Source organism: Scyliorhinus canicula, chromosome 23 (assembly GCF_902713615.1).
Source record: "Scyliorhinus canicula chromosome 23, sScyCan1.1, whole genome shotgun sequence".
In the NCBI taxonomy this organism is placed as follows: domain Eukaryota; kingdom Metazoa; phylum Chordata; class Chondrichthyes; order Carcharhiniformes; family Scyliorhinidae; genus Scyliorhinus; species Scyliorhinus canicula.
This window is the reverse complement of record NC_052168.1, coordinates 11224301-11479839: the sequence shown is the minus strand read 5'-3', so window position 1 is coordinate 11479839 and position 255539 is coordinate 11224301. Positions and strand designations below refer to the sequence as shown.

The 255539-nt window shown below is 48.7% G+C and overlaps 4 protein-coding genes across 10 annotated transcripts; 3 read left to right on the top strand and 1 right to left on the bottom strand.

Annotated features, from left to right (window-relative positions):
* Positions 1-8903: 8903 nt before the first annotated feature.
* Positions 8904-33350, bottom strand: LOC119956461 (modulator of macroautophagy TMEM150B-like). 3 transcript variants are annotated; one of them, XM_038783728.1, is made up of 8 exons: positions 33316-33350; positions 30484-30646; positions 23852-23926; positions 18486-18545; positions 15880-15947; positions 13766-13893; positions 12808-12985; positions 8904-9870 (listed from the first exon to the last, which is right to left on the bottom strand). In XM_038783728.1, exons 3-8 carry the CDS (start codon positions 23914-23916, stop codon positions 9686-9688), a joined length of 684 nt encoding a protein of 227 aa, XP_038639656.1. In that variant the 5' UTR covers positions 23917-23926; positions 30484-30646; positions 33316-33350; the 3' UTR covers positions 8904-9685. The 3 variants fall into 3 exon arrangements, with proteins under 3 accessions (XP_038639656.1, XP_038639657.1, XP_038639654.1); XM_038783729.1 differs by having other exon boundaries at positions 30540-30646; XM_038783726.1 differs by lacking the exons at positions 30484-30646; positions 33316-33350 and adding an exon at positions 30069-30315.
* Positions 33351-51895: 18545 nt separating this feature from the next.
* Positions 51896-73573, top strand: LOC119956401 (histone-lysine N-methyltransferase KMT5C-like). 2 transcript variants are annotated; one of them, XM_038783586.1, is made up of 9 exons: positions 51896-51970; positions 56861-56998; positions 58891-59056; positions 60821-60930; positions 64587-64750; positions 66746-66765; positions 68917-69053; positions 70099-70280; positions 71879-73573. In XM_038783586.1, the coding sequence occupies exons 2-9, from the start codon at positions 56889-56891 to the stop codon at positions 73519-73521; spliced, it is 2532 nt and encodes an 843-aa protein (XP_038639514.1). In that variant the 5' UTR covers positions 51896-51970; positions 56861-56888; the 3' UTR covers positions 73522-73573. The 2 variants fall into 2 exon arrangements, with proteins under 2 accessions (XP_038639514.1, XP_038639513.1); XM_038783585.1 differs by having other exon boundaries at positions 70078-70280.
* Positions 73574-86693: 13120 nt separating this feature from the next.
* hspbp1 (HSPA (heat shock 70kDa) binding protein, cytoplasmic cochaperone 1) lies at positions 86694-107853 on the top strand. 3 transcript variants are annotated; one of them, XM_038783555.1, is made up of 9 exons: positions 86694-86850; positions 89789-89931; positions 91296-91482; positions 91967-92191; positions 93704-93859; positions 94049-94096; positions 96780-96876; positions 100930-101041; positions 105963-107853. In XM_038783555.1, exons 2-9 carry the CDS (start codon positions 89806-89808, stop codon positions 106035-106037), a joined length of 1026 nt encoding a protein of 341 aa, XP_038639483.1. In that variant the 5' UTR covers positions 86694-86850; positions 89789-89805; the 3' UTR covers positions 106038-107853. The 3 variants fall into 3 exon arrangements, with proteins under 3 accessions (XP_038639483.1, XP_038639485.1, XP_038639484.1); XM_038783556.1 differs by having other exon boundaries at positions 86703-86855; XM_038783557.1 differs by lacking the exon at positions 94049-94096.
* Positions 107854-121506: 13653 nt separating this feature from the next.
* LOC119956549 (serine/threonine-protein phosphatase 6 regulatory subunit 3-like) lies at positions 121507-229129 on the top strand. 2 transcript variants are annotated; one of them, XM_038783849.1, is made up of 23 exons: positions 121507-122034; positions 148268-148500; positions 167631-167817; positions 174032-174169; positions 176441-176506; positions 181311-181423; positions 183722-183835; positions 184856-185021; positions 186224-186376; positions 188853-189020; positions 190135-190199; positions 191969-192084; positions 192716-192801; positions 193637-193726; positions 194995-195092; positions 198049-198106; positions 198972-199105; positions 200195-200313; positions 204581-204746; positions 206779-206888; positions 211019-211184; positions 212378-212500; positions 228895-229129. In XM_038783849.1, the coding sequence occupies exons 2-23, from the start codon at positions 148274-148276 to the stop codon at positions 228896-228898; spliced, it is 2667 nt and encodes an 888-aa protein (XP_038639777.1). In that variant the 5' UTR covers positions 121507-122034; positions 148268-148273; the 3' UTR covers positions 228899-229129. The 2 variants fall into 2 exon arrangements, with proteins under 2 accessions (XP_038639777.1, XP_038639776.1); XM_038783848.1 differs by lacking the exon at positions 121507-122034 and adding an exon at positions 134863-135028.
* Positions 229130-255539: the final 26410 nt, after the last annotated feature.

The following is a 255539-nucleotide window of genomic DNA, read 5'->3' as shown; positions in this document are numbered from 1 at the left end:
TGTTAGTAAGAAGGATTTTGCAGGGTTGACGAGGCTGGGTTTGCCATTTCTGGTGCCTAGATCGATGCCAGGTGATCCATCTAGTTTTGTTCCTTTTGTGTTTGAGCAGTTGAATACAACGGAGTGGTTTGCTAGGGAATTTCATCAACCACATTAGGCCAGACCAGGTAAGCATGGCAGGTGTCCTTCCCTGAAGGATATTCGTGAAGTAGATCGTAGCAATCATTAGACTTTTAATGCCAGAGTTTAAATTGCACCTGTTAGATTCAAACTCTAGTCCCCAGATCATTACCCTGGGACTCTGGATTACTGGTCCAGTGATAATGCCACTATGCCACTGCCTCTATATAACCAATGTCTCAAAGTTAAATGTTTTTTTATTGTTTAAACATTTACTTTTCTGGACATCATTCTCTGGATTTTAAACTAATCCTGAATTTATACCAAATCGCAAAAATGAGTGCAGTTGTTTAAAGTTTCCCTTAACTTGGCATATACCACCAACCATATCCTCAATGCCTCTTACTTCATCTTGCTTCCAACTACATCATACCCACTCGAGTTGAGAAGATCTAAGGAATGAGGGTTGAGTTGTACCCAGTTTACCAACATTAAAATCCATGTTTCAGGTGGAGCCTTTCACCTGACTGACGATGAGCATCGTGAAGGGTTCCAAGTTGACAATTGCAGTTCTACTTCTCCATTGAAGGTAAATACGGTACAAAGGTGTGGTGAATGTAACTTGGCAATTCATACTGTATTTACCAATGCCATTGTAAGTGCAGTAGTGTTATCCGACCACTAGGGGAGTAGCTCTGGGAATGCTCAGGAGTTTGTACAGGGCTCCACCCTTGGCTCCGCCCACAACTCCTCCCCCTGGATTGTGTAAATACCCTTGTCCAGAGCCAGCCTGCAGTTCATCGGGTAACAGGTTGGCTCTGTAGTAAGTAGATTAAAACCACTGTTCATATCTTAAATTATGTCTTAAATTCATGTCTAAATTAACCCACTCTTCAAAAACCTCTTGTGCTCAGTTGGGTGTTCCGTTTGCACAGGTTTCCACCCTCTGAGTTAGTCATTTTCTGTATGTTGCAAACAACTTTAATTGACCAAACTCTAAACGGTTACATGGCGTTGTGACTAATATTCTCCAGTTAATTAAAATAAATGGGCTATTGACTAGAATCTAGACCCGAGTGATCCTCTAACTTTCTCCATTAACAATATTTGAATCTGTAGTGGTGCAAAAATGTTATATTGGGTAGGATTCTCTGTCCCGCCGCACCCCTTTTCCAGTGTGGTGCAGGCAACGGCATCCTCCTTCCCGGCAGCCGGCCAATTGGATTTCCCATTGTGGGAACCCACACGCTGTCGGAAAATCTGTGGATGAGTGTGTTACCAGGGAAAGGGACGTTCCTGACAACAGAGAATCCAGCCCATTCTCTTTCTCTCGTGTGCGTGTGTCCCAGCCCCCAGGGGATATCTCCCAACTAGCCCCTCCAGGTCTAACCCAACCCCCCCAAACAGGCTCCATATGGCCACCCCCACCAAAAATCTCGACCCCCCCCCCATCTGAACTCTCTCACCCACTCTAACTAAATCCTACCCATTTAATCCTCCCTGGTTTATGGCAGCTTGTGGCTGGTACTGTTAAAGGTGGGTGTGTCTTGCGTGCGTTCGGCTCAACGTCTCTTCGATGCTAGGCCCTGGGGGCTGTGTTGCCCAGATCTCATCTGCCTGAGCCGGGGGGGGGGGGCAACTGGATTTTCAGAGAATCCCTACAGTGCCGAAGGAGGCCATTCAGCCCATCAATTCTGTACCCTGCCTAACCTGCGCATCGGATACCACTGAAGGGTAATTTAGCATAGCCAATCCACCTAACCTGCATAGGAGAAAACTGGAGTTCTCGGAAATCCCACGCGGACACTGGGAAGAACGGGATAAGAGCTTTCAAACCAGGTTGGCAATCCGATTTCAATTACCCATCCATCGGAAGCTGCAGCACCTAATTGTTTGTTTAAAAAAGCATTTTTTAAATATAAATTTAGAGTACCCAATTCATTTTTTCCAATTAAAGGCCAATCCACTTATCCTGCATATCTTTTAGGTTGTGGGGGCAAAACCCACGCAAACACTGGTAGAATGTGCAAACTCCACACGGACAGTGACCCAGAACCGGGATCGAACCTGGAACCTCGGCGCCTTGAGGCAACTGTGTTGACCACTGGCGCCACCGTTTTACCCTAAAAAAAGCAATTTTATTAATGTTAGTATTACAGATTACATGCTGTGCCATAGTGAAGGGTGGGCTCACCAACTCTCCAGGATTTTATCTTGGACCAAAAGTGGGAGATAAATCAGTCAATTAAAAAAAAAAAAAAACATTTTTCTTTGAAAGCTTTCGTTTGTTACAAAAGTTATTGGCGATCTGGGCGAGATCCTTGGAAGAAACTATTGACTTTCCAATTGGCATGGGGAATGGGAGGACAACATGGATGGTTGCTTCAATGATCAATTGTGGGAGTGGGGACAGTCGGAGGTGAAAGGTCATGCAATGAATCCTCACAGAACTTGCCAGAAAGTTTGACATAGAATTTACAGTGCAGAAGGAGGCCATTCGGCCCATCGAGTCTGCACCGACTCCTGGAAAGAGCACACTACCCAAGGTTAACGCCTCCACCCTATCCCCAGTAACCCCACCCAACATTAAGGGCAACTTTAGACACTAGGGACAATTTATCATGGCCAATCCACCTAGCCTGCACATCTTTGGACTGTGGGAGGAAACCCACGCACACACGGGGAGGATGCGCAGACTCCACACAGACAGTGACCCAAGACGGAATCGAACCTGGGACCCTGGAGCTGTGAAGCGATTGTGCTAACCACTATGCTACTGCGCTGCCCCCAAACAACTCGTTTTGTCAGTTTATTCCAGAGGATGACTAGTGCGTCACCCTGTGCTCCCGAGGCACTTGCGTGAGGTGGGTTAGGACGTTTCATACCTTTGACTAGGGGGACTGCATAGGGCTGTGTTCACGTGTTATCCAGGTGTCGCAGGAAGGAACATAGGAACTGGAGGAGGCCATCAGCCTCTCAAATCTGCTGAATATGCCCCAAGTTCCATCAACCTTAACCTTGGCAAAAGATCAACCCGATGAAACTCAGTTTGAAATCTTCATAGACCACAATCCAACCTCAACGATTGTTTGAGTGGAAGTTCCAAATTTCCTCCATCCTTTTTTGTGAAGTACTTCCTGACATCAGTTAATGCCTAACTCAAATTTTAATGTTACGTCCCTTGGGTTTTTAAAAAAAAAAATTCTTCTCAGGCTGTGGGCATCTATGGCAAGGATTTATTGTCCTTGCCCTTGAGAAGGTGGGGGTGAGCCACCTGTGTTGGTGTAGGTACACCCATAGTGCTGTTGGGGAGGGAGTTCCAGGGTTTCAACCCAGTGACAGTGAAGGAATGGAAGTTAGGAGGGCGAGTGACTTGGAGGGGATTCTCCAGTTAGCGGCATTCCCATGGGCCTGCGGCCCTTGTCCTTTCGAATGGTAGGGTCCGTGGGTTTTGAAGGTGCACTCTGGAGGTGGTGGTGTTCCTGTGCATCTCCTGCCCTTCATCTTCTGGATGAGCCAGTTTGCATAACCAGAAAGTGATGAGAAAGGAGCCTTAAGTTACTGCAGTACGTCTTGTGCACTGTAGCCACTGTGCTGTGGTGGCGGAGGGAGCGAATGTTTAAGGTGCTGGACAAGTGGCCTTTATTCTAGGCAGTGTGGAGCTTCTTGCTGTTGGAGCTGCACTCATCCAGGCAAGTAGAGAGTATATCATTACACTTGCGACATGCGTTTTATTGATGGTGGAAGAACTTTGGAGAATCAGGAGGCGAGTCACTCATGGTACCCCCAGGGTCTAACCTGCGTTTGGAGCCACTGCGCGGGATTCTCCGTTGGCTGACGCTGAAATCGGGAAAGGCGATTGGTCAGAGAATCTGTTCCGCCGCCAAAATCGCGGCAGGCGCCGATTTTATGCCAAATCGCAATGCTCCAGCACCTCGACGGCAGCATCAATGTGTTCTGGAACGCACATACAGTAGACGATGTTTGCATACCATTAGCAGGCCAGACCCGGTATTCCCCGGGGCCTCCGCGATTCTCCGCCTCCAATGGACAGCACGGTAGCATGGTGGTTAGCATAAATGCTTCACAGCTCCAGGGTCCCAGGTTCGATTCCCGGCTGGGTCACTGTCTGTGCGGAGTCTGCACGTCCTCCCCGTGTGTGCGTGGGTTTCCTCCGGGTGCTCCGGTTTCCTCCCACAATCCAAAGATGTGCGGGGTTAGGTGGATTGGCCATGCTAAATTGCCCGTAGTGTCCTAAAAAGTACGGGTATAGGGTGGATACGTGGGTTTGAGTAGGGTGATCATTGCTCGGCACAACATCGAAGGCCGAAGGGCCTGTTCTGTGCTGTACTGTTCTATATCTAATGGACCGAGTTCCCGTCAGCGTGGTTCATTTGTGCTTTTAAAAATAGTGAAACGGTGTGGCGTCTGCTGAGGGAGAGAGAGAGGGCATATAGATTGGACACCCCCCCCAACATCGCTGTAGTCTGCTGACAGTTGTCCACTCACGGGGGGGGGGGGGGGTGAGCTTCTGCAAGAGCGGGGAGGGTGGCCAGGAGTGGGCTATGGGGTCAGGGTAGATGGCAGGGAACTCGCATTATCGCAGCCGGATAGACAGCCAATGCAACTGCGCACGCCGCTAACAGCCCACTGTGTACTTAGTGCCATGGGTCGTATAGGTGCCCCCCCAAGGCATCCTCTAGACCCAGCCGACCCATCAGCGGTATGGGCACGCTCCAGCACAACCAGTACCATTTTGTTGGCTGGGATGAGTGTGTGTGGGGAGTATAATGCGTAAACGCGACTGCTGCTTGTCAGCCTCCCCAGAGTTAATCACGGATCTGGCGAATCCTGAACCATTCCTTACTGGAGTCAATAGTGTTTGACACGGCACCGGTGATAGCCCCTCAACGGTAACGGAGTCAGTCCCGGTGCGGCGCCGGGCTTACTGTCGTTAAACTCCCCGGATTCGATGTTGGCGTCAACACTTGAGTCTCAGAAACAGAGAAGCTTTGGCTGCTCAAGAAACCTAACTGGAATAGATTCTCTTTTTATTATATAAAACTTTAAATCCATGTTTCCGTTCGTTTACAGACAATCTCAATTTGACAATACAGAACGAGTGTTTATTCAGCAACGCGACAAGGCGCGAAGAGCACCTCTGGGGCTAGATTCGTCCGCCCCCTGCCCGCCGCAAGATCGCCACGGGCGGGACGCGGGCCAAGTAAAAGGTCCATCGACCTCGGGCGGGGATTTCCGGTCGCCCGGCGAGCGAGGCCGGAGAATCCTGCCCGGATTCAAATCTCTCAGCCGACAAGATTGAAGCCGTGCCGAAAGGCCCGAGTCGCCAGGGCTCCGGGGCCTGGAATGTCAGGATGCAGGGGGAGACAGCTAAGTAAAGTAGGCAAAGCAGGCCCACAGTATAATTAAACCCTACCACAACAGGGACAAAGACAGATCATGTGGACACAGGGAATCCATGTTGGGGGGGGGGGGGAAGTATTTTATTTTGTGACAGAATCATTTCTTCCCCGAGACACTGTAAAGGTGCCGTGGGATACTGCAGTGGTGTGTTGGGTTGGTTAAATGTGAATGATTTTCCCCTTGGCAATGACGTCCCAACCACAGCCTTGCTACTGGAGATGGTTGAAGATGAAGACTAGACTCTCCCTTCCCCCGGTGTGGTCCTGTCGAGCACAGCATGCTATCTGATTGGTTGTTCCGAGGCTGCAATAGAAGAGGGACTTGGATGCCTTTGTGTGTGAGTCACAAGAACATTAGCTTGAAGTGCAGCAAGTAATTAGGAAGGGAAATGGAATGCTCGCCTTTATTGGAAGGGGGATGGAGTTTACAGGGCACTGTTTTACAACGAGGGGTCGCCTTTACGGGATAGAGATGAAGATAAATGATTTCTCTGGGAGGGTTGTGTGACTTTGAAACTCTACCTCAGGAGTGTGGTGAATGCGATTCACACCGGATTATAATCTGTATATACATGTGTCTGTCTTGTAAGTGCAGTTGCACTACCTGTCCTCCAGGGGGAGTAGCTCTGGGAATGCTCGAGTTGTATGGGGCTTCTCCCTTGGCTCTGCCCAGGACTCCTCCCCCGGAAGCTGCTGTATAAAAGCTCAGTGCCACATGGTCAGCCGGCCAGTTCACCGAAAGTTCAATGGCTAACAGGCTGGCTCAGTTGTGAGTATATTAAAACCGCTATTCTAATCCTACAAGCACGTGTCCGTAGAATTGTTGGTTCCAACAAGGAGGAAGCGGAATCACTGAATATTTGTAAGGCAGAGGTAGATAGATTCTTGTTAGGCGAGGGAATGAAAGTTATCGGGGATAAATGTGGAATTTGAAACACAAACTGGTCAGCCGTGATCTTATCGAATGGCAGACAGGCTCTAAGGCTGAATCCTTTCAATCGAATGCTCGCATGATCATCTCTCAACAGATGATGGGACCGAACTTGAAGAGAATAAAAATAAATGTAGGATTGTGCTGAAAGAGCCGGGCAGCAGAGCTAACTGGGATGTCCCTCAAAGGCTAGCATGGTCCCCCATGGGCTGAATGGCCTCCTCCTGTCACTGCATTCCTCCTGCGAAAGGCCGCATTTTGCTCAAATCGGACTGACCAACCCCTCATCGATTCAAATTCACCCATAGAATCCCGAGAGGAAGGCGGACATTAGGCCCATCGCGTCTGCACTGACCCTTCGAAAGAGCCTGCAAGCTAGGCCCATCTCCCCCACCCCAAACCTGCCCATCTTTGGACACTTAAGGGGAAATTTTTCCCATTCACCAAACAAGCACGCCTTTCGGGACTTGTGGGAGGAAACCCGGAGGAAACCCACGCAGACAACTCCACACAGTCAGTGACCCGAGGCCGGGAGTCGAACCTGGGACCCTGGCGCTGTGAGGCAGCGGTGATGATCGACGTGCCGCCCGTGTCTGTGAATGTACAAATCAGGCAGCTTCTGCTGTTCAACGAAATTCATTACAGGCCATCAGACAACAGATAAGTTAAATAAATACAATGATTAAGCTGCTTTCCAGTTGGTTTTCTTTAAAAATATACCCATCTTGCCTTTGTTTCAGAACCTTGTACGTAATACAATTATATACAGTGTGCCTCCAAGAGAATGTGATCTTTGGCGAAGGACGAGATTGTTTCCTCTTGACGGCCTCTGTTGCTTGGCATTGTGGATTAACCTGTGGAAAGGGTGGGGTGGCGGGATGATGATTGCTCCTGTGCAGTTTTGTGCCTCAGTCACTTGGCCACTCTTCATGTCTTCAGCAGTCACGGCCCTAACAACCGTCACTCATAATTGCTCTCCGTACACCCGTTCGTATCGCTAAACATCAATCAATGGAGTGTGTGGATAACAATCGTAGAATTGCACTGGCGACATTGAGAGGAGACATTGAACTTTGACGTCAAGGAGCTGAGGTAGCGAGGACAAGGCCGGTGGACCCAGCTCAGTGACGGCATTGCCGTTCATCCATCTTCCTCTCATCGAGCCCTCGCTCAATAGTCCTTCCCATCTGCCATCATGTGCTGTCTCTCTACACGCAGTTCAGTTTTGCACTGCTGAGCTGCAATGTTTCAGACGAGATGTTGACACGCGAGGTCCCTTTTGCGCTGTTTTGAAGAAGGGCAAGCGGGGAAGAGTTGTCCAAAACCCCCCCCCCGTCAGTCTCCTGGTCAAGCTTTATCCCTCAGTCAACAAGACAATGAAACAGATGATTTGGTCGCTATCACATTGCTGTCAGTGGGAGCTGGCTGCGGACACACTGGGCGGGATTCTGTGATTCTGAGGCTAAGTGTTGACGCCGTCGGAAACGGCGTCGCGTTCTCTCGACGGTGTCAACACGGCAATTCTGGCCCCTACAGGGGGCCAGCATGGCACTGGAGCGGTTCACGCCGCTCCAGCTGCTGATCCTGTCGTGAACTGGGCGCCGCGGGATCCACGCATGTGCAGTGGCACCAGCGCCAACGCGCGCATGCGCAGTGGCTCCCTTCAACGTGTCGGCCCCACGCAGGGCTACAGGGGCCGGCACGAGAGAAAGGAGGCCGCCCAGCCAGAGAGGCCGGCCCGGCGATCGGTGGGCCCCGATCACGGGCCAGGCCACATCGGGGGTTCCCCCCCCCCCGGGGTCGGACCCCCCCCCCCCCATCCCCCCCTGACAGGCCACCCCCCCCGACCCTTCCAACGCCGAGTTCCCGCCGGCTGAGAACAGGAGTGGACCCCGCCGGCAGGACTCGGGTTTTTCACAATGGCCGCTCAGCCCATCCCGGGCCGAGAATCGACCGGCGCCGCACCAACCACGCCAGCGCCAATTTGCGGAGCATCGCGTGCCGGAGTCGGGGCAGTGTGGCGCGATTCGGCCCGGCCCCGGGCTGAGAGAGTCCCGCCCACTGACTGCCGTTTACCCATCACCCCCATGTCCGCTAACCGACAGTAGCCCGTCGCAATTTGAAAACGCTTGTGATAGCTTTGAATTGGCCTCACCCCTCCCAATCCCCTCCAGCCCAAAACCCTCTGCGCTCCTCCAAATCATAGAACCGCTACAATGCAGGAGGAGGCCATTCGGCCCATAGAGTCTGCACCGACCCTCTGAAAGAGCACTCCCCACCCAACCCATTCACCTTTTGGACACTTAAGGGGCAATTGTGGCACTGCCAATCCACCTAAGCGGCACATCTTTGGACTGTGGGAGGAAACCCATGCACACACGGGGAGGACAGATAGTCACCCGAGGCCGGAATTGAATCCGGGTCCCTGGTGTTGTGAGGGAACAGTGCTAACCACTGTGCCGCCCCCAATTCTGGCATGTTGTTTATTCCTGAGTTGTATCTTGCCAGTATTAGTATCTGTGCCTTGAATAGCCAACACCCTAAGTTCCAAGCAACCGCCTCTCTAAACCTCTCTCTCTCTATCTTCCCCTCCTCCTTTAGACTCTGTTTAAAGCTTACCTCTTCATTCTAAATATTCATCAAGCTGCCCTAACATCTCCTTACGTGGCCCCTGTGGAGCACCTTGGACTGTTTCCCCCCATTATCCAGGTGCTATGCGGTACAGGTTGGTGTCGCCATACTTCCGAACATTTCCAAAGTAATTCATTGATTGTTGAGCACTTTGGGGACACTCTGAGATTAGAGCATGGTGCTATAGAAATGCATTTGTAATGTCTATTGCTGTTAATCCAGCACCCCGACATGGTCAGGCACAGTGACGACCGCACCCCCCAGTCAGTCCGCCACAACAATTTGATGAGTTGACTGACCGGTGGGGGTTGGTGAATGTCACCTTAATACCAGGCAGAGATGCACAGATCAAACAAGGTGGATTAAGAACAAGCAGAACAATGTTAATCACCTTTCCCCAATTTTGAGGTAGGCCGATGCTTTGCATTCGTTCATACAATGCCAGTCTTGCATTTCTATAGCATCTTTTGAGGTGACAAAACGTCCCCCGCCGCACGCCGGGAGCAGCGAAGGTCGGGCCCTGTAAGACGTTACTTTTCTCTGAGGAACGGATGGGCGTCACGTTCCCATGTCGCTCCTGCTACAACTCCAACGTGGTGGTCGAGTTTTGGATTCTGCTCTTCTCCTGAATCACGTGGAAGTAATGGCCACCGATGTGCTGGAAATCCACCGCGAACAGGCCGAAGAGGAGGAGCAGGATCATCGCGGCGACCCACTCGCATATCGCCGCCGCCGTTCTCCTCTTCAAACTGTGCAGCAACACCACTGTCGGAACGGTCAAGGAAACAGGCGGAGTCATCGATTCATGGGGTTTTACAGCACAGAATGAGGGCCCATCGGCCCATCTTGCCTGCGCCAACCATCCAGCACCTATCTACTCTAATCCCTTTATCCAGCACTTGGTCCATAGCCGTGTGCTCTACAGTGTTTCAAATGCTCATCTAAGTGCTTCTTAAATGTTGTGAGGGTTCCCGCCCCTACCACCCTTTCAGGCAGCGAGTTCCAGATCCCGCCACCCTCTGGGTGAAAAGGTTATTTCCTCAAATTGCCTCTACAAGTATTGTCCCATACCTTAAATCTATGCCCCTTGGTTATTAACCCCTCTAGGTTTCTTCCGATCTATATCCCTTGTAATTTGGTACCTCAATCAGGTCCCCTCTCAGCCTTCTCTGCTCCACGAGAAACAGCCCCAGCCTATCCAGCCGCTCTCCATAGCTGAACCGCTCCAGCCCAGGCAACATCCCGGTGAATCTCCCCTGCACCCTCTCTAGCGCAATCATTTCCTTCCTATAGTGTGACGACTATGGTGTCCTCTGCTTTGCTTTATCTGGATGGCTTGGATGCACAGTGCTGAACAAAGAACAACAAGCTTTGTTAACGAACAAAACTATAAATTTATTTGCACTGCTTACTATGATTTGTTCACATTCCTAAAGTAGAAGGTTAAAGTATTCAACTAAGCTGTCTCCAACTGCAGAACTCTCAAGTACACAACTTGCTCTCTCTGTCTCACGCCTCATCTTCTCTAACCTTCATCTGCTTGTCTGTATCTTCTTCTGGCCCACAAGGCTTAGCCTCATCCCTTATATACTCATCGGACTAGCTCCCTCTAGTGGCTGTCTGTATAAACTTCATTAACCCTTGCATTGCCTTCATGCATGATATTACCAAAGCGACCAGAACTGCACACAGTCCTCTAGCTGTGGCCTAACCAGCGTTTTATACCGCTCCTTTGCAACTTCCACGCTCTTATATTTTATGCCTCAGTCATCAAAGGCAAGCGATGATTTGGTTCCAGGTTACCATGTACGAGAAGAAGGATTTTCTCCCCTGATTTGTCTTACATACAAATATATGAATTAGGCCCCTCGAGCCTGCTCTCCCATTCAATACGTTCGTGGAAGAAAGTTCCAGAGACTCCGGACCCTCGGAGAGAGAAAAATGCTCCGCATTTCTGTCTTAAATGGGCAACCCCTTATTTTTAAACAGTGATCCTCTAGTTCTCGATTGTCCCACACGAGGAAACATCCTCTGCACATCCACCCTGTCAACACCCCTCAGGATCTTGAGAGTTTCAATCAAGTCGCCTCTTGCTCTTCCAAATTCTAGTGGGTAAAAACCTAATTGTTCAACCTTCTTATAGTCTCATAAGTTGTATTGAAGTGACTAGTCCCCGAATGGGGGAGGCGCCGTGGTTAGCACTGCTGCCTCACGGCGCTGAGGACCCGGGTTCGATCCCGGCCCCGGGTCATTGTCCGTGTGGAGTTACATAAGAACATAAGAACATAAGAACTAGGAGCAGGAGTAGGCCATCTGGCCCCTCGAGCCTGCTCCGCCATTCAATTAGATCATGGCTGATCTTTTGTGGACTCAGCTCCACTTTCCGGCCCGAACACCATAACCCTTAATCCCTTTATTCTTCAAAAAACTATCTATCTTTACCTTAAAAACATGTAATGAAGGAGCCTCAACTGCTTCACTGGGCAAGGAATTCCATAGATTCACAACCCTTTGGGTGAAGAAGTTCCTCCTAAACTCAGTTCTAAATCTACTTCCCCTTATTTTGAGGCTATGCCCCCTAGTTCTGCTGTCTGTTATGTTCTTATGTTCTTATGTAACTCCACACGGACAATGACCCGGGGCCGGGATCGAACCCGGGTCCTCAGCGCCAGTGGAAACAACCTGCCCGCATCTATCCTATCTATTCCCTTCATAATTTTAAATGTTTCTATAAGATCCCCCCTCATCCTTCTAAATTCCAACGAGTACAGTCCCAGTCTACTCAACCTCTCCTCATAATCCAACCCCTTCAGCTCTGGGATTAACCTAGTGAATCTCCTCTGCACACCCTCCAGCGCCAGTACGTCCTTTCTCAAGTAAGGAGACCAAAACTGAACACAATACTCCAGGTGTGGCCGCACTAACACCTTATACAATTGCAACATAACCTCCCTAGTCTTAAACTCCATCCCTCTAGCAATGAAGGACAAAATTCCATTTGCCTTCTTAATCACCTGTTGCACTTGTAAACCAACCTTCTGTGACTCATGCACTAGCACACCCAAGTCTCTCTGAACAGCGGCATGCTTTAATATTTTATCGTTTAAATAATAATCCCGTTTGCTGTTATTCCTACCAAAATGGATAACCTCACATTTGTCAACATTGTATTCCATAAAGTTTCCAGAGTTCCAGAGTTTGCACATTCTCCCCGCGTCTGATGGGTCTCACACCCCCACAACCCAAAGATGTGCAGGGTAGGTGGATTGGCCATGCTAAATTGCCCCTCCATTGGAAACAAAGAAGAATCGGATACTCTAAATTAAAAAAAAAAGAATATTCCCCAAACGCTCCAATATCCATCCTAATCGGCTGGCTTTCTAATGTGAGAAAGAATTCTGGTTGATTTTACCCCTACCCCACTTATTTCCCCCCCCCCCCCCCCCCCCCCCCCCCCATACTGTCCCTCGAGTGCTGAGGCCCAGAGGGCAATCAAAGAGTCCGTGCTCCTGCGCCCACCTAAAAGCAGTTAACACAACACCATGAGTAGAGCCTGAGGCCTTCTGGTCTTCAAGGCCTAGCATCAGGGTCAAGTTACCAATGGGATTTCCCATTGAAGCCCCCCCCCCCCCCCGGGAAACCCACAGGCGGGGGCAACGGAATTGCTGTTAATTAACATATTGCCTCGTGGCTAAAGGATACCCAGGCAGAGGCAGACTGTGCACACAAGGCTGCAGATGATCCGAACTGGGCCAATCCAATTCCCGCCATGCCTTGGTTGTATCTTGTAGGTGAGTGCCGCCTGCAGCCAAAAATAGACGTTCCCGATAAAGAACGCGAGAAAGGCCCCCACCAGGTGCACGTGAATCTGGTTGACGGTCTGTGGAGAAAATAAACGGAGGGGTTAGCTTTGCTGGCAAAGTTTGCGTTCCTTGCTCGCCTCCCCCTGACTGGGTTGAATTACTTGAAGTAACATGATGCGTCCAGCCAATAATGAGCTACGTTGTCACTTAGTAGGACAGGACTTGGGATTCGCTGAAAAGAAGAGAGACATATGGTGTCGAAGTTTTTCAACTTGCACTCATCAGATGTAAGAATGCCAAATTTCAAAGGGAACAACAATTTATACCGCATGAGAAAAATATGCTAATCGTTTGGCAAGTTAGCTCCGATTGGTTGAGGCACTGCCATGGAGAATGCATTGCATTTTTAAAACAAATTAAACAAAAGCTTGGGGGACAATAGTTCCCGGGTGCAATCAGAGCCCACCCCTCCAGTGTTACGTCCAGGGACCCGCCCCTTACTTAAAGTGACACTTGGGGACAGCGGCTTCAAACCTCCCCCCTCCCCCCCTGTTTTTTTCCCACCAGCTGCAGCACTCTGCCAAGAAATGAAACTCCCCACTTCTTTTTTTTAAATATTTCTAATTAAGGGACAATTTAGCCTGGCCAATCCACCTACCCTGCACATCTTTGGGTTGTGGGGGTGAGACCCACGCAGACACGGGGAGAATGTGCAAACTCCACACGGACAGTGACCCAGAGCCGGGATCGAACCCGTATCCTCGGCGCGGTGAGGCAGCAGTGCCAACCACTGCGTCACCCTGCCACCCCGCCTCCCCGCTTCTGACGCTGAGCGGGAGCCTAACGTGACGAGTTACCTGAAAATTCCCCACCATCGAGCCCCCGACTGCACTCAAACACCCGGCCACCAGACTGACGATGTTCAGGGCCGACTGGTGTCCATAGTCTATCACTTGCTGGTACCTGATGACGCAAACCCAAGTAACTGCAAAGAACGAGAAAGAGCGCCTTTAATCAAAAACATCCGTTCCGAATCGTGTGTCATTCACAATGTGGCCACTTTTCAGGTCATGAGAGATGAAACAGCAGAGACAGATGATCTAGTTGTTATCATTTTGCTGTTTCGGGGGCTTGTTCTGTACAAAATGGCTGCCACAATTCCTACATTTCAACAGTGAAGACACTTCAAGAGCCGCTCATTGGGAAATCCTGAGGTCATGAAAGGTGCTATATAAATGTAATATCTTTCTGGTCTTCCTTTATGATGAGTCTCGGATTTATTTCCCACATTTGTGTCTCTTTTCTGTCTTATTTGCAGAGGATACATGGCCATTCAGCCCATCGCGTCCATGCTAGCACCCATGCTCCACTCGCGCTTGCTCATTCAATCCATCATTGCGACCAAGGCTCCTTCGACAGCGCCTTGCAAACCCACGGCCGCGACAATCCCAAAGGACAAGGGCAGCAGATGCATGGGGAACACCACCACCTGTGAGTTCCCCTCCCAGATCCTCACGAGCGCTGGGTCAAATAGCCTGGACTCCCTCCCTAAGAGCGCTGTGGGTGCACCTACATCTCATGGACTGCAGCGGTTGAAGAAGGCGGATTGCCACCGACTTCTCAAGGGACAATTAGGGACGGGCAATGAACGCTGGCCCAGACAGCCAATGCCCACATCCCTTGAATTAACAATAACCTCCACTCTCTTCTCCCTCGTGTATTTTTCTAGCCTTCCCTTAAATACACCCATAGCTTCAGCCACTTCCTGCTGTAGCGATTCCACATTCTCATCACCCTTTGGCTCCAGAAGATTCTTCCGAATTCCCTGTTGTTGAATTTCGTGGTAACCATAGAATATCATAGAATCCCTGCAGAGCAGAAGAAAGCCATTTGGCCCATTGGGTCTGCACCGACGAGCTGGAGGAGCATCTGACCCAGCGCCAGTCCCCCCACCCTATTCCTGTAACCCCGCTAAACCTGGACTGTGGGAGGAAACCGGAGCCCCCGGAGGAAACCCACGCAGACACGGCGAGAACGTGCAGACTCCGCACAGACAGTGACCCATGGTCGGAATCGAATCTTGCATGGCTGTGCCGTATCCTGCAAAGGAATGCCGTGTATCGTAGGAGACAGCGTACTCAGAGAAACATGAGTCTTCTATGTTTTGCCGCCGGCCACTGGTGATCATTGGATTGGGAATGGGAAACCCCCCGCCCCTTGCAACCCTCCAGGATTAACCTGAGGCCTCCAGGAATAGAGGATCAACCTCTATAAGCAAACCCTGTGGACAGATCATCAGCAGGGGCAGATATTGGAAAAATATTGGAGATTGGAAAAAAGGCTTTTTGACTGGCAGTCAAGTACCATCCAATTAGGGCAGCACGGTGGCACAGTGGTTAGCACTGCTGCCTCACGGCGCCGAGGACCCGGGTTCGATCCCGTCCCCAGGTCACTGTCCGTGTGGAGTTTGGACATTGTCCCCGTGTCTGCACGGGTCTCACCCCCAGAACCCAAAGATGTGCAAGGTAAGTGGATTGGCCACGTCAAATTGCCCCCTAATTGGAAAATGTTGAATCAAAAGTACCGTCCGATCAGGGAATGATGTCTTATCGATTTCCGAATCCGTTCAGGAAAGCAGGGTGGGGCAACGGGAGGCATGTCAGATGACCCACAGCAGGGGGCTGGGACGGTTGGAGGCAGGTGGTCACGTGATGAAACCTCCAGGAATATGTCCAAGCACAGTGGGCAACCCTGGCCAGGCCCCTCGCTCTTTATCATTGGGTAACCTGGCGCCAACCAGCGATCGATCCCCCGCTCTTTGTGACACTGCGTTGTGGCGTTGGCTCCACACCAAGCAGGCGATTCACTCGATAACCCTCAGGGGCAATAACTTTGCTCCTCCCTGAGGTCCGGTTGAAATAGTTCTTTCGAAAGGAAACCGAATTGAAGATGGCATCCGTGGCCTACTCACCCAGAAAAGACCCGACGTTCATGACTTGGGCGAAAATGCAGCTCTGGGGAGGTTCTGCGCCGCAGACGCTGAGGGGGGGAATCAGAAAGTCAAAGGTCAAGCGTTTCTCACTCACACGAGCGAATGGTAATTTGGGGCGGGATTTCTGGCCCTTACCCGCCAGCGGAACCTTCTGGTCCCGACAAACACGTCCTTACATTACACAAGGTTTATAGTGCAGAAACAGGGCATTTGGCCCAACTGATCACTGCCAGAGATTATTCCATGCTTATCTCCTACAACCCTGCTTCGTCTAACCCTATCCCGCGTATCAATCCAGTCAGTGCTCCCTCGTGTGTTCTATTCGGCTCCCCCTGCTCTCTGCTCTTCATCTCAGCTACACCCTCTGGCAGCGACTTCCATGTTCTCCAGTGAAGACGTTTCTCCTGAATTCTCTACTGGGTTCATTGGCGACTATCTCCCATTTACGCCCCTCGCTTTTGGACACTCCTGCGGAATTCAACCTCTGTGTGGGCGGAATTATGCGGCTCTCGTCAGGGGGCGAGCCGTGCAGAGGTCCACTGACTTCAGCGGGGCTGCAAGATAGTCAAGAGTCGTGCAGCACAGAAAAGGCCCTTCGGCCCATCGCATCTGCGCCGGTCAAAAGCAACCACCTAACTATTCTCGCCCCATTTTCCAGCTCTTGGCCTTGTCCGCCCTGGGAACAGCTTCTTCCCCACAGCTACTAGACTCCTCAACGACTTCCCCCCCTCGGACTGATCTGTTCCCTGTAAGAGCACTATTCACGATGGCCTATGCTGTTCTTGCTCATGTATTTGCTTCGTTTGGCCTCTTATTCCGCACTGTAACCAATCACTGTTTGTCGATGTGCCATTTGTCAATGTACTCTGTTCTTTTTGTCTACTATGTACGTACTGTGTACGTTCCCTCGGCCGTGAAAAATACTTTTCACTGTACTTCGGTGTACATGTGACAATAAATTAAATCAAATCAAGTGCACATGGTAGGGGATGGTTTAGCATACTGGGCTAAATCGCTGGCTTTTAAAGCAGACCAAGGCAGGTCAGCAGCACGGTTCAATTCCCGTACCAGCCTCCCCGAACAGGCGCCGGAATGTGGCGACTAGGGACTTTTCACAGTAACTTCATTGAAGCCTACTCGTGACAATAAGCGATTTTCATTTCATCTAAATACTTCTTAAATGTTGTGAGGGTCTCTGCCTCCACCACCCTTTCAGGCAGCGAGTTCCAGACTCCCACCACCCTCTGGGTGACAGATTTTTCCTCACATCCCCTCTAAACCTCCTGCCCTTTCCCTTAAATCTCTGCCCCCTGGTCATTGATCCCTCCACCACAGGGAAACATTTCTTCCTGTTTATTCTATCTATGCCCCTCATAATTTTATACATCTCAAAATCACGCTGTAAAATTCCACACCATGTCTACCCAATTGATCTCCTTCATATTTTAGTGATCCTTCTCTTTTCTAGACCCAACCTGTTCAGTCTTTCCTGATGGTTGTGGATGCCATAGAAAGCCTACAGTGCAGAAGGAGGCGATTCAGTCCTTCGAGTCTACAGCCCTCCACCACCGACGCACAGTGGCAGCCGTGTGTACCATCTACAAGATGCACTGCAGTAACTCGCCAAGGTTCCTTCGACAGAACCTTCCTAACCCACGACCACCACCATCTCTAGAAGGACAAGAGCAGCAGGTTCCTGGGAGCCCCACCACCTGTTCCCCTCTAAGTCACTCACCACCCCGACTTGGAAATAGATCGGCCGTTCCTTCGCTGTCGCTGGGTCAGAATCCCGGAACTCCCTCCCTAACAGCACAGTGGGCGTACCTACCCCACAAGGACTGCAGCGGTTCAAGATGGCAACTCACCACCACGTTCTGAAGGGCAACTAGTGATGGGCAACAAATACTAGGCCTAACCAGCGATGCCCACATCCCAGAAATTAATTTTTATAAAGGGCAAATCAAATATACATAAAATGTACAACAAAACAGCGAGACACAGTGCTGTCGACACCCTCAGTGTAATAATAATAATCTTTATTATTGTCACAAGTAGGCTTACATTAACACTGCAATGAAGTTACTGTGAAAAGCCCCTAGTCGCCACATTCCGGCGCCTGTTCGGGTACACGGAGGGAGAATTCAGAATGTCCAATTCTGTCCAACAAGCACGAATTTTGGGAGGAAACCGGAGCACCCGGAGGAAACCCACGCAGACACGGGGAGAACGTGCAGACTCCGCACAGGCAGTGACCCAAGGCCGGGAATCGAACCCGGGCCCTGGCGCTGTGAAGCAACAGTGCTAACACCTGTGACACCGTGCCGCCCACTTGCGATTTGGGACATGGCGGAAGTGGGTTACGCTGCACCTGGAACTGTTTCGAAGGAAAAGTGAGAGTCTTCAGGTGAGGAGGGGTGGAAAGCGGGCGCAAGAGGACGATCCCGTAAGGTTTGAAAGCTTTAAATTGGGACAACATTGGTTGTGCCCAGCCGGGATATCAGGAAGCAACTGGGCACTCATGTCTGACAACACCCCACATCCCAACACTATTAAGTGCGGGAAATCATGCAATATTCCGAAATTACCTGATGTAGGGGAATTGCACTGTGATGTTCACAGACTCATTTACCATCGCCATTCCGAACCTGCGGAAAATTTACAAAGAAAATTAAGTTTGGCGTAAAATGCATTGGGTTGACACAAACGCGGGACCACATACGACAACACGAAAAATGAACCAGGCAAGAGGGGGTTAAACTGTGAACCGGTGATTGATAGGATTGCTGACTTTTAAATGGTTATTGAACTTCACAATGACACAATCGCGGACCAGGCGAAAACTATCAGAGAAAGAGTCACTAAAAGTCCGAAGGTTGGCGACAGTTAAACTCCCGTGAAAGATAAATATTCAGGCACATCGGAATAAATGGAAATGCCGGCCTTCCAACAAAATAAATGCAGCTTGAAAAGAGAAACCTGCGTTCCCACCTTATCCCCATAACCCTCGATTCGGGGTCTGGTGTCCTTGTACATGAAATACCAAGTTAGCATGCAGATACAGCAAGCAATTAGGAAGGTAAATAATATATTGGCTTTTATTGAAAGGTGTTGGAGTGTAAAAGTAAGGAAATCCTTCTGCAAGCGCCAGGGTCCCAGGTTCGATTCCCCGCTGGGTCACTGTCTGTGCGGAGTCTGCACGTTCTCCCCGTGTCTGCGTGGGTTTCCTCTGGGTGCTCGGGTTTCCTCTCAATGGGCCGAATGGCCTCCTTCTGCACTGTATGTTCTATGTTCCCTCACTGATTACAAATCTGTCTCTCTCAGCTTTGAACATACTAACTGACCCAGCCTCTCCAGCTCTCGGTGGTAATAATTCCACAACTTCACTACCCTCTGAGAAGACTCAATGGGCCGAATGGCCTCCTTCTGCACTGTAAATTCTATGATTCTATGATCTCTGTCTTTCATAAGGGCGACATGGTGACGCAGTGGTTAGCATTGCTGCTTCACGGCACTGAGGACCCCAGTTCGATCCCAGCCCCAGGTCACTGTGTGGAATTTGCACATTCTCCCTGTATCTGTGTGGGTTTCACCCCCACAACCCAAAGATGTGCAGGGTAGGTGGATTGGCCACGCTAAATTGCCGCTTCATTGGAAAAAAAAATAACTGGGTACTCTAAAATTATTTTCTTTTAATCTCAAATGTTTTCAATGGACGAACCCTGACTCTGAGATGATGCCCTCTAGTCCTAGACTCTCCCACAATGGGAAACAACCTCTCAGCATCGACCCTGTCAAGTCCCTGAGAATCCGACATGTCTCAATAAGGTCGCCTCTCATTCTTCTAAACTCCAATGAGCACAGGCCCAACCTACACAACCTCCCCTCATGAGAAAATCCCAGCACAGCCCAGAAACACACAGCTTGGAGATCGGAGAAACCATCTTCCTGGTTTGTGACACACCAATACCTCAACAACCTTTGATCATTTGAGGCAGGGCACGTGGTCAATGATATCTCAGATGTTACCAGTACTCCTGTGGGTATGTGTTTTGACTTTGATCCTTTGGTGTGACTTACATTGGGTAACACAGAACAAGCTCAATCCAGCATCTCCATAAAGTCAGAAGCAATATGAATTTCAACATTTCCACATCGCGCTTTATCAGATTCAATCAATTCAAAATTCTTAGCACAGTGAATCATGCTTAGAGCTAAGTGCAGTGTAGCAGCAAACGGGCACATTAAAAATCAGAATGTCCATTCGGCCCATTTCAACTCACCACACCTGTATGCTAGCCCCTTCCGTACAGTATCCACCTTGAAAGGAACCTACTTGCCTCACATTCCTTGCACCAGATATCATTGAATCATAGAATCGTAGAAACGAATGGCCTACTGGGAACCAGAATCATAGAATCCCTACAGTGAAGAAGGAGGTCATTCGGCCCATTGAGTCTGCACCGACCCTTGGAAAGAGCAACCAACCTAGGCCTATTACCCCACCCTATCTCCGTAACCCGTTAACCACACTTAGCCTTTCGGACACTAAGGGGTAATTTAGCATGACCAATCCACCTAACCGGCACATCTTTGGACTGTGGGAGGAAACCGGAGCACCCGGAGGAAACCCATGCCGTCACGGGGGGAAAGTGCAAACTCCACACAGACAGTCGCTCGAGGCCGGAATCGAACCCGGGTCCCTGGCGCTGTGAGGTAGCAGTGCTAACCACTGTGTCACCCTGCCGCCCCATGTCTCCCTCTTTAAGAAAAGCATTTCTTCTCAGTATTCGATCTAAAATTATTTCTCACTTATTTAAACGTAAGCTACCCAATCTTACCTCATAGTTACGTTCGATCCCGAGAAACCTCTGTTCCCGTTGATAGCACTTTGGCCTCACGAGGTTCTGACTTCAGGACGCACTCCAGCACTTGAGCAAAGGCCAGCGCAGCACTGAGGGGGTGCTGCACTGTCGGGAGTGCTCAGGCGGGAATCGGTGGGCCGGGCAACTCCAGCGCGAAGGAGCGGCGTGAACCACTCCGGCGTCGGGCCGCCCCAATGGTGCGGAATCCTCCGCACCTTCAGGGGCTAGGCCGGCGCCGGAGCGGTTTGCGCCGCACCAGCCAGCGTGGAAGGGGCTCGGCGCCACACACCAACTGGCGCCGAAGGGCGTCCGCCGGCCGGCGCGAGTTGGCGCATGCGCGGAAGTGCCGGCGTGTGCTGGCGTCATCCAAGCGCATGTGCAGGGGGGGTTCATCTCCGCGTGGCCTTGGCGGATGTCCACAGCAGCCGATGCAGAGGAATAGAGTGCTCCCACGGCACAGGCCCGCCCGCAGATCGGTGGGCCCCGATCGCGGGCCAGGCCGCTGTGGAGGCACCTCCCGGGGCCAGATCCCTCGTGCCCCCCCCCCCCCCCCTCCCCGGAGGCCGCCTGCGGAGCCAGGTCAGGTAAGTACCTGCTGTAATTTACCCTGGTGGGACCGGCCTAAAACGGGTGGCCACTCGGCCCATCGCGGGCCAGAGAATCACCGGGGTGGGGGGGGGAGCGGCGCGATTCCTGCCCCAGCCAAATCCCCGGCGCTGGAGAATTCGGCAGCCGGTGGGGGCGTTATTCACGCTGCCCCCCCCCCCCCCGACGATTCTCCGACCCGGCGGGGGAGTCAGAGAATGCCGCCCCTCGTCTTTTGAGTGAGTCATTAAACCGAAGCTCCTTGTGCCTATTTGGGTGGACGTAAAAGATCCCCCGGCACCATAATGAAGAAGATTTGGGAGTTCGCTCCAATATTCAACCTCAATCATCACCATGAAATCAGATTATTGGGCCTATATCACGTTGCCCTTTGTTTACGGGATATGGGCGTCGCAGACTAGGCCAGCATTTATTGCCCATCCATAGTTTCCCTTGCGAAGGTGGTGGTGAGCCGCCTTCTTGAGCCGCTGCAGTCCATGTGGTGTAGGTACACCCACAGTGCTGTTAGGGAGGGGGTTCCAGGATTTTGACCCAGCGACAGTGAAGGAACGGCCGATATGTTTCCAATTTGGGATGGTGAGTGACTTGGAGGAGAACCTCCAGGTGGTAGAGTTCCCAGGTTGAGGGAGCGAGGGCTTTTCTCACGGGAGCGAAGAAGGCAGAGAGGTGACTTGATAGAGGTGTACAAGGTGATGAGAGGCATGGATAGAGTGGATAGCCAGAGACTTTTTCCCAGGGCGGAAATGGCTGTCACGAGGGGACATCATTTTAAGGCGATTGGAGTAAGGTACAGGGGAGATGTCAGAGTTCGGTTCTTTACACAGAGAGTGGTGGGTGTGTGGAATGCACTGCCAGCAGAGGTGGTGGAGTCAGAGTCATTAGGGACATTTAAGAGACTCTTAGACAGGCACATGGACAGCAGTAAATTGAAGGGGTGTAGGTTAGGTTGATCTTAGATTAGGATAAATGGTCGGCCCAACATAGTCGGCCGAAGGGCCTGTACTGTGCTGTTCTATGTATCTGCCGCTCTTGTCCTTCTAGATGGCAGTGGTCGTGGGTTTGGAAGGTGTTGCCCAACAAAATAGGCCATTCAGCCCCTCGAGCCTGCCCAGCCCTTCAACTAGATCGTGGTTGACCTTCTCCCTCAATGCAATTTTCCCCACGCTGTCCCCTCTTATTCACGAGTATCTAGAAATCTATCCATCTCTGTTTCGAATGTTCGGAATGAACGAGAATCAGCGTACCTGGGGTAAAGAATTGCAAAGATTCACTACTCTCTGAGCGAGGTAATTCCAGCTCATCTCAGTCCTAAATGGCCTGTCCTTATTCTGAGACTGTGTCGCCCCCCCCACCCCCACCCCTCCCCTCGCACCCCCAGATTATACAATCCATTCTTCCAATTAAAGGAAACATCGGCCAAAATCTCCCGCCCTCGTTCGTGGATGGGACTTGCGCCGCTGAGAGCGAATGGGGTTTTGGCTGGAACGCCAAATTCTCCGTTCTCACTCGCGAGGCGTACCGCCACAGACGGAACCGGAGAACCTCGCCCGTCCTTTCTAAATCAGCCCTGTCGAGCCCTTTAAAAATGTTGTCAATTTTAGCAACAGCGGAATTCTCGCCCTGAACCTCTCCGCCTCTTTGTCCCCTTTTCGTAAGCTTCGGAAACAAATGGCTTCACCCAATCCTTTACTTACCCGTCCTATTGTCTCTCTTCTACGTCCCAGTTTCTGTGAAGCGCCTTTTAGGGTTCTCTCACAGTAAGGGTGCTATTTAAATGCAAGTTGCTGTTGGTAGAACATGGAGGATGATGGGGAGGGATTTGGCCTTTTGCAGACCGGGCGGGTGGCTCAGTGGCTCGCACTGCTGCCTCACAAGGACCCGGGTTCAATTCCAGGTCACTGTCTGTGCGGAGTCTGCCCGTGTCTGCGTGGGTTTCCTCCGGGTGCTCCGGTTTCCTCCCACAGCCCAAAGATGTTTAGGTTAGGTGGATTGGCCGTGCTAAATTGCCCCTTAGTGTCCAAGGGTTAGGTGGGGTTGTAGGGGAGGGTGCTGTTTCAGAGGGTGCATATTCAATGGGCCGAATGGATCCTAGAAGAGGAATGAATCAGGAAAGAGCGTTCAGATAGTATTTGTCTTCAGCCTGTGAGCAAACATTGGCAAGGGGCAGAATTACTGCCCATCCCTCCTTGCAAGGGATTGCATTAAGACTTTGAGCTCAAAACGTGGGGAACTGTTGGCCAGTCTCAAGATAAAGGTGACTGGTTCCCAGAAGGCCATTAGTGAACGACTTGGGCTGCCGGAGCAGTGCAGCGGCCGACATGGTTGTTTTCCGGGTGCATAGCGAGCGAATTGGGAAGGGGATAGATTGGCGAATCGTGGAACCTCGTGCTCCAATCACTCGTCTGGCCCGGTGTGAATCTGACCCGGATTGTCGTGGCGACGCCCGTAAACATGGCATGCGCCCGGTCCCGTGGCATACTTACACGGCCCAGCAGCCGCCCGCCGCAGTGACTGCCAGCAGGATGGGGAGTAAACTCCATGCCCACATCCTTGACGGTCTGAAACGGAGGGGGAAACCAACAGTTAGTTACTCTGAGACACGGCATTACCCATTGCTATAGACCGCAGAACCTGCCTCAAGCTGTCACCTCTGAGAGCCAGTGTCTGCACGTCCATAAGCTCTCGACTGGAATTCGAGATATCTCCAGATTTTAACCCAAAACGGACCCAATGCTTAAAAGAAGTTCGTTTGCCCGCTGATCGCTGCGCGTTTTGCGGACAGATTGAGGTTGTTAAGGCTCCTGTTGAATCTTCTTCAGTGAAATCATCTCGAGCCACATAATCCTGCCTTCTGTTCAATTTAAACCATGGAAAACAATCAAAACGAGCGGGATTCTCCGGCTCCCCCAGCCGCACGTTTCTTGGCGGCGGGATTCTCTCTTCCCACAGCCGGGGGGTTGCGCTGCCGGCGGGAACGGATAATCCCAACAGCCGGAGATTTCCGGCCAATATACGAAGTCCTTAAGGAGCTCGACAGGGTAGATGCTGAGAAAATGTCTTCAAGTACCCTGGGGCAGCAGGGTAGAATGGTGGTTAGCATAAATGCTTCACATCTCCAGGGTCCCAGGTTCGGTTCCCGGCTGGGTCACTGTCTGTGCGGAGTCTGCACGTTCTCCCCGTGTCTGCGTGGGTTTCCTCCGGGTGCTCCGGTTTCCTCCCACAGTCCAAAGATGTGCGGGTTAGGTGGATTGGCCATGCTAAATTGCCCGTAGTGTCCTAATAAAAGTAAGGTTAAGGGGGGGTTGTTGGGTTACGGGTGTGGGGTGGATACGTGGGTTGAGTAGGGTGATCATGGCTCGGCACAACATTGAGGGCAGAAGGGCCTGTTCTGTGCTGTACTGTTCTATGTTCTAAGTCTAATTGGTTATGTTCATGTTTATCTGGTGTATGTTGTTGTCCCTCTATTTTTTTATTTATTTAGAGTACCCAATTAATTTTTTTCCAATGAAGGGGCAATTTTGCGTGGCCAATCCTGCACATCTTGGGGTTGTGGGGGCGGAACCCACGCAAACACGGGGGGGATGGCGCCAACTCCACACGGACAGTGACCCAGAGCCGGGACCGAACCTGGGACCCCAGTGCCACGAGGCAGCAGTGCTAACCACTGCGCCACCGTTGTTGTCCCTTCAGACAGACTCTCTTCCTATAGAGTAGCATCGGGTGGGCGGGGGAAGTTTATTTATTCATTTGCAGGAAAACGTGCGCCACAGGTTAGGCCAGCGACAATGGAAGAATCTGTCAAGCCATTTGGGGCATTGATCGCTTGCCATTCCTCTGCCTGTCATTCTCCTTCTCTCCTGAAGGCGTTGCCTCTTAAATGAAAATACGGTTCCCGGGGATTCGTTCAGCAGCTTTGAGCACTTGCCCGTTGTTCAGTTGTTTGGAATTCGTGGTGAACCTGGCCAGGTGAGGCCATAAAAAAACACACAAAAGACAAAGCTGGAGTGGCCCTTCAAGGATGCCCCACCGTTGATGGCTGATTTTCTGCCCCAACTCCACTTCCCACACTTGCCCTAAATATCCAAATAAAAAAATCTATCGGCGTCTGGCTTGAATGTACTCGATGACAGACCGCCCTCTGGGGTAGACACCTACAGCCCTTTGAGCGAAGAAATTTCTCCTCATCTCAATCCAAAATGGCCGACTCCCTTTATTCTGAACGGTCGACCCCAGTTTCTGGATTCCCCTCCCAGGAAGAACCTTTTCTCAGCATCTACTCTGTCAAGCTCCTCGAGAATTTCGTCTGTCCTATCTCTTGTCGCGCTAAATTCCGAGTAATACTTGGCCTGGCCTACACAATCTCTCCTCGCCGGAAAATCCTCTCAGGCCACAAAGCCGCCTATGGCGCTCCCGCTGGGTAAGGAGACTCTGCGCGAATACTGCATCCGCTAGGCCTTCCACAGCAATCCGTTGCTAGGGTTGGGTACTAGCCCTCAAGGGCTGCACTGATGGTTAAGCCAGTAGCCCTGCCACCTTGTGCGCCAAACCAAGGAGAAGGCCGCAGTTTTAAATGGATTCAGTTGAAGGGGCAACCACCTCATCCACTGATTCGGGTGATGGGAAGGGGTGGGGGGAGCGGTGGCGGACTTGAGCATCCGTGCGATGCCCTACGTAGCCGAATAGTCCGACACTATCATGCACTGAAGAGAATCTGCGCCTTGTTGGCAGGAGATGGGAGGGGAAGAAATAACAATCCAACAGGACCTCTTACTCCCCCCCCCGATCGTCCTTTCTTTCACGAAATCGTTTCGGAAGCAAAGTCACACGTACATTCCCTGCTCACTGAACATGTTTCTGCGGTTTTCAAGCAGTTAAGTTTGCTTAAGTAAGTCATAATTTGAATGTTTTTCATTCCCTGCCCTTTCCCATTAAATCCCACATAGCTTGTATTCAGTACACCGCCAGGGATCAGTCAAGAAGACGTCTATATCAATGTGGATCTCTGCAGGAGTTCAGAGTCAGGATATTAACTATTTATAATCATTAAATATTTACTTGACCAAAGTTTCTATATTTATTCTTTGGCATAGTTCAGTTAACCTCTCTCCGTGGCTTTTTCCAACAGGTTCTCTTCTATTTGTGGCTGGATTTTAATCTCCACAAGCAGATATTCTTCTTTGCACAAGGGCTTGCATCAATATTTCTCCCTCTTATTAGAATCACTGTCTAGTTGCGACATATTTTTGTTCTATATTTCTTACTGCAAAACACCGGTGATACCCACAATGTATATTTTTCCCCATTTTACGTCCAGCAGCAGAAATGAACGCACCACCTGATCAGTGCTCACAGGCTAAGATTAATTGGTCAGGGGCAGCACGGCGGCGCAGTGGTTAGCACTGCTGCCTCACGGTTCGATCCCGGCTGTCCGTGTGGAGTTTGCACATTCTCCCCGTGTTTGCGTGGGTTTCACCCCCACAACCCAATAGATGTGCAGGGTAGGTGGATTGGCCGCGGTAAATTGCCCCTTCATTGGGAAAAAAAAATAATTGGGTACTCTAAATTTATTTTTAAAAAAGATTACTTGGTCAGATTTATGTGGCCAGTGTAATATTATAGCGAACATAGAACATAGAACAGTACAGCACAGAACAGGCCCTTCGGCCCTCGATGTTGTGCCGAGCCATGATCACCCCACTCAAACCCACATATCCACCCTATACCCGTAACCCAACAACCCCACCTTTAACCTTACTTTTTTAGGACACTACGGGCAATTTAGCACGGCCAATCCACCTAACCCACGCATCTTTAGACTGTGGGAGGAAACCGGAGCACCCGGAGGAAACCCACGCACACACGGGGAGGATGTGCAGACTCCGCACAGACAGTGACCCAGCCGGGAATCGAACCTGGGACCCTGGAGCTGTGAAGCATTTATGCTAACCACCATGCTACCGTGCTGCGAAGCAAAAGCATTGCTTATTTATTCTTTCATGCATGTGGGTGTCACTGGCACTGGTGTCCCAACCCCAATTGCCCTTGAACTGAGTGGTTTGCCAGGCAATTTAAGAGGGCAGTCATTGGGCGGGGTTTACCAACCGCCCCACCGCGTGCTTTTCGGCCCGCTGTTGTCAACGGGATTTCCCGTTGTCGTTATCCCTTGTCGCCGGGAAACCTGCACGCCAGCGTGGGCACGGAAATTCCCCGAGGCGTGAACAGACGGCAAATCCCGCCCATTGCTGTGGGCCTGGAGTTGCATGGTAGGCCAGGCCAAGAGAGGATGGCAGATTTCCTTCCCCCGAGCGCATTACTGAACCAGGTGGGGTCGTTTTTAACGACTAGCATTGATAATTTCACACCACCATTATGAGGGACTAATATTTAATTCCAGATTTTTTAATTCATTTAATGTAAATTCCACCAGCTCCCAAGGTGGTATTTGAACCCATGACCTCGGAGAATTAACCTTTGGATTACTAATCCAGTGATATTACCACTGCGCCGCCCTCCCCATATCGCGAGGGCTGCATAAACAGACAGCCTCACACAGCCATGTGGACAAGCCTGTTTCTTTAGAAAATGTAACAAAAGAGAGTCTGAACACTTTGCTTTCATAGAATTTACAGTCCAACAGGAGGCCATTCGGCCCATCAAGTCTGCACCGGCACTAGGCTATTGGCAAATACTTAGGTTGGTAACTCTGGGAGAAGATTGTGTGTTGCCTTGCCTATCATTCCATAAGAAAGGCTAATAATAATAATTTTTATTTGTGTCACAAGTAGGCTGACATTAACACTGCAATGACGTTACTGTGAAAAGCCCCTAGTCGCCGCATTCCGGCGCCTGTTCGGGTACACGGAGGGAGAATTCAGAATGTCCAATTCACTTGACAAGCGCATCTTTTGGGACTTGTGGGAGGAAACCGGAGCACCCGGAGGAAACCCACGCACACACGGGGAGAACGTGCAAACTCCGCACAGACAGTGACGTAAGCCAGGAATCGAACCTGGGACCCTGGCGTTGTGAAGCAACAGTGCTATCCACTGTGCTGCCGTGCCGTGGCTAAGAGACTGGGTAAGCTTTGGAGGACCCAGTTATTGGTGTAGGTTATAAGGGGCGAGATTCTCTGGTCCTCCAGCCACCTGTTTCTCGGCCACGCGCCGTACACTGGCGGCGGAGTTCTCTACCTGTCAATGGGGTTTCCCATTGAAGTCACTCCAAGCCGCCAAGAAACCCGCGGGCGGGGGTGCGCTGCCGGTGGTGACAGAGAATCCCAATGGCCAGAGAATTCCGACAAAGGTTTTCCAACATTTTTCATTCGCTGGGTTAGTAATCCAGAAACCCAAGCTAATGCTCTGGAGATTTAGCTTCAAATACTATTATGGCAGCTTGTTCAATTGAAATAATCTGGAATGGAATCCCTCCAGTTCAAAAGGAGGCCATTCAGCCCATCGAATCTCCACCGACCTTCTAAAAGAGCAGCCTCCCTAGGCCCACTCCCCCCCCCCCCACACTATCTCTGTAACCCCACCTAACCTGCATGTCTTTGGACACAAAGGGCAATGTAGCATGGCCAATCCACCTAACATTGTTGGACTGTGGGAGGAAACTGGAGCACCCGGAGGAAACACGCGCAGCTGCAGGGAAACGTGCAAACGCCACACGGTCACCCGAGGCCGGATACGAACCCGGGTCCCTGGCGTTGTGAGGCAGCAGTGCTAACCACTGTGCCACCGTGCCACCCCAAATAATAAGTTAGCCTCTCAGTAATGGTGATCATGAAACCATCGTCAATCGTGACCGTCTGTGTGGAGTTTGCACCTTCTCCCATGTCTGCCGTTTCCTCCGGGTGCTCCAGTTTCCTCCCACAGTCCAAATATGTGCAGGTTAGGTGGATTGGCCGTGCTAAACTGCTCCTTAGCGTCCAAAGATATGCAGGTTGGACTTGGTTACGGGGGTCGGGTGAGGGAATGGGTCTAGGTAGGGGTGCTATTTCGGAGAGTCGGTGCAGACTCGATTGGCCATATAGCCTCTTACTGCTCTGTAAGGATTCTATGAATTATCTTAAAAACGCTTCTGGTGAGGACGGCACGGTGGCGCAGTGGCTAGCTCTGCTGCCTCGCGGCACCGACGACCCGGGTTTCATCCCGGCCCCGGGTCACTGTCCGCGTGGAGTTTGCACATTCTCCCCGTGTCTGCGTGGGTCTCACCCCCACAACCCAAAGATGTGCAGCGTAGGTGGATTGGCCGTGCTAAATTGCCCCTTAATTGGAAAGTGGAAAAAAACCAATCTGGTTCACTAATGTCCTTTAGGGAAGGAAATCTGCTGTCCTTACCCGGTCTGGCCTACAGGCGACTCCAGACCCGCAGCAATGCGGTTGGTTCTCAAATGCCTGCTGAAACGTCCGGACAAGCCCCTCAGTTCAAGGGCAATCAGGGATGGGCTGGTTTAGCCAGCGACGCCCACACCCCCCCAAAGAAAACAAACGTCTTGCCGTAATTAATTTATATTTTGATCTTGCTTTGCAATTAATTACAGCTCACAAAGAGTTAACTCCCAGAATTATGAAATGAAGCAATGAACAGAATCACGCGCACACAAGATACTTAGAACAAATTTGAGGTCAGATAACGAACGCTAAGTATTTTTCTTTTAAAAAAAAGATGTTGCTCCTTTTAATGGATTACTTCGCCTACCAGAATTTTGCCCGGCTGACAACTTTGTGGAGGAATATTCCAATGCCGCACTCAGGTGATTAAAGATTCGTATTATAGTTCGGCATGTTCAGCTGTGTGGGGCTTCGTCGGAGAGGCTGACCCAGTCTGGTCCAGGCGTGGAATCAGGACCTCGGGATCCCGGCTGATGGCTTTCTGAGTTCTTCAGTCTTCCTGTCCTCTCTCCCTATTGCAGGGAGCGGGGCGGCGGCCGTACAGCTGAGGCTAGTTTACAGACTAGGAACTGAACCTTGGTTCTGCGACTCTTAGCCAACTAGCATTTTCCAGAAAGGGCGGGGGGGGGGAGGGGGCTTTGAATTTATTTTTTAAATCCAATTTCCTGTTTAATTTGCCGTTTATACTTATTTATATATAGTTACAAACGCAGCTCACTCACCTCTTTCCAAGTGATAAAGTGAAAGTAATAGAACCAATCCCTTGTGCGTACTTTACCTCTACACGTGCAGAGACAGAATTTCCATTTGGAAAGCCTTGAACTTCATTCAGAGAGAGTTACCGTGTGTGCTCAGTAATAAGGTTGTGGAGTATATAATTTTGCCCTGAGGTGGGGGGAAAAAAATCACAGTTAACAGGGTTAGTTTGAATCGTGGATTCAAATAGATAAGTTTTCCTTTTTTTTCCCCGATAAAAATGCTACCAACCTCCATAGATTACGCAGCCAGGATTTTAGAGTCATTTATCTCAATCTCCTATCGCTGCTATATTAACACAATAAGCCCAGTAAGACGGAATTGTTGTGGGTCATGGCTCATCCAGGAGACGCGAAGATAAAGGTTGAACCAAATTTATTTTAGCTCGAAAGTGAAGCCGCACCCAGGGCGAACATTAGTGTCCCAGCCCGGGGCGAACAGGAACTCCCAGTCGGGGTCTGGGATGGAATTTAAAAGGCTCGATAATTGCTGCCTCACTGCGCCGAGGTCCCGGGTTCGATCCCGGCTCCGGGTCACTGTCCGTGTGGAGTTTGCACATTCTCCTCGTGTTTGCCTGCGTTTCGTCCCCACAACCCAAAGATGTGCAGGGTAGGTGGATTGGCCGCGCTAAATTGCCCCATAATTGGAAAAAACGAATCGGGTACTCTGAATTTATTTTAAAGAAGGCTCGATAACGAGTCCCAGCTGGAAGGGCCTCTGCCCGTTACCATGGGAACCCGTACTCCATGAGCCCCTCAGGGAGATCGAGTGATCCCTTATGATCCCCGTGAGGGGTTATCACAGCGCAGAAGGAGGCCACTCGGCCCATCGCATCTGCACCGGCTCTCCAAGTGAGCATCATGGCCTAGTGCCCTTCCGCAACCTCCTTAACCAGTCAAATCCCCCTTTTATTCACAGCATAGGCCGCAAAATGAAAAAATGTTCTCTTCATCCAGTCCTAAAAGTGTGAATTACAAAGCAGACAACTCCGACCGACACGCAAGTGTCCAGCCAGCGAACCAGGCAGGGTCGACTAACAGTTTCCATCAGCACGGTCCAAAAATTATCACTTCACCAGAGGCGCGTAGTTCAAGGGTTTTTCGATCAGATCCCCGCGAGCCAGCAGCACTGTCTGCAGCAGCAAAGTTTCAGGGCAATGTATGGGGTGCATCGCCCTCTGTGTACTCCGCCATCCCACTTGTCACCCAAAACCTTGCCGCACGTGGAGCACCGGACCGGGATAATCAATGTGTAGAGTGAAGGATTTTGATATCCCCCCTGCACATTGTTCCTATTCAAACAATCATCCAATGCCCTCTCGAGCGCCTCGACTGAATCAACCTCCCCCGCACTCCCAGGCAGCGCATTCCAGACCCCAACCACTCCAAATGACATACCCTGCGGGATTTTCCGTCGGCAGCGCACCAGCCCCCCCCGGGTTTCCCAACGGGACGGAGGATCCCACTGCTGGCGGGGGGCACGCCGTGCCTGGAAAACATGACTGGCGGGATGGAGAATCCCGCCCACCGTCTTTGAACATGAGATCGTGGAATTTCATGTCCCTGGAGTGATTAGCACAGATGTGTTTAAAGGGAAGGTAACAAGGAACATGGGAAGGAAAGGAATAGAAGTTTACGCAGATGGGGTGAGATGAAGAGGGGTTGGGAGGAGGCGCACGCGGATCATAAACGGCAGCATGGGCTTGATGGGCTGAATGGCCTGCTTAATTGATGTCAATTCTCTGGCCGAGATTTTACGGACCTTCCCGCTGGTGAGATCTTCCGGTCCCACCGATGGCAACCGCCCCCCCCCCCCCCCCCCCCCCCCCCGGCCGCCCGCAGGTTCCCCGGTGATGGTGGGTATTAGTAACGGGAAACGCAGTTCACCGCGTGGGGGGAGGGGTTGGCAAATACCCCCCTATGCGAGAAGCGGCCAGCCCACATCCGCCTGCGGGAGCACGGCGACGCGGCCTGAAAATCTGGGGAGAGTCAGGAAACGCTATTCTCTCCGGAGGAACGCGTTTCCCCGGTTTTTCCCCGCCCCTCCCGCGCCGGCGACGGCACGCGATTCCCGCCCACAGAGGAGGGGGGATGGGGGGGGGGCTCAATTGAATGCATTTGAACATGATTACCCAGCCCTCGGCCTAGGCACTGAGCACCTGTGATCTTTCGCACTTGCCACATCCAGAGACACCGCCGTTAGTCCAGGCCTGCCTGCCGGCGAATGGTATTTGGCACTTTGGGCACAGAGATATCTAGGAGGTAGGCAATTTGCCATAGCCCCTGCCTAACGGCACGGTGGGTATGCCTACAACACAGGGGCTGCAGCAGGTCCAAGAAGGCAGCTCACCACCACCTGCTCAAGGGACAATTAGGAATGGGCAACATACAACCGCCTCACGGCGCCGAGGTCCCAGTTTCGATCCCGGCTCTGGGTCACTGTCCGTGTGGAGTTTGCACATTCTCCCCGTGTCTGCGTGGGTTTTGCCCCCACAACCCAAAAATGTGCAGAGTAGGTGGATTGGACACGCTAAATTGCCCCTTAATTGGAAAAAATAATTGGGTAATCTAAATTTTTAAAAAAAGAAGAAAAAAAAAGGAATGGGCAACAAATGCTGGTCCCAGCCAGCGACGCCCACATCCCATGAAGGGATTGTTTAAAACCACTACACCCAGCCGGTAGACTGAACCCACGCTATTAGCATCATTCCGCATCACACTCTAGCCGCCTGAGCTAACAGGTCGCCCGGTATTTAAAGAATAAACGAACAAAGCAGGAAATCATTATTTTGAGCGTACTGCTTGCCTCCTGTAGTCGAGCGGCCAGCTCCAAGTTGCCGACATTCCTTCCGGCGCCAGCGTGGGACTTGCCTTGGAGTCTCGAGGTTTTGGGTCCAAATCCACCTCGGGACCTTTCAGTGCGAAACCAATCAAAGCGAATACCTCCGGCGCACGAGCGAGGGAGTGCCGCACTGTTGGCTGTGTCGTCCCTCGCACGAGATGTTAAACCGAAGCCCCATCGGCCTGCCCGTGTGGCTGTGGAAGGTCCCGGGCGTGGGGCAGTGCCTTGTGGCAGCCACAGGCCTGAAGTAACTTCAGCCGACCTGTGCAGGGGTTTTTCATTGAGTGTGCGTTACAGATCTCCCCAGCTGCTGCGGACCGATACAGTGTTGCTCAACCCCATGGCAACACTTGCAACAGTGAATGGGACACTCAGGGCAGACATTCTTGTAACAATCAATTCCCAACTCTCTACGAATACAAGGCAGCACGGTGGCGCAGTGGGTTTAGCCCTGCAGCCTCACGGCGCTGAGGTCCCAGGTTCGATCCCGGCTCTGGGTTGGGTCACTGTCTGTGTGGAGTTTGCACAATCTCCCTGTGTTTGCGTGGGTTTCGTCGCCATGATGTGCAAGATAGGGGGGATTGGCCATGCTAAATTGCCCCTTAATTGGAAAAAATGAATTGGGTACTCTAAATTTATAAAAAGAAAAATCTCTACAAATAAAATAACAACGCGACATCCCACTTCTTTTGACAAAAAGAAATGCAATGCACCTCTCAATCAAAACAACTGATCCAATCATGTACATTTTATCATATTACGTCTAAATTAAGAAAGACAAACTATCGACGTTTAAAGTTAAACTGGACACATGTAGAAGGGTCATGCAGATCCAAATCGTTGACTCTCTCCACAGACGTTGCCAGACCTGCTGAGTTTATCCAGCATTCTCTGTTTTTTGTTTCCGATTTCTGGCGTTTTTCGCTTTTATTAGAGTCTTTTATCGTTTGATTTTTAAAAACATTATTTAAGGTACCATTTCGGTCAGGTGTTTTTAGAACATAGAACAGTACAGCACAGAACAGATCCTTCGGCCCTCGATGTTGTGCCGAGCAATGATCACCCCACTTAAACCCACGTAACCTGTATACCCGTAACCCAACAATCCCCCCATTAACCTTACACTACGGGCAATTTAGCATGGCCAATCCACCTAACCCGCACATCTTTGGACTGTGGGAGGAAACCGGAGCACCCGGAGGAAACCCACGCACACACAGGGAGGACGTGCAGACTCCACACAGACAGTGACCCAGCCGGGAATCGAACCTGGGACCCTGGAGCTGTGAAGCATTGATGCTAACCACCATGCTACCGTGAGGCCCCATATTTTTATTTCTAAAATTCAGGATCTGGGCGTCGCTGGCTAGGCCGGTATTTATTGCCCATCCCTAATTGCTCCTTGGGAAGGTGGTGGCGAGCCGCCTTCTTGAACCCGCTGCGGTCTATGTGGTGTAGGTACATCCACTGTGCTGTTAGGGAGGGAGTTCCGGGATTTTGTACTAGTGACAGTGAAGGAACGGCCAATGTATTTGCAAGTCGGGGTGGTGAGTGGCTTGGAGGGGAACCTCCAGGTGGTGGGGCTCCCAGGAATCTGCTACCCTTGTCCTTCTAGAGGGTAGCGATAGATGAAAGTTTGTAAGGTGCTGCCTAACTAACCTTGGTGAGATCCTGCACGCGGATGGTACACACGGCTGCGACTGTGTATCTGTGATGGAGGGAGTGAATGTTTGTGGATGGGGTTCCAGCGGAACGGCTGTCTTGTCTCAATAGTGTCGAGCTTCCTGAGTGTTGTTGCAGCTGCGTCCATCCAGGCAAATGGCGAGCATTCCATCACACTCCTGACTTGTGCCGAGTAGATGGTGGACGGGCTTCAGGAAGTCAAGAGGTGAGTTACTCACCGCAGGATACCTCGCCCCGACCTAAAACATTTGCCTTCCAAACTGCCAACTGAACCTGCATGCTAACCTCACGAGAATCCTGAACTAGGACTCCTAAGTCCCTTTGTGCTTCAGATTTCTGAAGCCTTTCCCGATTTAGAAAATAGTCTATGCCTCCATTCCTCCTTCCAAAGTGCATAACCTCACACTTTTCCACATTGTATTCCATCTGCAACTTCCTTGCCCACTCTCTTAGCCTGTCTCCTGCAGCCTCCCCACTTCATCAACACTACCTGTCCCTTCAAATATCTTTGTATCACCTGTAAACTTAGCAACAATGCCTTCAGTTCCTTCTTCCAGGTCGTTAATGTATATCGTGAATAGCTGTGGTCCCAGCACAGACCACAACGGAACACTGCTAGCCACTGGCTGCCATCCTGAAAAAGGTCCCTTTATCCCCACTCCCCGCCTTCTGCCAGTCAGCCAATTCTCTATCCTTGCCAGTGCCTTGCCCCTAACACCATCGGCTCTTATCTTATTTAGCAGCCTCCCGTACGGCACCTTGTCAAAGGCTTTCTTGAAATTCAAACAGATCACATCCACTGACTCTCCTTTGTCAAACCTCCTCATTACCTCCTCAAAGAATTCTAACAGATTTGTCAGGCGTGACCTCCTCTTGACAAAGCCGTGCTGACCCAGTCCTATTTTATCATGCACTTCCAAGTACTCTGCAATCTCATCCTTAATAATAGACTCTGAAATCTTACCAACGACCAAAGTCAGGCTAACCGGCCTATAATTTCCCATCTTCTGCTTCCCTCCCTTCTCAAACACGGGTGTTACATTAGCCGTTTTCCATTGCTCTGGGACATGGAATGACATCCTCTGACATAAACTGCTTCAATACCTGTGGAGTCACAAATGGCGCTGAACATTGTGCAATCATCAGTGAGCATCCCCACTTCTACCCTTATGACGGAGGGCATTGATGAAGCAGCTGAAGATGGTTGGGTCTAGGACACCACCCTGAGGAACTCCTGTAGTGATGCCCTGGAGGTGACATGATTGACCTACAACAACCCCATCCATTAAATTCCACCCAACATTAGCAACGTCAAGCACACTTCTGACAACATCAGGAGCCTCCTACGGTTTAAATCATTTTGCAAATGTTAGCCGAGCTCTAACTTGACTAAATTGACCATCATGCTTTGCATTTTGAGCCCACAGTGCCATTCAGTACTTCAGTCTTCATATCTCTTATCTCAATGTTACATGTTACCACCATGGGACAGACTCCATACGCACAGGGTTACACCATGACCGGTCTACGTTGATTAATATATAAAAAAGGAAATGGTCAACAAGCAATTGCACATGAAAAATATTTTAAAATATTGGATCACACCCAGCGGGCTGTGGAAACTCAATCATCGAGGATGGGAATCAAGGGTTATGATGATGAGGTGGAAAAGTGGAATTGAGTGTTATCACATCAGATCAGTCAGGATCTCATTGAATGGCAGAACAGACTCGATGGGCCAAATGGCCTACTTCTGCTCCTACATCTTACGGTCGTATGTTCAAGTCAGAAGTCGCTAGATTTCCGGAGACTAATGACATTGAGGAACATGGAGATAGTGAGGGAAAGTGGTGTGGAGGCGGAGGGTCCACTTAAACCGTGGAACAGGCCCGATGGGCTGGCCTCCTCCAGCTCCCATAGAACATAGAACATAGAACAGTACAGCACAGAACAGGCCCTTCGGCCCTCGATGTTGTGCCGAACAATGATCACCCTACTTAAACCCACGTAACCCGTATACCCATAACCCAACAATCCCCCCATTAACCTTACACTACGGGCAATTTAGCATGGCCAATCCACCTAACCCGCACATCTTTGGACTGTGGGAGGAAACCGGAGCACCCAGAGGAAACCCACGCACACACGGGGAGGACGTGCAGACTCCACACAGACAGTGACCCAGCCGAGAATCAAACCTGGGACCCTGGAGCTGTGAAGCATTGATGCTAACCACCATGCTACCGTAAGGCCCCCATGTTCCTACAAGACGGAAAGAAGGTGGGGGTTAGAAACGATTTGACTCACTCTTCCCCAACCTCAGGCCAGCCTTTGTGTCAAGCGCAGCCAACTTGTTGAGTCAGCATCGGTTTTGCGTTGAACCTTAAACCCAGAAGGTTGCACTTTGGAAGAAAAAAAAAAGGCACTGAGGGGAAAAGGTGGGAATAAATCAATATTTAAAAAGAAAATGAGCTGGTGCATACCTGTGGAAGTCCGCGGTGCAGGGATAAACTCCCCTGACAGGACTGGAAGAAGCCTCTCCAGTCTGTGAACAACCCCGTGATAAAGAATCTTTTCAGCACTCTTTCTGTATGTAAACAAACACCAACATCCTGCTTGGCCCCAAAGCAAACCAAGCTTAACGCCAAGGACATGTTGAACATTAAAAGCACTCACTGTTAAGACACTGTTTGATAAGCATAGGTGCAAAGGGGGGGGGTTACAGAATATCCACACGTTGCCAGGATTCATTCAGCTGCTTTGGCATTTTATATAAGATCTGAATTTCCTAGGGTCTTCTAACCTTGAATCATTAATAACACTCAAGAGATTAACAGGAGAAAATATGAGAATGACTGAAAATCTAAAATTGAAATGAAGTTATTCGGACTTCAGGCGGCAGATGTTATAAAGAGGGAGTGGGATTTTCCGGTCCGACAGGCATGTGTTCCTCGCCGGCACTCCCTCCCAGACAGCGGGATTCTCCGTCCTCGCCACCTACCAATGGGATTTCCCTTTGCGGCCACCCCACCAGCCGCCGGGAAACGCGAGGGGGTGGGAGCGCTGCCGGTGTAACGGAGAACCCCGCTGCCTGTTCTTGTAAATCTGCATCCAACGCCGATTGAACACAGGTGGAGGAAGATTAGTCGCTCTTACCAACTCAAAAACAACTATCGGACTTGATTAAAAACTGAACTGTCTAATTTCAGTAGACCCAATGGACGGGATTATCCTTCCGTGCCCGCCCAGCAACGGGAGAATCCCGCCCGAGGTCAAAGGACTTTTCCATTGTCCGCATCTCACCCGTGGCGATCTCGCGACGGACGAGGCGGAAGAATGTGAATCCATCAGGGTGTGGATCCACCAGGCCGTGAATCCATCAGGATGTGATTCCGTCAGGGGTGAGTCCGTCAGGGTGTGAGTCCGTCAGGGTTTGAATCCATCAGGATGTGAATCTGTCAGGATTTTAATCCATCAGGTTGGGGATCTGTCACGGTGTGAGTCCGTCAGGGTTTGAATCCATCAGGGTGTGAATCCATCAGGGTGTGAATCCATCAGGGTATGAATCCGTCAGGGTGTGAATCCATCAGGATATGAATCCGTCAGGGTGTGAATCCGTCAGGATATGAATCCGTCAGGGTTTGAATGAATCCGTCAGGGTGTGAATTTGTCAGGGTGTAAATCTGTCAGGGTGTGAATCTGTCAGGGTATGAATCCGTCAGGGTGTGAATCTGTCTCGGTGTGAATCTGTCAGGGTATGAATCCGTCAGGGTATGAATCCGTCAGGGTGTGAATCTGTCTCGGTGTGAATCTGTCAGGGTATGAATCCGTCAGGGTGTGAATGTGTCAGGGTGTGAATCCGTCAGGGTGTGAATGTGTCAGGGTGTGAATCTGTCAGGGTGTGAATCCGTCAGGGTGTGAATGTGTCAGGGTGTGAATCCGTCAGGGTGTGAATCTGTCAGGGTATGAATCCGTCAAGATGTGAATCCGTCAGGGTGTGAATCTGTCAGGGTGTGAATCTGTCAAGATGTGAATCCGTCAGGGTATGAATCCGTCAAGATGTGAACCCGTCAGGGTATGAATCCGTCAAGATGTGAATCCGTCAGGGTGTGAATCCGTCTGGGTGTGAATCTGTCAGGGTGTGAATCCGTCAGGGTGTGAATCCGTCAGGATGTGAATCCGTCAGGGTGTGAATCCGTCAGGATGTGAATCCGTCAGGGTGTGAATCCGTCAGGGTGTGAATGTGTCAGGGTGCGAATCCGTCAGGGTGTGAATGTGTCAGGGTGTGAATCCGTCAGGGTGTGAATCGGTCACAGATTACTATTTCCACTGTGAGCCTTTTCTTGTATTGTAAAGTGCTCACTCTGGGTCAGAAAGTTGTGGGTTCAAGTCCTGGGACATGGCACGAGCTCCTAATCTACCCCGACGCTGCCTGGGCGGTGCTGAGGGAGCGCTGAAAAGCCAGAGGTGCCGTTTGTTTTTAATGACATCTCCAATCAAGACCCTGTTTCAGATGCCTAACTAGTGACAATGATGCATCATCGTCTATGTCATCTACTAGCATTTCCCATCTGTTAACCCTTTATACTACACCTCCCCCTCACCCACCATCAAGTATGCTATCCTACTTTTTAACAACAGTGGCTGCCAACGTGGATATTCCTGTTTTTTCGCTTGGTTTGTCGGGCTTTCGGATGGGTGGGGTCGCTGCCCTTGGGCCTACCCAATCTGCGGAGCCATGCGAAGCCTCGAAGTTTCCTCGAATGATTACTTGCTTAAATGCTCGAAGCCCGGCCTGCCTCGACACTGGTCTGCTTGTTCCGAAGTAAGATCTTTGGTCTGCAGAAGGTGGAAGAGTTATTCATCTCAAATACCCACCGCTACACGATCGCACAATAGGTCGTCCTTCAGCGCCCCTCATATTTGCAAGAACTAGCTAGTCAATTTGGTTGGTTAGGAATAATAATCTTTATGGGTGTCACAGGTAGGCTTACATTAACACCGCAATGAATCGCGGCGCCGAGGTCCCAGTTCGAACCCGGCTCTGGGTCACTGTCCGTGTGGAGTTTGCACATTCTCCCTGTGTCTGCGTGGGTTTCACCCCCACAACCCAACAGATGTGCAGGGTAGGTGGATTGGCCACGCTAAATTGCCCCTTAATAGGAAAAAATGAATTGGGTACTCTAAATTTATTTTAGAAAACACTGCAATGAAGTTACTGTGAAAAGCCCCTAGTCGCCACATTCCGGCGCCTGTTCGGCTACACCGAGGGAGAATTCAGAATGTCCAATTCACCTAACAAGCACATCTTTCTGGACTTGTGGGAGGAAACCGGAGCGCCCGGACGAAACCCGCGCACACACGGGGAGAACGTGCAGACTGCGCACAGACAGTGACCCAAGCTGGGAATCGAACCCAGGTCCCTGGCACTGTGAAGCAACAGTGCTAACCACTGTCCGACCGTGCCGTCCATATTCTGCCTCACATTCCATTCTACTAATCAGAAACTGTTCGAATCAATCCAGTCCCAAAGGTCTTCTCTCAAAAATGTGCATTTGGAGCGATTATTGACAAATTGGCTAGTGATAGGTTGGTAGGGGGCCTAGAAAACGATGTACTCCGAAAACAGGTATTGAGACAGAAGGACCCGACTTCACGGTATGCTTTAGAAAGGTGCATTTTAAACGAGCAGTCCGAGAGATCGAACAGAGGATACAGGTGGGAAACAGCGTGGTGTAGGGGGGGGGGAATCAGGGGTATGTGCAGTACAAGGGGGTGGGGGGGGGATCTGCATCAACTGCAGCCGTCAGCAGCCTCTGTGCATAATTGATGGACAACCTGAAACATCGCTGATGCACCATTAATGGACGCGAGGCAAAGATGAGATCCAAACGATAGGCTTTAATACACAAGATGTGTGCCCGGCAGCAGACGTACAGAAGAATGGCCGACTGCTGGGAAGCACGGGTTCTTATATCCCGCCTTGTAGGTGGAGCTACCTACCTCTCAGCCAATCGGCTGAAAGGCACATGACTTACCCGGGCCAATGGCCAGCGAGTCCTCTGCACCAAGAACAGCTCACTTCCAAGGTACCGTAATACCCCTAGTCACACTACCACAATCGCGTGACCATTTCCGGCAGGAAACGACACCATTTCGGCAGGACGCTGAAGTATTTTCAGTTCAGGGGTGTCCTATATCAGCCGCAGCAGCCAGCGCCCTCTAAACAGGGCAGGATGTTTCACATTCAGGGGAAAAACGTGTAATCACTGTCGGAAGTGGAATCGCTTTGCCAAATACTGCAGCTCCAAAAGATAGCTGTCCGTCTCTCTCTCTCCTGTGCCAGCTTTATCCCTGCCAATCGCTTCCTCAGGGACAGGGGTGTAACTAGGATCAGGGAGTTACAGCTGTCGTGTTCTTTGTGTTTCTAAATTCTGAACGGTTGGCGTAGTGTTCACAAAAACCACAAAATAGCTTTAACTTGAACAAAGCTATAAATTTATTAACACTACTAATTTGGATTCGGCACGTACTCCTAAATAACATACAGTTGATAATAAACATATAATCTACATTTGTCTACTATTAATCTCTACACTATAACATTAGCTATGATCTGCTCTCACTCACACTATCTACTCACACAAGGAAGACTATTTAGATGTGAAATGCGGATTTTGACAAATTCCAATGGAGCTGGCACCTTCAAGGATTTTTTAAATTTAGAGTACCCAATTCTTTTCCCAATTAAGGGGCAATTTAGCGTGGCCAATCCCCCAACGCTGCACATCTTTGGGTTGTGGGGGCGAAACCCACACAGACACAGGGAGTTTGTGCAAACACCACAGGGATAGTGACCCGGGACCGGGATTGAACCTGGGACCTCGGTGTCGTGAGGCAGCAGCGCTCACCACTGTGCCACCCATGGCATCTTCAAGATTGACCACATTCATGCCCCCGCTGGGCAGACACCCCATTTTCTCCGTAGCTGAATAGGATAAACGTCTTCATCGTGTCCTAAACAAAATCAGGGATCTCAATGTGAAGCGCGACCCTGCAGAGTGCCAATTCCGGGTCAATCAGGTGCAGGATGTGGGCCGCCTGGTAGTGTAAAACCCGATCCAGAGAAGACTGCGGCCAAAGGCCGCATGGACATCCCCGGTCGATAAGCGCGCTTTACAGCGTTTCTTGGGTATGACAAACTACCTCTCAAAAATTCATTCCTCGCAATAGTGAAATCACTGGACCATTTTGTCAACTCCTGCAGCAGGGCATCGAACGGTGTGGGCAAGAACATCACACAATGTCGTTCCCGAGTCTCCAACGATCATTGGCATCTCCACCAGCTTTACAATACTTCAAGCTCCTGTCCTAATCTCAGCAGCTGTGTCACAGAACGGGCTGGGTGCAACATGCTTACAAAATGATGGGCCAATAGCTTTTGCCTCGAGGGCGCTCACTGACATAGAAACTCGGTCTGCGCAAATCAAAAAAGAGCTCCTTGCACTGTTTTTTTTTGAGTGCCAAAGATGACACAGCTTCACCTGTGGTTATTTGGCAACCATCAGCTGACTCGTAGCCATCCTGAAGAAACTTATTCACGCTGCATCTGTGCGGCTACCATGTTGTAAGGTGTCACCCCCAGGAACAGACTGCAGGCCCCATGTTGCTGATCAAACAGACCAAAAGCAATGGCTGTAAATACCAACAAGTTATAGAATTTAGTCATGGAATTTACAGTGCAGAAGGAGGCCATTTGGCCCATCGAGTCTGCACCGGCTCTTGGAAAGAGCACCCTACCAAAGGTCAACACCTTCACCCTATCCCCATAACCCAGTAACCCCACCCAACACTAAGAGCAATTCTGGACACTAACGGCAATTTATCACGGCCAATCCACCTAACCTGCACATCTTTGGACTGTGGGAGGAAACTGGAGCACCCGGAGGAAACCCACGCACACACATGGGCAGACTCCGCACAGACAGTGACCCAAGCCGGGGATCGAACCTGGGATCCTGGAGCTGTGAAGCAATTGTGCTATCCACAATGCTACCGTGCTGCCCTCAAGCTAATGGGGAACTTCCCCCAAGTATCTCCAACACCCCCCTCCCCACACACAACTCATATCCTTGTTTCCTCCGGGTGCTCCGGTTTGCTCCCACAAGTCCTGAAAGACGTGCTGTTAGGTCATTTGGACATTGTGAATTCTCCCTCTGTGTACCCGAACAGGCACCGGAATGTGGGGACGAGGGGATTTTCACAGTAACTTCATTGCCGTGTTAATGTAAGCCTACTTGTGACAATAAAGATGACTTTACTTTACTTTATGCTCACTGTCATAGGACAGCCCACCTGCACCTGTTGGTGTCTACACATATACCAGACGTTTGAGCAGGTCCAGCACGCGGTATCGGGACCCTGTCCCATCTTAAACTGCGTGGACTTACAAAGTCATTCTGTTGTTTTACGTTTGCCATTTTTAAAAAATTCATTTTTCCGGGATGTGGGCATCACTGGCCGGCCCCAGCATTTGTTGCCCATCACTAATTGTCTTTGAGAAGGTGGTGGCGAGCCACTTTCTTGAACCGCTGCAGTCCTTGTGGTGTAGGTACACCCACTCTGCTGTTAGGGAGGGAGTTCCAAGATTTTGACCCAGCGACAGTGACGGAGCGGCCGATATATTTCCAAGTCAGGGTGGTGAGAGAGCGGAGGGGATCCTCCAGGTGGTGGTGTCCTCATGTGTCTGCTGCCCTTGTCCTTCTAGATGGTAATGGGCGTGGGTTTGGAAGGTTGTGCCGAAGGAGCTTTGGTGGGTGATGGTACACACGGCTGTTGCTGGGTGTCGGTGTGTTCTTATCCTGAAAGCAGGGGGAGGAATGCACATGGTGGATACACAACAGACTATGCACCAGTTGCAAGAGCCAAAGTTGGAGTTATATTATTTAGGTGCACACAATGGGCACACGGCAGACCCACGCAGCAGTTAAGAGCAGCCAAATCGGTGTTTCATTGTTTGTCACAGACTGCTGTACGCTTCTGCAAATTCGTTATTCTGCTTTCACACACATAGTTGTACATAGTTCTGTGCTTACACTCTGACATCTCCCACCGCCAGGGGCCCACACTAAATGGGGAGCATGTAGACCGGGCTGTCATGTGACGGCGTGGTGACGCGGTCACGTGGAGCATCACAAGGTGGAGCTTGGCGGAATTCCCCCGGCAGAGTGGGGGGGGGGGGGGGGGGGGGGGGTCAATGAGCGTTCGTATGATTAGTTGATAAATCTCCCGTTTGCTCAAAGTCCCTTGTGCAGCCGTTGGTGTAACGGAGCACTCAGAACGACAACTTTATTTCCGTGTTTTCTAGCTGGGCCTTTTCACATATTCAGCCGGCTCCCTGCTGTAAACCAGGTTGAAACCCGCTTTGAGGGGCGGCACGGTGGCACAGTGGTTAGCATTGCTGCCTACAGCGCTGAAGACCCGGGTTGAATCCCGGCCCTGGGTCACTGTCTGTGAGGAGTTTGCACATTCTCCCCGTGTCTGCGTGGGTTTCACCCCCACAACCCAAAGATGTGCAGGTTAGGTGGATTGGCCATGTTAAATTGCCCCTTAATTGGAAAAAATGAATTGGATATTCTAAATTTATTTTAAAAACCTGCTTTGTGCATATTCATGTTGACCCACCACTCCCTCTGCTGTCCTCTCTGCATATTTCTCTTCTCAATGTCCCTGGTTTTATCCTTTTTGTTAGTCCAGACCACAAGACCTTAAAAGGTTCCCAATACTGAAATCCACACTTTCGCTTCTTTATTGAATCTATTAATATTCCTCTGTAATTATATGCTTCCAATGTCACCTATCTCTTTAAGATGTGTTCATAATTGATTTGCTCAACCACAGAATTCCTACAGTGCAGAAGGAGGCCATTCGGTCCATCGAATCTGCCCCAACCCTCTGAAACAGCCCCCAACCAACCTGGACCCACGCCCCTGTCCTAACCTCGTAACCCCATGACCCACTGACCATAACCCCACCTAAACTACACCAAGGGCCAATTTAGCATGGTCATTCTACTTAACCTGTACATCTTTGGACTGTGGGAGCAAACCGGAGCACCCGGAGGAAACCCACGCAGACACAGGGAGAAAGTGCAAACTCCACAGTCACCCGAGGCCGTAATTGAACTAGTGCTAACCACTGTGCCACTGTAGCTAGGTTGTAAATGCAAGTCCATAATAATATCATAGAATTCTTCACCATTGTGGAAAGCGAGGTAGTTGATTCTAAAACTCGGGCCCTGAATCTAATTAAAGGTGTTTTATTAATCTAATTAATCTAATTAATGATGATATGAGGTATGAGCTGGCTATGATACAAAGAACAAAGAAAATTACAGCACAGGAACAGGCCCTTCGGCCCTCCCAGCCTGCGCCGATCCAGATCCTTTATCTAAACCTGTTGCCTATTTTCCAAGGATCTACTTCCCTCTGTTCCCTGCCCATTCATATATCTGTCTAGATGCATCTTAAATGATGCTATCGTGCCCGCCTCTACCACCTCCGCTGGCAAAGCGTTCCAGGCACCCACCACCCTCTGCGTAAAAAACTTCCCACGCACATATCCCTTAAACTTTCCCCCTCTCACCTTGAAATCGTGACCCCTTGTAACTGACACCCCCACTCTTGGAAAAAGCTTGTTGCTATCCACCCTGTCCATACCTCTCATAATTTTGTAGACCTCAATCAAGTCCCCCCTCAACCTCCGTCTTTCCAACAAAAACAATCCTAATCTACTCAACCTTTCTTCATAGCTAGCACCTTCCATACCAGGCAACATCCTGGTGAAACTCCTCTGCACCCTCTCCAAAGCATCCACATCCTTCTGGTAATGTGGTGACCAGAACTGCACGCAGTATTCCAAATGTGGCCTAACCAAAGTCATATACAACTGTAACATGACCTGCCGACTCTTGTACTCAATACCCCGTCTAATGAAGGCAAGCATGATGGACTGGGAAACATTCCTGAAAGGAAGGACATAGGTCAGGCAATGGCAAGCATTCAAGGAATGAATAGGTGAACTCCAAAAAGTTGTTTATTCCTATTTGCCACAAGAGTAGAAAGGGAACTGTGGCCAAACCTTGGCTTATAAGGAAAATTAGATAGTATTAGATTCAAAGAAGAGGTATTCAAGCAATAGACCTTGTTTCAGCAAAGGCAGACCAAGGGATTGATTAAGAAAAGGAAAATTTGAAAGTAAGCTAGCGGGGAACGTTAAAACTGACTGTTAAAGTTTCTATAGGTATGCAAAAAGGAAAAGATTGATAAAAACAAATGTAGGCCCCTTACAGTCAGAAACGGTAGAGGTGGAGAGAAAACAAGGAACTATTGACCAGTGAGCCCAACATCGGTAGTAGGGAAGTTGCTAGAGTCCATTATCAAGGATTTCATAGCACAGAAAGCAGTGGTATAGTCAAAGTCAGCATTAATTTACGAAAGCGAAATCATGCTTGTCAAATCTACTGGAAATCTTTGAAGATGTAAGTAGGAGAGTTGACTAGGGAGACTCAGTAGATGTGGTTTATTTAGACTTTCAGAAGACTTTCGACAAAGTCTCACGTAGAAGATTACTATGTAAAGTTAAAGTACATGGGAATGCGGGTAGTGTCTTGAGATGGATAGAAAGCTGGTTAGCAGATAGGAAGCAAAAAGTTGCAATAAATGGGTCTTTTTCCAGACAGGGACAAGTGGGGTACCGCAGGGACCTGTGCTAGGACCCCAACTGTTCACATTATATATTAATGATTTGGACGAGGGAACTAAATGTATAATCTCCAAATTTGGGTGGGAGGGTGAGCTGTGAGGAGGATGCAGAGATGCTTCAGCGGGAATTGGACAGGCTGAGTGGGCATATGCATGACAGATGCAGTATAATATGGATAAATGTGAAGTTATCCGCTTCAGTAGCAAAAATAGGAAGGCAGATTATTATTTGAATGGGTGTAAATTGAGGGAGGTGGATACTCAGCGAGACCTTAGTGTCCTCGTGCAATAGTCGCTGAAAGTAAGTGCGTAGGTACAGCAGGCTGTAAAGAAGGCAAATGGTATGTTGGCCCTCATAGTGAGAGGATTTGAGTACAGGAATAGGGATGTTCTATTACAATTGTGTAGGGCATTGGTGAGGCCACGTCTGGAGTGTAGTGTGCAGTTTTGGTGTCCGTACCTGAAGAAGGATGTTCTTGCTATGGAGGGAGTGCAGCGAAGGTTTACCAGGCTGAATCCTGAGATGGCGGGACTGTCTTGTGAGGAGAGACTAAATTGGTTCGGATTATATTCATTGGAGTTTAGAAGAGTGAGAGGGGATCTCGTAGAAACTTACAAAATTCTAACAGGATTAGACTGATTAGATTCAATGTAGGCATCATGATAGCACAGTGAGTAGCACTATTGCTTCACAGCTCCAGGGTCCCAGGTTTAATTCCCGGCTTGGGTCACCGTCTGTGTGGAGTCTGCACGTTCTCCCCGTGTCTACGTGGGTTTCCTCCGGGTGCTCCAGTTTCCTCCCACAAGTCCTGAAAGATGTGCTTGTTAGGTGAATTGGACATTCTGAATTCTTCCTCTGTGTACCAGAACAGGCGCCGGAATGCGGCGTCTAGGGGCTTTTCACAGTGTTAATCGCTTATTGTCACAAGTAGGCTTCAAATGAAGTTACTGTGAAAAGCCCTTAGTCGCCACATTTCGGTGCCTGTTCGGGGAGGCTGGTACGGGAATTGAACTGTGCTGCTGGCCTGCCTTGGTCTGCTTTCAAAGCCGGCGATTTATCCCTGTGCTAAACCAGCCCCAGAATGGTGAATCTGTGGCATTCGCTACCACAGAAATTAGTTGAGGCGAAAACATTGTGTAATTTCAAGATGGAATTTGATATAGCTCTTGTGGCTAAAGGGATCAAGGTATTTGGGGGGAGGGTGGGATCAGGGTATTGAACTTGATGATCAGCCATGATCATAATGAAATCCTCGCCGTTTGCTGCATGAAAGAAGGTTTTTTCTCATGTTGCCCTTTGTCAATAAACTTTAATCGGTGCCCTCTGTCTCTTAATCTTTCTGCAAATCCCGCGATTACCTCACCCCTCTCGGTATTTGCAAACCTCCTGAGAGGTCTGCGCTCCTCCAATTATTGCCTCTTGCGCGTGTCTGGTTTTCATCGTTCCCCCACTGTAACCTCTGCCCCGATGGTCTATTTTTCCGATTTCAAGATGCTCCATAAAATCTACCAAGCTTTTGGTTAACATGTCCTAATGGGTGACACAGTGGTTAGCACTGTTGCTTCACAGCTCCAGGGTCCCAGGTTCGATTCCCGGCTGGGGTCACTGTCGGTGCGGAGTCTGCACGCTCTCCCCGTGTCTGTGTTGGTTTCCTCCGGGTGCTCCGGTTTCCTCCCACAGTCCAAAGATGTACAGGTTAGGTGGATTGGCCATGCTAAATTGCCCTTGTCCAAAAAAAGATTAGGTGGGGTTACTGGGTTACGGGGAAAGGCTGGAGGTGAGGGCTTAGGTAGGGTGCTTTTTCCAAGGGCCGGTGCAGACTCGATGGGATGAATGGCCTCCTTCTGCACTATGAAATGAAATGAATGAAATGAAAATGAAATGAAAATCGCTTATTGTCACGAGTAGGCTTCAATAAAGTTACTGTGAAAAGCCCCTAGTCGCCACATTCAGGCCATTGTCCGGGGAGGCTCGTACGGGAATTGAACCGTGCTGCTGGTCTGCTTTAAAAGCCAGCAATTTAGTCCAGTGAGCTAAAACAGCCCCGAACTATGAATTCTATGAATGTCTACTCACGTGACTATTAGATTTTGTTTGACAGCAGACTTTGGGATATTTAACTGTGCTGAAGGTTCAACAGGGATAGAAGTGGTTTTCATTGCATATCCGGAGTAATGAGGGTCAAGCTATTGCAAAGTTTTCTTGGTGCCACTTTCCGAAAACAACTGGGTGACCATGTGGGACTGATAAATTTAAGATTAGCAGGATTGGCACAGATCACAAAACAAACCCCAATTTAAAAATATTGATACAAATCCTTTAGATTGTATCAATTCAGCTATGTTAGCTGGGGGAGTTGGTTTGAAGGTTGAGTGGAGATTTGATAGAGCTATTCAAAATCAGGGGATGGAAATTAGAGTTGGTCGAAAGAAACTTGCTGTTGGTGGAAAGGCCAAGCACCAGAGGATTAAATTGACTGGCAGAAGGCACCATGAGGAAAATCTTTTTTTTAAACACAGTGATTGGTTAGGATCTGGAACTGCCCAAGAGTGTGGTGGAGGCAGCTTCAAGCAGAGCTTTCAAAAGGGAATTGAATAATGGTCACCTAATTATTACAGCGCAGAAGGAGGCCATTTGATCCAGTGTCTGCACAGAATCTCCGATTGAACAATTTAGCCAGTTCCATTTCCCCTCCTTCTCCCCTTAATCCTGCACGTTCTTTCTTTTCAAATAACGGTCTGTAGCATCCGCTAAAGCAGCACACATTGACCAGTAAGGTACAAAACAATATTACACTTTCCACTAGTTTTTATATTGGAGGTCTGAGTCCCCCAGTTAAAGGGGAAACGCCGCCCCCTCATTACTGGGGGAGCTCAAGTTCAGAGGAGGTCATCTAATTCTCATGATACCGTGACTCCCTGGAGGGTTACAACATCTCTCCCCCACCCCTAAATCCGGAGATATGTCCATGTCACCGTCTGCGGCCGGGTCTATTGGTGCCTTAGACGTCCTAGCCGCAAAGGGCTGAACGTGGCGCGTCCGCGTGGACTGTCTCGGCAGGGCCCTAGGCACTGCGATGGCCTGGGAAGTTGACGCCCTAGGCTCTGGCCCTGGCAATATGTCCACGTCGACGTCGGAATCAGAGTTCAGTAGGTCTTTGTCCAGCAATTTGGCATCCTGCAGGTCTGAAACCAGCTGCTCGACGGCAATTGCACGCAGAACCAACAGCGGCGACTTGGTCGGAGGCTTCAGTTCGAGCTGGGGGAGGTTTCAGTCTGAAACCTCCAGAAATGGATCCGGTATCTCTTAGATGCACCCTCGGAAGGCGATCCGCATGCCGGTCCTATTCACGTCCTTGTGTCCTTACTCAATATGAGACCGGTCTTCTCTGGACCAATACGAGGCCTGCTGTCCTTGTGGCCCCTTCTCCAAAGTTTTGGACATACACTAGGTCTCCTGCCGTAAAGGTGCATAAGGATGAACGTCGCCTGATGTCAGCCTCGGCCCGATGCTGGCCCCGGCGGATTATCCGACCAATGTCCGGGAGGACTAAACTCAAACGTGCTTTCAGGTGACAGCCCATCAACAATTCAGCTGGAGCAACCCTCATCATGGTGTCATCCTGTAACAAAAAAGGAACCCTGCCAGCCACGTCTCCCAAGGCCCCGAGCTCTGCTTCTTCATTCCGTTTTTAAATGACTGGACGGCGAGTTCCACCAATCCATTTGACGCTGGGAGGTACAGGGTGGGTGTGTATGTGTTGTATCTCATTGGTAGCCATGAATGCCCAAAACTCCGTACTTATAAATGCTGTCCCATTATTCGAGACGAGCACCTCGGGCATCCCATGCACGCTGAACGATTGCCTCAGTCCGTCGATGGTGGCTAGAGCCATCGTGTTTTACATTTTGTCGACCTCCATCTACTTGGAGTGGGCGCCTACGATGATGAGGAACATTGCCCCCTGGAATGGTCCCGCAATATCGATGTGGAGACGGGAACCAAGGACAGCCTGGTGAATCCCATGCTTGTCGCCAGTGTAGAATTTGCATTGACCAGGTAGATAGAAACCAAAGATAATATTTATTTACGATATTACAGTCTCCACTCCCCGAAGGGTCTCCCTCCCTGACCTGCTCCCATACTGGGGTTTTTATACTAGAGGTCTGATTTACCCCACTTAAAGAAGAACTCTGCCCCCTTGTTACGGGGGGGGGGGGGTGAGTTCATGTTCAGGTCACCTGGAATCTAATTGTCCTGATACCGTGACTCGAAGGCTGTAAACACGGTCCGATTCACTTTTTGAATGCCTCGGTTGAACCTGCCTCTACCCGCGCGCTCCAGCAACCCTAGCCGCCCGTGGTACGGAGAAACATTTCACCATATCACTCCAACTAATGGTTTGAAACCCCCCCCCCCCCCCCCCGCGTATTCGGTCATTCTATAACCCGAAGATAAAGGAAAAATTGCGGGTCTATGGGGAATAGAGCTGAGCTGTGCTTTACGAGGTGGGGGTGGGGGGGGTGGGGGGGGGGAGCTGACAGGGACGTGGCAGGCCGAATGGCCTCTTTCTGTGCTGTAGCCGTTCTATAATTTTATATGAAGTCTATGCAAAGTATTTCTCATTAACGGCGACTTGTCTCTCAGCCATTCTGTCCGCTGTGATTTGTGTTCTCGGTGTGCAGACAGATAAAGCCAAACGATTTGTCGCTCTTGTCTTCACCTTGACCCCATTTGGCTGCCATGGGGACACTGGTTGAGATTGACAGGTAAATGCCACCAGGGCATGAAGGTGGACAATTATTGTTTTACTGAGATTCAGAATCCTCATTGCTAACAACATCAGAAATCAAGGCTACCTTCAGGGCCTCCGCCTTTTTTAAAAATGCAGTTTAAACCCATAAAGAATGGGTTGGGTGGGGAGGGGTGGAAGTCGCTTAGCAACGCAAGGTAGGCTTCGGGTGCGGCCTGCGCTTCCGGCGCACCCCAACCTGCGGGCGGAAGTGGGTCCGGACTGACGTACCGCCGGCCAATCGGCGGGCGGGGCGGTGAGGTAATGGCCGCGGTCCCGGCCAATCGGCGGACGGAGGGGGCGGGGCCGCTCCGGCTTCAGGTTTGGCTGGCGCGCGCGGAGGCACCTCGGGATTGTCTCGGGCGCTTTTAAAGGTAAGGAGGGGAGGAACATGCATTTATTTATTTATTTATTTTTATTTTTTTTTAAAAAAAGCACAGGCGAAAGAAAATAATTTGCATTATTGTAGGCTGGGGGGTATTTTGGGCCTTTGGAAAGTGACCTCAGTTCCTGGATAAGGGAAGCTTAGCTTGATTGTTCTTTGTTTACATCCACACTGTAAATGTCCCTCAGTTTCACCCTCCCTCCACAGAGATTGGCCTCCTGGGGTTATTGCAGCCACTCACATTGCTGATGTGCTTCTTCTCTCTGTACTAGTTACTTCCTATGAGGGTACGGTTCACCACTGGCGCCGCATCAGGGGTGCGCAGTGACCACCCCAAACCCCAGCCTGCCAACCCCCTGAATGCCTGTCGTCCCTGGGCAGATAGTCATCTTCCCCTAGGGCGGATGGTTGTGTCTCCCTTGGGCGGATGATAGTGTCCCCCTTGGGCGGATGATCGTGTCCCCCTTGGGCGGACGGTCGTGCTCCACTTGGGCGGATGGTTGTGTCTCCCTTGGGCGGACGGTTGTGCCCCCCTTGAGCGGATGGTCGTGCCCCCCTTGGGCGGATGGTCGTGCCCCCCTTGGGCGGATGGTCGTGCCCCCCTTGGGCGGATGGTCGTGCCCCCCTTGGGCGGATGGTCGTGCCCCCCTTGGGCGAACAGACTGTCGTATCCCCCTTGGGCAGACGGTAATTTTCCACCCGTGGCAAGCCAAGATGAGCAGAAATTTTGCCCCTCGCGAGGCATGTCTAACGTGGTAAAAGCACCCTCCCCCCAATGCGCTGTCGAACAGAACCGACACCCAGGCTGTACGTTTCGGAGTCGCAATGATTTGCGCAGAATGGATTGGAGGGGATGTGAAGCAGAGGGCACGAGTTTCGGGCAATTATCAAAAGACACAGTGACGGGAGGTAGAGCTTTTGGGAGGCACAGTGGTTGGTATGGCTGCCTTGCGGCGCCAGGGACCCGGGTTCGATTCCAGCCTTGGGTGACTGTCTGTGGAGCTTGCACACATTCTCCCCTGTGTCTGCCTGGGTTTCTTTAAGGTACCCCAGTTTCCTCCCACAGTCCAAAGATGTGCAGGTTTAGGTGGATTGGCCTTGATAAAATTGCCCCTTATGTGTCCAGGCAAGTACAGGTTAGGTGAGGTGACAGGGTTCGGACAGGGGAATGGACCCAGTTAGGGTGCTCTTTCAGAGGGTCGGTGCAGACTCGATGGGCCGAATAGCCTCTTTCCACACTAGAGATTGTATTGTAATTTATATGCTGCGAGAAACTCGGGATCTGGAGTGCGGTCGAGACAAATCCAGCTGAGGCCTTCGCTGAGGATTACATGATTATCCAAAGTGAACATTTACAGAGCTACAGGGAAGAGGAGGGTAAGTGGGACTCCAGCAGAGCATGGACATTGACATGATGGGCGAAATGGCCTCCTGTGCTGTAACCGTTCTATGATCTGATTAGCACAGCTGACCGAAAGCTTGGGTAAAAATGTGGGTTTTAATGGAGGAGAGAGCAAGAGAGAGGGGCAGAGAGGTTTTTAAATCTAGAGGCTGACAGAAAGTAGCCGGTGTAATCAGTGAGCAGAAGGATGAAGCGGAGCTGATGCAATTAACTTTGAGAGGGGAGTTGTAGAAAATAATTTTCCATCCAGAGCACTGTGAGGGTCTCGCTGCCTGAAATTAGGGTGCTGGAGACAGAAACCCCCCTTTGCGTTTTTACAAGTGTTTGGACGAGCACTTCAAGTGCCATAACCTACAGGTCTATGGATGAAGGTCTAGAAGGTGGGATTGGGCTGGGGGACTGTTTCTGTTTCTCTGCCAACACAGATAGGATGGGCCAAATGGCCTCTTTCTGTGCTGTAAATGTTTAATTTTTCTGTGGTGGAATACAGGCAACAAAGCTTTGAATGAACTAATGGGGAGTGTAAAGTCGGAGGTTGGCCGGGAGTCTGGTTTTAAGCAGCAGTTTGTTTTGATTGATTTGTGGGAGTTGCTGGCAAGGTCAGCATGTGTTGTCCATCTCGCTGCACGTGACTTTGACCCAGTACTGATACAGGAACAGTGATATATTTCCATGTCAGGATATGTGACTAGCAGGGCGGCTTGAGAAGATATTCCCATGTGCCCGCTGTCCTTGTCCTGAGGTGCTGTTGAAGAAACCGTGACAGGTTGCTGCTACAAGTGCATCTTGTTTCTGCTAAACATCGTGGCCAATATGCACTGTTCGTGAATGTTTTAGCACAGTGGGTGGTGTGCTACCCGGGATGGCTGCTTGCCGTGGATGGTGTCAAGCATCGTGCGCGTTGTTGGAGCTTCGCTCCTCCTGGCGAGCGAAGAATTGTTCTTAGTATTTGTTGGAGGTGGAGGGAGCAAGGGGAAAGAGTTTGCAAAGACTGAGAAGCCTGTGCTTCCCTTTGCATTTCAAGATATCCCTTAAACAGTTTTGACAAGAGTTTCTCCAGAACTGGTAATGAATGGCTGAATTGTTTGTCTGTTTTAAATTGTCACGTCTGCATTGGGATTGGGGGCCATGCCAGGGGTAATGTCAGGGTGATCATTGACGGTTTAATATGGACAGGGCGCCACGGGTGAATGTGAGACTTTGGTAGGCGTGTGTGTTGTGTCGTGTGCGTGTCATGTCGTGTGTGTCGCATGTCAGGTCACGTATGTCGTGTCGCTCGTGTCGTGTTGTCACGCGTGTGTCATGTCGCGGTGTTTTGTGTCGAGGTGTGTCGTGTTCCATGTGTCATGTGTGACAGATGTCGTCACGTGTGTCATGTCGCTCATGTCATGTTGTGTCATGTCGCGGTGTGTGTCGCCTGCGCACGTGTGTGTGTGTGTGTGTGTGTGTGTGTGTGTGTGTGTGTGTGTGTGTGTGTGTGTTTGATTATTATTACAGGAGCGAGGGCATGATGAATTGAGATGGAGGTAGCAATTGCCAAAGGTAACAAAGGTGCGCGCTGAAGAGGCTGAGGAAAGAGAAAGAGGAAAGCACAGAGCTAATCAGGAGTTAGGAAATTACTGCAGAGAAGCGCGACAAAATGGTTCCCTCACACCCACATTTATCCTGCTCAACCGCGACTGAGATATAGTTCCTGGGTGACACCTCTTTTTCCATAAGAATGTAAAATTTTCTACCATAAGGAGTGGTTCAGGTGAATAGCACAGATTTACCTTGGAGGGAGAGCTGGCTATAGATAGGAGAGAAAGGAATAGAGGGTTGTGGATTGGGCGCGATAGATTACTCCTCCTAATCTTTGCTCCTTTGATCCAGTGTAATTTTTCACATGCAGCACTTGAGTTAGCTTTTCTACATTAAAGGTGCCATATAAATGCAAATTATTGTTGTTTGATAGCCTCAAAAGTGGGAGCTCTGACCAATTATCTGCTCCTTCACTCAAGCCCCTTTTTGGTGCCTTAGTTGTCTCACTAAATTTCTTTGGGCAAAGTAACTTTGATGAGAAGCAGTGTTATGAAGGAAGTCACTGGGTTGCTCTAATAGCTTGGCCAGTTCGAGCTGTGAAACAGTCTAGACCAGTTTGCTCACTGGTCTGCACCTAGCTAGTTATAATTGTACCTAATAATAATCTTTATCATTGTCACAAGTAGACATACATTAACACTGCGATTAAGTTACTGTGAAAAGCCCCTAGTCACCACACTCCGCGCCTGTTCGGGTACACAGAGGGGGAATTTAGATTGTCCAATTCACCTAACAGCACGTCTTTTGGCACTTGTGGGAGGAAACCAAACCCATGCAGACACGGGGAGAACATGCAGACTCCACACATACAATGGCCCAAGCCGGGAATCGAACCTGGGACCCTGGCGCTGTGAAGCAACAGTGCTAACCACCTCACTACTAAGAAGAAAGGGTCACGTAGCAACCAAGTGCAAAGCTGCTGACTGACCCACACCCCTTGGACCCAGGAACACTTCAGGCTATGTAGTGCCATGCATGCTTTCATGGCTGAGATCCATTCACTCCACTCACCGCACACACTGGGCAATGAACCTGGGACTTTGGGATTGAATTGGATTTGTTTCTTGTCACGTGTACCGAGGTACAGTGAAAAGTATTTTTCTGCGAGCAGCTCAACAGATCATTAAGTACATGGGAAGAAAAGGAAATAACAGAAAATACATAATAGGGCAACACAAGGTACACAATGTAACTACATAAGCATTGGCATCGGATGAAGCATACAGGGATGTAGTGTTAATGAGGTCAGTCCATAAGAGGGTCATTTAGGAGTCTGGTGACGGTGGGGAAGAAGCTGTTTTTGAGTCTGTTCGTGCGTATTCTCAGACTTCTGCATCTCCTGCCCGATGGAAGAAGTTGGAAGAGTGAGTAAGCTGGGTGGGAGGGATCTTTGATTATGCTGCCCGCTTTCCTCAGGCAGCAGGAGGTGTAAATAGAGTCAATGGATGGGAGGCAGCTTCGTGTGATGGACTGGGCGGTGTTCACAACTCTCTGAAGTTTCTTGCGGTCCTGGGCCGAGCAGTTGCCATATCAGGCTGTGATGCAGCCAGATAGGATGCTTTCTATGGTGCATCTGTAAAAAGTGGATCTGTTGGGGATAGCTCGCAGAGAGTCGCCTCGCACCGGCGCCATCCTCTGGCTCTTTGAGTTTGTTGTGGCTCAAGGATGCTGTGTCCTGAACTGAGGGATAGATGGTTGACAGCAGTTTGCTTGTACCATGTGACAAGGAGTTAGTTTTAAGAACAGAGTAGGGCTCTGTAGCTGAGTGGTTTTGAGTCTCTGGGCCAGCTGAAATAAAGAGATCTTTGGGGGCTTTGAGTCTGTTGCAACTCTAATTATAAGGCATATTATCCTTACTTTGTGTTGTTTATTCTGATGTATTCTTTCCAAATGCAGGTACACAACAGTATGGTGATTGCAGGCCATGGAAACCATACGTGTGACAGCTAGGGATCTATGCGAGTATGATGATCTTGCAACAAGCCTGGTGCTGGATCCTTACCTGGGTTTCCAAACCCACAAAATGAACATCAGGTACAGCAATTCAGTCAGTTGCTTCCTGCTTCCAGTGCCAACCACGGTTCGAGGGGTAGCACTCTCGTTTCTGAGTCATGCCACAGATTTTAAGATTTTGGGTAGAGATGCGGTGGAGATGTGAGGAAGAAATCTTTTTACTCTGCGGGTGGAAACAACCTGGGGCTCGCTGCCCAAGAGGATGGCGGAAGCAGAGACCATCAATGATTTCAAAAGGAAAGTGGATGGGCACTGGGGGGAATTAAACATGTGGGACTGTGGAGATAAGAGCAGAGGAATGGGACTGACTGAAATGCCCGACAGAGAGCTGTCGCGAGCATGATGGGCCGAAGGGTTTTGCTCCGTAAGACTCGATTGAGAAGGTTCTGGGTTGAGGTCTCACCCCGCAGGCTTGAACAATCCCGACTGATACTGCCAGTGCAGTACTGAGGGAATGCTGCACTGTCAGAGGTGCCAGCTTTCGGGTGAGTTGTGAAGCTGAACCCCCATCTGTCAACTCGGGAAAATGTGAAATATCCCGTGGCACTTTCTCAGAGAAGAGCAGGGAAGTTCTCCCCAGTGTTCTCACCCATATTTATCGCTCAATCAGGGACACTGTTAATCTACTCATTATCACCTTGCTCTCTGTGGAAGCTTGCTGTGTGAAAATTGGTGGCACATTCGACTACACTTCAGAAATAGCTTTATTGGTTGTGAACTGGTTTAGCACAGGGCTAAAGAGCTGGCTTTTAAAGCAGACCAAGGCAGACCAGCAGCGCGGTTCAATTCCCGTACCAGCCTCCCCGAACAGGCGCCGGGATGTGGCAACTAGGGGCTTTTCACAGTAACTTCATTTGAAGCCTACTCGTGACAATAAGCGATTTTCATTTCATTTTTCATTTCAACTGCTTTGGGATATCCTGAGCTTATGAAATTCAAGGCTTTCTTTGTTTCTACCAATCCGTTCAAACTCAGTCTGTGCAAACCACCACTGGAAACAGCTTGTGCTGTTGAAGGTGATTAAAGGATTTTTTTTTTCTTTTCTTTTAGAATCGATTTCGTCGGGGTAGGTTATTGGAGGAGGGCAGAGGGGGGTGTAGATCAAGGAGGCCTAACATTGAAGCCCGGGCTAGGCTGTTCAGGGGGTTAAATCAGGAAGCACTTTGTCAGACAGAGGGTAGCAGAAAGCTGGGACTCTTCCCCCTGCGAGCTTGGTTCTAAACACCCACTCTCCCATTACCCACGCATTTGTCCAGCTCTCTGTCCTTCTGTAATTACACTATGGTATCTGTCCTGCCTCAGCACATCCCTGCTCCCTTAACAGGGGTTCTCCCGGTGTCTTTGCTAACATTAATCCCTTAACCATCATCTCTAGGAAAGATTGTCATCACCGATCTTGCCATCGGCCTCTGTGCTTCCTTACATTACAATTGTGACTGCACAAGGGTGGCACAGTGGTTAGCACTGTTGCTTCACGGCACCGAGGACCTGGATTCGATCCCGACCCCGGGTCACTGTCCGTGTGGCGTTTGCACATTCTCCCCGTGTCCGCGTGGGTCTCACCCCTGCAACCCAAAGATGTGCAGCGTAGGTGGGTTGACAACGCTAAATTGCCACTTAATTGGGAAAAAAATGAATTGGTACTTTAAAAAAACAAACAAGCGTGACTGCACGTCTGACGTTTTTGGTTGAGTGTAAAACTCTTGGGTACATCCTGAGGTTGTGAAAGATGTTCTATAATTACAGGTTTTTATCCTTTTTTAGTGATTTATTTGCTGACTTGGTAAGACAGTATTTTAGCTGCTGACTATTAAGCCTTTTGAGGAAAAATAGAACATCTTGTTCTTTTTTGACACTGGTCTGGAGTGACAAGTCTCAATCTCAATGGTTCTGTGGTGATATTTTCCTTCCAGCAATCGACCCGTTGTAAGGCGACACCAATACCTCAGGGACATTCTGCAAAAGTTTCTTAAGTCCCGAGACTTGGAGACGGTATATCGGGCCTTGACGTTAGGAGATTGGGCCTGGCATTACTTTTTGCACAAAACTCCTCTCGAAGAAGAAGTATTTAAAGCTCAGGTGAGTGTGCAGGTGGATCTTTCGTTTGACGATTTTTCTCCCTTTCCTCGAGGCTTTCCTGCAGTGAGGATTTTGGCAGCCCTTGTCAGCATGCCGCTTACCCAATTTCCGCCTAGACAGAATCTTGTGAGCCACACAGTCATGGATATCGTCACTGCCAGGCCCCAACCCACCTTTGCCCAGTCTTCATATATGCTTTTTGCAGCACACAATAGGATAGGCAGGAGAAGGCAGCGGGCTGATTCTCATTCTTCCATTCTCCCAAATGCAGGAATGCTGAGGCCAAATATCGAGCCCCTCCACAGCCTCAGCAGCCGTATGTAGTATATATACTGACTGAGCCATCTGGGTGGAACTGTATGAAATGTCCCTTGTGTTAATGTTATGTTAATTGTATTGTTGTGGTTAAGGATAAATAAGGCAGCAAGGTGGTGCAGTGGTGAGCACTGCTGCCTCATGGCGTCGAGGTTCCAGGTTCGATCCCGGCCCTGGGTCACTGTCGGTGTGGAGTTTGCACATTCTCTTGTGTTTGCGTGGGTTTTGCCCCACAACCCAAAGATGTGCAGGGTAGGTGGATTGGCCACGCTAAATTGCCCCTTAATTGGAAAAAAATGAATTGGGCACTTTAAATTTTAAAAAAAAATGGTTAAGGATAAATAAGTTCAGGATATTGATTGATTATTGGCTCTGTTAAGACTATAAAGAGGGACTGTACCGTGGCTGCATTGGTAGCCGGGTGGCATCGGGAGAGGGAGCATGCGGTGTCCGCCAGTACGCTTCAGGTCTTCCGTGCCCGGTGGGCACCACGGGGACTGGGGTTCATCATCATCCCCAGAAATGACACCTTTGGTTTTGTTTGTTAAGCCTTTTGATGTTTTGTTTTAGTTACAGTACCCCACTGGCGGCTGTCACCCGTCTCATTTGTGTTTAATTTATTGACTTTCAGTTTAGTAAAATGAGTATAAAGAGGGGACTGCTGGGACACTGGGTGAGTTAGTCGACCAGAAGCATTCAGTCGTCGTACTGCATTCCGAAAATAGACAAGCAATCAATAAAAGGAATTGCATCTCGCTTCATACTTCCCCATCTAGCCTTCGATTCATTTATCACCTTGGCCTCTAATCTCCACTGGAATGTGCAGTTTGTATGTTTTGCAGGAAACAGTTGTAAAGCACTGAGCTATCCATTCTAAATTGTGCATTTGTGAATTATTCCATTCTGCTCCTCTACCATAAGGCACCGCCTTCCACTGGAGTGCAGCTCGACATGCAGCAGCAACCCTCTTGAGGCCTCGCCCGAGGAACCCTTGTGTATGTGTCCAGAAAGTAAAGATTGAGAGGCAGCCCCACCATTGGTATTTAGCCTGATTTTGTTCTTGCCCACCATCCACACAGTTTCAGGATTCATAGGATGGGGATCCGACACCCTCTCTTTGTTCTCTTCACACTTCCCTCATCACGTGCCCCAAGTTGAGGCACTTAATTCTAAGCGGAACAGCTATTTCACTGCAAAGCAGGCGTGAACTTTGGGGACCTGCTTGTCTGTTCAGCTGAGTGCTGCGCTGGACAGCGCCTTTCACCAATCCAATTGTTTTCCCTGTTGCAATTTAAATGCGTTTTTGTTAAATCTTGTTTTTTTAATTTTTGTGGTCTGATTAACATGCTTTACCCGCACATGTGTGCACCAGTAGAATCCACTCTACAGGTGTGTTTTCAGAATAGATGTTTTATTTGTTAAACTCCTGGATTTCTGCTCTTGATTTAGGTATTCCGTTATCTTCGAATATTCCTACCTGAAAGCGGCTTCGAAATTCTACCTTGTAATCGATACTCCTCGGAATCCAATGGAGCCAAGATTGTGTCCTTGAGAAAGTGGTACGTTTCTTTGTCTTTATTATGATATATTAAAGTAAGTAAAGTAGCCATAGTCCCTCGATGACCATGGGCTGCTTTCCCCTTTGAGGGGGAGAGCTGAATGCCCCTCGGGCGAGGGGCAAAGTTGAGAAGGTGGGGTCTTCATGAATAACCTCATGACGTGTATGACATGAAAGCGACTCATGAAGGGTATGACATATTAGTCAAGGAGTGGATGACGATGTGGGATCAGACACTCGCCCTTTTACTGCTGTAACTCGGCTTGAGGTTCCCCCAGGCTTGTGTGATAAGTACACAAGCTCGGTTCAGTTGGCAGCATGCGTGCCTCTTGGTCAGGAGATCGTAGGTTCAAGCCCCACTTCCAGGCTTGAGCACAAAGCTCAACTGCGGCACCTCTGGATGAGATATAGAACAAATACCCGCCTGCCTGGTCTGTGAAAGAACCCTTTGGTGTAATGCAAAAAAGAGCAGGGAGTTTTCCCAGCCTTCTGGGCAACACGTGTCCTTCAAAGAACAGCACCAGGGTGGCATGGTGGTGCAGTGGTTAGCACTGCTGCCCCACGGCGCCAAGGACCCGGGTTTGATCCTGGCACCGGGTCACTGTCCACGTGGAGTTTGCACATTCTACCTGCGCCTGCATGGGTCTGACCCCACAACCCAAAGATGTACAGGAAGATGGATTGGCCACACTAAAAAAATAATTGGGCAATTAAAATTTTTTTTTAAAAAGAGAAAGAAAAATAAATAACATCACCAAAGTGCTCACCATTTATTCAATTTCTGTTTGCGGGGCTTTGTTGTGCACCCTTGTCAAAGCAACCATTTTTTTAAAAAATAAAAAAATTTAGAGTACCCAATTATTTTTTCCAATTTAAGGGGCAATTTAGCGCGGCCAATCCACCTAACCTGCACATCTTTTGGGTTGTGGGGGCGAAACCCACGCAGATACGGGGAGAATGTGCAAACTCCACACGGACAGTGACCCAGGGCCGGGATTCGAACCCGGGTCCTCAGCGCCGTAGGCAGCAATGCTAACCACTGTGCCACATCAAAGCAACCATGACTAAATTTCAAAAGGCCAGACGACATGGAGCTGGATTCTCCGCACCCCGACGCCGGAATCGCGGCTGGCACGGGGGCTGAGAATCCATTTTCCCGCAAGAAATTGTGACTGGTGCCATTTCCCCGGTTCCGTGTCCCCGAAAAGCGGCAAACTCGGAGTACGCCGCGCCGCCTGGGACCTACCTGGGACCATTGCCAGAGGCCCAATCGGCCGAAGTTCCGACGGCATGGAATACTCGCGTGGGTCCGTGGCCACCCTCGTGGGGGGGGTGGGCCATTGGGGGGGGGGGTTAGGGGTTTCTAGGCGGGCAGTAAATATTTGCGCGAGAGTTGCGGATCGGGCACGCGGCCGATCGGGAGGGGGGGGGGTTTCTTTTTTGGGTCTAGCTCCGCGGTCCGAGTCCGCCATGGAGCACGGCGAGGCTGATGCCGTGCGCATGCGCGGCCTCTGACCCGGAAGTGGAGGGGCCCCGTATCTGCAGCAAAGCCGCAAGATCTACTCCGGGTCCCTGCTAGCCCCCTGCAGAGCTAGGGATTTGTGTCCCCTTAATGCTGGGATATCCTTTAGAGCCAGTCCCTATCCACTTTTCAGCCCCACATTGTTACGGTTTCCAGACACCACAGGAGCCCTGGAAGTTGGATTGGATTGGATTTGTTTATTGTCACGTGTATCGAGGTACAGTAAAAGGTATTTTTTTTGCGAGCAGCTCCAACAGATCATTAAGTAGATGAAAAGAAAAGAAAATACATAATAGGGTACACAATGTAAATACATAGACACTGGTATCGGGTGAAGCATACAGGAGTGTAGTATTAATCAGGTCAGTCCATAAGAGGTGTCTGGTAACATTGGAGAAGAAGCTTTCTTTGAGTCTATTCGTGCGTGTTCTCAGACTTTTGTATCTCCTGCCCGATGGAAGAAGTTGGAAGAGTGAGTAAGCCGGGTGGGAGGGGTCTTTGATTATGCTTCCCACTTTCCCCAGGCAGCGGGAGGTGTAGATGAAGTCAGTGGATGGGAGGCAGGTTTGTGTGATGGACTGGACCGTGTTCACGACTGTCTGAAGTTTCTTGCGGTCTTGGGCCGAGCAGTTGCTATACCAGGCTGTGATGCAGCCAGATAGGATGCTCTCTGTGGTGCATCTGTAAAAGTTGGTAAGAGTTAATGTGTACATGCTGACTTTCCTTAGTTTCCTGAGGAAGTATAGGCGCTGTTGTGCTTTCTTGATGGTAGTGTCGACGTGGGTGGACCAGGTTAGATGTTTGGTGATGTGTGAATGTTGAGTTGTTTTCCCGTCCCTTCCATCGGAAACCTGAGGTGAACAGGCCAGTTATGGAGCCTTTGCTACATCCTTAGCTGAGATGAGTTGACGAAAGTCAGTGGATCCCAAAGGATTCGGGGGTTTTCTTGGTCTGTGAGTCTCGCTTCTAGAAAAAAAAGCAGCGCCATTCCTAAGCGAGGCACCGTGTTTTGTGCATAAGGGGTGGACCATTCGGCCAATCGAGCCTGCTCCACCGTTCAACGCGATCTTGGCTGACCTTGGGCTTCACTTCCGCTTTCCTACCTGCTCCCCTTATCGTTTGATTGCAACACCCAAAATCCGTCAATCCCATGGGGCCTTAAACATATTCAACAGTGGAGCACGCACAACCTTCTGGGGTCGAGAATCCCAACAATTCACAACCCTTTTGAGTGAAGAAATTCCTCCTCATCTCGGTCTGAAATGATCGGCCCCCTTATCCCCAGACTGTGCCCCCCCCCCCCACCATCAAAAACAGTCTCCCAGCATCCGCTCTATCGAGCCCCCTCAGAATGTTGTACTTTTCAACGCGATCGCCCCTCATTCTTCTCAATTCGAGAGAATACAAACCCAATTTACTCAACCTCCCGGCGTTGAACAACTCTCCAGTTCCTGTGACCAGTGTAGTGAAAAAAACAGTCGTTTTTGGCAGTGCAGAACGTGGGTATTGTTGAAAAATTAGATATTTTTGTGGAAGCTTTTCGCCTTGGACTCATCAGGATATTCCACAAGAATACCAACCATAGGGAAACAAATTCATACTGTATGAAAAGAGAACGCTGATTGGCTGGCAAGAGGAATCTGATTGATGGAGATGATGCTACATCTGACTTTTTATTTCAGCGAGGTAGTGAGCCTTAGCTGTAACGTCTTCAATGCAATACGGTGACCAAAACTGCAGACAGTATCCCAGATCTGGTCTCACCCAAGCCCTGTACAATAGTAGCAAGACCTGTTTATTCTCCACTGTGTGGAGTCTGCAGATCCTCCACGTGTGTGCGTGGGTTTCCTCCGGATACTCCGGTTTCCTCCCACAGTTCAAAGATGTGCAGCTTGGGTGGATTGGCCATGATAAATTGCCCTTAGTGTCAAGTTCGGCACAACATTGTGGGCTGAAGGGCCTGTTCTGTGCTGTATTTCTCTATATTCCTACACGCCAATCTCCTAGCATTAAAGGCCCAGTCCCAGTCTCATCACCTTCCTCGTAACGTGATTTTACCTTTCGGCAGTTTTTCATTCTGCCCCCTCCCCCCTTCCTCAACTGGTTTAATCAGCTGTTTGGTTCTTACTCAACAGGAAGGAGAATGATAAGATTGAGCTGCTTGTCGGCTGCTTAGCAGAGCTTTCTGAGAAGGAGGAATCCCTCCTGCGCCCAGGCGAGAATGACTTCAGTGTGATGTACTCCACCCGCAAAAAGTGTGCTCAGCTGTGGCTGGGCCCGGCCTCCTTCATCAACCACGGTATGTGACCGATAACTGGCCTTTTTGGAGCGGAAATCAGAGGGTGGGTACTTTGAGAAGTATTGAAGCATTTTAATTTTATATAATGATACCCTTTGAGAAACCTTCAATGACTTTTTTAAAAATGTAAATTGTTTGGCACTAGATTGGCCCAGTCTGCTCCTTAGGGTCCATGTAAAAGATCCCACGGTACTCCTTAGAAGAAAACCAGGGCATTTATCCCTGGTATCCAGGCCAATATTTATCCCTCCATCAATATCACTAAAAAGAGATGATCTAGACATCATTGAGTTGCTGTTTGTGGGATCTTCCTATGCGTAAATTGGCAATTTTGCATGGCCAATCCACCTCCCCTGCACATCTTTTTGGGTTATGGGGGTGAGTCCCACGGTGACATGGGGAGAATGTGCAAACTCCACACGGACTGTGACCTGGGGGCGGGATTGAACCTGGGTCCTAAACGCTGTGAGGCAGCAGGGCTAACTACTGCGCCACCCTGCCACCCGCTTAAAAAATATTCATATTCGATTTGCTCAATATCCTCTCACTTCTGTGGCTGAGAATTAAGTCCAATCCAATTTGATGCGTTGGAAATCTCCTATCTCTGGTTCCAAGGATTGTGTTTTAAGGATTGTTTGGGAGCAATCCCCATTTAGTTCCCAGTGAGCGGGAGACCACATCATAAACCTGTTGATCAAAATGGCACCAATTAGTATTGAAGTTGCAGGTTCACCCTGCTGTCACTTTTCTCCCCTCCTATGTACAACTCTGTACACGTTGTCTGTCGTGAATTTTCTCTGCCGATGTTCTGCATATTCACGTAAGAGACAACATGGGTCCTGAGCCTTCCCACTTGGTGCTCATGAAATGAAATGAAAATCGCTTATTGTCACGAGTAGGCTTCAAATGAAGTTACTGTGAAAAGCCCCTAGTCGCCACATTCAGGCGCTAGTTTGGGGAGGCTGCTACGGGAATCGAACCGTGCTGCTGGCCTGCCCTGGTCTGCTTTCAAAGCCAGCGATTTAGCCCAGTGTGCTAAACCAGCCCCTACCTCTTCCCACCCCACCTCGCATCGCTCCTCTGATGAGTGCTCATTTTCTACCCCTAAGCCCCTTTTGTAATCACTCCCGGGTTTACCCTGAATCCCCACAGCTTGGCGTTCGGTTAAGAATTCCACATGAAGCTTTAGCAAAGCCCTTCGGAGGTCAAGGTAATCCGCAACATGGGGCTTCCCGCAGTCCATTTGGGATGTAACGTCCTCAAAGAAGGCGAGGAGATTTGTTCAGGCAGGCTCTTCCCCTTTCCGAATCCATGTTGACTGCTGTTTATGAGGTTATTGCACAGATTATCCTCACCTTTACTCCCAATAATACCCACACGATATTGAAGTGAGACTAGGTCTGTAGTTGCTGGTTTTGTCCCCCCTTTGACTTTGGGCATCGTGTTAGCATTTTTCCAGTTGATTTCCTCTTGATGGATGGATTTGTTTATTGTCACATGTACTGAGGTACAGTGAAAAGTATGTTTCTGCGTGCAAACAGATCATTTAGTACAGGAAATTAAAATAAAACAAAAAGAGGATTTGTTTGAGAGCGTGAGTAGAGAGTCGCCACGCTCCGGCGCCATTGTCTCTTGATGCTGTTGAAATCTCTCCCCTTACCTTCTGTCAGCACTCTGATAAATATCATCTGTCCCTGGAGAGTTATGTACCCATGGGACTATTGGACTATCCATCTCCCATCTCAAAAGTCCTTCCTGCCAACAGAATGGATTTGCAATCAACACCGTTCCAAAAATCAAGGTTTGCCGAATTGAAATGATGAAGTTTCTGATGCGGTTATTATTCCCAACAGTCAATGTGTCATCAGGGTCATTGAAAATAATTATGCTAGGTGTTTCTGAAGATACTGTGCCTCAAAAGTTATCTTTTTTTAAATAAGATATATTTATTTAGTTATATTTATTTTGTTTCTCTTTTCTCTATGTGTCCTGAAGACTGCAGGCCCAACTGTAAGGTATGGAAGCAATTATTTTCACGTTCTCTGTTGGTTTTGTATTGTTATTGTTTTATAAATGTAGAGTACCCAATTCATTTTTTCCCTCCAATTAAAGGGAAATTGAGCATGGCCAATCCACCTAACCTGCATATCTTTGGGTTGTGGAGGTGAGATCCACGCAAACACGGAGGGAATGTGCAAACTGCACACAGACAGCGACCCAAGGCCGGGATTGAACCCGCGTCAATGCCGTGAGGCAGCAGTGCTAACTGCTGCGCCACCCGTACTGCCCAGCTTTGTATTGTAGGAGCAGCTGCCTCGTGTTGAACCAGGCGCTTTGTCCCTGTTGCTTCCAACGCCACGCGCAAAACTGTTCCCAAATTCCCATTACTTGACACGTTTTTCTTCCTCTCCTCTCATGTAGTTGGCATCTCACAATGGGAAGCCTGGCTGTGAATCAACCCTACAATAGTCCTGAGCACATGACCTGGGCTGATATATCAGTGCAGTACTCCGAGTGCTGCATTGATAGACGTGTTGCGTTAATGGGGTGCAAGGTTAATCCTTGGCTCCTGCCTGCCAGTTCAGATGAGCATTAAAGATCTCATTTAGAAACAGAAGAGTTCTCCTTGCTAACATTTGTTCCTCATCCCACACTATTAAAACCAGATGGTTGGTCATTCGCCTCACTTGCTATTTGAGAAATTGGTTGCCACGAAGAATTCAATGTCTGCTTTTGGTGGGTCCCGAAGGCCTAAAAAGCTTTTCTTTGCTACCTTAAATTTTCACATAGGTTCACTCGTGAATTAGGAATCAAACCCCTCCTCCTTCCCCCCCACCCCACACATCCTCGCATTGCAAGTGTCTAATTAAAGTGCCCTAATTGCCTCCTGGATAGAGACATGCAGACATGATACAGGATGGGGATCAATCCCTGAGATTTTCCTGCTCCATATAATTCACTATTGCACCAGCCGCTGCCATTGTTCCCAATTCCGGTCACTTCTAATTGTCAGTGAGCTGTTCCCTGAAATGTTTTTGTTTTAATTCTCCCCGTTCGCTTTCATGACCAGTGAGCCTTCATTGGCTCAGAGGCCTGCCACTGTGCGCCCGAGTCTAAATGTGGGCATTGGAGGTGTGTCCTGGGCAGAGGTTGGGTTGAGTGATCACAAACACACTGACCACTCATTGCTGCTATGGAGGAGGCAACTGTGGCAAGGTGGCCTGATGCGAAATAAATTAATCTTTTGCATCAATTCGCCGGCATATTTGTCCTTTAAACTGTGCCAGGCTTTTGATGTCCAGAGAGTGGCTGGCACGAGACTGGTGTAAATCAAAGTCAGTGAGACGGATAACTGACTGCCCAGTCTCTGCCACAACAGCAGCGATGACAGGAGGTGGGTGGGAAGTAGCATTCGGTTTACCGACCCTTCCTTCCCTGTGCGGAAATGAAATGAAAATCGCTTATAGTCATGAGTAGGCTTCAATGAAGTTACTGTGAAAAGCCCCGAGTCGCCACATTCCGCCGCCTGTCCGGGGAGGCTGGTACGGGAATCGAACCGTGCTGCTGGCCTGCTTGGTCTGCTTTCAAAGCCAGCGATTTAGCCCAGTGAGCTAAACCAGCCCCAGGCTTGACCTTTTTCGCATTCCTCGTGACGACAACCAACAATTTGCATTTATATTTTACCTGGTCTGAAGGCGTTTTGCGAGAGCGTTCCCAAACAAGATTTGAAAGAGCCGCATAACGGAATATGAGTGCGGGCAACCAAAAGCTTGGATTTTAGGGAGTGCCCGAGAAGAGGAGGGAGGGAGTTCAAAAGACAGCAGAGCTAAGAGCAGAAACTCATGGTGCAGGGCATGAAGCTGTTTATCATGTTCTGAAACAGTGGGATATTAGCACTTCCATACACAGCTGACCCGCGCTTTTTTTTGTTTTAAATATTGTTTTACAGGACGTGGGCATTGCTGGCTATGCCAGCCCATGTTGCTCATCCTTAATTGCCCTCGAGAAGGTGACAGTGAGCCGCCATCTTGAACTGCTGTGGCCTGTGTGGTACAGCTGCATCCGCAGTGCTAGTTCTGTGTTTTTGCTTGCTGTTTGGGGAAATTGGCTACAAAAAGAAAGTGGATTTGCCTCATCTCTCTCTCTCTCTCTCTCTCCTCACACAGTTTGTTCCCACTGAAGGCGACCGGGCCTGTGTCAAAGTTCTTCGAGACGTCGAACCCGGCGATGAGATCACCTGTTATTACGGCGACAGCTTTTTTGGCGAAAACAACGAGCTGTGCGAATGCTACACGTGTGAAAGGTACGAGATACATCAGTTGATAAAACACAATACTGCAGAAGCTGGAAATCTGGGGAGGCGGTGGCGTTAGTGGTCTTATCACTGGACTAGTAATCCAGAGACCCAGGGTGATGCTCTGGGGTTCCGAGTTCGAATCCCACCACGGCAGATGGTGAAATTTGAGTTCAATAAAAATCTGTAATTAAATGTCAAATGGTGACCATGGAACCATTGTCGAATGTTGTAAAAACCCATCTGGTTTGCTAATGTCCTTTAGGGAAGGAAATCTACCAGCCTTACCAGGCCTGGCCTACGTGTGCCTCCAGACCCACACAGCAATGCAGTTGACTCTGAAATTCTTTCTCCTACTCCTCCGCAATTGGGGATGGGCAACAAATGCTGGTCCAGCCGGCGACGCCCACATCCCAACAATGAATTAGAAAAAAACAAAATGCTCGAAATCCTCAGCCGGTTACGATGGCACCTGGGAGCGGGAAGCAGGGTGAATGTTTCAGGCCTGTGACCTTTCCTCTGAGCTGGGGAAAGTTAGAAATGATAGTCAGCATATGAAAGGTCATATTGGAACAGAAATATCAGTTATCTTCCTCTCTCCACAGATGCTTCCAGATGTGCTGGGCTTTCCCAGCACTTCCTGTTTATATCTGTTCCTTCGTTCATTCTCTTGGCCCATCATCATTCCCTTTTGACCTTGGAAGAATAACTGCTGTCATTCTTTCCCTCGTGTCTTCTACCCTGAGCACAGACCTTCCTTTTGTCCTTGTCCCACCTGGCCCTCGTTCAAAACCTATTGCATTTCTACCTTTTCCCAGTTGTGGCCCCCCCCCCCCAATCCGACCACCTAACCCGGTGTTACTAACTTCAAGTTGAAGGCCACGTCGCTTGTTACCATCACATTAATTTTATGCCAGCACCCTATTGAAGCATTGCGCCAGCACCCTCCCCGAGAGAGCGTAGAAATGTGGGAGGGTTAGCAAGCAGTGAATGATCAGAAAATCATTAATGAACATCCATTTTGTTTCTTAAGAGTGACCTTTACTCTTTGCAGACGAGGAGAAGGAGCCTTCAGGATGAAGAAGCGTGACGTTGAGATGGGTGCGCTCTGTAAGTACGGACTGAGGGAGACAGACAGTCGCCTGAGCCGTATGATTCAGAAAGGAAAAGGAAGACGGCCCATGGCAGCACGTGTTGACCTGTATCAGAAAATCGCCGAAAGGGCCTTGTGGCAGAGTGAGTAGAGTCACAGAAGGGTCTTGTTGGAAGGGTCAGGATGTCTGGATTAAGGTGCTGTTGTGGGGGTTGGAGGGGGGGGGGGGGGGGGGGGGGGGGGGGGGTTGCGGGCAGTGCAAAATCCAGTTAGGAGTTTCTCTGAATTGGGATTCTTCTTACAACCATGGTTAAGCAGGTCAAAATTGTTCCGTGAGTTTAAAAAACTATTTTGTTCGCAGCATAGTTCCAGATGAGGGGCGGCACAGTGGCATAACCGTTAGCACTGCTCCCTCACCGTGCCGGGGACCTGGGTTCAGTTCCAGCCTCGGGTGACTGTCTCTGTGGAGTCTGCACTTTCTCCCCCGTGTGTGCGTGGGTTTCCTCCGGGTGCTCCGGTGTCCTCCCACAGTCCAAAGACGTGCAGGTTAGGTGGATTGCCCCTTAGTGTCAAGGGATGTGTAGGTTAGTTATGGGGTTATTGGGGTAGGGTGGGGAAGTGCACTTGGGTGGAGTGCTCCATCAGGGGGTCAGCGCAGACTCGATGGGCTGAATGGCCTTCTGCACTGTAGGGATTCTATGATTTCTATGAATTTTCTGGATTTGTCTTTTCTGCTTTGTTTTTACTTTCTTGAGTAACTCTAGAAGATCAACTTGAGATTGGCCTCTCTTTAAGACTGCAATATTTATCCATAACTCAAACTGGCAGCCTTGTTGCTGAACTTTTCGTGCTCCCCAATGTTTAAATCTCTCTGGGTGTACCCTGGGTGTGGCGTGATTACCATGTTGTTAGGTGTCTTCTGGGGACAATGGCGCACCCCCAGGAACAGACCGCAGGCCCCACGTTGCTGATCAAACAGACCAAAAGCAATGGTAGTAAATACCAACAAGTTAACAGGGAACTTCCCCCAAGTATCTCCAACTCTCTTTCCCCCCCCCCCCCCCACCCCTTCCCCCACCCCTTCCCCCATCCCTTCCCCCACAGCTCCTATCCTTGTGATATAGAGGGGAAAAATAGCCCAGCTTAATTCTATGTGCGGCATGGCAGTGCAGTGGTTAGCACCGTTGCTTCACAGCTCCAGGGTCCCAGGTTCGATTCCCGGCTCGGGTCACTGCCTGTGCGGAGTCTGCACGCTCTCCCCGTGTCTGCGTGGGTTTCTTTCGGGTGCTCCAGTTTCCTCCCACAGTCCAAAGATGTGCCAGTTAGGTGGATTGGCCGTGCTAAATTGTCCTTCGTGTCCAGAAAGGTTAGGTGGGGTTATGGGGATAGGGTGGTGGTGTGGGCTTAAGTAGAGTGCTCTTTCCAAGGGCCGGTATAGACTCGATGGGTTGAATGGCTTTCTTCTGCACTGTAAATTCTATGAAATGAAATCTATGCAGTGAACGTTACTGCGTTGTGTGTGTGGACACGATGTGAGGGAGGAATTGCCTTTGATATGATGCCCTCCCTGGCCTAATAGATAACCAACCCTTAAACATGAAGCGTGGATATGTAAGTGAGGTGGCAGCAAGATGAATACCATCAAGGCAAAATTGGGCGGGAACATTGGTGAGTTGAGATCCCAAAAGCAATGCTGAGGATGCTTGATAAATCTTTCCCTCTTTTTCTTATGTCATTTCAGCTGCAGACAGAAGGCTCTCCTTAAGTTCAAGGAGGAATAAACGAGGAAAATGGAAAAGGCGGACCCCGCGTAGCGTGCACTCAAAGTCACCGTCAACACTTCGATCGATGGCATTACAGCTGCCGTATGCCCAGGGTGGCAAAGGGGTGGCAACCAGCGGAAGCTCCGAGGTGTACCCGCCCAGTGGGCGCCGGGAAGCTTTTGGCAGGAGGGAGTCTCCATTGCAGAAGAGCAAGGCGGAAGGAGTCCACCGTGGGTTTGGATATTCCTCAACCTTACAACTTCAGCCCACGGCCAGGAAAACCAATCCTGAAACACCTGCAACATTCCTGATGCCAGAAGGCGTATTCCTGAAGGATCTGCGAGTGGATTTGTACAATTGCAGAGACCCCTCTGGGCCGTTGACCAATTCGGATGCAGCAGCAACAAGAAAAAACGGGAGAGATTTATGGGACACACCGGAGGCCGATCCATTCCCAGTCGTCCCTCACTGGCCGGAGGGGAAGTCCAATCGGAAAACTCCTGCAAGCGCCACTGGAGTCCTAGCAGCTAACCCTGAACCGAGCGAGCCTTCAAAGCCAGCTTTGAAGAATTTTAATGCACTTAATTTATCAACTGAAGTAACCCTTCCCTCACTGGACCAAGAACCGTTCAAAGTACAGAGCACAAATGGAGTCCTTTCTCCAGGCCCGCCTTCTCTTCCTTTGCAGACCGCCAGCGATGAGGTGTTTGGTGGCACGCTGACCAGGAAGTGGAGGAGGAGGAGGCCAAAGAGGACATTGAGAAGGAAGATGAATCAAAAGAGGAAGGGCCCCCAAAGCCCTACATTACCACCAAGTAGAGCATTTGGTTTGACTCATTTTGTGAAAATTGATTTGAGCAAGGACACTGTCCTCATGACGAATGGCAGGAATGAAGCACCAAGCTCCGTACACAGCAACACGGCACCTCAGCAAAACTGCAGCCCAGGCCCGCGGGTTTCAGCGGACGGGAGCTGTCGACCCGCACGCTCGTTGGAAATCCGAGACGTCCGCGTGGTTCTGGAAGATGTTTCAAAGATCTGCGAGTCTGCCACGCGCACCTGGTATGTTCAGAGGAGGTTGGCCGCGAGGCTGAGCATGGCGAAGGAGGAAGGGAGCAGCCCACTGGATTCCAAAACGGGGGCTCAGGAGACGGCAGGCAGTGGATCGTTGAGGACTTTGCACTGTGCTCCGCTTTGTCACCGTGCGAGCAAGCCCGCCTCTGCTAATGGACAGGGAGCTGGCCGTCTGCAGCCACCAAAGGAAACCGTCAAACGGAGGGCGTCGGAAGGCGAGAGTACTGAAACGGCGATCGGACTGGGCTCAACAGCCAGCAACAACCCGCGACACAACGCAGCCCACCGCAAGAACTCCAGGCATTTCCCAAACGGCGCACTGGAAACGAGGATGTGTGGCGAGCAAGTGACAGGGCTGGCCCCCTCACAAGATAGGGTGTGCGCCGAGGGTATACTGACTCACGACTGTTTTGTTTCCTTGGTGAAAGATGGCCAAAGACCCACGGCCTTCACCCCGTTTGCAAGATCCAAACGCCTACGTCTGGTCGTCAGCCATGGTTCCATAGACTTCGATATCTCCTCTTCGACAAGCGAGGATTCTGTTTGAGTATTTTATTGGGGAAGGCAGTGTTTCTCCCCCCCCCCCCCCCCCCCCCCCCCCCCCCCCCAAATCCCCACTGTAAAGAAACATTCTGTGAAAAGGACAAAGAAATTCTATTTCTGCTCCTTCTCGCATGTACCGAGCGATGATGTTAAAATTCCCTCCCCCGGTGTTATGTTATTGATTAGCTCGGTAATTGAACTGTAGCCGTTTCCCCAGTTTGCACAATGATTTTGCTACTTTGAAATGGTGGGGCCGTGCTTTGCATCCCCAACTGGAAGGCCCAAAGTGCAGATGTTGCCAGATCTCAACCAGGGCAAGGGTGTTTGGCACTGGTGGTGGGGGCAGTCATTGGAAGGGGGAGGGAATCGGCCAATCTCTACTTGTGAAGGCAACCTTCAGAGCCGGGTGAGAACAGAATCAGCTGTGATGCTCTTTGGGCCAAACGGCCTTCCAACGGTTCAGTGCCCGGGTTAACGGGGTACTTGACTGAGGTGCCAAACAGTTGCTATTGTCCTGGAGCTGCAGGTGTCTGGAGAGGACGGGTGGGCGAGGGGACCTAAAGGTACAAAAGCGAAATCGTTGTGCAAACTAGGAAGTGGCCGTCTCTGTCCTGCTGGTTGGCTTGGGCAGTGGGTTCTGAAAGCAAGTAGCTCCTGAACTTGCAAGTCAAATAGTCTCCAAGGAACAGCTCATAAAAGTAAGATTTGTTTGAGCTTTCCTCCAAGTACCTCTTCCAATAGAATTTGAAGTACCTTCTCACACCTTCTCGACAGTCCCAGGGACAATATGTAAAGCTTCGTATAACCTCAGGATAACAACATTTGGTGCTTATCAATCGGCTGATGTACTTGATATCCTTCCTCATATGAGAAAAGTAAAAATGTTTTTTTTTTAAAGCATAAGTTTTCCTTCTCTGTGTCTGAAGTCTTCGAGGAGTTTGACCCGTTTACTTTTTTGCTCAAATGGTCTGAACTAAGTCTGAAAGTTTCACAGTGTTGTTGCCAGCACTCCTCGAATCATACAGCATGTGGAGAGGCCACTCGGCCCATCCTCCAGCTGCTTAATCGGGCCTATTTCCTTGTCCTTTCCCCACCATCCTGCAACGTTTAATTTTTTTTCAAATAGAGATGCAATTCCCTTTCCAAAGTTGCTACTGAAACTACTTCAACGCCCCCTTTCCAGCTGGGTGCATCCCAGATTAGCACAATTTATTGTGCTTTTTTAAAAAAAACTCATCTCCCCACTCCCCCAGTTCTTTAGTAATTTATGATAAAGTGTGCTTTCGATAATGTGCAAAGACAAAGCGAGTGATGGAAAACACTGAAATAGTACAGTTATAAATTCAGATTGTGCAAAATATGACCGAGTAGTCTGGACCGTGTACCGTTAAGCTGATGAGCTGTTAGGTACACTGGGGTTTGGGAGTAATTTGATGTGATTTTAAGAATATCACATGAAATGAAATGAAAATCGCTTATTGTCACGAGTAGGCTTCAATGAAGTTACTGTGAAAAGCCCCTAGTCGCCACATTCCGGCGCCTGTCCGGGGAGGCTGGTACATGAAGCACAATCATTGAAATGTTTTCTTCATAGCTCCTTAGTATCAATGCAGTAAATGGGCCTCGTGACAGCACTGGCTCTCGGCCTTGGAAAGTAGGGAATATGGTATGTTTGAAAGCGGGAATATGGTATGTTTGTGTGTGTGTGTGTTCTTGTGTATGTCTGCTTCCTCTCCTGGCCTATGCCGGGTTTTTAAAAATCATCGACGTGAGAAGCGTCTCTGACTTATTTGTCAAAAAGAATGAAATAAGTGTGTGCGTCTGTGTATGGTGTCTGTGTGAGTGTGTGGGAGTGGTGTAATGTGTATGGTGTGTCTGTCTGTGAGTGTGTGTGGGGGGTGTAATGTGTATGGGTGGGCGCGAGTGGGTGTGTCTGCGCGAGTGCGGAGGGGTGTGGTGTAATTGTGTTGGGGGTTCTAATAATTGGGACAGATGATTTGGCACCAATAAATTAGAAGTTTTTAAAAATCTATTCTTGGGATGCGAGTGACACTGTCTAGGGCCCAGCATTTATTGCCCATCCATAATTGCACTCAAGGTGGTGGTGAGCCGCCGCCTTGAACCGCTGCTGCCCCTATTGTGTAGGTACACCCACAGTGCTGATAGGGTGTTCCAGGATTTTGCCCCAGTGACAGCGAAGGAAGGTACATAAGAAATGAGAGCAGGTTGTTGATCATTCAGCCTTTGGATGCTGTACTTCCATTTGTTAGAAAACGGCTGGTCTCATCCACCTCAACTCACCTTCCCACTCAATCCCATCATCCCTTGATTCTTTTAAATCTGTCCAATTCTATTGATCTTCGCATTGAGAATATATATTGACTGAATACTCACAGCTCCCTAGGGTAGAGAATTCCAAAGATTCCCGACTCCTTGAAGACATTTCTCCTCGTCTCAGTCCTAAGTCGCCGATCTATCAGACTGCGATGCCAAGATTTGTCCACTCACTTTCTTCTTCACCTAGTTTCGGCAAAGCAATTTTTTGGTGTTTTGTTAAAGGTGTTAGATCAATGCACACAGTGTCTGTCGTCCAATGTACAATTAATCTTCCTGCATATGTATGTCATTTCTTTCTCAGTTGAGGACGGTCATTTGAAAGTACTGATGTCGGGGAGTGAATAATGGAGCGGTGGCGTTTGCCACTGGAGCTAAATCGGCAGTATCCACTTTTTAAATGTTTTTAAAGATGTAATTAAATATCCTTTTTAATGAATCGAATCCATTTAGGAATGTTTGTGGCAAGTGTTATGGGCCAGGGTTTAGAGAATCCCAAAGTGTATCATGGAGTTCACCTGACCCACAACTTTTACTAGATTGTGGTATGGGGAGCACGCGGCCCACTCTACAGGTGTGTACAGCAGAAATGGAAAAGTATTTTTTAAAGCAAAACAATGTTTATTCTATGAACTCAAGTTAACCTTTTTAAAACGTACAGTGAATATCTTAGCAACCATCAATTCAAATACAACCCCCAGAGAATACAACACTAAGTAATGCTTACGCTGTCCTTTTAACATCCCGAAGACTTACAAAAGAAACTCCTTTTAACAGAAGCACATCAGGTTAAAGTCACTACTGAAAACATTTATAATTCTGAATTCACCAAATGATCAAGAGATAGTCTTTTCATGGCAGATAAATCAACAGTACAGCTGCTCTATCTGGCTTTAGCTCCCACACTGAAAACAGCCTAAAACGAAAGTAAAAAGCTGACAGACTGCCCATCTCCACCCACACTCTGACATCGCTGCAGTAGTAAACACCCATTTCTTAAAGGTACTCTCACTACAGATATTTATAAACACACCCATTTATAAACACCCATTTAAAAAAAAAAATTTAAATTTAGAATACCCAGTTGTTTTTTACAATTAAGGGGCAATTTAGCATGGCCAATCCACCTTTCCTGCACATCTTTGGGTTGTGGGGCTGAAACCCACGCAGACACGGGGAGAATGTGCAAACTCCACACGGACAGTGACCAAGGCCGGGATCGAACCTGGGACCTCATTGCCGTAGGCAGCAATGCTAACCACTGTGCCACCGTGCTGCCCAACACCCATTTCTTGAAGGTACTCGCATGACACAAGTGTCAGACCTGGCGTCGTTTTCAGAGAGTGGAATGGAATTATAGAGTGGACAGGACCCTGAAGGAGGCCATCCTGTCCGTCCATGTTTGTGCCGCTCTACAAGAGCCAATCGGCTAGCCCCCCCCCCCCCCCCCCCCCCCCCCCCACCCTCCCCTCCCCACCCACCTCACCAGACGTCTACAATTCGTTTTCCTCCTCGGATAATTGTCTGACACCTTTTTGAAAGTCAAGATTGGGCGGCACGGTAGCACAGAGGTTAGTGCTTATTGCTTCACAGCTCCAGGGTCCCGGGGTCGATTCCCGGCTTGGGTCACTGTCTGTGCGGAGTCTGCACGTTCTCCCCGTGTCTGCGTGGGTTTCCTCCCGCAGTCCAAAGATGAGGTGGATTGTCCATGCTAAATTGTCCTTAGTGTCCAAAAGGTTTAGGTGGGGTCACTGGGATAGGGTGGCGGTGTGGGCACTTCCCAAGGAGGGTGCTCTTTACAAGGGCCGGTGCAGATTCGATGGCCTGAATGGCCTCCTTCTGCACTATAAATTCTATGAATCTCCCTCATCCACATTCTCAAGTCAGTGCACTCTGGATCCTGACCACCCGCCTCGTACGTCTGACTTTCTTAATCTCGCCTGGCGTTCTCATTTCCTTCCACCTTTAAATCGGTGTCCTCTGGTTCTCGACTTTGATGCAAACAGTTTCTCTCGATTTGCTCTGTCCAGATCCTTCGTGGGTTTGAACGCATCCTATCAGCCTTCTCCTAAGAACAGCTGTTTCGCCCAATCCATCCGCATAACATATCCTCATCCCTGTTCTAACTCTTTTCTCCCTCTTGCCTAATGCCTCCACCCACGTGTGGTGTCCAGAATCGGACAGAATGCTTAAGTTGAGTCCAATTTGTGTTCACAGACTGACCCCTAGTGGGGTGGAATTCCACAGACACTAGTTACACTCCAGGACCTCGTCCAATTATTCATGTTTTCTGTATAGTCCAGGTTCAACCTATTGGCTGGCACTGTTGCTGCATTTGCAGATGAAACAAAGATCTGTAGAGGGACAGGTAGTATTGAGGGAGGGGGGGGGGGGTGCTGCTGAAGGATTTGGACAGGCTAGGAGAGTGGGCAATAAAGTGGCAGATGAAGTGGAAAAGTGTGAGGAAGAACTTGCCTTTGCAGAGCCAACCCAAGGTATTCCAAAACGCTTTGCGACACGTGAAGAACCTTTGAAGCGTGGTCACTGCCGGAATGCGGGGAACGCAGCAGCGCTTTTGGCACACTGAAAGATTCCCACAATCAATGTAACGATGATAGAAGCGGAAAATGCCAAATAAACTCAGCAGCTCTGGGCAAGCATCTGTGGAAAGAGAGAGTTAACGTTTTGAATCCGTATTACCCTCATGACTTCTGAAGAGTCATGTGGACTTGAAATGTTAATTCTATTTCTCTCTCCACAGACGCTGTCGGAACTGCTGACTTTATCTGGCGTCTTCTGCGTTCGTTCCAGTGTTTTGCTTTTATCTGAATACCGAGGTGACGTCCAGATTGTATTTTTAAAGGGAGGACAAAGTACTGGCCATGAAATGGGGGAGTGGATGTGGTGCCACAAAATCTATTAATCATAGAATTATCATAGAATTTACAGTGCAGAAGGAGACCATTCGGCCCATCGAGTCTGCACCAGCTCCTGGAAATAGTCCCTACCCAAGGTCAACACCTCCACCTTATCCCCATAACACAGTAACCCCACCCAACACTAAGGGCAATTTTGGACAAAGGGCAATTTATCATGGCCAACCCACCTAACCTGCAAATCTTTGGACTGTGGGAGGAAACCGGAGCACCCGAAGGAAATCCACGCACACACGGGGAGGATGTGCAGACTCCGCACAGACAGTGACCCAAGCCGGAATCGAACTTGGGACCCTGGAGCTGTGAAGCAATTGTGCTATCCACAATGCTACCGTGCTGCCCCGGAGGTTTACAAAATTTGAGTGGCGTGGACAGAGTGGATAGACAGATGCTCTTTCCCAGCGTGGTGAAGTCAATTACTGGGGGGCATAGGTTTAAGGTGCGAGAGGGAATGTTTCGAGGAGATGTGCGAGGCAAGTTCTTCACACAGAGGTTGGTGAATGCCTGTAACATGCTGCCGGGGGCGTGGAGATGGATATGATAGCGGCGTTCAACAGGCATCTTGACGAATACATTAATAGGATGGGAATAGAGGGATACGGACCCCGGAAGGCCAGATGGTTTTAGTTTAGATGGACACCATGATCGGCACACGCTTGGAGAGCCCGTTCCTGTGCTGTAATGTTTTTTCTCTTTGTCTACCTGAGTGAACGGGTGGGACTTCAGTTTAAAGAAACTAGGCCTAATGGAACGGCGGGTGATCGCACGGTTTGGCGGGACATATTTGATTTTGTCCAGGTTTTTCCCCCTGCCTGGTAGAGCGAGGGCCCCAGGAGAGAGATTTGTTTTTTTTAAATAAATTTAGAGCTGCCAATTCTTTTTTTTCCCCATTAAGGGGCAATTTAGAGTGGCCGATTCAGCTACCCTGCACATCGTTGGGTTGAGGGTGACACCCATGCAGACACGGGGAGAATGCAAACTCCACGCAGACAATGGTCCGGGATCAAACCCGGGTCCTTGGCGTTGTGAGGCAACAGTGCTAACCACTGCTCCGCCGTGATGCCCTTTTAAAAAAAATTTAGAGTCCCCATTCATTTTTTTTTTCCAATTAAGGGGCAATTTAGCATGGCCAATCATCCGACCCTGCACATCTTTAGAACACGAGGAGAATGTGCAAACTCCGCACGGACAGTGACCCGGGGCTGAGATCGAACCCGGGTCCTCGGCGCCGTGAGCCATTGTGCTGCCCTGAGAGATTCTTCCTTATGTTACAAAACATAGTGGCAGCACGGTAGCATGGTGGTTAGCATAAATGCTTCACAGCTCCAGGGTCCCAGGTTCGATTCCCAGCTGGGTCACTGCCTGTGCGGAGTCTGCACGTCCTCCCCGTGTGTGCGTGGGTTTTCTCCGGGTGCTCCGGTTTCCTCCCACAGTCCAAAGATGTGCGGGTTAGGTGGATTGGCCATGATAAATTGCCCGTAGTGTCCTAAAAAAAGTAAGGTTAAGGGGGGGTTGTTGGGTTACGGGTATAGGGTGGATAGGTGGGTTTGAGTAGGGTGATCATTGTTCGGCACAACATCGAGGGCCGAAGGGCCTGTTTTGTGCTGTACTGTTCTATGTTCTATAGTGGAATACTTATCTAAGGATACGAGTGATGTTGGCTGAGACCTGGAAAAAAAAATTTTTTTTTAAAATATAATTTTTATTGGAATTTTTTACAGAAAATATAAAACGTAACGACAAACAATGAAATGCAACAAAATAACCCATAATAACTATCACCCCCAGACCGTATCGACGCATGTATCCCATCCCCCACCCCCCCCCCCAACCCCAATGAACAACAGAAGAACTTAAATATAAATTTAAATTAAATAAACAAACATAGTCATCGTCCGCCTCCCTCCCCCCCCCCCCCCCCCCCCCAAACACCTTTTCCCTCCCCATTCCCCCCCACCCCCCCGGGTTGCTGCTGCTACTGTCCCCGTACCCTATCGTTGAGCCGGAAAGTCGAGAAAAGGTTGCCACCGCCTAAAGAACCCTTGTACCGACCCTCTCAGGGCGAATTTGATCTTCTCTAGCTTAATAAAACCAGCCATGTCATTGATCCAGGTCTCCACGCTTGGGGGGCCTCGCATCCTTCCATTGTAGCAAGATCCTTCGCCGGGCTACTAGGGACGCAAAGGCCAGCACACCGGCCTCTTTCGCCTCCTGCACTCCCGGCTCCACCCCAACCCCAAAAATCACGAGTCCCCATCCTGGCTTGACCCTGGATCCCACCACCCTCGACACCGTCCTCGCCACCCCCTTCCAGAACTCCTCCAGTGCCGGGCATGCCCAGAACATATGGGCATGGTTCGCTGGACTCCCCGAGCACCTGACACACCTGTCTTCACCCCCCAAAGAACCTACTCATCCTCGTCCCAGTCATGTGGGCCCGGTGCAGCACCTTGAATTGGATGAGGCTAAGCCGCGCACACGAGGAGGAAGAATTAACCCTCTCCAGGGCATCAGCCCATGTCCCGTCTTCGATCTGTTCCCCCAGTTCCCCCTCCCACTTAGCTTTCAGCTCCTCTACTGACGCCTCCTCCGCCTCCTGCATAACCTTGTAGATACCAGATATCTTCCCCTCTCCGACCCAGACCCCCGAAAGCACCCTGTCGCTCACCCCTCTCGCGGGAAGCGAAGGGAATCCCTCCACCTGCCGCCTAGCAAATGCCTTTACCTGCAGATACCTGAACATGTTCCCCGGGGGGAGCCCAAATTTCTCCTCCAACTCCCCCAGGCTCGCAAACCTCCCATCAATAAACAGGTCCCTCAGCTGTCTGATTCCCGTTCTGTACCAACCCTGAAATCCCCCATCAATGTTCCCCGGGACGAACCTATGGTTCCCCCTTAACGGAGCCTCCATCGAGCCCCCCACTTCTCCCCTATGTCGCCTCCACCCCCCAAATATTGAGGGTAGCCGCCACCACCGGACTCGTGGTATACCTCGTAGGAGGGAGCGGCCACGGCGCCGTTACCAGGGTCCCCAGGCTTGTATCTCCACAGGACGCACTCTCCATCCGTTTCCATGCTGCCCCCTCCCCCTCCATTACCCACTTGCGCACCATTGACACATTGGCCGCCCAATAATACCCCGAGAGATTGGGTAACGCCAGCCCCCCCCATCTCTACCCCGCTCCAAGAAGACCCTCTTCACCCTCGGGGTCCCATGCGCCCAAACAAAGCTCATGATGCTGCTAGTCACCCTTCTAAAAAAGGCCCGAGGGATAAAGATGGGCAAACACTGAAAAAGGAACAAGAACCTCGGGAGAACTGTCATTTTGACGGACTGCACTCTACCCGCCAACGATAGCGGCACCATGTCCCACCTTTTAAATTCCTCCTCCATCTGTTCCACCAGCCTGGTAAAATTAAGCTTATGGAGAGTCCCCCAACTCCTGGCCACCTGCACCCCCAGGTATCTGAAACTCTTCACTGCCCTCTTAAACGGGAGTCTCCCAATTCCCTCCTCCTGATCACCCGGGTGAGACCTGGAAAATTCACCACCACTCTGGGAATGAGCGTCTTTTGTAAACCTCTGTCTTAATAGATTTTGTGGCATCACATCGACTCCTCCATAAAAGTAGGATGCATAGCAAAATAGATTAATGGCTCAGTGCATTTTTGGACGTATCTCAACAGTGATAGTCGTTTATGTTATTTACACGGGATGCAACATGCTTACGGAACACTGATCTAAAAGCAAGGTACTGTGGATGCTGGATATCTGAAATATGGCTGAAACCGTCCAGGTTTGGCTTGGAGTCTCTAGGAATTGAAGATCCTGAAGCGACATTTTGGATTGGATTGGATTGGATTTGTTTATTGTCACGTGTACCGAGGTACAGTGAAAAGTATTTTTCTGCGAGCAGCTCAACAGATCATTCAATACATGGGAAGAAAAGGGAATTGAACAGAATTCAAGAAAATACATGAGAACACATAATAGGGCACCACAATATATACAATGTACTACATAAGCATTGGCATCGGATGAAGCATACAGGGTGTAGTGTTAATGAGGTCAGTCCATAAAAGGGTCATTTAGGAGTCTGGTGACAGTGGGGAAGAAGCTGTTTTTGAGTCTGTTCGTCCGTGTTCTCAGACTTCTGAATCTCCTGCCCGATGGAAGAAGTTGGAAAAGTGAGTAAGCCGGGTGGGAGGGATCCTTGATTATGCTGCCTGCTTTCACATTAACTCTGTTTACCTTTCCCCAGGCCTGCTGAGCTGAGCATTTCCAGCTCTTTCTGTTTTTATGCCGACGAACCAAACTGTTGGCCTGCTCTCTGGCCAACGTGCAGCGCGAGTAGATACACCGGAGCACGATGGACAGAGTGGCCGTTTATATTTGTTTTCCGCTAACTTCCCAGCCCCACTCCTCCCCTGTCACCAGGAAATACACCACACCACATGCCAATGCAACTGAAACGAAGGACATAGAACGTACACTGCAGAAGGAGGCCATTCGGCCGATCGAGTCTGCACCGACCCACTTAAGCCCTCACTCCCACCCTCTCCCCGTAACCCAAAACCCCTCCTAACCTTTTTTTGGACACTTAAGGGCAATTTAGCATGGTCAATCCACCTAACATGCACGTCTTTGGACTGTGGGAGGAAACCGGAGCACCCGGAGGAAACCCACGCAGACACGGGGAGAACATGCAGACTCCACACAGACAGTGACGCAGCGGGGAATCGAAGTGTGCTACCGTGCTGTCCTGGTGCCATATTGGCAGCCCCAGGCACAAATCCTTAACATGACACTTGTGCCCAGGACTTTTACACCGTCCAAGTCAGACTCTTAGCTGGGACGACCTTACAATATTTTGGGCAAACTTTTCAAATTCAACGGTCCTATTGTTTAGTCTAGATCTATATTCAGGTGGGTGGCACAGTGGTTAGCACTGCTGCCTCAGTGGTCCCAGGCGCCAAGGTCCCAGGTTCGATCCCGGACCTGGGTCACTGCCTGTGTGGAGTTTGCACATTTTCCCTGTGATTGCGTGGGTCTCACCCCCACAACCCAAAAGATGTGCAGGGTAAGTGGATTGGCCACGCTAAATTGTCCCTTATTTGGGGGGAAAAAATAATTGGATACCCTAAATTTAAGGAAAGAAAATATATGTATGTTCAGGAGCCTTGGCTGTAACAGCAGATGCCAGACGATCTAAACTCCTTCCAAAAAGATGTAGAGCGAAGACATTCATTTTGTAGTGGGGACTTTCACGTTAAGACCAAAAACATTTAACCTTGTCAATTATTTCTTGTCCTCTCCAACTACATTTGAGCAGAATTGATGGCTGGAGAAGTGCTAGTCTGCACGATAGTTTTTTTTTTTCTTTTTTTTTTTTAAATTTAGATTAGCCAATTATTTTTTCCAATTAAGGGGCAATTTAGCGTGGCCAATCCACCTACTCTGCACATTTTTGGGTTGTGGGGGCGAAACCCACGCAGACACGGGGAGAACGTGCAAACTCCACACGGACAGTGACCCAGAGCCGGGATCGAACCTGGGACCTCAGCGCCGTGAGGCGGTTGTGCTAACCACTAGGCCACCGTGCTGCCCGTCTGCACGATAGTTGACTTAAGTCTCAGTTTTCTTAACTCTCATTAGCTTTCATAGAATTTACAGTGCAGAAGGAGGCCATTCAGCCCATCGAGTCTGACAGCCCTTTGAAAGAGCAGTCCATTTAAACCCACACTTCCAACCTATCCCCGTAATCCTGTAATCACACCTAACCTTTTTGGATACGAGGTCAATTTAGCACGGCCAATCCACCTAACCTGCACATCTTTGGACTGTGGGAGGAAACCGGAGCACCCAGAGGGAACGCATGCAAACACAGGGAGAACGTGCAGACTCCGCACAAACAGGGACCCAAGCCGGGAATCGAACCTGAGGACCCTGGTGCTGTGAAACCATAGTGCTAACCACTATGCTGCTGTGTGTCAGTCTGCACGTTCACACACAAAATGACTCAAAATGTCACATACTAGGTCACCGAGGACAAAGTGCTACAGAATAAATTTGGGTAGCAAACAAAAATGACCCGGGTTGTGTATCCCATAGCTGTGGATTGAGAGCGTCGTGGACCTGCTCCATAGTTAGGCACCGGGAGCTCGGAGGAAAAGCCATTCCCGTACTCTGAATAAGATCATGCGGAAACCGTTGTGGGTTCGGCTGCAAAAATGGGTGGCGCTACCATAATTCCACAAACCTCTCTGGTTCTTCCTGTCATGTCCGAGTAAATGAAGGTGCTGCCTTGAATGATAATCTTTATTGGTGTCACAAGTAGGCTTACATTAACACTGCAATGAAGTTAGTCTGAAAATTACCTCGTCGCCACATTCCGGCATCTGTTCAGGTACACAGAGGGAGAATTCAGAATGTCCAATTCACCTAACAAGCACGTCTTTCGGGACTTGTGGGAGAAAACCGGAGCACCCAGAGGAAACTCATGCAGTCACGGGGAGAACGTGCAGACTAGGCAGAGATGGTGTCCCAAGCCGGGAATCGAACCTGGGACCCTGGCACGATGATGCAACAGTGCTAACTGTGCCACCCATCAGCTCTCGCAGGCGATACGTTTCTTTACTGGTCTTCTGGGGTGAGTCAGCTGATCTGAGGGGCTGCAAGTTGGTACTATTGTTCCTCAGAAGGAGAAGAATCAACGAGGATCCGACTCTAGAGTTACCAATCCTCCAGGCATAGCCTGGGGTCTCTGGAAATTGAAGATTAACCTCCAGGACATTTGTATGTGCAATTCTGGAGAAAACCCATAAGGGCATTAAAAAAATTTTTTTTTTTGATCTTTGAACGTAAGGGCATTAAAAAATATTGGAAATGGGAGAAAAACGTATATTTGACTGACAGTCATTCAGCATCCCAATTGCTTTCCAATCTTATTGAATGGCGGAGCAGGCTCGAGGGCCCAGATGGCCTACTCCTGCTCCTAGTTCTTACGTAATTCTGCAACTTTACCACTCTGGTCTTAAATGGAACATTGCATTTGGGATCAGAAGGCACTTGTTTCAGACATGAATGTGACGCGCATTCCCAGCTTCCTTAGCAACAACTGGAAATAGTGGATGGGATCTGCTTAGAAGGCAGAATTGTGTGACTCTTCATCTGAAAGGCAGGTGCCTCTGACAAGTGCAGCAATCCCTCAGCGCTGCACTGGAGTGTCCGCTGGATTTTTGTGCTCAGTTCCCAGAGGGAACTTGAAGCAGGAACCGATTCAGCGGCCGCAGCAGCCGAGATGTTTGAAAGAAATAACAGCAAAACACTGACGATGCTAGATATATGACATAAAAACAAAATGCTGGGAAACCCTAGGAGATTCTGGGCAGAATGGTGACATAGCGGTCAGCACTACTGCCTCACAGCGCCAGGGACCCTGGTGTGATTCTGACTTTGCGTGACGGTCTATGTAGAGTTTGCACCTTCTCCCCGTGTCTGCATGGGTTCCGGTTCCTCTTGCAGTCCAAAGATGTGCAGGTTTAGGAGGGTGAACGTGGATCGAGTGGGCGAGTGGGGGAGTGGGCCCAGGTTGGGTGCTCTTTCAGAGGGTTGGTGCAGACACGATGGGATGAATAGCTTCCTTCTGCACTGTAGACATTATATGGCAGAATTTCCTGTTTTTTTTAAAACAACCAACCCCACAATGAAATGTACATCACATTAGCGTTTTGTCTTTTCTTTAATGACACTGGGAGGTGGAGGTGAGCCACCCCAGTTCTCTCTCCTTGTGGCTCAATGTGGGTGGAGGCCTGAGGGGCGGATCTGTCAAAGATGGCGGCGTGGCGATTGCAGCACAGGCAGACAATTGCCCCGCAGCGGCGTCATTTCCTGTTCGGCGACGTCACAACGTGCGACGTAACTTCCGGCAAAATGGTGGCGCCCATGGACTGAAGCCGCCTGGAAGAATCTGGAAAGGTGGCGGAGCCTCGGCGCGGGTGACCTGGGGGAGGGGACGGAGCGCCCGTGCGGCCGGGACGGAGACCGTGCGAGGGGAGAGTGGGTAAGGTCGGCAGCATTTTAATGGGGTTTTGTGACCCGCGGGGGGTGGGTTTGGGAGGAGGGGACGGCCATTTTGAGCCTGGTTGTCGGGGCCCGGGGTGGGGGAGACCGGGCGGCATCCCGGCTCCGGCCCCCGGTTTATCCAGCTCAGTGAGGGCCTGGCTGGGAATGGCGGCATCATTGGAAATTCTCCTCACGCAGGCCCCAAGAGAGTTGCGCCTGACCAGAGACACGGGTTAGCAGTGCTGCCTCACAGCTCCAGGGTCCCAGGTTCAATTCCCCGCTGGGTGACTGTCTGTGGAGTCTGCACGTTCTCCCGTGTCTGCGTGGGTTTCCTCCCACAGTCCAAAGTTGTATAGGTCTGAGAAAATGCACCAACAGATTTAAAAACAGTAAGAAGTCTTACAACACCAGGTTAAAGTCCAACAGGTTTGTTTCAAACACGAGCTTTCGGAGCACGGCTCCTTCTTCAGGTTCAGATTTAAAAACAGCCTCTTCCCTGCTGTTACCAGACTCCTGAATGACCCTCTCATGGACTGATCTGATCTCTATGCATCTTCTCTACTGAGTACCACTACATATGCTTCACCAGATGTCTATGTATTTATTGTATGTCTGATGTTTTTTTAATGCACGGGACGATCTGCCTGGAGTGTATGCAGAGCAGTGTTTTCACCCTCCTTCCGCGACAAACAGCTCCTCAAACACGGTCACAAACCTTCTGCACCTTTTCTCAAACCCCCCCTGCTGAGCCCCATAACTCATACTTTATCTTCTCTAATTGCAGGATGTCGTACAGGTCACCCAACCAAGCCACTACCCCCGGTGGCGATGTCGACCGCCACTCCAGTAAAATCCGCTGCCATGCAATCAGAGGTGAAGGCCATGACATCGGCCTTCCTCCTCTCTCATGAGCTCCAGCTTCTCTGAAACCCCGAGGTCCACCTCCTCCTCCACTAAGACCGCCCAGGATCTTCCCAATTTTTCACAACCCCAAAACATGCGCATGTGATTCGCTAGCCCCCACCCACACCTCTCACACTCATCTGCTACCCACTGGAAGAAGCCACTCATTCTCGCCCGAGTCATATGCACCCTGTATCAGGCCTATCCTTGCACAGGAGGAGGTCCCATTTACCCTTGGAGCTGGTTTAGCACAGGGCTAAATCGCTGGCTTTGAAAGCAGACCAATGCAGGCTAGCAACACAGTTCAATTCCCATACCACCTTCCTGAACAGGCGGCGGAAAATGACGTCTAGGGGCTTTTCACAGTAACTTCATTTGAAGCCTATTTGTGACAATAAGTAATTTCATTTCATTCACTCATTTCATGTAGTGCCTCACTCCATGCTCCCCAATTAATCCTCCCCCCCCCAACTTCCCTTCCCATTTTCCCCTGATCTTCATCACCCAGTCGTCCCACTGCACCTCCCCCAGCCACTTGTATAAGTCTGCTGTTTTCTAAATGTGTTACACTTTAGCACATCTATAAAATCTACCATCGATCTCCTTTATCCAAAATTCTTTAAAGTGAGAGAATGGCATGTTGAAACTACTTCAATTCCCTCATTGGAAGAAACGTGTTTTATGTTTCATGGGGTTCCTCCCCTCTCTCCCCCCCCCCCCCACCCCCACCCCCACCCCCCTCCCCCTCGCTCTCCAAGTTACATGGCTTGCCTCTTGCTGTTGTGTTTTTCATGTGCAGCGTTCCATGTGTGGGTTAAAATACAGATAAAATGCTGGAAACACACAGCAGGTCACACTGCAATTTTAAGCATTTGTTCTTTCATGAGATGTGGGCCTTGCTAGCTAGGCCACTATTTGTTGCCCATTCCCTAATTGCCCTTAGGAAGGTGGTGGTGAGCTGCCTTCATGAACCGCTGCAGTCCATGTAGTGTAGGTACACCCACAGTGTGGTTAGGAGGGGAGTTTCATCCTGGAATTTGATCCTGCAACAGTAAAGGAACAGCAGTTTTGTCCCAAATCAGATGGTGTGTGGCTTGGAGGGGAACTTGTAGATGGTGGTGCATCCAATCGCCTTGTCTTTCTAGCTGGTAGAAGCCACTGGCTTGGGAGCTGCTGTCGAAGGAGGCTCAGTGAGCTGTTGCGACGTATCTTGTAGATGCAGTGTGTACCACTGCTTACCGCCGTGAGCCGGTGGGTGGAGGGTGTGAATGCTTATGGGGGTGCTGATCAAGCTTCGGCCTAGGCGGTGTGGGAATTGTAATCATCCAGGCAAGTGGAGTCACTCCTGACTTGTGCCTTGTAGATGGTGGGCAGCCTTTGCGGAATCAGCAGAATTCCCAGCCTATGACCTGCTCTTGTAGGACCCGGGTTCGATCCCGGCTCTGGGTCACTGTCCGTGTGGTGTTAGCACATTCTCTCCGTGTTTGCGTAGGTTTCGTCCCCACAACCCAAAGATGTGCAGGGTAGGTGGATTGGCCACGCTAAATTGCCCCTTAATTGGGGAAAGAAAAATGAATTGGGTACTCTAAATTTAAAAAAAGGAGAGGGGGGAGATGGTTGGATTCTGTCTTGTTGAAGGCGGTCATTGTCTGGCATTTCTTTCTGTATTGAGGTTATGGCGTTGCTGATGTATAACGCCGTTCCAGTGCAGCGGAAATGCCTGTAACTTAGCTCTTCCCTTCACGTTTGCTGACGAACCTGCTGTGTTTATTGCTGTTTTACTTGCAATGCCAGGGTAAATGTTTGTTTGAGTATCTGGGCATTGGAAAGCAAAGATAAGACAGACCATCTGCTCCATCTACAGCCCCCTTGACGACACCGCCCTCGTCCGCTACCCCCACTGCCTGCCAGTAGTGCTAATAAGAGCCAAGCGATGGTTCTGCTTTTCCCATTCGCAACGCCGAGTGTTTCCGGTATTTTCTATGCCACTTTGATTATTGCACGGTTGATCTTGATATTTTCTTTCCTTCCAGATTGAGGTTCCTTCGAAATGGCGGAAGGTGGATCTGAGAGGAACAGGCACCATACCAACAATCTGCAGGGCCTGCTGAGACTTGCCGTGGAGGCAGGGTCTGTGGGGGACACCGCTCCGGAATTACATCCCATGCCAGAGGACGTAAGTGTGATTCTGCTTGACTCGCCTCCCTTTTCCCCACCATCCCAATTTTGAAGACAAGTCGGGTCGCTTGGTGCTTGCATGCTGGCCTTCACTGAGCTAGCTAGCTAGCTAGCTGCTGTTGGCCTCGGGTGGAACGGAAACTGTGAGTGCAGCAAGATGCTGCATCGGTGGGGGGAAGTGACGAGTGGGAATGTCAGCCCTCACCTTTGTTTGCGTCCCTGGAGTGAGATTTGAAGGCACAGCCGAGGTCTGGAAGCAGCAGGTATTGAGATTGGTGGCCAGTGAATAGCTTTCAAATCCCGGGGGAGGCAAAAGTGCAAAGTATCGGATGATCTGCAAGCGTTGTTGTCGTCTCCAGTCACTCGAATCACGTTTCCCTGCCCAAAATGTTAAATTGTCTTCCCAAATGTTGACAGGCTGGCTTCCTATTTCCACTTTCTAATTATTCATACTTCCGACTTCTGCAGTTTTACCTGGTTTTCATCTTCACCTGAGATCCGTACAGACCCGGAATTAGGCCCAGGAGCTTTATGATTATGACCCTCCATCTAATCCTGCTCCGCTAACTGAGCGACTTCTTCAAAAGTTAATTTGCGCAACTTGAGCGCGCGGGCTAGGACAGCATTTATTCATCATCCCTAATTGCCACTGAGAACGTGGTGGTGAGCTGCCTTCTTGAGATGCGGCAGTCCATGTGTAGATATACCCACGGTGCTGTTAGGGATTCCAGGGATTTTGACCCAGCTACTGAAGGATTGTGAGTGACTTAGAGGGGAACTTGCTGGTGGTGGTGTGCCTGCTGATCATAGAACATAGAACAGTACAGCACAGAACAGGCCCTACGGCCCTCAATGTTGTGCCGAGCCATGATCACCCTACTCAAACCCACGTATCCACCCTATACCCGTAACCCAACAACCCCCCCCCTTAACCTTATTTTTTTATTAGGACACTACGGGCAATTTAGCATGGCCAATCCACCTAACCCGCACATCTTTGGACTGTGGGAGGAAACCGGAGCACCCGGAGGAAACCCACGCACACAGGGGGAGGACGTGCAGACTCCACACAGACAGTGACCCAGCTGGGAATCGAACCTGGGACCCTGGAGCTGTGAAGCATTTATGCTAACCACCATGCTACCCTGCTGCCCCCCATGCTACCCTGCTGCCCCCCATGCTACCCTGCTGCCCCCCATGCTACCCTGCTGCCCCGTGTCCTTCGAGCTGGTAGCAGTTGTGGGTTTGTCAGGTGCTGCCGAAGGAGCCTGCAGTCCAATGTTGCAGAGGCTGCCTGTTCATCCATGCTGTGTCTGTTTTACTGTCATTTAATAATTTCTCCCTCTCTCTCTCTTCCCATAGCGGAGACAGTGGCTGCAGGATGCGCTGTCGGATGTGTTTAACGGACAACTGGATGAAGTGAAACAGATCAAAGATTGCCTCCAGATCCTGAATGAAACATCCGAGGATGACCTGAACGAGGATGGGAGGAGGAGCAACGCGCTAGATACTGTGGCGGATTTGTGTGAAAACCTGGATAATGCAAGAGGTAATTGATGTTGTCCTTGAGGCATGGGAGTCATTTTCCGTTTTATTCAGACTCAGAGAAAAACTTGCACTTGTGTCGCGTCTTTGACAACTGTGGGTCGTCCCATTTCTTTAGACGTGTGGCCACCGTTGTAATGTAGAGAATGATAGGGGGTGAAAACCAAGGCTGATTTTCTGTACTCCAGCCCCGGGTTCGACTGGGGATGGTTTACTAATGCCCTCTTTAGGGCAGCACGGCGGCGCAGTGGTTAGCACTGCTGCCTCACGGCGCCGAGGTCCCAGGTTCGATCCTGGCTCTGGGTCACTGACCGTGTGGAGTTTGCACATTCTCCCCGTGTTTGCGTGGGTTTTGCCCCCACAACCCAAAGATGTGCAGGGTAGGTGGATTGGCCACGCTAAATTGCCCCTGAATTGGAAAAATTAAATTGGGTGCTCTAAATTTATATTTTAAAAAAAAAAATTAATGCCCTCTTTGTTTTATTTAGATTTCTGTAAGCTAGCGGGCATGCAGATGGTGGTGGAGCATTTCCTGGAATGTCCCGACCCTGAGCTGCGATGGCGAACAGCACACCTCATTGGCACGTGTAGCCAGAATAACCCCTTCGTCCAGGAGCATGTGCTGAACCTGGGCACGATGCCCAAACTCTTGGAGCTCCTGAACGGCGACAGCAACGACATGGTTCGAATCAAGGCTCTCTTTGCTGTATCATGTAAGTGGCACTGGCTTTGTCTGATCACAGGAGACGGTAGCTTTATTCCTCATAAGAATGTGAGGCTCTCTGCCAATTTCTAATTCCAATATTGACAGAACGACTGGCATTCATACACCACCTTTCGGAATGGCAGAATGGTGGCAGTGCAGCTGGAGGCCATTCGGCCCATCGTGTCTGCACCGGCCCTCCAAAGGACCATCATGAATTGGTGCCTTTTAGGGCAGCACGGTGGCACAGTGGTTAGCATTGCTGCCTACGGCGCTGAGGACCCGGGTTCGAATCCTGGCCCTGGGTCACTGTCCGTGAGGAGTTTGCACATTCTCCCCGTGTCTGTGTGGGTTTCACCCCCACAACCCAAAGATGTGCAGGTTAGGTGGATTGGCAAAGTTAAATTGCCCCTTAATTGGAAAAAGTACTCTTAAAAAAATTTTTAAAAAATGAATTAGTGCCTTTTCCCCAATGTGCACCCCTGCACATTGTTTCTATTCAAATAATTATCTAAAGCCCTCTTTAATGTCTCGATTGAATGCCTCGCATTCAGAATGTCCCAACCCTCTCTGCAGCCAATGAAATGCTTTATTTTTAGTTTAGTTTTTTTCTTTCTAATTAAGGGGCAATTTAGTGTGTCTGATCCACCTAGTCTGCACATCTCTGTGGATTGGGAGGGTGGGGAGACCCACGCAGACACGGAGAGAATGTGCAAACTCCACGCAGACAGTCACCCGGGGCCAGGATCGAACCCGAATCCTCGGCTCCATGAGGCACCTGTGCTAACCACTGCGTCGCCACGCCGCACTCGAGTGAAATACTTTTGAAGTGTAATCGCTGTCGTGATGTAGGAATTGCGGCAGTCAGTTTGTGCATAGCAAGCTCCCACAAACAGCAACACAATGGTGACTATCTTTTGGTGATGTGGGTAAAGGCGCCATCAAATAATAGAGCTGAACCACACAGACCAGCAATCCCAAGTTTTGATTATAGAATTTACAGTGCAGAAGAAGGCCATTCGGCCCATCGAGTCTTCACCGGCACTTGGCAAGCGCACTCTACTTAAGCCCACACCTCCACCTTATCCCAGTAACCCCACCTAACCTTTTTGGACACTGAGGACCACTCAGCACGGCCAATCCACCTAACCTGCGCACCGTTGGTCTGTGGGAGGAAACCGGAGCACCCGGAGGAAACCCACGCAGACACGGGGAGAACGTGCAGACTCCGCACAGACAGTGACCAAGCCGGGAATTGAACCTGGGACCCTGGAGCTGTGAAGCAATTGTGCTAACCACTGTGCCATGGCTGATCTGATTGAAGACATGTCTGCCCTTGTGTGTGTGAGAGATGCCCTCTATAGAGGCACCCATTCTTCACAGTTGAAGGATTGAGGTGAGCCTTTGGTTCAGGTATCTCCTATGCTGTGTTCATTGTTATCACAGCAGTGAGTGCTTGTAATGCAGTTGGAAATAGGACTAGGCGTTAATTTACCTCTCTCTCTCCTCCCACCTCTTTTAGGTTTGGTCCGCGAGCAGGAGGCTGGCCTGCTTGAGTTTGTGGACCATGACGGTTTCTCTGTGCTGATGAGAGCCATGCAGAGCGGCATCGAGAAGCTGAAGGTGAAAGCTGCCTTCCTGCTGCAGAACCTGCTCATCAGCAACCCGGAACACAAAGGTCAGAATTTGCCTGTAATGAAAGGTGTATGTGTGTGTGTGTGTATGTGTGTGTGGGGAGGAAGGTGGGGGTGGGGGAGAGAAAATGAATGGGACCCCGTCGTCCTTGCCCTGACTACGAATGTGGTGCGATTTGGGTTTTTAATTTTATTTTCCTTTTTCCCATTTTTCTTCCCCTCCTCTGCTGAAGGTGCTGACTCGCGCTGGGAGGCAGTTCCACATCGGTCGCTTGTCCCCAGTAAGTATCGGCAGGCAATTCAATCCTGGGGCACTTGTTAGATTAGCTCAACTCTGCCCTTGTTTCACTTGCACAAGGGCGTGTATACTTTACCAGCAAGAGTGGCTAAACACCAATTTAGGAGGCTTATTTATGGGCCCCCTCCCGATCCAGTTTTTGTTGAGGCTTATGTTCCAGATTGAAATTAACTGAAGCAACAAAGAGGAGGCAGTGGGGTTATTGTTATTGTCACCGACTAGTAATCCAGAGACCCAGGGTTCAAATCCCACCACAGCAGGTGGTGAAATTTGAATACATACAGGGGTACAAATATATGAATTGAGACCCAAGAGTGGGGTCACTTGGCCCCTTCGAGCCTACTCCCCCTTTCAATAAGATCTGTTTGTAATCTCAACTCCACATTCCTGCCGTCTCCCGATAGTCTTCCCCCCCCCCCCCTTGTTAATCAAGAATCTATCTCGCTTTGTCTTAAAAATAATCAAAGATTGGCAGCACGGTGGCACAGTGGGTCAGCCCTGCAGCCTCATAGCGCTGAGGTCCCAGGTTCGATCCCGGCCCTGGGTCACTGTCCGTGTGGAGTTTGCACCTTCTCCCCGTGTTTGCGTGGGTTTCGACCCCACAACCCAAAGTTGTGCAGGGTAGGTGGATTGGCCGCGCTAAATTGCCCCTTAATTGGAAAAAGATAATTGGGTACACTAAATTTATTTTAAAAATTAAAGATTCTGCTTCTTATGCCTGTTGAGGTAGAGAGTTCCACAGACTCACCGCCCTCTGGGAGAAAATATTTCTCCTCATCTCTGTCTTAAATGCACTCATTTGTTTTTAAACGTGCCCTCCCTCCCTCCGGTTCTAGATTCTCCCACGAGAGGAATTATCTTCTCCACATCCACCCTGTCAATACCTCTTCGGGGCCTTAAAGGTTTTGATCAAGTCAATTAAAAAGAAATACATTTGAAGTACCCGGTTCATTTCTTTTTCCAATTAAGTGGCAATTTAGCGTGACCAATCCACCCACCCTGCACATCTTTGGGTTGTGGGGAGAATGTGCAAACTCCACACAGACAGTGACCGGGGCCGGGATCGAACCCAGGCCCATGGCACCGTGAGGGAGCCGTGTCGACCAGTTCCTAGTAAAAGTCTAATGATTACTATTGTCATAAAAACCCATCTGGTTCGCAAATGTCACCCAGTCTGGCCTACTTGTAGTAATAATAATAATCTTTATTCTCACAAGTAGACTTACATTAACACTGCAATGAAGTTACTGTGAAAATCCCCGAGTCGCCACATTCTGGCGCCTGTTTGGGTACACAGAGAGAGAATTCAGAATATCCAATTCACCTAACAGCACGTCACTAGGGACTTGTGGGAGGAAACCGGAGCACCCGGAGGAAACCCACACAGACACGGGGAGAATGTGCACACTCCGTACCGAGTGTTACCCAAGCCAGGAATCGAAACAGGTCCCTGCCGCCATGAAGCAACAGTGCTAACCACTGCTGCCGACAAATTGGGCAAACATTTCTCCTTCTAGATTCAAAGGTCAATGATGTTCATGTTCGAAGGAATCGAGAGGCTCTTGCCAGATCTACACATTTGCTTTGGGATTTCTGTCTGTTATTCCTCCTCTTTCAATGTTAGATGTTGGAGACAGAGGAAGTTTCAGTCTGTGTGAATCTTCATTCGCACAAAGCCCACGTGACTCCAGACCCACAGGATGGTGGGCGATTATTAACTGCCCCCCTGAAGCGGCCAGCCGAACAAACCACTCAGTTAAATGGCAATTGAGGATGGGCAATAAATGCCGGCCCAGGCCACATCCCATGAATAGGTGGAAGTTGGGTGATGTCCCAGAGATAGAAATGGGAATTCAATGCAGAATAGTTTTACTTTGCGAATTCTAGTAAAAATGCTGACCCGACATACAGGCAAAGGTTTTGGCTTTAACCCAATTTGCACGCCACAGCTTTGGCATCAGTGCCGAGCCGTGGAAATTATGCTAAACCTGTTGGGTGACATTTGTTCCAGGTACATGGATTGTGATGTTTCATTGATAAGAGCTGGAACGGCAGCAGAATTCTATTCCTCGTGTGCCGATGAGAACACGGGTCGCGCAAAGTGTGGCCAATTCTTTGTAGAATGAGCAGTGGCTAATGGCAGTGGTACTCTGTTTTATAGAGCTGGATGTTTCAGCCCCGTGGGTGCTGACAGAAATACTCTTGTGATGAAAAGAGCCTCAGTTGCTTTGTCCTTCACTTCTCCGTTAACGCCCCCCGCCTCTTCCTTCATCCGGTTGGAGGCACATTTGGGCATCAAAGACAGTTTGCGATGTCCTCTTGTGTTCGCATAGCCCGCCAACCCTTAGACTGGAGCGATGCCTATTTGGTTGCAAGTTTGGGAGGGAGCTGACACATATGGAACTGCAATCCAGCAAAGACCCAGTGCTTCAGGAAGGGCAGGGTGAAGAAACCCCCTCGGTGGCAACATTGGGAGAGCAAGATTACATAGTGCTCTCTGCGGGAGCTCTCATCAAGTGCTCCGAGCAGGACGGACGACTGCAGGTCCCAGGAGCATGATTTAACAATAGAACAACCATATTGCTGAATAAAGTGTCGCAAGAACATTGAAATGTTTCAATCCCAAGACTGGCGGATTAAAAGATTGCTGTTTTCCCTTCCTCCAGATGTTCTCTGCTCGATGGGGATGGTGCAGCAGCTGGTGTCGCTCATTCAGACAGAACATGATCCCTTTCATGAGCATGTTCTGGGTGCACTTTGCAGGTAAATGGGAGGAAAACCTCCTTCCCCTTCCACTCTCTGACCACTGCCTGTGTTTTTTTCCGTGGCTGCTTACTGTCCATCCGGCTACCCACACGTATTCTTCGCACGGGGAACTCTGGCAGACTGTTTAACCGCTGGATCCTGTTCTGTGCCCCACCACCACCGCCCGGCTCTTTCCAGCTGTGGCCCCTATGTTAACCGGCAACAAGAGAGTTCAAGTGGGAGGTGATGCATTTAGCCTGGCTGAGGTTGTGAGGAAGAGCCTGATTTGCGGGGTGAGGGGATGGGATTTGATCAAGGTGTGCAAGACTGCGAGCTTCATAGAAGGTGGTCCAACCTTCCTGTTAGCTGATGTACAGCTAACCAAGTTAGTTACCTTTCCGTTCGCTATAAGGACTAGTGCAGTCTTTTTCAAACTTTTTTTCCGGGGACCCACGTTTACCAACCAGCCGACCTGCGCAACCCACGCCAGCCGGCCGACCTGCGCGGCCCACCGTTTTCTCTTGCCTTGTTTGTTGCTGACAAAAATGGAGGATATGGTTTTGGGTCCCTTTGGCCCCCCCGAACTTGGAAAAAAAAAGGTTGCGACCATATCCTCTTCTGAAATAATTTACCGTCTCACCTTCCGCTACTCATAGGCAGCGAGTCGAGCTCCGAGCCATTACCAGTCACTAGGTTTAAAATTTTCTTCCTCAATGCCCCCCCCCCCCCACCCCCAATGTCATCTCATGCTCAAACGCTTAAATCTCAGTCCCCCAGTCCAGGCATTGCCAAACTCAGGGGCACGACCCGCGGGCGGGTGTCGGGAGGGTCGCAGAGCCGTCTGCCGCGGCGCTCCCGATCGCACAACAGCCTGCTTTTAATAATGGCAGCTGTGAGCGGCCGTCAAATTGGCCAGGAACGAATAAAAAAAAATGCGGCCACACTGCGCATGCACATCGATGATCCAGCACGCATGTGCAGTGCGACCAAATTTGTTTATCTGTTCCTGGCCAATTTGAAGGCCGCTCGCAGCTGGCATTATTAAAAGCCGGCTGTTGCGTGAGGATTTGTGTGATCGGGAACTCCGCGACCCTCCCAACACCCACCGCGGGTCGCGCCCCTGAGTTTGGCAATGCCTGGACTGGGGGACAGATTTTTTTTAACATTTAGATTACCCAATTATTTTTTCCAATTAGCGTGGCCAACCCACCTACTCTGCACATTTTTGGGTTGTGGGGGCGAAACCCACGCAGACAAGGGGAGAATGTGCAAACTCCACACGGACAGTGACCCAGAGCCGGGATCAAACCTGGGACCTCAGCGCCGTGAGGCGTTGTGCTAACCACTAGGCCACCATGCTGCCCTGGGGACAGAGATTTAAGGGTTTGAGCAAGAGATGACATGGGGCGGGGGGCGTTGAGAAATAAATTTTTAAACCTAGTGGCTGGTAATGGCTCGGAGCTCGACTCGCTGCCTATGAGAGTAGTGGAAGGTGAGACAGTGAATTATTTCAGAAGAGGATTGGATGGGCACTTGAGGGAAAATAAATTTGCCTGACTCCAGGGATAGAGTGGGGGGGGGGGGGGGGGGGGGTGGAACTGAGTGGATTGCTCCTCAGAGAGCTGGCACAGACTCGAAGGGGCGAATGATCGCCTCCTGTACTGTAATGGTTCTACAATTTGGGATGTTGGCGGGTCAAGCGGAGGAAGAAAGGGCCCCTCTTTGACTCTTTCCCCAACTCAAAATAATGTCATACGAGAAGTGGTTGTCTCTACTCATTGGAGTTTAGAAAGATATGGGGGGGGTCTTATTGAAACTTCCAGGATACTGCGAGGCCTGGATAGAGTAGACGTGGAGAAGATGTTTCCGCTAGTCGGAAAAACTAGAACCAGAGGACACAATCTCAGAGTAAAGGGACGACCCTTTAAAACAGAGATGAGGAGGAATTTCTTCAGCCAGAGGGTGGTGAATCTGTGGAACTCTGTGCCGCAGAAGGCTGTGGAAGCTAAATCACGGAGTGTTTTTAAGACAGAGATAGATAGGTTCTTGATTAATAAGGGGATCAGGGGATATGGGGAGAGGGCAGGAGCATGGGGGTGAGAAATATATCAGCCATGATTGAATGGCGGAGCAGATGCGATGGGCTGAATGGTCTAATTCTGCTCCCATGTCTTGTGGTCCAGTTGTACACTGTCCCTTCTTCATTGCTTTGCTGGTGAAGGTGGTTGGGCCGAAATCTACACCCACAAGTCTTCCTTTATGCAGGCCTTCTCAAAACCTCGGAGGTGAGAGCCAAGCTGGAAGGGAAAGCACTTGCTCAGTGGTAGAGGTTTATAAGGGGATTTTTCAGAGGTAGCAGGATCAAATGATTCAGGAAGGAGGTTAAAAGGGATGTATGTAGTGGCTGAATGATCGGTCTCTGATTAGGAGGTGAGGGACTGCAGAGTTAGGGTAACAGTGGGCTTTGAGCTTAGGATAAGTGGCTGGGCAAAAATGTACTGTGGGGAAAAGAAGGGAATTGCCAAAGGTAGGTATATGGAATTAGGTCATGGATTAGCCGTCATCTCGGTAAATGGCGGGTCAGGCTCGAGGGGCTAACTTTGGGTAGGGTCAGCCTGGGTTCAATGGCCACGTGCTGTAAGATTCCATGAAATAGGACAGGAAAGGCCAGAGGCCACACCAGAAGTATTGCCGTCTTGGTCTCCTTATCTGAGGAAGGGCATTCTAGAGGGAGTGTAGCGAAGGTTTACCAGGCTGATTCCTGGGAGGGCGGGACTGACGTATCAGTAGATATTGTAGGATTGTATTCGCTGGAGTGGGGATATCTCATAGAAACCTGTAAGTTTCTAACAGGACTGCTCAGGGTCGATGCAGGAAGGACGTTCCCGATGGTGGGTGTGTCCAGAACCAGGGGTCACAGTCTGAGGATGGTAGACCATTTAGGACGGAGATGAGGATAAATTTCTTCACCCAGAGAGTGGTCGTCCTGTGGAATTCGTTACCACAAGAAGCAGTTGAAGCCAAAACATTGCATGTTACCGAGAAGCAGTCAGATACAGCACTTTGGGCGAAGGGGATCAAAGGTTGTGAGTGGAAGGTGGGATGAGGCTATTGAGTTGGATGATCAGCCATGATTATATTGAATGGTGGAACGGGCTAGAGGGGCTGAACGGCCTCCTCCGGCTCCTATTTTCTATGTTTCTAAATGAAATGAAGGCCTGTTCTGTGCTGTTCTATGAAAGTGACGAGAGGGATCTTGAAGTCCATGACTTGGAGACAGGTATACGAGGGTCTACGGGAGAGAACGTGGACAAGCGGTGGTGGCGCTTAGCATAGAATCCCCACAGTGCAGAAGGAGGCCATTCGGCCCATCGATTCTGCACCGACCATTCGAACGAGCACCCTACCCAGACCCAATCCCTATCCCCGTAACCCCATCTAACCGTTGAACACAAAGGGACAATTTATCATGGCCAACTTGTGCCAGGAGACCGAGGAAAGGAGCCTTTGAGCAACGATTCTCAAGAAATGACGGTGTGGGTGAGGGTTTCCGCAGCACAGGGAGGGGGACAGTGGGCTTTCGCAGGCTCAGGTGGAGGACGATGGACTAAGTTAGTGACAGGGCACGCCTGGGGTAGCAAAGTTGTGTCGAGGCAATAAAACACCCGGTCGCATCTGTTCTGGGAGGGGCCCCCGTTTGAAATCCTAGGGCTGCAAAATGTGTTTTGTTAATAGAGGCCCTCTTTCGTGTTTTTAGGAATGGGGGAGGGGTTTTGCTTTCAGGTTTTTGGACTCTATATCACTGGTCACTCCAGCAATCGACTTTAATCTAACCCTTTTGACATTACTTTGAAACAAAAGGAAGTTGATTGTGTCTCTCATAGTTACTGAGGGTCAACAGATGACTAATATTGAACAGATCCCTAACCTTTTACAATAGCAAAGAGCTAAGTGTGGCTAGGGGTCAATTCAGCAACAGATACTTGTGAAATGCGAGGGTCATGTACATCACGGGGTGCCTTGTCCTGATTTCCCAGCTTGAGTGACTCTGGAGTTTTCTTCCCTCTGCAGCCTGGTGACGGAGTTCCCTCGTGGAGTGAGGCAGTGTCAAGAACGGCAGCTGGGTCTGGAGGATATTCTGATTGAGAGATCACGGATGCTAAAAGATCAGGAGGAATTTCAGGCACGTACTCATTGCTGTCTTGGGGGGGGCGGACAGCCTGGTATTGGGAGCATGTGCTAGTCCACGATTGCAGGGGTTCTCAAACTGGGCCGGAGCCCCCCCCCCCCCCCCCCCCCCCTCCCCTCCCCAGCGGGGGTCGCGTGACCAGCAATTGGGGTGGCGATCTCCGAAGATCGATTGTGGAACGGAGACTCGGATTTGACAGACCCGGGATCGGCCATGAGGCCCCTTTAAATGTGCATGTGTTTTTTTTAACCTGTGGACGCGGCCTAATCTAACGAGTTTGGAGACCCGATCATTGCCACTGACGGGGCCAGCAGAATTGTCGGTGTCTTTGTTACTCTTGGTGATTGTTGAAATCCCACCCTGCTCAATAACTTGCCCTCCAATTTTCACTCTAGGGTCGCACCATTAAAATGGCGGTCACTGTGGAAATATTTGGGAAGCACCACATTATTGTATCCTGCAATTCAGGATAGGTCCCGAACAACAAGCACAAAATATTCATAATGTCGATTGTCGTAAAATCCCATCCTGGTTTGCTAATATCCCTCCGGGAAGGAAGTCTGCCGTCCTTACCCGGTCTGGCCGACACAGACCACACCCACAGCAATGTGGTTGATTCTTAACTGCCCCCTCATGGGCAATTGGGGATGGGCAATAAATGCTGGCACAGCCTTGGTGTGTAAGGTTTTCTTTAGTGCAGGAAGAATCCTCAGGCCGATTTTGGAGAAAGGGGGAGAATGCACTCGGTGCTGGAAGGATGATCAGTGGCAGCTTTCAAAGAGGGAATTGGATAACGGCTTGAATGGGCGGAAATTGTGGAGAAAGGGCGGGGGGGGGGACTAATTGGATCGCTCTTTCAAAGAGAGTGGCAACGACTCGGTGGAATGACCTCCATCCCGCAAGGCTGCTCCACCATCTCTTAAGATCGTGACTGATTGGTTTGTGTTTGGGGTTCCGCATTCCCATCTACCCCCAAGAACACTTTGATCCTCGTGCCCAACAAGATTCTTATCTCCCTCCGCCTTAAAAATATTCAGTTACAACCCCTGCCCTCCCTTGCCCGCCTTCTGAGGCAGAGAGTTCCAAAATCGCACAGCCTGCTGAGAGAAAATAATTCTTACCTCTTTCCTGAAAGGGCGATCTCTCATTTTAAAACCGTTCCCCCGAGTCTTGGACTCGCCCACAAGAGGAAACATCCGTTCCACGTCCACCTTGTCAATACTGTTCAGGATCGTGTAGACTTCAATCAAGCCACCCCCGCACTCTTCTGAACTCCAGTGAAAACAACCCCAGTCTGTCCAGCCTTTCCTCTTAAGACAACCCGCTCATTCCAGCAATCAATCTAGTAAGCCCCCTCTGAACTGCCTCCGACGCATTTGCATCCTTCCTTAAATAAGGAGACCAAAACTGCACTCAGCCTCACCAATGCCCTGTATAACTGAAGCAGAACATCCTTTTGTGTTCAATTCCTCTCGTAATGAAGGACAGCATTCTATTAGCCTTCTTAATTTGTGCCAGCACACTAGCTGTTGTGACTTGTGTATTAGGACCCCTAGATCCCTCTGTAGAGTGACTTTTCGGATCTTCAGTTTCACTTTCAGGTGCATTAAAGCTCTCTACAGCCAATGAAATGCTTCGCTGGGGCGATAGTGACATTGAAGGGGCATCTTGACAAATACATGAATAGGATGGGAATAGAGGGATACGGACCCTGGAAGTGTAGAAGATTTTAGCTGTACTTTCCTTTGTTCTTTGAGGTGTAGCTGCTGTTCTAATGGAGGAAACTTAGCAATCAATTTGGGCACAGCAAGGTCCAGTGAATGGCAGTGTGATATTGACCAGGTGGTCTGATTTTGTGACGTTGGTTGAGGGATAAATATTGGCCAAGATGCACAGTGCCATGGGATCATTAACAGCCGCCCGAGAGGGCAGACAGGCCTTCAGGTTAACGTCTCCTCCGAAAGGTGGCAACCTGGACAGTACAGATGGAAATGTTCACGCTCCCAGCAGCGCTGTACAGTAACTGCGCCATTATCTTGCAGATTGGACACTCCGGAGGTAGATTGTTTGCTTTTCATTGTCTCGGAGATGGTCTTTGAGGATGATCCCTCGCTTTCAGCTCTTCCAGCTTTTCAGGCTCTGTGCTCTGCTGCCAGGGTCCAGAGTCACCCTGACTGCAAACCCCTCCCAGTGATGGGAATAAACGTTCCTGCCTGTTTGTATTCTGTTCTCCGCCTGAATCGTTCCACCATATTCAAGGCACCTTCCATTCTTCCGGTTCTAATGCAGCATCCACACCTGACACAGGAACCTGCTAGACACAGATAGTCCCACCATGTGTTTGATTAGAATAGTATATAACTTGCAGCACAGAATCAGTCTGTTCACAGGGGCATGCCCTGTCCCTGCTCGATCCTAACCCTTCTGTTTGTTTTTCCTTCACATCTTTGGACTGTGGGAGGAAACCGGAGCACCCGGAGGAAACCCACGCAGACACGGGGAGAGCGTGCAGACTCCGCACACAGTCACCCAAGGCCGGAATCAAACCCGGGTCCTTGGCGCTGTGAGACAGCAGTGCTAACCACTCTGCCACAGCGCCGCCCCTGTCACATCTAGCAATAATTTAAAAAAAAAATTTAGAGTACCCAATTCATTTTTTTCCAATTAAGGGGCAATTTAGTGTGACCAATCCACCTATCCTGCACACCTTTGGGTTGTGTGGGCGAAACCCACGCAAACACGGGGAGAACGTGCAAACTCCACACGGACAGTGACCCAGAGCCGGGATCGAACCTGGGACTCGGCGCCGTGAGGCAGCAGTGCTAACCACTGCGCCACCGTGCTGCCCCACATCCAGCAATAATGGTGAGTTCCATTTTCTAACCATTCTCCCGGTAGCGAGGTTCCTCGTGAATTCTCTATTGGATTTATTAATAACTTATCTTATTGCTCATGGTCCCAACATTTAGACCTCCCCACCTGGAAACATCTTTATCTACTCCAAGGAGCCCCTTCAAACATTTAACCACCTCCATCCGGTCACCCCACCAGTGGTCACTTTCTACCAAAATAAACCTCGGTCTGTCCAGGCTTTCCTGCCACTTGGAACCTTCCTGTTCCAGTTTATTCCGGTGCCTCTATACTCTTTGCGATGTGGAATTTTTCACGTTTTTCTTTGAAAGTCGGTAACTTGCCTTCATTGGCTGGTGGAATTCTCTCAACCGGCTGCAAACCTTTTCCCACATCATTTTAAATTTCAAAGGAACATCTCTAGCCATTTTATTTAAAAAGGCGTTGTATTTTTGCTGGAGGCTTTCCACGCATCAGCAATACCAGGAGACGCCTGTTGGTGTCGCTGCTGGGCCGGGTCCTTCACAGTCCCGGAAGGTTACTCAGCATCTAAGCAGCGAGCAGGTTAATGTTTTTGAAGTGTGTAGATTGTGTCACGCGGCTCCCATCAACCCCTGCTCCATCTTCACAGTGCTGAGGTCCATTTGTGTTGTCCGCCTCATGAAAGGAACTGAATACCTTTTCATTGGATTGAAAAGCCGACTCTAATCCCGTCTTTTCAATATTTTTAACGCCACTCAGCACTTTACCAAGGACCCTAACCACCAGCTTTGGTGCCTCACGTGTGCCTCATGAGTTATTTGATCTTGGTCAGGGGTAGCATTAGGTCACGGTGAAGTTGGGCTCAGTACCTGGAGCCCCTGGATGGGCTTTCAGATTTTATTTGTTTTTTAACAAAACATGTAGTGACGTGCGGGGTGGGCATCATGCCAGCACCAGTGCGACTTGGAATTCAAATACACCCCTGTCAACATGAGGCTATCCACAGTTCTGCTGTCCATGTCTTAACTCGTTGGTCCCCTGTCACCTCCACTCTTGACCCTGCATTGGCTCCCAGTCAAGCAACATTATGACTTTAAAGTTTGCATCCTTGTGTTCAGATCCCTCAAGGATCTCACCCTACTCTTCCTCCGTAATGTCCTTCAGTCCCCACAACCCTCCTGAGATCTAATTCTGACCTCTTGTGCAGCCCCAATTATAGTTGCTCCACCATTGATGGCTGTGCCTTTAGTTGTCTGGGCTCTTAAATTCTGGAAATGGCCCCCCCCCCCCCCCTCTGTGAAAATCCCCTAGTCGCCACACTCCGGCACCTGTTCGGGTGCACAGAGGGAGATTTCAGCACGTCTTTTGGGAGGAAACCGGAGCACCCGGAGGAAACCCACGCAGACACACGGGGAGAATGTGCAGACTCCGCACAGATAGTGACCCAAGCCGAGAATCGAACCCAGGACCCTTGCGCTGTGAAGCAACAGTGCTAACCGCTGTACTGTCGTGCCACCCATGTGACTCCAGACCCACAGCAATGTGGTTCACTCTTAACTGTCCATTCGGTTCAAGGGCAATTAGGGAGGGGTAACCGATGTTGGCCCAGCCAGCGACGCCCACATCCCATGCTAGCCTGTTTCAGCAGATGGAAAGCAGCAAACCTGATCAGTTCGGAACACCAAAGCTGGACTCTCGAATATTCCATAAAATTGGGAAACACCAGAATAGTATGAGAGAATTTTCAATAAAATTTATTGATCAAGGTTTTGGTCATCTGGCCTCATCCCCCCATATGTGGCCCAGGATTATACTATGTTTTATAACGCTGTGAAGCGCCTCTAGAAGTGTCATTGCACTGAAGGTGCCAAATAAATCGAGGGTGTTGCCTTTGAATTTCCAGATAATACCCCTCAAGGCTTGCTAATGACGTGTCCATTTTGGCAACATACCAAAGTGTGGGGGGGGGGGGGGGGGGGGGGGGGGGGGTATTGCAGCAAAATCCACTGCCTCCAGGAGGAGGCGGGGAACTGAGACAAGACAAAATGAAATGAATTCTGGTCTGACTTTAATGTTTTAACAGGAAGAGTTGGAGTTCTGTGAGCAGCTCCTCAGAATCTGCTTCAGCCAGCCAGAGGAGAATGGGATGGATCGGTGATTATCTGCAAGATAGATCGTCCTTCTGACGCTGCGCCATCGGGGATAGGCTCATCCCAATGGCTTTCCTGCCACTAGGAATCTGTTGAGGCTCAGAAGCTCGACGTGTTTCGAATCAGCCTATATATTACACCTATAAAAAAAAATAGACTGTTTAACAAACATTTATTTAATCTTTTAATGTTGGTCCCAGGTTGCGAAATACCTGATCCTAGACATTTGAACGCATCCAAACAGAGCATTTCCTGGCTACCCCTCATAATGAATCCCTGTTCCATGTCCAGGTTTTTTTCCCCCCCATGCACTTTTCGCTGGTCTGGTTCGATAACTACAGACGACAAGTTGTGACTCGCACATTTTTACAATTTGAGTCGCTGGCTGTCTCCTAAAATCTCTTCTGGCGCACGTGCTTTACTTTTATTGACCCATTGAGAGACGTAGCGAAAGGCACAGATTTGCCATCTGCTCTTTTTCGATCGAATCCCTCGCCCACTGGAACTGCAATGAGCCAGCGTGTTGTCGCGATTTGCTTGCATCAACCGCCGCTTTGTTTTTAATCCCCCACCCCGTCTCTTTCCCTTCCCTGGATGGATGTGCAGCTTGTCCGAGATGCTGTCTATGCCCTCGGTGTCTTGATCCCATGACTGATGACTGATGGTGTGACGTACGAACCCACTCGAGTGACTTCAAAGTGGTGAAACATGCTGAAAGTCCCCCCCCCCCCCCCCGGTGTCGCATTTCACTGCCGCTGGTCTCTAATGTGCCCACCGTAGCAATTATTCTCGTGGAAATATGAAAAAAGGTCGGTGGTGCGGAATATGAACGATAAATTTTAATTGGGGAGGGAAGTGATATTTTTTAAACCTTATTATCTTGCAAGCACGCACATCTTAGTCTTCGAGATGGCCTGGAAACTGAACACGTTAATTGGGAAGCGTGACTGCAATGGCGGGATGATGTGATTCATTAGAGCGTCGATGACCACAGGGGGTTGCTGACCTGTTCCGCCTCTGATGAGGGGCTGTAGAGAGCTTCTGACCCACAGCTCGAGGAGTCAGGTGCAGCTCTAGTCGCAGGGGGTCCTGTCGGACTCTTTCAGGCTGCATGGTGGTCCAGTGCTGACCCTGGAAGATGCCAATCGAGGCACTTATCGCTCCACACAGCAGCGTTCTAAATTCAGAAGCAGTGTTACATCTTTTTTTTTTCAATAAATTTAGAGTGCCCAATTTTCTTTCCAATTAAGGGCCAATCCACCTATCCTGCACATCTTTTGGGTTTGTGGGGGTGAGACCCACGCAGAAACGGGGAGAATGCAGACTCCACACGGACATTGACCCGTGGCTGGGATCGAACCCGGGTCCTCGGCGGCAGTTTAACATGTTAAGGACTGAAGGACAGGCTATGATTGTAATAGCCTGCTGTCATTTTGTTGGGCCTTTTTGTGTGTTGAGTGTTTTTTTTTTGCTGCAAAATTTTAAGATTCCTTTTCTATGATGAGGGGGGGGGGGGCAGGGAAATTAAAGTGAGATTTGAACATGTTCCAATCTGTACTTTAGTGTCAATGTTTGAATGTATTTCTTACACCTGAACTTCGCCTGTGTCTGGAGTGGCTCTGTAATGGACAATCACGTTGGACCCACTGTTCAATGGATGATGACGAGCTCTGTAATAAGCAACAGTTTGGATTTATACAGCCCCTTTACCAAAGTCAACTGTCCTGAGATGCTCCACAAGGAGGAGTGTTATCAGACAAAATTTTACATTTGTTGAAAAATGCGTTTGGAAATAAATGTTTTAAAGTTTTGTTTCACTCCGTGCTATTTAGCTACATTTTCTTCATTTCCTGCTCAGCCTGTCCCTTTTCTCAGGTGATGTTTCTGTCGCTCAAGTAGCATCTGGTTGTTTATCGCTACCAAGCCAGAGTCCTGATTGGCTCAGTCAGTCGAGCAGGACATCCAGCCACAGCCTGAATGGACCAAATGGTCTCCCTGATTTGCATCCGAGATCCCATACCATTCAGTCTCATTCCTACCCCAGATTCCTGAACATGGGAGCAGGAGTGGGCCATTTGGCCCTTTTGAGCCTGCTCTGATCTACTGTAACTTCACTTCCTTGTGCTGTCCCCAGTCTCCAGAAACCTGTCGATTTTGGTGTTGAACACGCTCTACGACTGAGCTACCAGAACTCTGGAGTAGAGAATTCCAAAGATTCACCAACCTCCGAGTGAATAAATTCCTCCTCATATCATTCATATTCTGGGACTGCGTCTCCTGGTTCTAGACTCACCAGCCGGGGAAACATCCTGTTGTTCTAGATGCGGACCAGAACCCCAATTTTGATTAAGATCCTGGACTGGAACCCAACTGTTTGCATTTGGTAAAACTAAGAGGAAATGTTGCAGCACAGGAGTGATAACACTGACCAGTTGGCAGCTTTTAACAAGGGGCTGGTTTAGCTCACTCAGCTAAATCGCTGGCTTTTACAGCAGGCCAGCAGCACGGTTCAATTCCCGTACCAGCCTCCCCGGATAGGCGCCGGAATGTGGCGACTAGGGGCTTTTCACAGTGACTTCATTGAAGCCTACTCGTGACAATAAGCGTTTTTCATTTTATATTAAAACAAATTTTAATTTGAACACAGAATTAAGCACATTAGCAGCAACGAAATAGCTTTACAATTAACAGTTGCAATGTTTTAACTTGCTTCCTGAAAACTGCCTGTATATTCCAGTTAAGCAAATCCATATATTTCAAATGCCACTTACGGATAAAGTTAACAACCAGGTTTTACTTGCTTATCTTGGTGCAGAGTCTTTGGAGAGAGAAACGTCTGCTCAGTTCAGAACCCTGGAACCAACTCCTTTGTCCACAGAATCTAGTTCCTCCCATTAGCTCCACCAGCTGCACTCAAAACCCACAGCATTCTTTTGTCTGTTGTTACAAGATGTGCCTTTATTTGTTTAGCCAGGCTTAAACTGTGACATTACATTAGCTCAGGCGTTTTCAAACTCTAAGTCACGAACCGCGGGCAGATTTCGGGAGGCTTGCAGCACTTGTTCGCGGCTTTCCCGATCGGGGGATGAACTCCCAACGACTACGGCTGGCTTTTAAAAATGCCGACTGCGACGGGCTTTTGAGATTGCTGGCCTTCCTGAACGTACGTGATGGATCCAGCACTGCACAGACCCGGAACCCAACGGGGTGGACCGCCGCCTCCTGACGTCAGCGTACAGTCCAGGACCAGTCTTTTTTCAGCAAACAATGGAGTCCTCCCACCAGAAGCGGCGACAGAGTGTCGGTCACGCTCCCCATACGCTGACCTCACTTGTTCTGGGCGCGAGAAAGTCCTCCGGTGCAGCTGTGAGCAGTGCTGGTGTGAACTCCTGGGCCTCTGGTGAACAACCCATGAGGAAGCTGAAAACAAACAGCAGCACAAAGAAGACTACTTGAGGTATGGGTTATTGTGCCACTGCAAATCAGGATTCAAAGTTCATGTGTGTTATATGCAGGGAAGGGCTGACAAATGAAAGTTTAAAACACTCAAAACTTCAAATAAACATGGCGAGTTTGAGGACAAAGCTCTTTATTTTTTTCAACGGTGCAGTGAGATCTTAAATCATCAGCTGAAGTCATGATAAGGAATTGAATAACAAAGCAAGTGAGATCATGAGGACCTGTCACATTAAAGGTAAGTGAATAGGGTGGGTTGCAGCGGACGGCTGGTGTGGGTCCTGAAGGATGGCCAGTTGGTAAAAATGGGCAATGGACAAAAAATGTTGGAAAACACTGCATTAGCTCTATCTGCAAGCAGGTTAAATGGCTTTTAATATCTATCAGCGAAACGTCTGCAAAAATCACAATCACATATATCATGGTTAGACATTTTAACCTGGGTTTTAACAATATTACTGCAAAGAAACCAAAATTTGACTTTCTTATATTCATCACACATCCCTTTTAAAAAAAAATGAACACACCAGATGGAAAGATAGCTTAATTTACGTTAGACATTCCATTCTTGTCTCATTTCAAAGCCCTGTAGAGCATCTGCAATCAGGTTCTCTCTTCCTGCTGCTTGTATATATATTTATTCTTTTCAAATTGATCTTTTGAAATGGTTGTTTGAGTTTGTGCAGAATCACCAGCCAGACTGACACTGTCGCCTTGGATCTCATTGAGGCACTTCTCACAGAAGTGATATATGTTTAACAAGAAGGCAGTATTTGGATGAACTGTTCTGATAACTGAATCGTGCGGCTTTGTGAAGGACTGTACGGAGCACGGTAGCACAGTGGGTAGCACTGTTGCTTCACAGCTCCAGGGTCCCAGGTTTGATTCCCAGCTTGTCTGTGCGGGGAGTCTGCACGTTCTCCCCGTGTCTGCGTGAGTTTCCTCCGGGTGCTCCGGTTTCCTCCCACAAGTCCCGAATTGCTGTTGGGTGAATTGGAAATTCTGAATTCTACCTCTGTGTACCCCAACAGGCGCTGGAATGTGGCGACTAGGGGCTTTTCACAGTAACTTCATTCCAGTGTTAATGTAAGCCTACTTGTGACAGTAAAGATTAATATATTAGCTGTTTCCCAACACAGTACAATGTTGGAGGAGGGAACGCGGCTAGCGCTGTGGCCTGGAGTACAAGAGATCGCATGACTGGATCCATTTCCAGCTCAATGACCTCTGCAGATTTTGTACAATATTTATCTGCATACGGGGTCCTGTGGTTGTACAACCATGTATTGTTGGACATCAACCATAAGTGTTCCACAGACTGCCAAGGCTCTAGGTACTGCCCAGTGTACAGCTTAATGTTGACAGATCCATAGGATTCTTCACTGTATTAAAATAGTCTGCAATCCCGAAAAGTGAAGGGTCCCGTGGGTTGTTGGAACGGCACGGATTCTGGGTCCTGACACTACAATGCTTCAAGTGTGGGTATCCGAGCTTGCTGTAATTGCTCTGGTTTGAAGGATTTTCTGCGTGACTGAGGACGTGATGCCAATGAACATAAAAACTAGGAGCAGGAGTAGGCCATCTGGCCCCTCGAGCTTGCTCCACCATTCAATGAGATCATGGCTGATCTTTTGTGTACTCAGCTCCACTTTCCGGCCCGAACACCATAACCCTTAATCCCTTTATTCTTCAAAAAACTATCTATCTCTACCTTAAAAACATTTAATGAAGGAGCCTCAACTGCTTCACTGGGCAAGGAATTCCATAGATTCACAACCCTTTGGGTGAAGAAGTTCCTCCTAAACTCAGTCCTAAATCTACTTCCCCTTATTTTGAGGCTATGCCCCCTAGTTCTGCTTTCACCTGCCAGTGGAAACAACCTGCCCGCATCTATCCTACCTATTCCCTTCATAATTTTATATGTTTCTATACGATCCCCCCTCATCCTTCTAAATTCCAACGAGTACAGTCCCAGTCTACTCAACCTCTCCTCGTAATCCAACCCCTTCAGATCTGGGATTAACCTGGTGAATCTCCTCTGCACACCCTCCAGTGCCAGTACGTCCTTTCTGAAGTAAGGAACCCAAAACTGAACACAATACTCTAGGTGTGGCCACACTAACACCTTATACAATTGCAGCATAACCTCCCTAGTCTTAAACTCCATCCCTCTAGCAATGAAGGACAAAATTCCATTTGCCTTCTTAATCACCTGTTGCACCTGTAAACCAACTTTCTGTGACTCATGCACTAGCACACCCAGGTCTCTCCGCACAGCAGCATGCTTTAATATTTTATCATTTAAATAATAATCCCGTTTGCTGTTATTCCTACCAAAATGGATAACCTCACATTTGTCAACATTGTATTCCATCTGCCAGACCCTAGCCCATTCACTTAACCTATCCAAATCCCTCTGCAGACTTCCAGTATCCTCAGCACTTTTCGCTTTACCACTCATCTTAGTGTCATCTGCAAACTTGGACACATTGCCCGTGGTCCCCAACTCCAAATCATCTATGTAAATTGTGAACAATTGTGGGCCCAACACGGATCCCTGAGGGACACCACTAGCTACTGATTGCCAACCAGAGAAACACCCATTAATCCCCACTCTTTGCTTTCTATTGATTAACCAATCCTCTATCCATGCTATTACTTTACCCTTAATGCCATGCATCTTTATCTTATGCAGCAACCTTTTGTGTGGCCCCTTGTCAAAGGCTTTCTGGAAATCCAGATATACCACATCCATTGGTTCCCCGTTGTCTACTGCACTGGTAATGTCCTCAAAGAATTCCACTAAATTAGTTAGGCACGACCTGCCCTTTATGAACCCATGTTGCGTCTGCCCAATGGGACAATTTCTATCCAGATGCCTCGCTATTTCTTCCTTGATGATAGATTCCAGCATCTTCCCTACTACTGAAGTTAAGCTCACTGGCCTATAATTTCCCGCTCTCTGCCTACCTCCTTTTTTAAACAGTGGTGTCACGTTTGCTAATTTCCAATCCACCGGGACCACCCCAGAATCTAGTGAATTTTGGTAAATCATCACTAGTGCATCTGCAATTTCCCTAGCCATCTCTTTTAGCACTCTGGGATGCATTCCCTCAGGGCCAGGAGACTTGTCTACCTTTAGCCCCATTAGCTTGCCCATCACTCCCTCTTTAGTGATAACAATCCTCTCCTGTCCTCACCTGTCATAGCCTCATTTCTATCAGTCACTGGCATGTTATTTGTGTCTTTCACTGTGAAGACCAACCCAAAAAACTTGTTCAGTTCCTCAGCCATTTCCTCATCTCCCATTATTAAAACTCCCTTCTCATCCTCTAAAGGACCAATATTTACCTTAGCCACTCTTTTTTGTTTTATATATTTGTAGAAACTTTTACTGTCTGTTTTTATATTCTGAGCAAGTTTATTCTCATTATCTTACTCTTCTTTATAGCTTTTTTTAGTAGCTTTCTGTTATCCCCTAAAGATTTCCCAGTCCTCTAGTCTCCCACCAATCTTTGCCACTTTGTATGCTTTTTCCTTCAATTTGATACTCTTTCTTATTTCCTTAGATATCCACGGTTGATTTTCCCTCTTTCTACCGTCCTTCCTTTTTGTTGGTTGAGAGGATGAATTGGTGACAGCCCCCCTCCTCCTATTTGGGCTCTTGCTTTGTCTCAAGACTTTCATTACTCTCGTCCTTCACCTGAGGATATGAGGACATTTAATCATGATATTCTTACACATGCTTTCAATCTCCTTTTAAAGCTGTGCCAACTCGAGTGGATCCCAGACCAGACCCCAACAGTGACTAGGATACTGGATCGAAGCCTCAATATTTTATTTAAATTTTCTGAGACTGTGAGGAAAGGAGACCTCGCTCCCGGGGTGATTTCATGAAGAGATATGAGGCTGGTTTCTCTGATTTTGAGGCTATGTCCCCACGCTGGCGTGGGAACGGTGGCATTTTACGACAGAACAAAATGGCGTAAGACGGCCACAGATCCTCCGTTTGGCTGGGGTCTAGCAGCAAAGCAGCGTAGAGCTGATACGGCCCGGAGAATTGCCGGGTCCGTGGCCGCGCATGCGCACGGCGGCAGCCTGCAGCAGCCGCACCGTATAACATGGCGCCGGCCGCTCGCGGACCCAGCCTGTGAAATAGTGCCCACCCTTCGGCTGACTCGCGTGCCTCGGACCCCCCCCCCCCCCCCCCCAGCCAGTGCTGCCGCAGCCCCTGGCAAAGTCCCTCATGTCCGAGGATCGGCCTCCTCTGACTGAGGTGGCACTGGACTGAGTCTGCAGCTGCCACGCCGAGTTCCCAATGGATGAGACCGCACGTGACCGACGCCATTGTGAACTCAGGGGCGGAATGTCAGGGGTGGGCCTCGGGCAACGTCCTGAGGCCGCGATACGGCGTGAGGCGTACTCTCTGAGTACGCCGCTTTGGAGGGGCAGAGCATCGCGAAAGCAGCGCCACCCCAAATTTGGTCGTGAACGGGGATTCTCCAGCCAATCGCCGAACGCGATTTTGACGTCGGCGACCGGAAAACCCTGCCCATGGTATTTTAAATACTAACACAGTATTTAAATATTTAACATCACAGCAGAAGATAGCTTACAGTTACCCCATAAACAATACTACACAATACAGTGAATTCAATACCTTAATTGCTATCTTTATTCCCACTTCAACAACAAGAAAGTAAACCAACCCAGCTCTCAATCCAACTTGAATACCAATGGCACGGAGTAATATTTGCTTTGCAGTTATTCTTTGAGAAAGCTATCTCTTGACACTGCTTTACAGACCTGACTCCTGTCCGAACCCCTGCAGAAACTCTGGCTAGATGTCTTCAAACGCTGTTTCAACTGGCTTGTTTCAGCTCCACCTTGTCCTCAGACAAGTCTGCACTGCTTTAAATACCATCAATCTATTTTATCGAATCAGCAGTGAGAACAAACTGCCTTACTGCTTCAGTCAGATCAGAACTGATACAGAAAATTCTTGCTCAAAAAGCCTGATTCCCTTTTGAAAAACTCTTCTTTCTTTTTTGCCGCATTTCTTATATTGTAATTGAATTTTACCGAATTCCACTGATTCTTGCCACGGCCCAGGATGTGTTTCTGGCATCCCTTCCAAATTTAAGTACTGAGCCATTTCTTCAATTATTTCTACCTTCCTCGCCCTTGCAGATAAATTCTGCAACTTTCCTGCCAATTCCAAAAGTTTTGTATTAACCACCATTTATAATCCACTCCTCAACACCCAGGAAACTCTTAGCCTCTGAAAACAACAGCTCCTCCCATTCACTGTCTTTAAATTCAATAACCCTACACCAAACCAGGAGTGATACTTTTAAAATCCTGGACGAGCACCCAATTGTTGTGGATCCGGACCAGAACCCCATTTTGGTTAATATCCCAGACTAGAACCGAAGTATTTGCATTTGGTAATGCACAGGAATGATAACACTGACCAGTTGACAGCTTTTATGTTAAAAACAAACTTTAATTTTAACACAGAATGAAGCATATTCGCAACAAAGCAATAACAATACAGTTAACAGTTGCAACATCTTAACTTGCTTCCTGAAACCAGCCTCTACATTCCAATTAAGCAAACCCATATATTTGCAATACCACATATAAATAAATTGTTTGGGGCCGGTTTAGCTCAGTGGTCTGGACAGCTGATCTGTGATGCAAAACAAGGCCAGCAGCGCAGGTTCAATTCCTGTACTGCTAAGGTCATTCATGAAGGCCCCGCCTTCTCAACCTTGCCCCTCGCCTGAGGTGGTAATCCGCAGGTTAAACCACCACCACTCAGCTCTCCTCCTCAAAGGGGAAAGAAGCCATCTGGGACTATGGTAACTTTACCTTATTTTTATGGATAACGTTAACAGCCAGGTTTTACTTGCTTATCTTAGTGCAGAGTCCTTGGAGCGAGAAACTTGGAGAGAGATCATTTTCCAAGGGTATAGTCATCACATCCTTTGTAATAGATGCTAACATTTCCCTACTACTGACATCAAGCTAACAGGTCTATAGTTCCCCATCCCCCTTCTTCCACCCTTCTTAAACAGTGGGGCTACATTGACTACTTTCCAGTCTGCCGGAACCTTTCCAGAATCTCTAGAATTTTGGAAGATAGCTACCAATGCATTCATTCTCTCCATAGCCATCTCCTTCGACACTCTGGAATGCAAATAATCAAGTCTGGGATTTATCAACCTTCAATCCAATTTTTTTCCCCCGTTCTACCTCTTTATTCATACTAATTTCTTTTAGTTTTTCGCTTTCACAAGCCCCATGGCTTCCTAGTATTTCTGGGAGAATTTTCCGTATCTTTCTCTGTGAAAACAGACACAAGGTAATTGTTTAGTTTTTCGCCATTTCCCTATCTTCCATTGTAGATTCCCTTTCCTCCATCGGTAATAGACCCATGTTTCTCCTCGCTAATCGTTTCTTTTTCACATACCGAAAGAAGTTTTGTAGCCTGCCTTTATGTTTCTTGCTGGCTTGCATTCCTATTCCTTTTTCCCTTTATTTTTTTTCCTTCTTAAAAATAAATTTAGAGTACCCAATTATTTTTTTCCAATTAAGGGGCAATTTAGCGTGGCCAATCCGCCTACCCTGCACATCTTTGGGCTGTGGGGGCGAGACCCACGCAGACATGGGGAGAATGTGCAAACTCCACACGGACGGTGACCCAGGGCCGGGATTCGAACCCAGGTCCTCAGCGCCGTAGGCTGCAATGCTAACCACTGTGCCACCGTGCTGCCCTACTTTTTCCCTTTCTTCATCAGTTTCATGGTCCTCCTTTTCTGAATCCTAAATTGCTTCCAATCCTTGGGCTTATCACTTTTTCTGCCATCTTATAAGCCACTTCCCTTGATCCAATGCAATCTTCAACGTATTTTGTTCGTTGCGGTCCACTCGCCTCTCTTTTTGTTTCATGCATCTTTCATGTTACGTTTTAGTGCTTGAGATAAATTGTATTTTTGTTGTACACCATGTAATATGTTAAATATTAGCCACTTCCCTTGCCTCGTGTCTTTCCCAATTCACCACTGTCACCGTATCCCTCATGGTCCTCACAATTTCCGTTGTTCAGATTTATTACCGAATTTCAGGGATCAACTGTATCAGTTTCAAACATAGTACAAAATTGTATCATATTATGGTCACTATTTCCTAAAGGCTCCTTGATGAAAGGTTATTAATTGGTCCTTTCTCATTACATCAATCCACATCTAAAATAGCCTGACCCATAGTTGCTTCTTCAGTGTACTGATCTTGAAACAACTCCCACCAATTTTTACTGCCCGTTGCTGTTTCTTAGCTCCCCCGAAACTGGTTTTACATCGTATCCTTTGATCTAACATCCTCTCTCCCAAATATAAACATCCATTCTTAACAGCGCTACCCCACCACCCGATCCTTTTTGCCGATTATTCCTAAATGACAAATATCCTTGCATATTCAGGGCTACCCCCTGAAGCCACATCTCTGAAATGGGAATTAAATTATACCATTTACCTCTGTTGCTCTGTTCACTTGCTATAAATATAGCGGTCAATATGGTCGCCTTCCTTAATCCTAATTATGTTTACTTTCAGATTCGGCAGGTATCTCTCGATACCGCTACAAGGTTCAAACCCAAATACTGATCAAAGAGCCAATACACCAGTTAGTTAGTTCAAAGTCAATACTATTTATTTACACACAGTAAGATCTACTCATGCACAACAGTACTACAAACTAAACTATCTCTAACGCTAACGCCTATACTTAACTTCGGGTGCCCGCTTAGTCAGAGGAACAATAGCTGTTGTTTGGAACTGAGGCTGTTGGGTTTGAAGAGATACAGGAGAACAGCTAAGGTCGTCCGTCTGGTAGCGAGCGTTGACCTTGAATTTACTTGTTTCTGGTGATGCTGGTGGATGGGTCTCTCTGTTTGAGAGCCGAATCCAAGAGAGCGAATCTCTCATGGAGTTCCTTCTTATACTTTGGAGGGGCTTTGCGTGTTTTTAGGCGGGCCTTAAACTTAGTCCCAATTAATTGGGCAGCTTCTTAATCATTGTCATCGATCTAAACCAATAAAGGGGTGGGTACCTTGATGGCTGGGCATGTCCTAGGTGGCCGTTAGCCTTGCTTTGTTTGTGTCTTTTGGTTGGGGTAGTGACGCCGGGATGTCTGAGACAGTATCAACTTCCTCGGAGATGGGCCATCAATATGCTAATCAACCCAGAGTTTCGATTCCGTCTGCTGACTGCTTTCCAAATATACATTCAGGCTCTGTGCCTGCTTGTTGCTTAGTATTGTCCATATTTCCCTAGAGTCTCTGTGAGCGTCCATTTGTATACCGAAAGCGGCCATCCCAGATGGCTACACCTCTATTGTGCCTTCAAATCATCTGCTTGTTGCAAATTCTGTGTGCATTCAGATAGAGTGCCCTTAACTGCCCTTAACTGTGGCTTTTTAACATTATTCCGCATTCTGATACTGTTTAAACGCTTGCCTTCACATCGTCAGCCTTCTAATTTCGCTGACTACTTTTCAACTTCCAGATAACAGCTTTTCTTCCTTCCAATCATAGCTCCTGCCCAGGTTCCCATCCCCCTCCCAATCTAGTATAAACCCTCTCCAACAGCACAGCAAATCTCCTGTGCGAGGATGTTAGTGCTGGTCCTGCTAAGGTGCAACCCTTCCCCTTGTACAGGTCCCACCTGCCCCTGATCCGGTCCATTGCTCAGAGGTCTTTGCCTCTGATTAACCGCCGTGGCGGCACGGTGGGGCAGTGGTTAGCACTGCTGCCTCACGACGCTAGGGACCTGGGTTCGATTCCGACCTTAGGTGACCGTGTGCAGTTTGCACGCTCCTCTTGTGCTTGCTTGTGTTTCCTCCGGTTTCCTCTGTTATGACACCCTGGGCTAATGCACGGTAAATTCCAGCCCCACTCCACCTGGAGTTGCAACACAATTGAAATTAACAATTAATTTTTTAGAAAAATACCCAAAATCTTTGGTCCTTTGCTGCCCAACAACTACAGCCACTAGGTTTGTAAACAAAACACAATTAATTTTTATTAATAACAACTATAATTAAAAAGACAGCAAATACAACAGGTAAATGATTAGTTAATTCCTAACTGCTGCATCACAGCCTGGTATGGCAACTGCTCGGCCCAGGACCGCAAGGAAGTTCAGAGAGTCGTGAATACCGCCCAGTCCATCACACGAACCTGTCTCCCATCCAGTGACTCCATCTATACCTCCCGCTGCCGGGGAAACCGGGCAGCATAATCAAGGATCCCTCCCACCCGGCTTGCTCACTTTTCCAACTTCTTCCATCGGGCAGGAGATTCAGAAGTCTGAGAACACGCACGAACAGACTCAAAAACAGCTTCTTCCCCACTGTCACCAGATTCCTAAATGACCCTCTTATTGACTGACCTCATTAACACTACACCCTGTATGCTTCAACCGATGCCAATGCTTATGTAGTTACATTGTATATCTTGTGTTGCCCTGTTATGTATTTTCTTTTATTCCCTTTTCTTTCCATGTACTGAATGATCTGTTGAGCTGCTTGCAGAAAAATACTTTTCACTGTACCTCGGTACACGTGACAATAAACAAATCCAATCCAACTGCCCTCCCCCATTAACTCACACCACCCTCTACACACACAAGACAGACAAACACAGAGGGGAAAGAGGGGTGTGAAGGAAAATAATGCGAAAGGTAAAAAGGATCAACGTCTCTGTTTCAGACGGATCTCTTCCAGTACATCTTTTAGTCTCGGTCTTCAGTTGGACGTTCATGCTTTCAGTCTGTAACGGTTTTCACTGTAGATTCATCAGGATCTCAAAAGATCTCTCGGCAGATTCAGAAGGAGCAGGCAAGAAACCGTTTTGGAGAAAGAGGGAGAGAGCAATTCAGCTTCTTCTCTCAGCGTCCAGGAGCCGTTCTGTTTCCTTCCTGGGTCCTCTGAAAACCTCCCACCCGACTGAAGCCAATCACTGCCTATTGCTGGGCAGAATACAGTCCTTGGCCAACCCACTGGCCGCCAGCCAACCCATCGAACTGAATCCCTCCGATCTCTCCAGTGCCAGAAAGTTGAGTTCTGATAAAATCTAAACCTTCATCGCAGTGTACTATTTTGCAACTTTTGAATTCCTCACGTCCTCTGCTCGACTTAAAGCTTTAATAATAATAATAATAATCACTTATTGTCACAAGTAGGCTTGCGTGAAGTTACCGTGAAAAGCCCCTAGTCGCCACTTTCCGGCACCTGTTCGGAGAGGCCGGTACGGGAATTGAACCCACGCTGCTGGCCTTGTTCTGCATTACAAGTCAGCTGTTTAGCCCACTGTGCTAAACCAGCCCCTTTATGTCCATTAAAAATCCTTGGATCAAAAAATGATAACGCCAAATTTTTAAAAATGGGATATAAGGGAATCAACGGTTGGGATCCTTACACATTCCCGCAGTCCAACGATGGGCAGGGTTAGGTGGATTGGCCGTGTTAAATTGCCCCTTTGTGTGTAGGCTAGACGGGGTTACGGGGATAGGACAGGAGACTGAGTCTAGGTAGGGTGCTCTTTCAGAGGGTTGGTGCAGACTCGACGGGGCTGAATGGCCTCCTTCCGCAGTGTAGGGATTCTATGATAGTCTCTGAGCCACCGCCTGGTGTGGAACTGCGCAGCATGAGGTAATTTGATTGGCCCCTGCTGTCGGCTGACCTCTGGCTGAAGGCTGTCCCTTGAGGCGAGATCGAGTTGAAAGAGCCGTTAGTCGCTTGAGTTTTAAATAATTAAACAACGGACCTGAGAGACTCAGAGAATCGGCTCAATCAATGTGGGTAGTGTAACGAATCTTGGGATTCTTTAGTTTCTGGTTTTGGGTTAATTTTAAGTAAAATATTGTTATTGTTGAATAAAGTTGGCTTGACGTTATACTTGTGTTGTCCTTTGTTTTCCTCGTTCCTGTCATGATATGCAGACACACACATAATGATATACAGACGAGCAGCTAATGGACACAGAGAACGGGACATGACCAATAAGCAGGCAGGACACTCAGGGGTGGGATCTGACTATAAAAGACACGAGGCGCTCAGACTCTGCCTCTTTCCACTGATGAACATCTAGAGCAGGGGTGGGCAAACTTTTCCGTGCAAGGGCCACATTCAGAAATTCACAATTTTAAAGGGCCGCATAGTATATTAAGTAAAATAATTACTTCACCCGGTTATGATTCTGGGCGCCTCATATAGAACATAGAACAGTACAGCACAGAACAGGCCCTTCGGCCCTCGATGTTGTGCCGAGCAATGATCACCCTACTCAAGTCAACGTATCCACCCTATACCAGTAAGTAACCCAACAGCCCCCCCCCCCATTAACCTTAAAAAACATTTTTAAAAAATTTGAAAAAAAATATTTTTATTTTTATTTTTTATGACTTGGTGGGCCGCATAAAGACCTTTGGCCCGGTGCATCTGTAAAAATTGGTCAAGAGTCATACATCATAGAATGTTACAGTGCAGAAGGAGGCCATTCGGGCCATCAAGTCTGCACCAGCTCTTGGAAAGAGAACCCAACCCAAGCCCACACCTCCACCCCTATCCGCATAACCCAGTAACCCCACCCAACACTAAGGGAAATTTAGCACGGCCAATCCACCTAACCTGCACATCTTTGGACTGTGGGAGGAAACCGGAGCACCTGGAGGAAACCCACGCACACACGGGGAGGACGTGCAGACTCCGCACAGACAGTGACCCAGCGGGGAATCGAACCTGGGACCCTGGCGCTGTGAAGCAATTGTCCTAACCGCTGCCCAGTCCCTGTGTAATTTCCTGAGTTGCCACCATGCGGGAGAATAAGGGGTGGGGCGGAGTGCTGGGGACCGGGCACGTGTTTGGCCCTCCCCAAGGAGAGCCACGCCCGTTTTGGGCGAGGAGGTCGCGGAGGTGGGCAAGAGGGTCGGGCCCCGCCTTGGCGCGGTGCATGGCGGGACACTGGAGGAGCGGGCTAGGAGCCGGGCGGACATGTTGTGCGCGGGGAGCCGGAGCGAAGTGAAGCGATTGTAAATAGCAACGGGCGGGCGGCGGCGGAGCCGGGAAACCCAGCCGAGGCCGAGGCGCGGACGGGCTTTAGCGGAAAGAGGGGGCGAGGAAAAGGAAAAAAAAAAAGACGAGACATTTAAGCCGGCCCGACTCCCTCTTTATTTTTAATTCCGGACCCATGAACCCGAAATAAAAGCCGCGGCCTAGCGGAAACGGCTCAATCCCCGGGCTTTCCTGGACAGCGGCGCCGGCCCGCGTGAGGGGCAGAGCCGGGCAGGAGGAGCGCCGATCCGGGGGAGGACGGCGGCACCGGGAGGGACGGGCGCCCGCCCGATGCAGCGTCTCGGCGGCCGCTGGCTTCTTCGCATCTCACCGTCCCCGTCCGAGCGGCAACAGCACCGGCAGCGGCAGCAGCAGCGCCCCCGTCACCGCCCGGCGGTGCCCACCCACCCGCTCAGCCCAGCCTGAAAGAAAAAAGTAAGTCGCCCGCTCGCCGCGCGGCTCAGGGTTTTGCCGAGTCAAGTTGCCAACCCTCCAGGACTGACCCCTCCTTCACCCTGCCCCCCCTGCCACCCCCCCTCACCCCCTGCCACCCCCCCTCACCCCCTGCCACCCCCCCCTCACCCCCTGCCACCCCCCCGCCTCACCCCCTGCCCCCCCGCCTCACCCCCTGCCCCCCCCGCCTCACCCCCTCCCCCCCCCGCCTCACCCCCTGCCCCCCCCGCCTCACCCCCTGCCCCCCCCGCCTCACCCCCTGCCCCCCCCCCGCCTCACCCCCTGCCCCCCCCCGCCTCACCCCTGCCCCCCCCGCCTCACCCCCTGCCCCCCCCGCCTCACCCCCTGCCCCCCCCGCCTCACCCCCTGCACCCCCGCCTCACCCCCTGCCCCCCTGCCCCCCCCGCCTCGCCCCCTGCCCCCCCGCCTCACCCCCTGCCCCCCCCGCCTCACCCCCTGCCCCCCCGCCTCACCCCCTGCCCCCCCGCCTCACCCCCCTGCCCCCCCGCCTCACCCCCTGCCCCCCCGCCTCACCCCCTGCCCCCCCGCCTCACCCCCCTGCCCCCCGCCTCACCCCCTGCCCCCCCGCCTCGCCCCCCTGCCCCCCCGCCTCACCCCCCTGCCCCCCGCCTCACCCCCCCTGCCCCCCGCCTCACCCCCCTGCCCCCCCGCCTCACCCCCCTGCCCCCCCGCCTCACCCCCCTGCCCCCCGCCTCACCCCCCTGCCCCCCCGCCTCACCCCCCTGCCCCCCCGCCTCACCCCCTGCCCCCCCGCCTCACCCCCCTGCCCCCCCGCCTCACCCCCCCTGCCCCCCGCCTCACCCCCCCTGCCCCCCCGCCTCACTTCCCCTGCCCCCCCCGCCTCACCCCCTGCCGCCCTCCCCCGCCTCTCCTGCCCACCCCGCCTCACCCCCCCCGCCTCACCCCCCCCGCCTCACCCCCCCCCCCCCCGCCTCACCGCCTCGCCCCCCCGCCTCACCCCCCTGCCCCCCCGCCTCACCCCCCTGCCCCCCCCGCCTCACCCCCCTGCCCCCCCGCCTCACCCCCCTGCCCCCCCCGCCTCACCCCCCTGCCCCCCCCGCCTCACCCCCCTGCCCCCCCGCTTCACCCCCCCTGCCCCCCCTCCTCACCCCCCCTGCCCCCCCCGCCTCACCCCCCTGCCCCCCCGCCTCACCCCCCTGCCCCCCCGCCTCACCCCCCTGCCCCCCCCGCCTCACCCCCCTGCCCCCCCCGCCTCACCCCCTGCCCCCCCGCCTCACCCCCCTGCCCCCCCGCCTCACCCCCCTGCCCCCCCCGCCTCACCCCCCTGCCCCCCCGCCTCACCCCCCTGCCCCCCCGCCTCACCCCCCTGCCCCCCCGCCTCACCCCCCTGCCCCCCCCGCCTCACCCCCCTGCCCCCCGACTCTCTCCCCCTGCCCCCCCGACTCTCCCCCCCGTCCCCCCCCGACTCACCCCCCCGTCCCCCCCCGACTCACCCCCTGTCCCCTCCGACTCACCCCCTGCCCCCCGACTCACCCCCCTGCCCCCCCCGACTCACCCCCCTGCCCACCCCCGACTCACCCCCCTGCCCCCCCCGACTCACCCCCCTGCCCCCCCTCAACCCCCTGCCCCCTCAACCCCCCCACGCCTCACCCCCCTGCCCCCCTCAACCCCCTGCCCCCATATCTGCTCACCCTCCCCTGACCCCCCTCACCCTCCCCTGACCACCCTCCCCTGACCCCCCTGCCCCCTCAACCCCCCTGCCCCCCTCTCCCTGCCCCCCCTGCCCCCCTCTCCCTGCCCCCCTCTCCCCGCCCCCCCTGCCCCCCTCTCCCCCTGCCCCCCTCTCCCACTGCCCCCCTCTCCCCCTGCCCCCCCATCCCCCATCCCACCGCCCCCTCTCTCCCCCCCATCCCACCTGCCCCCCTCTGCCCCCGCCCCCTCTCTCCCCCCCATCCTACCTGCCCCCCTCTCCCCACCTGCCCCCCTCTCCCCACCTGCCCCCTTCTCACCCCTGCCCCCCGTACCCCCCTCTCCCCCGTACCCCTCTCTCCCCCGTACCCCCCTCTCCCCCGTACCCCCCTCTCCCCCCGTACCCCTCTCTCCCCCGTACCCCTCTCTCCCCCGTACCCCTCTCTCCCCGTACCCCTCTCTCCCCCGTACCCCTCTCTCTCCCCCGTACCCCTCTCTCCCCGTACCCCCCCCTCCCCCGTGCCCCCCCTCTCCCCCGTGCCCCCCCTCTCCCCCGTGCCCCCCCTCTCCCCCGTGCCCCCCCTCTCCCCCGTGCCCCCCCTCTCCCCCGTGCCCCCCCTCTCCCCCGTGCCCCCCCTCCCCCGTGCCCCCCCTCCCCGTGCCCCCCTCCCCCGTGCCCCCCCTCCCCCGTGCCCCCCTCCCCCGTGCCCCCCCTCCCCCGTGCCCCCCCTCCCCCGTGCCCCCCCCCCCCCGTGCCCCCCTCTCCCCCGTGCCCCCCTCTCCCCCGGCCCCCCCTCTCCCCCCGTGCCCCCCTCATCCTCCCCCGTGCCCCTCTCTCCCCCGTGCCCCTCTCTCCCCCGTGCCCCTCTCTCCCCCGTGCCCCTCTCTCCCCCGTGCCCCTCTCTCCCCCGTGCCCCCCTCTCCCCCGTGCCCCCCTCTCCCCCGTGCCCCCCTCTCCCCCGTGCCCCCCTCTCCCCCGTGCCCCCCTCTCCCCCGTGCCCCCCTCTCCCCCGTGCCCCCCTCTCCCCCGTGCCCCCCGTGCTCCCCCGTGCCCCCCGTGCTCCCCCCGTGCCCCCCTCTCCCCCGTGCTCCCTCTCTCCCCCGTGCTCCCTCTCTCCCCCGTGCCCCCCCTCTCCCCCGTGCCCCCCTCTCCCCCCGTGCCCCCCTCTCCCCCCGTGCCCCCCTCTCCCCCCGTGCCCCCCCTCTCCCCCCGTGCCCCCCTCTCCCCCCGTGCCCCCCTCTCCCCCCGTGCCCCCCTCTCCCCCCGTGCCCCCCTCTCCCCCCGTGCCCCCCTCTCCCCCCGTGCCCCTCTCTCCCCCCGTGCCCCCCTCTCCCCCCCCGTGCCCCCCTCTCCCCCCCGTGCCCCCCCCGTGCCCCTCTCTCCCGCCCCGTGCCCCCCTCTCCCCCCGTGCCCCCCCTCAACCCCCGTGCCCCCCCTCAACCCCCGTGCCCCCCCTCTCCCCCCGTGGCCCCCCTCTCCCCCCGTGCCCCCCCTCTCCCCCGTGCCCCCCTCTCCCCCCGTGCCCCCCTCTCCCCCCGCGCCCCCCTCTCCCCCCGCGCCCCCCCTCTCCCCCCGCGCCCCCCCTCTCCCCCCGCGCCCCCCTCTCCCCCCGCGCCCCCCTCTCCCCCCCGCGCCCCCTCTAACCCGCGCCCCCCGCTCCCCCCGCGCCCCCTCTCCCCCCGCGCCCCCCTCTCCCCCCGCGCCCACCTCTCCCCCCGCGCCCACCTCTCCCCCCGCGCCCTCCTCTCCCCCCCGCCCCCTCTCCACCCCCGCGCCCCCTCTCCCCACCCCCGCGCCCCCCTCTCCCCCCGCGCCCCCCTCTCCCCCCGCGCCCCCCTCTCCCCCCGCGCCCCCGCTCCCCCCCGCGCCCCCTCTCCCCCCGCGCCCCCCTCTCCCCCCGCGCCCCCCTCTCCCCCCGCGCCCCCCTCTCCCCCGCCGCGCCCCCCTCTCCCCCCGCGCCCCCCTCTCCCCCCGCGCTCCCCCCGCGCCCCCTCTCCCCCCGCGCCCCCCTCTCCCCCCGCGCCCCCCTCTCCCCCCGCGCCCCCTCTCCCCCCCGCGCCCTCTCCCCCCCGCGCCCTCTCCCCCCCGCGCCCTCTCCCCCCCGCGCCCTCTCCCCCCCGCGCCCCCCTCCCCCCCCGCGCCCCCCTCCCCCCCGCGCCCCCCTCTCCCCCCGCGCCCCCCTCCTCCCCCCGCGCCCCCTCTCCCCCCGCGCCCCCCTCTCCCCCCGCGCCCACCTCTCCCCCCGCGCCCCCCTCTCCCCCCGCGCCCCCCTCTCCCCCCGCGCCCCCCCTCTCCCCCCGCGCCCCCCTCTCCCCCCGCGCCCCCCTCTCCCCCCGCGCCCCCCTCTCTCCCCCCGCGCCCCCCTCTTCCCCCCGCGCCCCCCTCTCCCCACCCGCCCCCCTCTCCCCCCCCGCGCCCCCTCATCCCCCCGCGCTCCCCCCGCGCCCCCTCTCCCCCCGCGCCCCCTCACCCCCCCCGTGCCCCGTCTCACCCCCCCGTGCCCCCTCTCACCCCCCCGTGCCCCCTCTCACCCCCCCGTGCCCCCTCTCACCCCCCCCCGTGCCCCCTCTCACCCCCCCGTGCCCGCCCCTCACCCCCCCTCACCCCCCCGTGCCCCCCCTCACCCCCCCCCCCGGGCCCCCCCTCACCCCCCCCGGGCCCCTTCTCACCCCCCCCGGGCCCCTTCTCACCCCCCCCCCCCTCCTCTCACACCTTCTCAAGAATATCTTGGAGCTCCCCCATGCCAACTCTCTGCTCCTCCCTCCCCGTGGATTGCCAACCCTCTAGGATTGCCCTGGAGCTCACCCATGCCACCCCTCGGCTTGCCAATCCCCCAGATTTGCACTAAATGACCCCTCAGCCTCTCTTTTCTCCCCCCCCCCCCTTGTGTTGCCAACCCTCTTGGATTGTCCTGGAGCTCACCCATCCCCCGGGTTGCCAACCCTCTAGGATTGCCCTAGATCTCCCCATCCCGTACTTCCAACCCTCCCGGTCGCCCTCGAGCTCCCACCCCCATCCGTACCAGAAGGAATAATTACCTCTGGAAATTCAGATGGGAGATTTAACTGAGGGGTATAAAAGTTTTTGGCAAAGAGTCACCCAGACCCGATTCGTTGGCTTGCTCTCTTTCCATCGATGGCATTGTCCAGTAATTTCTGCTTTTGTCCAGAACCCGTTTCAGAGGAGTCTAGGGGAAGAGGGAAAATAATAGTAGCTGGGACTTTCAACGAAATTCTGTCATTTCTTCCCACCCCTCTGTTGCTTGGCTATAAAACTATTGGAAGGTGGTGGTGGTCGGGCTTCCTTGCTGGTTTGAGTCGGAAGGCTCAGCGATGAAACTTCCAGCAATTTATCCTGCAGAGTTGGCAAACCTCGCCGCTTTGTTTCTGTGGATACTTTCACGATCACTTTATGACTTTTTGTGCTGTATTCCTCTTACAGCATTGACTGGATTGGGCGGGGTGAAGAAACGTTTTCTTTTAGACGCAAAAGTCAGCGAATGATGCACTTAGAAACGCGGAATGATGTTTCAACAAATTGCTGAGTTCTGCAATGGGAGGTGGTGGCATAGTGGTCATGTGCTGGACTAGTAATCCAGTGGTGGGACTGGTAATCCAAAAGTGGGACTAGTAATCCGACGTGGGTTCAAATTCCACTGTGGTGGCTGGTGGAATTTAAACTTTATTAATATCAGGCATTGTAAGGTAGTCTCAGCAGTGGCGATCATAAATTGTTTTTTTTATAAAAGCCGTCCGAGAAGGAAATCTGTCGCCCTGACCCGGTCTGGCCAACATCAGACCCACATCAATACCCTCTGAAATAGCCCAGCAAGCCACTCCGTTCAAGGAAAATTATGGATGGGCAACAAATGGTGACCGTGCCTGTGACAGCCCCATCCCATAAAAAGTAAATAAAATAATAATCGCTTATTGTCACAAGTAGGCTTCAATGAAGTTACTGTGAAAAGCCCCTAGTTGCCTCATTCCGGAACCTGTTCGGGGAGGCCGGTACGGGAATTGAACCCACGCCAGCTGTTCAGCCCACTGTGCTAAACCAGCGAACAGATTGTTGAGGTCCTTATAATAAAAGTCATTGCACCCCAAAAGATCTAATTGCCTGTGGAAATGCAGATGGTATGTTTAACAGAGGTGTATAAAGTTATGGGTCTTTTAACGAGTGGATACAATGCATCTATTTCCTTCATCAGGGGCATAAATTTAAAGTAATTGATAGGGTTAGTTTTTCTGTACCCAGAGAGTGGTGGAGGTCTGGAACTCAATTCCTGAAAGGGCGATAGAGGCAGAAACCCATGCCACATTAAAAAACCTTTTATGCATTTGGTCAGTTAGATATAGGTTGAGAGATGGTAGATTTAAAACTGAGGTGAGGAGGATCTATTCCCAGAGGGTACTGAATTTGTGGAACTCGCTGCCCCATAGTGCGGTGGAGTCTGTATCATTAAATGGTTTCAAGACGGAGATGGATATATTTCTGATTTTAAAAATGGGCTAAAGGAATATGGGGAACAGGTGGGGTGGTGGTTTTGAGACTGCAAACAGGTCTGCCATGATCTGATTGCCTACTTCTAAAGCCTAATGAAGTCCTGTAACCCACAGAGCTGTGGAAGCGGGGTTAGGTTGGCTAGCATTCTTTCAGCTGGTACAGACAGAATGGGCTGAATGGCCTACTGTGCCTTAAGTTTTCCTGTTCTGTGCTGTATTTTTCTATGTTCTATTAGCTCTATCCTTGAGGTCAGTGGTAGGAATTCCACAGATTGGCCTCAATATTTCTGGGACCCTGAAATCGAGTGCTATCCAGTGGCCAACTCCTGAACAGTTGGATGAGGTACAGGTGGCTGTAATTAGAACATAGAACAGTACAGCACAGAACAGGCCCTTCGGCCCTCGATGTTGTGCTGAGCAATGATCACCCTACTTAAACCCACGTAACCTGTATACCCGTAACCCAACAATCCCCCCATTAACCTTACACTACGGGCAATTTAGCATGGCCAATCCACCTAACCCGCACATCTTTGGACTGTGGGAGGAAACCGGAGCACCCGGAGGAAACCCACGCACACACGGGGAGGACGTGCAGACTCCACACAGACAGTGACCCAGCCGGGAATCGAACCTGGGACCCTGGAGCTGTGAAGCATTGATGCTAACCACCATGCTACCGTGAGGCCACCACACTGGAGGCTAGTCTGTTCAACTGAGTATTGTGGCCCATTCTGGGCACTCTCACTTTGGGAAGGATGTAAAGGTATTGGAGAGGATGCAGAAAGGATTTACAATAATGATTCCAGGGCTGAGGGATGTGGATAGATGAAGAAACTGGGGCTGTTCTTGGAGGGAGTTTGAGAAAGGAGATTTGATAGAGGTGTTCAAACTTATGTTTTTATTCCAGAGGGAGAAATTTTGATTTGGTGGAAGGGCCAAGCACCAGGGACATAAATGTCAGGTGATTGGTAAAACTACCAATGGCAACATAAGGAAAATCGTTCTTACATAGTTTAGTCTTGTCTTAAAAATAATCTTTATTGTCACAAGTAGGCTTACATTAACACTGCAATGAAGGTACTGTGAAGATCCCCTAGTCACCACACTCCACAGAGCGAGAATTCAGAATGTCCAATTCACCTAACAGCACGGGCTTCGGGACTTGTGGGAGGGAGCCGGCACCCGGAGGAAACCCACCCAGACACGGGGAGAATGTGCAGACTCAGCAGACAGTGACCCAAGTCGGAATTGAACCCAGGACCCTGGCGCTGTGCAGCAACAGTGCTACCCACTGTGTTACCGTGCTGCCCTGTAAGAGATAATTGTATGAAGAGGAAAAATTTGCACAGTGATGAAAAGGTGGGATGGAGTGGGGCCAGCAGAGAGACAATCGTCTGAATGGCCTCCTTGTGCTTCATCCATTCGAGGTAGATGGGGGAGAGATAAAATCAGGACAGGAAGAATATATAAAAAGTTGCCAATCATGATGGGCCCTTAGTGGCCACTCAGAATTTGTCCTTCTGGGACATGGGCTCTTCCATCCTGAAATCTAGTTTGATCTTGACTAAATGGAATGTCTTTTGTGAAATCCAGTAGATTATTCCATTGTATGGGCGGCACAGTGGATCGCACGACTGCTTCACAGCTCCAGGGTCCCGGGTTCAATTCCGGCCTTGGATAACTGTCTGTGTGGAGTTTGCACGCTCTCCCCCGTCTGTGTTGTTTTCATCCGTGTGCGCCCGTTTCCTCCCACAGTCCAAAAATGTAGAGATTAGAGTGCTAAATTGCCCCTTAGTGTTGAAATGTTAGGTCGGATTACGGGGACAGGGTGGAGGCATGGGCTTAAGTAGGGTGCTCTTTCTAAGAGCTGGTACAGGCTCGAAGGGGCACTGTAAATTCTATGATCAATGGGTAAGAAAGGTCTTCCTCGTGCGTTGTTATCCTGCTGTTCTGCTGAGGAGGTAGTTCATGGCCTCTTTCTAACTAATGTAATTTAAAGTGTTGTCATGTGACTACCTTTAAGAAATGGGTGTGCACATAAATATCTGGTGAGAGTACCTTTAAGAAATGGGTGTTTACTACTGCAGTGATGTCAGAGTGTGTGTGGAGCTGGGCTGTTAGCTTTTTACTTCTGTTTTTGAGCAGGCTGCAGGGTGTTTTAGTTTTTTTTTCAGTGTTGGAGCTGAAGCCAGACCAAGCAGGTGTACTGCTGTTCTCTCTGCCATCATAAGACTATCTCTTTATCATTTGGTGAATTCAGAATTATAAATGTTCTCAGTAGTGAATGTAAACCTAATGTGCTTCTGTTGAAAGGTGTTTCTTCTGTCTTCTGGATGTTGTTTGGGACGTTATTAAGCATTACTTAGCGTGGAGCTGTTTAGCACAGGGCTAAATTGCTGGCTTTGAAAGCAGGCCAGCAGCACGGTTCGATTCCCGTAACAGCTTCCCCGAACAGGCGCCAGAATGTGCCGACTAGGGGCTTTTCACAGTAACTTCATTTGAAGCCTACTCGTGACAATAAGCCATTTTCATTTCATTTTCATTTCATTGTATTCTTTGGGGGTTGTATTTGAATTAATGGTTATAAGATGTTCACTATGTTTTAAAAAGGTTAACTTGAGTTCATAGAATAAACATTGTTTTGCTTTAAAAAAATACTTTTCAATTTCTGCGGTACCACACTTATAGAGTGGGCCGTGTGCTCCCCATACCACAGTCTATTAAAAGTTGTGGGTCAGGTGAACTCCATGCTACACTTTGGGGTTCTCTGAACCCTGGCCCATAACAATGTGTATCCTTCAAAGTGTCATTTTCTTGGACTGATGGCCTTCTTTGTTCAGTGGAATGGAATCTGGTTCATTTCCAGCGTTGGTAGTGAGGTGATTTCTGCTGGCAACTGTGTTTCTATATGGGAATCTGTTCAGGCTTAGGTAGTGTTGGGACTCCCAACAGGCTCATGTGAAAAGGGTAGCACAGAGGTGACTGGAGCTTTTAGGGGTCTCCAGATTACTTGCAGGAGATGAGGACTCCTGAGCAGCTGTATGCTGAAGGTCTGAGGCCAATCCTCAGTCTCTTCTCAATCTGGTCTTTGGTCTTGCATGGAGGCAGCGGGAAAGGGGGTTACAATCTGTCTTGGATGGATAGCTTAGAACAGTACTCATTTTCTCGGCACACCAGTAACCTGGCTATGCTACTGGAGGGCACTAAGATCCATGCAAGTAACTCCTTGCCAGAATTCAATATCTCGAGGAAATTACTGAGGAAAGAGGGGAGAAAACACCTACCCATACTAAATTGTGTTCTGGATAGCAATGAAACTTTGCAACGAGATGCATCGTTTAGACTTGAATGATGTAATGTGACAGATTATTTGAAGCATTTCAGAATTGTTTTCTGTCTCTCCATTATCGTGTCATAGTATGCAGTAAAAAGAATGTCAAAAGCATTTAGTATTTGTAAGCCAAATGCAAATTAGTGGGAGGATTTATTTTAACTTGATTTGTGGCTTGAAAGACCTCACGGTGTTTGTCTACAGAAAGACTTGGGTATGATGCAGGTGGATGATGTAGTACTGTATTATCTGAGATACTGCTCTTCAGTTGAAACTTCAAACTGATGTCCTATCTGTTTAGCCCAGTAGATGTTAAATGCGTAGCATAGTTCGAGCAAGCAGACGGGGAGTATTCCTGTTTAATCAGCATCACAATAAACATGTTAACTGGTCATTTATGTTGTTGCTGGTGGCATGTTGCTGCCACAGAATGTCTCCTATCAATTGCCTACCCAAGTGAGGACGTTGCAGAATAAAACAGTGCATGAGCTTGAAGAGATTTGATCTGGGCTGTATAAATGTTCATCTGTCTTTCTTGTGCCGGTACAGTTTTGGCTATAGTACATAGCATGGTGTATTTGCTGACTTGTGATGAAAAACTTATCAGTTAGCTGAGTCACCAGGTGGTAAATATTCCATCTATTGTTTGACAGGTATAATACAGCTGAGATGACATTCTCAGAGTCACAAAGGTACATACCTGTAGCGTGATGCTGAGCATTCTCAATCAGGAAGTGTGAACTGTAAAATGCCAGTGACTTAAGATGTGGCACTCTGTGTGGGCACGGAAACCACATATATATCTACATTGATCAGGGAGAGGCGATTGAGGTTGTGGTGGGGCAAAGGTTTGATCTGTGGACAGCGATAGTGGGAAAGCTGGGCCAGTTAAAAGCACAATTTTGGCCTGGGTGTAGCATCTGGAAGTTTAACTTTTGCAGCTTTGAAGAGACTCGGTTGAGGCCTGCTCCCAATGTACGGGATATGGCGAGAATGCGGGTAAGTGGTTCTGAGACCACAAACAGATCAGTCATGATCTTATAGAATGACGGAGCAGGCTCGAAGGGCCGGACGGTCTACTTCTGCCCCTAGTTCTTATGTCACAGAGAATCAACGGGGGCCTTTACTCTGATTTTGACGGCCACATCAACGTCAGACAGAATAACTGTTGCTTCGGAAAATGTTATACAATTCATTCAGTGTTCTGTATCCTAAATTGGATTGGACTGATTCAGTAAGAAAAGTTTCTCAGTGTGGCTAATTTGATTTTATATGGCGAATTATTTATAATTACTGGTCAGTTGAGTAGCTTCCTCCTGCTCTCAATGCTGTTTTGAGTGACTCACTGATGATCGCATTGCACAACTTGAATTCTTGTACCGGACTGATCGACTGGGTGGCAGGTGGATACAGCTTTCTGCTGTTTGCAGCATTATTTAGCGTTGTTCCTCAGAATTTAAAATAGATTCCCCTGCAGAACACTGGAAAGTGCACATCTGGAAGTTGGAAGGACGCAAATGATTTTGGCTGTGATATCTTGTACAGTCGGATAGTGGGCTGATACTTTGTAAGCATACAAAGGGTGACCAATTGGCTGAGGTTCCAAAGGAGTGGTTGAACTATGGAACCGTAACCCAGTGCGTGTCTCTGGAATGTTGAGGGGGGGGTTTAACCACCCCCCTAACGTAGCTCGTACAATAACTCCCTTTAATCTAGGGAGACGTGGTGAAGGCATGTTATTGCCCATTTACAGTGACCTGGTTATGCCTTCTGCAACACTTCCAGGTGAAGAAGGCACTGCTTCGATCTGAAAAATTACAGGGAGGAACTAAAAATAGCCGAGTGACAATCTGAATTATAAACGGTTTCGTACCTAAAATGCAACTCCTTCCTCCAGGCCCTCCCATGGCATTCTTTGCTCTCCCTCTCTGTGTACCGTGGGAAAATGACTACCTGACCGTGTTACTCAAGCTCACATGAACTTGTAGGAAGAAAAGATAAAGACCTAGCAGACCCACCCCATTTTGAAAAATGCCAACCCACCTCCTGTTGTTCCTCTCGGGGTACCATTTAATCCCTGGTCTGAATATCTCCCGAAATGTTTATACCATTTTGGGAGATTTCTTTGGTAATTTGTTCCACAACACACTAATCTTTTGTGTGCATGAAAAGAAATGATCCAACTCCCCTTTGCTGGTTTTTCCCTGGTATTTGAGATTTTTCTGTAGTCTTTATTTTGTTATACAGTTTCCTTCTGCTTTCACTGGCAGCTCAGATCGGAAACTGCACATGCCTGAGGAACTGTCTGAGCTCAGACACCCCATGGCAGAGTTTGTTGGTGCACTGACCTGCCAAATCCTCTGTTATGTTACATCTATTCTTGCCGATGCTGAAGGGGGATGTTCAGGTGTGTGGGCTTTGCAGAGTGGTGCATGTTGTCCTGAAGCTGGACAGCACTTTTTTAAATTGAGCCATACAGACTCGGAAGATCGCAGATTTGTCCCTCTACCTGTGCTCAGTTATCTGATCTGAATGTGTACGGCAGCTAGGATGGCATTACTCTGGCAAGTGTGAGGAAGGTCAAACTGCGTACCTTCACCTTCCTGCTGTCAAGTGATTCTTAGTGAAAGGGTGCTTGTGCTTCGTTGAAGTTGAATAACCTGCTGTGCATAAAGATTTGGGAGAGATACCAGAGGGTGACTATACTCTGGCAAGTATCAACACTTACAGGAAAGCATGGGAGAAAACAGGGCAAAATAAATCTTTCCTTACCTGCTTCACAGGCTGGCCACTGGTTCCTCAAATGCTGCAGAACTTCAGCCCTCCCCCCTGTTTTGTTTATGGAATGTTACAAAAAAATCACCTTGGTAACAATATGTAACTATGCACTTCTTGCAATATCCACTACATCTAAAGTAGAACATTCTTGGCACGTTGTTGTAAGGCACATTGCCAGAATTGGTAACTATTAAAGTGTATGTGCTTCCTGAGCTGCTTGGGCCCGCAATTTATCCCCATACAATGACTGTTGTCTGAGCAGACCTGTTGGTGGAGGTATTGAACTTATATTAGTCACTTCATCTCTGGAGAGGGCAGAATAGGAGGAGTTGCTGCTAACATTGCTGAGCTGGTCACGTTTACCGATGATGCCGCGTTAGAGGAGTAACTTAAGACAGCAGCTGAAAGTTTGCGACAAATTTCAGTTGCTTATTGGACCGGGAAACTACTTTAATAGTGAACGACGTGAAGGGTTCCACATAAGAGCTTCAGGCACAAGCCAGCAGATGCACAACGTGGAGCTGGCACGCACAGAGTTAAAGAGGAAGCTGGGAGTAACCATGGACACGGCATCTTCAATATCAAGGCAAACGTGATAAACCAATTTCAAAAGCTTTGAGAAATGTCCATGATATGGTCAGGAGAGATAGCAGTTAGACAACGCATTGGCCAATCATTCTTAGAATGCAGGTCAGTGGTAACACCTGCACAACATAAACTTACTTCAATAAGATCGAGAGAAAAGCAACAGTATAGATCTGGGGTGGAAATACGGTGAGCTATGAGTTACAATCAGCGAACCTCAAACTGTATATCCAGAGCAAAGTCAACAAAGCAGACCCATTGATGTACTTAAAATATTAAATGAAGTTGAGCCAGATAATATTTCCGTACGATGGAAAACTTGATGAAATTAGTGATTTGAATTTTCAAGGAATTAACAGGATAATTGTCTACCCAGTGATAAATATTTGGAATAATCTAACTCATATTCACAAGCAGAATCAGGGAGTGTACAGCATTAATGCATTGAATGGGCCCTGACTTTTCCTATTTTCATTAGCTGCAGGAAATTGTCTTGAATGGAGGCCTGGGAGCATGCTGCGTGGCTGCTTTCCTGCCTTGGCATTTGCACTTATATAGAAACCTCCGGAGAGCTCTGGGAAAAAAATTGTCCAAGTGGCTAAACATTTTGGTTGCTCTTCTATTGACATCTGCACAGTGATTGTGAGCGAGTGATGCTCGCTCTGGATTAGTCTGGGCACATTTCTTGAAAGGAATGATGTCAACCTCCTATGAATGGAACTTGGATGAAGCTTTTTTTTAACCTGTGGAGAAACCTGTCACTCGAGTTGTCTACTTTGAATTGTGGCTGACACAAGCAGACTTCCACCAATGACGATGAGTGGTTTGATGAAGCAACAATGTTGGTTTTACTTATATTTGGTGTGCCCCATGTCTCCTTCCACCGTTTTCCTCCCTAGAAATCAAAATTGTCATCCCTTCCTTTTGCACTGTCCTTGAAATTTGTGCTTCCTTGATTAATTATGTCCTCTTATCATTGCAGCCTCTATGGCGGAGTAGTGATTTGATCAGCATTGCAGAGACTTAAAGTCTTACAGTAATTACTTGTTGAGAATCTGTGCTTGTATCTGCCCCAGTTACTTGTTACACTTTCACTTTCAAGCTTAGATTTTCCACAGCCCATCTCCCTAATTCCCTTGCTCTTGCTGCCCTTTCTTAGCATTCTAAATGGGAGATTTGTGGCTTTGGTTTCAAAATCAAGAACAGTCATAATTGTATACCTGCCTCCACTCCCTGAATCTAACCACCTTCCATCAACACCCGCTTCTGGTTCTGTTTGCTCCTCTCCCGTTCTCACCAATCGAATTTTAATGATTGCAATCCAGCTATTTAAACCTGCTCTCCCTGTTCCTGTGGTGATGTTATTAACCTAAATTTCGCAACATCCCTACTTCTATCAACGCTACTAATTTCTCACCAATCTTAAACCATAATCTCCCGTTCCTCCTCCTATCTTAAAATATATTTTCTTAATATAAATTTAGAGTACCCATTTATTTTTTTCCAATTAAGGGGCAATTTAGCGTGGCCAATCCACCTACCCTGCACATCTTTGGGTCGTGAGGGAGAGAGACCCACACAGACACGGGGAGAATGCAAACTCCACACAGACAGTGACCCAGGGCCTGGGATCGAACCTGGGTCCTCTGCGCCGTGCTAGCCACCGTGCCGCCCTATGCTGCTTTGATTTCTTTGTTGCTTTGGTACTATTGACCACTCGCCTGCTCCAGTATCGTCTTCATGAGACTACTCACCATTGGGTCTTTTGATACTTGTACCAAAGGCCACAATAAATAGCTTTTGATGGGTTCTCCGAAGAGATGTCCCCAGGGATAGACCCTTTTCGGTATGCTTCCCCTATAATGGAGTTGAATGCACAAGGTCAGGCTCCATCTACATGTTGATGGTATCTTGTTTTACCATTTTGCCACTCCTTGGTGTCAAGACCTGCTTGACACTCTGTTCCAATTCTTTGGCTCAATGTTTCCAGCAAAACTGAAGCTCCACTTTTGAAATCCCATCTGCTACTACATGTGGGTCCACTTGATTTCAACCTCCCCTGTTGTTCTTCGATCAAATCCGATGGGGACGAAACGTTGATTGTGTTTTTTAAAGCTTGATTTTCTTCCCCATGTCAGTTCTGTCACTGCTGTATTCCAGCATTGAAACATCCTCTACATTTGCCCGTAACATTCTGCGTCGTTAATGAGACTTTGAACTGGAGGTGATAAAGGTAGCTTTGACAAGATTCTTTGACAAAGCCACCCAGCCAGTGACAAATTAGAAAACGTTCAAACTCTCTTACTCTTGCCATGTCCATTTCACCCTATGCACTTCCATCACCCAGCTTTCTGCTTGGCTTACTATGTCATTTTCTATTAGTTTCAAAATCCTTGTCTCTTAGCTTCAACTGCATGCACATGCTTACCAAATCTATTCAGCCCAAGTCCCTCCTCATGTTGGAGAAGGCCTGAGATGAGTTAAGACTGTTAAATGTTTCCGGGATGTACGATGAGGACAATACACACAACTAATGGAGTTTTGAGGGAAACAAACACACGTGAAAAACCTCTGCCGGTGATCACCAAGAGGCAACTCAATATTTAGGGGAGAGCAACTAAAACACCTGGCAGCGACCGGGGGAAATGTGAGGTTAGCAGAGCAAGAGGGAGACAAAGGAGAAAATGTGATGACAGCTTAAGAAACAAAACAGTTACAAGATTTGAGAACAGCGCTGACATGGAGAACTGTGATTGCTGATGCTGTGGGGAAAAAAACATTGTACCTGAAGAAGAAGAAATTGTTTGTGGGCCGTGGTTCCCATTTGGGAAATCTCTCTGAACTGAGACAAGGGTCACATATCAACTCGAGAGCTGCGACTCGTCGAGTGTTTAAATGCTGTTTTGATAGTGATTGGCCTGCAAGGGGATTGGAATGGATTAACTGGGTGTTATTGAAGTTGGTGGGTCAAGGTACCAAAGCTCAGCATTTATGTTTGAAGGCTGACATGGGAGGAGGTAGTTAAAGTGAAAAGTGTGAAGGTTTTGAACAAAAAGGGCCATTGTTGCCACGTTAACATAACACAACAGTTCAGAGTGGTTTGCTGATTATTTATCAGCTTGGGTGAAATGCTTGCAAACAATTGATTTTGACACAAGATAAGTTCAATAAGAATCCAAAGACTTTCTGTTCCCCTCTGTTTAGGGGAGGTAAATAAGTGATGATGTTCATCTGCTGTCTGTAGCACTAGCCCATTTTTACTCTGCTGGATGCTCTTTTGTGGTTCTGTCTCTCGTGGTTCTGTCTTTAAAAGCTGACCTAATACGGTTGTGAGCCTGCAACATTAATGATAGATCCCTGCTAATCACAAGGTGCTGTAGCTCCATCAAGTAGCCACAAATTGACACGGCAAGTATTGTTATGAGGGGTGGTGAGGTGGTTGTTAGGCACTCCAATTTCTGCTTGGTGGTTGTTCAGTGTCCCGATGGAAATGCAAATTTTTGGATGTAGGGCGAGAGTAGAATTTTGATCTCTCTCTCTCTCTCTTTCTTTCTTCCCCTCTCTCTTCCTCTCTCTCTCTCCCCCACTAGTCAGTTGGGCTTAGCCAAGAGAGCAGCTGCCTCCATCATTTTCAAGAAAGATGTAGTTAAGGGAGAAAATGTGTGGTGGAAAGGAGGGATCAGACTCGGACCTTTCCTGTGCCATTGGTACATACGCACATACTTTTGTCTGTTTCCATAACTAGTTTCATGGAACATCACTCTTCATCCAGCATGGCTGAGCAGGAGATCCTCCTCTTACTGCCTGCCATAGATAAATTGAGAGGAGTTACTGGTTGGTGGCCATGTTACGAGTGAACCTACCTTGGCCATCATGTCCCGGAGTGGAACTCAAACCCAGAGCTGCTGGGTCAGAAGCAGGGGTGTTACCCACTGCACCGCAAGACCTCCTGTGGAGGATTAGAAGAAAATTTGAAAACGTTGGAAGTGCCTCCCAGTCTCACTTCTAAGTTTCGGGGAATATAGAACCATTCATCTCTGAAGATAGCACGTTTAGCCAGGGTAGGTCAAAGCATGCTTTAATTTTCTGATCTGTGGAAGTACAAGAATGCAGTTTGAATATTATTGGAAAATTTGTATCATGGTTGGAGACCAGGGTGCAGTTTATATTGGATTGGAAATTTATTTCTATATTAATCCATATATTTATTCTTTATTCGACTTAATGCTGTCAGTAGTTTGCGATTCCATGGATAAAATCTTGCCTGAAAGTAATGACTGTGGTTAACCTTTTCAAATTACGTCACACTGCACCAATCAAATTGCCACCTCGCCTGCTATTTTAAACAAATCGAGTTAAAAGTTCACCAAAAACAAATATTCAGCTGCAGGTTACAGTTGAATTTGACACCTTTTAATTATTTCCTGAGGTTCCGGGTTGAGGAAAAATAAGAGAAGCAAGAGTGGGTCAGCAACCAGTAAAATGCAGGGTTACGGCTAACCCCGTTGTGGAGCAACTATAGAGTGCAGCCAAGGAATTAGAAACTCCACTATTGAGAGAGGTTTGTAGAATGTCAATGGGGGGGGGGGACGGGACGGATGGACGGGGTGGGGGGGGGTCTAATCGCAATACACTGGAGTGCCTCCCGCAGGGAGAAATGAGAATTGGATCCATGTGAATCTATCCACAATGCTGGTCCGTACATAGCACTTCATTTTTAAAAAAACTTGAGTACCCAATTAGTTTTTCCAATTAAGGGGCAATGTAACGTGGCCAATCTCCCTACCCTGCACATCTTTGGGTTGTGGGGGCGAAACACACGCAGACACGGGGAGAATGTGCAAACTCCATACGGACAGCGACCCAGAGCCGGGATCGAACCTGGGACCTTGGCACCGTGAGGCAGCAGTGCTAATCACTGCGCCACCATACATTCTTAGCACTTCATTTTTAAGAGGAAAAAAGCAACATTTTCCATCCTGCTTAACCTCGTCTGAATGCCAGGAAGAACTGATATGTGGCTGATGATCAGCAGACTGCCTTATCTCTCCTTTTCATCCTCCAAGGATAGCCATCCACTGCTTTGCCCTGGAAGCCATTCTTCGCATGTAATTGAAACAGTAAAGTTAGCAAGCTATTCCACTATAATGGGCATCACAGCTGCATCTGCACTTCCCACTGGCAATAGGAAAGTGATCCAAAGATTGGAAAACTGGATGATTTCTTTTTCTCCATCCCCTAGCCTCCGTGATCTAGCTGCTAACCAAGCTGGATTAGCTGAATCGACGCAGATCATAGGCTGAATTTTGGGCCTCGCGATCTGCATAGCTCCGTAGCACACCATCAGGGGGGCTGTGTGTTGCTCCCTTTGCTTTATATTTAAGTGCTGCTGTAGCAGGGCTGATGCAGCACATAAATGACCCCACATCAGAGTGGCTTTATGTTTCTGGGAGGGACTGGCTCACTGAAGCTAGGTCTCGTGCCCCTAAACACTGGCAAACACACTGGTAGGCACCCAACTGGAGGAAGGCTGGGGCTCTGGAATGCCATCCCCTGTCTATACACAAGTGTTTTGATTCTCGAGAGCCAGTGTCGTTTGCAGGCGGTGCCCCAGCAAGTAGTCAATTTCTTCATGACAGGATGGGGAGGGGGGGGGGGGGGGATGGAAAAAGTAGGGAAAGAGTCAAAATAAACAGTGCATGGAGTTCAAAATAGCAGAAGCTTGTTTTAATAAGCCCATCAAAAGAAGTGAGCCTTCTGGGATTGCAGTCATTTTCTAATTTAATAAGACAAACTAAAAACTCTAGAGAATGTTCTCAAATACCATAGCTGTGACTCTTCCCCCCCCCCCCCCCCCCCCCCCCCCCCCCCGGTACCTACCTCTTAAAATAAAGCAATTTCTTATTAACTCCCCCAGCAGAGACTTTGTATATAGGTGTACCAGTCTGCAACTACATGGGATAGTCACTTATCTTGTCTTTGTGCGCAATATCGGAAGACTTCTAAAAGGTAAATATCTGTTTTCTATCTCCATGTACCACCGTCCTGATGGTGTGCAGGTATTACTGAGGGCACAAATGGATTTAATGCTATATTTGCCCAAAAAAAAGCAGATCTCCGTTCAACCTAGATTCTGCTCGCTTGTTTTAAATGTGGCAGATGGTAAGTAAAATGTGTAAAGCACGGACAGGATACCATTTATCACAAAATTGTCAAAGGATCACTGGCTTCAAGAGTGCATTAATGATCATGTGACCTGTCCACATAAAGCATAACCGTATCCAGTGGTCTAATTTGTTTATAGATTTCTCTGCTTCCAAACTTGGATTGGATCTGTAGAGTATTTTTAGCTCCGATAAAATCCTGCTGATGGTAATGGGGAGGGGGCAGCTTTAGGGGAAGGAATATAAATAGAAATGGCAGCCTGAACTATGATAACTATTAAAATATATTGTCTCAAACTCCTTAATGTTATGATGATGGCGCCGGCGGCTGGGGAGGCAGAAATAGTAGCATCAGTGGATGCGGAGAAAGCTTTTGATAGGGTGGAGTGGAGTAACCTGTGGGAAGTGTTGAGGAGGTTTGGGTTTGGTGAGGGGTTCATCAGCTGGGTAAGTTTGCTGTACAGCTCCCCGGTGGCGACTGTGGTGACGAACGGGAGGAGGTCGGAGGACTTTCGGCTTTCCAGGGGGACGAGGCAGGGGTGCTCCTTGTCTCCCCTGCTCTTCGTGTTAGCGATTGAGCCCCTAGCCATGGCACTGAGGGATTCGAAGAGTTGGAGGGCGAGGAACACCGGCTGTCGTTATACGCAGATGATCTACTGTTGTACGTCGCGGATCCGGCTGAGAGGATGCCAGAGGTGTTGAAGATACTTGAGGAGTTTGGGGACTTTTCGGGTTACAAGCTCAATGTGGGGAAAAGTGAGCTGTTTGTCCTGCACCTGGGGGATCAGGAGAGGGAGATAGGTGAGCTCCCGTTGAAGAGGGCTGAGAGGAGCTTTAGATAGCTTGGGGTCCAAATAGCTAGGATCTTGGGGCCATGCACAGGCTTAACTTTTCGAGGCTGGTGGAGCAGATGGAGGAAGAGTTCAGGAGGTGGGACGCGCTGCCGCTCTCATTGGCGGGCAGGGTCCAGTCAATTAAGGTGACGGTGCTCCCGAGGTTTTTGTTTCTTTTCCAGTGCCTCCCCATATTGATCCCAACAGCTTTTTTCAAAAGGGTGAATAAGTCTATTCTCGGGTTCGTGTGGGCGTGGAAGGCCCTGAGAGTAAGGAGGGTATTCTTGGAGCGAAGAAGGGAGGTAGGAGGTTTGACGTTGCCCAACCTGTGTGAGTATTACTGGGCGGCGAATGTGGCAATGATTCGCAGGTGGGTGACTGAGGGGGAGGGTGACGCATGGAAGAGATTGGAGGTGGCGTCCTGTGTGGGTACGAGTCTGGAGGCTTTGGTGACGGCCCCACTTCCACTCCCCCCGGCAAAGTACTCCATGAGTCCGGTAGTGGTGGTGTCCCTCTAAATCTGGGGCAGTGGAGGCGGCATAGGGGGGAAGTGAAGGCCTCAGTCTGGGCCCCGATACGGGGCAATCACTGGTTTGCACCGGAGAATGGATGGTGGATTTGGGAGTTGGCACAGGGCAGGCATCAGACAGATTGGGGACCTCTTCCTTGATGGGAAGTTCGCAACTCTGGAGGGGAAGTGGAACCTCCCCCCTGGGAACGCTTTCAGGTATATGCAGATCAGGGCATTTGTTAAGCGTCAGGTGGCGGAGTTTCCGCGGCTGCCGCCAAGGGGAGTGCAGGATAGGGTGCTATCGGGGACGTGGGTCGGTGAGGGGAAGATCTCGGCAATTTATCAGCTGATGCAGCAGGAGGAGGAGGAGGCCTCAGTAGAGGAGCTCAAAGCGAAGTGGGAGGAAGAGCTAGGGGAAGAGATTGAGGATGGAACGTGGTCAGACACCCTGGAGTGGGTGAACTCGTCCTCTTCTTGCGCACGGCTCAGCTTAATTCAGCTGAAGATGCTGCATAGGGCGCACATGACAGGGGCCAGGATGAGCCGGTTCTTTGGAGGGGAAGGCAGGTGCGGGTGGTGGTCGGGAGGCCCAGCGAACCACACCCATATGTTTTCGGCATGTCCGGCCTTGGAGGGGTTTTGGATGGGGGTGGCGGGGATTTTGTCTGAAGTGGTCGGGTCTAGGGTCAGGCCAGGCTGGGGGCTCGCGATTTTTTGGATAGCTTCGGAGCCGGGAGTGCAGGAGGCGAGAGAGGCCGGCATTCTGGCCTTTGCGTCTCTAGTAGCCCGGCACAGGATTCTGTTACAGTGGAGGGATACGCGGCCCCCGAGTTCGGAGGCCTGGATCAACGACATGGCTGGGTATATCAAGCTGGAGAAGGTTAAGTTTGCCCTGAGGGGGTCGGTATAGGGGTTCTTTCGGCGGTGGCAGCCCTTCCTTGATTTCCTGGTGAAGGGGTGGAGGGTGGTCAGTCTCAGCAGCAACCTGGGGGGGGGGGGGGGGGGGGGGGGGGGGGGGGGGGGGTTCGGGGCTGGTTAAGGGGGTTTGTTTTTGCGACGGTGGGCTTGTTATTTTCTTCTTTCTTATATTGTTGTTTGTTATTATTTATTATTCTGTTTTGGGGGGGGGGGGGAGGGGAGGAGTTCTTGTTTCGGTGTAGAACCACACCATGTCTACTTTAACTGTGGGGAGAAAATTTGTTGTTGAAAAACTGGAATAAAAATTATTTTTAAAAAAAATTGTCTCAAACATTGTTTCTCCCTCTCCCGCTTTGTCTATGATTTCCTGTATGACATCGCGGTGCAAATCTGCTGAATGGGTTTGCAGTGCAGTATGTGTGTTTGCTGTTAGGGCTAGCCGCTGAACTGGGCGTCATTTATGGATTGGAGTATGTGGGCGGCCCAAGTGCGGGTGGATAGAGATGGCTGAAGTCATTGAAGTGCTGTGGTAATTTGAGAATGATTGCAGGAAGTGCCTGCCTTTGCTTCTCGAATAAGCAGAATAGCGCTTACCGAATGAAACAAAAAAAAACATTTGATGTTTAGTCACGTCGGTCGTCAGTCAGAGGAAGGGTTGCATGTAAATTGTGTGGGCTTACCCTGGGTGCTTTGCGTAAATCTATGAAGCAGATAATGCTAAGGCGTGGAGCATGTTGAGACGCAAAAGGAAATGGCTTCAGCTACATACCTTCGACTCATTCATAGGTCTAATGGGAATTTGCTGGCTTGTTAACTGAGATGTGGAGAGCAAGGAGAGAATGTGTCTTTTAATTTTAGAGGAATGGAGCTGGGATTAAGGGCAAAGGCCCATGGAGCAGTGCACAAACAGTGTTGCAAAGAGTAGGTTAGAACATGACTGTGAATGTTTGAGCTGTACTAACTCCTGGATCGATTGTCAGTCTAAACTGAGTCAGCTGAAGTAGCAATGGGTATTCGGGAGAGAATGTTCAAACGTGTTGCTGATTTAAAGCGGACACCAGGCGAGAGGATCAAATTTGAGCTCCATGAGGGTGGGGCGGTGGTTAGCACTGCTGCCTCACGGCGCCGAGGGCCAGGGTTCAATCCAGCCCTGGGTCACTGTCTGTGTGGAGTTTGCACATTCTCCTGTTGTCTGCGTGGGTCTCCCCTCTCACAACCCAAAGATATGCAGGGTAGGTGGATTGACCACGCTAAATTGCCCCTTAATTAGAATTAAAAAAAAAAGTTTGACCTCAGTCATGATGCTCCCCTTAGTCGAATAGCCTTCTGTGTCAATGGTCAAATCCGTTGTGTTGTACCTGGGCACTATGGAACCATGCCCAGCAAAGATTCAGGGCAACACCTTCAGAAGACTTAACAATCGAGATGTGTTGACATGGGAAGGAAATAGTTGTTGAGTAAGTGAAACTTGAATTAAAATCCTGCCTATTTTGGTTCAAAAAGTTGGAGCAAGTGAAATGTAGTTTAAAGAGGTCTCAAAGTGGATGCGCTGCAGTGAAATTTTTAGTTTTGAATTGCTGACCTTCTCCAGTGAGCCATACAATTTGCTCCATCTGCTTCGAAACGGGAGAGCACAATCTTTTTAAACTTGTCCAAATCCATCCCTAACTTGAATCAATCTTTACGCATGCTATGGCACAGCTACTCATTTCAAAATCAACATTATTTTCAGATGAATTACCGAGCTGTCTGTTGTGACGTTTTCTTTATATAGCACTGATTACAAATGGTAAAATTCATCTTGAGCCACCCGCACAGTCTGCTGCCCTGTAGCTTGGCGCCTCTTGCCCTGCCCACCTCCAATCTCTTGCAGGTCTCCTACTACACCCTGTTGCCAATTACTTGTAGCTCTCAAATTGGCCTTTCTTTATTGATGAGGCTAGGCAGTGAGAATTGAGTTGCTTGAAACCCACTGACTGCCCTGTTTTCATTGTGTATGTGTGCGCATGTTCACTCGCACACTTTTGATTTCTTGTTTTCCCTCATTGGACCCAGCAGTCTGTTAATCCCCTTAATTGCATTTGTGCTTGTCTCTGCTGTCGGTCTGTGATATCTAGTTATATTTTTTTCTTCTTGTTATTTCTTTGCTGAAGCCAGTGACTCATCCCGGGGTGCATTTCCGCCACTCCCTATAGCACTTAGTTACCTCAGCTTGATTGCCTGTTCCTATTACATGAGATAAGCAGTGAATACTGGCCGTTCATTGATCATTGATTGGTAGGAAATTGCAGCTGGACTTAATTTGTGCTCTATCCAATAGCCAGATGTGCACTCTACAGCAGGAAAAGGGGATTTTTCTTTATATACACCCTCTAGGCTTTTCTCCAGCTGTTTGCAGTGGTACATTTTGCAGTGCAGCCACTGCCGTTGGAAACGTGACAACCAATTTGCGCACAGCATGCTCCCACAAGCAGCAGTGCGATTATAACCGGGTAAGATAGTTTGGCATGATGGAGGTTAAAGAACAAATATTGGCTCGGACACTGGGGAAAACTTTCTGCACTTCTCTGAAATAGCGCACTGGTTTATTTTTTCGTCCACTTACAGCGTAGCAAGGGCCTCGGATGACCCCTCCGACAGTGCAGCACTCCCTCAGTACTGCGCTGGAGTGTCAGCCTGGATCTAACGGCACACTGCAGCATAAAATGATATCACCCCATTCCACGCAGTTTTGCGATGAGAACCTTATGCAATATATTTCCGCATTGAGAAGTTGGCCAGCTCTGTGTTGGGAAAAAATGGAAATGAGCATTCAACAATGACGCTATTTGTAGCTGGGCCTGCACAAAGGCCCCAGGCAAAAAGCACGATGAAAACTGAGAGCTCTGCCTCAGTTGGTTATTTTGTGTTTGAACCTGGTCCTTCTGGATATACAGAGAGAAGAATAATGGTCACGCTATGCTTCTTGAAGCAATCACATCCAAACCAGGTGAAAAATTGTCATGTCTGTGTTTTGATACATTGAGAAGAATTTCTGCAAGGAGTTCTGGAGTGATTAAATGTATTTCTTTGACATTGTTGTGGCCAGTGCTGTGAGATGATTATAGGGGTTTAGTTATAATGCTGCAAACATTTGAGAGCAGATTTTACTGGTTGAGTACTGAAGGAGTCTGCACGTCCTCCCCCTGTGTGCGTGGGTTTCCTCCGGGTGCTCCGGTTTCCTCCCACAGTCCAAAGATGTGCGGGTTAGGTGGATTGGCCATGCTAAAATTGCCCGTAGTGTCCTAATAAAGTAAGGTTAAGGGGGGGGGTTGTTGGGTTACGGGTATAGGGTGGATACGTGGGTTTGAGTAGGGTGATCATGGCTCGGCACAACATTGAGGGCCGAAGGGCCTATTCTGTGCTGTACTGTTCTATTCTATGATTGGACAGAGGGGAATGTATGTCCACAAGGGCAGTCTGCCTGATTTTCTCTCTTTCAAATAATGGATAGAATATTGGGTGGGCTCTTTTTTAAGGGCCTATATTCTTTTATGCGGAACATTCCTGTCTTTGCACACAAGTCCAATGCCTCAGGTACAGAAACAGGAAAAAAAAACCTGGGCATTGTGTAATAATCGTCGTGTGTGTGTGTATATATGTATTGCTGGTCTGTGTTAAATGGCCATCCTGGGCTTACTGCTGTTGATGGGGCCTAACGGACGAGGCCACTTGATTTCACCCTGGCTCCTCTTTCTCCCCATCTATTGTTACTTGTTCACTTTTCAAATGGTGAAGCACTCTCTTCATGCAGTGAGATTTCCTGCCTTCTCAGCTGCTATTTATTCCTTTTCCCTGCATTTTGCTTTCCCACTGCATTTTTGGGGGAGATTGGGTGGGTGGGGCAGCAGGGGAATGGGGGCTGGGGCAGCACTGGGATGGGGGCTGGGGCAGCACTGGGATTGGGGTGGGTACCTTGTCCAAGTTAGCTGTGCATCATTTATGATTCTGGGCTTGGGGTTGTTTGATCAAGGATATGATTGAATAACCAAGCCCGTTCCTGCTTTGTCCACTATATTCACACATACAGAAACAAGGGAAGATTGCCCTCTTCGTTTCAGCCCAAGGGTGGATCTGCATGGCTCAGTTACGAGCTTAATTCACCAACTGAGTCATCGAAGAACATCATCCTTTTTCCAATTGATTTTCTCCCTCTAGGATTTCCCCTCGATGCCGTTTTTCAGACCGCAGCCCTCGGTACTTTCCACTCCACACAACTGTTGCAGTCTTATTCTGTATTTTCTCCCTGTTGTTTTTCTATTGATTCTTGGGATATGAGTTTTTCTGGCAAGGCCAGAATTTCTTGCCCTAGTTGCCATTGAAAAGGTGCTGATGAGCAATCTCGAATGGCTGTAGCCTATGTGGTGAGAGTACTCTTAGTACCATTAGGTAGCAAGTTCTAGGACTTGGGAGTTCTTTGGTGGTGTTCCCATGGACCCATTGCCCCGTCCTTCTAGGCGGTGAGTTTGGGAAGTGTAATGGAACAATCGTGAGATGTGGTTCAATTGTGATGTACATGATTTGTTACATGTTTCATACCTGATTGCTTACAGTGTAAACTCTCCTGTCTAGAAATCTATTGTTCAGACACACCAGTTGAAAATGATTTGAACAGACCCAAGCAGCTCCACATCATTTTATTGCAGTACTTTAGGAGCAGAAATACGGAGGAACTCTCATTTGGATACATAAAACCGTTTTTATCACTGCTTTATAGTGTTATTCGCTTTTATGTTTCATTTATATCAACATTGTTTTCTTGTTCCTAGACTTGTGAAAATTAGACATTCTAACATCATTTAGAGAATCCCGAAATTCAGAAGTGACCCTGTCCCAAGCATTGCTGTGGTCCCATGATTTTATCTTTTCTTTCTTGCAGCACATCATGTTTTGGAAGTTTGATCTTCACACGACATCGCACATTGACACGCTCCTAGAACGCGAGGATGTCACGCTCTTTGAGCTTATGGACGAGGAGGACGTCCTACAAGAGTGTAAGGCCAACAATCGCAAGCTGGTGGAGTTCCTGATCCGGCCAAGCAGCATGGAGGCACTTGTCACCTGTATCACCATGGAGCCATCTGATGATATGGACGAGAAAGTTCGCTACAAGTAAGGGGTTGCCCCAAAGCGCTTGATCTCAGAGGAGAGAGGCGTTTGATAAAGAATCAATAATTTTGTCAAATTTCACACTGGGTTGTAAACCTATTTTCTTGCGCTTTACTGAAGGTATTGACACCTGTTGGGGTGCATTCCATAAGAATTGGCTACCCTCCAGTCCCTCATTCCATAAATACTGATTATCCAGCAATCCCTCATTCGCACTATCATTTTTCATTTATTACCGATGATGATGTGAGGGTTAGGCTGTGCAACTGTATCATGACTGAACTCAATCCCTCCTTGTCCAGAGTCCACACCAGTGCATTTTCTAGTAGCTATTGAGAGGGAATCATTGGAATGTGGAAACCTTAGATTTTATTTCTCTCCCGTCCTACAGTAATACCATTGTTGTGCAGTGTCAGGAAATTCCTTTTCAGAGAGGGGACCAGACTTTGCACCTTGTGTCTCTAATCCACATTGGGTAGTGTATTTAGCTTATGGGCTGAGTGAAAAGATGGAAGAGAGCAATTCTTTTTCCTCCGAATGTACAAGTGCTATTTTTCTACTCAGATTGGGAACCGAGACGGGTAAAAGGCCGGCGGCGGCCACAGTGCTGAGGCGGTTCATGGACCAGATGGGAGGGGTGGATCCTTGGAGGTTTATGAGGCTGGGGAGTTTTTGTTCTTCTCCCACGTCCACCAGGCTTACTCCCGGATTGACTTTTTTGTCTTCAGCAGGGCGTTGATTCCGAGGGTGGTAGGCGCGCAATATTCGGCGATAGCCATCTCAGATCACGCCCCGCATTGGGAGGGACCAACGCCCGATGTGGAGGTTAGAGGTGGGGCTGCTGTCGGACGAGGAGGTATGCGGGTGGGTCCGGAGGTGCATAGAGGGGTATTTGGAAACTAATAATAATGGGGAGGCGCAGGTGGGGGTGGTCTGGGAGGCTGAAGGCGGTGGTTAGTGGGGAGCTGATTTCCATCGGGGCATATAGGGAGAGGGAGAGGTTGGTGGAAGAAATGGTGAGGGTGGATAGGAGGTACGCGGAGGTCCCGGAAGAAGGGCTATTGAGGAAGCGTCGTAGTCTCCAAGTGGAGTTTGATATATTGACCACCAGGAAAGCGGAGGCTGAGTGGAGGAGGGCGCAAGAGGCGGTATATGAATACGGGGAGAAGGCGAGTCGGATGCTGGTGCTCCAGCTCCGGAAGCGGGAGGCGGCGAGGGAGATAGGGGGAGTTAGGGATGGAGGAGGGAGTCTGGTATGGAGTGCGAGGGGCATTAACGAAGTGTTCTGGACCTTCTATGAGGAGTTATACTGGTCAGTGCCCCTAGTGGAGGAGGGAGGAATGGACCACTTATTGAGCAAGCTGGAGTTCCCGAGAGTGGAGGAGGAGCAGATGGAGAGTCTGGGGGCGCCAGTTGAGCTGGTTAATGCGATGGGGAGCATGCAGTCAGGGAAGGCACCGGGACCCGATGGGTTCCCGGTTGAATTTTATAAAAAATTTTCAGACCTGCTGGGCCCGCTGCTAGTGTGGACCTTGAATGAGGCAAGGGGGGGGTGGCGATTTGCCCCCGACGATGTCCAGGGCGTTGATCTCATTGATTCTGAAGCGGGATAAGGACCCCCTTCAGTGTGGATCATATAGGCCGATTCCGCTCCTCAATGTAGATGCGAAACTGCTGGCCAAGATATTGGCCAGGAGGGTGGAGGATGTGGTGCCGCAGGTTATTCACGAGGATCAAACGGGTTTTGTGCAGGGGAGGCAGTTGAACGTTAATGTGCGGAGGCTTCTCAATGCCATAATGATGCTGGCGGTGGACGGGGTTGGCGGAGATAGTGGCGTCGATGGATGCAAAGAAGGCCTTTGACAGGGTGGAGTGGGGATACCTTTGGGAGGTTTTGAAGAGGTTCCGGTTTGGTGAGGGATTTATTAGGTGGGTGAGGCTGTTGTATGATGCCCCGGTGGCGAGTGTGGTGACGAATGGGAGGAGGTCGGAGAACTTTCGGTTGTATCGGGGGACGAGGCAGGGGTGCCCCCTGTCTCCCCTGCTGTTTGCATTGGTGATCGAACCCCTGGCCATGTCGCTGAGGGAATCGAGGAACTGGAGGGGATAGTGCGGGGGGGGGGGGGGGGGGCAGCATCATCGGCTGTCGTACGTTGTTGTACGTGGCAGACCCGGCGCGGGTGGTGGGGGTGGGGGGGGGGGGGGGGGGGGGGGATGCCAGAGGTGATGAGGATTCTTGGGGAGTTCGGGGACTTCTCTGAGTATAAGCTCAACGTGGGGAAGAGTCAGCTGTTCGTGGTGCATTCGGGGGACCAGGAGAGAGAGATAGGGGAGCTTCCGCTGAAAAGGGCAGAGAGGAGCTTCAGATACCTGGGGTTCCAGATAGCCAGGAGCTGGGGGGCCCTGCATAGGCTCAACTTTACGAAGCTGGTGGAGCAGATGGAGGAGGAGTTTAGGAGATGGGATGTGTTGCCACTCTCACTAGCGGGCAGGGTCCAGTCGGTCAAAATGACGGTGCTCCCAAGGTTTCTGTTCCTCTTCCAGTGTCTACCTATCATGAAACCGAAGGCTTTTTTCAGGAGGGTCAGTAGGAGTATCGCGGGGTTTGTGTGCGCAGAAGACCCGAGGGTGAGGAGGGTATTCCTGGAGCGGGGTAGGGAAGTGGGCGGATTGGCGCTGCCCAACCTGTGTGGGTACTACTGGGCTGCGAACGTGGCAATGATACGTAGGTGGGTGATGGAGGGGGAGGGGGTGGCATGGACTAGGTTGGAGGCGGCGTCTGTGTGGGTACGAGCCTAGAGGCGCTGGTGACGGCGTTGTTGCCGCTCCCCCCAGCAAGGTATTCTACGAGTCCGGTAGTGGTGGCTACCCTCAAAATCTGGGGGCAGTGGAGGGGGCATAGGGGGGAGGTGAAGGCTTCAGTTTGGTCCCTGATACGGGGGAACCACCGGTTTGTACCAGGGAGGATGGACGGAGGGTTTGTGAGCTGGCACAGGGCAGGTATCAGGCGGGTGGGGGTTCTCTTTCTCGATGAGAAGTTTGCGACCTTAGAGGAGGTGGGTCTCCCCCCAGGGAATACCTTCAGGTATATGCAGATTAGGGCGCTGGTTAGGCGGCAGGTGGCGGGGTTTCCACTGTTGGTGCCAAGGGTGGTTCAGGACAGGGTGCTCTCAGGGACGTGGGTTGGTGAGGGGAGGATCTCGGCAATCTACCAAGTGATGCAGGAGGGGGAGGAGGAGCTGGGAGAGGTGATCGATGAGGGGACGTGGGCGGATGCTTTGGGGAGGGTGAATTCCTCCTCCTCTTGCGCGCGGCTTAGTTTAATCCAACTAAAGGTGCTGCATAGGGTGCATATGACTGGGACAAGGCTGAGCCGGTTCTTTGGGGGAGACGCCAGGTGTGGCAGGTGTTCGGGGAGCCCAGCAAACCACACCCACATATTCTGGGCGTGTCCTGCGTTGGCGGGCTTTTGGAGGGGTGTTGCGGGGACCTTGTCAAGGGTGGTTGGCTCCAGGGTGGAGCCGGGCTGGGGGCTCACAATATTCGGGGTAGCATTGGAGCCGGGAGTGCAGGAGGCGAAAGAGGCCGGTATTCTGGCCTATGCGTCCCTGGTAGCCCGGCGCAGGATTCTTTTACAGTGGAAGGATGCGAAGCCCCCAAGCGTGGAATCCTGGAGCAACGACATGGCTGGGTTCATCAAACTGGAGAGGGTCAAGTTTGCCCTGAGGCGGTCGGTGCAAGGTTTCTTCCGGCGGTGGCAGCCTAGACTTCCTGGCGAAGCATTTGGGGGTGGTCAACTTCACAGCAGTAACCCGGGGGGGGGGGGGGGGGGGGGGGGGGGGGGTTACTTGTTTGCTATGGGGGATGGGTGTGTGGTTTCATGCTCATTATTTTTGTTAATTTTTTGCTTTTGTATTTGGGGGCGGGTACTGTTTTTCTTTGTTTTGTTGGTTAAAATCTGTTGAAAATTTGAATAAAATTTATTATTTTTTTAAATTGGGAACCGAGAACACAGCGGTTTAGGGAATTGGTGATGTGCGTTTATACCTACGCATGAATCTTTATTTTAAGAAAAGCTATTTTAATATGCAGACTGCTTTGATGGGAGTTGGCGCTTTGCACCATCTCTATCTTCATTCCCAGAACTCAGTTGTGTAGTTTCATGCCTTCTGCCAGCCCCCCCCCCCCCCCCACCTCACACCGCTGCAACAACCTCCTTACTGCGAAAGTGTGCAGCATTTCAAATCCTGAGCCTTTTATTGCTGTTCATCAGAATGTCTTTTTTTTTTCTCTGCCGCCCATTTTCTCCACATCCTTCCTCGTCAGGAGGAATAGCCCCCCCCCCCCCCCCCCCCCCCCCCCCAAATATCCCTGTTGACCTCCCCCCTGAATTTACTCCGCTTTAATCAGTTCCAAAGTATTTTGACTCTCTTGGAAAAAATGAAAAGCGCTTATTGTCACGAGTAGGCTTCAATGAAGTTACTGTGAAAAGCCCCTAGTCGCCACATTCCGGCGCCTGTCCGGGGAAGCTGATACGGGAATCGAGCCGTGCTGCTGGCCTGCTTGGTCTGCTTTAAAAGCCAGCGATTTAGCCCAATGAGCTAAATCAGCCCCTTGCAATCCACTTGCAAAGTAGACCTCGGCACCATGGTCACAAGTCTCAATAAACAAACGGCCTTGTCTGCCCAGGGCTTGTGCATATGCAAATATTAGATTATCTGCATACATATATTGGGGCGTGATGTGGTCAGTTGTGAGGTAGCAGGAAATTCAGCGACAGTCCTGCTGAACATGACTGGTCAGTCTTGCCTCTTATTTTTGAAAGAGGTGATGCATTACTGGGTTGTATGGTGGACTGTGAATTCCTCTTTAATTCCGTACCTTAAAATAACCCAATATTCTGTGAGCTCTTCCTTGTGATACCAACAGTATCAAAAGGCATGTATAATATTTTTAAAAGGAAACTCCAAAACGCACTGATTGTTTCCCAAAGGATTGTAGACAGTAAAACAGCCTTAATCATCACATAGAATAAATCTTAACGATTTGAGATCATTTGGGCAATTTTTGTTCTTTCTAAAAATTTACAGTACGCAATCCTTTTTTCTCAATTAAGGGGCATTCAGCATGGACAATCCACCTACCCTGCTTTGGGTTGTAGGGGTTAGACCCACGCAGACATGGGGAGAATGTGCAATCTTAATATATTTTTCTTTCCATAAGACATCGGAGCAGAATTAGGCCACTCGGCCCATCGAGTCTGTTCTGCCATTCAATCATGGCTGATATTTTCTCATCCCCAATCCCCTGCCTTCTCCCCATACTTTTTTAATCCCCTTTTCTCCTATAGTAACTGGTTGTTGCTAAGTATAACTTCACAGGCAGCGTACACTTGTGTCTCCTCCATATGCCTGCTGTTTCATGTGTGACTCTGGACTCTCAATGTTAGTACAGTTCTCGTCTCGAAAGCCACCGTAGCTTATGCAGAGTCCAATCCTTCCCCACCCAGTTTCAAGCAGGAAGCCCAACAATTATTGATCCATTAGCAACATTAGTTGACAGTTCCCACTCCTTAGTCACCATTTATTTCCCCATTTATCTCCAAAGTTGGGGTAGCACAAGTGGATAGCACTGTGGCTTCACAGCGCCATGGTCCCAGGTTCAATTCCCTGCTGGGTCGCTGTCTGGGTCGTTCTCCCCGTCTCTGCGTGGGTTTCCTCCGGGTGCTCTGGTTTCTCCTCACAGTCCAAAGACGTGCAGGTTAGGTGGATTGGCCATGATAAATTGCCCTTAGTGACCAAAAAGGTTAGCTGGGGTTATTGGGTTACGGGGATCGGGTGGAAGTGAGGGCTTAATTGGGTTGGTGCAGACTCGATGGGCCGAATGGCCTCCTTCTGCACTGTATGTTCTATGGCAACTTTGTCACTAAGACTGAGGCCATAAGTTCAGCCCTCTTTGCTGCATCTTTCCTTTACCTTGCATCTTTCTCTTCCTGTCCTGTCTCCCCACATAGGTCCCTCCAAGCTTACCTTGCCCATGAGACCCACCTTTAGCTCTCTTAGCTGTCTTCGCCCTGAATTGCCGACCGCTCAATTTCCTTCCCTGGTGCCATACTGGCTGATATTGTAAACAGATCCCTCTCTTTTGATGCAGCCAAACTCTTCAAATCTGCTGCTATCATTCCCTCAGAAAGCCAACCATAAATGACTTGCAGTCACTTTGTGTCGAAGACTTTTGCGACCAGGTCATGTAATGAGATAGTGGGACAGGTGACCAAAAGGAATGGGGAGCAAGGCAATAGTGGGCTTTGAGCATGAGGCTGAGAAGTTTGAAACTGAGGCATTGCTGGACTGGGAGCCTATATAGGCCAGTGAACACAAGGTTGAAGGGGGAATAAGTTACGATGCAGGTAGCAGAGTCTTGTGTTTAAAAAAAAATAATAAAAAATTTAAAGGACCCAATTCATTTTTTTCCAATTAAGGGGCAATTTAGCGTGGCCAATCCAGATACCCTGTATATCTTTGGGTTGTGGGGGCGAGACCCATGGGGAGAATGTGGAAATTCCATGCGCACAGTGACCTGGGGCTCGGATCGAACCTGGGTCCTCGACGCAATGAGGCAGCAGTGCTAACCACTGTGCCACCTTGCTCCAACGGGCAGCAGAGTTTTGCTAAAGTTTACTGATGCATCGAGGGACCCTTAGAATAACCAAGTCGAAAGGTAACAGAAGGGTGGGTGTTCCAAGATATTCTAGCCCTAGAACTTCTTGAAGTGTGTTGAAAATGAACATTTGCAGAAGTAAGAAACCTCATGGCCCACTCATTCTTTCTCATTATCCTCACTTTATTTTAAACTCTCTTTAATGCACATTCTCTTAGACAAAGAACAATACAGCACAGGAACAGGCCCTTCGGCCCTCCAAGCCTGTGCCAATCACATGTCCTATCTAGATCAACTGCTTCTAAACCCTGTCTGTTCATGTTTCTATCCAAATAAGTCGCCGCTAACGTATCTGTCTCAACCACTCACTTGGCAGTGCATTCCAGGCCACCACCACCCTCTGTTTAAAAAAAAAACTTCTGCACATCTCCAGTGAACATCCCCCCCACCACCACCACCACCTTGAACTTGTGCCCCCTTGTAATTATCATCTCCACCCTGGGAAAAAGCCTCCAACTGTTCACCCTATCTATACCCCTCATAATTTTATAAACTTCTATCAGGTCGCCCCTCAGCCTGCGCATCTCTAGGGAGAGCAATCCCAGTTTGTTCAATCTCTGCTCACAGCTAATGCCCTCCATACCAGGCAACATCCAGGTTGAATGATTATTAAAATTAGGAAATGAGCCTCTTGCCAATTCAGATACCCAGTGTCACCATTAAGCATTCTTTAGATCAGTTGTATAACTGTTCTGTACAGAGTAAAGCTCTGCTCCCTCTATTCTGCCTCAGATCCACCATTGGAGAACCAGTATACAATTTTTCCCTTTCTCACAGCAGCCACCCTGTGGCCAGTCGAGGTGAATTAGCCAAATGTTGCTACAGTACCAAGCTACCCCACTAATGATGAACTGACACCACATTTCTATCCTCCCCCGCCCCCCCCATCCTAGTGATGTTCCTTCATTTCCTACAATCGTGCATCTTTAACATCAGCCTAGCAATTAAATTCAATGGGAAGAGAAAAAAACGCTTTAGGCTAAATATTATCGATGGCCTGAGTATTTCCACAGCTTCTATTGTATCCATTAAGCTACCTCACATGGTCAACTCTGCTAATTTGCACTTTCTGCAGGAAGGGGTAGAACTGCCGATTAGGATCCTCAGAAGTGCCATTAAAGATACTAAATCCCTGGCAAAATCTGAATTTACTTACTCAAACACCGTAAACTGCTGGAACCTAATTATAAATGGGCAGAATTACAGAATGGTATCCCAAAACACTGGTAAAAGTCCTGTAATAAGAATGTAATTTTAGTTATTTGGTCACGCTAAAGCAGTAATCCTCCTGGTAATTGAAGATATTGGCCCTAAATTTTACATTTAATTCTCTTTGCCCCCCCCTCCCCGTCACCCTCCCCGCAGTAGATTCTGATTTGAGCGTACACCGATTCACGTTTAAAAAAGAACATCAGACTGATGCCTCTGGTGTTGCTTCTGTTGAAATTTGTAATGTGTGCCAATTGTCAGAATATTGCATCTGGGTCAGAAGATTATGGAGTCGTGCAGCACAAGAGCTCCCTTCAGCTGATGAATTAGATTGATATTCTAATGCTGTGCTGAGGGAGAAGCCGGATTGTCTGAAAATGACGTCCGTCAGATGAAACGCAAAACCCGGGGTTGTGTGTGCGCCTCCTCCTCTGAAGAGATTATTGCATCTGATGATCTTGTGCGCAGAGCTGGGGGAGGGGGTTCCTGTGTCCCTGCCAACATTCCTCACACTAACTAAAACCACTAAAAATAGCGCAGATGGGTTCATTATGCGGCTGTTCCAGATGTAGAACAGTTGCAATTTTTACCTTAAAAAAACAAATCGCACTTCCATAGAATCCCCACAATGCAGGAGGAGGCCATTCGGCCCATCGAGTCCGCACCGACCCTCCGAAAGAGCACCCTCACTAGGCCCACTCCCCCGCCCTATCCCCGTATGCCCACCTAACCTGCATACTACTACAGTAATCATGTGAAGCATCTTGAATCTTATTAGGATATGTTGCATGAGTCAGAATTTATGAATAGAAAAATACTTCTGATTGCAAAAAGTCGCCTTTTTAAAACTAAAATGGGTGCCCATTTCGGAGGGACTTGCATTTATATAACTAATTTCACCACTTGGGGACATTCCAAAGTGCCACTTTTTGTAGGAAACGCATCAATAATAGTAATCTTTATTAGTGTCACAGGTAGGTTTACATTAACACTGCAATGAAGTTACTGTGAAAAGCCCCCAGTCGCCACACTCCGGTGCCAGTTCGTTTACACGGAGGGAGAATTCAGAATGTCCAATTCGCCCAACAGGCGACTTGTGGGAGAAAACCAGAGCACCCGGAAGAAACTCACGTCGACACGGAGAACATGCAGACTCCGCACAGACAGTGACCCAAGCTGGGAATCGAACCCAGGTCCCTGGCGTTGTGGAGCAACAGTGCTAACCACTGTGCTACCGTGCTGCCCATTAAATTTGTGCACAGCAGGATCTCACAAACGGCAGTGAAATGTAATAACCAAGCGTTCTGATTTGTGATGGTTGAGGGATAAAATTTAGCCAGAACACTGGGAAGAACGCCTCTGTCACTCTTTGAATTATGTCATGGGATCTTTCTCTTTCACCTGAGAGCGCAGGTTGGCCCCCAGTTGAAAGTCTCACTTGAAAGGCTGCACTTCTGACACTGCAGCATTCCCTCCGTACTGCACAGAGAAGTGTCCGATTTAAGTCCTCCTGTTCTTGGGATGAATTGAACCCATAAACTCTTGAGTGTTACTTATTAAGCTAAGGCTGTCCACTTTGAGTCTTGATCGCCCTGTATGTTTGAATTTTCATTATGTAGGTTGTATGGAAATTGGGGCTCCACCTACACGAGCACTGTCCATTCAAGAGCTCTGCAGGCACACGGTGTTGTATTTTAACCCTTAGACCAAAACTATCCCAAATCCTGCAACACATCATCCCTTTGATCTCCTTACAACGAGTGGATTACTTTTGAAGTGCAGTCTCTATTGATATATAGGCTAACGTGCCAGCAATTTGAACGCAGCAACATTCCGCACCCACCATTGAGATGTGCTACCAGGTTTTCTTTATTTGCTCACAGATGTGGGAATCGTTGGCTTAGCCAGCATTTATTGCCCATTCCTAATTGCTCTCGAAGTGGTAGTGAGCTGCCGTCTGTCCATTTGGAGTAGGTACACCCGCAGTGCTGTTCAGGAGGGAGATCCAGCATTTTGACCCAGCGACAGTAAAGGAACAGCAGTATAGTTCCAGGTCAGGGTGGTGAGGGGCGTTTGCAGGTGACGGTGTTTCCTTGCAACTTCAAGGTGGTGTAGAGGGTTTGGAAGGTACCGTTGCCAGTCGTGGTGAAGGATGAATGTTGACCAGATTGGTGAGGTTTCAAATATTGCCATTGATCTGTTACATTCACCTGAGTCAATGAGCAGTGCCTTGAGAGATGGTGCCTCCAGTAATGTAATCCTCCTTTGGTACAGTGCTGAAGTGTTGGCCTTGGGAGTGAAACATAAAGCCATGACCATGTGACTCAGGCAAAAATTTAGACAAATGAACCACACTGATGCACCAGTAACTATTTTTATTGGTCTTAGTAGCAATTCTCAGACATAGCAAACACTGATACTAAAAGTGTGGAGTATGTCATGTTTGTAATTGCAACTGTGGTGTGGCAGGTTCCTCGCTAGTGGATGGGGGAGATGGTCATGTCACTGGACTAAATCTAGGGTCCAGCTAACGCTGTGGAGACGTGTTAAAATCTCACCACGGCAGCTGGTGGAATTTAAATGAATAAATCTGGAATATAAAGCCAGTCTCCGTGTTAGTGACTGTTGACTTTCTAAAATACTGTCTGGTTCACTAATCCAAGATGGAGCCGGAGCATGGCAACTCTGCGAGCTCTCTCACCCAGACCCTTTTCTTTTATCTCTTATCACCATTCTGATTTACTAAAACTCTTTTCCACTTCATATCTCACGTATTTGCTTTGTTTGGCCCCTTGTTCCGCACTGTAACCTATCACTGTTTGTCGATGTACCATTTGTCAATGTACTCTGTCGATTATTCTTTTTTTGTCGGACTATGTACACGTATTGTGTACGTTCCCCTGGCCGCAGAAAAATACTATTCACTGTACTTCAGTACATGTCACAATTAATCAAATCAATCAAATGTCCCTTTAGGGGAGGGCATCTGCCGTCCTTACCTGGTCTGGCCTACATGTAAATCCAGACCCACAGCAATGTGAACAAAGAAAAGTACAGCACAGGAACAGGCCCTTCGGCCCTCCAAGCCTGTGCCAATCATGATGCCCTACCTAAAAATAAAAAGAGAAAAGTACAGCACGAGGGGTTGGCTCGTGACTGCTGTTCAGTTCTGGCCTTGCCAGTGACGCCCGCATCTCACAAAGGAATAAACCAAGAACGAGGTGATTGAGAAAAACTGTCTTCCGTACCTCTCATTTGAGGATATTAACAAAGGCCCTTGCTTCCGATTAAACGTGAATGTGGGGGAGGATGGCAGTCATGCAGAAAGGAAGAGCGCATTAACTTGGTCGAAAATGGAGAAGTGTCATATCCTCCAAGACACACCGTGCAGTTGTATTCGTAAGCTGACAAACTCTGCTGATCTGATGCCTAGATCCTGCTTGTATTCTACAAAATTCAGAGACAGTTGCAACAGTGGCACAATGAAATGCTGCGTGACTAATGATATTGTGCAAAGAACTGTTTCACAATGATTGACATGAAAATAAAAGCAATATTGAACTCTGAACGTTAACGCTTTCTCTCTCTCCGCAGTCGCAGCAGGACTAGCTGAGTATTTCCAGCGCACTTTTTAATTGGCAATAATTGACCCTCCTTTTACATCAGTGTTACATCAAGGCCAGAAACACAGCCACACATCAAGGAAAGGATTAGAAGGGGCTTTTCTTAATGCAATAGGAGTCGGGTCCATTCAATCCCCAGTGGCTCACCGGTCACCAAAAACTCAAGTGGTTGCAAAGGAATTGTTAGCTGTTGCTCATAGCTGCAATCTGATGTAATGAAAGTTGGACAACAGTATCGAGGCAGAGCAAAATACTGCATATGCGAATGCAGCCAGCAGAAGGCTGTGGAAATGTGAAGGCAGACAGCATTCAGTAGATCAGGCAGTGAGAGAGAAAGAGTTAACCTCGCAGGTTGATGAGCTTTTGCCAGAACTGGGAAATTAGATGTGTAACAGGTTTTAAGCAACCATTGAGGCAGGGAGAGGAAAGAACAAAAGGTTGTGATAGGCAGGAAAGCAGGCGAGATTAAATAACAGGCAAATGGATTGTTGGCCTTTATTTCAAAGAGAATTGAGTATCAAAATAGGGAGTAAAAGCAAATTACAGTGGATGCTGGAATCTGAAACAAAAACTGAAAACGCTGGACAATCTCAGCAGGACTGGCAGCATCTGTGGAGAGAGAATGGGGCTAATATTTCGAGTCTGGATTACTCATCCAGAAGTTTTAAGGCAGCACGGTGGCGCAGTGGTTAGCACTGCTGCCTCACGGCGCCGAGGTCCCAGGTTCGATCCCGGCTCAGGATCGCTGTCCGTGTGGAGTTTGCACATTCTCCCCGTGTTTGCTGTTTGCGTGAGTTTCTGCCCCACAACCCAAAGATGTGCAGGGTAGGTGGATTGTCACGCTAAATTGCCCCTTAATTTGAAAAAATGAATTGAGTATTCTAAATTTATTTTATTAAAAGAAAGTGTGTTCAAGGCTGTGGTAAATAGATTTTTAATCAATAAGGGAATCAAGAGTTATCCGGATAAAGCGGGAAAAGTGTTCAGGATCATATCAGATCGTTCATGATCTCATTGAATAGCAGAAGAGCCTCGATGTGTCATGGCCTACTTCTGCTTCTACATCTTGTGGTCTTCTGAATGATGGCGTGAACATTAGGGGATGGTAACTGGGAAAGTAAAGAAACAAAATACGGGTCTAGAGGATGTGTTGACGGGAATGGATTCTGCTGTTTACAAAAGACCTATCTTTTGTGATTTTAATGTCCTGCCTTCCACCCTAACTAGACATTACCTATTTGTACACCCCACCATTTCTGTAACTAGATGTCATTGTTTAAAAATAAAGTGTTGTCGATTTAAAACGTCAAGAGAGGTGAAATATTTTCTGAGGGTAATAATCTTTATTAGTGTCACAAGAAGTTTACCTTTAACACTGCAATGAAGTTACTGCGAAAATCCCCATGTTACCACACTTCAGCGCCAGTTCGGGTACACAGAGGGAGAATTCAGAATGTCCGATTCACTTCACAAGCACGTCTTTCGGGACTTGTAGCAGGAAACCGGAGCACCTGGAGGAAACCCATGCAGACAAGGGGAGAACGTGCAGACTCCACGCAGACAGTGACGCAAGATGGGAATCGAACCCGGGTCCCTGACGCTATGACGCGACAGTGCTAACCACTGTGCTACAGTGAGAGTCTTTGGAACACACTTCCTGAGAAGGTGGGCGAAGCAGAGTTATTTTAAAACAGAGGAGCAAAGATTCTTGGTAAGAAAGGGGGTGTTAGGTTATCGTAAGTGGGATGCAGATGTGAGGTTACGATCAGATTAGTCATGATCGGGGGGCTAATTGGCCTTTCCATCCTCGTTTGTATGTTCATTTCTTCTAGTCTGAGAAAAGCTCAGAAACTTGGAACACAGTCCCTGTTCCTAGATGCTAAAAGATGTGCTGAGCATTTGCAGCATTTTCCCGTTTTCATGTTTGGTAGAGTGGTAAATTTTCGGTCCTGCAAGAAGAGAGGGATATCTGGTGCAGACGACCGGGGAAAGGAACACCATGTTGAGTTTCTATCTTCCACTTCCAAGGTTGTCAGTCCTCATGTATGAGTCATGGTAGATCAAGAACGCACTGGCTGAATAACGCCGCTGTGCGAGAATCATGGGTTTGAGTCGGGGGGGATGGATAGTGTATACAGGAGATGCAGGGAAGTGGGACTGGTCAAGGTGAGGGATTTGTATTTGGAGGAAGGGTTCACCAGTCTGGAGGAGCTAAGGGAGAGGGTAGAGTTGCCGAGGGGTAGCGAGTTCAGTTATCTACAGGTTAGGGACTTTGAACGAAAGGCCTGGAAGGGGTTCCCTAGATTGCCGGGAGCAACTGCTGCTTCCTGATGTGGAATGGGAAGGAAGAATTGGGAATATATATAAGTGACTGGGGGAGCAGGGAGGCGAGCGAGTGGTGAAGATCAAGGAGAAATGGGAAGCGGAGTTGGGAATGGAGATCAATTGGGAAGTATGGAGTGAGGCACTGCGAGGGGTAAACGGGACCTCCTCTTGTGCAAGGATGAGCCTGATACAGTTTAAGGTGGTGCACAGGGTGCAGATGACTCTGGCGAGAATGAGTGGATTCTTTCAGGGGATAGCAGATGAGTGTGAGAGGTGTGGACGGCGCTCATGTTTTGGGGTTGTGAAAAATTGGGAAGATTCTGGGCGGGACTGTTCGCGGTCTTAGCCAGGGTAGTGGAAGAGGGAGTAGACCCAGACCCTTTGGTGGTGATATTTGGGGTTTCAGAGAAGTCTGAGCTCGTGGAGAGGAGGAAGGCCGATGTCCTGGCCTTCGCCTCTCTGATTGCACGGCTACGAATTTTGCTGGATGGCGGTCGGCATTGCCACCGTGGTTAGCAAGCATGGTTCGGTGACCTGTATGACTTCCTGTAGTTAGAGATAAAGTATGAGTTAAGGGGCCCAGCAGGGGAGTTTGAGAAAAGATGGGGGATGTTTGTGACCATGTTTGAGGAGCTGTTCATCGCAGGGGGGGATGGGTGATGGGGAGGGAAGGGCTGAAAAAGGAGAAAAATCTGTACAAACTGTATCGTTGATTGTTGGGAAGAATGTTTCCCGGGGTGTTTATTTGCTGTAACCTACTTTGATATAATTTTGAATAAAATGCGTTAAAAAAAAAAAACACGAATGCACTGGCTGAAAGGCTGATGGAAAACAGTCGAAGGAGAATTGGATCAATATGAGAATTGAGGGCTCTGGGAAAAGAGATGGGAATGGGATGGATTGGATAGTCTTTCAAAGGGCTGGCGCAGGCATGATGGCAGTACGGGTTGGCATCTGCTTGACTGGATTTTCTGGCAGTGTTTTTATGAATCATATCTGTATTCGCTATAGGAGACACATGTTTTATACCAGAAATAGAGGGTTACGTAGGATCTAAAGAGTAAGGAAATCAAGATGATTAATATCAGTAGAGAAAAAATATTGGAGTAACATAATCTAAATATCCCAGGACCTAATGGCCCACACCCTGGCTTTCTAAAAGAGATAACTACTGAGATAGTGGGTGTACAAATTATAATTTTTCAAAGTTCCTTTGATTCAGGAACAAATTGAAAGTTGACAAATGTAACCTCGCTTTTCAGGAAAGGTGGGAGAGAGAAAACTGTGGACTACAGGCCAGTTAACACCATTTGTTGGGAAATGCTGGAACCTTGTCAAGGAAAAGTGTCGTATGATTAGAACAAATCTTGGGCAGCACTGTGGTACAATGGTTAGCACTGCTGCCTCACGGCACAAGGTCCCAGGTTCGATCCCGGCTCTGGGTCACTGTCCGTGTGGAGTTTGCACATTCTCCCCATGTCTGCGTGGGTTTCACCCTCACAACCCAACGATGTGCAAGATAGGTGGATTGGCCACGCTAAATTGTCCCTTAGTTGGAAAAACGAATTGGGTACTCTAAATGTATTTTTTATAAAAAATTTTAAATAAGTTTTAGAGTACCCAATTAGTGGGGATCGAACCTGGGACCTCAGCGCAGTGAGGCAACAGGGCGAACCCACTGCGCCACCATGCTGCCCTTAAATTTATTTATTTTTTCAAATGGTTAGAACAGGGGTGGGCAAACTTTTCCGTGCAAGGGCCACATTCAGAAATTCACAATTTTAAAGGGCCGCATAGTATATTAAGTAAAATAATTAATATTTTAAATAGCCAAAATAAAAGGTCTTTAAAGAAAAAAAAAGCACATTTATTTGAAAAACAAAGTAACTCAGTAAGTAACAGAACCATGTCAATGAGAATGATGCATCTGACTGCAGTCATTTACCAGTTTGTTGAAATCAGGTGTCAAGTTGCTTGTGCTGATCCTTAACACTGACAGAAGCACAGCCAGGCCGAGTCAACGATAAAAACGCGCGTAGTGGGGTGGATGAGTGGGGCTGCCTTATTGGTCGGTTTAGTTGGGTGTGCGTCCAGGTTACAAACAATAATAAGGCTTATTGTTTGTAACCTGGACTCCTATTGGTCGCACACCCAACTAAACCGACCAATGAGACAGCCCCACTCATCCACCCCACTACGCGCGTTTTTATGCGGCCCGCCAATGAGGTGCCCGGAAGCATAACCGGCATTTTTGAAAAGCCGCCGGTGAAAAGCCGCTTAAGTAAATGCGCTTATTGAATAAGCGCATTTACTTCAACGGCTTTTCCCCGGCGGCTTTTCAAAAATGCCGATTATGATTCCGGGCACCTCATTGGCGGGCCGCATAAAAACCTTTGTCGGGCCGCGGGCCGTAGTTTGCCCACCCCTGGGTTAGAACAATCAACATGGTTTTACAAAAGGAAAATCCTGTTTGACAAGTTTATTAGAAATATTTCAGGATGTAAGTAGTAAAGTCGATAAAGAGGAACCAGTAAATATATGGATTTCCAAAAGGTATTTGACAAGGTGCCAAACAAATGCTTAATAGTCAAGATGAAGGCTCATAGAATTGGGGGTAATACATTAGCATGGATAGAGGAGAGGTGATGGCTGATTGGTATTGTCACTGGACTAGTAAACCAGCGGCCGAGGGTAATGCTCTAGGGGACCCAGGTTCAAGTCCCGCAACTGCAGATGGTGAAATTTGAATTCAATAAAAATCTGGAATTTTAAGAAGCCCAATGATTACCATGAAACCATTGTCGTAAAAACCCATCTGGTTCACTAATGTCCTTTAGGGAAGGAAATCTGCCATCCTTACCTGATCTGGCCTACATGACCAGACCCAAGGACAATTTGGGATGGGCAATAAATGCCGGCACAGCCTGCTACACCCACAGGGCTTTATCAAGTTGGCAGGCAATGACTAGTGGATTGCCGCCAAGATCGGCGCAGGGGCCTCAGCTATGTACAATCTATATTAATGACTTGGATGAAGAGACAGAATAATCTATCTAAGTTTTGCTGATGATAGAGTTAGATTGAAAGGTGAACTGTGGGAGAACACCGGCTGCAAAGAGATATAGACCGGTTAAGCGAGTGGGCAACAGGGTGGCAGACGGAATATAATGTGGGGAAGCTGTGAAATTAGTGAATAACATAAAAGTAAAATACTTTGGGTACTGGAGATCTGAAATAAAAAGAGTTGAAAAAACTTCATGTCTGTGGAGAGAGAAACAGTGTTAATGTTTCAAATCCAATATGACGACTTTAGAACTGAAGAGAGGTAGTGATGATGGGCTTCAAGCCGTTGTAAAAAGGGGGAACGTGTTAATAGCAGAATAAAGGCCGTTGCCGCCTGCAACCAAAAACGCAAGAACGAGATACAGACTGTCACTTGGGGAAACAATTAAATGAAGGACCTGTTTGTGGCCTGAAGGCTGTAAAGTGCTTAATAGGAAGATGAGTTGATATTCCTCCAGCTTGCATTGCGCTGCACTGGAACATTGTAACAGGCTGAAGACAGAAATGGGAGCAGGGGGTAAATGGAAATGGCAAACGACTAGGATAAGGAGCCAACCACTTAGGACTGAGATGAGGAAGAATTGCTTCAGTCAGGGTTGTGAATCTTGGAATTCCTCTTCTCCAGAGGACTGCACCATATAGTGGAACAGACATATATTTGGCCCCTTGGAATCGAGGGACAGGGTGAATGGTTGGGAAAGTGTTGAAGCCCACGATCAGCCATGATTGTATTGAATGATGGAGCTGGGGTGATGGGCCGAGTGGTCTCCCTGCTGCTATTCCTTGTGTTCTTCTGACAAGGGAGAGGGGCAACTACAGGCTGATTATTCCCTCTCGTCCTTTTTTTAAAATTCCCATACCACACTTCCATTCTCCATTTGGGTCTTACACTGAAGTTCGAACACTCCGCATAGAACAGCGATCAAACCCTGGATCTTCCTGTTCTGTGCGCCTCAGTGAGTGGAACCTTTACCCACTGAACCAAAAACACGAGAACAAGATACAGACTGTCACTTGGGGAAACAATTAAATGGAGGACATGGTAATGGCCTGAAGCCTGTAAATTCCTAAATGGTTGGCATCGGGGAGCTTGTGGGAGAAAATTTAGATCCTGAATTTGAAGTTCAGTTTAATCTGATCTGCAATAAAAAAGGTTTCCGCTTTTCTTTTTTGAAACCGTTTAAAATTGAAGCTGGAGGAAAATGCTTGTTTCAACCTGGAACGGCTGTGGGGAAAACAAGCCATTGGAAGAGCGAGGACAGTTTTGCTTGCACTTGGCATCCAAGTGCTTCATGGAGTAAGAGAGCGAGGTTCATTTGCATTTGTTGTCCTTAACCTCAGAGTGCTTGATGAAGCAGTATGAAGAGGGCATTTGGTTCCATGTATTATAATTTTCTCAACTTGATGCAGGCACTTAAAGTGGGAAACGTCCCATTGCCGTTCCTCAGAAGCACAAAATTTAACCATGAGTGATTTTTTTTGTAATAGAAAGGCTCTCTCATTCAGGCTGCCTTGCTCGCATGTACCTCTTGCACTACTGAATAGAGAAAATATATTCTTCCACGCTACTGTTACAAGATATAAGATAGAGGAGCAACATTTGACCACTTGGCCCATTGAGTCTGTTCCGCCATTCGATCATGGCTGATCTCATCCTATGTTGATTGTATTGGGAGTCCTACGTATTCTTGTATCTTCAGTTGAGGATATAAATGATATTAACAGGAAGGATATAGAGTTCCTTCATAAATCATTGGACTTATTGGAGCCATTAGTATTGTTGCCAGCTTATCCATCATATTAGTACCAAAATCCGCTGGGGGGGTGGGATTGGGGGAGTTGTAATTAAACCAGTCCACTTAGATTTTTTGTAATGTCCTTCCTGTCTGATTCTTTGCTGTGTTGAATTCTTTCTAACTTTGCCATGACCAGTTACAGACTTGTAATCATCAGAACTTCGCCCTAATGTTATGTAGCTCAAAACGCTCCCTGCAGACATAACCCGAGTTTGGAAAGATATAACATGTAATTGAGCTGCTGGGTGTGTTCAGTATGAAAATTTCCTCCACCCTGTGCTGGACTGAAATCCCAGTAATGCAAATAGACTAGTTACCCTTTAAAGGCCTCTTTATGATGCGGTAAGTGGCTTTCTCTGGGAATGTTTAATCTACAAGTTAAAATATCTTGTTCCAGGTACCCTAATATATCCTGTGAGATCCTGACAGCTGATGTGACACAGGTTAATGATGCACTTGGCGACGAGGAGTCGCTGCTTAGCCGCCTCTACGCCTTCCTGCAAAACGACAATGTACTTAACCCTTTGTTGGCAAGTTTCTTCAGTAAAGTAATGGGCATCCTCATCAACAGGAAGAGCGAGCAGGTACACCACTGGATTTGCTTTTTAATTGAGCTCAGTATTCCACTGTTTGTTTTACTGGCAGTTGCAGCATTTGAGAGTGGTTGGTTGCATTGCGTCCAGACCAGCGACAAATGTTTTCAGAACATCTGTAATGTAAAACATCGCCGGGCACTTCCTAGGAACGTGATTGATCACAAATGAAGATTGAGCCAAAGAGGGAAACACAAGGGCAGGCGTCCACAGACTTGGTCAAAGGGGTGGCGTTAGACAGCAAAGTGGAGAGTGAATGCTGAGCTTTGGGGACGGAATTCTAGAGCTCGCACTGGAGGTAATTGTGGAACGAAGGAAATGAAATGAAAATCGCTTATTGTCACGAGTAGGCTTCAATGAAGCTACTGTGAAAAGCCCCTAGTCGCCACATTCCGGCGCCTGTCCGGGGAGGCTGGTACGGGAATCGAACCGTGCTGCTGGCCTGCTTGGTCTGCTTTAAAAGCCAGCGATTTAGCCCAGTGAGCTAAACCAGCCAAATGAGCTAAACCAGCCCAGTTGAGGTGCGCATGAATCCAGAGCTGGAGAAATATTGAGTTCCCAGAGTACTGGAGGAGGTTACAACGATGGGGAGGAATTTGCACACGAGGATGAGAATTTTAAATTGAAGTTATGACCTCGGCAGCACGGTGGTGCAGTGGTTAGCACTTCTGCCTCACGGTGCTGAGGTCCCAGGTTCGATCCCGGCTCTGGGTCACTGCCCGTGTGGAGTTTGCACATTCTCCCCGTGTCTGCGTGGGTTTCGTCCCCACAACCCAAAGATGTGCAGGGTAGATGGATTGGCCATGCTTATTTTCCCCTGAATTGGAAAAAAATAATTGGGCGCTCTAAATTAAAAAAAAAGTTGTTGTGACCTGGAAGCCTTGGTACGTACTGTGTGCAGTTCTGGTTGTCACACTACAAGAAGGAAGTGATTACACTGGAGAGGGCGCAGAGGAGATGTTGCCTGGGCTGGAGTGATTCAGCTATCAAGAGAGGCTTGTTAGGCTGGGGTTGCCTTCCTTAGATTTTGTATAAGATTATGACGCAAGGATGGAAACTTTTTCCCTTAGCGGAGGGGCCAATAACCAGGGGGGGTATGTTTAAGCTAAGGACAGGAGGCTTGGCGGGGATATGAGGAAAAACCTTTTCCACCCAGAGGATGGTTGGAATCTGGAATCTCTGCCTGAAAGGGTGGTTGAAGTGGGGAATCCTGGCAACAATGGAAGTGTTGAAATGAGCACATGAAATGCCATCCCATATAAGGCTACTGGCCAAGTGCTGGAAAATGAGATTAGAGTAGATGGGCGTTTGATGGCCAATGCAGATACAATGGTCCAAAGGGCCTCTTTCTGTGCTGCAAAAACTCTATGACTCTACAGATTTGGAAGCACATGGGGCGATGTGAAAGGGCATGTGCGATTTCTAGTGCAGGCAACAAAGGAAATGGAGGGTTGATGGTCAGCGCCAGAGGATTGGAACGGTGGAAAGAGCCGTGTAATTTGAACCCATTTAAAGGGTGTTATATGGACCGTTTCCTTCTGACGTCTCCTGCAGGAGAGGGAATTTCTGGGGAAGCAGGCAGACGCTGAGATCTGGATTAAGCTCCCTTCCAGACTGATGAGATGCAAGTCTGCTGACTAAAAATCCTGTGTTAAATGTATTTAGTCTCGACAAAAGTTACTAACAGACAGGAGGCCATAAACCAAACAGTGCCTCGTTTGGCCAAGCTGCCCAAAGAATGGAAGATAGAAGAAATTGCAAAAAGGTCATGCTCCCAGAACCTCAACTGAAGTTGTGACTGAGACATTGAGGCAAAATATAAATACATCTAAATCTGTGATCCCTGACCTATAATTGTTAACACTGAGTGCCTTAAATAGAATGCACTCCTTGCTCTTGATTAGAACAACTAACATCAAAAAGGGAGGTGCCGCCACACGTTAAAATTATTGATGTAGGCTCTGGTGAGGCTACAGAAAGGAAAGCTGTGTGGATTGAGTTGCCAGATTGATCGGTAGAAGTATGGAGTAGGTTGTCTACCCACTGTCTTGGCCGGAGGCGGTGCATTATTGCCTTTAGCATCCAGGGGAGGGAATATCAGTGAGGATGTCGGGGAGCAAAGCAGGTTCGCGCCGAAAGCCCATTAACATTTCTTTTAGCCCCTCTTCTTGCTTCCTCTCTCCTGAAGGTCTTATCCTGGCTGCCTCAAGTGACCAACTTTTATTAACTATTGACAGCAAGCTGTTTTTTCCCCCATGTGATTATTAAACCAGCCACGGTATTAGAGATAATTCTCGTTCGTTCTTTGTCTAACATATATGAATATACAATTCCGTATCCCACCCACAATGCCTGATTAAAATCATGAACAGTGCACACAGAGTCCAGCTCCTTCATTTTACAGTGGCGTGCGGTGGTAGCACAGCTGAAGATTTTAAGGAGACTACGTAAGTTGGAAATTAGGAGTTGGTGGTGTGTGGGGGGGGTTTGGCGGTGTTGCCCAGGTGCAACTTGGTGTCCGAATGCCGCAATAAAGTTTCAAACTAATTAATCAACCAACTGGCACCCTCTGTGTGCAGAGCTTTACAAAACGGCATCGCCAGACATGAAGCATTCGGTAAGAGGAGGGGTGACGTGTGTGTGGGGGGTTGGAGGAGGGGGCGGGGGGGGCTCCTTGTGTAAGGGGTGGGAGGCGCGGGAGGGTGATGCAATGCATCGGTGGTATGAGGTGGCCTGGGGAGGATACGAGAGGGATGAAAGGAATATGATTAATATGGCATGGGAGAGATGGATGACATGGGGTGGGGGATTTAAAGAAATACTGTTGCAATAAAATTACTATTGCACCACAAATCTTTTCTGCTAGCTCATCCAAATTAAGAATCAGGAAAGCAGCATTTAAGTTGTGCTGACTTGTGTTTGCTTACTGGTTTTTGCACCCGTGCAGGGTTTAGCCCTGGCAGCAAGCAGCGCCGGGCGTTTTCTGGTTAAATATTACTTCACCACGAACAGTTACCGTTGGTGCCAATGTGGGCAGTGCTATTATTTCTTGTTCTCTGATTGGATGAACATGTCTTTAACCTGAATTGACAGGGTAATACCGATGCAGCCAGTTCCAGCCAAGATGTGAAGGAAAACAGTTACTGTCGTTGTTTATTTTTGTGTTTCCTGAGGAGTGCCCTGTGCCTATAAGCTGCGTGTCAACACACTGCTGCAGCAACGCACTGTAGTGCTTCTAATTAGAGACTCTGGGTTTCATGAAATAAACATCAGAAGACATGTATAAAATGTAGACTTTGCCATTTCAACTCCTTTCTCATTTTGCGAGATTTTTAGCTTGCTACAGATTTTACAATGTTTCATTGAACCTTTTGTAGATCGTTACAACTAGTTTGAACAGTTCAATGAGAACAATTATGTGTCTGTAAAACAATACAATCCTACAATCCCTACAGAGCAGAAGGAAGCCATTTGGCCAATCGAGTCTGCACTGACCCTATGAAGGAGCACCCTACCGAGGCCCACCCCACCGCCCATTCCCTAACCCCATCGAAGTTTTTGCACACTAAGGGGCAATTTAGCATGTCCAATCCACGTAACCTACACATCTTTGGACTGTGGGAGGAAACCGGAGCACCCGGAGGAAAAACACGCAGGCATGGGGAGAACGCGCAGACTTCGCACAGACAGTGACCCAAGGCCGGAATTGAACCCGGGTCCCTGGTGCTGAGGCAGCAGTGCTGCCCCAACCATTGTGCCCCCGTGCCACACCAACCACTGTGCCATCAGCATAATTTTATTGTTTTGGACAATTGTAACCTCTCGATCCCTGTTGGGTCCAATTTTGTTCTTTATTGACTGCAAAAGAAAATTTTGAAGAAATGTATAAAGGGATCAAACAAGGCAGCATGTCCATTAGCAAAGAAAGCCACAGCATTGAAAGCAAAAGCAGGGGAGGTCATCAACTGCAAAGAAAAGTTGCAAGATGGGTGGGATGCTGCTTTGAGTTATACTCCAAGCAGAACATTGTCATTGAGGAAGCTCTAGACACCATCATTAACCTGCCTGCAGAGCTGGATGTCGAACCCACAAAGGAGGAGCTTAGCCATGTTATTGAGTCACTTGCCATGGGGTAGGCTCCAGGTGCAGATGATATACTCCGTGAACTCATCGGGCACAGGAAACCGGCACTACTGTAGCTTCTGCACAAAGGTCTCTGCCTCTGCTAGAGGCAGGAGGCAGTGCCCCAAGGTACGCATGATGCAAAACTTTCGACCCTGTACAAGAACGAGAGCAACCACAATAATTGCAATAAGTATCGTGGCATCTCCCTGCTGAGCACTGTGGGAATAGTATTTGCTCTTTCTGCCCTCGTCAAATGGCAGATCCTAGCTGAACGCATCTATTCCAAATCCCAGTGTGGTTTCAGAACTGAAAGATCTGCAATTGACTTGATCTTCTCAGTTCAGCAGCTGCAAGAAATGCCGGGAACAATGGGGACCATTATATATGCCTTCGTCAATCTCAACAAAGCATTCAACCATGTGAACAGAGGTGGTCTATTTAAGATGCTGGAGAAAATTGGCTGCCCACCGAAACTGCTCAATGTGGTCTCTTTCCATGTCAACATGGTGGGTAAGGTCACCTATGACAGAACAACATGGAACCAAAGAACAATACAGCACAGGAATCGGCCCTTCGGCCCTCCAAGCCTCTGTGCCTACCATTTGAGATCTTCAATAGAGTCAAACAGGGTTGTTCTGGTGCCAACATGCTTTCGCATATTCTTCTCTTTTCTGCTGCCAAAGGCCTTCAGGTCATCTACAGAGATTGTGAATTTACACAGCAGAATGTACGGAAAGCTGATCAGCCTTGCTCACCTGAGATCCAGGACAAAGATGTGCCAAGTCCTGTTCAGAGAGTTGCTCTGATGACTCGGCCGCAGTAGGATTCTATACTGCAGAAAACCATCAGCAGCAAATAGACAGACTTTCCAAGAGTTTGGTTTGGCCACCAACATCAGGAAGGCAAATGTTGTGTTGCAGTATCGCCATCGGCACTGACTCTGGAAGTTGTTGATAGCTTCTCATGTCTCTGCTCTACAGTCACCAGCAATCTGTCATTTGATGCTGAAATCAACACACGTCGCAAAAGCTGTAGCTATTATGTCCAAGCTCAGTAAGTGAATGTGTAACAACAGCAACCTGACTGAGGTTACCAAACTGCAAGTCTACCATGCCTGCGTCCTCCATGAACTCCTCTTCAGCGGTGCGACCGTGGCAACGTATGATGGACAGGAGAAAAGACTGAGCAGTTTCCACCTTTTGCTGTCTTCAGATACTCTTAACGGGGTAAAGTTGCCAACTCTGAGGTCCTGGAGCATGCTGATTCCACCAGCATACACTCATTGCTAAGCCAAAGGCGTCTGCTGGCTGAGCCACGTTCATTGGATAGAAGACAGTCGTATACCCAAAGCCCTTATTTAGAGTGAACTAGCCACTGGGTTTGCAACCTTTTGGACATCCAGTCCCAAGGACATAAGCAGGTGGGATATGAAGGTGGCAGACAGTCGCTGATGACTGTGGCCGCTGGAGGCTGGCTGGAAGAGCATTGGGAGAGTTGAGCAGAAATCCACATCTCGCCCTGGTCGGGAAGCGGGCATATAAAAAACAAAGACCAGTGAATTGTGCACCAATGCCCTCCTCTGCCGCAAATGCATTGGGAGACTGTCATGCCAGAATGGGGCTTTACCAGAATGCTTAACACACAGTTTTCCACCACAGCATTCATTGAGATGTAAGGGCTAACACCAGCATTGACTGCAGAAGAAGTGTAAGCTCCAGTTGCAATGCAGTAAAAAAAACTCAAATTTGACCAAAATACTGAAAAATTGGAAGTGGGAGAGAGCGAGAAACTGGATTTTACTTGTGATAAAGTTTAAAAAAAATAAATTTTGGGTTGTGGGGGCGAAACCCACGCAAACATGGGAAGAATGTGCAAACTCCACACAGGGCAGTGACCCATAGCTGGGATCAAATCTAGGACCTCGGTGCCGTGAGGCAGCAGTGCTAACCACTGAGCCACCGTCCTGCCCTACTTGCGATAAAGTTGAACAAACTTAAGTTACAGCCCCAACTAAAATGATGCCGCACGTGCTAGGTGCCATTTAAATCCGATTTCTCGCAAGTTTGCTTTTCTTTTGCAGATAGTGGATTTCCTACGAAAGAAGGACGATTTTGTGAGCTTGTTGTTGAAACACATAGGAACCTCAGCCATTATGGACCTCCTACTCCGGCTTCTCACATGCGTGGAGCAGCCCCAACTGAGGCAGGACGTGCTGAATGTAAGTGCCCTTGGTATTCCTCTCCATTTCTGGAATGCAGCATAATTTTTAAATACTTTGTGCCAAGAAATCAATGAATCAAAAATGATCTCTCTGAAAGAGGGGCTGAGAGATCTGAGTTAATGTACAGAGGGGACTGAGAGACACCTGTAATATGAAAGAGTTGTACAGATTTAATTTCAAGGGAGACTATGTAGCCTGGTGCATTTTATCATTAAATGCAACTTCCAGATCAAGCACGTGAGGAATGTAATGGAAAGTATAGAATCGCAAATGGGAAGCAGAGTTGGGAGGGGAGATCAATTGGGAAGCATGGAATGAGGAATGAGGTAAACCGGACCTCCTCGTGCAAGGATGAGTCTGATAGTTTAAGGTGGTGCACAGGGTGCATATGACTCGTGCGAGAATGAGTGGGTTCTTTCAAGGGGCAGCAGATGAGTGTGAGAGGTGTGGGGGGGGGGGGCCAGTGAGTCACGCGCAAATGTTTTGGGGTTGCGAAAAATTGGGAAGATTCTGGGCGGGACTGTTTGCGGTCTTAGCCAGGAAAGTGGAGGAGGAGATGGACCCGGACCCTTTGGTGGCGATATTTGGGGTCTCAGAGAAGCAGGAGCTCGTGGAGAGGAGGATGTGTTGGCCGTCACCTCTGATTGCACGGCGGCGAACTTTGCTGTAGTGGTGGTCGGCATCGCCACCGAGGTAGCAGCCTGGTTGGGTGACCTGTACGACTTCCTACGATTAGAGAAAATAAAGTAAAAGTTAAGGGGTTCTTCAGGGGGGTTTGAGGAAAGGTGTGGGATGTTTATGATCGTGTTTGAGGGGCTTTTCGTCATGGGGAGAGGGGTGAAAAAGGGGAAAAATCTGTACAGATTGATCATAGAATTTACAGTGCAGAAGGAGACCATTCGGCCCATCGAGTCTGCACCGGCTCCTGGAAAGAGCACCCTACCCAAGGTTAACACCTCCACCCTATCCCCATAACCCAGTAACACCACCCAACACTAAGGGCAATTTTGGACACTAAGGGCAATTTATCATGGCCAATCTACCTAACCTGCACATCTTTGGACTGTGGGAGGAAACCGCAGCACCCGGTGGAAACCCACGCACACACGGGGAGGAAGTGCAGACTCCGCACAGACAGTGACCCAAGCCGGAATCGAACCTGGGACCCTGGAGCTGTGAAGCGATTGTGCTATCCACAATGCTACCGTGCTGCCGGTGAATGTATAGATGATTGTTGGGAAGCATGTTTTCCGGGGCGTTTGTTTGCTGTAACCTGTTTTGATACATGTTTGTAATAAAAAACCATTTAAAAGAAAGTGTAGAATCACGTTGACAGGAAAGAATGGAGTGGCATGGGTGGATGAAGTAATGGAATTGGTTAAATGTACTAATTTGTCCGCAAATGTGTTAAAAATTTCTGCCAGTTCAGTGTTATATTGCAGTTCGGATAAATGCGCATCCCGCTTAAGTCGTCTAATTGAGAAATAAAGTTGAATTAATTAAAATCAAGCATAGATCGGCCCAGGTATGCTCACTCTTTCTATTTCTCGAGAGACGATGTGGTTTGCAATCTGAGAAAGGCGTGGTGGAAGCAGATTCAAGAGTGGCTTTCAAAAAGGCGTCTGATTAAGAGGAGAAAGTGCACTGTCGTGGGGGAAGAGCATTCATTCGATGTCTTTTTCAAAGAGCTGGCGTAGGAACGATGGGTCAAAGTGCGGTGTCTGATTCTCTGACCCGGAGCTGATGTGAATAATGTATGGGTGTGAATCCAGTGTTCTGTGACATATTTCTCCATAGTAAAATACTGTGGATGCTGGGATCTGAAATAAAAACTGAAAAAGGTGGGAAAACTGTGGAGAGAGAGAAATCGAGTTAACGTTTTGATCCCGTATGTGGAAAAGAGGAAGAAATGGGATGCATTTGATACTGTTTAGAGGGAGTAGAGCAATATAGATCAGGGATAGGGGCGAGCTGTGAGAGATATGACAACAATGTTATGGGCACAGATCTTTCTTCTAGCTCCCACCTAGCCCTGTCCTATATTGTTCCATCCTCTCTCAACAGTCCATCAGATGTCTTCCTCTCTTTAGCTCTGAAGAAGAGTCAAACAGACTCAAAACGTTCGCTCTGCACTTCTCCCCACAGATGTTGCCCAGACTTGTTGCGTTTTCTGTTCTCATTTCTCCACTTTGGGATGTCTGGTACTCGTCCCGTACCAGGAGCCTGACTCGCTCTTCTTCTCCGCTAACCTCTTCTGTGTTCCAACAGTGGCTGAATGAGGAGAAAATCATCCAGAGACTCATCGAGATGATCCACCGTTCGAAAGATGAGGATGTAAGTGCAAGCGGCCAGTAAAAGGCAGGAAATGCGGAATAAGCTGACCAGCTAATTCCTTCAATTGACTTGGCTCGTGTTATCATTCTGCTGACTTACACACAGCCGTTTTACTGCGGAGTCCATTATGTCATTAATATCTTTGAAGAATGCTGTCTGTGATGGAATGCCCGGCATTTTAGAAATAATAGCTTCCTGTCCGACTGGGAATTCATCATCTAGATCAAAAGTGCTGCCCATCTCAAAAGATTGGGTTTCACCTGAGTTTAAAGGAAAGCACACTTGGTTCTATCTCATACAGTTCTGTGGACATGACTTTCTATTTTTAACTGGGCTGCATTATTCCGAATGAAAACTGAATATCTCCACTTTTTTTCCCCCTTAAAAATCCAACGATAAACTGACCATGCAAATCAGAAAAGGCGAGGATAAAAATATGACTAGCAATTCCCAAAGGTATACCAAGCAACCAGTGCTGATGACACCATTGCGCACAGATGTGGAAGTCTTTAAAGGAATAGATTCAAAAACTTACCCGTCACATTTACCTGTAGTAGTAGATCTGGGTGGTTTGCAGCAACATTAAGAACCCTTACTTAAAAGTCAGGATCCCTGTTTAATTAAAACATTTCTGCAGAATTTTCTGCAGCTAAAGTTCTCAGCTGTCAAATGGGCACCTCTCCAGTGCTCAATTGGTAAAAACGGCAAGAAAGCCCATGTTTAATTGCTGGGCTGTTATGGGTTGGGCTGTTTTGTCAGGATTACTGTTCATCTTGCAAGTGTGCATATGTATTGATGCCAAATCAGAGCGTGGGTGGACTCCACTAAGATGTCTTTCAGGATTGAATAATATCGAAGCTTACTGACGACAGATTGCTGTTTGATTTGGAGCACAGCAGGTATTGAATGCCTTCAAACGGTGAAGGAAGGGGAAAGAACAGGCGCCCGTTCTTTGGAGTGGTGATCAGCTTCGCTCTGAGTTTCAGATTCTCTCTTTTTTTCCAACCACCTTTCCTCCTCTGCCGAAGGCATGATTTCTGCCTGTGTGTAGTTCAGCAAACCTGCCATCCTTCCTTTACATAGCCCAGAAGGCTACTCTTCAGTCTGAGCCCAGACTATTTGATTTTGAGGAGTGACAATGGCAGGGTGAGCAATGTGTAATCGCAAGAATTCCAGCTGCTTTTTTCCCTCTTTGACAGCAGGCAGTGCACTGAGTGTGTACTGCATTATCTCCTGTGTTTACTATTGCCAAGTCAGAACAAGTGTGTCGCTGAACCCAAGTTGTGGCTCATAGAATCCCTGCAGTGCAGAAGGGGGCCATTTATCCCATCGAGTCTGCACCGACCCTCTGAAAGTGCACCATACCCAGGCCCACTCTGCTATCCCCGTAACCCCACCTAACCTGCACACCTTTGGACTGCGGGAGGAAACCGGAGCACCCGGAGGAAACCCACGCAGACACGGGGGGAAAATGAAAACCCCACGCAGACAGTCACCCAAGGGCAGAATTGAACCCGAGTCCCTGAAGCTGTGAGGCAGCAGTGCTAACCGCCACCGCCGTCTGGTTGGTGTTATTTAAATCGGTACCATGCTATGCTGTCCCACTAATTTATTTCCAGTAGCCTTATTGGAACTCTGCACACATGGTAATAATCACCTTGCATTGAGAATGATGAACTTGCCACTTAAAAGGCTACATTTTGCAGACACCCAAAGGTGTCCTGAGGCTCTGATAGACGAAAAGCTGGTTAATGATTGAGCAGGGTAAGGGTTGTTCGACACATAAGGCCCTGATTCGATTCTGCACGATCTGTTTCATAACTACTGGTTTGGCCTGCCTGGAAAGAGCAGCTGATAGTGCTTCATTGAACACTAAAAATCTATTGTCATCAGCATCCTGAGACTCGTGCAGATTACTGGGAGCAGGAATTTAAACTCTCAAGTCTCCGCCGTAACTCAGAAGTCAACATTTGGGCAGCCCTGCCTTGATGTCTAAGCCACTCTTAAGCTGGCCTTTTTTTACAGGAATCACTGACTATTAACCATGAAACCCCTAATGGGCCTTTTCCAACCCCACCTAGCTTCTGGTTTCAAAGTATTGTCATGGGATCTGTTATTTCCACCCGAGAGGGCAGAAGGGGCATTGAATTGTATCTCACCTGAAAGATGTCACCTCTGAGAGCAGTACTGCACTGGAGTGTCAGCCTAGATGTTGGAACTCGTGAGCCATGGCTAATATTTATCCCATAATCAATGTCACTCAGCCAATTATCTGGCTATTATCACATTGCTGTCTGTGGGATCTTGCTTTGTGAAAGTTAGCCCCCATGTTTCCAACGCTACAACAGTGGCTACACTTTCACAATTGTTCATCAGCGCTTTCAAACGCTCTGAAGTCATGAAAGGCGTTTGATAAATGCAAATGATTTTCTTTCACCTGAATTCAAATAACCCAACACAGACCAACAATTAAGTATTGTATTTTGGAAGGTCTAGGTAATGCATTTTGGACGGTCTAGGTAATGCATTTTGGAAGGTCTAAGGTAATGTGTTTTGGAAGGTCTAATACAGGTAGGGAATATACAGTGAATGGTAGAACCCTCAAGAGTATTGACAGTCAGAGAGATCTTGGTGTCCAGGCCCACAGGTCACTGAAAGGGGCAACACAGGTGGAGAAAGTAGTCAAGAAGGCATACGGCATGCCTTCATTGGCCTGGGCATGGAGTATGGAAATTGGCAAGTCATGTTGCAGCTGTATAGAACCTTAGGCCACACTAGGAGTACAGTGTTCAATTCTGGTCGCCACACTACCAGAAGGATGTGGAGGCTTTCGAGTGTGTGCAGAAGAGATTTACCAGGATGTTGCCTGATATGGAGGGCATTAGCTATGAGGAGAAGTTGAATAAACTTGGTTTGTTCTTACTGGAATGAAGGAGGTTGAGGGGTGACCTGATAGAGGTCTACAAAATTATGAGGGGCATAGACCGAGTGGATAGTCAGAGGCTTTCCCCCAGGGTAGAGGGGTCAATTACTCGGGGCATAGGTTTAAGGTGCAAGAGGCAAGGTTTAGAGGAGATGTACGAGGCAAGTTTTTTACACGGAGGGTATGAGTGCCTTGAACTCGCTGCCAGAGGAGGTGGTGGAAGCAGGGACAATAGTGATGTTTAAGGGGCATCTTGACAAATACATGAATAGGATGGGAATAGAGGGATATGGACCCCGGAAGTGTAGAAGATTTTAGTTTAGATGGGCAGCATGGTCGGCGCAGGCTTGGAGGGCCGAAGGGCCTGTTCCTGTGTTCTTATTGAACCGGCTTTATCTGGAGACATGTTTATCGTGAAAAATGTGGGGAAAAGGTTTTTTTACACTGGTTTTAGTGACCCACTAACATATTGGTGCATTATAATCTATTATTGTCACAAGTAGGCTTACATTAACACTGCAATGAAGTTACTGTGAAACGCACTTAGTCGCCACACTCCGGCGGCTGTTCGGATGCACTGAGGGAGAATTCAAAATGTCCAATTCGGGATTTGTGGAAACTGGAGCACCCGGAGGAAACCCACGGGGAGAACGTGCAGACTCCGCACAGATAGTGACTCAAGCGGGAATCGAACGCGGGACCCTGCCGCTGTGCAGCAACAGTGCTAACCACTGTGCTACTGTGTCGCCCATTAGTCATCTGTCTGGAATGATTCCCTTCATGGTAGCAGTTTCACACATCTCCTTTGAGAGCTGAGGTGCGATCTCACGCACCAGACACCTCGGTCACGGTTCTCTGCGGATTTACCTCTTGGTTCTAGCCAGCTCTGCCTCTTGCTCAGAGTTTCCAGGTTAATGAAGTTGGAGGGGCTGTCTGGGTAAAAATGGGTGTGGGACATGGGTGCTTTGTTCTGAGGCCAGAGGCCTGACCTCGGAGAATCAAGACGGCTAATCTAGAGGCCTCTTGAGCGCAGCATGCTTCTCAAATCTGTATTCTGAAATTTGCCCCTTGGTGTTGCTAGGTAGTGCAATTACTATAAATTGTACCTCCTGATTAATTTGAACACCAGGGGTCCAGTACCCACTAGAGCAGTCCCCCTGAACAATGTAGGATTGTATGTCTGAATTGGCGGTTGTCTTACCGCTGAATTAGAAAGCCTCATGCTCAAGGCCAACTGCAGATTTGAGTACATAAATCTAGGCTGACACTTCAGCATAGTGCTGGGGAAATGTTGCACTGTCAGAGGTGTGCCATCTGTTGGATTAGATGTTCAATTGAAGCCCCAAAGCCGTAACTGCCTCTTCTGCTGAGTGTTGAGAGATCGCATTGTACTGTCGGGAGGGGGAGGGAGGGCAGGCAATTCTCCCATTGTCCTGGCTCGGAATTTATCCCATATTCGTCAGACAATGGTTTAGCACCGGGCTAAACCACTGGCTTTGAAAGCAGACCACGGAAGGCCAGCAGCGCGGGTTCAATTCCCGTACCAGCCTCCCCGAACAGGCACTGGAATGTGGCGACTAGGGGCTTTTCACAGTAACTTCATTTGAAGCCTACTTGTGACAATAAGCGATTTTCATTTTCATTTCAATTTTAAAAAGTAATAATAATTAGCTGGGCCATTCATTGGCCTTGTGTGCAAATTGGTGACTGCACTTGACAGCAGTGACCTCACTTCAGAATTAGTCCTTTGGTTGCGAAGCTATTTGGGAAGCCCTCGGGGGCCACAGGGTGGCGCATCAATGTGACCCTCGCCGACAGTAACAGATAATAAATTTAAGGTCCTAATATCTTTATCTCCCCTCCCACTTTCCTCCATTTTAGCAACATTCGAATGCATCTCAGTCTCTCTGCGACATAATCCGGCTCAGCAGAGAACAGATGATTCAGATTCAGGACAGTCCCGAGCCTGACCAGTTGCTGGCCACTCTGGAGAAGTAAGTTTCGTTGATTTCTTTCTTTTCAATTTGTGGACGTGGTATTTGATTTTTCTCCTCGAGAATTTCTGTCTCGTGCTTGTCGGAATTCCAAAGTAAGGATGGCTGAATTTGAAATGTCAGAAATCGGGGTAATTAGCAGTGTCACCTCCACCTCCCGAATGTGGTGATGCTGTGCTTTTTTTAAAGGGCAGTTTAGCGTGGCCAATCCACCTACCCTGCACATCTTTTTGGGTTGTGGGAGTGAGACCCACGCATACACAGGGTGAATGTGCAAACTCCACACGACAGTGGCCAGTGCGCCACCGTGCTGCCCCGATGGTGATGCAGTGCCGAGCTACAGTTCCGCTGGCGCCTGCAATTGCCTACTGCTTAGCTAAGTGTTTAATCTTCATGTTCAAGTCCCAGCATCAGTGCCAGCAGTCTGCAAAGACTAAAAATTTAACCGGAGACATTTCTGCTCTGGCTGGCTCACTGCTGCACCCGGCAACAGGTTTAACCTCCTGAATCATTATTCTCTCTGCTCGCCTCTCCTCTCCTCTGCTCGCCTCTCCTCTGCTCTGCTCGCCTCTCCTCTCCTCTGCTCGCCTCTCCTCTGCTCTGCTCGCCTCTCCTCTGCTCTGCTCGCCTCTCCTCTGCTCTGCTCGCCTCTACTCTCCTCTGCTCTTCGTCTGCTCTGCTCTGCTCTTCCTCTCCTCTGCTCTGCTCTTCCTCTCCTCTGCTCTGCTCTTCCTCTCCTCTGCTCTGCTCTTCCTCTCCTTTGCTCTGCTCTTCCTCTCCTCTGCTCTGCTCTTCCTCTGCTCTGCTCTTCCTCTCCTCTGCTCTTCCTCTCCTCTGCTCTTCCTCTCCTCTGCTCTTCCTCTCCACTGCTCTCCTCTGCTCTCCTCTCCTCTCCTCTGTTCGCCTCTGCTCTCTCTCCTCTCCTCTCCTCTCCTCTCCTCTCCTCTTTCTCTCCTCTCTCTCTGCTCACCTCTGCTCTCCTCTGCTCTCTCGCTCTCCTCTGCTCTCCTCTGCTCTCCTCTGCTCTCCTCTGCTCTCCTCTGCTCTCCTCTGCTCTCCTCTGCTCTCCTCTGCTCTCCTCTGCTCTCCTCTGCTCTCCTCTGCTCTCCTCTTCTCTCCTCTTCGCTCCTCTGCTCGCCTCTGCTCTCCTCTTCTCGCCTCTGCTCGCCTCTCTGCTCTCTCTCTGCTCTCTCTCTGCTCTCTCTCTGCTCTCTCTCTGCTCTCTCTCTGCTCTCTCTCTGCTCTCTCTCTGCTCTCTCTCTGCTCTCTCTCTGCTCTCTCTCTGCTCTCTCTCTGCTCTCTCTCTGCTCTCTCCATGCTCGCCTCTGCTCTCTCTCTCCTCTCTGCCTGATCTCTGCCCCCTCAAGTTTAGTCACTTGGCCGTTTAGGCACTTGAGCCCATATAACTTATCATAGAATTTACAGTGCCGAAGAAGGCCATTCGACCCTGTAACCCCACCTAACCATTCTTGACACTTAAGGGCAATTTATCATGACCAATCGACCTAACCTGCACATCTTTAGACTGTGGGAGGAAACCGGAGCACCCAGAGGAAACTCTCACAGACAAGGGGAGAATGTGCAGACTCCGCACCGACAATGACCCAAGCCGGGAATCAAACCTGGGACCCTGGAGCTGTGCAGCAACAGTGCTACCATGCTGCCCTTCAGGGGGAGATTGTGGTATAGTGGTAATGTGACTGGACTAGTAAGCCAGGGGTCTGGGCTATCACTCTGGGAACATGAGTTCAAATCCCACCACGGCAGCGAATGGAATTTAAATTTGCTTAATGATTGTTGTATATGCCCATCTGGTTCATTCACGTCCTTTAGGGAAGAAAATTTGTCGTCCTTGGCCTGATCTGCATGTGACCCACAGCAATGTGGCTGACTCATGACTGCCCTCCGAAATTGTCTAGCAAGCAACCCGGTTCAAGGGCAACTCGGGTTTGGACAATAAATGCTGGCCCAGGCAGCGATGCCCACATCTTGAGAAAGAAAAGGGGGAGAAAGAGAAAAAGGAACATTTACCTGCCTTTTCCCCCATGTCCTCTGATGCCTTTAGCCAACAAAATCTTATCAGTCTTCCTTTTAAAATGGCCATTTGATCTAGCATCAATTGCTGTTTGCTGAATGAGTCCCATGGTTTCACTACCCTTGGCGTGCCACCTATTGAGATTGAGAATTGGGTGCTTGAGGACGTAGCAACAATTTGATGCAGATTTCTCCGGCTACAACTGGTTTTATAGCCAAGGATGCTTGTTTTCTGATCACAATCTCCGTCTGATCCACTGCCAGGCAGGAGACCATCGAGCAACTTCTTAACAACATGTTTGAGGCCGAGAAGGATGAGTCAGTGATTGTTAACGGGATCCAGGTACTGCTGACGCTGTTGGAAACGCGCAGGCCCCGGTAAGTGAGTGGAAAAACGGTGACTTGCCGCTCTGAAGCCAGCATCTTAACTGCCTCCAGGCTCTTACTAGGCAGCAAATTGCATTATATGCAAAAATACAGCGTGCTAAATCATTGACCTAAAGATGCCCTTAAGCACAAAGTTACAGGGTTTGACCGCAGCAGAATTTTTTGTTGTGTTTATTTTTTCTGTGCGCTTATGCAGTCAGGCGGAAGAGGTTTGTTTGATTCTCCTTTCCCTAAACTGGGTGGAGAATAGAAACCGTTTACACCACCAACATTGGCTTGGGCAACTTTTTTTGGGTTGTGGGGGTGAGACCCACTGAGACACTGGGAGAATGTGCAAACTCCACACGGACAGTGACCCCGGGCCGGGATCGAACCCGGGTCCTCGGCGCCGAGAGGCAGCAGTGCTAACCCACTGCGCCACCGTGCCGCCCAACACCGAGATTCGAAATCAGATGTTGGACCACTTGGTCTGCATGACTATGGATTTACAGGAAGTCTTCGACGTCTTTGCAGGGCATCCTGCCTTGCCTTGCAATGTGGTCGAAATATTTTGCGTAAGATCACAAATTTGAACAACTTTCTCTTATTAACCCCTATATCGACCCCTCTGGCCTACCCTGACATTCATTGAGATCACAGCTGATCTGCATCCTGTTGACCTGCCTTCATGCCATATCCCTTAAAGCTCCCGGTGAGCAAAAATCTAACAATCCCAGATTTATTAGCCGTTGAAAATTAACTGGTACCGACCACGGAGCAGAATTGCCATGTCTGGGCAGCGTAACCACTGGGTTTGGTTCAAAACCGGGTGAGTGGTCACCCAGTTGCCCAAACAGATTTCAATCCTGCCTCTTAACGATTATCTGAAAACTAAGTTCGGTCCTCTCGGGGTTTCATTTGCATTCTCGGTTTGACAGTTTTTGAAAACTCAACCAAGACTGCTGCTTGGTAAATTGTCACCGCTAATGATGCTGCTTGTTCACCTAGATTTTGTTTTTTCATTTTGGGCAGGACTGACCTGGGTGGCATGGGTGGACTTTTCTGTAACCTTGACGGCCAGCTGGATCTCTGCCCCCCTGGAATGGACCATGCGTGTAGCCAAGTCAGCGCAGGAACGCTACTCGCCATCAAATTAAGACTGCGGGATTTCCACCAGCTCCTCCTTGACCCACCAAAGGCAAGTCTGACACACAGCTCCTTTTATTACCTGCAGAGGTTGGGGATGCGGAGGCACAGGTCAAGTGTAATGTAACTTGACTAGTAATCCAGAGACCCAGGCTGATACCCCGGGCAAAGAGGATTCGAACCCCACCATAGAAACTGGTGAAATATTAAATCTCAAACCGAAAGCTAGTAATGGTGACCACACTTAACTATCGGTGATCGTTGTCAAAACCTATCCTGTTGTCCACCCTTAATTGCCCTTGAACTGTGTGGCTTACGGGGCCATTTCAGAGGGCACACTGCTGTGGGCCTAAAGTCACATGCAGGTCAGATCGGGTAAGGATGGCAGATTTCCTTCCCTAAAGGACATCGGTGAACCAGATGGGTTTTGCCAGTGACGCCCACATCCCCCGAAAGAGTAAATTTTTAAAAAATGGTTTGGAAAACATGTATGAGATTTTACTGACGTGTCTGCTTCAAAATAAAACTGGATTGTGGAAAAGCTTCATTCAAATGTTGGAGTAGCACAGCAAGGCATTCAGCACTCGATCGCGAAAACACACGTCCAACATTTCAGATCCGATGGGACTTCTCAACTCTCTTTATATCCATGACAATGGGTTACAGATTAAGATTTAAGATGAAGATAAAAAAGATAAAGTCGCTTATTGTCACGAGTAGGCTTCAATGAAGGTACTGTGAAAAGCCCCTAGTCGCCACATTCCGCCGCCTGTCCGGGGAGGCTGGTACGGGTTTCAGACAGTCTCTACCTTAAAAATAATGGATCACTGGGAGTGAATTATAGGCTGGAAACAAATTAAAGGGTTCAGCCAGTTACACAGTATCGAAACGAGGAGATTCCCTTGGTGTGTGAATCTTTTGACTAGAGCTGCAGCCCTCTGCTTGGAGAATTTCAATTGGCATATTCAACATTGATAGATTGGTACACGTTGAGCGGATGGGGCAAGGAAAGTGGAGATGATGTGAAAACTCCGCCACGCTTTTATTGAAAGGCAAGCAGGTTTGGGAGCCAGAGCACCTACTCTTGCTTCTCGCTTGCATCCCAATCCGAGGGTTTCACTAACCAGCATCTCGTAATCGTTGCGGGACTCAAAAGTTATCTACAGTTGATGCTGACGCACGTCGTATGTTGCATTTTGAGATGTTGCCTGTTACCCCTCCAGTTTTCATTTTGTTTGTTTCCCCTTCCTGTAGAAGAGTAAAATGGTGACTACCTGGGGCACCCTCGACCCGCCACTGGGGAACACTCGGGTTCACGTGGTCAAGCTCGTCACTAGCGTCTTGCAAGTGAACAACAGCGAAGTAAATCAGGAGTTGATGGCGTTAAACACACTGGACGTTCTTCTGGTGAGTTTGAGGATGGTGGGGGGCTGCCCTGTACCTAGCAAGGAAGGAGATAAAATGGGTTTAATAATAACCTTTATTGTCACAAGTAGGCTGACATTAACACTGCAATGAAGTTACTGTGAAATGTCCCCAGTCGCCACACTCCGCACCTGTTCGGGTGCACAGAGGAAGAATTCAGAATGCCCAATTCACCTAACAGCACGTCTTTCGGGACTTGTGGGAGGAAACTGGAGCGCCCGGAGGAAACCCTCGCAGACACTGGGAGAACGTGCAGACTCTGCACAGACAGTGACCTAAGGCAGGAATCGGACATGGAATCCTGGTACTGTGAAGCCATAGTACTAACCACTATGCTACCGTGCTGCCCACAACCTAATCCCTATTGATTCTGACTCATGCAAAGAGTGTACTGTGCAGGCTACCAGCTGACCAGACAGCCCTGGAATCAGGAAAATTGGCTGCACTGCCTGAAAGGGTGGCATGAATAAAACCGGTGTTAACTTTTTTTTTAAAAAGAAAAAAAGAGGTGACTAAATACCTGTAGGGAAACAAGCTGGGGACTGGGACTAAGAACCAACACAGACTCAATGAGTCAATTATGCTCTTTAATTTGTAATAACTGATCAGCCAATTCAAAAAGGGAGGGAGACAGCAAACTACAGGTGTGTTAGCTTAACATCTGTCGGGAGGGAAAATGTTAGAAGTTATTATTAAAGACGTTATAGCAGGGTACTTGGAAAAATTCAAGGTGGAGTCAACATGGTTTTGTGAAAGGGAAATTATGTTTAACCAACTTATTGAAGTTCTTTGAAGAAGTAATGTGTTGTGGATAAAGGGGAGCTGGTAGATGTACTGAACTTAGATTTTCAGAAGGCTTTTGAATAGGTGCCACACCAAAGGTAATTGCGGAAAATAAAAGCTCATGGCGTAAGGGATACCATATTGGCACGGATAGAAGATCAGCCAGTAACAGAAAAAAGTGACACAAAGATAGATAGGAAAGTAAGTTGTGAAGAGGACATAAGGCGGTTACAAAGGGAAATAGGTGTGGTGAGTGGACAAAGATCTGCAAATGGGGTATAACGTGGACAAATGTGAAATTGTCCATTTTGGCAGGAAGAATGAAAAAGAAGCATATTGTTTAAATGATTGCAGAGCTCTGAGATAGAGGGATCTAGGTGTCCTTGTGCATGAATTGCAAAAGGTTAGTATGCAGGTACAGCAAGTAATTGGGCAAGCTAATAGAATGTTATTGTTTATCACGAGGGGCATTGAATACAAAAGTAGGGAGGTTGTGCTTCAGTTACACAGGGCATTGGTGAGACCACAGATGTAGTACTGTGTACATTATTGGTCTCCGTATTTAAGGAAGGACGTAAATGCATTGGAAGCAGTTCGGAAAAGGTTTACTAGATTAATACCTGGATTGGGTGGCTTTTTTATGAGGAAAGATTGGACAGAATAGGCTTGTATCTGCTGGAGTTTAGCAGAGTGAGAGGTGACTTGAATGAAGAGTATAAGATCCTGAGTAGTCTTGACAAGGTAGATGTGGAAAGAATGTTTCCTCTTGTGGGAGAATTTAGAACTCGGGGTCACTGTTTAAAAATAAGTGGTCGCCCATTGAAGACAGACGAGGAGAATTTTCTTCTGAGGCCATGAGCCTTTGAAACTCTTCCTCAAAGGGCAGTGGAAGCAGAGTCTTTGAATATCTTTAAGATAGAGCTAGACAGATTCTTAATGAGCAATGGGCTGAAAATGATATGGTGGATCGACGGGAATGTGGAGTTATAATCTGATCAGCCATGATCTTATTGAATGGGGGAGCAAGCTCGAGGGGCTGAGTGGCCTATTCCTAATTCTTAATGTGCCGGTTTCTGTAAACTTGTTTGTTACAGACACCATATAGTGGAGCTCCCCTAACAGCTTACTAGGTAAGGGTATTGGCCAAACACTTGAGCCACGTGTAGAGGAAGGCATCATGTTGATTCCCAGCCTGTTTTGCAAATTAATGTTAACTGGCCTGCACTTGGTTTATTATAGTTGGTCTCTAGACTTTGGGCAGGGGACGGAGGAGGACAACCAGAGTCCTTGGCGCGACTCATCGATCCCCATAGGAAAACAGCATCTGTGATCCCCGGTCTGGGGTCAGCCTTAACGTGCTCCGTATCGGAATAGTCTGCCTAGACTCGTTTGAGAAGAATGGCTGCTAGTGGCTGTGGGACCACTTCCCAACAAAAAAGGCATTGTCTTCGCAAGAATGAGAAAAGGAACATCGATCATATCTCGAGTAACAGGAGAAAGATGTTGGGGGGGGTGGGGTGCATGCTGTGCGTATGTTTTGTTGTAAATCTTTTTGCCCCCTCGTGTAATAGCAGCTGATCGTGGTCGCGATGTTGTCCAAAGATTGACTGGTCTGTTGTCTCCAAGTGCTTCCTGATCATTCCGCGCTAACTTTTTAATGGATCTGTTTCACCAGGATCTCTACTTCAAGTATGTATGGAATAACTTCCTCCACTTGCAAGTGGAGCTGTGTATTAGCACGGCACTGGCAAACCCTCCCGCAGAAGATTGCACTGAAACCAATGTGGAAAATCACACCGAAAACAGCACCGAGTCCATCCGAGAGAATCCACTCATCAAACACGTTAGTAAACCCGCTTTCTTTTTTTAAGGATGTATTAAGGGAACCTGACCCCGTGGGGTCGACACAGGCATTCCATCTACGGCTTGTATTCAAATCCAACTTGGGCTGAATGGGATGAAAGCTTCCTTTTCGTGCTGCCTGTAAAAAGCCCCAATGTAAAATGTTTTTTTTTGAGTTATCAGTTTAACTAACCTAGGACGGCATATAAATAGAGCACAAAACTAGGATGTGCAAGTGAATCGGCCTTTTGCACAATTTTCTTTCTGGTTCGTTCATTTGGGATGTGGCTATTGGTGGCAAGGCCAGCTTTTATCGCCCACCCGGTATTGCCCCCCCGAGGTGAACCGTTGCGGTCGGTGTGCTGCAGGTATGAGGCTAGAGTCAGAGGAATGCGGTGTATTTGTAGGATTTGGGGCTGTTGGTGCAGAGGTGGGGAGTAATGAGGCCGTGGAGGAATTGTGATATATGGGATGATTTTAATATTGAGGCGTTTCTGGTCCAGGAAAGTCTGGAAGCCAGGGAAAAGTTTTCAGTAGCAGGTGGGCTAAGGCAGGGGCTGAGACAGCTGGTGTTATGAAGGTGAAAGTGAAGCTGTGGCGGTGAGGTTGCTGAGGTTGCGATACTTTGGTTCAACCTGAGATGGTGGCCAGGGAGAGGGATGGAACTGATGGTAAGGAACTGTTTTCATGGCGGGCCCATCATGTTAAGTAGTGGGTTAAGAGACATTACAATTAGTTGTCTCATTTATGTTAAGTGTTCAATGATTGACACTGATATGTAAAGGGGCTTCAAGTGGCCTCTGGATCAGGTGATGTGCAGAGTTCTGTGCAGAGTCAGTTGGAACAAATAAAAGTGGTTTGATGAAAAAGGAGCAGAACTTTTGCCTCTTCATACCACAGCATCGAATACGTCTAACACATCAGAGGCGATGGATGCGGTCTGCCCAAAATTTAATTTGAATGAATTGCAGCTCGTGCTGGACTGGTTGTTGGGCAAATAGGCTGACAACACAGAAGCATCAGAGGGCTTGTGAGATATAGTGGTGGAACAATGCTGGGGTATTGTTGGCACACATGTGGGACCTGAAATGTTCTTGTGTTCTTGTTCCTATCAGCTGTTCCAGAAGTGCAGGTTGCTGCATCGAGTGGTGTCGGCCTGGGAAGAAAATGAAAAAGTGCAGTAAGTATTCAGGAAAATGGAATGGGTGTGCAAGCTGTGGCGATGAAAATAAAGCAAAAATGTGAATGAATATGCGAGGATCAGCATGGGATTACCTTCCTCGACCAGTAATTGCCTGAGGATATCTTGGCTCAAGACGAAGCTTCCATTGAATCCTTATACTGTAGTGCAGAAGGAAGCCATTCGGCCCATCGAGTCTGCACCGGCCCTCCGAAAGTGCACTCTACCTAGACCCTACCCCTGTAACCCCGTGCATTGATCATGGCCAATCCACACACCTTTGAACTGTGGGAGGAAACCCAAACAGACATGGGGAGAACATGCAAATGTCACACAGGCAATCACTGAAGGCTGGAATCGAACCCGGGTCCCTGGCGTTGAGGGAGCAGTGCTAACCATTGTGCTTGCCGCACTCTCTCTTGCCTCTGTCACACATTTACCTTCAGGAACACTGCTGTACCTCAGCCAGAACAGCGATCGATGGCAACGCTGTAGGTGTTATTCTGAGCCGCATGCGGGGTGCCTAGCCAGCTCCCTTCACCCTCCTTAGTTCAGGTGTTTGGAGGAGCCTTGACCAGGAAAGTCATCCATTACTGGACACTCAAACCTACTCGCCCTCTCAGTTGTCTACCTATGGCGAGCCCTTGGAGTGAGTGCTTTATCTAAAGGAGTATATAATCTCTCTCCCTGACTGAACAAGTAGGTTGGGGGGGGGGGGGGGGGGGGGGGGGGGGGTCGTCGTCTGCTGGAGGAGAGATATTTAGTGACTTGTTTCTAAATATGTTAAATCAAGTAACCAGGAGTGAAGATGCTAATTCTCCGATGAAAGATGTAATTAATTGCTTTTACACCTGTTTTGTGAGGAAAGCTAAAAATAGACGCTCTGAGAAACATTATCCATTACATTCAGTCCCCCCACAGTGTGCAGATGGAATCGCACTTAACCGAAGCAGATCTAGAAAAGACCGTTTGGGTCCCTGTTTCATTGGGTGAATCTGAAAACAGTGACTGTTATTTTGAGTCCTGCGACAGATGGAAAGGCAGCTCCAGTCTGAATTTCCACAATCCGTCTGTCCATTCCGGATTCTGTCATTATTTCCCTGCAGTCTCTCTCCGTTCAATCATATAGTATGGGAGGGGACCTGCCCCTGCCCTTTCAAACCGTGTACTCCGGATCATCCTGTCCTTTAAGGGCATTGTGACAGAGATCGAGTGGAGTCTTATGCTACTTTACTCTTCCATAGTCCAGGGGTGGTGAGAGCAATTGGGGTACTCCAGCTACTGGCCATGCTGCGATCAGCTACCTCAGTACAGATGGAACTGGGACTTCTTACTCTGTCTGGTTTGACTCTCCACCAGTGCCTTGCTTGTTTGTCATGGGAGGAATTGAGAATTTTTGTTGCTTAATACAAGGGTGGTGAGGAAGGCACTTTTTCCAATAGTAGAGGGGCCAATAACTAAGGAACATAGATTTGAGGTAAGAGGTAGAAGGCTAAGAGGGGAGTTGAGGTGGTGGGAGTCTGGCATTCACTGGTGGTTGAGTCACAAACACTCGCCACATTTAAGAAGTGCTTAGATATTTGCTTGTGCTGCCATAGCCTTCAGGGCTACTGGCCAAGCAATGGAAAATGGGACTTTTGTAGTCATATCTTTGTTGACCGGCCTGGACATGATGTGCCGAATGGCCTCCTGTGCTGTAAAATTCCACAAATCTATAAGTGTTCATGACTTGAGTGTGGCTTACTTCAGTGTTGCTTTTTATCATTTAGGTCAGAAGGTGGCAAGCGGAAAGGCTACATGGGTCATTTAACGAGGATAGCAAATGCGATGGCACAGAATTCGGAAAATGGTCCTAACCACACTTCGATAGCACAGATGATCAAAGGTAATTTGTTACTTAGCCAGAAGAATGTAAAAGATAAAGACTTGCCATTAATATCAGACTGTGATTTGCCGAGGTGAATTCGGATCGGCTCTGTTCAAAAATATCTTATCTCAGCTGTTCTGGGGGATTGGAATGGAATTGGCTGCTTTAATTATAAAGTAAGGATTTATCAGTGTAGAAAACTATTCCCATTGTCTTCCCAATTCCTAAAAAACTGTCCGATTTGCTGGAGATGTCAGGTAGTGTTCCTGATGGATGGCAAGACCACTAGCTGCATATTTGAGCATTGAATGTCGGTCCATGTGGCTGAAGCTGGCATTTTGGATGGTAGCAATCTTGGAAACTGACAGAAGGTGCAAATTGCTCATGGTGATCAGGAGGTTAAATATCAGGTTACGCAAGAACGCCATCGGGAGCAAGGAGGACATTTAGGGATGAATTTCCTTCATTCAAAGGGTGACCAACTTGCAGATCGTGAACAAAAAAGGCTTATGAATGGGTGATGAGTTTCTTAAAAGAGAGGTGTCTCAAAGAGAAGTTAAACTGTGTGTGTGTTGCCCTGACCCTGAAGATTGTTGTGACAGCTAACGGTGTGCAGAACGTGCATAATTGACGTTTGCCTTTGTTTCAGAACTACCGGACGAAGAAAGGGAACGGTGGGACAAGTTTGTCCTGGGATCACTCTCTGAAATGAACAAGAAAAACACGGTTGACTTGGTAAGTTTACATTGTGACTGGGAGCCACGGGCCAGCGTCCAAGCATTGCAGCCACAATTGCCTGAGGATCATCTTGTGTTTCAGCTTCCCTCGAGGTGCCTTAATGTCCCACAAGTGTTGCCAGCTTTCTTCCCACCGTGCCAGCTTGCTGGAACAGAGTGCCGGAGGCACTGGCGATCCTCCACTACCTCACACCCCCTGTTAATGTGTGAAGCCAGACAAGTGTCCCACGGGGAGAATTGCAGGCAAGCCTAATTGTGTGCGCAGATGTGCACCTTCCAGCTAGATCACTGGATTGCATCCAAGAGCAGGAACTCTACCCAATTCTACTTTTAGAGTTCCTGTTGGCCAAAAGTAAATTATAGGCTGATATAAAATGCATAGAGATTAGCTTTGACCTGTTTTCAGGACTGAAATAGAGAGAGCATTGCACCTGAAGCGCAGCTGAAATTAGAGCTCAGACACGATCAGCACTAGAGCCAGCGGGCTGCAGGTGCCAAGTGGGTATCCAGAGACTGCCCACTAGTTTGATGAGGAAGGTGTTCCAGCTGCTCTTCCGGCAGCAGGCCTGAGGAAAGTTGAGGGAGGGGACCGACAGCGGACTCCTCCAATGTTGTCAGCATTTCCTTCTCGTTGCTTCCCGTGGTTCGAGTGTCCTTCGCTCTGACTTTGGCATTTGCTTCAGGCATTCCCTGCCTTTGGAAGCCCAATGCTGTGAGTCATAGCCTGATGGGCTATCTAATAAGCTAATATTATTAGGAGGTGTTTTGATATTGTGCTGAAAGCCTTGCTATATTTGTTTTACAAGAAGCAATGTTTGACATTTGTGGCTCAGGTAAACATGCGGAACCTGCACTCCTCGAGTGATGATGATGAGAATGACCTGAAGGAGTTCAGTTTCCCACAGGAGGCTGTTTTACAGCAGGTATGAACTGGGGGCGGCACAAACACAGTTGACTGAAAATACTGCATTATCTCTTTTCTTTCTCTCCTCTCTCCCCCCTCCCCCTCCTCCTCCTCCTCCTCCTCCTCCTCCTCCTCCTCCTCCCCTCCTCCCCTCCTCCCCTCCTCCCCTCATGGCTTTTTACTCCCTTGCACCTTTCTTCCAAGGCACAAAAAGGTGGGGGGGGGGGGGGGGAATGGTAATCGGCATACAATAAGCCTAATCTCTGGTTGGGTGAATTACTATCTGTGCGGAGTCTGCACGTTCTCCCCGTGTCTGTGGGTTTTTTCCACGGGTGCTCCGGTTTCCTCCCACAGTCCAAAGATGTGCAGATTAGGTGGATTGGCCACGCTAAATTGCCCTTGGTGTTCAAAAAAAGGTTAGGTGGGCTTTACTGGGTTTGGGGATGGGGTGGCGGTGTGGGCTTGATTCGGTGCTCTTTTCACGGGACGGTGCAGACTCGATGGGCCGAATGGCCTCCTTCACTGTAAATTATATAATTGTTGGCTGAACAGGTTTCCTTGGGTTCTGTTCAGTCTCCATGATTGTTCCATTAATGAGACGCAATGGGACGCAATGGTGTCACCATTCAGCTTGACGCTCTGTGTTCCCAATGTGGGGGAGTCCACAACTGGGGTCATAGTTTGAGAATAAGGGTCGCCTTTTAGGACTGAGGTGAGGAACAATTTCTTCACCCAGAGAGTGGTGAACCTGCGGAGTTCCCTACCACAGAGCGTAGTTGAGGCCAAAACGTAGTGTGATTTCAAGAAGGAATTAGGTACAGCTCTTGGGGCTAAATGGATCAAGGGATATGGGAGTGAAGGCGGGATCAAGACATTGAACTTGATGATCAGCCATGATCATAATGAATGGCGGAGCAGGCCTGAAAGGCCAAATGGCCTCCTGCTTTATTTTCTACGTTTCTACAAGACAGGACAGGTGGTAGGACCACTGACTCAATTAGGATGAGGAAAATGCTGCGGATACTGGAATCTGAAACCAGACCAGAGGAGGTTTGGAAAAAGCTGCCAGGCCTGCTGCATTTTCCGAGCATCCTCTATTCTTGACTCAATTAGGAGTTGGCCTTGTAATAATTTCCGTACAAAGTGACATAAACCACACGATTTACCATTGTTTGTCTTTCCTGTGTTGTTTGGTGTGTCTGGGATTGCCTCTGCACTTCTGATCTTGCCTCTTGCGCACTGTCCTGATTGACGGACGTGTCACCGTCGGTGGTTTTTATGTTTCAGGCTTTCTCCGACTATCAGATTCAACAGATGACTTCCACCTTCATCGACCAGTTTGGCTTCAACGATGAGGAGTTCGCCGAGCAGGAGGAAAGTGTGAAGTGAGTTCTGAGTTCTGTTCGCTGGTGGTGCGACTGTTTTCACAAGAGAGAAACCCGGTTTTAGAATTGGGCAAATCACAGCAGGAAAGGGTTTCATGCAGGCACTTGCGCACAGAAAATTGTTAGACAAAGCAGGTTGGAAACCGAGACTTTCAAATGGCCAGGTAGGGAAGAAAGGCAGGTAAGGTGATACCTAGCGGTGATACCTAGCAGCCAGTTGCAGAGGTTGTTTAGAGGTTACTTCAATCTTGAAGTGGTAGTGAGGAGAGTGGGCGGTTAAATAACATATTAAGGATAGTCCATGTAACTGACTGACTGGAATCTTGAGAAATGTCGACAGTGTTTGTTTTCTTTGAGGTGATGTTTTCATCATTTTCTCCCTGTATTCTGCAAATGCTAACTCGTGCTTGCAGTGGCTTTGAAGCAATTAAGCAGGTACAAACCTTATCTACACGGTACTTTATTTCATCACAGTGCAAAGGCGACAAATCCATCAGCATCAGTGCCAATGGTCTGCACTCCAAATGGGAATAAATATTGCCTTTTATTCAACCTTCTGTTGCACATCCATGTACAGGCATGCTCGAGCGCAGAAGACACCAATGCCGATGATTGCCAGGATGGGACGTTTTTCTTACAAGGGTTGAGGAACTGGAGCCTTTTTAAAAAAATATATAACTTTTGATACGATCCCAGCTGAAAACAACTGGACAGTCAGGTTTCAGAATGGAACCCTGGTTCAACAGACCATAACTTTTACTTTTTGTCCAGAAATGTGGGTGACCAGAGTCGCAGGACTGCCAACTAACGAATAAAACATTTGTTAAACAAGAGAAGATGAACTATAATGCACTCCTCATTCACTCCACCTATATCATTGCCGATGTACACCGATTTGTACGGGTAACCCAAGTTAGAAAAGGGATATATCCTCAGCAAGTACTCAGTAAACCAATAATCCAACCGTGGTCAGACCCAACTAACTCTGAAACCAAGGATTGAAACAACTTCTGGGGATTTCTCCTCCAATCCCCCCCTATACTTGTCACACTGTGAGCCAACTGGTCTGACTTCCACACTTTCCAGGCACCACTCTCAAAAAAAAAACACACACTCTGTAGAATCTTCTCCCAAACAATGCTTTCCCTTGGATACCTTCACCAAGGATCCACTTCCAGGGCGACAGTCTCCTTTCAGTATTCCTGTGCCATGGATTGCCAAGTGCATTCAATGTTCCGCACATTCTCTCGGGTACACACCCATGCCAACAGAACACGCCTACTTCACGGGCTGTATTTGGATGTCACTAAAGTGTTGATTTACCTCTGATGTCTGGCTTCTCACTTTAAATTTGGTTCTTGCAGCTGTCTCTTTAACTTGAGCACTTTCTCTGCTTTTTACTTTAACTTCACTAATGGGTCCTTGTTCAACTTGTTCTTCTTTGTTCCTTTGTCTTCCTGAGACATTATTTTTGGTTTGACACCCTGGTTTCTGGACTTTGTTTTGTTCTTTTTGAGACGTCTGCTTTTTCCCCAGCTCCCTAATCCTGCCCAGCTCCTCCTTGGCCTATCATAAAACCAAATTCAAAAGCTCTTTCTGAGGACCCAGGTTCGATCCCGGCCCCGGGTCACCATCTGTGTGGAGTTTGCATATTCGGCCCATATCGGCGTGGGTCTCGCCTTGCTAATTGCCCCTTAATTGGGAAAAACATTTTGTTTAAAATTTTTTTCTCACCTAGGGTTGCCCCTGGTTTCCATAAAATCACTACAGTACGGAAAGAGGACATTTGGCCCATCGGGTCTGCACCGACCCTCCAAAAGAGCAACCTGCCTAGATCTCTCCTGTCCTATCCTCGTAACCGCATCCAATCTGCACATTTTAGTTGATTTAGGACAATTTAGCACGGCCCATCCACCTAACCACACTTTGGAATGCGTGAGGAAACCTGAGCACCTGGAGGAAGCCCACGTTCACACAGGGAGAACGTGCAACGGCTAAAATCGCATCCGGGTCCCTGGTGCTTTGAGGCAACAGTGCTAACCACTGTGCCACCCTAAGCAACAACCTAATTTTCCTTTAATTCCTGTTTATTTACACATCACAAACCCTTTAATTACATTACAGGCACAGTTTAAAGTGACCAAACCCCACAGATATGCAGGCACCTTTGTTGAACTTGAAGCTGACTAAAGTTTTCACCCTAAGGCGGAACACAAAATGAAGTTTACTTAAAGCAATGCCTTATTTCTAACACCCGCAAATGCATATATAATTAATGTAAAACTAGCTCTGTTTCCTGACCAAGGAAGGCAGTTGAGAGATTATGAAGAGTTGCTCAGACGTGAGGGGTTTGATGAGGTAAACTGGAAAGTAACTATTTCCACTACCCTGTAACAGCGAGTTGTAACACTCTTCATGCAGTGTCCTCGTTGCCCAAGTGTAGCCATGATTTCACTGCGGGAACAGGGGCACCAAGAGCTACCTCTGCTGTCTCGCCAGCTGAGCTGACCGGCCCCCAAGTTGTTGACTGGAGGGCATAAATTTAAGATCAAAGGGAGTGGTGAGAAGAATTATTTTATGGAGAAGCCCCCACCCGGAAATAATCAGGTAAATATTTTGAAAAAGTCAAATGTAAGAAGGGATGGGGGACAAAGGGTAGGGCAATAAACCCATAACCTCAGACCCCACTGACACAGTAGCCACAATGTGGAGACAATATCTCCACTATTGAGATTTTGTCATTTATGTGACTCCCCAGTGGTGCATATTTAAATGTGAAGTCACCATTTAGGAATCACCAGCAGTTGCCAGGTTTCTTTGTAGAAACCTCCTTGGGTTTGAAAGGTTTGAGAAATCATTTCCACCTGAGGTATTTCTTCCTGTGCCGTGCCGAGCAAGTTCGCTTCCCCTTTCACAAAGGTGAATATTTACCCGTTGTTTCCTGTTTGGTTAACAGTTCCCCGTTTGAGAGAGCCGCAAACATCAGCTTTGTGTTCGACGCCAACAGTGACAGTGTGAGTATAGCTCCCCTCCTTAAAGGTGGCGCAGCTGACACAATGTGCACATTTCTTCGGCGCCGGTATTTCATCTTCAGATCCGGGTGAATTCTGATTTCAGGAGAGAAAATCGGGCTCTTTAATAACTGCACGAGCGTGGGAGATTTTGAGAATTGATGATGCATTTGGCCTTGATGAACCCCGATTGGACAGTGATTTCCCCAATTGTCTTCTGACCCTTAATTTTACTCGCCTGCTGTTTGCTTTTCCTACAATTTAACAAGGCAAATGTCTCCATTTCCTCCCCCCCCCCCCCCCCCCCCACCTTTTTTAACCTCCCATGCCCTCCAGCACGGATGTGCTGAGATGCAATTCTGAAGGTGCCTGTAGCCCTTTTGTAACTGAGGCAAATGCCCACAGTTTGTGTGCAAGCCTGGACAGTGGGTGGCATTGGGGCCATTCAGCAGAGGCATCACAGCCAAGCCAAACATCCATATTGCATCTCTTTTCCCTGACAGTTGTCAGGCGCACAATCCCGAGGTGATATATCGCCTGCCCACATCATCTTGAGTCGCCTTCAAGCTAGTTCTGCCAGAGAGTAAAATGGGGGCCATTGATGTGTACCGCTAGTCATGGGGTACATGTCTTTACATACTGATTCATCAGTGTAGCAAGCCGGAAACCTATCTGTATTAATTAATAGCCAGCACTGAAGATGCAACTCTTAGAAAGCATTGCACTTTTTCAATTAACAGTCAATCCACATCCTAAAGAAACTGGTGGGGACAAATGACTCACTGCTTATCTCTCAACTTCAATATTTATGCCACAGGACCGATTTCAGAACTCGGGTGCAAGTGTAACTTTCTTTTTTGTCTCTCAGCCCAACACAAACCTGTTTGAGGAGTGTTGGAAGGAGCGAATACGACAGTTCAATGACGACGAGGGCTCGGATGAAGATGACGTGTGGCAAGAAAAGGACGTGCGTTTTGCAGCAGATGCGCCCCGTGCGCCAAGGTACAGTCTGTGGGTTTGCCAGAGAGATTTCCTACCGTCTGTTCCTGAGCACAGTGTGGTACGGTTCGATACACTCCCAGAACTCCATTTGTCAGCTTCAAACAGCAAGTGTTGTTGTGGTAATGTCACTGGATTATGAATCCAGAGGCCCTGGAAGCACGAGCTTGAATCCCACCAAGGGAGCTGGAAAAATTTTACTTCAATCAATTAATAAATCCAATTGGTTAATAAAAATGAAATCTGGAACTAAATGTAAGTGCCATGAAACAAAGTTGTAAAAAAAGCAAAGCATCTAGTTCTCTAATTACCTATCGGGAAGGAAATCTGCTATCCTAACCTGGTCTGGCCTATGCATGACTTGAGACCCACAGCAATGTGATTGCCTCTTAACTGCTCTCTGGAATGGCCAGGCAAGCATCTCACTTCAGGGTCAATTAGCGGTGGGCAATAAAACGTGGTCCTGGCAGTGATGACCACAGCCCTTCCAGGGATTATCAAAAAGGGGATGTGTCTTGGTCGAACCCAGCTCTGTCTTCACCCAATGCTTTTCTGCATAGTCACCAAGTATTGATAAGTGATGGGGAGTTGATTTCCACCCCTCTCCGCTAGCACAGACTGCACAACTGACATCTCGGCTGAGATCACCCGACTGATCACGGATACGATCATCCTTGGGACCTGCCAGGTCAATGACTCCATTCCACACATTTATCATCCGTTTGTACCACCCGAAGAGCAGAAATTACCGAGTTATCAGTTAATGTTCGTGATTACAGCCTAAAGGGGCAGCACAACGGTGCAGTGGTTAGCACAGCTGCCTCACGCCGCTGAGGTCCCAGGTTCGATCGCGGCTCTGGGTCACTGTCTGTGTGGAGTTTGCACATTCTCCCCGTGTGTGCGTGGGTCTCACTCTCTCAACCCAAAGAGGTGCAGGGTAGGTGGATTGGCCACGCTAAATTGCCCCTTAATTGGAGAAAAAAGAGTTGGGTGCTCTAAATTTTAAAAAAATTACAGCTTGAAACACACACACACACAAAAACAAGTTGCACACAAAACACTACCTCTTAATTTCTTGTATGTGTGTTGCAGAAGCTCTGGTAGTACCGACAGTGAAGGAAGCAGAGACTCTGAAGAGGAGGATGATGATGAAGGGGGACAGAGCACTGTAAAGCCCACAGACGAGAAGGTGGAGTCAGATCCAAACAAGGGTAAGCAAATGAATGGTTAGGTTTTTGCTCCCTTTACATTAGAGGTTGCCGCACTGTTCAAAGTGGCAATTATCATCTGTGCCCGTCGACCAGAATCTTTGTTGTGGAAGAAATACAGCCGGTGTGAGGAACTCATTGTGAATTGCCAATCAATACTCATTGTGGTGAATCTCCTCTTCCGGCCAATAGAAGTGATTGGGAGATACGGTGATTCGACTTTGTAGGAACAGTTCTACGGGAGCCAGGGGGATTTGGACTTCACTGAACGGAAGTCGCCAGTATTTATCCTCGGCCTGCAAGAAAGTTCATAACTTTATTTTGCGCACGTCAAGACGAAGGATGTTTGCGCTAGTGAGCGGAACTTTTCATTTCTGTTTAGCACATTGGGCTAAATCGCTGGCTTTGAAAGCAGACCAAGGCAGGTCAGCAGCACGGTTCGATTTCCGTAACAGCCTCCCCGAACAGGCGCAGGAATGTGGCGACTAGGGGCTTTTCACAGTAACTTCATTGAAGCCTACTCGTGACAATAAGTGATTTTCATTTTCATTGCCTAAGCCAATGGTATTCACTAGAAAAGGGTCAGTTGGGATATTAGAACATTTTAATCGGGGGCGGCACAGTGGTTAGCACTGCTGCCTCACGGCAGCGAGGAACTGGGTTCGACCCGATCCCGGGTCACTACCCGTGTGAAATTTGCACATTCTCCCGTGTCTGTGTGGATTTCACTCCCACAACCCAAAGATGTCCAGCGTAGGTGGATTGGCCGTGATTGCCTCTTAATTGGAAAGAAATAATTGGTTACGTAAAATTTTTTAAAAGAACATTTTAATTGGGCTGCTTGTAGAATTAAACCAAAGTACATTTTGATTCATTGCAATTTATTTATTTTACATAAAACACAAAAATTGATCTTAAAGGACATTGTGTCAAATGTGATCTAACCAAGCTTCATTCTGCATTGAGCACAACTTCTCCACTTTATACAACTACCTATCCTTTAGCAGTCCTGATGTGTCCTAAAAGGTGGCATGTTAGATGAAACATGCTAAACTAAAATCACTTTCCCATCTGGAAACATATAATAAGGGTGGATTATTTCCCTGATTTTTTTTTTTACACCAGGAACCTATTGGCTGCCTTGAAGCTAACTGGCACCAAAAATCCTCTTACTAACTCTTAAATTATAAACTTTTAATAACGTAGCTGACTTTTAATTGCCAACTCTTAATAACTAACTCTTTCAACTTACTCCTGGTTGCCATTTCCTGCCTGTAACGTCACTCGGCTAGTCACTTCCCCCTCTGAACCCTCGTCACTCGTGAGGGTAGACGAGAGAAAGGGTTTGGGGGGGTAGGAGGGGGAGCTTGAGGGGCTGCAAGTGGGAGGGTCGGGGGAAGAAAGACTGGAGGATCAGGCAGTGAAGTGAGCACAGAAGTGTCAGTGAGTGGATCGTATGCTCAATGCCACTGGTCAGAGCTGCATTGTCAGAATAGTCCTTTTCCTTAAGCCAGAACTGAGCCCAATGCCATCCTCAACTGGAATGCATCCACATGCGTGCAAAGCGACACCTTTAAGTTAGAGTCATAGATGTTTACAGCATGGAAACAGGCCGTTCAGCCCAACTTGTCCATGCTGCCCAGTTTTATCACTAAGCTGGTCCCAATTGCCCGCATTCGGCCAATATCCCTCTGTACCCATCTTACCCATTGAAATGTCTAAATGCTTTTTAAAAGACAAAATTGTATCCGCCTCTATTACTGCCTCTGGCTTTTCGTTCCAGACACTCACCACCCTCTGTGTGAAACAATTGCCCTTCTGGACCCTTTTGTATCTCTCACCTTAAACCTATGCCCTCTAGTTTTAGACTCCCCTACCTTTGGTAAAATATGTTAACCAACTACCTTATCTATGTCCTTCATTATTTTATAGAACTCTATAAGAACACCCCTAAGCCTCCTACGCTCCAGGGAAAAAGGTCCCATTCTATCCAGCCTCTCCTTATAACTCAAATCATCCAGTCCCGGCAGCATCCTAGTAAATATTTTCTGCACTGTTTCTAGTTTAATAATATCCTTTCTGTAATAGGGTGACCAGAACTGTACACAGTATTCCAAGTGTGGCCTTACTAATGTCTTGTACAACTTCAACAAGACATCCCAACTCCGGGATCCAATGTTCTGACCAATGAAACGAAGCCTGCCGAATGCCTCCTTCACCACCTGCCCACCTGTGGTTCCACTTTCACAGAACTATGAACCTGTAGTCCTAAATCTCTTTGTTCTATAACTCGCCTCAGCACCCTACCATTAACTGTCCTGCCCCAATTCGATCTATCAAAATGCGTAACCTCACATTTATCTAAATTAAACTCCCATCTGCCATTCATCGACCCACTGGCCCAATTGATCAGGATCCCGTTGCAATCCGAGATAACCACCTTCACTGCCCACTATGCCACCAATCTTGGTGTCTTCTGCAAACTTACTAACCATGCCTCCTAAATTCTCATCCAAATCTTTAATATAAATAACAAATAATGGTGGACCCAGCACTGATCCCTGAGGCACACCGCTGGTCATAGGCCTCCAGTTTGAAAAACAGCCTGCAACAACCACACTTCGTCTTTGTCAGTTTTATATCCAATTGGCTACATCCGGTAAGATTTAATCTTATGCAACAACCTACCACGTGGGACCTTGTCAAAAGCCTTGCTAAAGTCCATGTAGACAACATTGACTGCACTGCCAAATCTACATTTTTGGTTACCCCTTCAAAAAACAAATTTGTGAGACATGGTTTTCCACTCACAAAGCCATGCTGACTGTCCCTAACCAGTTCTTGCCTCTCTAAATGCTTGTAGATCCTGTCTCTCAGAACACCTTCAAACAACCCACCCACCACAGACATTAGGGGCAGCACGGTAGCATAGTGGTTAGCATCAATGCTTCACAGCTCCAGGGTCCCAGGTTCGGTTCCCGGCTGGGTCACTGTCTGTGCGGAGTCTGCACGTCCTCCCCGTGTGTGCGTGGGTTTCCTCCGGGTGCTCCGGTTTCCTCCCACAGTCCAAAGATGTGCGGGTTAGGTGGATTGGCCATGCTAAATTGCCCGTAGTGTCCTAAAAAGTAAGGTTAAGGGGGAAGTTGTTGGGTTGCGGGTATAGGGTGGATATGTGAGTTTGAGTAGGGTGATCATTGCTCGGCACAACATCGAGGGCCGAAGGGCCTGTTCTGTGCTGTACTGTTCTAAATCTAAATTAGGCTCACTGATCTTTAGTTGCCAGGCTTTTCCCTGCGGTCCTTCTTAAACAATGGCGCAACATTTGCGACCCTCCAATCTTCAGGCACGTCACCTGTGGCTGTCGACGATTCAAATATCTCTGCTGGGGGACCCGCAATTTCCTCCCTAGCCTCTCAAAGTCCTGGGATACATTTCGTCAAGTCCTGGGGATTTATCTAACTTGATGCGCTTTAAGACTTTCAGCACCACCTTCTCTGTAATATGTACACTCATCAAGACATCGCTATTTAATTCCCCAAGTTCCCTAACATCCATACCTTTCTCAACAGCAAATACCGATGAGAAATATTAATTTAGGATCGCACTCATCTCTTGTGGATATGCGCATAGATGACCTTGTAGATCCTGAAGTGGCCTTCATCTCTCCCTAGTTACTCTTTTGCCCTTTATGTATTTGGAGAAGTACTTTGAATTCTCTTTGGGAAAGTAGAAGCTTTTACACATGTAGGGGTGCAATCGTGAATGTATTTCACAAAGCTATTTTACGTACAGATATATTTTACAGATGCTCACATCTGCGTTCTAGGATTGTGGGCACCCCTAAAGGTAAAGTCGCCATAGTCCCAGATATTCGGAGGCTGTTTACTCCTTTGAGGGGGGAGAGCTGACTCGTGGTGATTTAACCTGAGGGTCACCACACCTCGGGCGAGGGGCAAGGTTGAGAAGGTGGGGCCTTCATGAATAATGGGCACCCATATGGTGAGCTTGAAACCGTTTTACTACTCTTACCAGTGCTACAGATATCTCAGCAGAGGTGAGAAAGTAAACGTGGGAAATTCTGGTTTGGCTGGGCACTGCCTTTAATTTGTTGAGCTGTGTCTAATGTGGATTGTCACTGTTCCCTGCATGATAGCACTAACAGCAGTTCAAACATACTTTGTTGTCTGTGAAGCGCGTCAAAACATGCGAGGGTCACGCAAAGCACTGTGTAAATATAAGTTAGTTCTTGAAGTTTTAATTTGGTTTTCAGAAGCGGGTTGGATGGCGAACTTTGACGCCGAGCCTATGACGAATGCGAGTGCCGGCCAGAGTGTTGCTGATGCTGGATTCAGCGCGTGGGACAACACCGAAGCTGCTACGTCACCACCCCCAATCGAAGGATGGGCAGTATTTGCCAGCTTTGCCTCCCAAGCAGGGTAAGTAACTTCACTGCAAGAAGGAACTTTTTGTTTCAATTATTCTTCTTTCACAAAGGGACTTAGTCGAGCTAAGGCTCACTAACCCTTGCACTGATGGCCTTATTAACGCTTATTTCTACAAAGAAATAGATAGATTTCTAGACATTAAAGGTGTCAAGGGGTATGGTAGCGAGCAGGACTATGGTGCTGAGATAGGGGATCAGCCATGATCACATTAGCAGAGCAGGCTCGATGGGCTGAGTGGCCTACTCCTAGTTTTATATATTATTTTATATAAATTTAGAGTAACCCAATTCTTTTTTCCAATGAAGGGGCAATTTAGCATGGCCAATTCACCTACCCTGCACATCTTTGGGTTGTGAGGGTGGGACTCACGCAGACACAGGGTGAATATGCAAACTCCACACGGACCCGGGGCTGGGATGGAACCAGGGTCCTCAGCCCCGTGAGGCAGCAGTGCTAACCACTGTGCCGCCCCATAGTTTCTATATTTCTAATTAGTTCTTTACATATGAACCTCGATCATATAGTTGGCTGATTGACTGTGGAGGGCATTGGAGCAATGCCAGATTCTGCCCTCCCTAAATATTTACCCATGCACTTTCCAACTGGGTAAGGACCGAGCGCATCAGTTTTTTCTCTCGTCCCATCAACTGCTCAGGCCAGCGCACTCGTGATGGTGATTTAACCCAGCTTTGCAGTCCTTTTTATAGAATCCCTACAGTGCAGAAGGAGGCCATTCAGCTCATCAAGCCTGCATCGTCCCTCCCAAAGAGCACCCAACCCATGTCGACTTCCCCGTCCAACCCACCCTGTCCCACACATCCCTGGACACTAAGGGGCAACTTAGCATGGCCAATCCACCGAACCTGCACGTCTTTGGCAAATTCTGGATTTCACACCTCTAAACCTTTCTTCCCCCGCCATCTTTCTCTCCTCCTCCAAGACTGATTAGAACCTCCTCCTTTTGACAAGTGTTTGGTCCTCTGGTTCAGTGTCAGATTTTGTCTGGTCACTCTCCAGTGAAGCACTTGGGACATCTTACAATATTACGGGTGCTATATAAATGCACATTGTTAATGGGGCATGCAATCAGCCTTGGGCAGACTGCTGTGGAGTTGGAGGGGGATCTGGAGAGGTACAGTACTGACGTCATGTTAACGTTGTTTATCAAGTAAAGCATTGAGTTGCCATCAAGCAAGGACTTGCTGTAGGTCGATCCTTACTCTCTCTTGCACCCTGCAGTCAGTACAAGTGTCATGAGCAAAGCAGCATGTTTATTACAGTGTGCTGCTACAGGCACAAAGAAAACGAATAATATGGGAAGGTGGATTTTTGGAAATGGATTAGTGGTAAATAACCCGTGGAATTCTACATTTGATAGATATCTACAACTGTCTGGAGGGCAAAAGCCAGAGGTAGAGTTGCAGCAGGCTCTGTGCTCCAAAGTAGGAAGTGGAATAATCCACCGGGTTATTTGATCCTGCACGGATGGAATGGTGAAATGAAAATGAAAATCGCTTATTGTCACGAGTAGACTTCTATGAAGTTACTGTGAAAAGCCCTAGTCGCCACATTCCGGCGCCTGTCCGGGGAGGCTGTTACGGGAATCGAACCGTGCTGCTGGCCTGCTTGGTCTGCTTTCAAAGCCAGCGATTTAGCCCAGTGTGCTAAACCAGCCCCTAAACAGTGAGGTTGCCTGTTGACCAGTAGAAGCCTGCTATTGGGCGAGGAGAGGCGGAGTTGGGGGGTGGGGTGGGGGGAGAATAAATTTAGTGACTTTTTGTGTGATGATCAAATTAAGTAAGTATGTCTTTGTGAACATCTAATCTGGGTCTGCGACCGTGCCTGCTTTGAGCTGATGGTGGCATTACCTTGATGGCCCAGAATATCTGTGCCATCCTTGCATCTGAAGGAGGAGGAGCCGCCAAGTAAAATAGCAATGGGAAACCCAAAAGCAGTTTGTGGAGAGGTGGCAGCGGTTGTGCCCGGCCAAACTTTGGTTAATTGGAATATCATTTTCTTTCAGCCCCTCTGGACGCTTGCGAACAAACTCTCCTGTATCTATGGAAACAAACTCTGCACCTGTGGATGAAATTCAGAGTAGTGGTGATGGACACAGCAAAACAGTAGAAACAAGTGAGTGTTGTGTGGCGATCTTCAAGATTGCAGGCTAACCGTAGAATTCCAATGAACCAAATTGGATCTTTTTCCTCCTCCGCATCGTACAATTCCAATCGAGCAAGCTACTCTTGTGCGTAGGATTCCAGTGGATTGCGCACACACACTCCCGTCCGGCTGTCTGCCACAAGGAATAACAGCAGCGACGACCATGAAACCAGCGTGGATCGTTGTTAAAAACCCATCTGGTTCACTAATGCCCTGTGGGGAGAAGATCTGCCACCCTTACCTGATCTGACCTACATGTGACTCCAGACCCACAGCAATGTCGCCCAGCGAACCACTCGGCTCAGGGCAATTAGGGTTGGGCAGTAAATGCTCGCCCGCCCAGTGACACCCACACCCCAGTAATAAAATTAATTTATTTTGAAAATTTTTGATTGGCACACACCACACTCAACGGAATTAAATATCTTGTTATTCTTTAATGGGGTGTGGGCGGTACTGCCAAGGCCAGCATTTGTTGCCTATCCCTAACTACCCGTGAGACGATGGTGGTTAATGCAACCAGCCCTAATTTAACCCTTTCAGCCCAGTATTATGTAAATGTATTTGTGCCTCCAAGTCTGTTGCCACACATTAATTCCTCTAATTGTCCTGGGCTGCAAGTCTGTGGGTTTCTGCGCCTCAGGTCATAAATGTTAATTAATTTCCTCGCTGAGTAAGCTGTCAGGGGAGCATCGGAGTGTCAGTGTGGCAAAAATGGCACTTTTGGTTCTTAATTTTGTTTAACCCACAGGCAAAACCTGTAAAAATGTGCCATTGATTTTTTTTAGGACCTCAAATGAGACTTATCCTGACATGATTCTGTTCTCACTCCAGCTCAGTCTCTCAAGTTCTTTCCCTCGAGTTTTCTTTATTTTCTTTCTCCACTAACGCTGTTAGCCGGTGCTCTAACTTTATTCTCTTACCCAAAAAGGAGGGCCTGCGTTTATATAGCGCCTTTCACGACCTCGGCATGTCCCAAACATGCTGCCGCCGGTGAAGTTCAGTCAGTGAGTGTAGGCTGTAGTTGTGCTATCCATCCCGCATACGACCTGCCCTCTTTCTGTTCTCAAATGTTGGTCCCTGCACCACTCCCTACAGCGGCACAGCCTCTCCCAGTTCTTCAAAACCTTTCAACTGCAGTATTTCCACCCTTATAAGGACATAAAAATTAGGAGCAGCGGAAGGCCGTTTGGCCTTCGATAAGATCGCGGCGGATCTGATTGTGGCCTTAACTCATCTTCTTGCCTACCCAGTCTCATCCCCCCCCCCAAATCCCCCATTACACTTGATCTCCTTTAGATCAAGAATTTGTCTTAACTCCTCCAGCCGCCACTGCTCTCTGAGTAAGAGTTCCAAAGACTGATGACCCTCTGAGAGAAGAACCTCTTCCTTGTTCATAGAATTTACAGTGCAGAAGGAGGCCATTCGGCCCATCGAGTCTGCACTGGCCCTTGGAAAGAGCACCTTACTTAAGCCGACACCTCCACCCTATCCTTGTAACCCCACCTAACCTTTTTGGACACTAAGGGATAATTTAGCTTGGCCAATCCACCTAACCTGCATATCTTTGGACTGTGGGAGGAAACCAGAGCACCCGCTGGAAACCGAAACAGACACGGGGAGAACGTGCAGACTCCGCACACTAGTGACCAGTGACCCAAGCTGGGAATCGAACCTAGGACCTTGGAGCTGTGAAGCAACAGTGCTAACCACTGTGCTACCATGCCACCCATCTTAAATTGGAAACTCCTTATCTTAAGAGGAAACATCCTCCCAGCATTTACTTTGTCGAGTCCCCTCAAAATATTTTATGTTTTGATAAGATCACCTCTCATTCTTCTAAATTCCATTCAGTACAGGCTCAATCTGCTCAACCTTTCCTTATAAGACATACCCTCTTCATCCTAGGAATCGGACTTTTAAACCGCAGCCCTCGCTTACCAGGTGCCTATAACATTATAGAAACTCTTCTGAAAGCAGAGAGCAAGTCGATAGAGATTTTAGAGTGAGATAGGAGGCAACATGGGAGAGAGAGACTCTAATGTGGGAGTTCAGAACAAATCTTCTTGGACGTGTATTCAAACCTTACACAGAGCACTGTGGGCAAAATATATGCATAGAAATAAATGGAACGGTGAGGGTTAATAAGACCCAAATTGCAAAGCTGCACCCAAACCTACAGGGAGATTTAGGCGCAAGCTATGCAGTTATTTGCAGCAATATGTAACTGCAAAACAGCAAGTGGTGGCGCAATTTTCTGGCTTTTGTCTTGCGGTGGCAAAATTGAGACACAATTAAAAGTAATAAAAGAATTGCGATTTAAGCTCATCATCGCCCAGCTTCTTCCGATTTAATTAGTTCACTGGAAATCCAGTCAAAACACTTGAATTGACTTTATCTTGCAACTCGGCAGCACTGCAAGCCGAGTCCACCTCCCACTAACATTTCAGCTGACGAGCTGTGCTTGTGGGCAAAGCAGGCCGAGGGGGTGGATTCTTTGTAAACAGTTTAGCGCTGCAGGTAATATTCTGCTTTTGGATTTGAAAGAAAATGACTTTCCAAAGGATGGGATCTTTTGAAAACGCTGTGCCTCTGGGTACTGGTTCAAATTTGAGTGCAAAAGCAGGCCACCTGGTCAGTGCTGGCTCTTTGCCCTGAATGGATTTTTATTTTGCCTGTATGCCATTCCATCTTTCGGAGAATCGTCAGGCTTTTGAAACTGTCATGTGAGAGTACCTATAAGAAATGGGTGTTTATAAAAATATCTGTAGTGGATGTACCTTTAAGAAATGGGTGTTTATCAGCGATGTCAGAGTGGAGCTGGGCTGCCTGTCTGCTTTCTTTCGTTTTAGGCTGTTTGCTACAGGGTGTGTTTTAGTTTCGTTTTGAGAGCTGGATAGCTGCAGGCAAAACAAGGAGCTGTATAAGGATCTCTCTGCAAACTAAAGACAGTTTCCAGATCAATTGGGTGATTTCAAAGTGCTGACTGCTCTCAGTAGTGAATTTAAACCTGATTTTTGTGTTAAAAAGGGTCTTTTGTCTTATGGATGTTAATAAGGAAAGATTAAGGTTTACTTGTAGAATATTGTATGTGTGGGGAGGATTGGTGTTGATAGTTGTTAAGATATTTACTGTGGGTTTATAAAGTGTTGACTGGTTTCATAAATAAACATTGTTTTAATTTAAAAGTACTGTAGATCTCTGGCGCATCAGACCTGTAAGGTAGGCCCGTGTGCTCCCCATAACCACAAACTATTAAACATTGTGGGTCAGGTGAACTCCATGATACAATTTGGGGTTCTCTAAATCCTGGCCCATAACAAAAACCAAGGCTGCTGTTACCTCCTTGCTTTACCTCTGTCTCTCTAATCTTTGGCATTATTTTGGGGGGGGGGGGGGGGGGGGCGGGAGCAGGGGGCAGGAGGCAGGAAAGTGGAGTTGAGACCCCACACCCCGATCAGTAATGTTGGTTTAGTTTTAGATCTTGTTGTGGTTTGAAGCCCAGTTACAATGCTGCAGATACAGATCTGTCACTCTCCTGGGCTGATTATTCAGTGGGAGTTGGAGGAGGACGTTTATAACTATGGATGTAATATATTTTAATTCTCAGAGGAATTATTCCTTGGACCATGAGAAATATAAAGAAAAGAGAACGTACCTTTAGAATCTAAAGTGTCCGAACATTGAGTAGTTTGAAAGCGCAGCTCCTTCCTTGACTCAGTTGGTAGCCATGGTCACTTGGTTAACCTAGTCTGTGCTCTGATAAGTGACCTCTGTCGGATTGAATGTAGTTTTTAAGATTAACCTAGACACCCCAGGCCAGGGAGGTGACAAAGATCCATATCCTCTAACTCCCACTGCAACGTGCATGTGTGTCTGTGGACCCAGTGGGGATGAGACTGGGTTCTTTATGATCAAGTAGCACTGTCAATATGTGGTGTTTATACTCACAATAAAGGTGGCTGAATGGGAATGATACTGGGAAGCAGCCATTGCTTCTAGGACCTGAGCCTAGCATGTCATTACTTTTGAGATGAAGGGAGAAGATAATTGCCTAAAATATGTCCAGCATTAGTAAAAACCCCATTTCTTCAATGCAGAGGTTTCAGTCTCATCGAGCAATGAAGAGAATGAGAAGATACCAGATACCAACTCTAAGACGGGTACGCCACCCCACGTGGAAAGTGTGACAGTTCTCAATGGCTCCGTACCGGAAGCTATCTGTTCTCCTGAGGTGAAAAGTCCAGAAGCTAAAACACGCACAAGGTATTTATTTTAAAAATAGAGTCTTGAGTAGTTGTGTCGCAAGAAATGGGGCGTTATTGTGATCCACAGATCACGAGATGGTCTTTGCTCATGGTTAAGCGAGTAGAACGGTCAATTGGAGCTATCAGGCATGGTGGACTTGGGTTCCCTGAGCTATTAACTTGTCAACAGAGCTGACTCTGGCACCATCTCCAGTGTTTGTAAATGCACTTGCAGCCAAAGGTCTTTACCACTTTTAGTTCCCGATGCTGGTTGGGACGTAGGCGGTGAGTAGAGTTATAAATGGATGCTGTAGTTTGGGGGAGGCAGAGCAATGACTTTGGGAGTGCAACGTGTTGAACTCCAGAGTGGCAGAGTGCAAGTTCAGCTCTCCAAAGTCACAGGGTTACTGTGAGGAGCTCCATGCCTCGACCAGAGGGAAAGATATTAGGAGAGAGTTGTCCACCCTCACCCCAACACAGTCATTCCTATACTTCACCAGGTAGCTCTGATAGCTGGAAGCATCAAACTTAATGGCCTTTGTGGAGTCCATTGTTTTTAATTCAAACCTCTGGAAAACTGAGAGAACAAAATAAGTAAAAATGAAAAACATCTGCGACAAGTTCACATTGTGTTTGGTCGTATTGTCAGTTGGAATGTTCTGAATTTTTGTCCTCCAGTGGCTGATGCAGAGCAGTGAAGTAGCCATTTGTGTCCATGGTCACATTATTGGAAGTTGACCCATTGACTATGTGATCCATGAGCTTCACTGTGACGGGATAACGGTGTCTCTCTCTCCTCTCTTCGCCCCCGCCGAAAGCTGGGAGCAGGGGCCTGGTGGCAGAGACTCTAAGTTGAACCAAGGAAAGTGCCACTAGAATTCTCACCCTCACCGAAAAACCAACTCAAAAGGTGGTTGAAACCAGTCTCCCTGATGGTGCAATCCGAATCCACAAAGCTATTTCAGCGTTTGTAAAAAGACCAGGACATGGCAGATAACTCCTCCCCGCTTTGAAACAGCGGCAGGGGATCTTTTGCATCTATCCGAACAGGCAGACGGGGCCTCGGGAAAGCTAGCCTTCTCTTCACCTTTGCGTGCTGCCAGGTCTCCTAATATTTATATATTGCTATAATAAGCACATGGTTTCTGCAAAGGATCGGGGAGGTTACATACCCTTGCTAATGAAGCTCCATTGTCTACATTTCTTGTGCAGCGAGGAAGAACCCGTAACTACCTCCGAGGTTGGACCTACAACAGGAAATGTACAGGAAGGCTCAGAGGCCCCAAAAGCCAGTCCAGTTCCCCAAACTTCAGAATCTGTGGGGCAAGAACAGAGGTATGGACTTGCTGAGTAAGGGAAAGGTTCTGGGCAAGCTGTTTCACTCCATAATTCCAGTTAATGTTCAGGCAGCTGACACGTGTTAAAGGCAAGTCATGTTCAACTAATTTAATCGCTTTTCTGAAGAAGTGGTTGATTTGGTAGATGAGGACATTGCAGTAAATGTATACGTATAGATTGTCAGATGGTGTTTGATGAGATATGTCATGAAGCTTACTAGAAAATTTCAGACATTTCATTAAAAAGAAACTTTTATCAGCGCAATGAGAAAATTGCTTGGTGACCGGAAAACACAACTGAGCACAATGCTTCTTGTACAGGGGAAAGGATGTTGTGGGGTCAGTGTGGGGAGTTTGTAACACCCATGTGCGGTTTTAATGCAGTCCACATGATGTGCTATTCATATAGCTTTACGGCAATGCAGTTCAAACTTCTGAGCTTCAACATAACCATCATTGTATACGACACGTCATTGAATCCAGATTTTCCAACCCGCTGGAGACATCCTCCAGTTGCTGCTAGGCACAGAACTGAGACCTCAGAGCAATGAACATTAACAGTGGCATTAACATTTTAAAGACTTTGTGGATCGTGCTTTCAACCGGCACTCCTAGTTTGATTCTTATCATGCATACACCCAAAGTAAAATTTTGTACGAGAACCTTAAACACCTCGTATATGATTTTAAAATTGGGCAGAGGGAAGGCACAAATTTGAAACTTGTATGGAAATATTTTATCGGAATAATGCCAGGAATGAGAAAATATTGTTTTGAGCAAGCACTTGTAATACTCCGACTGTTGAATCCCCTCTTAGTTATATTTTCTCCCGCAAAATAGATACTTTTAAAATTTGGGAAGCATTTTGAGGCTGTGAAGAAAGATACGAGAGACGAAGGTTCATGGTAGTATAAGTTGCTTCACAGCGCCAGGGATTTGGGTTCAATTCTTGGCTTGAGTCACCGTCTGTGCAGAGTCTGCACATTGTCTGCATGGGTTTACTCCAGGTGCTCCGGTTTCGCCCCACAAGACCCGAAAGACCTGTTTGTTAGGTGAATTGGACATTCTGAATTCTCCCTCGGTGTACCTGAACAGGCGTTGGAATGTGGCGACGAGGGAATTTTCACGGTAACTTCATTGTAGTGCCTACTTGTGACACTAATAAAGATTATTATTATATCCATATATTTGCAGAGTGAGGAACAAGACTGCAATGACTGCAACGGGGCTGGTTTAGCTCACTGAGCTAAATCGCTGGCTTTAAAGCAGACCGAGCAGGCCAGCAGCACGGTTGGATTCCCGTACCAGCCTCCCCGGACAGGCGCCGGAGTGTGGCAACTAGGGGCTTTTCACAGTAACTTCATTGAAGCCTACTCGTGACAATAAGCGATTTTCATTTCATGAGTTTCTTTCCACAGGCGAGTGTCGGCGGGTGAAATGTTTTCTCACAGGATATGGTTGAGGCAGCTATCATGGTATCTTTTAAAAGAAAAAAATGGATAAATGTGTTCAAATCCCACTCTGGAAAATTAGAATATAGAACATTACAGCGCAGTACGGACCCTTCGGCTGTCGATGTTGCGCCGACCTGTGAAACCATCTGAAGCCTATCTGACCTACACTATTCCGTTTTCATCCATATGTCTATCCAGTGACCACTTAAATGCCCTTAAATTTGGCGAGTCTACTATAGAATTGAGCACGTAGATTTGGGCTGTACTGAGGGGAACACCAAAACCCCACCCTGTCCCTTCAAGTGAATGTATAAGAGCCCATAGCATTCATTAAGAAGCAGCAGAGGAATTCCTCGTGGTCCAAACCAACATTTATCCATCAACTGATATCATTTTTGTAGTGACTTTACACACATTGGTATTTGTGTAATTCTGCCGAATGCAAATTGGATGCTGTTAATTATAATTATGTTATATAATTGCAATTGTAACTGCATTGTAAAATTGGGTAAGCAGTGCTGACTTAAGTATCGAATCCCTACAGTACAGAAGGTTGTTATTCAGCCCATCAAGCCCGACTCTCCGAAATGGCACCCTATCTATTCCCTGCTCTATCCCTGTAGCCCCTCCTAAACTACACTTCTTTGGACACTAAGGAGCAATTTAGCAGGGCTAATCCACCTAACCTGCCCATCTTAAATAATAATATTTATTATTGTCACAAGTGGGCTTACATTAACACTTGTATTAAGTTACTGTGAAAATCTTTGGACTGTGGGAGGAAACCGGAACCCCCGGGGGGAAACCCGTGCAGACACGGGGAGAACATGCAGACTCCACACAGTTAATGGAATCCAAGACTCTGCTGGTGTAGGGCAGCAGTGCCAACCACTGTGCCACCTTGCTGGCCAAGTGTATCAGTTGAGATCAGCTGTCTCACATCTTTCTGTTGAGAGCTCTGTGCTCTGACATTGAAGCAACTAAAGGACTGACCTTGGTGCCACCACTGATGTGGGTGGGGGGGGGGTTATGGTTCCCTCTGCAGTCAAACAACCTGTGAATATTTGACTCAGCTGAAGTATGGGGTGAATTGAGGACTATGGGGGTGAAGTTGTAGCTGAGCAGCCATGATCTTATTAAATGGCGGGCCAGGCTAGTAGCAGCTATATGGCCTACTCCGCCTGTGTATGTTTTTAGGAATGATCATTGTCTGAGATACTTGAGCATCCTACACCACCTTTCTTACCCAAACCTCTTGAGAAGGGAGGGAAAATAAATTACTCGCCGGAATTGGAGGGAATGAGTGTCATTTCTGCATGATTGTATTGTAAATATCCTAGCGTACACCATCGCGACAGTGACTTTAAAAAAATTAGGCGATCTGCATTGCTGTGCCGTGAAGTTCTGCTTGTCTTGCATGTGCCATCATTCAGACATTTCCTCCTCCATAACATTACCACTGTCTCACCTCATTGCTGCTAAACCCCTCATTCGCCTCTGGTACCTCGAGGCTGTTCCAATTTACTCCTTGCTGGTCTCCCACTTTCTACCCTTTATAAACTTAGTGGTCTAAAACCCTGCCACCTGTCTTTAACTGGCAGCATGTCCCGTTCTCCTAAAACCCCATTGGCTCCTGGTCCGTCAGTGTCCTGATTTTAAAATTCTCATATCTTTGATTTCAGATGCCTCCATGATCTCGTCCTTCCTATCTATGTAATCTCCTCTAGCTCCGAGATCTCTGTGCCCCGCTAATTCTGGCCTTTTGTGCATCCCCAATGATAATTGCCCACCATTGGTCGCCGTACCTTTAGTTGCCTGCGCCCTAAGCTCTAGAATTCCTTCCTGGAGTCTCTGCCTCATCTTTCTCCTTTGAGAAACTCTATTAAACCTAGCTCTTTGACCAAGCTTTCCACCTTCTGACCTAATTTCATCGTAAGTGGCTCTGTTTTATAATGTTTCCTTGAAGACCTTGGCTTCATGACTGCCAAGGTGCTATTTTACACAAGTTACTGTCACTGCTTCCGTAACCACTTTCAATACTTTATAGGCCTGTGTAGAAAGTGAACATAGTTTACCACGCGACGCATTTTTATGAAAATGGCTCTCGAGAGCTGTAGGCCATTCAGCCCCTTGAACTTGTCCCACCATTCAATTCGAGGATGGCTAATCTGTTTCTGATTCCTAACTTCCTTTGACAACCTTAACCGAACAAAAAATTGCCAAAATCTGCAAAGTTCCTTCATGTGGCTTATTTTTAGGTTCCCTTACACTGCTGACATCTTGTCGTCTTTCATTGTGGTAACAGAGTGTTGGTTTAATGATTCTGTCATTTCCTTGCTGAGAAATAGGAGCAGAAATAGGGTAATTTGGCCTTTATTATCCATTATGTTACCGCCTGCATCTTGGGCCCACATTCACCATTACCACTCCTGCTTCTCAATATATTTCTAAAAACCTCAACTATTCGCTTTGCTCTCACTTCCAGATTTTAAGGTAGTACTGGTTTTGCATTGTACCAAGTATTGCTTTGAATATTTAGCACTATTTATTGATTTCCTGCAACCCCCGTTTACTGTGATCCATTAATTGTCTCGTTCCTTTGGAGTTTACTGTTTTGTTCAAAGTCTTGTTTTATGATTATTGTGCTTCCCTCTTGAACCCAATACCAAAAATATTATGGTCACTGTGCACAAAGATTGTTAACTAAGCCAGATTCATTACTCATCTCTAAACCTAATACAAACTTTATCCCTTTTTGATTGTAAAACATATTGATCCAGAAAACCGTGCCCAATAATTTTGAGAACTTCACTGCCTTTTCGGTTATTCATTTGCTTCTGCCAGTCTGTGAAAATTCAAATCTTCCATTACAACCAAAAATTCTTCCCCGTGCTTCCCTCATCTTGGTGGTATTTTTTTCCATGTACTCCCGTTATTGTCAGGAGGTCTATGGCTAATTACCCACAGCGTCTTGCATCTGCTCCTTTCCTGCTTTCTTAGTTCTGCTTATACTATTTCCACTGCATGTTCACCCTTCCTGGGGTCACTGCTGTTTTGGTACCTTTACCAATTCCTCCTCATTTCCCAATTCTCCCTTGTAGCTGTATATTTAACTCCCAATCATGCCCAACTTGTCGCCAGGTCTTTATGAAGCCCTGCTTAATCATTTCCTTTCAGCTAAATAAGTGCTTCCAATCCGTTTCTCTGTTTCTTATGCTGTACTTTTGTGTACTTTTATTTGGGGTACTGTCCAGAAGACAGCGGAGCGGAATTAGGCCACTCAGCCCATCGAGACTGCTCAACCATTCAGTCATTCTGATATTTCTCTTATCCCCATTCTCCTGCCTTCTCCCCACTCACCCTCCATACTTTTCTTTGTGGTGTATTTAAGACAAACGTGAGGAGGAATTGCTTCATCGTAGAATCATAGAATTTACAGTGCAGAAGGAGGCCGTTCAGCCCATTGAGTCTGCACCGGCTCTTGGAAAGAGCACCCTACCCAAGACCACGTCTCCACCCTATTCCCATAACCCAGTAACCCCAGCCAACGCATAAGGGCAATTTTGGTCACTGAGGGCAATTTAGCACGGCCAATCCACCTAACCTGCATATCTTTGGACTGTGGGAGGAAACCGGAGCACCCCGAGGAAACCCATGCACACACGGGAAGAACGTGCAGACTCCGCACAGACAGTGACCCAAGCCCGGAATCGAACCTGGGTGCCTGGAGCTGTGAAGCAATTGTGTTAACCACTATGCTACGGTGCTGCCCTAAATGTTTTTTCTTTTTTAAAATAAATTTAGAGTATCCAATTAATTTTTTCCAATTAAGGGGCAATTTAGCGTGGCCAACCCACCTAATCTGCACATCTTTGGGTTGTGGGGGTAGAAACCCACACAAAAAAGTCCAACATGTTTGTTTCGAACACTAGCTTTCGGAGCACTGCTCCTTCCTCGGGTGACTTCCTTGTGCTCACCCCAGTCCAATGCCGGCATCTCCACATCACTGCACAGGACAGCAGTATAGGTCAAATAGTAGGAGTAAAGGAACATTGTGTTACCATCCCAGTTGGTATTATAACTGGATGGGAAGATCCCAGACTGGAACCTCGGCTCAAAAGACCTTTTCGTGTTTTTGTAATAAAAAGTCGAGAAACAGAGTCACAGGACCTCTTACTTTTAACAAGGAAAAAAGGTAATTTTTAACCATGAAAAAAATTGGGTTATCATCCAGTACCTATTTACTCCCCCTTTAATTTAACGTTTACACGCAGGTTTTAGGATTAACACAGATTACAAAGTCCACCTTAAGTGACAATGTTCTCATTAACAATGTCCCTTTTAAGCATACATGATGACCGACTTGAGCAGCACTCCTCTCAGAACCCAAGTGAATGGCTGCAGATTTCTCATCAAACCTCCCTAATGAGCTCCCTTGTCTCATATTCTTGTCATCCCAATTCTAAATCTTCTCTCTGAACTCTGGCTTCCACACGAGTGATTTCAAATGCAGTTTTCAAAAGTCACACTTTCAAATCTTCTCTAAATTCTGCTCCCCTTCCACTGCTTCCTTCAAGGTTTCACTTTCAGGTTTTACACATCTCCCTTCAGGTTTCCTGCGTCTTAAAAGATTTTTGCACAAACTTCGAGGTCCGGCCACCGAGTTCCACAATTATTTCAAATAATGTCGCCCAAACTGCAGTAACGTCTCACCAACCTCAGCACTACTGCAGATCTCTTTCTGGCCTCTCATGATTCAGTGCCTTTTCAACTCTATGACTTTACTGAGCAGTAATCTGTTCGGATTCCCATGTTTCCTCTGTTTCGTTAACACCAGACTTCTTGCAAATTTCTCTTCATTTCTCTAGTTTCCTTAACTAACTGTACACTAGGTTTCTGGCATCTGTTTCTTAACGATATGGCTTTTCTTCTAGCAAGGCTCCCTTTGCAGCCTTCAAAAACAACTGCTTCTAGCGGAACTGTGAGAGCTGCCTTCTCTCTCGCTAGCCATCTCCAACTGCCAATGAACTCAGTTCTGGAAAGTGCTGCTAAGCAATGACACTCTCTCTCGGCTTTTACTTACCCTTCAAGCTGAAACCCTCTCTAAGCACAATAGAATCACAGATGGAACTTAACAACCCCCACACATACAAACACCTTTATCCAGCATGAATCTAATCATAGGCTCTACCCTTCCTTCCACAGAAACATTAAATTAATCCAATCTGAAACTATGCCTTATTTCTAATGTCTACCAATACAAATATAAATCCCTTAAAACTACCTTTATTTTCCGACCAATAGGAAATAGGAGGAGGAGGCCATTCAACTTCTCGAGCCTGCTGTCATTCAATTCGATCATGGCTGATCATATACCTCAATAACAGTTTCCTGCACGATCCATACATCCCTTGACGTCTTCAATATATAGAAATCTATCAGACTCAATCTTGAAAATACTTAATGACGGCCCCTCGGGTAGAGAATTCCAAAGATTTACCACCGTCAAGCATGAAGATACTGTGGTCAGCGCAGTGGTTAGCATTGCTGCCTCACGGCGCCGAGGTCCCAGGTTCGATCCCGGCCCTGGGTCTCTTTCATGCCGCTCCTGTTATTCCAGCTATTTAATGTTTTTTTCATCACACTCATTTTATTGTGACTTCCTATGTAACCTCAGCATATTTATATAATCTTTCTCTCCATTTATATTCTTAACTTTGTCCCTTATCTTCCCTTCTTAAGATATTTATTTAGGTTGTTTCAACTCTGGGACCTTGATTTGTCTCAGTGCAGAGAGAGAGAAGAGGCCTTGAAGGCCGCTTATTCCCCCGAGATGTTATGTATCCTAAGCAAAGCTACTTTACGCAGAATGAACATAAGTCTGCTGGTGCTGATTCATCGATCTCGATCAAGGCACCGCCATCAGGCACAGGGAGAGCACAAATGGAGCTTTTGGCTTACTGTGACTGACTAAGCTAAATTCCTTTTTTATTACATGGCATTCAAGGCTCTTTACTAGAGTTTTGAGGATTGCACTGGCAACTGGTTAAGTGGCATTCTACTTTCATAACCTGGGATTATGGGATTTTTAAAAACCTTTTCCTGAGAGGGAATCACCTTCTCGGGACTCCAGCTAGGTTTTTCATAAAACCAGTTTGAGACTGCCGAACTCCTCTTGCGAAGAAAGGAGGTGGTACGTCGCCAGAACAGTTCTGCACCTGCACCCTACCTTGCTTGGCAGATTAAACTAGAGTGTGGCACAGTGGTTAGCACTTACCCCTTACAGCGTTTGGGGCCCTGGTTCAATTGCGGCCTTGGGTGACGGTGTGGCGTTTGTACATTCTCCCCGTTCCTGCGTGGGTTTCCTCTGGGAGCTCCGGTTTCCTCCCACAATCCAAAGATGTGCAGGTTGGATGGATCGATCATGTTAAATTGCCTCTTAGCGCTCAGGAATTTGAAGATGAGGTGGGGTGACGGGGATAGGGTGGGGGACTCCTGGATTTCCCAGAGGTTCATTAGTTGTGAAGTAGGTGCATTTTAAAATGGACCATCCTTCAATAGATTTTGTGGAGCAGCCCCATCGAGCTGCAAAATGTGTGCACCAGGCAGCATCTGAAGAGTGTTCACAATTCAAAATTGACTCGCTGCAGTTTGTCCCTGGGGGCAGTGGAATGGTTAAGGACCATTTGACATCCACTTTTGGTTAGTTTTGTGTTGGCACTGCCTGTAAGACTTGGTGTCGAGCAATCCAGTAAGTCCTAGTTCCCTGCTTTTCCCCATGAGCTCGTGAAAGTTTATTTCTCTCAAGTGCCCATCCAAGGATGAAATGATTGTACAGAGACAAAGATTTACATTTTTATTTGATGTAATTCAACTCCAGTTCTTAGCTCATGGCCAAGCTCATTGCATTTGCCGTAAAATGTTACCCCGATTGGGATGGTCTAGGTCGTAGAAGGCAGAGAGTAGCAATGGAAGGGTGCTTTCTGATTGGAGGGCTGTGACTAGTGGTGTTCCGCAGGGATCAGTGCTGGGACCTTTGCTGTTCGTAGTATATATAAATGATTTGGAGGAAAATAACTGGTCTGATTAGTAAGTTTGCGGACGACATAAAGGTTGGTGGAATTGCGGGTAGCAATGAGGACTGTCAGAGGATACAGCAGGATTTAGATCGTTTGGAGACTTGGTCGGAGAGATGGCAGATGAAGTTTAATCCGGACAAATGTGAGGTAATGCATTTTGGAAGGTCCAATACAGGTTGGGACTATACAGTGAATGGTAGAACCCTATTGACAGAGAGATCTTTTTAAAAATAAATTTAGAGTTCCCAATTCATTTTTTCCAATTAAGGGGCAATTTAGCGTGGCCAATTCACCTACCCTGCCCATCTTTGGGTTGCGAGGGTGAAACCCACGCGGACACGGGGAGAATGTGCAAACTCCACATGGACAGTGACCCAGAGCTGGGATCGAACCTGGGACCTCGGTGCTAACCCACTGCGCCACCGTACCCTGACAGAGAGATATAGGTGTACAGGTCCACAGATCATCACAAGTGGATCTGGTAGTCAAGAAGGCATACGGCATTCCTGCTTTCATTGGCCAGGGCACTGAGTATAAAAATTGGCAAGTCATGTTGCAGCTGTATAGAACCTTGGTTAGGCCACACTTGGAGTATAGTGTTCAATTCTGGTCGCTACACTACTGGAAGGATGTGGAGGCTTTAGAGAGCGTGCAGAAGTGATTTACCAGGATGTTGCCTGGTATGGAGGGCGTTAGTTACGAGGAGAGATTGAATAAACTGGGTTTGTTCTCAATGGAATGCAGGAGGTTGAGGGGCGACCTGATAGAGGTCTACAAAATTATGAGGGGCATAGACAGAGTGGATAGTCAGAGACTTTTCCCCAGGGTAGAGGGGTCAATTACTAGGGGACATAGGTTTAAGGTGCGAGGTGCAAGGTTTAAAGGAGATGTACGAGGCAAGTTTTTTTACACAGAGGGTAGTGGGTGCCTGAAACTCGCTGCCGGAGGAGGTGGTGGAAGCAGGGACGATAGTGACGTTTAAGGGGCATCTTGACAAATACATGAATAGGATGGGAATAGAGGGACATGGACCCAGGAAGTGTAGAAGATTTTAGTTTCGACGGGCAGCATGGTCGGCACGGGCTTGGAGGGCCGAATGGCCTGTTCCTGTGCTGTACTTTTCTTTGTTCTTTGTCTCATTAATCCACAGAAGATGAAGCTATGGTAATTGCACAGCAATTGCGTCATATATCAAAATGGGGCCAGATTTCCTCTGCTGAGCACCCACGTGTGCTCTGCGGTACTAAGGACAGGAATCCGGACTGCAGAATGTTTACAGCACAGGCAGAGACCGCTCGGCCCCTCGTATCTGCGCAGGCCGAAAAACAAGCCACCCAGACTGATCCACTTTCCATCACTTAGTCCCTGGCTCTTGGGTTGCGGCACTTGTGGTGCACATCCAGGCACCTTTTAAATGAGTTGAGAGCTTTTTGACTCTTGCTGCCCTGTCAGGCAGCGAGTCCCAGACCTCTGCAACCCTCTGGGTGAAGGAAAGAGGAGGAGGAATGGAGATCTGATGCCCTGGCTTGCGCTGATCACATCTGTTCAACTTGAGCTCGCAGCCCAAGATGCTTTCAGCAGATCTGGTTTGGCTGCAGTTTCAGCTCTTTTAACTAGGTCATCTCTCCTGAAATCGCTTCTCGTTTGCCGTGTCCTGCTTAGGCCATGGGCGATGTAGAACGAAGTGAAATGTTTGGTTACCCACCCATTATAAAGGCACCTTGGTTCTTTGAGTGATGGCCTCTTTCAAGCACCACGTTTCCTAGCCAACAATCTGCTCAGGCATTGCTTTGGTTTGACTTTGATCTTTTTGGTTCGGGTGTTGGTGGTGAAATTGGTTCAAGTTAAAAAAAATTAAAGGCAGTTCTAAAGGCCCCAGACCGATGTATAGCCTTGGGGGCAGGCTGTCAGACAACCTTGCCTGGAATGAGGAAAAGCATGTGTAAGTGCATAATTTCCCCAGAAGCAGTCATGATTTGACAGGTTCCCAATCCACAGCCAAGGGAGCCATAATTTCAGCACATTGCTGCACAGAGCCTTGGCGTACTCAATGTTGCTTCAGTGACAGTAATGTTAATTTAAGCTGTATCATTAGTTAGTGTTCACTTGCTTCTGCACAGTATCTACCTCGAGGTTCCTGTCGGGGGGGCCTCCAATGTGGTTCATCAGATACCTCCCCTGCACGGTGGCGCAGTGGGTTAGCACTGTGGCCTCGTGTGCCATGGTCCCAGGTTCAATCCCGGCTCTAGGTCACTGTCCGTGTGGAGTTTGCACATTCTCCCCGTATTTGCGTGGGTTTTGCCACCACAACCCAAAAGATGTGCAGGGTAGGTGGATTGGCCACGCTAAATTGCCCCTTAATTGGGGAAAAAAAATTAATTGGGTACTCTAAATTTAAAAAAAAAAGATACCTCCTCTCCCAACCGTTAGCCAGGTGAGGAGCTGCAAAAGTTGTAACTCTCTGGCATGGGAGTGGGGGAGAAGCATTGTGATAGACCACTCAAATTGGCGTATCCCTACAGCGCAGAATTAGGCCATTCGGCCCTCGAGTCTGCACCGACCCTCCGAAAGAGCACTCTACCCGGGTCCACTCCCCTGCCCATTCCCTGTAACCTGTGCAGGCCATCAGTGTTTCCAGCTTGGATATCCACGTGCTGAATTGGTTGATGTAGGATTTACCAGGAATGCCTACTTCTGATTGTTGATGAAGTCTTGCTGTGATGCCGCTTGTGGTCCAATAGCCGAGTGATTTTTTTTTTTCTCTAACTATCTAATCTTTTAGGAGAACAACAACGCTGTTTAAGGGGTGGTCAGTAAGGGGTTGAGTGCCGTATAGATTTAACATAACTTAATAGATGGATGAATAGGCCCCTTAAGGGCAGCATGGTGGCACAGTGATTAGCACAATTGCTTCACAGCTCCACGGTCCCAGGTTTGATTCCCGGCTTGGGTCACTGTCTGTGCGGAGTCTGCACGTTCTCCCAGTGTGTGCGTGGGTTTCCTCCCACAGTCCAAAGATGTGCAGGTTAGGTGGATTGGCCATGATAAACTGCCCTTAGTGTCCAAGATTGCCCTTAGTGTTAGGTGGGGTTACTGGGTTACGGCATAGGGTGGTGGTGTGGGCTTGGGTAGGGTGTTCTTTCCAAGAGCCGGTGCAGACTCGATGGACCGAGCGGCCTCCTGCACTGTAAATTCTATTGAGCCTGCTCTGGCATTCATTGGGTCATGGCTAATCTTTTGCCTCAACTTCACTTTCCTACCCAATCCTTTGATTCCCTAAAGATATCCAAAATCTGTTCCTTCGTTGCCTTAAATATATTTAACAATGATGCATCTACACTCTCTGAGGTAGACTCCCAAGATTTTCATCCCGTTTGAAGAACTTTCTCATCTCAGTCCTCAGTGATTGTTATCTTATCCAGAGACTGTGCTGCCCGTGTTCCCGATCCCCCAGTCATGGGAGAACACCCTCTGTGCCAAGTCCCGTCAGGAAGATTAATGATTGAGGAATGTTCCAATTTTACAAGGGTTATCGAGTCGAGGGGGAGATGGGGGTGTTGGGGGAGGAGGGAATGAGTGGAATCATTAACCTTGTGACCACCGTTGAGATGTGTGAACCCTCCACCCTGTCCCACAGTTCGCCAGTCTGTCTCCACATGGTGTCGTCTGCTCCTTGATCCTGCGGTGCTGCTCTTTAGTGAGCTTCTGACTGCAGCCACTGTCAGCTAACAACAGTTCCTTCACCCTGTGCCTTGTGGCGTGTTGACTGTCCTTCACGCTTCAAGGCTGAGTTATACATGTGGGATTGGGAATGCATTATTCCACCACTTGATTAATGTTGTGCTTTTTATTTCTTGCCGGGATGTGTTGTCCTTTGGTAGGCGCCTACCTTCTTGTGCCTCGGCCTCCTTTGAAAGCCATGTTTCCCTTGTGGAAAAGAAGTTGGAAAATAGCCACCGTCAGCTCTCTGGCTGATGACTATAAAGGGAGGAGAAAGAGCAGCTTTTCCTCCTTGACCTGGAATAGATGCCCTTTCCTTGTGTAGCAGGTTCGTCTTGCTGGTACCATTCCCGTCTCTGAATCCACATGTTGTGGTGGGTCCTCTCCAGACTGCTTTAAGCACAGAATGAAAGCTGACACTCACTGCAGCACTGAGAGAGTGCCGCACTGCCGGAGGTGTCGTCTTTCAGATGGGATGTTAAGCTGAGTGTCTCGTCCTCAGATTGGTGTTACAGCTGCTATTCCATTATCTCGAACCTGGCTGAATTCCCCCCCCCCCCCCCCCCCCCCCCCCCCCCCCCCCCCCCCCCGCCTAGCTAATTTATCTCCCAACCAACATCACTTAAAGCCGATTATCTGACATTGTCAAACACCTGTGGTAGCACAGTGGTTAGCTCTGTTGCTTCACAGCGCCAGGGACACGGGCTCAATTCCCGGCTTGGATCACTGACTGTGTGGAGTCTACACGTTCTCCCCGTGTCTGGGTGGCTTTCCTCCGGGTGCTCCGGTTTGCTCCCGCAAGTCCTGAAAAGACGTGCTTGTTCGGTGAATTCTGAATTCTCCCTCAGTATACCCGAACAGGCACCAGAATGTGGCAACTGGGGGATTTTCACAGTGCTCCCCACACCCACGCACCCACCTCCATGGTGCATGGCAAAGGGCCCGGCCAAGGGGCTCCCGTTCTGCAAAGTTCTGACTAGCCAATATGCTGTATTCCTGTTTTAGATGTTTGGGGTAACCATGTGTTTCAAACCATCTGAAATAGGAGCAGAATTAGGCCATTCAGCCCATCGAGTCTTTTCCGCCTTTTGATCATGGCTGATATGTTCCTCACCCCCATTATCCTGCCTTCCCCTGTAACCCCTGATCTCATTAATCAAGAAATTCCCTTATTAATCAATAGCACCAGATTTGTGCTTGAGGTGCTGTTGCCTACAGGGCTACAGACCAAGAGCTGGAAGGTGGAATTAGACAGAATAGTTCTTTCTTAGAACGTAAGAACTAGGAGCAGGCAATTTAGCCCCTCGAGCCTGCTCCACCGTTCAATATGATCATGGCTGATCTCATCCTGGCCTCAACTCCACCGTCCTACCCATTCTCCGTAACCCTTCAACCTATTACCAATTACAAATCTGTCTAATTCCTCATTTGTTCACTGTCCCAGTACCCACCACACTCTGAGGTAGAAGAGCTGAACATGGCTGTAGTTTTTGGGGGTTTGTGCAGATTACATAGTCAGAATTAGCGTCAAGAGATGTGTGGGGAACCACTAAAGATCTACATCATCCCACACATCAGTTAGCCAATCAATCAAACGTGTTCTTGCGCAGTATGTTTTAGCATTGCTGAAAAGTGGCCCTTGAACAAGATGTTGGTTGAGATTGTAGTCCATCTGTTGCTGTGACAAAGGAGCAGTGTTGACTATGTAGGGGTCTGTTCCCACTCCTTATTTCTCAGCCTGCTAACCCCTTGACGGCACCTTTCTCTAATGGGACATCATAACAATGAAAGGCAGGTAAAGACCGTCTAACACAATTTGTCTCGCACGCAGGTGTCTCTTCATCTCGTTCATAATTCTGAGATATGGGTTTAGTGGGCAACTAGTTGAGAACACAAGCCAGTATGGTGGAAAAGCACCTGGACAAATTCATCTGCAACCCATATCCGCAATCATTCTGACCCTGAATCACCTTTTGTAATGGGTGAAGTCCATCTCGACCAGAAGCTCCTTCAAGCATCAACAAATTGGTGTCCACCATACAAGCTGGTAGCCGCTGACAGGAATTCAGTAATCAGTAAGCGCAGGGACCCGCTGTCTGACATCTAACTGTATCTGGCCACATACAGTTTTAAAATTGGCTCCCCTTGTCCGCCCTGATCTATCTAATTGGAACCATTTGTTGATTAGAACACATTGTATTGCCACTATCAACCAGAAATACAAATATGCGAATTGGGAGCAGGAATAGACCCCTCGAGCCTGCTCTGCCATTCGATAAGATCATGGTCAATCAAATTGTAACCTCAACCCCACGTTCCTGCCTACCCCATGTAACCTTTTCACCTCCTTGGTAATCGAGAATGAGTTCTGCCTGAAAAAGTCCCCCCCTCCCCCCGTTCTAGATTCTCTCCCACGAGGAAACATCCTCTCCACAGCCACCCTGCCAAAACCCCTCCGGATCTTGTATGTTTCAATCAATTCGTCTCTCACTCTTTTAAACTCCAGCGGTTTCAAGCCAGGCCTGTCCTCCTCAGACTACCATCATATACAACAATCATCTTATAAAACTGGTTGATTCATTGGGTTCATTAATCAATGTAGGTTGCAATAGTGCGAGTGAGGATAGGATGCCTCCAATTGTCACTTTCTGCTGGTTTCCAGCAGCTCCAGAAAGTGGTCTGCGGCAGGTTGGCAATTAAAAAGGATGGACAGATCACTTGTCAAAATGTTGGAATTGCAGCTCCCTCCGATGGTTCAGTTAATAAATACTGCCCCTTAATGAGCTGTACAGAGTCTCAGTTGCAGTTTCCTGTCTTCACTAGGTTTCTGTTCTGATCCAGGGTTATGGTGAAGAGACTGCAATTCTCTGAACTGTTCATGTACAATGCCAGGGAAATGTGCCAGGTTCCAGTCCCTCATACTGGAAAATGTACCTGTGTCTTAAGTGTCAAGCGAGGACATGTGTGTTGGTGCTGCCACAGTCATAGGGAAAATGGAGGAGGCCATTCAGCCTCTTGAACCTGTCCTGCCATTCATTCAGGCAATGCTGATTTGTACCTTAACTCCAGCTTAGGGCAGCACGGTGGCGCAGTGGTTAGCCCTGTTGTCTCACGGCGCCGAGGTCCCCAGCTCGATGCCGGCTCTGGGTCACTGTCCGTGTGGAGTTTGCACATTCTCCCCGTGTTTGCGTGCGTTTCGCCCCACAACCCAAAGATGTGCAGGGTAGGTGGATTGGCCACGCTAAATTGCCCCTTAATTGGAAAAAAAAAAGAATTGGGTACTCTAAATTAATTTTTTTTCATTTTAAACTCCAGCTTACCCACAATGCTTAATAATAATAATAATAATTGCTTATTGTCATCAGTAGGCTTCAATGAAGTTACTGTGAAAAGCCCCTAGTCGCCACATTCCGGCACCTGTTCGGGAAGGCTGGTACGGGAATTGAACCCGCGCTGCTGGCATTGTTCTGCGTTGCAAGCCCACTGTGCTAAACCAATGCTGCCCTGATACCTTCGCCTGGCCACCACCGATTGAGGCCGGGCAGCATCTGACGAGGTTGTGCACCAGCTTCATTGGATGTATGAGGTTGGCACAGAACAGAGAGTGTGACCTGCCATGCTGTCACATCTGGTAGGAGTAGCAGCATCTGGAGAGAGAAAACCTGGGCTGATATTTCAGGCAATGGGAAAAGCGGAGACCTAATGACCGGAAACGTCAGCTCTTGTTTATCTCGCCACAGATCCACGAGGTGTTTCTAGTATTTCCTGTCCTTCCTTCAGATTTCCGGTATCTGCAGTATTGTACTTTTTTCAAAAACCTATTGTCCTCAGTTTAAAAAATTTTCCGCTGACCCTCGCCTGAGCAGCTTTGTTTCAGGCAGAGTTTAAGATTTTCTGAAGAAATGCCTTCTAAAATTAGCCCCTGAACAGCCTGGTTCTCATGGACTGCCAAAAATCCTTGGCCGAGGCTCCATGTTGAAGCATAGCGAGTTGGACAAGGTCCCAAAGGGCGACCCCTGCTTATCCCAGCAGGAGTCGGGGCATCGAGAACAGGCGAACGGGGAATTAAAACTGAGTCTGGAACACGTGCCTTTCTGCTCACATCGCTTATCTTTTTTCCTCTTTTTTTTTCAACCTAGGTAACACCGCGGGGAGCGACAAGGAAGGTGCTTCTCGGTGCATCCCTGAATGGAAGCCCCCCCCCTCCCACCCCCCGGACTGTCCCCACTCCGGTTTGGGAGCTGGTCTCTTCACTCTCTGCCGTTCGGCGGGGCGATGCCGTGAAAGCCATCAGGACTTCACCTTCCCCGAGGCAACCTCGCGGCTGCACTGATTCGACAAAGATTGAGGGGGGGAGGGAGGGAGGGTGGCGTGGCGAGGGTGGGAGGGAGGGAGGGATGAGGGTAATTATTATAAACCAGCAATACAATATGTATAACTCAGCTCATGGAATCCAAGGAAATGTTTCTTTATAACAAAGTGTGCACAGCTGGGAGCAGTACACTTGAATGCTGCACCTATTGTGGGAAAGACGAGTTGGAAAAGAGGGAATGTTCAATATGTTCTCTCTCTAATATGATGGGCGGCAGTGTAATTAAATATTTTTCTTTAAATTTAATCTTGCACAGTAAAGGTGAGCTCTTGATCCAGGGATCTTTCAGGTCTCGACCTATTCATGCCCCATCTGGCCCCCCTCGCCCTCCCCAAACAGCACAAACACACACACACACGCTCAATTAGTTCAATGAAAACTATGCTGAGAATCAAATGACAATTGTGAACACCTTCCTTTCAGATCCACTACTGAACCAGACTGATGGGAGGGATCTCTTCTGTGTAACCTGCTGAGGGCCCCAAAGGTACATGAATCGGGTTGGGTCCTAATCTGACGGTTCTTTCATTCTCTGGTTCGTTGAGACGTGTCCAGAAGGTCCAACTCCATAAACCGCAAAGCCCCCCCCCGCACGCTGCTCTTTTTATTCGCAGCAGAAAGGGGCCTGTTCGATCCGAGCTGGCATTAAATGCTGGACACATTCTAATATTCTTGAACTTTGCGGACTGTAATGGGGGCAGAATTGCACTCGCAAAAAAAAAAAAAAGGTGAGCACACGCGGGCTTCTTAATCTTGCAGTTACTGTACATTTTGTGTAAAGTCAGTAAAACTAAAATGGGGGGCCCACCCCCTCCCAAAAAAAAATGTCACTTTCTGTACGTGCTGCACAATAAGCTTTCGAATCGAATCGGCAAAATGTTTGCATTTAAAATCTGAGTATACACGCAACGTCGTCTGGATTCTTTGCCTCGCAAACCAGAAGCGGCCGCTTGTAGAAGCTTCCAGCTGTCATCGTGTGGTTACGGGAGTGACGCTAGTCCGAGGTGATCCACTGCCTAGTTTGGCACCACGGAGCGTTGAGATGACTTCAGTTCAGGCAGTGGTCCAGCTGTGACGCAAGTTTTGTTTCTTCATCTTCTGTCCGCTCGAAGCTCTTCCAACCAGTTTATTTGAAGAGAAAAGCCCGAGGAGCAATAAAAGTTGCTGGCGCCCCTTTGCTGCTGGGCCGTGCTTCCTCTGGGCGAGAGGTAGGTGGCCGTCCACATTTTGTCCATCGAGCAAGCTGTACTCTCCCTCAAATGGTGGGGGCGGTAGTCACGTAAACGACTCGGGCCTGGACCGTTGCAAAAACCTTGCTTGCAGACTGACCTGGAAACACGTCCGTGAGTAACGGCGGAGAGCAAACATCTTCAAATACCCCAGCCCCTCAGTAGCTGTAATCAAGACTGGTTCACTTTTCCTGTTGGAAACTGCTTCACGTTATTCAACCAGTTCATTTGATCGTGCGACTGTTTTCGAAACCTTTGGGGTCTTTGATGCCATGAGCTGATCAGTGTTAAATATTAAATGGTGAGTTATCTATATTTTCATATGGAGAAAACTTTTTTTGTGCAAAAAAAAAAAAAAAATGATGTTTTTAGGAAGAGACGGGCCTACCTTCCGCGGTCCGAGATTGGCTGGATTCCAAAAAGATCTAATAAAGGGGAAGGGGGGGGGGGGGGCTGGTTCCAGATTTGCCCAGATCGTTCAGTTGGTCGAGTCCAGCTCCAGTTTCCTGCGTTACCTTCCTCAGAATTGATCGATCAGAACTGATGCGCAGTGGTGGACCTGCTTGGGGGTGACTCCAAACCTTCCTGTGACTAGGGGGGAGGGGGGGGGGGGAAGAGGCGGTGTAGGTGAACACCCTGCATTTTACTCGCCCTTCTGCAGACCATGTGCTGCACTGAGCATGAGCAAACCTGACCTTGCCGTCCTGACTGGTGTGTGCAGGGGGGGGCCAAGAGGGACAGAAGCATCCCGCTCAAGTAAGTAGCAAGACACAAAACTTAAGACCACCACTCTCTTGAGGGTGAGATGGTTTTTCTCGTGTCAAAGATGCCTATAACCAGCTGGATCTACAGACCATGGAGAATTTGCTCTTACAAATGTGCTACCATCCGTTCATGCAGGAACCATTGTCGAACATTATGTTTTAGGGGAGGGGTGGGAGTTGGGGAGGAGGGGGACTGGCTCAGAAAGCAAGCCGCAAAGAAAAGTGGATGTTCCTTATCGTGATCCAGTTGGTCGTTTGGGCTCCCACCCAGAAGATACTGTAGCTCTGCACTCCTCTTGTGCAACGGTGGATTTAGTGGCATTTGTTGCAAGTGACTCTAAGAGTAGGTGGTCTCTCTGATGGCATGTTGCCTCAGAATATCCTCTTAGTCAATTCCATGGCCTCTATGTGAGGCTCAACTAAAGTCAGTTACACGAGAATGTTTGCGGGTTCCTTTAGTTAGAATTTGCTCGCAAAATGCGCATCCTTCTTGAGTTCTACTTGTAGCCAAGTGTTTGAAACTCATGGGGGGGGGGGGGGGGGGGGGGGGGTGTTGTGCTGCAGAAATTCAGGGAATGGGTACAGCTTGAGCAGTGACAATCTCTGCCTAATGTGGGGACAATATCTCGATCCTCCACTGTACAAGCGCTGCACCCTCAATCCCAGGGGCTGTACGCCTGAAGTAGTGCACTCTTAAGTGCCAGCTTCATTGGCTGGTGAGGCACCAGCTATGGGAGAATGAGCAGGAATCACTGGAATTTAATGTTGGAAACATGCTTGTCCTGCAGCAGCATTCCATTCCTCCCACAAGAGGCAGTCAGCGAGATATATGCATATGAAATCAGCTCATCAGATATTTCCCACTGGTTTATTTGATGTTTTACCTATCTTCTGCCAGTTCATACATCACTACTGCCACCGTCACGACTCTACCTTGACGCTCCTCCTGCCCAAAAGCAAAAAAAAAACTCTTTGGAGCAATGTTCTTTTGTTTTGAAACACAGTTTTCTTCCTCCGTTGTGCCTCACGCAACAACGACACATATTAGTAGTTGCTTGGTAGCGCAGAACGTGAGTATTGCTTGGAAAAAACAGAAAATCCGTCAGCTTTTTGTTAATACTGCACTAGGCAGGACAGATGCAAGAATATCCCTTTGAAATTTTGTGTTTCAATTCTGCCCTGATGAGTGCAAGACGAAAAACTTTGACAACAGGTCCTTTTTTTCAGCAATGCACAAATATTTAATAGCCTAACAGATAGCTGGTCCCGGGCTGTGACTTCGCAAAGGGTTTCAAAAACTTTTTAATTCATGAGTGAACATTCAGCAGGCTGGCTGTCCCAAGTCCCAGAGTGAGGTTGTTGCTGCGAAAGCCCGCCATTACTCTTTTTTTAACAATCTTATTTAGATAAATTCTGTTGGGTTGGGGTGTCCCTGACCTGTGCTGTCAACTGAGCTCAGTTAGGGGGCAGCAGGAGGAGGGACTCGTCGCGGTATCATATTCCAGCCAGGGCTTCTGGAGAGGCCCCTCTTGACGTTTTGCTCACTGTGCGGGCAAGGCACGCGGGAGGACGTGGTCAGTCCCCGGGGCGGCGACCCCGTCCATCGAGGAGGCCAGAAGCGATTGTAATCGTTGCGGGCTTATTGATGAAGCTCAACCAGCTGAAAAAAATTACCCGGTGGCATGCAGGTGGGCGCCAGGTCCATAACGCAAAGTCAGCATCCGTGGTCGGCTCCAGTGCACCCGGTTTTGAAATCCAGCCAAAGCGGATTGAAGCGAGGGGAAATCCTGTCTCTTTTAAGATTATTGATGTTTGAAGTGTGCAGCAAATCGTAATAAAATTTAAAACTGCAGCAGGTGTCTGTCTGGCTGATTACTGTTCCTTTTGGTAACGAACACTGAAATAAAAAGGAGATTCTGAAGAGCGAGAGAGAAAAAGATCTATTGAAGCATTTTTTTTGTTGTAAAAGTAAACATATATTCTAGAAGAAATGTTATTGTTTATATACCAGAATTGTACAGACTTGAACACGTTAGGGCTGTACAAACCTGACTGTTGTAATAAAATATTCTATCAATTTCAAAGGATTATCAAATATTTCGTCTCCCGGTTTGAATGCTGCAAGTTGATAAAGATCCAGGTTATCACTGGGGACAAAGTTTGTTTATTATGCTGCATTGAAGGGACGGAGAATGGTGGGAATTGCAGAGTCAAGTGTTTTAATTAAGCTTCTCTTGTGCTCTGGTACTGTATAACTTGGATGTGTCCCAGAAGATCTGAGGAAACATTTCTTCACCCAGAGGGTGGTGGATTATGGAACCCGCTCTCTGAGAGGATGGATTGAAAGAGAAAATGCTGGAAAATCTCAGCAGGTCTGGCAGCATCTGTAGGGAGAGAAAAGAAGCTACCGTTTCGAGTCCGATTACTTTGACAAAGAGTCAGCGGACTTGAAACGTTAGCTCTTTTCTCTCCCTGCAGATGCTGCCAAACTTGCTGATGAGATTTTCCAGCATTTTCTCTTTCGTGTCAGATTCCAGCACCTGCAAGAATTTGCTTTTTATCTCTGAGAGGATGGTGCAGTCAGGTACTCTCAAGATTTAAGAAGTGTCTGGACAAGAACTTCAATTGCTAAGGCACAGTAGACTATGGACCAAGTGCTGGGAAATGGGATCAGTATTTGATGGTTGGCGTAGATGTGATGGGCCAAAGGGCCTGTTTATGTGCTGTATGTATGGATCCCTTGTAGTGGCAACTTGACCAACCCCATGGTTGAAATGCAGATAGGGCGGCTTGGACTTTAGAAGCTGACTGATTTTTTAAAGAAAATCACAACGAACCTTGCTTGTCAGTATCTAACACGCACTGTCTAAAACTGAGGAGAATGAGGTGATCACGTTGAAACATTCAAGATTCTGAAGGAGCTCGACAGGGTAGGCACAGAGGTTGTTTCCTCCGGTGTGGGGGGGGGGGGGGGGGGGGAGGCCATGCACAGTCATAGCGCTGATCAATTCGGACCGAGACGAGGCATTTCTTCATATGGTTCTGCAACTTTGGAGTTCTCTACCTCCAGAGGGTAATGGGATGCTGCATTGTCCCCCAAGCTGGGGGTGACTTCTCATTCAGGAAATCAAGGGATATGGAGAGTGAGTGGAGTTGGGGCAGAAGGTCAGTAATGATATTGAATGGCACAGCAGGCCTTTTACCTGCTAGAGCCGAGAATTGACTGATTTTCCCTTACCTGCAGAGTCCATGTCTGACGAGGTTCTCAGATCATCTCAGTGATGGTCCTAATTTCCTTGGGGGTGGGGTGGGGGGGGGGGGGGGGGGGGGGGGGGGGCGGCAAATGTAAAAGTATTCCACTGTCTAGATTTTTAAAAATTAATTCATGTGAAAGCCGCCATTAATTGGGGGCAGCAGGGTAGCATGGTGGTTAGCATAAATGCTTCACAGCTCCAGGGTCCCAGGTTCGATTCCCGGCTGGGTCACTGTCTGTGTGGAGTCTGCACGTCCTCCCCCTGTGTGCGTGGGTTTCCTCCGGGTGCTCCGGTTTCCTCCCACAGTCCAAAGATGTGCGGGTTAGGTGGATTGGCCATGCTAAATTGCCCGTAGTGTCCTAATAAAAGTAAGGTTAAGGGGGGGGGTTGTTGGGTTACGGGTATAGGGTGGATACGTGGGTTTGAGTAGGGTGATCATGGCTCGGCACAACATTGAGGGCTGAAGGGCCTGTTCTGTGCTGTACTGTTCTATGTTCTAATTGTGAGAAAATGGTGGTGAGCTGCTGCCTTGAACCGCTGCAGTCCATCTGGAGTTTAGAAGGATGAGGGGGGGATCTTATTGAAACTTAAAGGATTCTGCGAGGCCTGGATAGAGGGGACGTGGAGAGGATGTTTCCACTTGTAGGAAAAACTAGAACCAGATGACACAATCACTTTAGAGTACCCAATACATTTTTTCCAATTAAAGGGCAATTTAGCATAGCCAATCCACCTAGCCTGCACATCTTTGGGTTGTGGGGGCGAAACCCCGCAAACAAGGGGAGAATGTGCAAACTCCACACGGACAGTGACCCTGAGCCGCAAACGAACCTGGGACCTTGGCGCTGTGAGGCTGCAGGGCTAACCCACTACGGCACCATGCTGCCCCAACTTACCCACTTCTGATCTTATAATGGAAGGAAGGCTATTGATGAAGCAGCTGATGATGGTTGAGCCAAAGACACTCTGAGGCTCCTGCAGTGATGTCCTGGAGAGACCTCCAACGACCATGACCTTTGAGCCAAGTATGATTCCAACCAGTGGAGTTTCCTCTTGGTTCCCATTGACTCCTGTTTTGCTACGGCTCCTTGAAGTCATATTCTATGAAATGCTGCTTTGATGTCAAACAGTAACTCGTCTCATTTCATCTCTGGAGTTCAGCTCTTTTATCTATGTTTGAAACAAGGCTGTAATGAGCTCAGGAATTGAATGACCATGGCAGAACCCAAACTGAGTGTCAGTTAGCAGCTTATTACTAAGTAAGTGTCACTTGATAGCACTGTTATGAAATCTTCAATCACTTTACTGATGATCAAGAGTAGACTGTTGGGCCGGTAATTGGACAAGTTATATTTGTCGTTTTTGTGTACAGGACACAGTTGAGCAATTTTCCACATTTGCCAGGTAGATGCCAGTATTGTAGCTGTACTGGAAAAGGTTGGTATGGGCACGTCACGTTCTGGGGCACAAGTCTTCAGTGCTATCACTGCAACATGATCAGTATGCTTGCTGTGCCCTCAGCTATTTCTTAATATGAAAGTTCGAGATGGCTGAAGACTGGAATCTGTAATGCTGGAGACCTTTGGAGACTGTTGAGATGGTTCATCCACTAGGTACTTTTGGTTGAAGGTTGTTGCAAATGTTTTCTTTTACACTGATTTGCTGAGGATCCTCAATGAAGATAGAGCTTTTTGTGGAGCCGCCTCCTCCAGTGAGTTGTCTAATTGTCCACCCTCCACGACCGGACTGCAGAACTTGGATCGGATCCTGTTCACTTGTAGGATCGCTTAGCTCTGCCTATCACTTGCTGCTTAGCATGCAAGTAATCCTGTGTTGTAGCTTCATCAAGTTGCCACCTCATTATGCCCGCTGCTGCTTCGGCCATGCCCTTCTGCATTGAACCACGATTGATCCCCTGGCTTGGTAATGGTAGAGTGGGAATATGCCATGCCATGAGATTGCAGTTTGTGGTACAGTACAATTCTGCTGCTGGTGATGATCCACAGCACCTCATGGTTGCCCAGTCTTGAGTTGCTAAATCAGTTCTATAGCTATTCCATTTTGCACGATGGTAGCGCAACGCATGATGACGGGTATGCTTAATGTGAAAGTGGGACTTTGTCTCCACAAGGACTGTACGATGGTTACACTTATTACTACAGTCATGGACAGATGCATCTGCGGCAGGCAGATTGATGTGGAGAAGGTCAAGTATTTTTTCTCTCTTTTGTTCCCTCAGCACCTGCTGCAGTCCCGCCGTAGCAGCTATGTCTTTTAGGACTTGGTCTATAGTGGTGCTACCTATCTTACTGATGGATGTGATTCTGCACCCTGTGTCTTCACCAAGTGGTGTTCAACTGGGTGGGGAGTGAAAGTATGTGGTCAGCTGCAGGAGGTTTCCTTGCCCATGTTTGACCTGAAGCCATGAGGCTTCATGAGTCGACGTTGAGGACTCCCAAGGCAAGTCCCTCCCGAATGTATGCCACTGTGCAAATCTGCACATTAAAGTGTGAAAGTTAGTCTCACTGTAATGTGCTGATTCCTGAAGTACCTGAGGTGTTGGGATCTATCCCATTTGCCTTGGAGACCTCAGGTGAGCGCCGTTCACTGGTCTCCACAAATGGGGACCATACAGAATGGCACTCATGTGGGTCTCCCAGAGGATCGGAGGCCCCCAGGTGCATGCCCTTTGGGCAGGGTGATACCCTGGCACTGCTGGTGCCCGCCTGACATTGTATGGCTGCACTGAGGTGTTCCAGCGAGTGGAGCTCCTCGGTGTATAAAACTGGGCTATGTGCGGCTTTAACTATGCATTCCCAGCTGAGGCCCCTTATCCAACACAAGTGATGTATATGTTTAATGAGGAAGGAGAATGAGGAAGGAGCAGTGCTCTGAAAGCTCATGTTTGAAACAAACCTGTTGGACTTTAACCTGGTGTTGTAAGACTTCTTACTGTAAATGAGTGGAAATGGAGTTTGAACCCATGACCTTATAACGCGTCCTCCCAACTGAGACTCCAGCCCCAGTGGTTAAGATGTAAAATCAGCAGCACTTTAGGTTAGGAGCGGAGCCGAGGTTGATGCTGATCCAATTGATACATGGGTTTGAGACGGGGAGGATGGATAGGAAGTTTTAGGGATGGGAGGAAAAAGGGGTGAAGGAGATGAGGAACTTGTTTTTGGAAGGGTGGTTCTCAAGTTTGAGGGAGTTGGGGGTTCCCGCGTGGGGAGGATTTTAGGTACACACATGTGCGAGACTTTGCAGAAAAGGTCTTTCTGGCATTTTCCGTAGCAGCTTCCGCCTCGTTGCTGGAGGAGGTGCTGTCGGTAATGGGGTGGAGGGAGGACCGTCTTGGCGATTTATCGGAGGATTTTGAAAGATAAGGTGTCTCTGGAGGAGGGGCTGGAGATGATGCTGGAGGAGCGATTGTGGTGCGAGGTGCTGCGGAGGGTGAATGCCTGAACCTCGTGTGCGAGGCTGAGACTACTGCAGCTAAAGGTGGTACACAGGGCGTACCTGACGAAGTCTAGGATAAGCGGGCTGTTTGAGGGGGTTAGAGGATATTTATGAACCATGTGGGATGGGCCCAGCTAATCATGTGCTCATGTTCCGGTCCTGCCCAAAGCAGGAGAAATTGTGGAGGTTGTTCTTCACCCTGACAACGGTCTTGCATGTGAATTTGGAGCCTGGTCCCCTGGGTGCCATATTCAAGGTGTCAGACCTGCTGGAGTTGAAGACGGGAGTGGAGTCAAACTGGGCAGCACTGTAGCACAGTGGTTAGCACCGTGGCTTCACAGCACCAGGGTCCCAGGTTTGATTTGCCGCTGGGTCACTGTGCAGTCGGCACGTTCTCCCCGTGTCTGCGTGGGGTTTCTTCCAGGTGCTTCGGTTTCCTCCCACAGTCCAAAGACGGCAGGTTAGGTGGATTGGCCATGATAAATTGCCCTTAGTGTCCAAAAAGGTTAGGAGGGGTTATTGGGTTACGGGGATAGGGTGGAAGTGAGGGCTTAAGTGGGTCGATGCAGATTCTACGGGCCGCATGGCCTCCTTCTGCACTGTATGTTCTATGTTTTAGCCTTTGCCTTGCTGATCAATCTCAGGCGGGTTCTGTTGGGGTGGAAGTCAGCTTCTACACCCTGTGCTTCGGAGTGGCTGGGGGATCTGATGGAGTCCCTGCATTTAGAGAAGCTGCAGAGGGGCGAATCAGGGGTTCGACAAGAGATGGGATTTGTTTATCCTGCATTTCAGGGAGCTAGTTAGCATCAACTATTGGGGGGGGGAGGGGGAGCTTGATTGGGAGTGGAATGTTGTGTTGTGCTTATTTTATTTTGTGTTGTAATGCTTTGCAAATGTTAAAAACTTGAATAAAAATACTTATTAAAAGATGTAAAATAAGGTTTGGGTACACCTCAAGCTGGGCAGACTAAGGGGTGACCGATGTAAAACAGAAATGAGAAGCAATCACTTCACTGAAAGGGCAGCAAAGCTGTGGAATTCTCTATCCCAGAGTGCAGCGGACGCCGGACAGCGAAACAAACTTACGGAGGAGATGGATAGGTTTTTAATTAGTAGTGGGGTGAAGGGTTATGGAGAGTGAGCAGGAAGGTGGAGGTGAGGCCGAGATGAGATCGGCCATGATTGTGTTGCATGGCGGAGCAGGTTCGAGGGGCTGGATTGCCGACTCCTAGTCCCTGAGTTGCACCGGTGGTGTAAGTAATGGTACATTTAGAACAAGTGATTGATGGAATGGTGATTTGCTGTGATCCACGATGGACTGTAGGTATCTCTTCATTAGAGAGAGACAATTGGTCATACAGCTTGAGGGAGGGTATCGCTCCACATCGAGTATGGAGACCGCCTCCATGAGCGACCACAGCCGGTACAGGAACTGAATGAGGATTAGATCTGTATTTCACTCCACTCGACACTTTTCTATCTCCCAATTTTTTACTTGCGCCTCTCCCTTTGCCCTTATTACCCTGGTCATTTTAATCATTCTCCCTTCGCTGTTTCCTTCCCCCTCTCTTTCCTTTTCCATCGCCTCCTTCCCCTATCGTGTTGCACTGACTGAGACGATAATGAAAACTTACCTAAGCCTCTGGTTAACGCTCAAAGCTCCGCCAGAGAAACGTGTTGTGCCTCATACAAAACAATTCATTAATTCCGTTTCATCCATATGCATGGCCTAAATGCTGGGTGGGGCTTTTAACCACTTTGTACCCATTGGTCGCACAAGTTTGAAAGTATTTGCAGACAACACCCCTTTGCATTGACAAGGACATAACTGGATATGGTTGGTAGTTAATAGCTGCACCAAACAAGTGCCAGGGAATGAGCATCTCCAACAGGAGAGAATCTAACCATCTCCTCTTGACATTGTGGTTTCCATTACTGAATCTACACCCCCCCCCCCCCCCCCCCCCCCCCTCACCAGCCCTGCTCTCAAATCCTGGGGGTTACCATTGACCAGAAACTCAACTTGACCCAGCCATATAAATACTGTGGCTACACAAGCAGGGTCAGAGACTAGGAATCCTGTAGCGAGTAACTCGTCTGACTCCCCAAAGTCTGTCCACCATCAACAAGGCACAGGTCAGGAGTGTAATAAAAGGAAAACATTTGGAGGATGCTGAAAATCTGAAATAAAAATAAAATCCTGGAAAATCCCAGCTTGTCTGGCGGCAGCTGTGGAGAGAGAAAAGCACTTAATGATTTGAGTCCAATCCAATACTGTTTTGGTGCAAGTTAAGAGTGTGATAGAATACTCTCCCCTTGCTGGGGTGAGTGCAGCTCCAACCACACTCAAGAAGCTCACCACCATCCAGGACAAAGCAGCCTCGCTTGATTGGCACCCCTTCAACAAACATTCACTCCCTCCACCACCGATGCACAGTGGCAGCCAACTACAAGATGGACTGCAGCAACTCACCAAGGCTCCTTCAACCCCACGACTGCTACCATCTTAAAGGAGAAGGGAAGCAGATGCATATGGAACGCCACCACCTGGAGGTTCCCCGCCAAGTCACACGCCATCCTGACTTGGGCATATATTGCTGTTCCCTCATTGTTACTGGGTCAACATCCTGGAACCCTCCCTAACAGCACAGTGGATGTACTTACACCACATGGAATGCAGCGATTAAAGAAAGCGACTCACCACCACTATCTCAAGGGCAATCAAGAATGGGCAATAAATGCTGGCCATGCCAGCGATGCCCACATGCCATGAAAGAATAAATCTCAGAAAATGATGCTAAAAGTCCTTTGCACTGTCTTTTTGATTTGAACATTATTGAGAACCTAAATGAATGTCCATCTAGAATGGAGCATGAGCGAGATGGGAGGTGTAGAGTGAAGCCAGATCAGGTAAAGCCATGGGAAATAGGAACAGGAGGAGACCATTCAGCCCTTTGAGCCTGCGTAGCTTCCTGGGATAAAGAATTCCAAAGATTCTCCACTCTTTGAGGGGAAAAATTCTTCCTCATCCGTCTGAAATGAGCTCCCCGTTATTCTGCCACTTTCCCCTCTAGTCCTACACTCTCCCATGAGCGGAAACATCCAACATTGACCCTGTCGAACCCCCTGAGAATCTTGGGCGCGATTCTCCGCAAATGCGGCGAGTCGTAAAGGCTGCCGTGAAACTGGCCGTGTTTCACGGCAGCCTCCGCGCCCCCTCCCGGGACCCGATTCTCCCCCCCGGGCGGGGTTAGCAGCGGGGCCCCGTGAACCACGACCGTCGCTAAGCCTGTGTGCCAAGCGTCACGCCAGCTGACGCGCACGATGACGTCAGCCGCGCATGCGCAGGGCCGTCATCTCCCTCGGCTGCCCCGCGGACTGATCCTGCGGGGCGATGGAGGGAGAAAGAGAGAGTCCGGCCCGCGATTGGTGGGAACCGATCGCGGGCCCATGCCCCCCTTGGCACGGCCGTGGTACTGCCATGCCAATCGGGGCCCTGGATGCCCAGAACGGGCATGTTGCGGCCGTTTTTATGACGGCAGCAAGCAGGTGTGTTTGCTGCCGTAAAAACGGCCGTAAAGGCCTAGGAACTCGGCCCATTGGCCTGGGGAGAATCGCTGTTCGTCGTAAAAAACGGCGAGCAGCGATTTGTGTCGTGGGGCGGCTGTGGGGGGGGGGGGGGGGGGGGGGGGAATAGTGGGAGGGCGTGAAAAATGTCAGGGACGCCCTCCCGCTATTCTCTGACCCGTCGTGGGCAGCGGAGAATTGCGCCCCTTATATTTTTTAATCCTATCACCTCACATTCTCCTGAACTTGTGTATCTGCAAACATGAAGTGGTGAATGCCTGATTGTTCAGGCTCTTACCCATCATATATTTAAATAGTTTTCCATTACTTTACCCCAGCAGTTAAGAAGTCAGGAACCAGAGGCCATGGACACAAGTTCAAATGTAAGAAAATGAGGAGAGGGAAGCTTGAGTTGTGTGGAATTAATTTCCTGGGTTGGTGCTCGAGGCAACAAATGCATCAAAGTTGAAGGTGATATCGAATGGTGGGATGCAGGGAAAGGAATTGAAGGGAAGTGTGATCGGCACTATTTGCTAACAGGGCAGGGTACAGACTGATTGGGTCACTGCACCTCCTGTTGTAGATGTAGAATCACTACCCAAACCTCCAAATAGAACAGGTCATTGAATAAAGGACGTGCAGAAGATAGATAGAGAAATAGATAGAGAAATACAGCACAGAACAGGCCCTTCGGCCCACGATGTTGCGCCGAACTTTTGTCCTAGGTTAATCATAGAATTTTGGACAATTTGTCATGGCCAATCCACCCAACCTGCACATCTTTGGACTGTGGGAGGAAACCGGAGTACCCGGAGGAAACCCACGCAGTCACGGGGAGGATGTGCAGACTCCACACAGACAGTGACCCAAGTCGAAATCGAACTTGGGACCCTGGAGCTGTGAAGCAATTATGCTATCCACAATGCTACCGTGCTGCCCTTAAGAAGTTAACCTACACTCCCTTATTCTACCCTAATCCAAGTACCTATCCAATAGCCGTTTGAAGGTCCATAAATTTTCCGACTCAACTACTACCACAGGCAGTGCATTCCATGCCCCCACTACTCTCTGGGTAAAGAACCTACCTCTGACATCCCCTCTATATCTTCCACCATTTATCTTAAATTTATGTCCCCTTGTAATGGTGTGTTCCACCCGGGGAAAAAGTCTCTGACTATCTACTCTATCTATTCCCCTGATCATCTTATAAACCTCTATCAAGTCGCCCCTCATCCTTCTCCGTTCCAATGAGAAAAGGCCCAGCACCCTCAATCTTTCCTCGTATGACCTACTCTCCATTCCAGGCAACATCCTGGTAAATCTCCTCTGCACCTTTTCCAAAGCTTCCACATCCTTCCTAAAATGAGGTGACCAGAACTGCACACAGTACTCCAAATGTGGCCTGACCAAGGTTTTGTACAGCTGCATCATCACCTCACGGCTCTTAAATTCAATCCCTCTGCTAATGAACGCTAGCACACCATAGGCCTTCTTCACAGCTCTATCCACTTGAGTGGCAACTTTCAAAGAACAATGAACATAGACCCCAAGATCTCTCTGCTCCTCCACATTGCCAAGAACCCTACCATTAACCCTGTATTCCGCATTCAGATTTGTCCTTCCAAAATGGACAACCTCACACTTGTCAGGGTTAAACTCCATCTGCCACTTCTCAGCCCAGCTCTGCATTCTATCTATGTCTCTTTGAAGCCGACAACAGCCCTCCTCACTATCCACAACTCCACCAATCTTCGTATCATCTGCAAATTTACTGACCCACCCTTCAACTCCCTCATCCAAGTCGTTAATGAAAATCACAAACAGCAGAGGACCCAGAACTGATCCCTGCGGTACGCCACTGATAACTGGGCTCCAGGCTGAATATTTGCCATCCACCACAACTCTCTGTCTTCTATCGGTTAGCCAGTTTGTTATCCAACTGGCTAAATTTCCCACTATCCCATGCCTCCTTACTTTCTGCATAAGCCTACCATGGGGAACCTTATCAAATGCCTTACTAAAATCCATGTACACTACATCCACTGCTTTACCTTCATCCACATGCTTGGTCACCTCCTCAAAGAATTCAATAAGACTTGTAAGGCAAGACCTACCCCTCACAAATCCGTGCTGATTATCCCTAATCAAGCAATGCCTTTCCAGATGCTCAGAAATCCTATCCCTCAGTACCCTTTCCATTACTTTGCCTACCACCGAAGTAAGACTAACTGGCCTGTAATTCCCAGGGTTATCCCTATTCCCTTTTTTGAACAGGGGCACGACATTCGCCACTCTCCAATCCTCTGGTACCACCCCTGTTGACAGCGATGACGAAAAGATCATTGCCAACGGCTCTGCAATTTCATTTCTTGCTTCCCATAGAATCCTTGGATATATCCCGTCAGGCCCGGGGGACTTGTCTATCCTCAAGTTTTTCAAAACGCGCAACACATCTTCCTTCCTGACAAGTATCTCCTCAAGCTTATCAGTCTGCTTCACGCTGTCCTCTCCAACAATATGGCCCCTCTCATTTGTAAATACTGAAGAAAAATACTTGTTCAAGACCTCTCCTATCTCTTCAGACTCAATACACAATCTCCCGCTACTGTCCTTAATCGGACCTACTCTCACTCTAGTCATTCTCATATTTCTCACGTATGTGTAAAAGGCCTTGGGGTTTTCCTTGATCCTACCCGCCAAAGATTTTTCATGCCCTCTCTTAGCTCTCCTAATCCCTTTCTTCAGTTCCCTCCTGGCTATCTTGTATCCCTCCAGCGCCCTGTCTGAACCTTGTTTCTTCAGCCTTACATAAGTCTCCTTCTTCCTCTTAACAAGACATTCAACCTCTCTTGTCAACCATGGTTCCCTCACTCGACCATCTCTTCCCTGCCTGACAGGGACATACATATCAAAGACACGCAGTACCTGATCCTTGAACAAGTTCCACATTTCACTTGTGTCCTTCCCTGACAGCCTATGTTCCCAACTTCTGCACTTCAATTCTTGTCTGACAGCATTGTATTTACCCTTCCCCCAATTATAAACCTTGCCCTGTTGCTCGCACCTATCCCTCTCCATTACTAAAGTGAAAGTCACAGAATTGTGGTCACTACCTCCAAAATGCTCCCCCACTAACAAATCTATCACCTGCCCTGGTTCATTACCAAGTACTAAATCCAATATGGCCTCCCCTCTGGTCGGACAATCTACATACTGTGTTAGAAAAGCTTCCTGGACACACTGCACAAACACTACCCCATCCAAACTATTTGATCTAAAGAGTTTCCACTCAATGTTTGGGAAGTTGAAGTCGCCCATGACTACTACCCTGTGACTTCTGCACCTTTCCAGAATCTGTTTCCCAATCTGTTCCTCCACATCTCTGCTGCTATTGGGGGGCCTATAGAACACTCCCAACAAGGTGACTGCTCCTTTCCTATTTCTAACTTCAACCCATATTACCTCAGTAGGCAGATCCCCCTCGAACTGCCTTTCTGCAGCTGTTATACTATCTCTAATTAACAATGCCACCCCCCCACCTCTTTTACCATCCTCCCTAATCTTGTTGAAACATCTATAACCAGGGACCTCCAACAACCATTTCTGCCCCTCTTCTATCCAAGTTTCCGTGATGGCCACCACATCGTAGTCCCAAGTACCGATCCATGCATTAAGTTCACCCACCTTATTCCTGATGCTTCTTGCATTAAAGTATACACACTTCAACCCATCTCCTTGCCTGCAAGTACTCTCCTTTGTCATTGTTACCTTCCCCACTGCATCACTACGTGCTTTGGCGTCCTGACTATCATCTACCTTAGTTGCTGGACTACAGATCCGGTTCCCATTCCCCTGCCAAATTAGTTTAAACCCTCCCGAAGAGTACTAGAAAACCTCCCCCCCAGGATATTGGTGCCCCTCTGGTTCAGATGCAACCCGTCCTGCTTGCACAGGTCCCACCTTCCCCAGAATGCGCTTCAATTATCCAAATACCTGAAGCCCTCCCTCCTACACCATTCCTGCAGCCACGTGTTCAACTGCACTCTCTCCCTATTCCTAGCCTCACTATCACGTGGCACCGGCAACAAACCAGAGATGACAACTCTGTCTGTCCTGGCCCTTAACTTCCAGCCTAACTCCCTAAACTTGTTTATTACCTCCACACCCTTTTTCCTACCTACATCGTTGGTACCAATGTGCACCACGACTTCTGGCTGCTCACCCTCCCCCTTCAGGATCCTGAAGACACGATCAGAGACATCCCTGGCCCTGGCACCCGGGAGGCAACATACCTTTCGGGAGTCTCGCTCGCGACCACAGAATCTCCTATCTATTCCCCTAACCATTGAATCTCCTATTACTATTGCTTTTCTATGCTCCCCCCTTCCCTTCTGAGCCCCAGAGCCAGACTCAGTGCCAGAGACCTGGCCGCTGGGGCCTTCCCCCGGTAGGTCATCCCCCCCAACAGCATCCAAAACGGTATACTTGTTTTGAAGGGGAATGGCCACAAGGGATCCCTGCACTGTCTGCCTGTTAGTTTTCTTTCCCCTGACTGTAACCCAGCTACTCTTGTCCAGTACCTTTGGTGTGGCTACCTCCCTGTAACTCTTCTCTATGACCCCCTCTGCCTCCCGGATGATCCGAAGTTCATCCAGCTCCAGCTCCAGTACCTTAACACGGTCTCTGAGGAGCTGGAGTTGGGTGCACTTCCCGCAGGTATAGTCAGCGGGGACACCAGTGGTATCCCTCACCACCCACATCCTACAGGAGGAGCATGCAACTACCCTAGCCTCCATCCCCTCTTACTTTACAGAATTAGCTGCCCTGTGGACCAACTGGACCTCCGCCCTCCGGCTCTGCTTCCAGTCAGCTGTACTCTAAACTCCTGGTTCCCTTCACGCTCTTTGATAAATATAGGAAATTAAATGAAAGGAGTACCTTACTCCCTCCTCACCTAACTCCCTCAGTCACCAAACTCTCACTGTAGCACTCAAATGCCACAAGCTCAGCACTCCCTCAGTCACCAAACTCTCACTGTAGCACTCAAATGCCACAAGCTCAGCACTCCCTCAGTCACCAAACTCTCACTGTAGCACTCAAATGCCACAAGCTCAGCACTCAGTGCAAACAAAGTCTGCACTGTATCTAGCCCCTATTTATACTGTGACTCTAGCTTCTAAAAACTGGCCTAATGCAATTAACTAATTAACAAGCTCCAGCTGCAAGTAAGTCCAAGTAGAACCTTGTTTAAAGCTGATTCAAAATTCACCTTCTTATAGACCAAACAGCAACTTTTAAGTTAATTAACTAAATAAAAGAAATACTAGACTTTAAATAACCCTTATACTCCCTCAGTCACCAAACTCTCACTGTAGCACTCAAATGCCACAAGCTCAGCACTCAGTGCAAAAAGATCCATCTGTAATCCCAGGGTGGGTACAATTGTACAAAATGCATCAAGCTAATGGCCCAAATCTAGGTCAGAACTGAGTGGTTTTATCTATCAGGATAGACTAAACTAACTGGAGCTCTGTTCTCCAGCTTTAGGGAAGGCCGAGGGCTGACTTAACAAAGGGCTGAATGAAGGGGTTTAATGGGGTTGGTGGTGTCTGTGCATGTGGGGCAGACCGATCCCAGGGGTCGTAAATATGGGATAGACACTAACAGGTCCAGTAAGGATTTTCAGGAGAAACTTGAGTGATTCAGAATATGGAACTTGTTACCACCAGGATGGGAATGCCAACACCTGCACATTCCCCTCCAAGTCGAAAATCAATCCTGACTTGGAAATATATCAGCCGCTCCTTCACTGTCGCTGGGCCAAGTTCCTGGAACTCCCTCCAGAACAGCACTGTGGGCGTCCCTACATCATCTGGGCTGCAGCGGTTGAAGATGGCGGCTCAGCACCACCTTCATAAGGGCAACTAAGGCTCGGCAAAAAGCAGAAGCCCATCAATGAACTAAAATAGATAGTCGATATGAAAAGCAGAGATGGGGCAGCACGGTAGCATGGTGGTTAGCATAAATGCTTCACAGCTCCAGGGTCCCAGGTTCGATTCCCGGCTGGGTCACTGTGTGGAGTCTGCATGTCCTCCCCGTGTGTGCGTGGGTTTCCTCCGGGTGCTCCGGTTTCCTCCCACAGTCCAAAGATGTGCGGGTTAGATGGATTGGCCATGCTAAATTGCCCGTAGTGTAATAGTAAGGTTAAGGGGGGGGTTGTTGGATTACGGGTATAGGGTGGATACGTGGGTTTGAGTAGAGTGATCATTGCTCGGCACAACATCGAGGGCCGAAGGGCCTGTTCTGTGCTGTACTGTTCTATGTTCTATGTATTGAAGTGCTAGTTAGATGGTGAATGATGGAGAAAGGGGTTGAGAGGTCTTATGGCACAGTGGGTAACATCCCTGCCCACCAGTTCAGAACTTTAAAAAAAATTTAGAGTACCCAATTCCTTTTTTTCTAATTAAGGGGCAATTTGAGCGTGGCCAATCCACCTACTCTGCACATCTTGGGTTGTGGAGGTCAGACCCACACAGACGTGAATGTGCGAACCCGGGAACCACCGTGTCTCTCCTCTACTTCAGGACCTGATGGCCACGGAAGGTGCGTTCATAACGCGGCCAAACAAGTTGAGTATCTCTATCGCAGGGATCGGTGGAAGTGAATAGTGTAAATGCATTTAAGGGGAAACGGAACAAGCCTATGAGGGAGAAGGGAATAAAGTTCTGTTGAAAGGTCCCAGGTTCGATCCTGGCTCTGGGTCACTGTCCGTGTGGGGTTTGCACATTCTCGCCGTGCTTACGTGGGTTTTGCCTCCACAACCCAAAGATATGCAGGCGAGGTGGATTGGCCACACTAAATTGTCCCTTAATTGGAAAACAAATAATTGGGTGCTCTAAATTTGAAAAATGGCAACACTAAAACAAGTCTTCAGCCTGTAATGGTGTCCATCCCTACACAAACAGATGTCCTAATTCCATCTGTTAGAAGTGAAGCTACCAGAACTAGGTTGTTGTAACCTTATCGTGAGCTGGGAGGCAGTGATGTGGTGGGAAGCTCGCGGATGAGGAATCCAGATGCTCCTGCTCATACTCTTGGGCGGTATAGTGGCACAGTGGTTAGCACTGCTACCTCTCTGCGCCAGGGTCCCAGGTTCAGATCTGGCTTTGGGTGGCTGTCTGTGTGGAGTTTGCACTTTCTCCCCGTGTCTGCTCCAGTTTCTTCTGACAGTCCCAAAGATGTGCAGGTCGGTGATTGGCCAGGCTAAATTGCTCCTAAGTGTCCAAAGATGTGTAGGTTAGCTGAAGGGGTTATTGGGAAATGGCGAGGGAGTGGGCTTGGAAGGAGTGCTCTTTCAGCGGGCCAGTGCAGACTCGATGGGCCAAATGGTCTCCTTCTGCACCGTAGGAATTCTATGAAATGGATTCAAAGCCCACCACAACCTCTGGTGGAATTTGAATTCAACTAATAAATCTTGTCTGAGTAGTGGTCATAAAAACCCGTTGGGTTGACTAATACGTCCCCCTGCCCTTTATACGTTCATAAGATATTGGAGCTGAATCAGGCCATTTGGCCCATCATGTCTGCTCCGCCATTCGATCATGGCTGATCTCATCCTGGCGTTAACTCCACCGTCCTGCCCGTTCTCCATAACCCTTCTACCCATTACCCATTAAAAATCAGTCTAACTCCTCCTTAAATTGACTCTCTGTCCCAGCATCCACCGCACTCTGGGGTAGCGAGTTCCACAGATTCACGAGCCTTTGGGTGAATTAATTCTCAGTTTTTACTGCGCTGTAATGTTCTATGTCCTATGTTTTAAATTTGCTACATCTTATCCTGATGCTATAACCTTTTCAGGAAAGGAAATCTGCCACCCTTACCGGGTCTGGCCTACATGCGGCCCCCAGCAACGCGCTTGACACTTAACTGTCCCCTCAAGTGGCCTAGCAAGCCACTCCATTCAAGGGCAGTTAGGAAGGGGCAACAAATGTTAGCCCAGCCGGCAGCACCCACATCCCGTGAAAGAATAAGAAAAGGTGGCTCTTCTCCGAGCCAGTCTGCTTTAGCAGACGGGAAGCAGCAAACCATCATCGACTCTGAACACCCAAGGAACCAAAGCTGGACTCTCGAATATAACATACAACTAGGACCAACCAATACCTGCGGAGCAAGAACGAGAATTTACATTTGCAGTCCACAATTTTGTCCTCGGAACTGGGCTGGTGTCTGGGATTAATGGCGTTTGAGCAGGTACAGAGCCAGGGAAAGGGGCAGGGTGTGCTGGAGGAGGCAGGATCCAAAGGGAAAGTCTGGCAGAGGGTGGAGGGCAGGGGAACGTCAACGACAAAATGGCTGACGGCGCGAAGACTAAAGGAGGCGGCAATGGGACAAGGAAAGGAGCGAAAGACGAGCCACAAGGAAGTGGGGGGGGGGGGGGACTTGTAAAACCTTGCAACGTTGTAATCGGTCATGTCTTCCTGGTAGTCCCACTCCCGGCTGTGGCGAAACCTGTATAGGACGATATTGAATTTTGGGCAGCATGGTGGCGCAGTGATTAGCACTGCTGCCTCACGGCACTGAGGACCCGGCTCCAATTCTGTCTCCAGGCCACTGTCCGTGTGGAGTTTGCACGTTGTCCCCGTGTTTGCATGGGTTTGCATGTCTAGCTTCTCTTCACCCATGATTGCCAGGACTGTGCGTGAAACAGCCGCAATCTGGGTCTGTCATGATATGCAGACACACACAAACACATAATGATATACAGACAGGCAGCTAATGGACACAGAGAACAGGACATGACCAATAAGCAGGCAGGACACTCAGGGGTGGGATCTGACTATAAAAGACACGAGGCACTCACACTCCGCCTCTTTCCACTGATGAACATCTAGAGAGTCAATCAAGGGTGTTGTTCCAATCTCACACCCCCACCACTAAGAGCTAGTCTGCTTCAGTCAGACAGAGTAACCACACTTCAGTTAGCAGAGAGTCAAACTCACAGATAACTGTGCTAACTGCTATTAGTTCAATAAACCTGATTGAACTAACTTCAAGGTCTGGAGTATCTTTTTGATCTAAGCTGCATCTAGTTGCAGCCAATGTTAGACCAGTGCACCTAACATGACAACCCCCACAACCTAGGGTAGGTGGATTGGCCACACTAAAATTGCCCCTTAATTGGGAAAGAATTGGGTGCTCTAAATTTTTTCAATAACTAAATACGTAAATGAAAAGAATGAAATTGAATTTACAGCACAGAGGCCATTGAGCCCATCTAGTCTGCACCAGCTCTCCTGAAGAGCAACCCAGCTAGTCCCACTCTGCTCTTTACCCAGACCCCTCGCTGCTTTGTCTTTTTTTTCCCCTTTTGACTTCTTCACGGCAGCGCATTCCTGTGGGCCTCAATGAGCTTCCTCTTGTAACATCCAAGGGCCCCACAATCTCTTCAGCAGATTGACTCCTGGGCAACGCGATCCATTTGTCCCCCCCCCCCCCCCCCCCCCCCCGTCACAATGGCTTGGAGACGGACTGTTTCCCTTGATACCAACAATCTTCAACATTAATGCCACCTTTTAGAATGATATCCTGTCTTCGGTGAGTCACTGCGGCCTAAGTAATACGCTACTGAAATCGATATGCGACTTCCAAGGCAGGTAGCGACAGTTAAATGGATGTTAACCTTCTCGCAAAGTTTGAAGAATTATCCTTGGTCCCCAACCTAGTTCTTCAGCAGTGCTGCTCAATGTCAAAAGTGATGATTTCCTGGCTACGCCGATTAGTTCTCCATTTGAAAGACGAGTGTCGACTGATCTGCTGTAGGCAGAGATGGGATTAGAAAAATTGTGCAACTTATATTATTTTTATTGATCAAGCCAACAATGCTGTTGAGAAAGATTGGACATAATTGTCCACTTGCCTCCACTTGATAACGCGCTGGGGCTGGTAATGCAGCCCACGGGGCCATTTACCCATTGCTTCATCCACCACTTCTGTCGGGCCTGACGGTTGTGATATTTGAACTCACTTGGAGTCGATCTGACTCTTTTTAAAAATATTTTGTTTTGAACTCTTTCTTCCTGGCAAGAGAAAATCATTTGGGGAGTGGAGGGAGTGTGGGAGAGAGCAGGAGGAGGGCATGTGTAAGCGAGGGGGGAGGAGCGTGTGTGGGAGGAGGGCATGTGGGAGGGGTGTGTGAGGGAGGGGAGGAGGGTGTGTGAGGGAGGGGAGGAGGGTGTGTGAGGGAGGGGAGGAGGGCATGTGAGGGATGAGGGTGTGTGTGTGTGAAGGAGGGGGAGGAGGGTATGTGAGGGTGGGGGAGGAGGGTGTGTGGGAGGAGGGCATGTGGGAGGGGGGCATGTGGGAGGGGGTGTGAGGGAGGGGAGGAGGGTGTGTGAGGGAGGGGAGGAGGGCGTGTGAGGGATGAGGGTGTGTGTAAAGGGGGAGGAGGGTCTGTAAGGGAGGGGGAGGACGGTGTGTGAGGGAGGGGGAAGGGGTATGTGGGAGGAGGTCATGAGGGAGGGGGGTGTGAGGGAGAGGAGGAGGGTTTAATTGAGAGGGAGGAGGGCGTGTGTGAAGGAGGGGAGGGTGTGTGTGAAGGAGGGGAGGAGGATGTGAGGGACGGGGAGGACAGTGTAATGGAAGGGCAGGGGAGGAGGGTGTGTGAGGGAGGGGGAGGACGGTGTGAGGGAGGGGGAGGAGGGTGTGTGAGGGAGGGGGGAGGAGGGTGCGAGGGAGAAGTGTGATGATATGCATGAGCAATCATGTAACTAGTAAAGAATATGACCTCCAACAACAGGTGGCAGTAGAGAACCACATCACACTGTTACCTCAGGGAGTCTGGTGATAGTCGTAGTGGATAGTCATATTTGTAGTAGCCCTTAGATAATTTATGATAGTAGTATTTGATTATTTTCGTATGGTTATCTAACCCACGCAATTGTTTAACAATAAACATTTAACTAGTCACACACTAGACATTCTCTCATGCTCTTATTCCGACCGGCCAAGCACCAGAACGTAACATGGTACCAGGTTTGGTTTTGAAGATCTCACAAGATACCAAGATTGGTTTTTAAGATCCTAAAAGACAAAGATAACAGAGAAGAAAGAAGAAACAGTATTTCTACTAACCACGTAGAGTACTGGCAAATTATCACTCAATGCACTACTAGGCATCGAAGACCAGGATGGAAGGTCTGAAGACTCCACACCAGCCAGTCATTGGTAATGTAGATGCAAATTCACACTCGACATAGCAGCTCTTGGTCTGCAGGCACAGCCTAATGAACAGAGAATAGCATTGCTGCTCACTGTAGCAGGACCACCAGGCAATAGAAAGCTTTAACACCGTTGCATGCGATAATGAAGCTGATAAAAATAACTCTGATGAAGTTGTGAAAGAATTTGATTGGCGCTGCACACCAACAAAAACAAAACATTCCAGTGGTAAGGGAAGGGAATCATTCGACAGCTTCTTGAGGTTAAAGGCTCAGACATGTCATTTTGCAACTTTGCAAGCCTCGATGATCCGCGATTAAATCGTGTTCGGGATTAGCATTGACAAAGTCCGGGTGAGATTGTTCCGGGAGAATGACCTCCAGCTCCCCGAAGCCATGAAGATTTGCTATGCCAACGAGCTAACTATGCAGCAGGTTGGTCTAAAGAATTTTGTCGAGAAGATCGGAGAGGCAGCCGACGCCATTAGTGTTGTGACACACCCGAAGGCAAAACGTGGTCCCAGGAGTGGCGGCCATTTTAAACGAGTGACCGCCACCTCCATTTTGTGTAAGCGATGCGGCAACAAGCATTTGCAAAGGCAACGTCCAGCATTCGGAAAAATCTGTTCTAAATGCAAAGGCAAAAATCACTTTGCTAAACATTGTTTCTCGACTAAAAAATTGGAAGTACCAAAAACAATCAACGTGATTGATGAGATAAATCGCGAAGACATTTAAAAAAAAAAGTATTTTTATTAAGGTTTTCCGCATTTTTCATAATAAAACAGTAGTAACAATAATAATAAAACAAACTAGAGTGAATATTAACATCATGTAAAAAGAGAATATACAATTACAATTAAATAGACATTACCCCATGTGACCCAGTTTTCCCACACCATCCCAATGAAGCACTCACCCCCCCTTCCCCCCACAGATTGCTGCTGCTGCTGACAGTTTAATTTTCCCCGAGAAAGTCGATGAACAGCTGCTACCTCCGAGAGAACCCTAGCGTAGACCCTCTTAAGGCAAACTTAATTTTCTCGAGGCTGAGAAACCCAGCCATGTCGGTAACCCAAGTCTCTACACTCGGGGGGGCTTCGAGTCCCTTCACAGTAATAAAATCCGTCTCCGGGCTACTAGGGAGGCAAAGGCCAAGACGTTGGCCTCTTTCGCCCCCTGAACTCACGGGTCTTCTGACACTCCAAAGATCGCTATCTCTGGACTCTGCACCACCCGTGCGTTAAGCACCTTGGACATTGCCCTTGCGAACCCTTGCCAGAACTCTCTAAGCTCCGGGCATGCCTAAAACATGTGGACATGGTTTGCAGAGCTGCCCTTGCACCTCATACAACTGTCTTCCACCCCAAAACCTTGCTCATTCTCGCTGCCGTCATGTGTGCCCGGTGGACCACCTTAAATTGAATTAGACTGAGCCTGGCACATGACGAGGAGGAATTAACTCTGCCCAGGACCTCTGCCCACAGACCCGCTTCCAACTCTTCACCTAGCTCCTCCTCCCACTTGCCCTTGAGCTCCTCCAACTGGGTTTCCTCCGTCTCCTGTAGTTCCTGGTAGATATCCGACACCCTCCCCTCTCCCACCCAGGTGCCGGAGACCACCCTGTCCTGTATCCTCAGTGGCGGCAGCGTTGGAAAGGCCACTACCTGTTTTTTCAGGAAGGCTCGTACTTGCAGATATTTAAAGACTTTTCCTGGCAGCAGATTAAATTTGTCCTCGAGCGCCTTCAAACTGGGAAAGCTTCCGTCTATGAACAGATCTCCCATCTTTCTGATGCCTGCCCTCTGCCAGCTCTGGAACCCACCATCCATTCTACCCGGGACAAACCTGTGGTTGTTGCATATCGGGGTCCAGACCGACGCTCCCTCCACCTTGTACCCCCTCCACTGTGCCCAGATCCGCAATGTCGCCACCACCACCGGACTTGTGGAGTAACGGGTCAGCAAAAATGGCAAAGGAGCCGTTATCAAAGCTCCCAGACTAGTACCTTTGCATGACGCTGCCTCCAGCTGCTCCCACACCACCACCACCACCCCCCCCCCCCCCCCCCATCGGCCACTTCCTAATCATAGCTATATTGGCCGCCCAGTAGTAGTTGCGAAAGTTTAGCAGTGCCAACCCCCCCTCCGAACTGTGCTCCAACAGCGATCTCCTTACTCGCAGGGTCTTATTCGCCCACACAAAGCCTGTAATGATCCTACTCCCCCGCTTTAAAAAGGCCTGAGGGATGAAGATGGGGAGGCACTGAAAGACAAACAAAAATCTGGGGAGGACAATCATTTTCACGGTCTGCACCCTCCCTGCCAGTCGAAGACATTTTTATACATGTGATATCTAGTGAAGGTAAGCATTACCTTCATGCAAGCAGTCAGGTATTCAAAGCAAATTTTGAGTAATAGCAATGCAAATACAAGTGTTCAAAGAGATAACTGGACAGTTCCTCTAATCTCACGATTAATAATACATTAATCAAAGTTAAACTTGACACAGGAGTGAGAGCCAATCTTATTAGTTTTTTAACAATAAATTTAGAGTACTCAATTATTTTTTAATCCAATTAAGGGGCAATTTAGCATGGCCAATCCACCTAACCTGCACATCTTTGGGTTGTGGGGGTGAAACCCACACAGACGTCAAACTTATAAGTTTATCGGATATGCAAGAAATGTTTTAAATAAAGCGGTACTTTTGAAGGATTACAACGGCAAAAGAATTAATACTCTGGGAGTATGCGAACTCAAGGTTGGTGTAAAGAATAAAGTACATAAAGGGAAGTTTTCCATTGTAGAGGCTGAGCGTGAATCATTACTGGGACTGGAAGTATGTGAAGCACTCGAATTAGCTAAGAGAGTCTACAGTGCTGACTGTGCTGTAACCACGCAAAGTACATCAGTGGATTCAA

What these genes read in the sequence shown, in the direction of transcription:
- LOC119956401 (XM_038783585.1), top strand. Translation starts at nt 56,889, where the DNA reads ATGGAAACCATACGTGTGACAGCTAGGGATCTATGCGAGTATGATGAT. An exon ending in ACTGCAGGCCCAACTGTAAG is followed by an intron (nt 66,766 to 68,916) that starts GTATGGAAGCAA and finishes CTCCTCACACAG; the next exon opens with TTTGTTCCCACTGAAGGCGA. An exon ending in CGAAAGGGCCTTGTGGCAGA is followed by an intron (nt 70,281 to 71,878) that starts GTGAGTAGAGTC and finishes ATGTCATTTCAG; the next exon opens with CTGCAGACAGAAGGCTCTCC.
- LOC119956549 (XM_038783848.1), top strand. An exon ending in AGCTTTGCCTCCCAAGCAGG is followed by an intron (nt 204,747 to 206,778) that starts GTAAGTAACTTC and finishes ATTTTCTTTCAG; the next exon opens with CCCCTCTGGACGCTTGCGAA. An exon ending in CAGCAAAACAGTAGAAACAA is followed by an intron (nt 206,889 to 211,018) that starts GTGAGTGTTGTG and finishes TCTTCAATGCAG; the next exon opens with AGGTTTCAGTCTCATCGAGC.
- LOC119956461 (XM_038783728.1), bottom strand. Translation starts at nt 23,916, where the DNA reads ATGTGGGCATGGAGTTTACTCCCCATCCTGCTGGCAGTCACTGCGGCG. An exon ending in GAACGTCGGGTCTTTTCTGG is followed by an intron (nt 13,894 to 15,879) that starts GTGAGTAGGCCA and finishes CGTTCTTTGCAG; the next exon opens with TTACTTGGGTTTGCGTCATC. An exon ending in CGATGGTGGGGAATTTTCAG is followed by an intron (nt 12,986 to 13,765) that starts GTAACTCGTCAC and finishes TTTTCTCCACAG; the next exon opens with ACCGTCAACCAGATTCACGT.
- hspbp1 (XM_038783555.1), top strand. Translation starts at nt 89,806, where the DNA reads ATGGCGGAAGGTGGATCTGAGAGGAACAGGCACCATACCAACAATCTG. An exon ending in AAACCTGGATAATGCAAGAG is followed by an intron (nt 91,483 to 91,966) that starts GTAATTGATGTT and finishes TGTTTTATTTAG; the next exon opens with ATTTCTGTAAGCTAGCGGGC. An exon ending in ACATCGGTCGCTTGTCCCCA is followed by an intron (nt 94,097 to 96,779) that starts GTAAGTATCGGC and finishes CCCTTCCTCCAG; the next exon opens with ATGTTCTCTGCTCGATGGGG.